Below are 242810 nucleotides of genomic sequence, written 5' to 3'. Positions count from 1 at the left end.
AACAGTGGGTCTGTTCCATGGAGAAATCTCAGGGGCCAGGTACAGTGGCTCATGCCTATAATCCCAGCACTTTGGGAGGCTGAGGCAGGAGGATTGCTTGAGCCCAGGAGGTGGAGGCTGCAGTGAGCTGTGTTCACACCACTGCCCTCCAGCCTGGATTGATCTCAGAAAAACAAAAAACAAATCTCAATGGGAAAATCCCCACTTTAAAAATATGCTTATTTGGCCGGGCGCGGTGGCTCACGCTTGTAATCCCAGCACTTTGGGAGGCCGAGGTGGGCGGATCACAAGGTCAGGAGATCGAGACCATGGTGAAACCCCGTCTCTACTAAAAATACAAAAAAAAATTAGCCGGGCGTGGTGGCGGGCGCCTGTAGTCCCAGCTACTCCGAGAGGCTGAGGCAGGAGAATGGCGTGAACCCAGGAGGCGGAGCTTGCAGTGAGCCGAGATCGTGCCACTGCACTCCAGCCTGGGCGACAGAGCGAGACTCCGTCTCAAAAAAAAAAAAAAAAAAAAAAATGTTTATTTATTTCCCCGACCTTATCCCCCAAAAGATTTATGGCAATGTATAAGGATGCATAAACTGTGAGATAGTATACATTATAAGTGGCACAAAACAAGAAAAAAAAGGTGGGTGGGATTGGGAGGCTTAGAGGGGTGGAGTAGAGATTTATTTATTTATTTTGGAGTAGAGATTTAAAATGGAGCTGGGAAGGAAGCTAAGAATTGTATCTTATGACCTTTGCACATGCTTCAGTAAGCTACAAAAAAATTATGGCTTTCTAAACATGCCTTTCTAGAACCTAAAATATCTATGCCCTTTCTGAATATTCCCTTTCCTTCAGACAAAATTGTCGAAGCCAACTGTCATGGTTTAGAAACCCTTTTAATACAGATGGTCCCCCACTTATGATGTTTTGAGTTTATGATGCTGTGAAAGCGATACGCATTCAGTAGAAACCGTACTTTGAATACCCCAGGACCATTCTGTTTTTCACATTCAGTACAGTATTCAATAAATTACATGAGATAGTCAACATTTTACTATAACATGGGCTTCATATTGGATCATTTTGCCCAACTGGAGGCTAATGTAAATGTTCTGGGTACATTTAAGATAGGCTAGGTTAAGCTGTGATGTTCGGTAGGTTAGGTATATGAAATGCATGTTTGACTTACAGTATTTTCAATTTACAGAATGTAACCTCATCATAAGTTGCAGAGCATCTGTACTCAGTTTCCACATTCTAGTTATTTTCCCACTTTCCAGTAAGAGTTACTTTCTGAACACCCCCACCACAGCACTGACTGCTCTAACTACCGTGCTTTCCTGAATCCACTTCTACGAATATTCTCTGCATTTAGTGACAGAGAGTGGGGGTGGGGAATTTTAATATTGTGAATAACTGCCCTATTTCTTAACATTTGAAATCGCTTAAGTATAGCTTCATAAGACACTTTACTAGCTTCAGAAAGTCAGCAGTATATATTTGAGCAATTAATGCACAGGAAGGCAAGGACCTTCAGTTAAGTACCAATGGAAGAATAATTAGATTAGGTTGGGTGCAGCTGGTCCCTTCAGGCCTTCTTTTTGACTATTTCAAGCTGTCACTTGCTTTGAAGATTAAAGAGGAGTCAGCCTCACCTCTCTGAAACTGGGATTTTTTTTTTTTTCCAGTTTATCAAGTGAGGCTTTCAAGTGCATTTCTTAAATATTCACTTCTACCTAAGATTTAGAATGTATTCAAATGTAGAATCTTATCTGAAATCCCCTGCTAGAACCACTAGGACAATGCAATGCTTGTGGTACTTACATCATACTAAAAAGTAGCTGAGTACGCCAGTGTTTGGAAGAACAGCTCAAGCATTGAAAGCAGCAATATCCAAATAAGGTACCAAGCACTGGACTTAGATTTAGACCAAGCGATGCCTCACAGATCTGCCGTCAAATGCAGCCCTTGGGCTTGGTAATGCTCAGGTTGACTTTAGCTTTTTCTCTGTGCCTACTTACACTGTGCTTTATATTTCTGGAAGGTCAATTCAAAATATAACCCCTGGGTTTGAAAGAAGGAGAGAGGATGAGGGTAGGAGAAAATAAGAGAGGTTTTGTATGAATGTGAATGTGTAAGGGGGGGACTTGAAAATGTGACATGAGGCCAGCAAGATGAAATGTAGTGAATTATTCTTGTCAAATACCAGGTGGGTAGAATTCTTTCTTTGTCTTGGGGATTGCCAAAAATGGCACACACCAATAACGCTACTAAAGAGGTAGAAATCCAGGGTTGTGGAATGTGATCTAAATGGGAAGGGAGGTTGCAAAAGCCACTTTTTTGATAGAAATGGGCAGTCACTGTAATTAGCAAGAAAAGGACTGGCAAACTGAGAAACAAGGAAGATTTGCCAGGAATATGGCTGCTTTCACAGACCAAAGAAGGACTCTGAGATAACAGTGAAATCTTTAAGGGGAAAGAAATGCACTGCTTACATTTACTGCTCTAGTTACAGAAAGTTTTATGTAGAAAACCATGCTCGGGGATACCTTTCCCCCACCCCCCACCCCCAACTTAAGTTTGAACACCAGGACATCTTGTGAAATATTCTTCACCTCAACAAAAATATCAAATGTTCACACATACAAACACAGTAACTATGTGTCTAGCACAGTGTAGGACATTGAGACAGGCATGTAAATGAATAACACATGTCACAAATTCTTAAGGAACATCTATCTAATACAGGAGGCTTATATTTAAAACATCAGAAAGGACAGCCACGTACAACATATACAAAAATTAGCTAAAAATAGAGCATAGGCTTAAATGTAAGGCCTAAACCTATAAAATTCCTACATGAAAACATAGGAGCGGTGGCTCACGCTTGTAATCTCAGCACTTTGGGAGGCCGAGGTGGGTGGATCAGGAGGTCAGGAGATCGAGACCACGGTGAAACCCCGTCTCTACTAAAAATACAAAAAAATTAGCCGGGTGTGGTGGCGGGCGCCTGTAGTCCCAGCTACTCGGAGAGGCTGAGCCAGGAGAATGGCGTGAACCCGGGAGGCGGAGCTTGCAGTGAGCCGAGATTGAGCCATTGCACTCCAGCCTGGGCGACAGAGCGAGACTCCGTCTCAAGAAAAAAAAAAAAAAGAAAACATAGAACTAAACCTTTATGACCTTGGATTTGGTGATGGCTTCTTAGATAAGACATCAAGGCATAAGCAACAAAGGAAAATATAGTTAAGTTGGATTTTATCAAAGAGTTATATTTTAAAGGACAGCAACCAAAATGTGAAAAAGCAACTTATAGAATGGGAAGAATATTTGCAAATCATATATATTTTCAGTGACTTGTATAAAAATAAAGAGCTATTACAATTCAATAATAACCCCAGACAAATAACCTAACTAAAAATGGGCAAAGAATATGAATAGACAGTTGTCCAAGGAGACATACAGATGGCCACACAGAATATTCTCAACATCATTTATCAGCAGGGAAATACAAATTAAGGTACAATGAGATAACACTTCACACCCTACTAGAAGGACTATAATAAAAAAGATGATAACAAGTGTTGGTTAGGATGTGGAAAAATCGCAACCCTTATACGCTGCTGATGGGAAAGCAAATGGTAAGTTGCTTTGAAAAATAGTTCAGCAGTTCCTCAAAAAGTTAAACATAGAGTTACTATATATATGGTTACCACATATATAGAGTTATAGTATATATAGTTAGCACATACATAGCTACCATGTTCTGAATGTTCATGTCCTCCTGAAATTCATATGTTGAAATCTAAACCCCCAATGTGATGATATTAAGAGATGGGGAAGGCCTGGCATAGTGGCTCATGCCTATAACCTCAGCACTTTGGGAGGCCTAGGTGGGAGGATCACTTGAGCCTAGGTGTTTGAGACCAGCCTGGGCAACATGGTGAGATCATGTCTCTGCCCAAATAAAAGTAAAAAAATTATCTGGGCATCAAGGTGGGCACCTATAGTCCCAGCTACTCAGGAGGCTGAGGCGAAAGGATTGCTGGAGCCCAGGATTTTTTTTTCTTTTTTTTTCCAAGACAAGGTCTCACTCTGTCACCTGGACTGGTGTACAGTGGCACGATTTTGGCTCACTGCAGCCTCCACCTCCTAGGCTCAAATGATTCTCCCACCTCAGCCTCCCAAGTAGCTAGGACTACTTGGCATGCCACCATGCCTGGCTAATTTTTGTATTTTTAGTAGAGACAGGGTTTCACCATGTTGCCCAGGCTGGTCTTGAACTCCTGACCTCAGACTGCCTTCCTCAGCCTCCCAAAGTGCTGGGATTGCAGGCATGAGCCATTGCGCCTGGCCAAGCCTAGGAGTTTGAGGCTGCATTGAGCAGTGATCATGCCACTGCACTCCAGCCTGGGTGACAGAGTGAGGCCCTAAAATCAAATTTAAAAAATTTTGTTGTTGTTGTTATTTGTCTCTAAAACAAACTTAAAAAAATTTTTAATTAAAAATAAAGAGGTGGGGCCTTTGATTAGATCATTAATCCCTTTAATAAGGGAGTAGCACGCTTATAAAAGAGGCCTAATGGAACTCATTTGCCCCTTCCACCATGTGAGGACACAGCGAGAAGGTGCCAACTGTATACTAGAAAGCAGCCTTCACCAGACACAAATCTGCTGGCCTCTTGATCTTGGACTTTCCAGCCTCCGTAAGTGTGGGAAGCAGATTTCTATTGTTTATAAGCTACCTAGTTTGTGGTATTTTGTTGCAGCAGCACAAATAGATTCAGACATCACATAACCCACCATTTCTACTCTTAGGTATATACCCAAGAGAAGTGAAAACATATGCCCACATAAAAACTTGAACATACGTGACTATTCATAATGTCTAGAAGATGAAAACAACCCAAACGTCTTTCAAGTAATGAATGGATAAACAAAATGTGGTATATTTATACAATGAAATATTGTTTGGCCGGGCGTGATGGCTCACACTTGTAATCCCAGCACTTTGGGAGGCCCAGGTGGGCAGATCACCTGAGGTCAGGAGTTGGAGACCAGCCTGACCAACATGGTGAAACCCCCTCTCTACTAAAAATACAAAAATTAGCTGGGCATGGCAGCACACATCTGTAATCCCAGCTACTCAGGAGGCTGAGACAGGAGATTCCCTTGAACCCAAGAGGTGGAGGTTGCAGTGAGCCGAGATCACGACATTGCACTGCAGCCTGGGCAACAAGAGTTAAACTTCGTCTGAAAAAAAGAAAAGAAAAGAAAGAAAGAAAGATTGTTCAGCCTAAGAAAAGAATTAAGTACCAATACATGCCACAAGATAGATAAACTTGAAATCATGCCAAGTGAATGATACCAGACACAAAAAGTTAGGTATTGTATGATTCCACTTATGTGAAATATCCAGAATAGGCAAAACAATAGAGATAGAAAGCAGATTAGTGGTTGTTGGGAACTGGGGGCAGCGGGGAGGGTGGTGAAGAAAGAATGGGAAGTACTACTAATAGGTGCAATGTTTATTTTGAGGGTGATAAAAATGATCTGAAATTAGATAGTGGTGATGTTTGCACAACTCTATGAATATACTATAAACCAGGGGTCCCCAACTCCTGGGCCACAGACCGGTAGCAGTATGTGGCCTGTTAGGAACTGGGCCGCACAGCAGGAGGTGAGTGGCGGGCGAATGAACATTACTGCCTGAACTCCACCTCCTGTCAGATCAGCAGCAGCATTAGATTCTTATAGGCATGCAAACCCTATTGTGAACTGCACATGTAAGGGATCTAGGTTGCATGCTTGTTATGAGAATCTAATGCCTGATGATCTGAGATGGAACAGTTTCATCCCCTAACCATCCCCCAACCCCACCCTGCTGCACCTCGGTCTGTGGAAAAATTGTCATCTATGAAATGGTCCCTGGTGCCAAAATGGTTGGGGACTGCTGCTATAAACTACTGACATGTATCCTTGAAAACGTTGAATTTTATGGTATGTGAATTATATAATAATAAAGTAATAAATCAGAAGGGAGAAAAGGGAGCAAAAATAAAAGGCTAAATTGTGAAGTACAGATCCATTTTGAGGACTGTGATAGTCTAGACTCTGTAAGAAGCTGATTAACGAAGTCATGATATGTTTTCTGAAGATGATAAAGCTAAGCAGACAAAGGAGTAGATGGAGTTAGGCCTATCAAGACAATTAGCATGGGAAAATCACAAGGCAGAAGTGAGTATGGAATGCTCACCAGCCAGGAGAAGAAAGGAATAAATGCCAAGGAGATGCTCGGGGTTGGTGAGCACAGAGTGAAGCCAAACCAGGAAGAACGGAAGTTTAGACTCTGAGGTTTAAAAAAAAAAAAAGAAAGAGGAGCCATTTAAAAATTGGTTTGTGGGCCAGGCGCGGTGGCTCATGCAATCCCAGCACTTTGGGAGGCTGAGGTGGGTGGATCACGAGGTCAGGAGTTCGAGACCAACCTGGCCAACATGGTGAAACCCCTTCTCTACTAAAAATACAAAAATTAGCCTGGTGTGGTGGTGTGTGCCTGTAATCCCAGCTACCGGGGAGGCTGAGGCAGGAGAATCCCTTGAACTTGGGAGGCGGAGGTTGCAGTGAGCCAAGATCGTGCCACTACACTCCAGCCTGGGTGACAGAGCAAGACTCTATCTAAAAAAAAAAAAAAAAAAGTTGATGTATGGTAGTAATATTATGAAAGCAATGTTCAAGTAAGATTAATCTGGTAAAAACATGCATGATGGTTTGAAAGAGCTAGGGACTAGAATCTGAAAGGTTGGTTTGGAATCTGTTCATAACTTAGATGCAAGAAAAAAACCTTTGGTTGGTAAGATAAATAATAGGGGGTGGAGGATGCAGGGGATTTCAAAAATAGTATTAACAAAAAGTTTCTGAGCATTTTTGATGTTCCAGGTGCTGTCAAGTCGCTTTAAATGTTCCTTAAAATAACCCTTAGTTTTTATTACTATCCTTATTTAATGTGAGTTCACTGATGGACAGATCGGTTACCTGGTTATACAACTTGTCCTAAGCCACACAGCTGGTATGTGGAAGATATGGGACTAAAACCTAGGTCTAAAAAAAAGATGGTCATAAATGCTTCAAAGTTTTTATGCTGAGGTGACTGGAATAACAGGGGTACTCCTGGACAGGGAAATGGAAGTTTAAAGGAGATGATTTCAGGGAGCCAGGTAAAGATGAAGAGTTTTTAAAAAGAAATATTGAACTTGGGGTGAAAGCATCACATTCAGTGGAAATGTTTAAAGGACAATTAAATAAAGAAGGCTGGCAGTCTTGTGAGAGGATCAGATCACACAGAGAAGTCATTAACACAGAGGTGAGCCCTGATGGATGGCTCAGAGTCCCCAAATGAGGCTGCCCCTTGGGTCACTGTTCCCCACAGGCAGAAGTAGGAAGAAGAGTTATCTAAGGTAACAGAGAAGAAAGGATCAGAGCTGAGAAAAGAATCAGATTAGTTAGGCAAGCCAAAAAAAAAGAAGAAGAAAGAAATAAACTATTTCAAGAAAGAAAGGTTGGTCAGCAGTATCAAATGACATAGAAAAGTTCAGGAAAATAGTGACTGGCAAAAGTTACTCTTAACCTTGCAGACAACAGTTCTAGAGCTGATGGAAAACAGATTTCCAAGAGTTAAAGAAGAAAAAGGGAGGTTTGCCAGGGAAAGGAAAGCAAGAAATAAGATGGTAATTTGGAGGTGCACCAGAAACAAGGACACTTTTCAAAGCAAAGGAGACCTAAGCATGAGTAAAGACTACGAAAAATGTAAGGGGGATTTAGATTGATTCCTGGTTATCAGGAAGAACAAAGAAAAAAAAGAAAAGAAAATGTAGGCCGGGCGCGGTGGCTCACGCCTGTAATCCCAGCACTTTGGGAGGCTGAGGCGGGCGGATCACGAGGTCAGGAGATCGAGACCATCCTGGCTAACACAGTGAAACCCCGTCTCTACTAAAAATACAAAAAATTAGTCGGGCGAGATGGCGGGCGCCCGTAGTCCCAGCTACTCGGGAGGCTGAGGCAGGAGAATGGCGTGAACCCCGGGGTGGCGGAGCCTGCAGTGAGCCGAGATCGTGCCACTGCACTCCAGCCTGGGCGACAGCAAGACTCTGTCTCAAAAAAAAAAAAAAAAAAAGAAAATGTAAGAGGAAATATTTGTTTAAAAGATTCTTCATTGGGATAATTCCAAATATCCAGGAGGAAATAGGAAAAGCCCTTGCCAAGCTAGAAGAAATACACATCAATCTTCAAGATTGGGTTGTTGGAAGGCTTTAACCATCTTATAAAAGTAGAAAGGCCCAAGAGGCTAGAGTAAGTTGATCACAAATGTGTTTAAACAAATACTGTCAATATTAGTCAACGAGAGGGTGGGGCTGCTTGAGTTATTGTGCTGATCGGATGGAAGCCCTTCCCAGGTCAGATCTGGGCCAGGATGTAAGAAAGGAAGGATGTGATTGAGAGTGGTTTCAGTATAACTAGGGCGGAGAGTCAGAGGCCGTAGAGAAACTAGCGGTGACAGCACAGAGGTGCATTTGCCAGCCTAGAAGTGCTGCTGCCACTTGTGAGAGTCACTGGAAATCCACAGGCCAAGAAGCCAGTCCTCACAGCTGCCTTCATCCTACAATGATTGATCAGTGTTTCCTTGTTAATAAACATGTAAGCTTCTCCCTGATTTTTAGTGTTATTTATTGTCTAGCTGGTTCCTCCTAGTTTTGGGTGGCAGGTAATCTGCTGACTCTCAAACCCATTCTTAGAAATGTTCCCTACCCTTTGTCCTTTGTAACACAATGTCCTCTTTAAATGCATAAACCCTCTGTTCTTTCCCAGGAGTTGCAATTCCACTAAAAGAGCCAAACCAGAAAGTCATCTAAAATTTCAACTGCCCTAGGGCCAACTCAGTCCACCTTGGAAGGACAGAAGTGCATTTTATCTACTAGCTCTTGAGAGGGTGCTCTCAGGTGACAGAGAACAGAACAGCAGCTGAACATTGCCATCTGGTGCCTGGGAGGTGTCACTGTATAAACCTTTCCTCTCTCTTGAACTAAATTCAACAAATAATTCATTAAGAATTTAGGCCTGGTGCAGTGGCTCTTAAGCCTGTAATCCCAGCACTTTGGGAGGCCAGGTGGGTGGGGCAGGGTGGGGGTGCGGACCAGTGGCATCCAGGAGTTTGAGATCGGCCTGGCCAACATGGTAAGACCCCGTCTCCGCCAAAAATCCAAAAAATTAGCTGGGCGTGGTGGTGTTCCCCTGTAGTCCCAGCTACCTGGGAGGCTGAGGTGGGAGGATTGCTTGAGCCCAGGAGGTGAAAGCTGCAGTGAGCTGTGATCGTGAGTAACAGAGTGAGACTCTGTCTCAAAAAAAAAAAAAAAAAAAAAAAAAAAGGGAGAAAAGGGAGAATTTAGGCTGGGTGTGGTGGCTCATGCCTCTATCCCAGTGCTGTGGTTTGGGAGGCCAAAGTGCAAGGATCACTTGAGGCCAGGATCAGACCAGCCTGGGCAACAGAGCAAGATGCTATCTCTAAAATAAAGCAAAACAAATTCAAGAACTTAGTAAGCAAATGAAAATGTGTCCCTACACCTATTAAAAGATACACTCTTGACCAGGAGTGGTGGCTCAGGCCTGTAATCCCAGCACTTTGAGAAGCCAAGTCAGGTGGATTGCTTGAGCCCAGGAGTTCAAAACCAGCCTAGGCAACATGAGGAGACCCCCCCCACCCCCCTATAAAAAATTTTTAAAACTTATCCAGGCATGGTAGCATGCACATGTTGTCCTAGCTACTTGGGATGCTGCAGTGGGAGGATCGCTTGAGTCTGAGTCTGGGAGGTCGAGGCTGCAGTGAGCCATAATCGCACCACTGTACTCCAGCCTGGGTGACAGGGTGAGACCCTATCTCAAAAAAAAAAAGAAAAAAGATAACTCTTCATTTTTAGGTTTCATATCATTTCCATCACCATATAAACAGACTGTACTATCTCCCATTTAAATACATAAAGAAACAAGTCTCTCTTGATCACATATTTCCCTATATTTTTACTTCTGTGGTTCCCTTAAACACAAAACCACTCAAATGAAAGGACTATATGTAATAGCTTTGCTTTCTCAATTTTCGATTACTTTAAAACTCACCCCTAAATTTGCATCTGAAGAAAACATGTCACCTTAAAATATGCTTCTTCTTTTTCACATCTGCATGAACCAAAACTGGCTCTTTGACATAAAAATTATTTTTGAGCTGAAGGCAATTAAGACGCAGCAGAAGAAAAGCTTTCTATATCCAACCTCCTTTTCTGCCTAAGACAGGCTATAAATTCTCCTTTGCTGGAGACCACTCTAGACTCTTACCAACCCAAACATGGCACCAGAGGGATCTGCAAACAAATTTTATTCTGTTAGTTTCCTCCAATATATTTACCTTTCCTTAGAAGTCTAAAATTGCTTTTCTTTGTCCGTTCTCTACAAATGTTTTGTTCTTTGTTGAAGATGCTGTATATGCTGTATAAGCCATTGATTTGAGTTAATTTTCATTGAAATTTCTCCCAGATGATGTGTGCTGTATGCATTAATTAAATTGTCTTTTTTTGTTGTTGTTGTTAATCTGTGTTTTGTTATAGGCATCCCAGCTAAGAACTATGAGGGTTTGAGGGAAAATTATTTTTCCTCCCCAATACCTCTGTTTCTATCACTCCACTGAGTCAGTTTTTTAATATCACCAATAATCTTCATGTTGCAAAAGAAATGGTGCCCTTTCCATCCTTTCCTTCGAATTCTCTCAGCTGCTTGCCCACTCTCTCTTTCTAAACACACACCCCTCTTGGAGTCTGGACATTGCCATCTCTGAGCTTTCCTCTACCTCTCTGTCCTCATTTTTCAGACTTCCTTGCTGGCTCCTCCTCTATCTGATCTCTGAAGTCAGCATGCTATAGTACTCTGTCCAGGACCTCTTTTCTTCTGTACCTACATTCTCCCTCCAGCTGATCTCCTCATACCTTGAGGCTTAAAATACTATCTCTCTGTTGATGATTTCCATACCTCTAGCCCAGACCTGTCCTTGAAGCTCCAGACCTGTAGATCCATGTGTAGTAGGCACTAAAATGTGCAGTGTGAGAGTCTGGACTTTTCCTCCAATATCTACTTCTGCCTCAGTATTTTTTTTTTTGAGACAGAGTCTCGCTCTGTCACCCAGGCTGGAGTGCAGTGGCGCGATCTCGGCTCACTGCAAGCTCCGCCTCCCGGGTTCACGCCATTCTCCTGCCTCAGCCTCCCGAGTAGCGGGGACTACAGGCACGCGCCACCACGCCCGGCTAATTTTTGTATTTTTGTAGTAGAGACGGGGTTTCACCGTGTTCTCGATCTCCTGACCTTGTGATCCGCCCGCCTCGGCCTCCCAAAGTGCTGGGATTACAAGCGTGAGCCACCGCGCCCGGCCGGCCTCAGTATTTTTTATCTCATCAGATAATATCACCATTCAACCCATTTGCTCAACTTACAAACTAGGAGTCAACCTTGATTTTCCACTTTCCTTTACTGCCCGTCTGCAGTGACTAGTTTAACACTACATCCTGTTGGTCTGTCTCTAAAACAGATCCCAAATTGATCCACTTTTCTCCACCTCCACCACCCCACCCTAATCTTAGCTACTGTCTTCTCACTTATATTATTTATTCAGTAGCCTCCTAAGTGGCCTCTCTGATCTTTCCCTCTCCAATCCATTTCTCTACACAGCAGCCAGAGTGATCCTTTAAATCTGTAAATCACAACATTTACTCTTCTCTTAATAACATCAGTAGCTTTCCATCACACTTAGAATAGAATCCCAACTCCTTATCATGGCTTGAAAGGCCTCACAGGATCTGGCCCGTCTACCTTGCTGACCTCTTGCTCACTGTATCCAGTCATTCAGGACTCCTTACTTTTCTATCTTAGCACATACCATTCCCTTTGCCCCCAGGCTTTTCCCTGCCTCTTCTGTGGCTCTATGTTTCTCAGCCCCAGTATCATCCCTCAGCAAGGCTTTTCCTGGCCAGGCAGTCTGTACTAGCCTTTACCACACTGCATCCCCGCTGCCCCATTACTTTCTGTTTCCTCATTTGCTTTTGTTCTCCTATAAAACTTATCAAGAATTCAAAATTATCACATTTGTTAGCTTATGATATCGTTTGGCTCTGTGTCCCCACCCAAATCTCATCTCAAATTGTAATCCCCATGTGTCCAGGGAGGGAAGTGATTGGATCAAGGGGGCGGTTTTCCCCATGCTGTTCTTGTGATGGGGAATGAGTTTTCATGAGATCTGATGGTATTATAAGTGTCTGGCATTTCCCATGCTTGCGCTCACTCTCTCCTGCCACCATGTGAAGAAGGATGTGTTTGCTTCCCCTTCTGCCATGATTTTAAGTTTCCTGAGGCCTCCCCAGCCATGTGGAACTATGAGTTAATTGAAGCTCTTTTCTTTATAAATTACCCAGTCTCAAGTATTTCTTTATAGCAGTGTGAAAATGGACTAATACAGCATATTTGTCTTCATCCCAGCCAGGCTTCTTTTCTGCCATTGTAAGAGCTCCTTGAAGGGAGAGACTTTCCAATCCCATGCACTGGCACCATTCCAGCTCCGTGGGCACAATTCATGTCATGATCATGTGAATACAGGTCCCTAAGGCTCCCAGCCTTTGTCTACTTTGTTCACAGCTATATCTCCCAAGCACCCAGCATAGTACCTGGCACATGGCTGGTGCTCAACAAAAATTTGATGAAAGAATGAAAGGGTGCATATCGTGGATTCTATGCCACTAAGAAACTGAAACTCTTAAAGACTATTAGAACCAAGAGCATCAGCATGACATATAAATATTGATGTGCTTCTCAGCCCCACATGCTTATTTTGTAGTGTGCTCTGATCTTTGAGCTGTAACCAAATATATCAATACGCATAGATCCTGTCCTCATCTTCCCCATAGACACTGTCCATCAATCTTGTCCACTATCTTTGATTAGTCAACCCTGGCCCTTTGCAACCTAGCCTCACTGCTCATTCTCCTATGACTTCATCTCCTATTTCCCATTGAAATTGAAGCTACCAGGGAATAACTCCCTTGATTTACTCTACCAAACCTTCCGGCCTGTCAAAATCTACACAAGATGGTCTCTCTTCCTTTCCTGCCATCAGGCAGAAGAAGTGTTCATGTTCTTACCAAAGGGTAATCCAGCTGTGCCTGCATCCCATTTCCTCCTATTCTCAAGAGATTCTCCAGTGTTTTCTCCTGCATCTTTATACTCTCTCCTTGACCCAGAGGCTTCTTGTCTGCACTTAAATGCGCTCAAGTCTTTCCCATAATTTGAGAGGCTAGAGAAGTCAGAAAGCCCTCCTTAGACTTTACTGTCTCCTTTGCTGTTGTCCTTCCCTTCATAGTCAAACTTCTTCAAAAAATTTTAAGGATTGTTTATACTTACTGTCTCCATTTCCTCTTACTGTCTTACAATATTTAATTTTTTAATTTTTAATTTTTGTGGGTACATAGTAGGTGGTATATATTTATGGGGTACATGAGATATTTTGATACAGGCATGCAGTATGTAATGATAACATGGAAAATGAGCTATCCATCTCCTCAAGCATTTATCCTTGGTGTTACAAACAATCCAATTATACTCTTTTAGCTATTTTTAAAATGTACAATTGGCCGGGCGCGGTGGCTCACGCTTGTAATCCCAGCACTTTGGGAGGCCGAGGCAGGCGGATCACGAGGTCAGGAGATCAAGACCATGGTGAAACCCCGTCTCTACTAAAAATACAAAAGATTAGCCGGGCGTGGCGGCGGGCGCCTGTAGTCCCAGCTACTCGGAGAGACTGAGGCAGGAGAATGGCGTGAACTCGGGAGGCGGAGCTTGCAGTGAGCGGAGATAGCGCCACCGCACTCCAGCCTGGGTGAAAGAGCGAGACTCCGTCTCAAAAAAAAAATAATAATAAAATAAAAATAAAAAAATAAAAAAAATAAAATGTACAATTTAGTTATTATTGACTTTAGTCATGCTGTTGTGCTGTCAAATAGTAGGTCTCATTCATTCAACCTTTTTTTTTTTTTTTTTTTTTTTTTTTTTTTTTTTTTTTTTTTTTTTGAGATGGAGTCTCACTCTGTTGCCCAGGCTGGAAAGCAGTGGAACAATTCCGGCTCGCTGCAACCTCAGCCTCCTGGGCTCAAGCCATGCTGCCACCTAAGCTTCTTGAGTAGCTGGGACCACGGTGCACATCTGGCTAATTTTTTGTAGAGATGGGGTTTCACCATGTTGCCCAGGTTTGTCTTGAATCCTTGAGCTCAAGTAATCCACCCATCTTGGCCTCCCAAAGTGCTGAGATTATAGGCGTGAGCCACCGCTCCTGGCCTTCTCCATTCTTTCTATTTTTTGTGTGTGTCCATTAACTATCTCCACCTCCCCTCTCACCACCCCGCCAACCCCAGCCACTACCCTTCCCAGTCTCTGGTAACAAACCTTCTATTCATGGACTCTGTGTCCATGAGTTCAATTGTTTTGATTTTTATATCCCACAAGTAAGTGAGAACATGCAATGTTTGTCTTTCTATGCCTGGCTTATTTCACTTAAGATAATGATCTCCAGTTCCATCCATATTATTGCAAATGACAGGATCTCATTCTTTTTTTTTTTGTGGTTGAATAGTACTCCATTGTGCGTATGTACCACATTTTCTTTATCCATGCATCTGTTGATGGACACTTAGGTTGCTTCCAAATCTTGGCTATTGTGAACAGTGCTGCAACAAACACAGGATTCTGCAGACATCTATTCAATATACTGATTGCCTTTCTTTGGGGTATATACCCAGCAGTGGGATTACTGGATCATACTGTAGCTCTATTTTTAGTTTTTTGAGGAACCTCCAAACTGTTCTCCATAGTGGTTGTACTAATTTACATTCCCACCCAGAGTGTACGAGGGTTCCCTTTTCTCCACATTTCACCAGCATTTGTTTTTGCTTGTCTTTTGGATATCAGCCATTTTAACTGGGGTGAGACGATATCTCATCATAGTTTTGATTTGTATTTCTCTGATGCTCAATTATATTGAGCACCTTTTCATATGCCTATTTGACATTTGTATATCTTCTTTTGAGAAATGTCTATTCAAATTTTTTGCCTGTTTTTTGATTGGATTATTAGTTTTTTCCTGTAGAGTTGTATGAGCTGCTTTTATATTCTAGTTATTAATCCATTGTCAGAAGGGTAGTTTGCAAATATTTTCTCCCATTCAGTGAGTTGTCTCTTCACTTTGTTGATTGTTTCCTTTGCTGTGCAGAAGCTTTTGAACTTGATGTGATACCATTTGTCCATTTTTGCTCTGGTTGCTTGTGCCTGTGGGGTATTTCTCAAAAAGTTTTTGCCCAGACCATTGTCTTGGAGAGTTTACACAATGTTTTCTTGTCATAGTTTCATAGTATGAGGCCTTATATGTAAGTTTTTTTTTTTTTTTTTTTTTGAGACAGAGTCTTGCTCTGTCACCCAAGCTGGAGTACAGTGGTATAGTCTTGGCTCACTGCAACATCTGCCTCCTGGGTTCAAGTGATTCTTGTGTCTCAGCCTCCTGAGTAGCTGGGATTACAGGTGCGCACCACCACAATTGGCTAATTTTTGTATTTTTGATAGAGATGGGGTTTTGCTCTTTTGGCCAGCCTGGTCTCAAACTTCTGGCCTCAAGCAAACCTCCTGCCTCAGCCTCCCAAAGTGCTGGGATTACTTGTGTGAGCCACCACGCCTGACCAGATACTAGTCTTTAATCCATTTTGATTTGATTTTTGTATATGGTGAGAGACAGGGGTCTAGTTTTTCTGCATATGGATATTCACTTTTCCAAAGATTATTGAAGAGACTATCTTTTCCCCAATGTATGTTCTTGGCACCTTTGTCAAAAATGAGTTCACTGTAATGTGTGAATTTGTTTCTGGGTTCTTTATTCTGTTCCATTGGTCTATGTGTCTGTTTTTATGCCAGTACCATGCTATTTTGGTTACTATAGCTCTGTATAATAATTTGAAGTCAGGTAATGTGACTCCTCCAGTTTTGTTCTTTTTGCTTAGGCTAGATTTGGCTATTCTGTGTCTGTCGTGGTTCCATATAAGTTTTAGGATTTTTTTTCTATTTCTGTGAAGAATGTCATTGGTATTTTGATAGAGATTGCATTAAATCTGTAGGTGGCTTTGGGAAGTATGGACATTTTATTTTATTTTATTTTATTTTATTTATTTGAGATGGAGTCTTGCTCTGTCACCCAGGCTGATGTGTAGTGGCATGATCTCGGCTCACTGCAACCTCCGCCTCCCGGGTTCAAGCAATTCTCCTGTCTCGGCCTCCCAAGTAGCTGGGACTACAGGGATCTGCCACCATGCCCAGCTACTTTTTGTATTTTTAGTAGAGAGGAGGTTTCATCATATTGGTCAGGCTGGTCTTGAACTCCTGACCTTAGGTGATCCACCCGCCTCAGCCTCCCAAAGTGTTGGGATTGCAGATGTGAGCCACCATGCCTGGCTGGACATTTTTTTTTTTTTTTTTTTGAGACGGAGTCTCGCTCTTTCACCCAGGCTGGAGTGCAGTGGTGCGATCTCAGCTCACTGCAGGCTCCACCCCCCGGGGTTCACGCCATTCTCCTGCCTCAGCCTCCTGCGTAGCTGGGACTACAGGCGCCTGCCACCTCGCCCGGCTAATTTTTTGTATTTTTAGTAGAGACGGGGTTTCACCGTGTTAGCCAGGATGGTCTCGATCTCCTGACCTCGTGATCCACCCGCCTCGGCCTCCCAAAGTGCTGGGATTACAGGCGTGAGCCACCGCGCCCGGCCGACATTTTAACGATATTGTTTCTTCCAGTCCATGAACATGAACACCATTTTTTGGTGTCCTCTTCAATTTCTTTCATTCAGTGTTTTACAGTTTTCATTATAGAGATCTTTCACTTCTTTGGTCAAGTTAATTTCTAGGTATTTAATTTCATTTGTGGCTATTGTAAATGGGATTTCTTTATTTCTTTTTTAGATTATTCACTGTTGGCATATAGAAATGCTCCTTGTAGTATAGTTTGAAGTCAGGTAGCGTGATGCCTCCAGCTTTGTTCTTTTGGCTTAGGATTGACTTGGCAATGCGGGCTCTCTTTTGGTTCCATATGAACTTTAAAGTAGTTTTTTCCAATTCTGTGAAGAAAGTCATTGGTAGCTTGATGGGGATGGCATTGAATCTATAAATTACTTTGGGCAGTATGGCCATTTTCACGATATTGATTCTTCCAACCCATGAGCATGGAATGTTCTTCCATTTGTTTGTATCCTCTTTGATTTCATTGAGCAGTGGTTTGTAGTTCTCCTTGAAGAGGTCCTTCACATCCCTTGTAAGTTGGATTCCTAGGTATTTTATTCTCTTTGAAGCAATTGTGAATGGGAGTTCACTCATGATTTGGCTCTCTGTTTGTCTGTGATTGGTGTACAAGAATGCTTGTGATTTTTGTACATTGATTTTGTATCCTGAGACTTTGCTGAAGTTGCTAATCAGCTTAAGGAGATTTTGGGCTGAGACAATGGGATTTTCTAGATATACAATCATGTCATCTGCAAACAGGGACAGTTTGACTTCCTCTTTTCCTAATTCAATACCCTTTATTTCCTTCTCCTGCCTGATTGCTCTGGCCAGAACTTCCAGCACTATGTTGAATAGGAGCGGTGAGAGAGGGCATCCCTGTCTTGTGCCAGTTTTCAGAGGGAATGCTTCCAGTTTTTGCCCATTCAGTATGATATTGGCTGTGGGTTTGTCGTATATAGCTCTTATTATTTTGAGATAGGTCCCATCAATACCTAATTTATTGAGAGTTTTTAGCATGAAGGGTTGTTGAATTTTGTCAAAAGCCTTTTCTGCATCTATTGAGATAATCATGTGGTTTTTGTCTTTGGTTCTGTTTATATGCTGGATTACATTTATCGATTTGCATATGTTGAACCAGCCTTGCATCCCAAAACAGCATGGTACTGGTACCACAACAGAGATCTAGATCAATGGAACAGAACAGAGCCCTCAGAAATGATGCCACATATCTACAACTATTTGATCTTTGACAAACCTGACAAAAACAAGAAATGGGGAAAGGATTCCCTATTTAATAAATGGTGCTGGGAAAACTGGCTAGCCATATGTAGAAAGCTGAAACTGGATCCCTTCCTTACACCTTATACAAAAATTAATTCAAGATGGATTAAAGACTTAAATGTTAGACCTAAAACCATTAAAATCCTACAAGAAAACCTAGGCAATACCATTCAGGCCATAGGCATGGGCAAGGACTTCATGTCTAAAACACCAAAAGCAATGGCAACAAAAGCCAAAATTGACAAATGGGATCTCATTAAACTAAAGAGCTTCTGCACAGCAAAAGAAACTACCATCAGAGTGAACAGGCAACCTACAGAATGGGAGAAAATTTTTGCAACCTACTCATCTGACAAAGGGCTAATATCCAGAATCTACAATGAACTCAAACAAATTGACAAGAAAAAAACAAACAACCCCATCAAAAAGTGGGCAAAGGACATGAACAGACACTTCTCAAAAGAAGACATTTATGCAGCCAGAAAACACATGAAGAAATGCTCATCATCACTGGCCATCAGAGAAATGCAAATCAAAACCACAGTGAGATACCATCTCACACCAGTTAGAATGGCCATCATTAAAAAATCAGGAAACAACAGGTGCTGGAGAGGATGTGGAGAAATAGGAACACTTTTACACTGTTGGTGGGACTGTAAACTAGTTCAACCATTGTGGAAGTCAGTGTGGCGATTCCTCAGGGATCTAGAACTAGAAATACCATTTGACCCAGCCATCCCATTACTGGGTATATACCCAAAGGAGTATAAATCATGCTGCTATAAAGACACATGCACACGTATGTTTATTGCGGCACTATTCACAATAGCAAAGACTTGGAACCAACCCAAATGTCCAACAACAATAGACTGGATTAAGAAAATGTGGCACATATACACCATGGAATACTATGCAGCCATAAAAAATGATGAGTTCGTGTCCTTTGTAGGGACATGGATGAAACTGGAAAACATCATTCTCAGTAAACTATCGCAAGGACAAAAAACCAAACACCGCATGTTCTCACTCATAGGTGGGAACTGAACAATGAGAACTCATGGACACAGGAAGGGGAACATCACATTCCGGGTACTGTTGTGGGGTGGGGGGTGGGGGGGGCGGGGACAGCATTAGGAGATATACCTAATGCTAAATGATGAGCTAATGGGTGCAGGAAATCAACATGGCACATGGATACATATGTAACAAACCTGCACATTGTGCACATGTACCCTAAAACCTAAAGTATAATAAAAAAAAAAAAAAAGAAATGCTCCTAATTTTTGTGTGTTGATTTTATATCCTATAACCTCACTGAATTTATCATTTCTAATAGTTTTTTGGTAGAGTCTTTTAGGTTTTTTGAAATATAAGATTATATCATCTGCAAACAAGGATAATTTGACTTCTCCGATGCCAGTTTGGATGCCTTTTATTTCTTCTTTTATTGGGTTGCTCTAGCTAGGACTTCCAGTATGATGTTGAATAACAGTGGTGACAGTGGGCATTCTTGTGTTCCACATCTTAGAGGAAAGGCTTTCAGTTGTTCCCCATTCAGTGTGATACTAGCTGTGGGTCTATTGTATATGGCTTTTATTATGTTGAGGTATATTTCCTCTATATATAGCTTTTTAAGGGTTTTTATCAGGAAAGGATGTGAAATTGTATCAAATGCTTTTTCAGCATCAATTGAAATGATCATATAGTTTTTGTCCTTCGTTCTGTTGATGTGGTGAGTCACATTTATTGATTTGTATATGCTGAATCATCTTTGCATCCCATGGATAAATTCTAGTTAGTCATGATGAATGATTTTTAAAATGTATTGTTGAATTCTCTTTGCTAGTATTTTGCTGAGGATTTTTGCATCAATGTCCGTCAGAGATACTGGCCTGTAGTTTTCTTTTTTTGTTATGTCTTTGTCTGGTTTTGGTATCATGGTAACACCGGCCTCATAGAATGAGTCTGGCAGTATTCCCTCCTCTTCTATTTTTCAGAATACTTAGATTAGGATTGATATTAGTTTTTCTTTAAATGTTTGATAGAATTCAGCTGTGAAGTCATTGGGTCCCAGGCTTTTCTTTACTGAGATACTTTTTATTATGGCTTTGATCTTGTTACTTGTTATTTGTCTGCGCAGGTTGTAGATTTCTTTATGGTTCAATCCTGGTAGGTTGTGTGTATCTAGATATGTGTCCATTTCTTCTAGCTTTTTCAATTTATTGGCATATAGTTGCTCAAAATAGCCACTCATGATCCTTTGAAATTCTGTAGTATCAGTTATAGTGTCTCCTTTTTCGCCTCTGATTTTGTTTGTTTGGGTCTTCTCTCTGCTTTTCTTAGTCTGTCAATTTACTTTAACTTTTCAAAGAATCAGCTTTTTGTTTCATTGATCCTTTGCAGTGTTTTCTTCATTTAAAAATTATTTATTTCTGCTCTGATCTTTATGTATTTTCTTCTACTAGTTTTGGGTTTGTTTTGCTCTTGCTTTCCTAATTCTTTGAGGTGCATTGCTAGATTGTTTATCTGAAGTTTTTCTTTTTTTTCATGTATGCATTAATAGGTATAAACTTCCCTCTTAGTACTGCTTTTGCTATATTCCATAGGTTTTGGTATGTTGTGTTTCCATTATCATTTCTTTCAAGAAAATGTTCAATTTTCTTAATTTCTTCATTGACCCACTGGTAATTCTGGAGCATATTGTTTAATTTTCATGTGTTTGCATAGTTTCCAAAATTCTTCTTGTTATTGATTTCTAGTTTTATTCCTTTGTGGTCAGAGAATATGCTTGATATTATTTTAATGTTTTGAATGTTTTAAGACTTGTTTTTTTTTTGAGACAGAGTCTCACTCTGTCGCCCATGCTGGAGTGCAGTGGCATGATCTTGGCTCACTGCAACCTCTGCCTCCTGGGTTCAAGCAATTCACCTGTCTCAGCCTCCCAAGTAGCTGGGATTACAGGCATGCACCACCATGCCCAGCTAATTTTTTGTATTTTTAGTAGAGATGGGGTTTCACTATGTCGGCCAGACTGGTCTTGAACTCCTGACCTCAAGTAATCAGCCTGCCTCAGACTCCCAAAGTGCTGGGATTACAGGCGTGAGCCACCGCACCCAGCCCAAGACTTGTTTTTTTGATCTAATGCATGGTCTATCCTTGAGAATGATTAATGTGCTGAGGAAAACAATGTGTATTCTGCAGCCATTGGATGAAATGCTCTGTAAATATCTATTTGATCCATTTGGTCTATAGTGCAGATTAAGTCTGATGTTTTCTTTGTTGATTTTCTGCTGGGATGATCTAGCCAATGCTGAAGGTGGGGTATTGAAGTCCAGCTATTATTGTATTGGGGTCTATTTCTCCTTTTAGCTCTGATAATATTTCCTTTATATATATGAGTACTCTAGTATTGGGTGCATAGATATTTACACTTGTTATATTCTCTTGCTAAATTGACCTCCTTATTATTACATAGTGACCTCATTTGTCTCTTCATATAGTTTTTGTCTTGAAATCTATTTTGTCTGATGTAACTGTAGGTACTCCTGCTCTTTTTGGTTTCCATTGGCATGGAATATCTTTTTCCCTTTCTTCATCAGCCTATGTGTGCCTTTATAGGTAAAGTGTGTTTCTTGTAGGCAACACATCAATGAGTCTCTTTTTTTATGTATTCAGCTACTCTGTGTCTTCTGATTGGAGAGTTTGGTCCGTTTACATTCCCTGTTATTACTGATAAGTAAGACTTACTCCTGCCATTTTGTTATTTGTTTTCTGGTTGTTTTGTGGTCTTCTGTTCCTTCTTTCTTTCCTTCTTGTCTTTCTTTAGTGAAAGTAATTTTCTCTGGAGATATGATTTAGTTTCTTGCTTCTTATTTTTTGTGTATTTATTGTATCATTTTTGGTTTGAGTTACAATGAGGCTTTCAAATACTATCTGATAACCCATTATTTTCAGCTGATAACAACCTAACACTGTTAGCATAAGCAAACAAACAAGCAAAAAGAAAACTAATAAAAACTCTATCCCTTAATTGCATCCCCCCACTTTTTAATTTTTGTTGTTTCTATTTATATCTTATTGTACTGTCTATGCCTTGAAACGTTGTAGTTCTTGTTTTTAACTAGTTCATTATTTGGTCTTTCTACTTACAATAAGAATAGTTTATGTATCACAGTTACAGTGTTATAACTTTCTGTGTTTTTCTTTTTTTTTTTTTTTTGAGCCGGAGTCTTGCTCTGTCGTCCAGGCTGGAGTGCAGTGGCATCATCTTGGCTCGCTGCAAGCTCTGCCTCCTGGGTTCATGCCATTCTCCTGCCTCAGCCTCTGGAGTAGCTGGGACCACAGGTGCCCACCCCCACGCCTGGATACTTTTTTGTAATTTTTAGTAGAGACAGGGTTTCACCGTGTTAGCCAGGATGGTCTCAATCTCCTGACCTCGTGATCCACCCACCTCGGCCTCCCAAAGTGCTGGGATTATGGGTGTGAGCCACCATGCCCAGAGTCTTTCTGTGTTTTTCTATGTGCTTATTATTACCAGTGAGTTTTGTACCTTCCAGTGATTTCATATTGCTCATTAATGTTCTTTTCTTTTTCGTTGAAGAACTCCCTTTAACATTTATTGTAGAACAGGTTTAGTGTTGATGAAATCCCTCAGCTTTGTTTGTCTGCCAAAGTCTTTATTTCTCCTTCATGCTTGAAGGATATTTTCACTGGATATACTATTCTAAGGTAAAGTTTTATTCCTTTAGCACTTTAAATATGTCATGCCACTCTATCCTGGCCTGTAATGTTTCCACTGAAAAGTTTGCTGCCAGATGTATTGGAATTCCATTGTATGTTATTTATTTCTCTTCTCTTGTTGCTTTTAGAATACTTTCTCTATCCTTGATCTTTGGAAGTTTGATTATTAAATGATTTGAAGTAATCTTCTTTAGGGTAAATCTGCTTGGTGTTCTAGAACCTCTTATACTTGGATATTGATATCTTTCCCTAGGTTTGGGAAATTCTCTGTTATTATCCCTTTGAATAAACTTTCTACCTCTATCTCTTTCTCTTCCTCCTCTTTAAGGCCAATAACTCTTAGATTTGCCCCTTTGAGGCTATTTTCTAGATCCTGTGGGTGGGCTTCATTGTTCTTTATTCTTTTTTCTTTTGTCTCCTCTGACCGTATATTTTCAAATAGCCTGTCTTCAGTCTCACTAATTCTTTCTTCTGCTTGATCAATTCTACTGTTAAAAGACTCTGATGCATTCTTCAGTATGCCAATTGCATTTTTCAGCTCCAGAATTTCTGCTTGATTCTTTTTAATTATTTCAGTCTCTGTAAATTTATTTGATAGAATTCTGAATTCCTTCTCTCTGTTATCTTGAATTTATCTGAGTTTCCTCAAAACAGCTATTTTGAATTTTCTGTCTGAAATGCCATATATTTATTTCTGTTTCTCCAGGATCAGTCCCTGGTGACTTATTTAGTTCATTTGGTAATGTCATGTTTCCCTGGAATATCTTGATCCTTGTAGATATTCATCTGTGCCTAGGCATTGAAGAATTAGGTATTTATTGTAGTCTTCACTGTCTGGGCTTGTTTGTACCCACTCTTCTTGGGAAAGCTTTCCAGATATTTGAAAAGACTTGAGTGTTGTGATCTAAGCTGTATCTGCTTTAGGGGGCACCTCAAGGTCAGTAATGCTCTGGTTCTTGCAGACTTGTACATGTACCATGTTGATGGTCTTTGATAAGATCTGGGAGAATTATCTGGATTTCCAGGCATAGACTCTTGTTCTCTTCCCTTATTTTCTCCCAAACAAATGGAGTCTCTATCTCTCTGTTCTGAGCCACCTGATGCTGGAGGTGGAGTTACACAAGCACCCCTGTGGCCACCATCACTATGACTGTTTGGGTCAGACCTAAAGCCTGCAATGCACTTGGTCTTACCCAAGGCCTGCTGTAATCACTCCCTGACTACTGACTATGTTTGCTCAAGACCTTGGGGCGCTACAATAAGCAGGTGGCAAAGCTAACTAGGCCTGTGTCCTTCCCTTCATGGTGGTGAGTTAGCCCAGTCTCAGGGCAGGTCCAGTGGTGCCATCTAGGAACCAGAGATTAGAGTCAAAAACCTTGGAAGTCTAGCTGGTGTTCTGTTATACTGTAGTTGAGCTGACACTCAAACCACAGATGCAGTCTTCCCACTCTTCCCTCTCTTCTCTCCCCTTTTCTAAAGGCAGAGGAGCCTCACCCTGTGGCCACCACCACCACAGGCCCACGAGGAGTACTGCCAGACTTTTACGGTACAAGGGCTCTTCAGTCATCGTGTGGTGAAAACTACCTGGCCTGGGGCTCATCATTCAGGGCAGTGAGCTCCCCTCTGGCCCAGGGCAGGTCCAGAAATGATTTCCAAGAGCCAAGTTTCAGAATCAGGGACCCCAAGAACCTACTTGGTACCCTACTATACTGTGGCCGAGCTGGTACCTAAGCTGCAAGACCAAGTCCCCTTTACTTTTCCCTCTGCTTTTGTCAAGAAGAAGGAGTCTCGCCCATAACTGCCACAGCCAGGAATGTCCTGAGTCTCACCTGAAGCCAGCAACTCTCAGAGGCTCACCCAAGGCTCTCGACATAGTACTTGGGTAGTGCTGCTGGTTATTCAGGGATCAAGGGCTCTTCAGTTAGCAGGTGATGAATTCTGTCAGGACTGGGTCCTTTTCTTCAAGGCAGCAGGTTTTCTTCTGGCCCAAGACATGTCTAGAAATGTCATCTGGGAACTAAGTCCTAGGAAGAGGGCTGCACAACTCTGACTGGTTCCCTCTCCTGCTGTGGCTGAGCTGGTATTCAAGATGCAAGACAAAATCCTCAACACTCTTCCCTCTCCTCTCCTCAAGTGGAAGGAAGATGTCTCTTTTGGAGCTGTGAACTGTGCAGCCTGGTGTGAGGGGAGGGGTGATGCCAGCATTCCATTACATGCCCAGGCTGCTGTCTCAGTAGGTTGCATCACCCCATCTAGTGGTTCTGGGCCCAGATTAGCACTAGCACTCACATAAAAGTTGCAGTTCTTGTGGCCTAGACTGCATTTCCAGTTTATTAAGAGCCCCAGAACACTTTAGCTTGTGGTGGTGTTTGCAGGGATTGGCAATTCCCCTCCGGCTAAGGCTGATTTAAATGCTCCCTCTGTAGGTGGGCATCAGCTGAGTTTGGTCCAGTTTTCCTTTCTGAATTTTAGTTTTTATAAAGGTGTTTTCTTGTATAAATAGTTGTTAAATTTGTGTCCTTGTGGGGTTGAAGGGGGCAGGGAGGATGATCAGTGGAGACATTTATTCCACCATCTGGCTCCACTGTCTTATGATTGAACTCATTTCTTCATTGTTTATACCTCCTTACTCCACTGAAATGACTCATGTTGTGGTTTAAATTATCTCCATTTCACTAAATCCAAAGGACATTTTAAATCTTCATCTTTCTTCATTTCTTGGCAGCTTTTGATACTGGTAACCACTTCCTCCTTGTAACATTTCTCTTGCCTTCTGTGTCACCATATTTTCCTGGTTCTACTTTGCTTCTTCTCAGACTCCTTTGCCGGGTTATCTTTATCATCATGATCGTGATTAGGTAGAGTCTTTGAGGCTCTATCTTAACATCCTTCTCTTATGCAAGGATCACCTTCTAGGAGTTTCATCCATCACAAAATCCCCTTGTTACACTGAAGAAACAGTGTCTGTCCCACCCACTCTCCTTCTCTTGTTTTTTATTTGTTTGTTTTCTTTTGTCTTGAGGCAGGGTCTCACTCTATTGCCCAGGCTAGAGTGCAATGGTGTGATCACAACTCACTGCAGCCTCAACCGCCTGAGCCCAAGCAATCCTTCTACCTCAGCCTCCAAAGTATCTGGGACCACAGGCCTGTGCCACCATACCCAGCTAATTTTTAAATTTTTTGTAGAGATGGGGTCTCCTATGTTGCCCAGGCTTGTCTCAAACTCCTGGGCTCAAGCAATCCTCCCCAGTCAGCCTCCCAGAGTGTTGGGATTACAGATGTGAGCCACTGTGCCCAGTGGTTTGTTTTATCCTTAACACTTACCAGTGTGTGGCACAAAATTAGACACCTGATAAATGTGTGTTGAATGATTGACTGAATGAATGGCTAGTACCCTTTCATTTATGACTTGCTCAAGGATTATCTGATAAATTCTCAGGTTTTCAATCATCTTAGTGCCATCTACTTTTGACATATTTTTATTTTACATTTCTTCTAGTCTTCTCCTTCCTTTCATAAAGTTTACTTTTTTCATTTCATCTTTGGGACAATGGCATTCTCCATGTAATACCACAGACTACTCTCCCTTAATTTTGTCTGAGTTTAGCTTTTAAAGTATATCCCTTCCTACCAAAACATTAATCTTAATATTCTAACTATAGGACAGTCTCCTTTTATAACAGGACTTTGTATTTTCAAGCCAGAACATTCCTTGACATCCATCCTTGAAGCCTATAAAGGCCTTTAATTGCAGGCTTCCATTGCCCTTTTCACTTTTGAAGCAGGTGAACATATGAAAACATACTCAATAACTGTGCATTTCTGAGATTTAATCTCTCCTCATAAATGTTTTTTTTAGTGTGTGAGGAAATGGAAAAGAAGGCACTTCTTCCCTTTCCCCATAACTTTAAGTCTCTCTCCGTTCATTGCCTGCAACAATGGGGGAGTTACTAATTTTATTGTTTAGGGCCCAGATTATTAGTTGGGATAGTGTCGCTAATCGGCAGGATTACTGTATCCTAAAGTTTGTGCCTATAGACAGTCTGTTGTCCTGTGGTAAGTATCCTATACCTGGGGCAGGCTCAACACCTTCCTCCCTTCCATTCCATGTGGCTTCCAGGGTCTCAGGACCCTTTTATTTGGGCAAAATAAATGAGATCTTGCCTGCATTTTCAGCAGAAACTACATTCTCCAATCCAGGTAGGGACCACTTCCCTCTTTGTGGCAGTATCAAGCGCTTGCTCAGCTATTAATGAAGTAGAACTTTGTTTTGCATTTTGGGTTTTCTTTTCATGTGGCTAGAGCCAATTGAGTAGGAAGGATGCTTGGCAGTGCAGGATCTGGGCATTTCTGGGTCTCTTGTTTAATATGCTCAAAATAAGAGTATAAACTTTACCTCCAACCTCTAATAACACACTTGTTTCTTTAGGACCTCTGAATCGTAATTTCAGAGCTTATGCCATAAGGGTTTCGCTTCTTGGCAGAATCTTTAAAATAAATAATAGAGAAGTCTCAATAAGTCTCCCAGTCTGTCTCCTCCAAACCAGAACAGGATCATTTCCTACATTAGGTCCAGTTAATGTTTTATCTGATTTAATTTTTAATATTTTGGATGATGACTTTCACAATTTCCCTGAGGAGTCCCTTTCATAATTTAATATTTATCTTCCAGACAGGGAGTGTTTCCAGTAATCAACCTACATTTTTAAATTTCATTTTGTTCTCTTGGAGATTAAATATTTCCTCTCTGTGAAAAGTTAAAATTTTCAAATATGGTATTAATATACCAAACAATTCCCCAGTATGCAATCTATTTCTTTAGTCTCTTCAAAGAAATTAATAGTTCTAACCATTTGTTGTTGTTCTTCAGAGATGGGGTCTTGTGATTTTGTCCAGGCTGGTCTTGAACCTTTGGGCTCAAGCTCAAGCAATCACCTAACCTTGGCCTCCTGAGTATCTGAGATTGCAGGTGTGAACCACCGTGCCCGATCCTAGCCATTTATTTCTATTGCTTTCCTGAATACAGATCATCTTCTTCTATCTTTTTATCATCTATAGGAACTAAATTTTCTACTTGTGGTCTCCTTTTTAAAACAAAACTATTTTTAATTTTTTTTGTGATAAAATGCACACAACATAAAATTTACTGTTTTAACTTTTTTAATTCTAGCTTTTTATAATTAAAAATTTTAAACATTTACAAAAGCTGAAAAAATACTATATTATTCAACTTGAACAATTATTAATATATGGCCAGTCTTTTTAAATTATTTTAACCTTCTTTTATTTTTTTGAGACAGGGTCTTGCTCTGTTGCCTAGGATGGAGTGCAGTAGCACAATTACAGCTCACTGCAGCCTCAACCTCCCTGAGCTCAAGCGATTGTCCTGCCTTAGCCTCCCAAGTAGCTGAAACTACAGGCCCATGCCACCATGCCTGGTTGATTCTTGTACTTTCTATAGAGGGAGGATTTTGCCATGTTGCCCAGGCTGGTCTCAAACTCCTGAGTTTAAACAAACCACCTGCCTCGGCCTCCCAAAGTGCTGGGATTACAGGCGTGAGCCACCACGCCCAGCCAATAAGCATTTTAACCATTTTTAAATGTACATTTCAGTGGCATTAAGTACATTCACATTGTGGTGCCGTCATTACCAGTCTCCATCTCCAGAGTCTTTCATCTTCCCAAACTGAAACTCTATTCTATTAAACTCTGTTCTAGTAAAGTCCTCATTCTCCCGACCCCAGTTCCAGTGGAAAGTAGAATCACTATTCTATTTTCTGCTGCTATGAATTTGACTATTTTAGGTACTTTGTCTAAGTTCATTCTTGTTTTTTTCAAAAGAAATAACGCTTCTGAACTCTAACATGTAGTAATTTTAGATGACAAAAATAACAATAACCTTATTACAGCTGTATTGATTCAAGGATGATATGAAAAATATTGAACAACTGGCATGACAGGGGCACTGGGCAATTGGAACGAAGCCCAGCCCAGTCAGAGTGGATGATTGATGGACCAGACCAGAGCGCACAGCTGCACAGCAACCCTTTATCTATTACATAACTCACCCTAATGCTGCTATTTGCTTTGTGGCATTTTTAGATATTTTCTTTTCGTTTAATAGTTGTGCAGCTGGCTTTATTGGCTCACTGGATTTTTTGCAGACCTAGTGAAATTATAAATTCCTTAAAGTACTTGGGGGAGAGAAATACAATATATATATGTATACATATATCTCAAGGAGAATGCTGTCAGTGGCAAGCCACAGAAAACTCCACTGAAGTAGTCCCACGGATGACAGAATTCAAAACTTGGCATAAGAAAGCATTTTGATCTATAAATTCTAACAGAAGTTAAAAGTCAGAATTTATGGTGATAAGCAAAAGAAACACATTTTTACAAAGGCCCCTAAGAGATAGTAGCCTGGGGGAAAGTCAGAGTATAATTTTCAAAGCGTGACTTTCATATAAATATATAGTGAACACATGTTAAAAATTTATTTAACTCATTAATGAGTAAAGCAGCAGAATGGTTCAGTTGATTTGAAGAGAATCTAGAAAGCTGATCTATAGGATTGGTGAAAAAAAAAAAGACTCCTGGAAGAAGATGGCAAAATTAGATATAAAACTGGTAAATGTCCTACAGGGCAATAAAGTCATATCCTTTGAGGTTATCTTAATAACTGGACAAAAATCATTATCAGTTTTTTACAAGGTAATATTGAACTTTACAGAGTCCAGGCTCTAATCATCAGTAAATGGTAAATCAAACAAGATTATATTTTCTAGAGAATCTAGAGTCTTAGGCAGGTGTGTTAGATAATGATCTATTATGATATTGAAAGGCCATACAGTACTTTCTATTTGCAAGTTTTGGACTTTTTTTTAAAAAGAAGGTGTATACAGGCCAGGAGCAGTGGCTCACACCTGTAATCCCAGCACTTTGGGAGGCCAAGGTGGGCGGATCACCTGAGGTCAGGAGTTTGAGACCAGCCTGGCCAACATGGTGAAACCCCGTCTCTACTAAATATACAAAAATTAGCCGGCCATGGTGGCGGGTGCCTGTAATCCCAGCTACTCGGGAGGCTGAGGCAGGAGAATCGTTTGAAACCGAGAGGCGGTGGTTGCAGTGAGCCGAGATCGTGCCATTGCACTCAAGCCTGGGGAACAAGAGCGAGACTTTGTCACAAAAAAAAAAAAAAAAAAAAGGGTGTATAGAAAACATAGTTCCTCAAATTTCCCCACTATCTTTACTGAAGACATGTTGCCTTGGTGGAGAATTCTTCCTACCAGAATGAGTTCCCTATAGGTTGGGAGAAGACCTGAATGGAGGCTGACCAAATTTGTTGTACCTCTAATCATGTTGGCCAGAAACTCCAGCATTAGATAGTTACAAAATCTAACCTTAGACAGTTATATTATCTGCCTTTAACAAGTCATGGCATCTAGATCTAACATTCAGGTACCAGATATAATTTCTTGCTGTGCTACCAGTGCCACGGAAATACCGCAAAAACAGTGCTACAAACACCCATGTATCCTTGGCTTAGATTCACTAATTGTTAACATTTTATACATTTGTTTTTATCTCTTTTTTCACACTCCCATAGATATATTTTCCTGAATCATTTGAACATTAGAGTATATATCATGAAATTCCACTTCTAAACACTATACTGTGTACTAAAAACAAGGACTTTGTTTTGTAGTGGATACTACAAAACTCTACCCAGATCCCCATTGAGGAATGAAGAGCTCATTCTCCCATATTTTTTGGAGTATCACCGGCAGACTGCCCTTAGCTTCTTTGGAAATTGTCTTGGCTGAAGAGGCTCTGAGCCCAAGCTCACACCCCGCCTCCCCATCAGGGCCATCTGCATCCCATGACTGATGTGCAGGTCTAAAGGCCTGGGTTGCTTTCTTACTCCAGAAACCTGAAGGGCCAGACCAGCTTCAGCTCCCCAAGGTGCCAGCTGAGGCCTTTCTTGAGTCTGCTTTGCAGCCCAAACTTTCTCTCTGCCCAATTCTGCCTGGCTTTCTTCCAGTCTCTTTCACAGGTGTTGATCCCAAGAGCATTTCCTCATAAAATTCATGCACAACAATCTCCATTTTACAGTCTGCTTCTCAGGAATCCCACCTGTGCATTTGGTGCCAGAAGGAGCTTGAAAGAGCTGAAACTATTATTGGTTTTAGTGAGTCATTCCAGAATCTTAGCATCATGACAATTAAAAAGATTTTCTCATGCTAGACTCAAAACTCTCCTGTTTCAACAGACTCTAAGATATATTAAATGAAAAAAGCAAGATACAGAATGTTGTATATCATGAGGTTCCATTTTCAAGAAACAAAATGGAGAAATACATTTACATATATGCTTACTTTTAATAGAATATCTTTGTAAGGAAATAAAAGAAGCATGTGACACAGGTTGCCTCTGGGAGAGAAGACTAGGGGCTTGGGAATAGAGGACTTTTTTTTTATTGTAAACGCTTCAATAATATTGTAATTTCTATCATGCACTGTATGACTGCCTTTTTTTTTTAAGGAATGTAGGAAACACAGTAAAACAAAATGGTAGTGGTTGCTAATTCTGGGTGGTAGAAATGTAGGTTTTGTTGTATTTTTTGTAGTTTATAAAATTAAAATTTCAAAAACCAAAAGACTACTTAAAATTTTTTTTTTTTAGAGGCAGGGTCTTGCTCTGCTACCCAGGCTGAAGTACAGTGGTGCAATCATAGCTCACTGTAGCCTCAAACTCCTGGGCTCAAGCAATCCTCCTGCCTCAGCCTCCCAAGTAGCTAGATCTACAGGTGTGCACCACCATACCTGGCTAATTTTAAATTTTTTTTGTAGAGACAGGGATCTCGATACATTGCCCAAGCTGGTCTCAAGTGATCCTCCCATCTTGTCCTCCCAAAGTGCTGGGATTATAGGCATAAGCCACCAGGCCCAGCCCCATCTGTTTAAACTTAATTTATTTCTTATTGTGAATGAACAGCCATCCTACTTATTAAAACACTTCATTTATTTGAAAATAATAATCAAATAATTTCTTGTTTTTTTTTTTTTTTTTTTTAATTTGAGATGGAGTCTCATTCTGTCATCCAGACTGGAGTGCAGTGGCACAATCTTGGCTCACTGCAACCTCTGCCTCCCAGGTTCAAGTGATTCTCCTGCCTCTGCCTCCCGAACAGCTGGGATTACAGGCACCTGCCACCATGCCCGGCTAATTTTTGTATTTTTAATAGAGACGGGGTTTCACCAGGTTGGCCAGGCTGGTCTCGAGCTCCTGACCTCAAGTGATCCACCTGCCTCGGCCTCCTAGAGTGCTGGGATTACAGATGTGAGCCACTGCACCTGGCCTTGAAAATAGTAATCAAATAATTTCTTAGCCTTTTCTTCTATAAGCTTATAGAATGAGGATCAGATCAATAGATAATAAAGTATTGCAACAAAAGTTTTAAGTATCTTAATTCCTTAATTTAAAGCAATAATTTATTGATTTGATCATCATTGCCATTTTTTTTAGAACCTTAAGTACATTCATTATATCATTTTTTAGAGTACTTTTAGGTTCACAGCAAAATTTAGAGGAAAGTACAAAGATATCCCATATACCCTCCACCCCCACATATGCATAGATTTCCCCATTAGCAATATCCTCCACCAGAGTGCTACTTTTTTTACAACTTATGAATCTACATTGATACACAATTATTACCCAATGTTTCTTGTTTACATTAGGGTTCATTCTTGGTGTTTTATATTCTATGGGTTTTGACAGATATATAATGACACATATCCACCATTATAGTATCATCCAGGGTATTTTCACTGCCCTAAAAATCCTCTGCGTTCTGCCTGTTCATTCCTCCCTCCCAGCTCCTCCCCACTAGCCTTTGGCAACCGCTGATCTTTTTATTGTCTCCATAGTTTTGCCTTTTCCAGTACGTCATACAGTTGAAATCATTATATGTAACCTTTTCAGATTAGCTTCTTTCCACCTTAGCCTCCAACCTTAGCCTCCTGAGTAGCTGGGACTACAGGTGTGCACCACTACCTCTTGCTAATTTTTTTTTTTATTATCTGTAGAGATGAGGTCTCACTATGTTGCCCAGGGTGGTCTCAGACTTCTAGGTTCAAGCAATCCACTTGCCTCAGCCTCCCAAAGTGCTGAGATTACAGGCATCAGTCACGACACCTGGCTTCCATGTGTTTTCATGGCATCATAGCTCATTTCTTTTTAGCACTGAATAATATGCCACTGTCTGGATATACCACAGTTTATGTATCTATTCACCTACTGAAGGACATCTTGGATGCTTCCAAGTTTTGGCAATTATGAATAAAGGTACCATCAGCAACCATGTTCAGGTTTTTGTGTGGATGTAGTTTTCAACTCCCTTGGGTAAATACCAAAGAGCTTGATTGTTGGATTGCATGGTAAGAGCATGTTTGGTTTTGTGAGACAACACCAAACTGTCTTCCAAAGTCACCATTTTGCATTCCCACCAGCAGTGAATGAGAGTCCCTGTTGTTTCACACACTATATCTTTCCAAAGTATAATTATCGAAACTAGATATAATGCTGTCGACCAAAACCAAAAATCTAAATAAGGCACAGGACAGAGCTGATTTTTATTAATTTTCCACCTTGTAGGATCATGTTCAGCTAACGCTCAGTAACATTTTTATTTAATGTGAGCATAATGTGAAATTTTGATTCATCTGTTGGGATTTTCTTGATTAAGACAGTAAACAAAGTCTTCAAAACCATAGCCCTACTCTTAGCTCATTGCACAAGGCAGAGCAAAGAAAAGTACCTCATCTGTGTGGGCAGGCAGAGGCACATGGAGAGAAAGTTCTGAGACAGGTAGGCACATTCCTTTTTCAGAACTCACCATCACATCAGCCAGGCCTCCTCTTAAAGCAAAAAGGTGAGGGTGGAGGAGAGCTGTTATAGGGAGTAAATATATTAATACAGTAAAATATTAATAAATATTAAATTGTGTTCTATTATGTTATACTATAGTATATATTATTTTATATAATAGTTATATGTTATAATTATGTTGCATATTATATTTAATATGTTAAATTATAGTATGATAAATTATATTAATAAAATCAAATTGTATTTATATATGTATAATTATTAACATATTAACAATTATACATTTATATTAATTACTAATATATTAAATGAATTTATACAGAGAAAGCACTTAAAAGAGAGCTAGAAGCTGGGTACGGTGGCTCATGCCTGTAATTCCAACACTTTGGGAAGCCGAGGCGGGAAGATTGCTCGAGCCCAGGAGTTCGAGACCAGCCTGGGCAAAATAGGGAGGCCCTTATCTCTACAAAAAATTTAAAAATTACCTGGGCATGGTGGTGCATGCCTGTAGTCCCAGCCACTCAGGAGGCTGAGGTGGGAGGATTGCTGGAGCCCAGGAGATTGAGGCTGAAGTGAGCTGTAATCACACCACTGCACTCCAGCCTGGGCAATAGAGTGAGACCCTGTTTAAAAAAAAAACAAACAAAAAAACGGAGTGCAAGAGCTAGGCATGTAGTATGTATTCAATAAATGTTGGGTATTCTTATTTATCTTTGTATCTCCAACACTTAGTGATATGGTTTGGCTCTGTGTCCCCACCCAAATCTCCTCTTGAACTGTACTCCCATAATTCCCATGAGTTGTGAGAGGGACTTGGTGGGAGATAATTGAATCATGGGAGTGGTTTCGTCCATACTGTTCTTGTGGTAGTAAATAAGTCTTACAAGATCTGATGGTTTTATAGGGGATTTCTGCTTTTGCTTCTCTCTCATTCTCTTTTGCTGCTGCCATGTAAGAAGTGCCTTTCACCTTCTGCCATGATTATGAGGCCTCCCCAGCCACATGGAACTGTGAGTCTGTTAAACCTATTTTTCTTCCCAGTTTTGGGTATGTCTTGTTTTTTTTTGTTTTTTTTTTTTTTTTTTTTTTTTTTTTTTTTTTTTGTTTTTGAGACAGAGTCTCGCTGTCGCCCAGGCTGGAGTGCAGTGGCGTAATCTCGGCTCACTGCAGGCTCCGCCCCCCAGGGTTCACGCCATTCTCCTGCCTCAGCCTCCTGAGTAGCTGGGACTACAGGTGCCCGCCACCATGTCTGGCTAATTTTTTTTTGTATTTCTAGTAGAAACGGGGTTTCACTGTGTTAGCCAGGATGGTCTCGATCTCCTGACCTCGTGATCTGCCCGCCTCGGCCTCCCAAAGTGCTGGGATTACAGGTGTGAGCCACCGAGCCCAGCTGGGTATGTCTTTATCAGCAGCGTGAAAACAGACGAATACACTTACCATTGTGTAGCCATCTATTTAACTATTTATTTGCTAGGGGTAGATTGTTTCTTTTCTCTTTTTTTCTTTTCTTTTTTTTTTTTTTTTTTTGAGATGGAGTCTCACTCTGTTGCCCAGGCTGGAGTGCAGTGGTGCGATCTCGGCTCACTGCAAGCTCTGCAGGTTCACGCCATTCTCCTGCCTCAGCCTTCCGAGTAGCTGGGACTACAGGCGCCCGCCACCATGCCCAGCTAATTTTTTGTACTTTTAGTAGAGATGGGGTTTCATCGTGTTAGCCAGGATGGTCTTGATCTCCTGACCTCGTGATCCACCTGCCTCGGCCTCCCAAAGTGCTGGGATTACAGGCATGAGCCACTGCGCCCAGCCAGAGGGTAAATTGTTTCTTATCCACTCCTTTGGTTTCTATGAGAAAGGATTTTCCCAACAAATTCAACCTCTGTTGGTGCCTCTTATTCCTCCCTATGGAGCTGGAGTGGGCCACTCAGCTAGTGAATATGGGAAAGGATCTTGAGGTTGGTGGTGGTAGAGGCATAGCCTGGCCCCATTGTTTTCTCCTCCCTTGGACATACATTCTGTTCTTCCTCTTGGGGTGACTTCCATGGGGGCCCATCCAGTGGGCATGTATGTAGAATTTCCAGCACAGTGGAGACTGGGTGAATGAGGCTGCCTGATTTGGGTTTTTATTGGGGATACGTATGTTGCTGCACATCTAAGCCTCATTTTTCAAAAACTGTGTTGACTGTAAAACTGATATTTTGATCTCCATCTGATTCCTTCTGCCATATCTTAACTCTCAATTGGTTCTAAACCCACTCAGGGAAAAAAGAAGTCTTACTTATGGGTCCCCTACCTCAAACCTGAACATCATTTAACAAATCTTTTTGTGGTAAGTGTTATGGAAAAGACAGTTGAGATCTGAAGCATGAAGCAGAGTAAATGCTAAGAAGAAGATATGGTAAGAATTTCCAGATTGAAGGAGGAAGGCCCTGTGGTAGGGGGACATGCAGATGTGAGATCTTGAAGGCAGGCTGGGGAGCTGGATGCAGAGGGAGGAGGATATGCGTCCAGTGGGGGCTGATGTAGGCAGAGGGGCCACGTTTATCCTAAGGGCAGTGGAAAAGCCATGGGAGAACTTTGCATTGTGAATGATCACTTCGGCTGTTCTGAAGGAGACCAAAATAAATGTGGATAGACAAATCAAATCTAGAGGATTTATGATCTCTGTGTGGCTTGAAGTGACAGCAGTAGATGTGAAGAGGACAGATTTGAGAGATATTTAGGAGGCCAACTGAACCAAACTTTGTGATGGATTGGATGTGGGCAATAAGAAAGATGGAAATGTTAGAGTAAGTCCTGGGTTTTCAGCTTGTATAACTGAGAGAATGGGAAGCACCATTCAATATCAGGAGCAAAGGAAGACCAGGTGTTGAGAGAGAAAGAGCATGTGTTCAGTTCGGATATGTTGAGTCTGTGGTACCTTTGAAACGTCCAAGTGGAGAGAGAGAGAGAGAGAGAGAGAGAGAGATGATATATATATGATATGATATATATAGTAATATATATGATATATTGAGGCTGGTGGTGGTAGAAGGTGGTGAAATACATACATGATATATTACTATAGATAATGTAAACTATTATATATATGCTAATTACACTATATTATTTACCCTATATATAATATATAATATACTATATATATAATATATAAACATATATATATATAGTGTAAATTAAAGACCAGGATGTAGTGAGATGATTTCGGTAGAAAATGTAGCTAGATGGAGATGAGAAGGTGACCCAAGACTGAGCCACGAAGTTCTCTAACAAGTAGAGGTCAGACAGGGAGGAGTAACCCATATAACAGACTTAATAGAATCAGCCAGAGATGTGAGAAGAAAGCAGGAGAGTGTGAAAGGCAAAACAAAGGATGTTTCCAGAGAATGTCTGTTGCACTGAATTGGATATCTAACATTTGTTAGATGGCTCTGCACCATCCATCCTAATTGTTATCCCTGTTTATGCAGTTTCTCAGAAATTGCTTTACTTTTTGCTTCCTACCTGCTTTAGTCTGTTTAGACTGCCATAGCAAAACCCCTTAGACCGGGTAATTTACAAACTACAGAAATTTATTGCTCATAGTTCTAGAGGCTGGGAAGTCCAGGATCAAGGTGCCAGCAGATTTGGTGTCTGGTGAGGACCTATTTCTCATAGATGGTGCCTTCTTGTTGTGTCCTCAAGAAGACAGAAGCGGCAGTCTCCCTTGGGCCTCTTTTATAAGGACACTAATCTCATTTGAGGAGGCAGATCCCTCATGACCTTATCACTCCCAAAAGCCCCACCTCTTAATACTATCACATTGAGGATTTCAACATGTGGATTTGGGGAGGACACAAACATTCAGAACACAGCACTACTTATGCTAGAAAATAACTTGCTTCACATTCTGTGTGCTCAGTGCTCACTAATGACAACTCCATCCAAATATCCTGGAAGTTTTTAGCATTACTTCCTCCACTTTGGGAAAGAGAATGAACTTCTGAGGCTTGTAGGCAGGGCCTCTCAGGGGCAAATAATAGGTGGAAAACAATGCAAGCTCCAAAGCTCTGGAAACCTGGTGGGCTGCACTAACTGACAGGCTAGAAATGGTAAAAGAAAATGGTTTGCAAACACTTCATTTTGCATTTAAGAGTCTGAATTTTGTGAGCTGATGCAGCCCTGATATGATTTGGCTCTGTGTCCCCACCCAAATCTCATGTTGAATTGTAATCCCCAACGTTGGAGGTGGGGCCTGGTGGGAAGTTATTGGATCATGGAGGTGGATTTCTTATTAATGGTTTAGCACCATCCCCTTGGTGCTGTTCTCATGATAGTGAGTGAGTGAGTCCTTGAAAGATCTGGTTGTTTAAAAGTGTGCAGCACCTCCCCCCAGCCTTGCTCCTACTCCTTCTGCCATGTAAGACGTTCCTGCTTCCCCTTCATCTTCTGCTACCATTGTATGTTTCCCGAAGCCTCTCCAGATGCCAAGCAGATCCCAGCATCATGCTTCCTTCACAGCCTGTGGAACTGTGAGCCAATTAAACCTCTTTTCTTTATAAATTACTCAGTCTCAGGTATTTATTTATAGCAATGCTAAATGGACTAATACATGTCCCAAATGCTATAATAATTACAACCCTGCATACTTATTGTGGATTTCCCATTACCAACAGTTTATGACTCAGAACAACAGGTTGTCATCATTTGAGGGAAGGCATGTAACATGAGGGGTTGTTATGGTGTGACAGGGGCCTGGAGTGACAGGGCAGATAGAGTGACATCTACTCACCTTTCTCAGTATGTCTGGATGACACTTGCTGGGAATATGAATGAGAATTAGCACAGCCCTGTTTTCTCCCTTTTGCTCATTTTTGGTTCAGGGCTTTTTGGGGGGTGGAAAAAGTGTCAGCCATCAATACTCTTTTGTATTTATTTGTAGTTATTAGAGCAAGAATTGTAAAAACTGGGTGGCACAATCAGTTGTAAACTTCCCGAGTTTTGGAACTTTTGTTTTGTTCACTGCTATAACCACAATGCCTTCTGAGGCATTGTGGACTCAGTAAGTATGTATTCTGTAAATGAATGAATAAAGGATACTCTTCATCAATTACATAAATAGGGAAATATGCTATCAACTGAAATAGAACCACGGAAATTATGCCCCCTGCCAAGGAGGCAAAGTGAACTAAAATGAAGAGCTTGCTATAGCCAGTTGGATCCTTGCCATTCTGCCTGCTGTGCAAATGGCAGAGCTTGATTAGATTAACTCCTCAGTTGATGACACGCATACTAATAAGGCAGAAAACCACAGAGAGGGAACAACTAGCACAGGCTTTGTACTCAGGAGACACTCAGCAAATTTTACTTTTTCTCTTTTTAGAGACAGGGTCTAACTGTCACCCTGGCTGGAGTGCAGTGGCGTGATCATAGCTCACCACAGCCTCGAACTCCTGGGCTCAAGTGATCCTTTGGCCTCAGCCTCTCTAGTAGCTGGGACTGCAGGAGTGTGCCATTGGCTAATTTTTCTTTTATTTTTTTAAGAGATAGGGTCTTGCTATATTGTCCAGGGTGGTCTCAAACTCTTGGCCTCAAGTGATTCTCCTGCCTCGGCCTGCCAAAATGCTGAGATTACAGGTGTGAACCACCATATTTGACCCTCAGTTTTGGCTCACTGATGACTATTTGAACCCTTACCAAGGTATTTAAATCTACAATGCCTGATGTTTTATCTTCTGGGATACATCGTGAATTAGCCTTGCTTGCAGCAGCTTCTGAGGACTAATATATTCTTGAAAACTGGAAAAAGGCCAACTTAATGTCTTACTGAATGAAGGATGAAAGTGATGACCTTGAAAATTATTAAGCTTGCAGCAATACCTTGAAAAGTAGTGCAGTAAATCAGCAGGTATCAATTTAGAAATGCTGAGAAGGGAACAAAGCATAAGGCATGGCTTTGTAATAAATGATCCTTGTCTGACTTATCCAATTTCCTTCTGGGCAGATGTTTAAGACTGGTGGAAGGAAAGGGAGCAATAAATAAAACAATTTTTTAAACCTATCAAGAATGTTCATTTTGTCTTGTATAGCAATTTTAAATGAGAAAAACATATTCTAGGCAGATATATTGGTAGGAGAATTAAATTCTGAGAAAAATCATTGTCAACCGCATAGAAATGGGTTGACAATAGGACTTCAAAAGGATTGAGTTCTACCGACTCTACCTTCAATTATGCAAAACATAGTCATCGAAAACTTACTTTTTTGCAGGCACTATCCTAGATGCTGGGGACATAACACTGAACAAAACAGATTACAATCCTTGCTCCCATGGAGCTTACATTCTAGAGGGAGAATGGAAAATATACATATGATATATTAGATAATGTTAAGTGTTAAGAAGGGGAAAATAGGCAGGTAAGTGAGAAAATGTAGGCACAAGGATGGGCGCAGTGGCTCACGCCTCTAATCCCAGCACTTTGGGAGGCAGAGGCGGGCGGATCACTTGAGGCCAGGAGTTCAACACCAGCCTGGCCAACATGATGAAACCCTGTCTCTACTAAAAATACAAAAATCAGCCAGGTGTGGTGGCTGGCGCCTGTAATCCTAGCTACTTGGGAGGCTGAGGCACAAGAATTGCTTGAGCTGAGATCACACCACTGCACTCCAGCCTGGGTGACAGAGTGAGACTGTGTCTCGAAAGAAAGAGAAAGAGAGAGAGAGAGGGAGAGAGACAGAGAGAGAGAGAGAGAGAGAAAGAGAAAGAAAAGAGAGAAAGAAAGAAAGGAAGAAAGAAAGAAAGAAAGAAAGAAAGAAAGAAAGAAAGAAAGAAAGAAAGAAAGAAAAGAAAAGAAAGAAAAGAAAGAAAATGTGGGCACAAAGTGGGTTGTATATATTTATGGGGTACATGAGATATTTTAATTCAGGCATACGATGCATAATAACCACATCAGGGTAAATGGGGTATCCATCACCTCAAGCATTTATACTTTCTTTGTGTTACAAACAATCCAATTACACTCTTTTAGTTATTTTAAAATGTACTGTAAATTATTGTTGACTGTAGTCACCCTATTGTGCTATCAAATACTAGATCTTATTCATTCTATCTAACCATATTTTTCATATTCATTAACCATCCCCACTCCCCTCCAACAATCCTTAACTATCCTTCTACTCTCTATCTCCATGAGTTTATTGTTTTAATTTTTAGATCCCTCAAATAAGTGAGAACATGTGAAGTTTGTCTTCTTGTGCCTGGATTATTTCATTCATTATAAGGTCCTTCAATTCCATCAATATTGTTGCAAATGACTGATCTTATTCTTTTTATGGTGGAATAGTACTCCATTGTGTATAGGTACTGCCTTTTTTTTTTATCCATTTGTCTGTTGACAGACAGTTTGGTTGCTTCCAAATCTTGGCTATATTTGTCAACAGTGCTGCAATAAACGTGGGAGTGAAGATATCTCTTTGATACACTAATTTCCTTTATTTCAGGTATATACATAGCTGTGGGATTACTGGATCATATGGTAGCTCTATTTTTAGCTTTTTGAGGAATCTCCAAACTGTTCTCCACAGTGGTTGTGTTAATTTACATTCCCACCAACAGTGCACAAGGGTTCCCTTTTCTCCACATCTTTGCCAACATTAATTGTTGCCTGTCTTTTGGATAAAAGCCATTTTAACTGGAATGAGGTGATATCGTAGTTTTGATTTACATTTTTCTGATGATCTGAGCACTGTTTCATATACCTGTTTGCCATTTGTACGTCTTCTTTGAGAAATGTCTGTTCAGATCTCTTGCACATTTATTTGTTTTTACTTTTTTTAAACGGATAAAGTAGGATGCAGTTTTGCACATTTAAAAACTGGATTATTGGCCAGGCATGGTGGCTCACCCTTGTAATCCCAAAACTTTGGGAGGCTGAAGTGGGTGGATCGCTTGAGCTCAGGAGTTCAAGACCAGCCTGGGCCACATGGTGAAACCCCATTTCTATAAGAAATACAAAAATTAGCCGGGCATTGTGTGGCGTGCCTGTAGTCTCAGCTACTTAAGAGGCTGAGATGGGAGAATGGCTTGCAAGGATGGCTTGCATATCTGGCTAAAGATTTGTCTATTTTCTTTAACTTTTCAAAAGCCCAACATTTCTTTCATTGATCTTTCATATTTTTTAAAATTTCAAATTCTTTTATTTCTGCTCTGTTCTTTATTATTTCTTCTGTTAATCTTGAGTTTGGTTTGCTCTTTCTTTTCTAGTTGTTTATTTGAAGTTTTTCTAGTTTTTTGATGTAGGCATTTATTGCTATAAACTTACCCCTTCGTACTGCTTTCACTGTATCCCATAGACTTTGGTACGTTGTGTTTCCATTATCATGTTTCAAGAAATTTTTCAATTTCCTTCTTAATGTCTTCAGTGACACACTGATCATTCAGGAGCATATTGCTTAATTTCCATGTGTTTGTATATTTTCCAAAATTCCTCTTGTGGATTTCTAATTTTATTCCATTGTGGTCAGAGAAGATGCTTGATATTATTTCAATTTTTTTTTATTTTTTTAAGACTTGCTTTGTGGCCTAACATAGGATCTATCCTTGAGAATGATCCATGTGCTTGCTCAGGAAAGCAGTATGTATTCCATAGTCATTGGTTGAAATGTTCTGTATTTAAATATTTGTTAGGTCCATTTGGTCTATAGTGCAGATTAAATCTGATGTTTCTTTGTGATTTTCGGCCTGTATGATCTGTCCAATGTTGAAAGTGGGGCATTGAAATCTCCAGCTGTTATTGTATTGGGGTCTTTCTTTTTAGTTCTAATAATATTTGCTCTATATATGTGAGTTGTCTGGTGTTGGGTGCTTAGATATTTACAATTGTGATATCCTTTTGCTGAACTGATCCCTTTATCATTATATAGTGATCTTCTTTGTCTTTTCTTAGCATTTTTGTCTTGATATCTATTTTGTCTGATGTAAGTATAGGTACTCCTGTTCTTTTTTGGTTTTCATCATGGAATGTCTTTTTCTATCCCTTCATTTTCAGTCTATATGTGTTTAATAGGTGAGGTGTGTTTTTTTAACAGACAACAGATCAATGGGTCTCGTTTCATTTTAAATCCATTCAGCCACTCTATGTCTTTTGATTGGAGAGTTTAGTCCACTTATATTCAATGTTATTATTGATAAGGACTCACTACTGTCATTTTAAAAATGTGTTTTCTGGTTGTTTTGTGGTCTTCTCTTCCTTCTTTCTTTCCTTCCTTTCTTTTAGTGATGATGATTTTCTCTGGTGGTATGTTTTAATTTCTTGCTTTTTATTTTTAGTGTATCTGTTGTATGTTTTTTTATTCGTGGTTACAGTGAGGCTTGCAAATGACATCTTATAACCCATTATTTTATTTTATTTTTTTCCTTTATTTTAAACTTATGACTTATTTATTTATTTTTTGAAGATAGAGTCTCACTCTGTTGCTCAGGCTGGAGTGCAGTGGCATGATCTCGGCTCACTGCAACCTCCACCTCCCAGGTTCAAGCAATTCTCGTGCCTTAGCCTTCCGAGTGGCTGGAATTACAGGTGTGCGCCACCACGCCCAGCTAATTTTTGTATTTCTAGTAGAGATGGGGTTTTGCCATGTTGCCCAGGCTGGTTTCAAACTCCTGGGCCCAAGTGATCCACCTGCCTTGGCCTTTCAAAGCGCTGGGATTACAGGTGTCAGCCCCTGCGCCCAGCCACTTGTGATTGCATAAACAAACTAACAAACAAAGAGAAAACTAATAAAAACTCTACACCTCTACATTTTAACTTCCTCTCCTACTTTTTAACTTTTGTTTTCATTTATATCTTATTATACTATCTCTGCCTTGAAATGTTGCTGTAGTTATTATTTTTGATAGGCTCATCTTTTAGTCTTTCTACTTAAGACATGAGTAGTTTATACACCACAATTAGAGTGTTATAATATTCTGTTGTTTTTTGGTGTACTTACTCTTACCAGTGAGTTTTGTACTTCCGGTGATTTCATATTGCTCATTGATGTCCTTTTTCTCAGATTGAAGAACTCCCTTTAGCATTTCTTGTAGCACATGTCTAGTGTTGATAAAATCCCTCAGCTTTTGTTTTTCTGGGAAAGTCTTTACTTCTCCTTCATGTTTGAGGAATATTTTCACCAGATATACTATTCTAGGGTAAAAGTTTTTTTCTTCCCACACTTTAAATATGTCCTGCCTTTCTCTCTGGGACTGTAAAGTTTCCACTGAGAAGTCTGCTGCCAGATGTACTGGAGTTCCTTAGTATGTTATTTGTTTCTTTTCTTTTGCTGCTTTTAGGATCCCTTCTTTATCCTTAAGCTTTGGGAGTTTGACTATTAAATGCTGCAGGTAGTCTTCTTTGGGTTAAATCTGCTTGGTGCTGTATAACCTTCTTGTACTTGAATATTGATATATTTTTGGGGAAGTTTTCTGTTATTATTCCTTTGATTAAACTTTCTACCCCAATCTCTTTCTTTTGAGGCTATTTTCTAGATCTTGTAGGCATGCTTCGTTCTTCTTTGTTCTTTTTTCTCCTCTGACTGTGCATTTTCTTTTTTTTGAGACAGAGTCTCGCTGTCGCCCAGACTGGAGTGCAACGGCACGATCTCGGCTCACTGCAGGCTCCGCCCCCCGGGGTTCACGCCATTCTCCTGCCTCAGCCTCCCGAGTAGCTGGGCAACAGGCGCCCGCCACCTTGCCCAGCTAATTTTTTGTATTTTTAGTAGAGACGGGGTTTCACCGTGGTCTTGATCTCCTGACCTCGTGATCCGCCCGCCTTGGCCTCCCAAAGTGCTGGGATTACAGGCGTGAGCCACCGCGCCCGGCCTGACTGTGCATTTTCAAATAGTTTGTCTTCAAGCTCACTAATTGTTTCTTCTGCTTGATCAATTCTACTATTAAAAGCCTCTGATGCATTCATCAGTATGCCAATGGCATTTTTCAGCTCCATAAGTTCTGCTTGATTCTTTTTAATTATTTCAATCTCTTTGTTAAATTTATCTGGTTGGAGTCTGCATTCATTCTCGGTGTTATTTTGAATTTTTTTGAGCTTCCTCAAAACAGTTGCTTTGAATTCTCTGTCTGAAAGGTCACATATCTTGGTCTCTCTGGGACTGGTCACTAGTGTCTTATTTAGTTTGTTGGTGAGGTCATATTTTCCTGAATGGTCTTAATGCTTGTAGATATTTGTCACTGTCTGGGCATTGAAGGGTTAGGAACTTATTGTATTCTTCCCAGTTTGGGCTTGTTTGTACTTTTCCTTCTTGGGAAGGTTTTCCAAGGGACTTTGGTGTTGTGACCTGTCTTTGGTCACTGTAGCTGTACCTGTGTTAGGGGGTACCCCCAAGCCCAGTAACGCCATGGTTCTTGTAGACTCATAGAGGTACCACCTTGGTAGTCTTGAATAAGATCTGGGAGAATTTCTGGGATTACCAGGCAGAGACTCTTGTTCTCTTCCCTTACTTTCCCCCAAACAAACAGAGTCTCTCTCTCTCTGTCTGTGCTGAGCCGTGAGACTGAGGCTGTGAGACCCAGTGCTGTTCTGCCTTCAGTGACCACTGCCTGGCGACTGCCTATGTTCACTCAAGGCCAAGGGCTCTATAATCAGCAGGTGGTGAATCCATCCAGGCTTGTGTTTTTCCCTTCAGGGAGGTAACTTCTTCTGCCTTGGACAGGTCCAGATATCCTGCCTGGGAGCCAGGGCCTGGAGTCAGGAACCCTAGGAATTTACCTGGTGCTGTATTCTATTGTGGCTGAGCTGGCATCCAAGCCACAAGATAAAGTTCTTCTCACTCTTCCTTCCCCTTTCCTCAAGCAAAAGAGTCTTTCCCCACGGCCACCACTGTTCCAGGCCCACAGTACTGTCTGCCTCCTGCCAATGTTCACTGAAGGCCCAAGGTCTCTTCAGTCAGCTTGTTGAATGTTGCCAGGCCTCAGTTTCCCCTTCAGGGTAGTGGTCTCCTCCTCAGACCTAGGGTAGGTCTAGAAATGTCTTCCAGTAGCCAAGGCCTTGAATCGAGGATCCCAGCAGCTGGCTTGGTGTTCTACTTCACTGTGGCCAAGCTGGTACCCAAGCTGCAGGACGAAGTCCCCTTTACCCTTCCTTCAGTTTTTTTCAAGCAGAAGGAGCATCTCCCCATAGCCACCACAGCTGGGAATGTGCTGGGTCACACCTGAAGCTAGCATGGCTCTGAGTTCCACCCAAGGCCCACAGCAAGTTCTGCCTGGCTACCACTGCTGATTATTTGGGGCCCAAGGGCTCTTTAGTCAGCAAGTGATGAATCCTGCCATGATTGGGTCCTTCCCTTTAAGGCAGTGGGTTCCCTTCTGGCCCAGGTGTGTCTAGAAATGTCATGTGGGAACTAGGGCTTGGAATAGGGACCTCAGGACTCTGCCTGTTCCCTGTCCTGCTGTTGCTGAGCTGGTATCCAAGTTGTAAGACAAAGTCTTCTTTACTCTTCCCTCTTCTCTGCTCATATGGAAGTAAGGAGTTTCTCCTGGAGCTGGGAGCTGCATTGCCCGGCTTTGGGGGAGGGGTGATGCAAGCACTCCTTAAGCTCCCAAGCTGTGTCTCACTAGGTTGTGTGCACCTCAAGTCCACTGGCTCTGAGCCTAGCACAGCACCAACACTTGCCCAGGAATTACAGTCCTTGTGGCCTAAACCAGCAGTCCCCAGTCTTTTTGGTACCAGGGACTGGTTCCATGGAAGACATTTTTTCCATGGACCAGAGGTGGGAGAAGGCTTTGGGATAAAACTGTTCCACCTCAGATCGTCAGGCATTAGTTAGATTCTCATAAAAAGCGCGCACCTAGATGCCTTGCATGTACAGTTTACAATAGGGTTCATGTTGCTATGAGAATCTAATGCTGATGCTGATCTGACATGAGGTGGAGCTCAGGTGGTAATGCTAACTTGGCCACCGCTCACCTCCTCCTGTGTGGTCGGGTCCCTAACAGGCCATGGACTGGTACTGGTCCGTGGCCCAGGTATGAAGGACCCCTGGCCTAGACTGCCTTTCAAGTTTATTTAGGACCCCAGAGCACATTATCCTGCAGTGGCAGGGCTTGCCAGAACTCAGGTTCCAACCACTGGGATGAATGATTCCCCTCTGGCTAGGGCTGGTCTAAATGCTCCCTTCTGGGTGCTGGCTGACTTCTGCCCTGTGTTGCTTTCTGCTGTGACCAGACAGCACTGAGTTCCAATGCAAAGTCCCGTAGTCACTGTGCTCTCCCTCCCCTGAGCACACAGATTCTCTCTCTGCACCATGTGGCCACTGCCAGGGGATGGGGAATGGGTGGTGGAGGCAATTCAAGATAGTCTTCTGTACTCTCTTCCCTGCCTCTTTCAGGGATATGAACTTAAAACCAGGTACTGTGATTGCTCACCTGATTTTTGGTTCTTATGAAAGTGCTTTTTTTTTGTGTGTGTGGATAGTTGTTCAATTTGATGTTTTTGTGGGGCGGGGGGTGATCACTGGAGGCATCTATTCAGCCATCTTGTCCTGCCTCCCTCTCAGGTTTACAATTTTAAATAGAATGGCCCCAGTTAGGTGTTATAAGAAGGTAATATTTGTGTAGAGACTTGAATAAGGTGATAAAGGGAGTCATACAGATATTTGGGGAGAAGTATTCCAGAGATGAAAATAGCATATGCAAAGGTCCCAAGGCAGGAACATGTTTGGTGTTTTGCATTGAGACTGGAACAGAGTGAGTAGAAGTTGAGGTCAGAGAGGTAGCAGGGGCCAGATCATGACAATTTACTGTTTTTGGCAATGACTATTGAATGTATAGACTAGATAGGTCTTTGTATCTGGAGACAATACTCCATAATGTAAGTCTTGGTAGGAGGTAGAATACCCTCAGCCCCAACCTTTCAAGTTGAAAGGACCCTCTCTTCACTTCCTGGTTGATAAAGGAGCAAATAGAATTGGTTATTCCTATCCAGGACTTGGAGCCATCAAGGAGAAAAAAAATCAACACCCCAGGCACGGGAATGGTGGTGCTGACAGCCGTGCAGAAACAGTATCTATTGCAGTGTGTACAGCACCAGCAGCAGTGCCCTGTCCAGTGTCCTTGTGATATCACTGTGGCTATGCCTTCCTGCCCAGCCTTCCTTAGAGTCTGCCCATATTCCGAGTTTAGTTATTTAACCTTTGTGCCTTCTGTAAGCTACTTGATAAACCACCACCACCACCACCACTACCAACAAAACCTTTCTGCTTAAGTTAGCTAGAATTGCTTCATATGCTTTAGAGCCAAAAATATTGACTGATACACACAGAACTCAGGATTATAACTCAAGACATTCTTTACCAGATAATGTACTAATTAATGAGGAGATGGACATACAGGGAGAAAACAAACTAATGCTGGATTCATTACTACTGCCTAGAACTGGGATTTATATTAAATTACCAACTAACATAAAATAAGTATATATAGTGTGGTAGCTCTTGTTTCCAAATAGGGCAACACCATCTCCCATCTTGCACAATCTATTACGCTGTGACCCTGCCACTCCCCCAACAGGACGGGAATATGTTTCCTCTCGCCTGGAATCTGGGCTGGCCCTGGGGCCTGTTTTGACAGATAAAATGTAGCAGAAGTGATGTTGTGTAATTTCCAAGGCTGGGTCTCCATCTTGGAAGCCAGCTGCCATGTGAAATGTCCCACTCTGTGGGAGACAGACAACTGGAGAGAAGACTGAAGACACTTGGAACATTCTAGTCCTGGCTAAACTCACAGCTGAATGCAGCTCAATGAGTGAGCCCAGCCAATGTTACATGAAGCAAAAGGACCAGCCAGCTCAGCCCACTCCAAATTTCTGATCCACAGAATCTTGAGCTAACAAATCATTGTTGTTTTAAGCTACTAAGTTTTGGGGTTTTTTTGTTACACAGCAACAGATAACTGAAACATACAGATATTGTCACAATAAAAATTTTTAAGCACTTAGTTGCATATAGCTTCAGTCATGAGGTTACAAAGACGTGTGTGTGTGTGTGTGTGTGTGTGTGTGTGTAACATCTGCCTACCAGGGCCTTTACTTTGTAGTAGATAGAACTCTCCCAAGCACAAAAGTAAAATACATAGACTATGGGAGAAAATCACAGAATTGAGATATAAATAGTTATTACCATATTTAGATTAAATATAGGACAAAGACAAGACAAGTGGTGTGTGTCTGTCTGTGTGTTGGGGAATGTCAAGGAGATTTCTGGGAAAATTGAAGGGGAAGAAAGGAGAAAAGCAAAAGCAGTCAACAGAAGGTTCACTTTTCTTTCAGGCCCATATGCCAAGCTCAGGGCTTTGAACTTGAGAAGCACTAGAATTAAGTTTATTAGACTACCCCATGTTCAATTATTGATCATATAAAATGTCATTCATCTACCACTACATCCTTCAGTAGAAATTATCAGGAATGTGATTTTGCCAGTTTTGCTCACTGATCCATCCCCAAGTCACTGAAACTTGGCCTACCTCATAGGTAGTCACTGAAAACGTATGGCAGAAAATAAACACAAAGGGAAACAGCAATATACTTAAAAACTGTTTACCTAATAAATATCAGAAGCGTAACAGAGTTCATCCAGCTTAGGGTTTCCAAACTGACGACTGGTTAGATCGGAAGAGGTGGAGTGAGTTGATGGAAGAGCATTCCAGAAATCTGTAAAATAGATATATACCATTACCAGAAACTCGAAAAGGGTTAGGAAGGCTAACACTCCAAATAAAGCCAATGTGTGAAAACTATACATAAAAGCATTTTTAAACCTATGTTTCTTAGCAACAGTTTCCTCTAACTTAGACCTCTAATTTTATCTGCAACTTTTTCTTTTCTCCTATTCCCTTTACTCAGAAAATAATCTTCATATTGGTAAGTATAAGATATACATGTAAAGAGCTCAGGCAAGTAGAGCATCTCACGTCTCTTGGCTTTAAATGAGTTTATGCCTCTGGACCCTGCAAGAAAGCCTTGGTCGAGGGTAGCATGACCTCATTGAGTGTCCGCAGTTGGATCTTCTTCAGTGGGTCTGGAGGTCCAGTCGCCCTGATCGGAGGTAAGTCTGTGTCTTACAGGTTTGTTCTTGAGCCCAGGTATTATTTGGGCTAAGCAGCTTCATAATGAGCCCTATTAGCCCCCTTTGAGGAAATGTGCTTTTATAAGCTGGTGGTAAGTCTCAGTAGTATTCGACTGGCCCTTTCCAACCCATCACTTTGTCCTCTGGCAGAGGTAGCACACACCATGCCTGAGGGCTCTCCTCACTAGACAGCCTTGACAACCAAGCCCTGCAAAACAGGCTGCATAGGAGGGGCGGCTGGATGGAATTTCTTCTTTGGTCAAATGGGACACCAGCCTCCACAGCAGCATGTATGCATAAGATGAACATAGAGAATCCCATACTTGTGTGTTCTGTACTGGGGAACAGTCAGAAAACCAACAAGTGACCTCTCAGCCTCTGGAATGAAGCAAGTTTTGAAACTGATGCATTATACCTTCCTAAAAAGGCCAATGGTACACTGGTTGTGGATAGACATGCTGAGCCTTTCTCCTTTTTATAAACCTCTGCTGCATTAGCATCTCCAATACAATTTAAAATATTACTGATCATCAAAAGTACCAAAATGAGTGAGCTTTTTTCCTGAGAACTCTGGAATACTGCTTTGTTTAAATGACCTTGGCAGAAGCTACAAAGTTTACACATAACGCTGCCTGCTCCATTGAAATGAACTCATACTCTGCTGTATCTTCCAACATTCTTATGGATAAATGCCCAGAAATGAACTCATTAAGTTGGATAATTTTACAGGCTATTGATCTATTCTCTAACCTTAATTTATCCTTTAGCAAATGTCACATACTGGTTGGCCCACTGATTAAAAGAAACACTTTTTGAAATGTATGAAGTAAAAAAAAGATTTATACATTGAATCATATGGCATCATATCAAAATTAAATGTGTCATTTAAGCATTATTTTCAGAAAATATTAGAAGTAATTCAAATGTATATTAACAAAGTTTTTGTTAAATAAAGTATGATACATCCAGATGATGGAATACTATGCAGCTGTTCAAAAGAATTAGGAAGCAACAGGTACGGAAAGGTTTCCAAAACATACTAAAAAAATATTCAGTTAATGCAGCACAAGAGATGTAAAACAAAAAAACAAAAAACACAGAGGAAAAACGCTCTTTAGGTTTTTTATTTTTTACTCTAGGGAAAACACTGACGAATGGTCAGAGCTCCTATCCTGATCTTTTCATCAAGGCACCTTTCCTAATAATATGGTTCAACTGTGAATGTAGAAGGTGGGGGGCGGGGCGGGGGCAGAAAAAGAAAACTCTGGCCTTACAGGATATAGAAAAATATAAGTACAATTATTACAAATAATGCAGACTTCAAAAACAAAAAAGTCACAACCCAAACAAACCAAAATTTAAATGATCAGAATTGGCAGCACAAAGAAAACGCCCTCTCTTGACTTGTATTGTGGCAGTCTGAATGACCCCAGAAAATTGTGCCAAAGAGTTTAGAAAAATAAATATACAATAAAAGTAAACACACACATACACACAAAACAGCAAAGTTCAGGTAACTTTTTGGATTGCAAACAGGATAAATTAAATGTTCAAACAATCTGATAAAATAACCATTTGGAAACTGAAAAAAAAAAAATTCAGTTAAAAAAAGCAAAGCCCAGAAAAGTATGTCATGCTTTGATAAAGAAGGGAGAAATGTAAGAATGGGCTGGGCGCAGTGACTTATGCCTATAATCCCAACACTTTGGGAGGTTTAGGTGGGTGGATCAGTTGAGCCCAGGAGATCGAGACCAGCCAGGGCAACATGGCGAAACCCTGTCTCTACAAAAAATAAAAAAATTAGTCAGGTGTGGTGGTGTGCACCTGTGGTCCCAGCTACTTGGGAGGCTGAGCTGGGAGGATCACTTGAGCCTGGGAAGTGAAGGTTGCAGTGGGCCATGATTGAACCACTGCACTCCAGCCTGGGCAATACAGCAAGACCCTTTATCAAAAAAAAAAAGACGTTTAAGAATACATATTTATAATTTGCTTCTATGTGTATTAAACAACTCTGGAACTAAGTATAGGTAAGAAATTAAGAAGAATGGTTACCTATGGAGTGAAGGAACTGGGAAAATGGGAGCCGTGGGTTAGGGTGGGTTTCACTGTATAATTTTTTATATATTTTGGTTTTGACCCATGACAACATATTACCTATTTAAGAAACTAAATTAGGCCAGGCACAGTGGCTCATGCCTGTAATCCCAGCACTTTGGGAGGCTGAGGTGGGTGGATCACCTGAGGTTAGGAGTTTGACACCAGCCTGGCCAACATAGTGAAACCCCATCTCTACTAAAAATACAAAAAACTAGCCGGGTGTGGTGGTGCGCGCCTGTAGTTCCAGCTACTCAGGAGGGTGAGGCAGGAGAATTGCTTGAACCCAGGAGGCAGAGGTTTCAGTGAGCCAAGACCGCACCAATGCACTCCAGCTTGGGCAACAGAGTGAGATCCGCCTCAAAAAAAAAAAAAAAAAATTAGCCGGGCATGGTGGCGGGCACCTGTAACCTAACCTCAGCTACTCAGGAGGTTGAGGCAGGAGAATCACCGCAACCCAGGAGGCAGAGGTTGCAATGAGCTGAGATTGCGCCACTGCACTCCAGCCTGGGCAACAGAGCAAGACTCTGTCTCACAACAACAACAACAACAACAACAAAGAACACAAAAACACAAAAAAACTAGATTAAAAAAATACATGTGCATGAGACAAACTTCAGTAATTCAGTTTCTAGTCAATGGGCATCTGTGGTGAGTGGATCACGTTAAAGGCAGGGGTGATGGTTTATTTCTTCATTCCATGGAGAAGACAGAGGCTCAGAAACTCCGGAAGAGAAGCAGGGCTCTTCTCCCGAGTCTCCAGCTCATGTAGAGAAGTGAATGGGAGAAAAGGGACATGCCCCTCTCCTTATCCCTGCTTTATCCATGTCCTCCACAGGAATTGCAGTGTTCTCGCAAGTTTTTAACAAAAGCCTAAAACCACTGGAGACGTGTGCATTCCCCAAACATATCACGTACCTAGTATGAAGATTCAAACATAAAGAGTAGTCCGTCCCAGTCCTTTAGAGAAACACAGCCCAGGAGTCGGGGAAGGCAGGCAGTGGCGTGGCACAGGTAGGCCCGTCATGGGAGAGCAGAGAAGCAGCTACTGCAGCCTTTGAAGATGAATAGGTGTGTGGGTGGGGAGGGGCGTGTCGGGGGTGTAGGCAATGGGGAAAGTGTTTTTCAGCAGGACAGGTGAGCTGAGTTTTCTGAGACTACCAGGAGTAAAGTGAAAAGGCAGGCTCGGGACGGGATTCCAGAGACAGGGTCACAGAGTCACCATCCCCCTGCCTTGTGGGGTGGGGGAGAAGTAAGGGGAGGGCAAGGAAATGGCCATGGGAGGACAGGAGAGGGAGACCAGATTATGAAGGGCATTGAATGCCAGGCTAAGGTATTTGGATTCTGATCTAGACACTAAGGGGACTTACATATTAGGTTTGGATTGTGAAGATAGGTGAACCTGGAGACGCTGAAAATTCAAGGTACCACTGAAAGAGAGAGATGTCATAATTTGCCTGTGACTTATTGCTTGTGATTGTGACTGATTGCCCTAAAATGTACAACAGCCTTGCTAGGTTCTGGAAATATAATATGTGCAATATTTGGTATTATTATTTTTGAGAATGAAGACAGAGAATGATTGTCTCGGTCAGAGTGCTAACAGAAAGCAGATGCACGCTCAGAGTAGGACAATTCTAGGAAGGTTTATTTACAGAGGGACACGACAAAGTTGGGCATAGGGCAAAGTCCCTGCAAGGGATGTTGTAGTAACCTGGGTTTGTAGCAGCCTGGCCGACAACGCAGCCCTAGGCCCAAAGGGACAAGGGCAGGGAAGCCATCCCTGAACCCAGGAGCGAGAGAGCTGTGTAAAACAGGACAGTGGAGAGGAGCAGTGAACTTCTGTTAGGAGACGTAGCCCACCCGAGGGATCTCTCAGGGAGCAAACCAGGGCAAGAAATATTCTGACCTCCCCCTCCTCCCTCCTCATCTCCCAGCAGTCAGAGGGCTCAGAGGCCCAGAGATGTGGGTCAGTCTTCAGGATACAGAAAGAGGGAGCTCGGGTCTAGAGGGGCAAATGAAAGATATCTGGCATACATATTATAAGTACATTTCCCTCAACTTATCCTTTCTTGTGTCCAACCCCTTGCGAAGAAAAACAAAAGAGAAAAATTTTGCTAGGCAAGTATGTAAGTTAGGAAAAGCCAGCCACTGTAACAAACTGACCTTAAAATGTATTATGGCTCAGATACCATAGAGTTTATTTCTTGTTCATATAACAGTAATGGGTACACCTCACAGGCCCCCAGAGTGCCTCCTTCATGTAGTCGTTTGGGCACCTGGGCTGACAGAGGCTCTGCTGTTTATAACTGGTGGCTTTCAAGGTTTCAGGGTTGCCCTGGGGGTCATCTTCATTCCAGCCAGCTGCAAAGAGCAAAGAAGATGAAGCATAGGAAGTTGTAATGGGGCAGACCTGGAAGTGGCATACATCACTCCAGCTCATTCCATTGGCTGGACTCAGCCATGTGGCCACTCCTCCCTGCCAGAGGGGCTGGGGCATGTGGTCTAGCCATGAGCTCAGGAAGAAGAGAACATGGTAAGGAAGCAGCTAGTATCTCTGCCACAGCATGTAAGCATGGACCAAATCACTAAATAGCTGAATTGGCTGAGAATGTAAAATTTTAATTTCCAAATGTATAGCTTCTTTATTTTACTTTCCTTACAGTGAAACCTGTCTCTGCTTCAAATTTATCCCTCTTATTTGATGTTGTCATCCTCCCATAATGTATGTGAATGAACCCAGTCAGGTCTTTGAAAGTTGCTAAGAGCACATCAGAAATAGACACTGGCTGGGCACAGTGGCTCACGCCCGTAATCCCAGCACTTTGGGAGGCCGAGGTGGGCAGATCACTTGAGGTTGGGAGTTTGAGACCAGCATGGCCAACATGGTGAAACCCCATCTCTACTAAAAATACAAAAATTAGCTGGGCATGGTGGCACACGCCTGTAATCTCAGTGACTCAGGAGGCTGAGGCAAGGGAATCGCTTGATCCAGGGAGGCAGAGGTTGCAGTGAGCCAAGACCATGCCACAGCACCGCAGCCTGGGCAACAGAGTGAGACTCTGTCTTCAAAAAAAAAAAAAAAAGAAAGAAATAGACACTACCAATAATTGAAGTTGACAGCGTAAGAGGAAAAAACTTGTCTGTTTAGATGACCTGGAAGTATGGTTATGGAATTGTAATAGAGTCCGTCATGGATCCATTAACAACATTAATCATCTCTATGACTTTTACCACATAAGCTGTCCTCTTGAAGCTCCTGAACACAGCAATTCACCCCTTTCACGTGGGTTGCTGTGTGCTCCTATTGCACCCATCAGAGTGAATCGTACTTATATACCCAGTTACAGGTTCATCGCTGTCTTGAGAGCAGGTTCCCACCTTATGTAGCTTTTATAAATCCTTAGCCTCTAACACATTATAAAGCACATGCAGGCAATACGTTTGAGTGAAAGAATGAATAAGCATTAATGAGTGCTATTTTATTTTGGGTCTCCAGAAATACTGACAGATGTAGTAATAATCGTTATCTTTAAACTTCACATTCACAGGTAAGCCTATCTCAGCTTTCCATTTGGCAAAAAAATAAGAAACCCAAAATGGCCTGTGTGCTGGGACCCCTGTCCTTTTTTTTTTTTTTTAAGGAGACTAGTTGTAACAATCATTACAGCCTGCCTTCACTTTTATTCAACCATATTACAGAAGGTACAAACGTACCCTAACAATTCAAACAAAGTTATAACAAAGAAATTAAACAAGTGAAGAAAGAATATATTTGATTTGCAAACAGGTTTCAGGCAATAGCAACATAACAAAGCACCAGCATTTCATGTGTTTGCCAAACTGTTAGTAGTAATACCACCGTTCTTTATAGAAATTCATAGTTTGATTTTGATTAAGCAATTGGTGGTTAAAAGATACTTTTATGTAACTCTGTGACAACTACATCACAGTTTATACAAGCAATAGGAATGCCATGCTATTTTTTTCTTTAACGTGTGTTTGTGTGTTTTTAAGTAAAGAAAGGCACAAGATACAAAAACTTAAACAGCATGAGGGTATGTATTTTAAAATGCTTCTGTCCTACCTTTGTTCCTCTAATCCAGTCCCTATCACCAGAGGCATCAAATGATACTCCTTCTTGTATACCCTGAATTTAGAGAGAATTTTAAGCATTTATAAGCAAGGTTGTGTTTATTTTTTAATTTTATTTTTTTGAGACAGGGTCTTACTGTGTAGCATAGGCTGCAGTGCAGTGTCACTATCATGGCTCACTGCAGCCTTTAACTCCCAGGTTCAAGCAATCCTTCTACCTCAGCCTTCTGAGTAGCTGGGACCACAGGTCCACACCACCATGCCAAGCTAATTTTTTTTTTTTTGAGACAGAATTTCGCTCTATCACTCAGGCTGGAGTGCAGTGGTGCGATCTTGGCTCACTGCAACCTCTGCCTCCCAGGTTCAAGCGATTCTCCTGCCTCAGCCTCCCAAGTAGCTGGGATTACAAGCCTGAGCCACCACGACTGGCTAATTTTTGTATTTTTAGTAGAAATGGGGTTTTGCCCTGTTGGCCAGGTTGGTCTTGAACTCCTGACCTCAAGCAGTCCTCCTGCCTGGGAAAGCGTTGGGATTACAGGCATAAACCACCGTGCCAGGCCTAAAGGTTATTTTTAAAAAGTTACACATGCGGTTAGCAATATGAAAAAATGGTCTGAGTCATCAACTGTTAGATAAGTAATGAAAATAATCCCTCTTCATCACTTATAATCAGAGGCCCAAAGGATGGGGGTCTCTGATACAGATGTATCCCGCGGTAGTTTGCTAAGAGTGCCTTAACAAATTACCACGAACTGGGTGATTTAAAACCACAGAAATGTCTTCTTTCATCGTTTTGGAGGCCAGAAGTGTGAAATGAAGGTGTTGGCAGGGCCTCGCTCTCTCTGAGGCCTGACAGGAGGATCCTTCCTTGCCTCTTTCAGCTTCTGGTGGCTTTGGGTGTTCACTGGTTGGTGGCAGCAAAACTCCAATTGCTGCCTCCACCTTCACACAGGCTGCTCTTTATGTGTCTCTGTGTTTCAAATCTCCTTCTCCTCTTAGAAGGGTACCAGTCATTGGATTTGGGGCTCACTCAAAATCCAGCATCATTTCATCTGTGTGCAGATGGAGTCCCATCTTTGTCACTTCCAGAAAGCCTATGAAAGCTACCCCTTCCCAGCTACCCTGCCATGGGGAAAATGCCTTGTTCCAAGCCCCAGCCACTCTGCCATCCTCCTTAAGGCTCACATAAATCAATCCTCTGTGCTGGGCCTGAAGCACAAAAGTTTCTTTACTTTTCACTGTGGGAAGAAGAGTACTAAGGACCACTCAGACTTTTAGAAACAACCAACATACAACAAATTTAGCACACACAGCACGAGTAATTAAGCTGGGAGTGGGGGGACTCTTGGAACATTTCCTTCTTCCCTCCACAGGAGCAATGGGCTTTGAATACATAGAGAAGTCTCTACTCCACCCAGCCTTCATTTATTTACTCGGGATGCCACTTTGATTTCAGTTTTTATCCCTAGGGCATCCTAAGGGCCTTTGGAATCACTGTGACATTTGGAAAGAAACATTGGGTGTTTCACACCTGGTATTCATTCATCTGTTCATTCTTAAGTGACAGGCAAGCACTATAGTAAGATGTTGGATGGGGAGAAGCCAATTTCCACCCCAAAGCACTCCATACACTCCAGTGGTGGATGACAGACATGTAAACAGACAAATAGGACAGGAGGTGGGGAGTCTAAGGATGGGTATCTGAAAGCAATATTGTGGGTTGCCCATGCTTCTGGAGTATGACAATTACTATAAGGGTGGCTTTCCCTGGGCAATGCTGTTGCTGTCTGTTTCGAAGCTAATTACACCTTTTGATAGTTTAAGGTCCTGGATGAACTAATAGAGTTCATAAAGGTAATGAGACCTAGTTTTGAACATCCTCAAAAATAAGTGATTGTAATTAATCCAGTGTAGAAGTTACAACAAAAAAGCTAAAATAAGAAAAACACAGAAACTGACTCAGTTATCTAAAGATAACTCATATAATAAGAAGTCCAAAGATTGACAGGCTCAACAATATCACCCATCACCCCCAGTTTTCCTGCCTCTCTTTGCTATCGTCCATAGGCTTCATCGAATGCTGGTTCCGTTTGTCTTCCTGTCATGACCCATAGCAATTTTGGCTGCATAATTCCTTGTCTGTATTCATTAGGTGAGAGAGCAAGTAAACAGGAGGTAGACCAATTTAGTTCACATGCCTGCCCCTGGATCCGTAACTCTCACCGAAGGGAATGCCATGTGCTGTTTTTTTTCAAATCTGGATGACTGAACACTCGCAAAAGAGGGGAGAAGGAATTACTGAAATTAGGTTAGGCCAATCAGAGCTCATGCCTTGAGTGGGAATCGGGGATACAGCCTTCTTCCCCTGAATCTCCTGGGCTGCTGAAGATGCATGCAGGACTGCTGGATGCATTAATGAAGCTGAGGTTCTATTAGGAAGGAGGGAAAGGAGAACCATAAAGAAGAGCTGCAAACCCTGATCTACAATAATGAGGAAGGGCTTGCAGTAAAGATTAGTGAGAGCTGGTGAAGACCCCAGGATAGAACCTGCAGCCTGAGTCTCAGACACATTTCTCCACATGGTGTACCATGAGGGGGCTCTCAACACTCCCTGGTTAGAACCGATGGGCATAGGATGCTTAGGCTGGCTGCAGGAATTTCCAGGGGACACTGAGGAGTGGTAGGGGGAGGTGGGATTAAATGAAGAAGCACACAATCTTGCTCTAGTTGTAGGAAACAGTCTGTCAGGGAAGCAAAGTAAGAAAAAATTACCTGTGACTTGTGAACAGTCTCACGGTTGTTGATTGCTGCTGACTAGGGAACAGAAAGGGCATCACACATATACCACACACACCCACACCCTTGTGTTACAAGGAACCAAAAAGAATTTTTGCCAGTGGAGACCACCACTTTAGTCCCTCCTTCATTGAAACCTCCTACCTGTTGCTCTTCTGGGAATACCCATCTCATGTCTGGTTCTGCCCTTACTAGTTGTATGTTCTTGGAAAGTTGTTTAACCTCTCTCTATTTCAGTCTGCTCTTATGTAAAAATGGGATAATAATAGTACCTACACTCATAGGGTTGTTGTGAGGGTTAAATAATTAATAAATGTTAACAGTTAGAAAGTTACCTAGAACATAGTAAGCATAAAGTGATGATAATTGTGATTGGCTGGGCATGGTGGCTCACACTTGTAATCTCAGCTCTTTGGGAGGCAGAGGTGGGAGGATCACTTGAGCCTAGGAGTTGGAGACCAGCCTGGGAAACATAATCAGATCCCATCTCTCCAAACAAACAAAAAAAAAAAGAAGAAGAAGGAAAAGGATGATGCTGGTTAAAAGAGTAATACAAAAGGAACTCTGTGTGTGTGTGTGTGTGTGTGTGTGTGTGTGTGTGTTTGTGTGTGTATGTGTGTACAAAGAGAGGAGCAAGAAAAAATGAATGGACGAAATAGAGTAATACTGCAATTGAGCTATGGACATTTTGAACAAACCTAAATCTGTGTGTTGCCATGGACCAGTGACTCCTGTGTACCTCCCGTTTTCTTCCTTTGTGAATAGGAATGCCTCTAGCTGCTATCTTTCTCCTGTCCCACCATTGTACATTGTATGTGTGAGACAGACAACTTGTGTCATTTTTTTTTTCCATTTCATAGTTTTGCAAGTCCACAGATGAAGGGGAATTGTGCTCCAGGAACTGGACTTAACGAGTTACACCTGAGGACCCTCATCCGTACACCTGGGCCTGATTTACATGATGAGATTTTGGCCTTCAAAGTGACTCTGTAATGGAATGAGACTTCTGGAGACTCAATGAGATGGGGTAGATGTATTTTGCACATGGGAAGGACATGGATCACTGGGGGCCAGAGCGTGGATTATGGCAGACAGGCTACGTGGCTCCCAATGAGCCCCACTGATATGGTTAGGCTCTGTGTCCCCACCCAAATCTCATCTCAAATTGTAATCCCCAGGTGTTGAGGGAAGGACTTGGTGGAAGGTGATTGGATCATGGGGGTGGTTTCCCCCATGCTGTTCTCGTGATAATAAGTTCTCATGAGATCTGATGGTTTTATAAGGGGCTCTTCCCCCTTCTCTCTCTCCTGCCACCTTGTGAAGAAGGTGCTTGCTTGCCCTTTGCCTTCCATCATGATTGTAAGGTTCCTGAGGCCTCTTCAGCCATATGGAACTGAGCCAATTAAACCTCTTTCCTTTATAAATTACCTAGTCTCAGGGAAGTTCTTTATAGCAGCGTGAGAATAGACTGATATACCCCTCTCCTAGCATTCTTACCTTGTATAATCTCCTCTCCTTGAGTGGGAATGGAACCTGTGGCTTGCTTCTACCAATAGAATTTGGTATAGGAGATGGAATGTCACTTCTGTGATTACTTTAGGTAAGACTGTAACTTCCGTCTTGCCAGTAGACTCAATTGATCTTGCCCCTGCTGGCTTTGATGAAGTAAGCTGCCAATGTGGAGAGGCCCATGTGGCAAGAAACTTAAGGTGCCCTCTGAGAGAAGGCTAGGAAGGAGCTGAGCTCCTCCACCTGACAAGCAACAATGAACTGAATCCTGCCAACAACCATGTGAACTTGAAGGCAAGTCCTTCTCCAGTTGAGCCTTCAGTGAAACCCCAGGCTTGGCTGACACAGTCATTGCAGTTTTGTGAAAGACTCTAAAACAGAGGATCCTGCTCACCTGTGCCTGAATTCCTGGCCCAATAAATGGTGTTGAATCTACCAGAGAGCCAGCTGGAAAAAGATATCAGTAGAGCCCTACTTATCTCATCACTACAATAAATTCTGGCTGGATCACAGATATAAATGCTGAGCACAAAATAACAAATCTTTGAGTAGAATATATCGTGAAAAATTTTCATAATTTCAAGGGAAATACTATCTAAATGATAAACTTTCTAGAGGCCAAGAATGAAAAGGTGAGTTCAAAAACATAAAACTAGAATTCTGTATAAAACAAACAGTGGAAGTATGGAGGGAAGAAGAAACAAACGGGAAAAAAACCCTCCTACATGTACATTGACAAAACGTGATTTTCCCTGATATGTAGAGTTCAACAAGTTAAAACAAACAGCAATGTGATAGAAAACAGGCAGAGAACATGGTTCACAGAACAGAACATGCAAGTGGCTCTCAAACATAGGCAAAGATGCTTGACATTTGATAAAGATGAAACCAAATTAAAATTATGATAAGGTATTATTTTTTAACTTGTCCATTGGGATAGGTTAAAAAGTTGGAATATTCTGTGCTAAGGGAAGGGGAAACAGGCCCTCTCTTTTTCTTTTTTTTTGAGACACAGTCTCACTCTGTCACCCAGGTTGGAGTGCAGTGGTGTGATCTCGGCTCACTGCAACCTCCACCTCCCAGGTTCAAGTGATTCTCCTGCCTCAGCCTCCAGAGTAGCTGGCACTACAGGTGTATGCCACCACACCCGGCTAATTTTTTTTTGTATTAGTAGAGACAAGGTTTCGCCACGGTCAGACTGGTTTCGAACCTGACCTCAGGCGATCTGCCTGCCTCAGCCCCCCAAAGTGCTGGGATTACAGGCGTGAGCCACCACACTGGACTGGAAACAGGTACTCTCATAACTGTGCATATAAATTGGTACAATCTCTGTGAAGGGCAATTTGACAAAATATCTATCAAAATATCCAAATTTGACATAGAAATCTCACCTCTAGAAATTTTACCCACACATAGGCCGGGCGCGGTGGCTCACGCTTGTAATCCCAGCACTTTGGGAGGCTGAGGCGGGCGGATCACGAGGTCAGGAGATCGAGACCACGGTGAAACCCCGTCTCTACTAAAAATACAAAAAATTAGCCGGGCGTGGTGGCGGGCGCCTGTAGTCCTAGCTACTTGGAGAGGCTGAGGCAGGAGATTGGCATGAACCCGGGAGGCGGAGCTTGCAGTGAGCCGAGATCGCGCCACTGCACTCCAGCCTGGGTGACAGAGCGAGACTCCGTCTCAAAAAAAAAAAAAGAAATTTTACCCACACATGATATATTTTAAAAGATTGTCACTGAAGCACAGTTTGTAATAGGGAAAGATGGAAAATAACCAACATGTATATAAACAGGGTACTGTTTATCTAGTGAAAATGAACAAATAAGGTAGTTCTGTTTATACTGACATGAAGCAGTTTTCAAGGTTGTTTAGAAAAACAAAGAGGAGAATATTGTGTAATGTATGCCACTTGTACAAAAACACATACACCAGACGTGCTTATACATGCAAAGGATATTTCTGGAAAAATACACAAGAAACTTGCTTCCAGGAAGAACTAGGTGGCTGGGGAAAACCGAAGTTAGACACTTCTTATTTTATAGTTTTTTGAATATTTTGGGTGAATATTATGAATATATTCTCTATTCACAATTGTTAATACAAAAATGAAAAGGAAGTAATGTTTTGACACCCGAAGGCTCTCTCCAGGACTTAAAAGGGAGGCGTGTTTTTCAGGCAAGAAAGAGCCAGTGAATGCCCCTCTGTGGGAGCAAAAGAAGAGAACGCCCACTGCATTTTTAAAGTACATCTTAAAATAGTGTGTTGCAAAGCTCAGTGGGCTCAGCCCTTTATGATTGTTGGTTAGAAGACTGTCAGGGATCATTTTCCAAATGCCAACTTACACTCCTCTGTCATCCAGAAAGTTCTTATTCCTGTGAGAATTTTTAGAATTTAGAGAATGGCTAGTAGGGCTGACAGCCCCATGCAAAGCAGGTGGGGAGGCTTCAGAGGAGTGGTCCCTATGCAACTATTTCTCATTGTTTTCTTTCCTTGTTCCAGCCAGTGCTACTGCTCCTCTTTCCTGGGTCCAGCCTTTGACATAAACTCTGCAGCTGAGACCCCTAACCTCTCTCCCCACTTCCCTGTCTTACTTAAGCCTGGAACAGCTCTTAAGCCTGGCACCTCTGCAGCTGTGACTCATTGCAAATGCTTTGCATTCCGGGATGTTCTTCAGGGTTTTGGGTCTCCCTTGTGACTCAAAGAACCAGGCAAGTTGAAAGGGAGGAGAAAAAGAGGCCCTGCAGCTGCCAAAACATTGCAGACATGAGGCGGGAAATTGTTAGGAAAACTGAAAAGGTTTTGTGCTGGAAGAACGCCAGCCAGCCGCTCCCTCACTTGGGCCTGCTTGTAACTGGAGCAGAGCTAGGGGACGCCTCCGTGGAAGCTGAGTCAACTGTGGGTTGTCCCAGCCCCCATGAGGTTCCATTCACAGACCCAGAGGCACCACACCCCATCTGGAGACCATCTCCATGTGTCCATGAAGGACTGGGTTAAAGCCACTCTGGAAAGCAGAAATGGGGGTGTCATCTAGAAGTATTGTTTGTCTCAAATGTTAGTTTACCTTTACGTCACTGGAATGATTTTGTCAGCTTGTTCTGCCTCCTCACCACCTTCAGCTGTACACAATTTATGTTTATATTCAGGTCAATTGACATCTACTCTTATGACAGCTGTGTTCTTCCCTGACCCTTAAAGCTATGAGACCCTATGTTGAAGGTCTTCAGGTAAAAGAAATTAGTGTCTTGCTGTCCAGGTTAATTCAATGGAGATGGGGGAGGGTAAGCTGTGCCTTCTCACCTTCACTTCTTTCCTGATCCTCTATAAAGACTCCAATTGGGCATAATTTTGAAAACCTTTTAAATAAACTTCATTGATGTAAACTTACATATAAGAAAACACACCCAGGTTGGCTCCGGTTGCAGAGTTGAGTGTCCTGAGAGGTCAGATTGCCGTCAGACATGGCTCATGAACATGGACATAGTAAAATGGAACTTCCAGATTATAAACAATGGAAGATAGAAGGGACACCGTTAGAAACTGTCAAGAAGTTGGCTGCGCAAGGGCTAAGGGATCCATGGGGCCAAGATGAAGCTTGGAGATATATGGGTGGCTTTGCAAACAGTGGTTCCTTTATTGGTGCATTATTAAAAGGATTCAAGGATTCAAGTGGGGATTTGCTGCATTTGTGGGAGCTGTAGGAACCAAATATTATCTGCAGTCCCTGAATAAAGATAAGAAGCATCACTGAAGATAATACCTGGAGGTATCGTAGTGGTTTCTTAACTCTTCAGAATAAGATTTCTTCACTGTAGCCTACTTGTCTGGCTTGTCCCTTAAAGAATATTAGTAAGATTTAATAAAGTAAAATAATATATATGTAAAAAAACCCCACTTATTTTTGGTGTATAATTTTATGAGTTTTGGCAAACCTACATACCCCTCTAAGGCATAATTTGAAGCCAATGGCTTAATAGATAGGAAAACAATGAAATAAATGCACATGGGGGGGTCAACAGTATTTCATATTCACCTACATTTCTCTAACCCCGTGGGTGCAACATCGTCACATGTTAAGGCTCCTTTGCTATCAAACAATATTCAATATAATTTTACTTCGATTTCATAGGAGAAAACAACTTGGATTGAACAGAAAACAAAATGTGAAGTGAAGTGGAAAGAGAAAAAAATTGCTAGATTTCTTTTTTTTTAATTTTTATTTGAGTTCAGGGATACATGTGCAGAACGTGCAGGTTTGTTACATAGGCTAGATTTCAAATAATTTTTTTTTTCTGTATAACAAATATTAGCTCTTAAAAGTTCTTTGTAAAATTAAGAAATTTCGGAAGTAATGATGCTTTTTTTTGTGAACCACACATTTCAATTTTATACATTGATTGACTTCCACAAAAAATGAGGATTATCATACTTCCTCTCCTCACATTCCCCTCTCCTCAACTTTCATATTTTTATTTTTTTTAATTTATTTATTTTTGAGATGGAGTTTTGCTCTTTTCGCCCAGGCAAGAAAGAGTGCAATGGCGCAATCTTGGCTCACTGCAACCTCTGCCTCCTGGGTTCAAGTGATTCTCCTGCCTCAGCCTCCCGAGTTGCTGGGATTACAGGCACCCGCCACCACGCCCAGCTAATTTTGTATTTTCAGTAGAGATGGGGTTTCTCCATGTTGGTCAGGCTGGTCTCGAACCCCTGACCTTAGGTGATCCACCTGCCTTGGCCTCCCAAAGTGCTGGGATTGCAGACATGAGCCACCACCCCCGGCCTTCATATTTTTATTTTGACAAGTTTATAACATTAACATTGTCTTCAGTGGTAGTCCAACAGTTTTGTATTGATCTATATTTAAATTAATTTGGTGTTCACCGAAACCTTTTTTCTTTTTTTTAGATAGTCTCACTCTGTCATGATCTTGGCTCACTGCAACCTCTGCCCCCTGGGTTCAAGTGATTCTCCTGCCTCAGCCTCCTGAGTAGTTGGGATTACAGGCACCTGCCACCATGCCCGGCTAATTTTTGTAGTTTTAGTAGAGACAGGGTTTCACCATCTTGGCCAGGCCGGTCTTGAACTCCTGACCTCATGATCCACCCACCTTGGCCTCCCAAAGTGCTGAGATTACAGGCATGAGCCACCGCACCTGGCCCACCAAAACCTTTTACAGGGCTTCTGCTCCTTTATTTCTTTCTCGAAGTCTTCTCTTAATTGCCAGGATATCATCAAGTAGTTTCTCTGAGAGAGGCTCATGGACGCTGTGTTTCCTGATTTTTTTTCTTGTTTGGGAAATTCCTCTTTGCGCATGTGCGGGAACTTATTTGCATAAGATCCTTGGATTACACTCCATTAGCCATTGGTCCACTGTCTTCTGCCATTAAGTTCTGAGGTCAGCCTGTCCCCTGTATATAATGTGTTATTATTTGTCTGAATGCCTGAAGAATTCTTTATTTTTGAATTTCAATAGGTAGGTCAAGATATGTCTCAATATTGAATGTTCTATGTTGAAGTTGTTAGAAACACAACGTGTTCTTTAATTCTGCAGATTCACTTTTCTTTGTTTCAGGGATGTTCTCTTGAATATTTTTCTGTTCAATTTGTTGGGCTTTCTACTTCAGAGACACAATTCGTCATTTTATTACATCATCTTCATCTAGTTCTCACTTCTTTCTATCGTAGAAGAGGAAAAATAATTTTCTCTACCTTTCATAGTTCTTAGTGAGATTCTTATAATCAAAGATAGATTAACAAGAGAAAAACAGAAGTTGATTAACATGTATACCTCAGGTATACATGGGAGATACACAGAGAAATGAGTCAATCTCAAAGAAGTGGCTTTGAATTCAGCCTTATATACTATAGTTCACTGAAACAAACAGGTGTGGGGAAGGCCAGTTATGGAGAGGTAGCCAGGGAAAGCATGGGTAAACTAGGGTAAGGTTTGTTATGTGGATTTAAGTTGGTGCCTTCTCCATTGACAGGTCTTTTGTGATTCAGACTCATCCTCTCCTCCTGGTACAGAGAGAAGTCATCCTTACAAATGGAAATTTCCTTTCTATTTTCCTTACAAGATGGTAATTTGTTTTCAGAGCTAGTCCTTTGCTATCGTTCAAAATAATCCTTGCGCCAAAATGGCGTATTTTGGGGTGGCATATTCTGGTCTCCTACAGCCATATTTCAGATGTTATATTCTGGTCTCCTACACCACTTTATTTATTTATTTGAGACAGGGTCTCACTCTGCCACCCAGGCTGGAGTGCAGTGGTGCAATCTCGGCTCACTGCAGCCTTGACCTCCCAGGCTCCAGCAATCCTCCCACCTCAGCCTCCTAAGTAGCTGGGACTACAGGTGCACGCCACCACACCTGGCTAAGTTTTGTATTTTTTGGTAGAGACGGGGTCTTGCCATATTTCCCAGGCTAGTCTCAAACTTCTGGGCTCAAGTGATCCTCCTGCTTCAGCCTCCAAGTAGCTGGGACCACGCCCACCACACCCAGCTAATTTTTAAAATTTTTTGTAGAGACAGGGTCTTGCTATGTTGCTCAGGCTTGTCTGGAACTCCTGGTCTTAAGTGATCCTCTCTTCTTGGCCTCCCAAAGTGCTGGGATTACAGGTGTGAGCCACCTCACCTGGCCTAGTTTTTTTTTTTTTTTTTTTGAGACAGGATCTCACTCTGTCACCCAGGCTGGAATGAAGTGTTGCAATCATGGCTCACTGCAGCCTCTACCTCCCACCCTCGAGTGATCCTCCCACCTCAGCCTCCCAAGTACCTGGGACCACAGGTGAGAGCCACCATGCCCAGCTAATTGTTTTTTTTTTTTTTTTTTTTGTAGAGTTGGGGTCTTCCTGTGTTGTTCAGGCTGGCCTTGAATTCCTGGACTCAAAGCAATCCTCCCACCTCAGCCTCCCAGACTGTTGGGATTACAGTCATGAGCCACCATGCCCAGCCAATATGCAGGCTTGGTTAGACTATTTGGGCTCTGCTTTCCTGATATTTTGTTAAATATCTTATACCAGTTTTGTTTTGCCCAGTTGGAGGTTGTATCCTATTCTTAGGTTGGAATGGCTGAGTGGGGAGAAGGCATACTCTCAAGTTTAGGATTATTTAGTGAAGAAGTTAAGGACATGTCACCCTAAAAACATATGCTGCTTTGGCATGTTGTTTATTTTGAGCTGAAGGCACTTGAAAAACAGCAGAGGCAGGAAGAGCTCTCTGATCTACCCTTTTCTACGTAAGAACAGGCCATAAAATTCCCCATAAGAAAGGAGCCCTCCCTGTACAAGGAAGAGAAAAACATCCTTAACACCAGAGACTGGGAATCAGCACCGAAATGGATCTGTATAAACTTACTAAAGCAGCCCTTATCATCCACTAGTTTTATCTCCCTCCCCGTATATTTCCTAGTCACTTCCCCACAATTTACTGTCCCTAACCCAAACCCCTTTGTCTGGTCATCACTTCAAAAACTTATTATTGCTTTGACTAGAAGGTATAAAAGCTTTCTACTCTGTTCAACTTCTTTGGGTCTTCATACTCTTGTGAAGGGCTCCATGTGCATCTAAAAATTTAATAGAACTTGTATACTTTTATCCTATTAATCTGTCTTGTCAGTTTAAATCTTTTTTCTTTCTTTTTTTTTTTTTTTTTGAGATGGAGTCTCGCTCTGTCGCCCATGCTGGAGTGTAGTGGCACGATCTCGGCTCACTGCAAGCTCCACCTCCCGGGTTCATGCCATTCTCCTGCCTCAGCCTCTCGAGTAGCTGGGACTACAGGCGCCTGCCACCATGCCCGGCTAACTTTTTCTATTTTGTTTTAGTAGAGACGGGGTTTCACCATGTTAGCCAGGATGGTAGTGATCTCCTGACCTCGTGATCCGCCCGCCTCAGCCTCCCAAAGTGCTGGGATTACAGGCATGAGCCACTGCGCCCGGCCCTCAGTTTAATTCTCAGGCCTATTGGAGATCCTAGAGGGTGGAGGAGAATTTTTTTTCTCCCCAACAGTTCTGGTGATGAGGAGGGAATTTCATTGCTTGCCTTGGCTACTGTAGCTGAGAGATTTTGGGACCTTTGACAAAAGCCAGCAGAGGGTAGAAATTCTTACCACTTCAGTGTCCTAGATCTCTGCCTGCAGGGTCTGGTTGAAGCAAGACTGATGAGTCTCTTGTCTTTTTTTCTTTCTACGTTTACGTTAGCAGGAGAAAATATTTGTGTGAAGTCATTCTTAGAGTATGGCAACTTTGGCATTTTCTGTTTCAAGTATTCTTGTTTTCTATTTGATCCCATTCTTCCCAGAGATGGTCATTGTTTTCCTTTATCTTTATCTTTTGTGTCATATGCTACAAGGCAGAACCCAGCTCTAGGGCCTATAGTCCTGTGTTCGAGCTGGCCTCATGGACTGGTGAGTGCACGCTTCTCACCAGACTGGTGTCTGTTTAGACAACCTTTGTTGTGAGTCCCTGAAGCAAAAACAAGATGAGATTCTTCTTTTACTTGTTTTATGTCCTGAAAGCTTGGCTTTGTGACCAGTGAGAATATTCTCTCTGGGCCCCACTAGCTCAGGGGAGTAAGTGTTGGCTTGCCTTGTGTCAGGTGGCCGGCCTACAGGCTGGAAGCCTGAGACACGTGATGACAGGTAGCATTCTCTTTGTTTGAACATGCCAACTTCCAGGGGAGGTCCCAGTCCATAAGGGGCCTTTGCTGTCTCAATCTTCTTTGTCTTATTAGTACTGGGAATATCCCATCCTAGAGTTGCCCACCTGGTGCTACAGATTAGTGGGTCTATGGCTGGAGATGTCCCACGTCTTGTGAGAGACCAGAGGCAGCATTTCCACAAACACAGTTCTCACTGCTGGTGACAGCAAAGGTCTTTGCTTTCCTAGGCCACCTCTGGTGTGAACTTTTTAGGATCATGTGGGTGCATCTTCTACACTCACTCTAGGGATGCCTCTTGCATCCATGGTGAAGATTTATTCTAAGCCTGGAAAGTTATTTTACAGTCTTTCCATGAAAAGGTTTATTGGTTTGAGCTGCTATTGGAATAAACACATTCTTGGAGATCCTGTTTGTCAATGGCCAGACGATGGGTCCTTTGAAATGGAAAAACTTCCCCATTTGAAAAAAATTTTGTCATCCAAAACAACTGTCCTATTGGCACTGCGGGAAGATCACATTGTAAAGAGGACGTAGAGGAGGGTAACAGCGAGCTTTAGGGATGAACAGATTTAGAACAAAAGTTAAAGTCCACACACACTACAAATCCTCCTTCTCCATCCACCTATACTTCCCTTTACCCCCAACGGCCTGTCCCTGACCCTCCAGAAGATCTTTTGGATCTCTGGGCCCCTGGCTTGAATCCCCCTCCTCAAAATACAGCCCCATCTCTTCAGCAAAATCCTTTAACTTGTAAAACTTTTCCAACTTTTTAGAAAATCCCTTAAACATTCAGCTGCCTGCTTTAACTTCCCTTTCCTGGGAAGATTACAGAGCACGCTCTGGCCTGGTCTCCAGGCCTGGGGTAGACAGGTTGCCTGTGTAAATGCTGATAGCCAGGAAGTAAATCTGGCCCAGGCTCCAGGAAGACTCCTCCTACTTCTCAGGTTCTGCAAACTCCGTCAACTCCAGACCTTACTGTGCCGTGAATGTTATACTGGATCCCTACCACAAAGAATTTGTCTCCAGACAGCAGTAGACCCTTTATTTTATTTTAAAAAATGTATATATTTTTTGAGACGGAGTTTCGCTCTTGTTGCCCAGGCTGGAGTGCAGTGGTGCAATCTCAGCTCATTGCAACCTCCACCTCCCGGGTTCAAGTGATTCTCCTGCCTCAGCCTCCTGAGCAGGCACGTGCCGCCACGCCTGGCTAATTTTGTATTTTTAGTAGACACGGGATTTCACCACGTTGGCCAGGCTGGTCTTGAAATCCTGACCTCAGGTGATCCGCCGGCCTTGGCCTCCCAAAGTGCTGGGATTACAGGTGTAAGCCACCATGCCTGGCCTAAATATTTTTTATTAGTACAGATATATGGGGTAGTGTGAAATTTTGTTATGTATATATAATGCATAGTGATCAAGTCAGTATTTAGGGTGTCCCTCCCATCTCCTGGGTACAAAACATTTTTGTTAACTACGCTCACTCTACTCTGCTATCAAACCTTGGATTTCTTTCTTCTGTCTAATTGTGTGTTTGTACTCTTTAACTCACTTCTCTTCATCATCCCTCTTCCTCCCACTCAACCTTACCAGTCACTGTTATTTATCTTTTCACATTCTACCTTCATGTGATCAAATTTTTTAGCCCCCACATATAAGTGAGAACAGGCAATACTTGTCTTTTTGTGCCTGGCTTATCTCGCTTAAGATGATGATCTCCAGTTCCACCCATGTGGCTGTAAATGACAGGATTCCATTCTTTTTTATGGCTGAGTAGTACTCCACTTGTGTGTGTATAACACATTTTCTTTATCCATTCATCTGTTGATGGACATTTAGGTTGATGTTGTATAGCGGGAGATCTTTTAAATTACAAAGCCGTTTGGTCCCCACTTTCAGACGTTTAGAGAGAAGTTAGAAGGATTGGTAGCCACTCATAATCCCACGCACAGGGACCTCAACTGGCCACTAAGATGTGTTCTTCCCACCTGTGATGATACTGTAGTTATTAGACAGGCCAGATGGACTCTAGGCGAACCAACTCTTCCCGACCCACCTCCACCCAGGAAATAAATGGCTGGAGCTACTTCTAGACCCTGCTGCAAGTGACCAGGAAATGGCTCAGCTAGAGGCCAGTATTCCATGCCTAATGGAGGTGATGAAAGAGGCCTTTCTCCCTAAGGTGAATTGGCCTCAGGTTGAAGCATGCACTCAAAGGAAGGAGAGTCTCCTAAGGCTTTTATGGAATACTTTATACAAACTTTTAAAAGCCACACTGCATTAAACCAGAAAGCCCCAGAACATAGAAATCTTTTAATTTCTGGCTTGGTTGGAAATCTTCTCCCTGATATAAAGAGGGAAATTCAAAATTGTGTGGCTGCCTGGGTGAGTCAGTCTCTGAGTGTTATTATAGAAGCAGCTATGCAATTCTTTGAAAATAGCTTGCAGAAAATAAGAAAAAAATTAAAACAAACAGCTCTGCCTTCTAAATCTAGTATTTACAGAAACAAAGCTATGACTCTAACAGTAACTCAAAATCCCCTCATTTTTCTTACCAACCACAGTGCCTGCCTTGTTTGCCTCCAGATGTCTGCAGATATTTAAAAAACCAGGACACTGGAAAAACAACTGTCCTGCACTTCAAAGAAAGATGAAGAAGAAAGAAAAAGTGGGGTCTGTAGATCCCACCATCCTCAGAAGTTCCATTTTGCCCTTCTGAGGGATAATACCCTATTAATTGATGGGGTCAGCTGATCCTCAGCCACACCCCCACACCCATCATTAAACTTTAAGCAGAGGCTTGGGAACTGGATTTCTTAATTAACACTGGTTTGACTTCTTCTACCGTAACACCCAGAGGATTTATTTTTACCTGTCGCCTCTGATTCTATTTAAGTTGTCAGAGTCTGTGGGCAACCTATTTCACTGCCCATGTCTTAGGCCATCCCCATATTCTTAGGCCCTCTCAACATTGTGCTTTTCTAGTTTCTGACTCCTTACCGGCAAATCTTTCCAGAACAGATTTTTAATGCAAGTTTAATGCAAGCATATAATGTAATGAGAAAGATGTTTTTATTTTCCTGCCCTCAGAACAAACCTAAAACTTTCTACTTTCCTTAATGGAAACCCATCTCAATTTAAAATCCTCTGAAGAGGATGCAATCTTAAAAGATGCCTGAACTAGTCTTTGGGCCTCACATGCAAATGACACTGGCTTGCTACTAAGCACAGGGCCTGTGCACATCGCCTGGGAAAGAAACAAGCCTTTCCCACCAGTAGCCCACAATCTTCTCTTATGAGATGCAACGCGAGGAATCAAACATATAATCGACTCCTTTTTACAGCAGGGTGGTGGTGTCTTTATTTCTTCACCCTGTAGCACCCCAAGCTTGCCAGGAAAGAAAGAAGAGAAATTTGATTCAGATGGGGGTGGGAAGGAGGATGGGGGAATCACTTCTATCCAATTGTACAAGATCCAAGAGCCAAAAGCAACTCCTTTGTAATTCCTTGCTACCCTACCCCATAGTCACTAATCCAGCTACCATTCTTACCTCAATTCCTGCTGACACAGGCTGGTTTACAGTAACTGACCTCTGCTCGATTCCATTGCACCCTGACTAGACATTTCTCTTTGCATTTACATATAACAGAGACAATTAACATGGACTCACAGACCTGAGGGATATCGTGAGTCTCCCTTAATACTTTCCCAGGTCTTCAAAGCCCACTTAGACTCTTTAGCCCTTAGCCAGGGCTCCACTCTTGTGCCATATGCTGATGATCTCCTCTGAGCCTTAATATTAGCATTGTTCATACCCACTGCCCTTGGCTTACCTAATTTTGACAAATCTTTTCACCTGTATTGCCATAAAAATAATGAGATTGCTGCAGGTATTCTAGGACAAATTTTTGGATCTCAAATATGTCCTGTAGCATATTTCTCATGTCAGTTAGACCCTGTGGTAGCAAGTATGCCCTCATGCCTGTGTGCAGTTACTGCAGCTGCCACCCCAATTGGCAAAGGCAGTACTCTTATATTAGAATCCTCCATTTACCTCTATGTTCCCGCTACTATGTCTGTCTGCTTTCTTATAAGTTTATAAAACACAGCACCTCTCTACATGATGACCGACTACTTCAGAAAAGCCCTGTTAACCATCCCTCCATCACGTTACATCACTGTAACACTTTAAATCCAGTTACTCTACCACCTCTCCCTGCTGATGAAGAGCTTCATTCCATTTCTCATCGTTGCCTTGACACTGTAGAAATGGTCTCAAAGCCATGAGCGAACCTCTTAGCTACCCCTTTGGACAACCCAGACTTACTTCTATTTTGTGATGCTCTTGTAGATGAAATGTCCAAGGAAACATAACAACTGGCTAGTTTTCCCACATGAAACACTTGAGGTGTGCTCTTTGCTCATTGTAAGATCAGCCCAAGCTGCTGAACCGATAGCTGTCACTCAAGTTTGCACACTGGCAAAAGAAAAAATGGCCACTCTTTACAATGACTGTAGATATGGCTTTGGAGTCTGCCATACTGTTGGCATAATCTGGAAATGCCTTGAATTTTTAACTTCTGCTGGTGCTTCTATTGCCAATGGGCATATAATTGTTGATCTATTACAGGCTATTTTCCTCCCTACTAAAATTGCTGTTGCTTATTGTTCAGCCCATACTAAGGAGTCTGGTATTGTATCTCTTGGGAACAATAGGGCTGACAAGGCTGCTAAATACACAGCCAAAAATGTGCCACCTTTTTTTTTTTATATCTAGTTTCTAAATCTGCCTTTATCTCTAGCTGATACTATTGATTATCAGGCAGATGCTCCATGATCTGAAAAGACAAATGGATACAAAAGCATTCAAAACAATGATCAGATGGATTATACATTGGGCCAAAAGGATTTCCTACGGCCCCCATTCTTTCACGCTTTTGGCTTGCACTTTTCTCCCATCAAATGGGATGTATGTGCAGATGGAGGATAGTTAAGGACCTAAAAGATAAATGGAGGCCGGGTGCGGTGGCTCATGCCTGTAATCCCTGCACTTTGGAAGGCCGAGGTGGGTGGATCACCTGAGGTAAGGAGTTCGAGACCAGCCTGGCCAACATGGTAAAACCTCATCTCTATTAAAAATACAAAAAATTAGCTGAGAATGGTGGCAGGCACCTATAATCTCAGCTACTTGGGATCCTGAGGCAGGAGAATTGCTTGAACCGGGAGGCGGAGGTTGCAGTGAGCCGAGATTGTGCCATTGCACTCCAGCCTGGGCAACAACAGCGAAACTCCGTCTCAAAAAAAAAAAAAAAAAGATAATTGGTTCTGCCCTGGCACCCACAAAATTTCTGACCAAATTATTTCCCAGCATACTGCTTGTAAATCTCACCAAATTTCTGTAGGAAACCAATATTCCTCGGGAAGTCCTTGAGGCCTACATTGCCTCTTGTGGCACTCCAAGTGGATTTCATAGATCTACCTCCAGCTTTAGGCTATTCTCATTGTTTGCTTATTGTTTCTATGTTTAGTGGATAGATTGAATGCCATCTGACTAGATGTGCTGATGCCACAACAGTGGTGAATAAATGAATAAGATTATTCTTTGTTTTGGCATTCCTTTATGAATTGAGTCAGACCAAGGAATTCATTTTATAGCAGAAATAAACCACTTGCTTGCAAAAACTTTGGGATACTCATTAAAATTTCATACTCTGATCATCCCTTATCCTCAGGGCAAGTGGAACAGAAAAATCTAGACATAAAAAGGACTTTGGGGAAAGAAGCACTGGAGGGACTGGGTTGTTTTCACTGCCCTAGTGAGCATGCGCTTGTGTGTGGTGTGGGGAGGGCTTTAGAAGCTGAGGCGGCTGGTGCTTCGTGGGGGTGGGGGAACCACAGTCCACCAGAAAAAGCAGATAAAGTAGAAGTTCCCCCACATCTTTAAAAAAAAGATTTTATTTAAAAATTTTTTAGAGATAGGGTCTTGCTCTGTCACCCAGGCTGGAGTGCAGTGGTGTGACCTTGACCTCCTGGGCTCAAATGATCCTCCTACCTCAGCCTCCCAAGTAATTAGGACTACAGGCACGTACCACCACACCCAGCTAATTATTTTATTTTTTGTACAGATGGGGGTCTTGTTATGTTGCCCAGGCTGGTCATGAACTCTTGCTGCCTCGGCCTTCCAAACTGTTGGGATTACATGCCCATGTGAGCCACCATGCCCAGTCTCCCACGCTTTCTTAATCAAGTCTTCAAGTAACAGAAGCCTCACCTTCGTATGGAGACAAGTGGTGAGTTACTGGCCCATCTGAATGACTTACTGTTTGTTCATTGATTAGCAGAAGAGTCCAGGACAGATGCCTGTGAGAATAAATGTGGAGTCATCAAAAAGGAGCATGTATCGGCTGCAGCACAGGGAATTCTAAAGAACAGAGACTCAAAATGGACACATTCTTGAAAATTGTATGATGCATTATCTTAGATGGTAACAGGTTGTAAAAGCACTTTTTATGAATCAGCTAATATTGTGAATTATTAAAATATTAGCTAGTTAAAAACAAAAAACTTTAGGAAAATTCTGTCAAGAGACTGCACTGAAATGGCCAGAAGTGTTCCCCTAAATACATAAAATCTGTAATACTTGAAACAGAAGGCATGAATTAACCCCTTTGGAAACAATACTTGGTTGTCCTATGCCTACTGGTATCTCTAAGCCTTCTATTCTTGAACTGAGTGAGCCATTATGGAGACTTATGTGAACAATTTGATGCTGTGACTAGTTATATACAGGAACTGACTAGTATACTTGGAGCATATCAACAGGTAAAAATGACACAGCCTCTGCCAACTGACAATGCTTGCCATCTCTTTTGACCAGGAGATCTATGTACATCAAGGTTTTTAGAAGACATTACCTAGCTAGGAAGGACCTTATGAAGTACTGCTAACAACTTATGCCGCGATCTAAATAAAATAAAAATCCTCATGGATTCCTGCAAGCCATGCCAAGCTAGGTCAGCACTCTTAGGACAATTGAGAGACCCCAGATCAGCACTCTCAGGACAATTTGGAAGACCATCCCTGCAAGCGACCTTAAGGTAAGGATTTCCAGGGTTAATCCCCAGGCTCAGAAAGCAGACAGCATCATGAAGTAGACAGTTTTTTCCCAGAGTCATTAAGAAACTTCACTTCCACCGATTTTCTCCCCCATTATGTCTCCCTACTCCAAAACAAAAACAAAAATACCTTTTCCTTTTAATGAAGACTTCTTTTCTTTGGCCATTTATTTAAAGGCTGACTGGAGACTGTGCATCTCAATCTATCCTATTTTCACTCTGATTCTCCACTATGGGCTCTCTTCCAAACTCTATTATGCTTTTCTAAACTCTTCCTGTTTTCTCAACAGGCCAAGCAGAAACCTAACATCCTCCTACACCAGTTTCCCAAACCCTGGCATATTAGTTAATCAGATTGCTGGCTATGTCCAACATCTAGATCACACAAAAGAACCTGAACTAAGCCAGGCACGATGGTTCATGCCTGTAATCCCAGCACTTTGGGAAGCCGAGGTGGGTGGATCACTTGAGGTCAGGAGTTCGAGACCAGCCTGGCCAACATGGTGAAACCTTGTCTCTACTAAAAATACAAAAATTAGCCACCGTGGTGGTGCATGCCTGTGATCCCAGCTGCTTGGGAGGCTGAGGCAGGAGAATCGCTTGAACCCAGGAGGCAGAATTTGCAGTGAGCCAAGATTGAGCCACTGTACTTCAGCCTGGATGACAGAGCAAGACTCCATCTTAAAAAAAAAAAAACCCCGAACTAATTTTAATTCCTTCCAAGGAATGACAGGTACTTGCAAGAAGCTGGTAGACCAAGACTGGAAAATAGATCTATGACAAGATATGGCATTTATCACCAAGAAAACAATGTCACTCTACTTCTCCTCTTGGTGAGTTACTTGGATATGGAAAAACTTTCCGGGAAGCTCAAGGACTGTCCTTTGCTCAGGTAAAGTCATTAGAAGGGAATTTTCCCCTTTGTCTTGAAAACAGGAGTGGTGCTGGGCCTTTCCTGTGTGACATACCAAGGCAAGACATATCCTGTGGTTTGATTTCACAGGCAGCATCCTCAAGCCTCTTATGAAGGTCATAAATGGTCCTGACACTGACTCTTACGGTACAGACACTTGTCAAATTACCAGATGTTACAGCTGAACCACAAGCCACCCTTGTGTAATCTGGGGTAGCTCATCTGCTTTCCACATTAGGCTGCCAAGCAAGCTGGTGACCCATGAAAGCTGGTTGGTGGCATAATTTGAAGACCTGAGAACCAGAGAGCCAATGGTGTGGATTCCACTGTGGATTTAAAGACCTGGGAACCAGGAGTACTGAGGGCAGGAGAAGATAAATGCCTCAGCTCAAGCAGTCAGGCAGAGGGAGTGAATCCTTCCTTTCTCTACTCGGGCCCTCAATGGATTGGATGGTGCACATTCACATTGGGGAGGATAATTTCCTTTACTCAGTCTGTCAATTCAAATGCAAATCTCTTCTGGAAATACCCTCACAGGCACACCCCAGAAGTCATATTTAACCAGATATTTGGGCATTCCATGATCAAGTGAAGGTGACACATCAAATTAACTGTCACAGGATCTGACAAAACTTTTCTTAATATCTCTTATTTAAGTGGCAGGATGGAGGTCTGTGTACTGGGTTATTCAGCAATTAAGAGGACCATAGCTGGTTGGTTAGCCATTTCCTTAAGATAAATGGATGTTCTTTAAATCAGAGGAAAGCCTGGTTACAACGATTGCTTCTGACCCTACCCTGTGCAATTCTTTGAGTCTGGAGAAGCACAAAAGACTATCTAAAAAAGTGTGTAGCAGCAGAAACCTGGAAATGTAAGCTCACTGGATGGCAAAATCATTACTTGAGAGAGATGATTCTCAATTGATGAGCCCAAATTAACAAAGTGAAAATTTAAATATTATATATATATATATATATATTTTTTTTTTGAGACAGGGTCTTGCTCTGTTGCCCAGGCTAGAGCGCAGTGGCAAGACCTCTGCTCAGGGCAGCCTCAACTTTCCAGGCTCAGGTGATCCTCCCACCTCAGCCTCCTGAGTTGCTGGGATTACAGGTGTGTGCCACCATGCCTGGCTAAGTTTTTAATTTTTTTTTTAGAGATGGGGATTTGCGATGTTGCTCAGGCTTGTCTCAAACTCCTGGGCTCAAGTGATCCACCTGCCTTGGCCTCCCAAAGTGCTGGGATTATGGCATGAGCCATTGTGCCTGGCATATAATAGATATTCATAATTTAGGTGGTCCAGCATCCAAACCCTTTTATTTATTTATGTATTTAATTTATTTATTTATTTATTTATTTTGAGACAGAGTCTTGCTATGTCACTCAGGCTGGAGTGCAGTGGTGCGATCACAGCCCACTGTAGCCTTGATCTCCCAGGCTCAAGCGATCCTCCTACCTCAGCCTCCTGAGTAGCTGGAACTACTTGTGTGCACCACCACTCTTGCCTTTTTTCTTTGTAGAGACTAGGTCTCACTGTGTTGCCCAGGTTGATCTTGAACTCTTGGACTCAAGTGATCCTCCTGCCTTGGCCTCCCAAAGTGCTGGGATTACAGGTTTGAGCCACTGTGCCCAGCCTAAACTCACTTTATACGTGCATATATTACTTGCAAAGTATTCTAGCTTCTATGTGGAATGTTGAGAACTGAAATACTTGAGGATATTTTGCATTTGTGAGAAATAAAAATATTGAAGGTAATTAAATCCTTTTGTTAGCCTGTATTAGGTTGGTGCAAAAGTAATCACAGTTTTTGCCATTGAATGTAATGGCAAAAACCGCAATAACTTTTGCACCAATCTAATATATAAACTGGTTCTACAACTCCCAGGATCCATTGGTATCAAGAATTGAGAGAAGTTGTGGGGAAATGGAGGCCTTCTCACCTTTAACTCTCCTTGGCACAGCACAAAGGACCAAGGCTTCTCCCTGGGAAATACAATCTGGGTACTCAGTACTGGCAGGATTTAGAGTCAAACAAGAGCTTCATTCAGGCTAATGAAAGTTGGTACAAGTAGTATTGCCATAAGGATTCCTCTGACTACTGAGCGTGCATATTAACCAGCTTAACTTTTGTTCCTTGTTTTTGCAGTTACAGCAAGTGATCTGGGTTAAGCCATCTTCCCTACTCCTTTTCCTGTTTTGTGATACTTATTTCTGTAGTCTAATTGAGCTGCACCAGTAGAACAGGCTGTGAACTCCTAAGGTGGGAGTAGGGAGGTGGAAGGAGAGAGGCTTGGCTTATTGAGTTTTCTCTATCACCTCGGACAATTGCAAGCACATAGGAAATTACTGTTGGATTGAATTGAACCAAACTGGAATGGAACTAACTGACCCATAAGATGAAAACCACATATAAACAAGGAATGCTTGTGTTGGGGTTCAGAAAAAGATCTCTAAAATATGACACTTTGACATGCTGAACTAAATAAAGCAGCAGCCTCAAGGTCTCTCTGACCTCCCTGCCCGCTTCTCTTTCAATACTCTCTCTCTCCCAAAGCACAGGATGTAGCTGTTCCTGGAAGTTCCCTTATCTACCTAGAAACTGGACCCATGAAGGAGAAACACAATTGTCTTTGATCCCCTCCCTGAAATTTCATAAACCAGAGATTAAAACTCATATCACCAAGGAAGAGGCTGAAAATTAAACACCACATCTAGAGCTCAGCTGAACTTTTTTCCAAACTATTTTCTGTTCTCTGGCTCCATTAAATTCCCCAAAATAATTATTTGGTAGCATTGGATCCATTGATTTCCCCTAAAAATAATTCATTACCTGCTATAGTTTGGATATTTGACCCTCCAAACTTCACGTTGAATTTTTTTTTTTTGACAGAGTTTCACTTATTGCTCAGGCTGGACTGCAGTGGCACGATCTTGGCTTACTGCAACCTCCGCCTCCCAGGTTTGAGCAATTCTCTTGCCTCAGCCTCCTGAGTAGCTGGGACTACAGGCACACACCACCATGCCCGGATAATTTTTGTATTTTTAGTATGGACAGGGTTTCACCATGTTGGCCAGGCTGGTCTCGAACTCCTGACCTCAGGTGATCTGCCCGCCTCGGCCTCCCAAAGTGCTGGGATTACAGGCATGAGCCACCGTGCCTGACCTTCATGTTAAAATTTTATCCCCAATGTTGGAGGTAGGGTTTAATGGGAGGTGTCTGGGTCATGGGATGGATCCCTCATGAATGGCTTGGTGCTGTCCTTGAGGTAATGAGTGAGTTCTCACTCTATTAGCCCTCAAGAGAGTTTCCTCAAGAGCTAGTCATTCTAAAGAGACTGGCATCTCCCTCCCATCTCCCTTGCTTTCTCTCTCATCATATGATCTCTGCACACTGGTTTTCCTTTGCCTTTCACCATGAGTGGAAGCAGCCTGAGGCCCTCACCAGAAGCTGAGCAGGTACAAGTGCCATGCTTCTTGTACAGCTGCAGAACTGTAAGCCAAATAAGCCTTTTTTCTTTATAAATTACTATTTATAAAGAAATACTTATAAAGGGTATTCCTTTATAGCAACACAAATGGACTAAGACACTACCCCTCAGAATGGCCATATTTTCCCCATCTCGTTTTCCCCTATGAAGAAGAGTATATAAGCATATGGACCTCATTGGGTTATTAATCATTCTCCTGTAATTCCCCTGTGCTTATGCATATTAAATAAACATGCATACCTTTTTCTCCAAATAATCTGCTTATTGCCATTCATTTTCAGTGAACCTTTAGAGGGTAAAGGGGAAACTTTCCCTTGGTCTCTACACTTGCTAGATATCTAAACAATTAAATTAATAGATAAAGCAACTTTGGACAGGGAGAGAAACTGGGAATGTGTTTTTCCTTGATCTTCATATTATAGCCTGAACTATTGTATAATGATTTATTAAGAATTAAGGGATGCCAGGCACAGTGGCTCATGCCTATAATCCCAGCACTTTGGGATGCTGAGGCAGGTGGATCGCCTGAGGTCAGGAGTTTCAGACTAGCTTGGCCAACATGGTGAAACCCCGTCTCTACTAAAAATACAAACAATTAGCTGGGCATAGTGGCGGGCGCCTGTAGTCCCAGCTACTTGGGAGGCTGAGGCAGGAGAATTGCTTGAACCCAGGAGGCAGAGGTTGCAATGAGCTGAAGTTGTGCCGTTGCACTCCAGCCTGGGCAACAAGAGCGAAACTCCATCTCAAAAAGAAAAAAAAGGGGGGCGTTGCAGAGGAAGGCCAGCTTAAGGAAAGTCAATTAAATGGGCATTTAAAAAAACTCCCATTTTTAAATGAATGTGGTGGCTTCTGCCTATAATCCGAGCACTTTGGGAGGCCAAGGTGGCAGATTGCTTGAGTCCAGGAGTTCAAGACCAGCCTGGGCAACATGGAGAAACCCCATCTGTACTAAAAATACAAAAATTAGCCAGCCATGGTGGCGTATGCCTGTAGTTCCAGCACTTTGAGAGGCCAAGGTGGGCAGATCACGAGGTCAAGAGATCAAGACCATCCTGGCCAATATGGTGAAACTCCATCTCTACTAAAAATACAAAAATTAGCTGGGCATGGTGGTGCGTGTCTGAAGTCCCAGCTACCTGGGGGGCTGAGGCATGAGAATCTCTTGAGCCCAGGATGTTGAGGCTGCAGTGAGCCAAGATCACACCACTGTGCTACAGCTGGGTGACAAAGAGAGGCCCTGACTCAAAACCCAGAAAACCCCCAAAATTCCTATTGTCACATTAGGTGTGTTGCTTAGAAAAAAATAGTCAATAATTCTAAAACCACAAGCCCTAGACAGTTAAACTTGTAATTATGCTTACCTAAAGAAAGAAAATTAAGGACTTCATTCCACTTTTGCTCACCAAATTTAATTCTCCTTTAATTTTTTAAAATTCTTCATATGGAGAAGAATAAAGACAGCACATTAATTTTTATTTAGTTTCTGAAATGCTACAGTGAGCATGAACTGGCATTATTGCAGCTAATACAGTGAAAGAGAGAAATGCATAAAGATAAAAGTAGGTACTTAAAAACCAGAAGACAGAAAAATAGTACTAATAAATAAAACAAAAAGCTAAAAAAAAGGTTAACTTCATTGTTTTAAATGAAGAAAACAAACATACTAAAAATAGGAAATAGAAATAGGTTAATTATCACAGATATAGGGGAAATTAACAGACTTAAGCTAATTTTACTTAGTGCTATCAAACTAGTTTCTATGATTAAAGTGGATGATTTTCTATTAGATATTAATTGCCAATGTTGTCCTCACAAGAGATAGGCAATCAAAACACAGCATTCGTTGTGAGAGAAATTTGGAAAGTTGTCAGCCTCCTTACCAAAAATAAACAATGCTCTAGTCATAGATAATTTTACTAGTAAATTCTACTAACATTTAAATAACAGATAAAATCAAATGTTCTAGAGTATACCAAAAAGAAAAGCCTCAAGGCTCTCATGACGAATCCAGCCTATAATTGATTTCAAAACTCAACAAAGGTAACAAAAAACCCCACAGACCAGTAGCACTTATGAATATGTAGAGGAGGGAAAAGTTTTCTTTTACCCTCTTAGGTTTAGTAGCTGAGGCCTGTGAATTAAACTGTGAATAGACAGATTAACAAGAGAAAGGCATATACATTTTATTGATTTTAATATTTTTCTGTGCATGAGGGCTTCACAGAAAAGGAGAGAAAACCCACAAAAGCAGTTAGACTTAGAAGTTTATATATCATTTTAACAAAGAGTGATACATTGTGAAGTGACTAGATAAAAAAGGGAGTTGGGCTTCTATAGATGATGAATTGTCAAAAGGTGACTAGAAAATATATGGGGGAACTAAATAAAGATAAGTGTTATTTTAGTAAGGTCTGTTTGTGCAGTTTTTTTTTTTTTAGACAGTTTTACTCTTGTCACCTGGGCTGGAGTGCAATGGCACAATCTTGGCTCACTGCAAACCTCTGCCTCCTGGGTTTAAGTGATTCCCCTGCTTCAGCCTCCCAAGTTGCTGGGATTACAGGTGCCCACCACCACGTCCAGGTAATTTTTGTATTTTTAGTAGAGACAGGGTTTTGTCATGTTGGCCAGGCTGGTCTCAAACTCCTAACCTCTACCTGCCTCAGCCTCCCAAAGTGCTGGGATTACAAGTGTGAGCCACTGAGCCTGGCTTGTTTGTGAAAATTTATTTTGGGGCTGATTTTCTGTCCCTGGTGATAAGATTGCTCTCCTCATCATGGTACAACAGAGATACCTTCACAAGGAAAATTTATGTTACTTTACAAAGAGAAATGTATGCCCTGCTTTTGGGAATAAAAATTATTCAATTAAAAAATGATTGCTTCCTTACGTATGGAGAAAAAATGGTTGGACAGTTAACTGCGTGAGCTTTTTTTTTGACAGTCTCACTCTGTCATCCAGGCTGGAATGCAGTGGTGTAATCATGGCTCACTGCAGCCTCAACCTCCTAGACTCAAGCGATCTTCCCACCTCAGCCTCCCGAGTAGCTGGGACTAAAGGTGTGTGCCACCACGCCGAGCTAATTTTGTAGACAAGGTTTCACCATGTTGCCTAGGCTAGTCTTGAACTCCTGGGCTCAAGCAATCCTTCCACCTCAGCCTCCCAAAATGTTGAGATTACAGGCGTGAGCCACTGTGCCTAACCCTGAGTGACTATCTTAAAAATATGAGATTGTAGGCCGGGCGTGGTGGCTCACGCTTGTAATCCCAGCACTTTGGGAGGCCGAGGCGGGCGGATCACGAGATCAGGAGATCGAGACCACGGTGAAACCCCGTCTCTACTAAAAATACAAAAATTAGCCGGGCGTGGTGGCGGGCGCCTGTAGTCCCAGCTACTCGGAGAGGCTGAGGCAGGAGAATTGCTTGAACCCAGGAGGCGGAGCTTGCAGTGAGCTGAGATTGCACCACTGCACTCCAGCCTGGGCCACAGAGCAAGACTCTGTCTCAAAAAAAAAAGAAAAAATATATGAGATTGTGTCCCCCTACTTCACTCTGTATACTGTTAAATAATTCAAACCTAAAGCTGTTAGAACTTTAAATTATTTTGAGACTCGAGAGCAGTGTGACTATGTGGCCTGAGTCACAGCATGCAGCTGCAACTTCTCTTTCTTGATTATAGATTAAATATCTTCCTAATTCTTGTCCTGTAAATGATTGGTAAAGGCCAAATAGCACCAGAGATCAAACTCCTCAAGACCATTACCCCTCCTTATGGTATGTGAAAGCAATCTTCATTAGAATATAGCAAGCTGTAACCAGTCAAATCACTATAATATATGTACTGAGTTTGTATGGAGAATGTTGCAACCCTGTTAACCCTTTTCCCGTTTTGAAAAAAAAAAAAAGTGCGGCTCACTGCTAGGACTCATTTAGTTTTATATGAACACACTCTTTGAGGCTGAAGCAAATCTGATTTTCAATGTGAAAATAAAATATTAAAAAACTTCTTGGAGTTATTTCTAAACAGAACATCAGAATTGTCTGAATCATCAGAATTGTCTATTTTGGAAAAATCATTTATTAAATGAATCTTCGGCCAACAACTGTTTGAGAATGATGTTAACATCAAATGTAGGAATGCTACGTTTTCTAGGATTTGAAATTTTCAGTGATTGAGAATTACTACATTTTATAAATGGAAACACCACTACTAAAACCAGAATGCTATAAATAGAACGATGTCTTGTTTCCAAAGTTGATATACTAGAGTAATGCAAAAATTATAATAAAAGCAAGATATTCTGTTGGCAGAGTTATCCACGGGTAAAAACTGCAGCCACAAGCACTGCTGGTGAGTATTTTTGGGGCAAATGGGAAAAGGGTTAAACATCTCTGTCTCTGCCTATATAAGTGAAACTTTAACTTTCCCACTTTGGAATGCTGACCCATTCATTCTTTAGGAGTCTGTGTTTCCTGGATGGTCACCAAGATTTGTGCTTGAATAAACCCCATACTTAATCTCATTTTTTAAATCTCATTATTTAAGGTTGACAATACCAAAATAAATTTGAGATAAAGCTTTAAATGTAAACAAACTAATTCATAAAAGTACTAGACAAAAACATGGGAAGATTTTTATGAGCAAATTCTTAGGAAGGTCTTTGGAGGAAGCAAGTATTTTAAAAATCTCAGGAGAAATTGGAAGTCTTGAGAAGCTGGATTTTCTGACTAAGCATTGGAGACTCGGTTAGCTTAAACTTCTTTAAAGTGTGTTGCCTGTTTCTAGTCTAATGACAAAGGTCTTGAATGGAGGAAGGTATAACCCAGATGTCAGTTGAAGCACCTTTTCCTTTGAAATTCAAAGAAAATTAGCTTGAACTCTTGTGTCCCTCCTCAGGAAAATCTGGGCGATTTATGCATTTTCCAGTTACCTCAGTATTTGCAGAATTAATTTAATTTATATTTATTTTAGAGATAGAGTCTCACTATGTTCCCTAGGCTGGACTTAAGTTCCTGGGCTCAAGCAATCCTCTTGCCTCAGCCTCCCAAGTAGGTGGAACTACAGGTGTGTGCCACTGTGCCTCCCTATGTGCTGTTACTCTCCTGTATTGCTTTGTCCCAACTGAGGACTCTCAGCCTTTACCCCCTTAACCCCCTGAACACAGTAATACTCACACAAGGCATTTGTGTATGAAACTAACTTTACTGAAGGCTGCTTGGTTTCCCTTTCCCTTTTCACAGCTTTTTACTTTTTCTTTTCACATGTTCTGGTCTTAAACTTACCTGCTTCTATGATTCTCTGCTCTTCACTTTACTTCTTTCTTTATATGCAGAACTATTTTTAAGTTGGGGGTACATGTGCAGGTTTGTTACATAGGTAAACCTGTGTCATGTGGGTTTGTTGGTACAGATTATTTCATTATCCAGGTATTAAACCCAGTTCCCTTTAGTTATTTTTCCTGATCCTCTCCCTCCTCCCTCACCCTCCACCCTCCGCTAGGCCTGGGTGTGTTGTTCCTCTGTGTGTGTCCATGTGTTCTCATCATTTAGCTTCCACTTATGAGAACATGTTGTATTTGGTTTTTCTGTTCCTGCACTAGTTTGCTAAGGATAATGGTCTCTAGCTCCATTCATGTCCCTGCAATGGATGTGATCTCATTCTTTTTATGGCTGCATAGTATTCCATGGTGTATATGTACTACATTTTCTTTATCCAGTCTATCATTGATGGGCATTTAGGTTGATTCCACATCTTTGCTATTGTGAACAGTGCTGCAATGAACAGACACATACATGTGTCTTCATGATAGAATGATTTATATTCCTTTGGGTATATACCCAGTAATGGAATTGCTCGTTCAAATGGTAGTTCTGTCTTTAGGTCTTTGAGGAATCACCACACTGTCTTCCAAAATGAGTGAACTAATTTACACTCCCACCAACAGTGTATAAGCATTCCTTTTTCTCCACAACCTCACCAGCATGTTATTTTTTGACTTTTTAATAATAGCCAGTGCAGAACTATTTTGATTCTTCTTTTCCAGACCTGCCCTGTCCTATCCCAAAACTCATTAGTGTGTTTTCCGAAACAATGGCTCAGCCGGGCGCGGTGGCTCACGCTTGTAATCCCAGCACTTTGGGAGGCCAAGGCGGGCGGATCACGAGGTCAGGAGATCGAGACCACGGTGAAACCCCGTCTCTACTAAAAACACACACACACAAAAATTAGTCAGGCGTGGTGGCGGGCGCCTGTAGTCCCAGCTACTTGGAGAGGCTGAGGCAGGAGAATGGCATGAACCCGGGAGGCGGAGCTTGCAGTGAGCCGAGATTGCGCCACTGCACTCCAGCCTGGGCGACAGGGCGAGACTCCATCTCAAAAAAAAAAACAAAAACAATGGCCCATCTAAGGAATACGAACCTTGAGCTATAAGGAGAATTGCAGTCAAAGGCCTTTCCTTTCAGCCTTTCTGAAGAAGAGCATGGGGACAGATAGTTAAATCATCCTACTTTTAAAGATTGATCTTTTATTCCTCTAATTCTGAGTAAGGCATTTCTTTCCTAATCTCACATCCTACAATCTCCTATCTGCCTCTGGGATAGTAATCATATTAATATTGCTCAATACTCTCAAAAGAATAAGGAATATTTAAGTTCCTTGGTATGTAGACTAGTATGTAAAGTTATCAGATTATTCCTGTTATTTCTGCTACTAATGTTTTTTGTTTCTTAAAAATAAAACACACTTTTGAATAGGTAACTCATGCATACAATTAAAAATTCAAAAGGAATAAAAAACTATATATAGCTAAAAGCAAGCATACCTTCTACTTCTGTCCCTCAGTTATCTAATTCTCTTTTGCAGAGGTAACCACTAAGACTAATTTCTGGTTTGATCTTTCAGAGGTATTATATCCTATGTCTTCCTGACTGCCTATAAATGGCATAAATTCTAAACACTCTACACTCTACATTCTATACATCCTGTTTTGCATTTGGGTTTTCACTTAACCATATAGCTTGGGGACTGTGCCATACCTGTACACATTTAGAACTGCCTTATCTTTAATTTCTTTAATCTTTAAGCTATACACAATTCCACTTTATAGAGGTACCATTATTTCTTTAGCTAATCCCAATCAATAGAATTTACATTGCTTTTAATCTTTTGCTGTCACTAACAATTCTGTAACTAATTATATGTAAGTCATTTTTCAGGAATGGTAATATTTGAAGGACAGATTTGTAGAAGCAGAATGGTTGGGTTAAAGGGTATGGGCATTTTCAGCTTTGATAGATATTGCCAAACTGCCCTCCAAAAATGTTGTACCTATTCACATTTCCACCAGCAAATGTTTGGGAGTAACTTTCCTTGTACCCTCACCGACAGAACATGTTATAAAGCCTTTAGAACTTTGTCACTCTTATAGGTGAAAAGTGGTACCTCACTGATTTTTTTCTTAGACTCTTCTTATAAATGATTTGAAATGCCTTTATCATATACTAAAATTGGCTATGTATCTGATATATTTCTGGGCTTTCTCATCTATTCTATTGGTCTCTCTTGTCTCTTCATACACTATTACTATAGTGTTTTGATCACAACAGGATTATACTATGTTTTACTATCTAGTGGGCTAATTGTCCTCATTACTCTTCTTTCCCCCTTGGAAATTTCCTGAATATTCTTATTTTTTCTATACAAATTTAAGACACAGCTTGCCCAGTTCCAAAAAAGATCCTGTTGCATTTTTCAGATTGTATCATATTAACAGATTATTTTGGATGGTATTACTCACGTGGTAAAGCTTACTGCTGAAGCTTACCATTTGTCCATGTGCTTTGAGTTACATCTTCCTTATGCTTATCACAACAGTGATGCCTTACATAAAATGTTATCTTATTAATTCTTTACAACCACCTTGGGAAACAGGTAGGGTAGTTAGAAGATTAGGGATTAGCTCAAGATTATATATGATAGACCATCCTAATCCAGTTTTATGTCTACTACTTGGTAATACTTCCACAGAGATCTCATACAAATTAAAAAGACAAAACGACTTTCCTACTAAGGGTTCTATTTTCCTATTGCAAAAAGCCAGCAATATGCAAGTACAATTGTGCAGTGTACTTCGTGTGTGACAATCTGTGGCCAAGCACTGTGGAATGCATTCCAATCAGGGATTAACAATCTCAAAAGAATGTTGAAACCAGAGTTGGCTTGAATGTGGTACAATGACACCAAGGATCTTGGCCCAATTCCCAGGTTTTCCCTTTTTGGTTTTCTAGCAAGTTCGATTATGCCTGGGAATTTGCGGAATATGGCACTTGGATCAGTGACTTCCTGAATATGACATTGAGATCAATGGCATTTGTCTGCCTGAAAGATTTTGGACTATGATTTTTAGATATATTGCAGTTATAAATAAATTCTCTGTTGAAATGGTACTCAGGAAGCCTTGACACAGGGTGCAAAGAGGAAGAGGAGTTTGTGAATTGTTTATGGAAGGCAGAGATCTTGAAAGAAAGCTCTTTTGTGAATAGTGAGTTGCATACTTGGGCACACTGACATTCCAGCTGGAGGATCTTCAAGTCTTTAAAAAAAGATCTAGTGGATTAAAATCTATCTTTAATGCCTCATTTGATAAATGGCCACTCACCAAGGGTCAGCCAAACCGTTATGAACTGGGAGGTCCCTCTTACCATCACCCTAGTTCAGTTGAGAGCTGACAAAGAGCCTACATTAGTTACTGAATTATTTTTGAGGATAAACTTATGTGTTGACTTGCGTGTATTTTTGGATTACATTTCCAAAACAAATAATGCATTCATCATTTCGTTGTAGTCAAACTTTTCTCAATGCCATGAGTAATTAAGAGCTGACTTAATTTTTTAAAGATGTATAACAGTGTGATATACATACCTAGGTAAGTCTGAGTTTCCTGCCATCATATAAATGAGAACATTCTTTAGCTTGTCCCTTTGCAAAAAGACTACTGTGTTCTAAACTAGAATGTTATGCAAGAATCTGAACAGCATACAGTTTACTTAAAGTTCAGCCTGTATAGTGACAACCAAAAAGTAGGACAAAGGTTAAAAGCAAAAACTTGGGGCAAGTTTTAAGCAATAAAGTTAAAGGCATATGGATGATAAAATATTTACCAAAGCAGAGACCAGGCTGTAAAATCTGGCTAGTAAAAGTGTAAAGATGAGCTGTGATTGACATGGCTATTCAATTCAATGATCTCACTGGTTTGTTGAGCATTAAGAATGTTGCCAAAATCGTGAAATGAGACCTCTTTGAACAGAGAAGAGGTGGCGTGACAGCGTAATATATCATTTGCCTTTTATTCCCACTATAAAGGCAACACCTCAAGCTATAAATATGAACTATTTGTACATGAGAAATTATTGAAAGGTGAAGCAAAATAGGCAGCAAAAAGAAACTGTTACATTAAATTAAGCATAAAGCATATCAAGTTAGGAGAGCATTTTCAATTCTAGGAAAATGACCTAACACAGATTTGATGATTCTCCACATACATTTATTTTTTAGAGACAGGGTCTTACTCTGTTGTCCAGGCTGGAGTGCAGTGGTGCAATCATAGCTCACTCGCAGCCTAGAACTCCTAGACTCAAGTGATCCTCCCACCTCGGCCTCCTGAATAGCTAGGACTACAGGTGTGTGCCACCACACCTGGCTAATTAAAAAAAAAAATTGTAAAGAGGAGGTCTTGCTATGTTGCCCAGGCTGGTCTTGAAGGCCTGGGCTCATGTAATCTTCTTGCCTTGGCCTTCCAAAGTGCTTAGGATTTCAGGCGTGGCCACCACGTGTGGCAGATTGTCCTTATATTAATAGAATTTGTCTCAACTGAGTTATATGAGGAATACTTTTTACAAACAGACAATGCTGAGTTTTAACATGTGCCTTAAGTATCATTAAGTCCTGTGGTTACAAGATTCAGCAAATCTCAGATAAACGGAAATCTGAGTCTGACAAGCCTCTCAGAGAAATGTAAAACATGATTCCAAAACTAAAGGGTATTCCAGTTCCTTTTGATGACAATTTTAAAATTTAAGATTTGTGGACTCATTAAGGACCTCTGTATAGCTAAGAACCTGAGTCTTAGTTTTATATACATATATACACACACACATAAATAAAACATATAACATATATGACATGTATGCCACCTATATGTCATATATGTGTGATTCTGAAGAACCTTTGAAAGATTTCAGGGTCTTTATTCTGGAAAAGACTTCACACTCTTAAAAATGTGGCTCCAGGATGATTATGACATTATAATACAGGATATTTTCAGACTTAAACCTGGGGAGTGTGAATTGAACCATTCCTAGGACAATGTTATTCCTAGATAAGAATATTTAGCTGTTGTGTGTACTGGAAGGAATACAGGTAAGATTATACTCATTGGGCAACTCACTTGGCAAGATACCAGCCGTTCTGCTCAAAGCCCAGAAGGGGCAAAGCAGGATGTGATCACCTTGGTTTCTTCTTCCACGTGAAAGGTTTCTCTCTATTCCACTTGTGCACACTGTAGTTATTTTACTAGCAACTGAGATCACTAGCAGGGAAGTAGGGTAGACTTTTGACTGAGTTACAATTTTCAGGCCTCTACATACAGAAGTTTACGTGGAGTCTGGTCTCAAGGCCCATATAGAAGGCCTTCCCACATATTAAGCTGGGAAAGGCAGCAGAGTACAGGATTAAGCATAGACATACCACGGCTCCACCACTATCTCATAGCTGTGTGGCTGTGGTTACCTAACCTTTCTGTGCCTTGGTTTCCTTGTGAAAAGTTAAGAGCTAACAACAGTATTTCCCTCATAGGGGTATTGTGGACATTAAATGAGGGGATGTATCTAAAGCACCTACAGTGCCAGGTGTAGCAAACCTTCAGTAATGTTAACAGTGGTCTTAATACAAGCTGCACAATTAAGGATTTAATAAATTTTGCGAGCTAGTAAGCTCTCACTCCTATATACATAGCCACATTCTTAAAATCTTTTTACAGATTTATATGTACCACATTTTCTTTATCCAGTCCACTGCTGATGGACAGCCAGGTTGATTGGTCTTCGCTACTGTGAATAGCACTGTGACAACCATATGTGTTTTTGGTAGAAGGATTTATTTCCTTTTGGGAAATAAACCCATATGCTGGGTTGAATTGTAGATCTGTTTTAAGTTATTTGAGAAATCTCCAAACTGCTTTCCACAGTGACTGAACTAATTTACATTCCCACCAACAGTGTATAAATGTTCTCTTTTCTCTGAAACCTTACTGGCATGTTATTAGACTTCTTTACAATAGCCATTCTAACTGGTGTCAGATGGTATCTTATTGCGGTTTTGATTTGCGTTTCTCTGATGACTAGTGATGAGCATTTTTTCATATGTTTGTTGGTTGCTTTTATGTCTTCTTTTGAGAAGTGTCTGTTCATGTCCTTCACCCATTTTTTAATGGGGTTGGTTTTTGCTTGTTAAGTTCCTTATTGATTCTGGATATCAGATCTTTGTTGGATGTCTAGTTTGCAAATATTTTCTCCAATTCTGTATGTTGTCTGTTTACTCTGTTGATAGTGTCTTTTGCTCTGCAGAGTGCTTTAGTTTAATTAGGTCCCCACTTGCCAATTTTTGTTTTGTTGCAATTGCCTTTGGGGACTTAGCCAAAAGTTCTTTGCCAAAGCTGATGCTGATAAGGGTATTTCCTAGGTTTTCTTCTAGCATTTTTATAGTTTGAGGTCTTACATTTAAATCTTTAATCCATCTTGAGTTAATTTTCATATACGGTGAAAGGTGGGGAGTCCAGTTTCATTCTTCTGCATACGGCTCAACCAAACCACAGACATCATACGGAATGAGCAAAAGCTGGAACTATTCCTTTTGAGAACTGGAATAAGAAGAGGATGCCCAGTCTCATCACTCCTATTCAACTTAGAGCAATCGGGCAAGAGAAACAAATAAAAGGCATCCAACTGGGAAAAGAAATCAAACTAGCTCTCTTTGCTGATATGATTTTATACCTAGAAGACCCCAAAGACTCTGCCAAAAGCTCCTAGACTAAACAACTTTAGTCAAGTTTCAGGATACAAAATCAATGCACAAAAAGGGCAGGAGCATTTCTATACACCAATAACGTTCAAGCTGAGAGCAAATCAAGAACCCAATGCCATTTACAATAGCCATAAAAAAATTGAAATACTTAAGAATATACCTAACCTAGGAGGTGAAAGATCTCTACAAGGAGAACTACAAAACATGGCAGAAAGAAATCAGGGATGAAACCAAAAAATGGAAAAACATTCCATGTTCACGGATTGGAAGAATCAACATAGTTTAAAAATGGCCATACTGCCCAAAGCAATTTACAGAACCAATGCTGTCCTATCAAACTACCAACCTCATTTTTCACAGAGCTTAGAAAATTTTCGCAGAATTAGGAAACAACTATTCTAAAATTCAGATGGAACCAAAGACAGAGCCTGAATAGCCAAAGCAACCCAAAGCAGAAAAAACAAAGCCAGCAGCATCACACAGATGTGGCTTCAAACTATAAGACCACAGTAACCAAAACAGCACGACGCTGGTACAAAAACAGACACATAGACCAATGGAACACAATAGAGAACACAGAAATAAAGCTGCACACCTACAGCCAATAGATCTTCAGCAAAGCTGATACAAACAAGCAATGGAGAAGGAACACATTGTTAATGGGGGCTCACAAGTAGTAATTAATTTCAACCAGGGGATCACAAGACATTACCTTCAAAGACAACTCCATTAGGAATGTGGAGGTAATTTTTTGTTAAATGAGTATTAATTTGAACTCTTTTGGATCCAAGAGACAGAGACCCACCTCAGAATAGTGTAAGCAAATAAAAGTACAACTGATCTGGAGGTGATACTTGCTTCAGTTCCCAGAACTCTTGGCTCATTTCTTGTGTAGGCTTCCTTTTCTTGGCAGATGCACATAATCCATGTCACAGGAAAGAGTGGATTTTTGCCATGGATGGCTCCATCCTCTTATCACCCCATGTGCCACTGGATTGTGTTTAACAGCCATAGAAGGCTACCTGCATTTCAGGGCCAGCAAATAAAATCCTATGGAAAGCTTCTGCCCTATCTAGTTAAGGTCCTGTGCCTATTTCTTGTCTAATCACTGTGGCTTATGGGGTGGGAAATAAGGTCTGACCTGAGTCATGTGTTCATCTCCTGGCCATGGTACAGACAGTGCTGATTGAGCTGTTGGTGCTTACAGGGACTCACACAAAGCAGAAAATAATTTTAACCAGGAGCAAGACAGGGTTCAAGACGACGTATGGAATTGGCTAGGAGAGGATCCAAAAGGAGGGGAAATAGGATGCCGGGCAGACAAAAACAGGTAGCCACTACAATAACTAAAATGCAAGCATTTAAAGGCAAATGGAATGTAGTTTGCTGTAGCAAAAATATAGTTTGATTGTTGAAGGTAGGCAGTGGAGAAGCAGGCAGGAGAGTCAGGTTGGGCAGGCTGTGGGGAGCCTTGAGTGACAGACGGCATCATCAAAGGGCTCTGGTTGTCATCAGACCTGTGTCCCTATCCCCTTTCTCAGAAACAATGCCTCTGAAATGTCTAAGCTGTCAGACTGTCATGACCATGCCCCAATCTCTTTCCTTTCACACATTTACCTTTTCTTTCCCCTAACAGTCCGTTCACTGTCCCATCTCAATTCTATATGTAGTCCCTATAACCTGGCCACTTACTTCTTATCTAAGGTCAGTACCACCTCAGGGAATTGCTTTTGTTCAGCACTGAAATCCCTGGAATTAAAAAAAACAAACACCAAAAACTCGACTTTTAAAGTCACTTTGGTAGCAAAGGTGGGGGAATGGGAAGGTGAGTGGAAATGTAGTAGTAGGTTTCTATCTGCACGGGTTCTTGGAGTTAGCCTGAAGACCTCAGAGCTGTGGTCATTGACTGAACATTGGACTGAGAAATTGTGAATGAACCATAATCAGAATATGCCTATCTTTTCTTATATGTAAGTGTACTTTATCCTCTGATGTTCTAGAGGGAGTTGTGGCCACCAGCCTTCCTAGTAGAATGGAATGTGGCAGCCATAGCTGATGAATAGGGAAATCTTTCAATTTTCATAAACTTTTTGGAAGACTTACCACAAACTGTATGATGAGGATTATTTTCCCCAGAATGCTTAGAACAGCCTAGTCTGAGGTTGCTCACTGTAGGGCACAACTACTTGTTTCGGGTGAGCAAGATAACAAACGGATCAATTCAGCTAGAGAAACACAGTATAATGCAAGAGAAAACATTTACCTCTCACTTCTTTGAAATTATTAAATGTGCGTGCGCCAGTTCCAGCTGAGAAAAATCAGAACTGGATAATGCTAGAATAAAAGTTTAAAGTTTCTGTCATCCAAACTGATCATTGCAGAGAGAAAACAGAAATAATGAACGCTTCAGTAAAACCGAAGATCCTGAGAAAACTAACCTGCTTTGGCTATTGAAAATAAGAGGTAACAAAGAAAAGGAAAAAGAAAAAGCCTGCCTTCAAAGAGTTGTGATTGCAGTCACTGACAACATTTAGTAGTGTTAGGGAGAGTGAACATAAGTCACAGGAGCTAAAGAAAGCAAACAACTTAAGGGTCTCAGGAGAGTCATGGTGCCAGCTGCTTCTGAGAAATGTCACTATGAGCAAAAATTCTCCATCTTCTTACTGGCAAAGTTGGGATTATGGCAGCCTTAGAAGCAGAAAATGGTTATAATTTTTTGTCATGAAGCTCAAAGGGAAACAAAAGTTTGAGAGATCAAGCAGGGACCAAGGTGGGTGTGGGTACAGTCAAGGGAAGGTATGAGTGACGCTCCTAGATATCCTCAATGTCTTCCAGGAGAAAGCACTAAAGGTCAAGTGTTAACATACTTGTTTTTCATCTTACTCCAACAGAAGACCAGATGTAATCTTCCTAAAGAATATTCCCCAACATATCCTGACAACTGTTGGGTGGGGAGGAAGCAAGTTGTACCACGTTACATATAAATGAAAAACCATGAGGTAGCAGACAATACTAAGCATGCACCCAGCCCTATTCAAACACAAAGGCAGAGGAAAAGTTCACCCTAACAATCTGCCAAGGGACTATTTTTGGGGAATGCACGCGCACACACACACACACACACACACACACACCAAAAAACAAAACAAAACACAATAGTAAGAACTCTTCTCGTAGTCTCCAAAAAGGACAGTACTTAAATTTTAAATTTCTCAGTTAACCTGTGTTGGAACAGTTTTGGAAGTGACCTATTTGTCATGAATTGATAAAAGGCCAACAAACAAACACTATGGAAAGGAATGTTAAACATTAGTTAACACTGTGCAACTTGTTTCCTTGAGTTTGCATTTGTCACCAGAATAGAAAACTAACAAAATATTTCCTGGACATTTTATTTTTTTCTTGATTTTCTTTTTGTTGTTTTGTATTTCTTCTTCTTTTTCCTGGGTATTTTGAATCTGAGGCATAAACGGAAGTCTGTCCAGACCTGATAGGGTACTCTTATGAGAGTCTGGAAGGAAGAAGGGACCAACTGGGAACTCAAGCCTATAGCCATGTGTTAACAGCTTGCTGAGTAAAGGATCAGATTACAGAGGTGTGTGTGTGGAGGGGAGGTTGGGGGACAAAAACGAAGAGAGGCAGTTTCTGCCCTTTACGAGTAGTTTCCTATCAATTAGGGGAAACAGTCTGGTATAAGACATAGTTGGGAATCGGGACTAGGTTGTAATTCTGACTCTGTCATTGATTGGCCATGTGATTGTATAGGGTGGAATCAGTCACTTACAAAATGAAGGAATCACATGAGGAGGTGAAACTGTAAAATGAAGGAATTAAATGTGATAGCATTTCTCTAGGTAAATGCCAAATTTAAAAACATGGTTAAATAAATTTGGAGGCCCCCACGCAGCACCAGACAGATTCACAGAGCATTTAGTGTAGCAAAGGCTCCCAAAGCCCTGCTGTAAGGGAGATTTTTCAATTTGTCAATTTCTAAACTTAGTTTCTGACATGACACCTGTTAATATTTGCAGAATATTATTGAGAAAAGAATGGTCTCTATGCCCCTTCCAGCTTTAAAACTCCGTCATTAATATTTTTTACTTTACCACTTCCCTCAGTTGTCGCTGTATTTAGTTTTTCATGGAGTCTGCTGCCCTTCACTTCACTTTTCATGACCTTTACTGCTATTTAAATGCTGACATGATACTATAACAGGGTTAGATTAAATGATCTCTAAAAATCTGTACAAACCTGGAAATTTTACGGTTCTTTGAAAACTATCACAAGCATCTACTGAAGACTGAAGGAGAAAGTATATAACCCAGGATGTCACCAACTCAGCACTAACATTTACTAAATAAGACCTTTGAGATTCTTATGTTTTAAGTTCAGCCAGAGTACCATCAAATTCCTGGCAGAGGCTTGAGGCACAGGAATGACAGCAGAATACAGATAAGGGATAGAAAACTTTAGAATAACTACAGAGGTCAACTACCCCAAACACAGTTTAGCAAAACTTAGTTTCTTTTTCCAGTATATGATTGCTACATTCTTTTTTGCTCTGCCTTGATCTTTAATATCTTACTTTTTTTAGAAGAGCAATTTTAATACACTCAAATTAGTTTTCTCGATTGTCCACGTGCCTTACTCATTAATTAGCTGAGAAGATAGAAATACCAATCTAATGGATCAAAAAGAAATTTATTTACTTGTCTTCTACTACAGACTTTACAGTAAAATCTCTTGGCTTGATCTGACTCCATTGGAAGGGGCTCATGTACTATCACTGGAATGAACAGAGGCACTAGCTGTGATACGGCACTGACAATTTCTTTTCCTTTTGTCTACTGTTCAGGTGATGCAAAGCTGGAATATGGTGTGTTAAATTTCCTGTAGACTAGGATGCTTCAGCTCCCAACGAAGAAACAGAGAAAAAAGAGACTAAGGATGAATGTTTACACGTCTGAGGCCTTTAGTGTGAGTATTCAGCATGAAGCTCGTTCAGTGTTGAGTACTTCAAAAGATAACAGATGCCGTTTAACAGAAATAAGTAAAACGTAAGATTCCTAAGGCTTGCTTCACATACAAAAGAGCAGTTATTAGAACACCCAGTGTGTATGTGTATGTAAATATATACTTTTTTTTTTTTTTTTTTTTGGATACAGCATCCAGCTCTGTCACCCAAGGTGGAGTGCAGTGGTGCAATCTTGGCTCACTGAAGCCTTGACCTCCCGGAATCACGCAATCCTACCCACCTCAGCCTCCTGAGTAGCTGGGACCACAGGCGTGTGCCAACAAACCCAGCTAATTTTTGTATTTTTTTTTAGAGACTGGGTTTCACCATGTTGTCCAGGTTGGTTTTCAACTCCTGGGCTCAAGCAATCTTCCCTGCTTGGCCTCCCAAAGTGCTGGGATTACAGGCATGAGCTGCCACACCTGGCCAAAATCCAGTCTATGTTTAAATTATGTCCTAAAATACAGAAACACTGGATTATAAACAAAATTACTGTTGAAAAGAAAGTATGAACTAACATAAGGCCTTAGCAAGACTAATTTTAAAGTAAAAATGAAGCAAGATTTAATCTAAGACATTCTTATTCTAACCGTCAGTAATTCTTGGGAACCTAACCAAAGTTCAGTGATCTAATCACTACTTGGGAGAATCATCATAGCATGTACACAAAATAGAGAATAAAATTTTAATGGTATCAAAAACAAAACTTTTTTTGGCCGATTTAGTACTTGCTGGAATAAAGTTGCAAAATGTTACTCAGTAACTGACTTAGCTTCTAATCAAGCCAGAATGACACAGTCTGTATATTAATTAAGTATATACAAATACATCCAATATTAACATGCACAGACATAGAAACAAGGATACTACAAAACCAAAATCACCATCTCTACTGATGAAAAATGAACTGAAAACAAAACATCCATCCAGTAGTCCAGAACATCTAATTTTTGAAAAGGTTTTGAATATTGATCTTTCCATGAATTCAAATAAATTCCAAATGGTTAAATTTGACTGTTTTCTCAATATGAAAAAAAGGAAGCAGACATATTCCTATGGCTATAGGAACATACCTTTTACTCAGTGATATCAAATTAAAAGGTTTGACATAATTTCACTCTTCTCAGGTAAAAAGGGCTCTTCATATTCTAGTGGTTAAGAATAAATCCCCTCAAGTTCTTATGCATTTGAGTGTCATACCACCTACAGCAACATATGCTCAAGTACCTTTAACGATACAGTCATATAGCATGAGTTTAATTTTCCTGAGAACTAAATTAGACCTACAAAATAAACAGGCTATGAAAATGACCTGAGTTCATAGGAATCTCTAAGTTAGAGATACTTTAGCTTTGCTAAGATTTCATCAAAAGCCTTTTATAGCAAGGGTTTCTTAGTGAGTCACATACTTGGTCATGGAGCCTTGGAATTTTTTTTAAACATTAAAAAGAAGTGCTTTATGTTGTTGTGCAAATTCAACAAAAGGCCGAAGCAGCCAACAGTACTGAAGTGCTAAGTAAAACCTATAAGTAAGCCACAGATTCTACTGTCTTATGAAGAAAGGAGGAGGTAAGAGATACAGCTGACCAACTGTGCTCCCAGTTTGACAATGATTATTGGGAAGCTAAGCAATTCCTTGCAAGTTAAGAAAAGACAGCACCTTAAGTGGAACCTAGTGGAAACCACTCAGAAATGACAGTTGTATGCAACAGGGATGGCTACTGATCCCCTCTAGGTAACTCCTCTTTTGTGTGAGAATCCAAGAACACAGAAATCAAGCAGGGAAACACTGGCTTCATGGTCATTTCTCTGAATTATGAATTGCAACTTCTGTTATTATTGTTTGCAAACTACTAAAAGGTCACATGTGAATCAAGTCATTGAACAGCATATAAAAGAGTATGGCCTGGCTTCAACCCAAGCTTTTCTTTTTTGTTTTTTAGAGACAGGGTCTGGCTCTGTCACCCAGGCTGGAATGCATTGGTGCGATCAGAGCTCACTGCAGCTTCGAACTTCTGGGCTCGGGTGATCCTCCCACCTCAGCCTCTTGAGTAGCTGGGACTGCAGGTGTACACCACTACAAGTGGCTAATTTTTGTCATTTTTTGCAGAGAAGGGGGTCTCACTATGTTGCCCAAGCTGGTCTTGAAATCCTGGGTTCAAGTGATCCTCCCATCTTGGCCTCCCAAAGTGTTGGGATTACAGGCACGAGCCACGGTGACTAGCCCAATCCAAGTTTTTCTGATTTGTGATGTAATCTAATTCATGGCACCTTAAATGTTTTGGTGCGTTGGTGTATTAACATGTAACATGAGAACAAGATTTATTTACTTACCTCAAGAAGCTAGTACATGGGTTATTGAATGTACTCCTCTTAAACTTTGAGCCCCTCAGATGAAAAGCACTGTGGAAACAATTACAGCTGAAGAAAACCCTTCTAATGCCTCAGAATCCTGACTGTGCCTTGTGTCTCAATGGCACACTGAGAAACAATGTGCACTACTTAGTGGCATCCCATCCCTTCGTATATGTTGTTTGGCACACAAATGTTTATACATTTAAAATAGCTGTCATACTACCTACTCAAAAGCATTTACTAGTTTTCTAATAAAGCTAATGAAATGTACCCATTATGGAGTACTCCATGTCAAGTTTAGAGAAACTTTAGCTTTCTCTGAAGTACATGTAACGTAATAAAAAGTTTATTTAAAAAATTGAACTAGTGTTGTATGAAGCCATAAGTTTTTAATGAAAAAAAAAAAAGTATGCCACAGTGTCTATATATTCATCTGAAGAGTACAAAGATGGAGTTCTGAGAAAAGAGGGTTTAACACTATAGAAAATAAATCTGGTTCTTAAATTATGTTCAAAGCAAAATTAAAACAGTAATGTCTCATACACTGAAATAAAGCAATTAGAGGTAATAAATTATAAATACAGTAGTTCAAATATTGTTTTAAGCATTAGTTTTTCTAAACAAGTTAAATTCAAAACATTTTAAATCTGTTATATTTTTTCAAAGGGATGTACAAATGAAAGCCTTCATAGAAATCTAAAACAATGACACCACCTTGCAATCTTCATATGGAATATGCTGAACCTGGACCATTTTTAATTTATAACATACTTTGGTTAATACATTATGTTCCATATGCCTTTACATTTGGGAGGACTCAGATTGTGATTTGTAGCCTTTACATGCAGTTTACCCAAACCTTCTTCACATCCAGGTCTTGCTTGATTCTCTGGAGAAGGTTTTGTCAGACTCATAATTAAAATGATGCAAACTGTAAATGACTTCTTCAGAACTGAAAACTTTTTTTTTTAAATAAAGTGCTTTTAAATTCAAATATCTGTTGCCCTAAAGAAAACTGAAATATACTTTAACCCTGAAATCTCCGTATCTTGACAAACACATTTTAACAGAAAAAAAGAAATCAGTTTTAGGCCATTCATGTCCTTCAAGAGTTCAGATTGGATCTAAATTGGGTTTTGCATCATTATCGTGCTCATGTTTGTACATGAAGGTTAAAAGAAAAAGGGCAACATCCAAGGATGACCAATAGGCAGTATGCGACGTGACAGCTGACCAATAGCGGCTCTCCACAAGGCCTTCTCTGAGTTCAAAATCAATCCTGTGATCCAACTCCACTAAAAAGAAAAGAAGTTAAACAAATGAATACAGATTACAATAAAATATGTTCTATATAGACTTACTAGAGTTGAGAGTAAAAATTTAGCTAAATAGAAGTGATTCTGTCACTTTTTTAAGAAGTGACCTTCCATTATCATCTTAAGAGAAAAACACTCAAAAGAGCCTCAGTAGTATAGGATTCTATTTATAATGTTATGTCCTTTGTATGCTAAAGTTAATATGAAATAATAAAGGAAGACAAAAAAAATCACTTGGCATATCACAGAATATTTTCAGAGTTAAAAAAATTGCTTTCAAAACTTGGCATTACCATTTAATCCTTGTGCCTAATCTATAAAATAAGGGAAACACCCCTCTTGAAGATTTACGGTCCAGGCTGGCATGCCATAATGCCCGTGGGAGTGCAAGAGATCATTCAATCTCCTCCTTAGGGAGGCCCCATATATCCACTAGTTGTGTGGGGGTATGTTAGAAGATAACCATCTGTGTACAGTCCTAGAATGTTTTCTTCTCTACTAGGCTGAATGTCTCACAGGCAACCCCCATAAACCCTAGTCTCCATCCATTCAGCAGGATCTATTATGTGCCTGGGACATACAAATGCTCATTAAGTGTTTGTTCAACAAAAGAAGAACATGCAGGGTGGCTGGGAAAGTTAAACAGGGAGGAGCAGTGGTGATTCTCGGGAGGAAGGACTTTGCTTATAACAGTGCTGTCCACAAACAATTGAGTGAATTCAATCAAGTATTTTCTAAAACTACCTGTTAGAGAAAAATCACCTTAACAAATCAAGGCTCTAAGATAATTCCAATGCACTCATTTAATAAATGATTAGAGATAAACACTTAAGAAAACGACATTTTGATCTTTAGGAACTCCTTCAAAACTGTTAATGAGCCGCAGAGTGTTCTGAAGGGTCTATGTTACAAACAAAACAAAACTGCTCAAATCGCTACCAACCAGACACCATAAAGTCTGCCCCTGAACAAGCACCAAAGGATTTTAAGAGTAAAACTGGCACACATTAAGGAGGAGTTTGGAGAAAAAGTTGGGTTTTGCTTTATACTTGGAATTTGGTAATCATACATAGGAAATCATAATACTCTAGGGAAATAGTTCATATAAATGCTTAGTTAATGCTTATTTTAAATAGGTATTTTGTGACAATACCATTTGGTAATTTAACAATGCTTATACAGTTGTTATTTTTCTATTAAACTACACTCTTCTTACAAGGTATGTTCATAAATCTAGCTACACATTTTCAGAGGTTTACATTTAAGTGGTATAAATACCAATTAGGTTACAAAATACTTGTAAAATACATTGACATGGACTTTTTACTAAGTTTTTTGGGCTGCTTTTTTTTTGAGATGGAGTCTCGCACTGTCACCCAGGCTGGAGTGCAGTGGCACGATCTTTGCTCACTGAAACCTCCACCTCCCGGGTTCAAGCAATTCTCTGGCCTCAGCCTCCCGAGTAGCTGGGATTACAGGTGCCTACCACCACACCTGGCTAATTTTTTTGTATTTTTAGTAGAGATGGGGTTTCACTATATTGGCCAGGCTGGTCTTGAACTCCTGACATTGTGATCTGCCCGCCTCAGCCTCCCAAAGTGCTGGGATTACAAGTGTGAGCCTCCGCGCCCAGCCTGGACTGCATTTTTAAAATTTACATTACAATAATCGAATCAATAACAAGTCAGAAATAGCTGAAATCCATGTGGACTGGTGAGTTAGTAAATGTCCTAATCTTTTGTATTCCATGGGACATTTGTATTAGATTTGTAGTACATTCCAACACAATAGTCGGGAAGACAAAAATAGAACAAGAAACTGGAATGCTCAAGCACAATGAAGATGAGTCAAGATGAACTACAAAAGACAAAGAAGATGAAAAACAGTTGGGAAATGTGTTAATATTGGTGAAGACCACAAAGTTATAATTTTTAAGAATTCACTTTCAAATGCCACTTCATAATGTTTTCCTAGTCCAACACTCTTTAGTTATAATTCTGTTTTTTAGTCAAAGAAAAGAAGATATTTCCTGTTTATAACATGTTATTTGGCTCCACTTTGATGTTCCTGAAATTATTCTTAACACGCTATTACTGTCTTACAACACTGCCTTTGATTGAGTAGACACTCAAATGTTAAATTTCATTCTTGTCCTATACTATGTGCCCTTATCATTTTATCACTTAAAGGGACTTTACTCGGTGTCACTAACCAGATTGACTCCCTTTATCCTTCCATATTTATCTACAGATTGTCTCCATCAAAATGGGTATTAGGAAGCTAGCTTGTACTTGATGAACCTGTTTCAGTTTCTCGTCCTCCCTGAAAAGGTTTATCCCAGGCAGTCTGGCTGTCAGTGCAGTGGACCTCACATCTATGTTGGTTATGTAGGTGGATGGATGAAACTAGGTGGGCCTATGTTCCATCTTTTCTCTCTCTTTTAGGTAGATCACAGATTTCCCAAGGGAGTGAGGGTCTACACAGTAGCACCATTCCGTATGTGCTGTGAGATCAGCTCTTGGCCAAAGTAGGCTCAAATCTACGTGGATTAGCCTAGGACCTACTTTCTCATTATTACCATCTCAAGAATGGGTGTTGTCATACAGGTTGGTAGTTTTTTCCTGGTTTCTCTAGCTGAGCTAGGTCAAAAAAAAAAAGGAGAACATAAAATCATCACTTCTTTTTATCTCAGGAACGCCCAAGTGACAGAATTTCTCTATCCATAAAAAAGAAGAATCAGGTTTCTGAACAGTTGAAGAGAAGTAAAAATGAGAAAAGAAACTGTTTTTAAACAATCTCATCAACTCTTTGCTTACACTGTTTTAAAACATGGATTATTTTCTTTCTAGGGTGTCACATACATAGGCATGTTTCTTTCCCTGTTCCCCAAAGTAGAATATCTGCTACATTCCATGTGGAAGTGCTTGACAATCAAGGAATCTCCATAGTGTGAAGGTCAAGTGTCATCAGTAGTGTGCTTTCATCAGAGAATTCTTTTGTGCACAAGGCTTGTCAACAGACATATAATAAGTAATTATAATATATGGTAGAATGTGATGAACCACAAAACAGAGGTACAGTAAAGGACTCTCTCAGTTCTAAGGAATGAAAGATGGCTTTCACCTGGAGAAATCATAAAAGGCTCTCTGGAAGGAGGAGGATTTGGACATGTAGAGATGAAAAGACACTGCAGGGAGAAGAAACAGCATGAGCAAAACTGCAGAGGTGGGAAGCATGGGGTACGAGGGGAAATATAAGTTAGTTTTCTTTAGAAAAACCAGGAATGATTAAAAGGGAGTAGTTCTGAATTTGACTAGAAAATTTTGTCAAACCAAATTGTGAAGGGTCCAACAAATCTAGCCATTCATTTCTTTGTATGAATGACTGAGACCTTTCTCCAGGTGAAAGCAATCTTTCATTCCTTAGAACTGAGAGAGTCCTTTATTGTACCCATGTTTTGTGGTTCGTCACATTCTACCATATATTATAATTAGTTATGCAGTTATCTACCTTCCCTACTAGAGTTTATGCTCTTTAGAAAATACATAATTTTCACACTAGCATCTTTATAGGCAGTATTGAAATTTGTTTCATCTTATCTTTTCTAGTGACTACCATGGTCTCTTGGCTCAAGGTAAACAGTGAAGTAAATAATTGTTCAGTGAATGAAAACAGGAAGCACAAAAAGAAGCAATATAGATATTACCATCTGAATCATTTTGTGTAGTTATGATTACAGGTTTAACTACTTAGGTAGCTAGGTAGGATGGTTTTGAGATACTGGATATATGGGCTACTTGGTTGCAGGACAAATATGAGTGAATTAATTTTCCTTTTTCCAACCAAAAATGCAAAAAACATAAATAAAATTATTTCTTTATGAAGGAGGCTGGCTTGGGCAGAGACCAGAGAGAGCACTTATGTAAGATAATTTCTTAAGGGGAATTCACTGAGTTAGATCAACACAAACTGATGTAATGTAAGAGTTTTTTTTTTTTTACTTGAAAAAATTTACGAAAATTGGTGATCAAATAAAGAATCTGTAAAATGAGATTTGGTTAAAACATTAAAAGAAAAAAAAACCCACAAAGCCCTGTAACGTGTTTTGTCAGAGATAAAATCCAGTATTTTTTTTTTTTTTTTAAAAAGAGAAGCTGTGGAAAAAGAATCAGAAGTTAGTCATAAAAATAATTTTGAACTGCTAAAGTTAATCCATAGTGATACATTTAGAATATACTGAAAATTAAGAGATTAAAAATATCTCTTACATCCAAGAATACTGTTTTTAAAAGTGAATGTATTCCCCTAAACTACATTAAATATCTGTGTTGAAAGCAATCAGCTATGACATACCTACAACTCTAAGTGGTAAATTTACTGATACCTGAAATAACCAAGAATGATTACATTCTTTGTCCTATTAGAAACCCTTTTATATCTAAATGTATTAAATGAAAAGAAATAGCAAACCTCTTTGGAGCCTTTAGGACAATAAAGAAGAAAGAAAATGACCTTATGCTTTTCTTCAGGTTCCTTCTTTGTAGAAGTATACATGAATGTACTTTAGCACATTAAGTGGCTAGTCAATTTTCAGGTTTCAGAACCACTACCATTTAAGATTAGAAGATATGGGAAGAAAATACACATAAAATAGTCTGTAATGGTAACACTGAAGCTGGGATCTCATAGAAGAACTGATCCAGTTTTTCAATAAGCAGAAGAACTCTAAGTAGATCATTTTTATAGTGTTCTGAATGCTATTCCTGACATATACCATACCGAGGGCATTATCTTTATTCTGCATTACATTTTCCGGAAAAAGAAGTTGTGGGAGATTAAAGAACGATTCTTGAAGTCTGAAATCTGTGAAAAAAAAAACACAAGATGCTGTAAAGGGTTGGCTGATGATTAACAATGGCCTTCAATGATGTAGTGGCCAAAAGTTAGAACAACACTCCCAAATAAGCTGACTAAATCTAGCATACATAAAGTAGTACACATCTTAATTTTTGTAAGGAGCTCTTTCATGGAAAATGTAAGCATAACTAACTTGAAATATAATCTCACAATCTGTTAACACCCAGATATTCCTCAAATTCACAGCTAATTTAGTTCCTAACCTAGATGCAAAACAAGGCTAAAAGAAACAGATCTTTGCATTATATGTTAGAAAAGAAGTCTAGACTTTTCAAAAGAAATGAAGAATAGCTACGTAAGATGCTTCAACTGGATGAAAATAAAATAGGTTTCAATTGACAACACTCATTCTTCACATAAAGAAACAGATAGATCATGAATTCTAAGCCTGTGCCCCATTTTACCCTCAAATAGCAAGTGAATCAAAGTCGGTAGCTTCAGAATAAAGGTTATCCAGAAGAACTGAGGCAATTAATGTAAGTAGAAGGAAGTAAGGAGGGAAGCCAGAATCACCTAATCACAATGACCAAATTTCAGAAAGAAGATTTAATGAAGAAAAGTTTTATGATTTGCACGATATAGCCAAGACAGCACTTACGACGAGAAATTATGACGATTACACAGATTACATTATTGAAGCAAGCCAAATAATTAGTAAAGCAAATCTTGGGAATAGGATTTAAAAGGCAGAATCTTATTATAATAGTCCAATTTTAATAGTTATAGCTATATCTAGAGGTGAATATGTGTAATATGTATAATATATAAGTATGTGTAATATGTGAATATGTGTAAGACTCATAATTACCTCACATTGAGTCTTGTTGACAACAAATTTACCATTTGGACTATCAAAGAATTTATGTGTAAGAATGACATAGTATGTATTTTGTTAAGCTCTCAAAATAAAAAGATGCAATACAGCTATGCACCTCTACTAACTGCTGTTCTGGACGAAACAACTGGGGGTTTCTCTATTATTCTGAAATTACTATGTTAAACAGAAAAAAAAAAAGCTAAAAAAGTTTTATTCCCTCAGAGCCTATAGATTCTATACATACATTTTCATTATCCTTTTTCTAGGGGGTTAAACCCTACCCTGCTCTTCTTGCTCCCTCACTCACTCTAATGTTTACTAGCACTACTGTTGTGCATTAATGACACTACAGAGAACCATGATGTTTTACCTGCTACCTTACAAAATTCTTTGAAATTAATTTTCCTCAGGAGTTAGAGTTTTCTTGACATCTGCATGTCACAACAGAATTTTGTATTTTCACAATCACATTTTTGATATTAAGTAGAAAAGGAAACAAGTCAGAAATAGTATGAGAACTCTTATAGGAGAAGTAAAATATATTTAATGCAAATATCAAAGTCTAAAAAAGAATTTTTCAGACTTGCAATTATAAAATTTTCAGTGTCCAGAGTCTGGCACAGATAGAATTAAATCAAAAATGCTGTTGGCCCAAGTAGGAATGTTCAATCCTATTAATAATTCATCCTGGAGTGGAGTTGACTGTGGAAGAATTACTCAGCCTCCAGGAGTGTCACACCTGAACTTTCTAAGGATGGATGGCAATGAATGCCATCATTTTACAATTTAGAGTAGCAGACACAGTAAGAACACAAGACTATAAGTAACAAATAAAATCCGCTTAAAAATTTCTAGAGAAAGAAAAGTTTCTCCCTGCTATAGTTATAGAAAAGGAGTAGCTAGTTTCAGAATTTATATTTCTTTATAGGTGTCGATGAAAAAATAGGACTTGATGTTTTAGTTTTATTTTACTAGACACCTAAAAATAATGTACAAGTTCAGACTCCTGCAAGTAAATATATACTAAGTGTATTAGTGTTTCACAACTACTCAACATTTCAAACTTTCTAAGTCCACCGGAGAAAGCTTAAATAAAGATCCATATAATGCTAAGTCCAACATAACTATCCATTTATTTACTCATTTTTTCAATATCTGCTTTACACTAGGTAGCTGGGATAGAATTGGAAGCCATTCAGCAGATCCAATAAAATTTCTAAGCTTTGAATAGAAGTAGGATGACTTTGGTATAGCAGTTTTTAAAGTCTCAAGACCAGATACAGCACAGATCTAAAGCAATAATTACATGATTTTTGAGACTGAGAAGATCACATTAGTAAAAATCTACTTTATAAACTTCAGGGGGTACTTACCCTAAAGAGATTTGTTTTATGCTTGATGTTTAAGACCCTGTGCCACGAGGCCCTAATTATTAATATTCTATTAATTCACCAATGCAGAAAGTAAAACTGCATTTTCCTGGAAATTATTCTTAAAAATATAAGCAGAAGGAAAGCATTTTTTTTCTTTCAAAGTTAAGGCACACTTTAGGTCTTAGAGTTGACTAGCTAGCATTAATATCTTATACCTCCCTGCCCTCCCCAAGTTTTAAAAAGATACAGTATAAACTTAAGGAAATAATGTATGAACTAACATGCAGAATCAAGGAAGCCAGAACTGCTATGTGGAAGGGTCTGTGTTGCTACGGTGGTAGCAGAAGGTGAGGCAACTGGCTTCTTCTCATCTTCCATTGAGTCCTTTGATGTTTCAGATGACTGTGTTGTAGATGAACGTCCAAATCTTGAGAACAACATTCCTCCAAGTCCCTTTCCAATGCTAGCAGCCCCTGTATTTCACAAAGCAGGGTAGTCATTCTGTTGAATTACACCACACTCTAAGTTAAAGAGCACCACCCATAATTACAGCCAACTGGCAGAGGGACCAAACCCTAGTCATGTTTTTCCAGGGTGGGAACATAAGAAAATTATAATTTATATTGCAGGTTTCTAAATAAAAATGGTGAATAGAATGAGAGTTGTATAAGCTCTAGGAATATAATACAGGAATATATAAACAAAGGAATAAAGATTCTATTTTATTTAAGTGATCATGGTTTGTTTATTTATTATTTTTTGGGACGGAGTCTCGCTCTGTCGCCCAGGCTGGAGTGCAGTGGTGCGATCTCGGCTCACTGCAAGCTCCGCCTCCCGGGTTCACGCCATTCTCCTGCCTCAGCCTCCCGAGTAGCTGGGACTACAGGCGCCCGCCACCACGCCCGGCTAATGTTTTGTATTTTTAGTAGAGACGGGGTTTCACTGTGTTAGCCAGGATGGTCTGGATCTCCTGACCTCGTGATCCGCCCGCCTCAGCCTCCCAAAGTGCTGGGATTACAGGCGTGAGCCACCGTGCCGAGCGATCACAGTTTATTAAAATATTTGGCAAGATTAAAATCTTTAATAAAAGAACCATCCCATTGACATGAGTATAGATTTACTATTGATATACTTACTACTGAATTTAAATGGACATGTAAGAAAAAGCCATCAATAAACAATGTATTAACATGAGAAAGTGAAACAGCCAATGAGTCCAGGAGATAAAGCCTATTTATAGTGCCACCTTGTGGTATTTTATATTAAGGCAACTTGTAATCAAAGGCAATGGACAGATTCAAACAGCACATAATCGAGTTCCAGTGATACAGCAAACATTGCGCCAGTACTGGAGATCATTCAAAGAAAAATTAAACATCCTTGTTGCCCTCAGGAATCACATAGTTCGAGAGACTTTTAGAATAGATCAGATAACTGGTTGGTAGGGAGCACCCTCTGACACAAGTGCTTTCTCATTTCACAGATGAGCAAGTAGAGCATTAAAAACTATATTATTTACTCAAGATCTCACAGCAAGCGGTAGGACCAAGATTAAAATGAGGGACTTGATTCTCAGAACAGCTTTTTCTGGTCCATCCAGCTATCTCATATTCTAAAACTATAAGATCTGATCTAATGAGAGAACTTTAGAGCTTTTTGGGCCTCGAATATGAGCATTGGGAGGGTAGTTAATTCTAGACACAGGGATTAACTATTGGGAGTTTCCTAATACATACAATACTTCTAGTCCCCCAAACTTAATGTCTATAAAAGTGCTTATATGCACAGATAAGGAATACTTAAGAGAAATTACCTAATATGCTTGCTTTGCCTATATTTGTTATAGATTCTCCATAGTGTCGGCGGGACAAGACTGGTGAGGTCACAGGGCTTGGTATGGTTGAAATGCCTTCATTCTCTGAAACTGAGGTAGGTTCTTTAGCTGGGTTGAGAAAGCTTGGCTTCATATGTTCATAAGGTAGAGGATTTGAAGTATTGTACCAGTGGATCTGGACAGGTGAAATGTTGCTGTAGTGTTTCAGTATTAATGGTTCTAATCTATAAGCCTTGATTTAAAAAAAAAATTCAAAGAAACACAGTGTTAAATCACAATGCTTGGATTTTAGTAAACTGTTCTTACTCTATTGCATGTTAAGTAAAACTCAGAGAAGGAATTTAATTAAAAAACAATAGTTATTTCAAACATGTATTTCTATTTGTTCACTGTTAATATGCAGTTGGTCTAATGATGAGATTATGAAAAACAGTCTAGGCTAGTGGTGTCTATCAATTAGTTTTTCAGAGAAATATTTTTATTATGTTCTGATATCATGTAAAAATTAGATTTATTTTAGTCTCATGAGCAAAGTTGAAGTACTAGATGGTAATCCTGGGAAACAGCAAATAAGGCCAATTTTTAATATTTTAGGAGCTCTGTTTAAGCTGTATTTTAAAATAGATTGATATAGTAACAGCATAAATCAGATGCCAGCATAAGAGCATGTGTCTGATGTGAAGTACCGACGAGACAGCAGAAAAGGCAATGGATATGGCATCAGAATCCCCAAAATTCATATTCGGGTTTCTATCACTTATTTTTCAATTTACATTTTTAGAAAATTTTATCTTTTAAGATGGAGATGGGGTCTCGCCATGGTGCCCAGGCTGGTCTCAAACTCCTGGGCTCAGGCAATCCTCCCACCTCAGCCTCCCAAAGTGTTGGGATAACAGGTATGAGGCACTGTGCCCGGCCTCTGTCACTTATTAATTGCATGATGCTTGTTAAGTCACTAGGTCTCGGAGCCCTGAGTTTCCTGAGCTGTAGAAAGGAGGTAACACTTCCTCTCTTACAGAGATGTGAGAAAGAGCAGATAACATTTGTAAAAACTGTCTTGCACCGTTCTGACGTAAACTATTTAACAAAGTATTAATTTTTTTTTAAATCACAGAAAAACTATAAAATGAATAATAAAAATTTAAGAGTTTGGAACCCTCCTTTAAAGTTACAACAAAGTTTAAGTTATACAAAGGACTGGGCTCAGAGCAGACCTATGAACTGAAATTCACTTTCAAATTACGAGACAATGAATAAAATGAGTATATGTTAATGAAACGCTTATTGTCTAGATGGGCGTATATATATATTTTACTTAATCCTAACAATCCTAGAAGGCAAAATATTATCATCTACATCATACAGATAAGATACAGTCTCAGAAATAACTTGGCCAGGATTGTGCAGTTTGTATTTGAATCTTATATTAAACTTCCAGTTCAGTGAAGTTAATATGGCAGTTGTAAGTCTTTAACATATGGGAGATTTTCTAAAATTCGAATGGTTAGTCAATGTTACATTTATTTGGTACTAGCTAAAAGGATCCTTTAAAAGACTTTCCACAATTATATAAAGCTATTTTTTCAGAGAATAAATGCTATTTAAAACAGTTTAATATTTAGTTAAACCAGCCTTGTCCCAAAGAAGTTTTAAGGGGGCATTTTTCTTGTCTGAAAATCTTACTTGGCATTACACTGTTTACCAGGATGCAAGGGTCTTGGGGTGCTTCCATTAAAAAAAATATTTACAGCATAAACAGAGAATAGAAAAATTTAACATCTTACAATTCTATTAGGCTATAATAAAGTTTTATTTTGATATTTAGTATTTGAATATTTTTATTTTTCAGAGTCTACAAAATACATTCCAATACTGTAGCATGCTTTAGATTAAAAAAGTATTTAGAGCAGGATTTTTAAGATTTATGGTTTCTAGGTTACTGGTATTACAATTGGTTAAGGTTTGAAAGTCCAGTAGACTCCTGTCTCTTGTATTAACTGTCTGGGAATAATATTTTTACATTACATTCTTCTATTACAAGTGCAACATAACCAGACCATCTCTAAGGTATTTTATCTCATGAGCCCTAAATTAACCAAAACACATGTTTAATAATCAGATAAATGAAGTGTTTTCATTAATTCGATGGCACCTTGTAAGATGTCTTATATAGATTTTTACTTTTTGGAGACAGAGTCTCGCTCTGTTGCCCAGGCTGGAGTGCAGTGGCACAATCTCAGCTAACCACAACCTCTGCCTCCCAGGTTCAAGCAATTCTATTGCCTCAGCCTCCTGAATAGCTGGGATTACAGCCATGCCCGGCTAATTTTTTGTATTTTAGTAGAGACGGAGTTTCACCATGTTGCCCAGGCTAGTCGTGAACTTGAGCTCAGGCAATCTGCCTGCCTTGGCCTCCCAAAGTGCTGGGATTACAGGCATGAGCACCACGCCTGGATTTTTTTTTTTTTTTTTTTTTTTTGAGATGGAGTCTCACTATTCTGTCACCCAAGCTGGAGTGCAGTGGCATGATCTTGGCTCACTCCAACCTCCACCTCCCAGGTTCAAGTGATTCTCCTGCCTTACAGGCACCCACTACCATGCCCAGCTAATTTTTGTACTTTTAGTAGAGATGAGGTTTCACCATGTTGGTCAGGCTGGTCTTGAACTCCTGACCTCAGATGATCCGCCTGCCTCAGCCTCTCAAAGTGCTGGTATTACAGGCATGAGCCACTGTGCCCAGCTGATAGATTCTTTTTAGGAACAATTTGACATTGAGAAAAAAAGAGTCTATATTGCAACTCACCACTGGATCTGTAGGATGAAAAATATTTAGTAACCGGTTACAAATCTCTCTAGGCAAAATATGGTCTTGACTTCCAGTATTTCCTGGGCGGATGCCACGCAACGCCAAGAAAACTGCTAATGGGGATCCCATACAGAAGAAATTCTCAACCTAAAATGATAAAGTCATCTTAAAGTTTAAAAATGGTGAAGTGTTACTTTTCAACAAAATTTGGGCATAACATAATATATAGCCAAATAGAAATAATAAAATTATCTTTGAGTATATTCGTTTTTAATAAGAGTTATCCAGATGGCCTCTGCCAACCATTAACCATTCTAGAATAATCTATTTCCACGAGATACTTCATTATCTTTAAATCTAATACTAGTTGAATAAAAGGAAGATAAGGATCATTTTCTTGTATATTTGTATACACTAATCAAATATTTATTGAGGTACTACTTTGTGTGAAGTAATACACTCAGTGCTGTGATGGACATAAAGACCAGTAAGACACAGCTTCTGCACTCAAAATTTACAGTCCTGTGGGGAACGCAGAATAAAATACGTGCATAGCAGAGGGAAATAATGCTTTAAGAGAGTGAAAAAAATAATTCGAACTTTGAAGGCTTTACAGAGGAGGTAGCCTGTGCATTGGCCAGTAAAAGACGAGAAAGGTTTCTACAGCTGGGGTTGGATATTGGTGCCGGAAAGAATAACATTCCAGACTCGTAGAACCAAATGAACTAAAGCCAAGGTGGGAAATAACTTGGTTAATTTTATTTAATTAATTAATTTATTTATTTTTTGAGACCGAGTCTCGCTCTGTCACCCAGGCTGGAGTGCAGTGGTGCGATCTCAGCTTACTGCAAGCTCCGCCTCCTGGGTTCACGCCATTCTCCTGCCTCAGCCTCCTGAGTAGCCAGGACTACAGGCGCCCGCCACCACGCCCAGCAAATTTTTTTGTATTTTTAGTAGAGACGGGGTTTCACCGTGTTAGGATAGTCTCGATCTCCTGACCTCGTGATCCGCCTGCCTTGGCCTCCCAAAGTGGTGGGATTACAGGCATGAGCCACCGTGCCCGGCCATAACCTGGTTTATTTTTGAGAATAAAAACAGTCTGATAGGCTGGGTGCGGTGGCTCACGCCTGTAATCCCAGCACCTTGGGAGGCCGTGGCGGGTGGATCACGAGGTCAGGAGTTCGAGACCAGCCTGGCCAACATGGTGAAACCCCCGTCTCTACTAAAAATACAAAAATTAGCTGGGCGTGGTGGCAGGCGCCTGTAATCCCAGCTACTCGGGAGGCTGAGGCAGGACAATCACTTGAATCAGAGGGGCGGAGGTTGCAGTGGGCCAAGATCACGCCACTGCACTCCAGCCTGGGCGACAGAGCAAGACTCCATCTCAAAAAAAAAAAAAAAAAAAAAAGTAATGATAGTAGAGATGAAATGCAAATTCTACAATGGGATTACTCCAAAGACCATACTCTTAGGGCTTTTAAAAATATGTTATAACTTACCACATTGTTTTGCAATGTATGGAATATATATATATATATTATATATATAATATATGTATTTTTAAAAAAACACTTTGTAAGTAATGGAGATAGATTCAATTTAAAAACTCTTAACGTTTTAAAGAAATTTCTGCATCATTCCACATCTTAACCTGTGTGTTAAGTTCTTGTGATAAAAGAAACACATTTCAAGAAGAGGTAATATAGTATACTAGACATAAGCAAATACTGAACAGGAAATGAGTATTAGGAAACTTATGACATTTCCCATTTAACACTGCAAACAAGTTATTTGTTATTCAGCTATAGGGTGTGTCCTTTCCAATAGTCTAGTCAATGCTGACACCTCTGCCACATTTTCCTAAATCACTGCTTTCAACAGGTCATTCTGATACTTAAAAACCCTGCAAAGCTTCCCAATGCCCATATCAATATAAGTTCCTTATTTCTAGCTATTCCTGCTCTCTCACTGCCTCCTTGTCCTGACTCCTATATATTCTAGCTAAACTAAGTTTGCTCACCCAGCTCCAAGCTAACCCTCTGTCTTGTGCTTTTGTCATATATTGTTCACCCATTGAAATGCCAGCTTTCCATCCCTGGAATCATTACTCATATACTTCCTCTGATTTTTTCTCACCACTGACCAACTAGGTGATCACTAAGATTTCTTAATTCTAAATAGTAAATATTTCTCATCTGTCTCTATTTTTCTTTACCACTATTCTAGATTAGTTGATGCTTCTTGAGGTATATCTTCATATATATATACAGCCCTCCATGTCTTTGTTTATGCCATTCCTCTTACACAGAATAGCATCTCTCCTTTCTTTCCCTTGGCAATATCTAATTTACTGAGACCAAGTACAAATATCACTCCTCTGTAAACTTTTGCAGGCAAAATTAGAACCTCCCTCTCTTGTAATATATTGTTCTGTAATACTGATAATAGTATCAATAATACTGTGTTATATAACCTGAGGACTGGGGAACTGACTTGTCTATTCTTTTCTTTGTACAACCAGAAACGGCAGTGTCCAACATATAGTATATGTTGAATAAATATTTATTTTGAAAGAACAATAAACTTTCATTTGAATCCTAAAGGCATATTTCAGATGACGTTAAAAAAAATACTGAGATCAATGTTGAAGAACACATTGCTCTTTCCTTACCTTAAATTTTAAGGCAGGTGTTTGTGTCATAGACAATGCTTTCAATCCATGCAGCCGTTCTTCTATTTCCTTCAGCCTAAGAAGGGGTATGAGATTATATACACACACGTATTTATAATTTCATAAATATTAGATGCTTGCTAGCTTACTAAAGTATAAAGACGTGGATGATGGTCCATTATCCCTCACATTAATCCTGGTTGACAGTACTTAATAAATGTCTCTGCCACAGTACAGAAAGTATATAAAAATTTATGAAATAATTAGTAAAAGTACCCCTAGTTGTCATGATACCTGCTGTTAATAGCTTTTTTGGTAGTAAAATGTGAGTCATATACAAGCACATATACATCTTTTAAAAAATTATACCAAACGGTTAATACCATATATACTGTTCTTTTTCTATACTTCAGAGTTTAGAGATCTTATCATTTCATTGCCTCCTGACCAACTTCAATCTTTTTTTTTAACAACTATGACTGTCCAAAATACAGGTGAACCATATAGTCTAACCCTTCTCTGTTGATGAATATCATTTTCAATTACAATGTTTCATAGCTACTTACATTTAGTAAACTATGGAATGAAGTTATTATTATTAGTATTTTTTAAAAGCTATAGTTGGCCAGGCGCAGTAGCTCATGTCTGGAATCCCAGCACTTTGGGAGGCTCAGGTGGGTGGATCACTTAAGGTCAGGAGTTCAAGACCAGCCTGGCCAACATGGTGAAACCTCATCTCTACTAAAAATACGAAAATGAGCCAGGCGTGGTAGCAGATGCCTGTAATCCCAGCTACTGGGGAGGCGGGGGCAGGAGAATCACTTGAACCTGGAAGACAAGAGGTTGTGGTGAGCTGAGATTGTGCCACTGCACTTCAGCCTGGGCAACAGAGCAAGACTCTGTCTCCAAAAAAAAAAAAAAAAAAATCTGTTATTTTCCATGCTTTTTTTTTTTTTTTTTTAAGTTTTACTGGATTTATACATCTAAAATGCTGCTCCGAGTCTTGGCAAACATGACATTTTATTTCAAACCTAACAATTATTTTGACACTATAGTATTTATGTGTCTAGCCTATGATACTTAATAAGATTCTAAATGAAATCCTTAGTTAACATCTATAAGACAAAAACAAAACTAGTAAAAATTTTAGTCAACTAGCACATTTGTTTTAATATGCTAGTAAATTATCAAAATGAGTGATTTTTCATTTTTGTATTAGAATTAATCATATAAAGAGAACAAAAGATAAGGCATGTAACTAGAGATGAAGATAGGAATGCAGCAAAGAATTAAAAGATAGTATCGGGAGGGCCACAAATGATTAAATAATTATAAAATCTATTTATAATTATATAACACATATAATTATGTTTATACATATAACATGTAAAAAAAATATTTGCTAAAAAAAAGCGCATAAAAATTATTTTCAGAATAATTAAAAAGGTAGAAACCCACCTCAAAACATTTTCAATAAGGATTCTATGCAGTGACTAAGCTTGGAATAAGTTTTAAATTTCACTCCTAACAAATTGTGAAAAAGATGAAAGGAAAACAAGGAGAATAACAAAAGAATTTATTTTATGCTACAGGAAAATGCATGTAATTAGCATGAAAATCAACAGTCTCTAGCTTGATTAGGCATGCTATGTAGTAATCTTTGTACCTTGAACAATGCATTATTTCTTTATCATGAAATTCTTAGTTTTCTCCTAAGAGGTCCAGTAATTCCATAAAGACATTTAAAAATTTTTCAAAAGATTAGGATATTTTACCGTCGTTTTGTTATATAGAGTTCATCAAGAAGATGTCGTTCTTCATAGCTCATCCATCGTTCATCAGGCAACTCTTCTTCCTTTTGCAGCAACTGTTCATAGAGTCGAACTGGATTCCAGCCAGTCATTATGTCATAAGTAATTACACATCCCAAGGAATGTGATACTATTGAGACTTTACCCCCTTTTTCTTCAAAGTCTGGATTCCGAGAACAGAAAAGGGAATATAATCGATTCAGCTCTTGCTGAAGGCCTTTAACTAGCTGTTTGAAATAAGAAAACATTATCATATTAGAGTTGTCACTGACTACTATACACTTATTCTAAACTCAAATACATTAAGGTAGAAAAACATACATTACCGATTAAATATACCTAGGTTATTAAAATTAACTTAGGTCTTTCAAAATCTTGCAGGAATGAAGTAAGGTATACATACTGTTATAATCCATATCATCACTAAGAATATAGGCAGATACTACCTACATAGATCCTTCTGTAGTCCTTAAACCAACTGTATAAACCAGAAGTTCCATAGATTAAAAAAAAACAAACAAACCAAAGTTCTATGCAAATACCAATAAGATTTTCAAAGACCCCTGCAAATTTCTTTTTTGTTGTAACTTATCCACATGCAATTCTAAATTTTTGTACCTTGTAGTTTTTAGTCAGTAAATTTTAGAAAATGAGTATCTGGGCTTGTGATAATATGTATACTAACATATTATAAATTATTGTGCATTTAGATAGAGTAATGTAATAAAAGGCCACTGAATGACTGAAGAAAAAACTAAAGTTGATCTACTGGGTATTTCAAAATTCCCACTAAGTTGGCAATACAGATATAAAAGTAAAAAGTTGTTTTCTATGTCTGGAAAGCAGAGCTATTTTAAGTTTAGAGGTTAATAATGTGGGGAGTATTTTCATAATTTTTCTTTGTAAAAGTGCTTTCTTTGAAATTAAGCTTTAACAAATATTACTGAAATATTCCATAAAGTCAGAAGAATAAGGTTCTTTTGTTACTCAAACCCATCCTGGGCCCTGATCTGAGTTTTAAGGCAGTCTTCTCTTCTTCCTACCATTGCTTATTTCTATTGGATTAAGAATTTCCTGCTGGATGTTCAATTTCTCATTTCAGTACTTCTTAATATACCAGCTGCTACTCTGACATATACATATTAGTTATTTGTTGCTTCAATTTTCAAGTTTGTTACTATGTCTCAAGAGAAAACTAGCCACTATCAACTTCTATTGAAAATTCTTTATCTGCTGACACAACCTGAAAATCATTCTTTATGTACTTTATGATTGGCAGGGTTAGCAGTGACATGAATAAAGGGATGACGGTCTCTGCTGACATCTCAGAGCTCCATAATGCAATACTGGTTAAAGCTAAAGGTCTAGTTAAAGCTCTGAAACTATCATGTCTGATGAAATATATTCAGCTGATGAAGAAAGAAAAAGATAAGACAAGCTTGCAGCATGTGGAAGGATGATAAGCTGCCTTTTCTCTAGGGAGAAATGCCAAAGTTTTATTTTAATTAGACTCTTTAATCAAGAAGTAAAAAAGAATTACATGCTTTAGTGCAATGGTTCTCCAATTTGCAACATGCATTAGAATAACCTGTAGGGCTTGTTAAATACAGATTTCTAGGTACCACACCAGACTTTTTGATCCAGAAGTGCTGAGATGTGGCCTGGGAATCTGCATTTCATTATGCTCCCAGAAGATGATGCTACTGGCCTGAGGACTACACTTTAGAAACTACCGATTTAATGGCAATGTACATAAACATCTTCTAAGACATGGGTTGTAAGTAAAACTCTAATTAATATAGTTTCAGGAATATGGAGTGTGAAATACTACATGGCTCTGTTTGAAGGGAGCTATCATATGCTTTGGATTTGGCTTTGATAAGAATATCAACCAATCCTTAAAATTTCGTTATTTTCCTGATTTACAATCTACATGAGGTAGGTACAGAGAAGGCTAATGTTTAGATAAAATAATTTCCTTTAAAAGCAACAGTTCTTAATCGTTTTTATTTTTGAAGACCTTGATTTTAAGACTTGTACCATGTAAATCTCAAAGCACTAAAAGATATATACTTTAGTACTCTGATAAAACGTACCTAATCTTTTTGTTTTTATAAAATACCAGCCTACTCCCATATTAAAGTTTTTTTAAAAAGGAAATCACACTACCAGTAATTAACCGATTTCATATTCAAAAATTTTAAAACATCTCTCACTATACCAAATACTTCATTAGTTTGGCAATCATATATGGGCAAAAAAACAAGATCAAATTATCTGAGGCAGAGAAAGTCTATTTGATGCTAAAATATTTCACTATGGAATGAGGCATAGCATGGACAGTTTCTGAAGACCTGATGATGTCATCTGTTTTAATAATTATACACTTGAATAGAAATGGCCTTCGTATTTCCTTATTAGAGCATATCTGGATTTGGTAGCATTTTCTTTTTCTATTGCTTTGCATATATGAGAGACATCTATGGTCAGACATTATGATTTTGAAAGCCAACTTTTTAAACAGCTTTGTACTAACTCTAAATGCTTCTGTATCTCACCCGCTCATCAGTGAAAGGAGAAATTCATCTCTATGCTGTATCCAACAAGTTTACTCTAATTGGAATTTTTTTTTTCCTTTTCCTTCTCTTTCTGATCCAATTATATTCTCCTAATTAGGATCCCTTCGTGACCAAGTGTATTCATTTGGGACATCTCAGCCAAGATTAACAATATATCCTGTAATCTTAACTTTATTATCTATTAAGTCTACAATATGATCTAATCAAGTCAACAAACCTCTTACACAGTAAGCACTGGATAGCTTTTCAAAAGTTTAAAACCATTTCTAATTTCCATAACCACTGCTCAAGAGTTAAAATTTATGAAGGAAATGAACATAAGGAGGAAAAACCTGGCAGTTTCAAGAGTTGAGTCCAAACACACAAAATATGGCTGAGGAATAGAGTTAGTCCTTTGTTCTCCCTGCTTCAAGAAATTGTAATGAGAAAATGTAATATAGAGAGTTCTAGGCGTCTGTATCAATTAAATAATTCAAATAATGTCAAGACACAGCTAGGACAATTCTCTTTATAATTCTTCAATTTTAAAAGCTATTAAAAAGAGAGTTCAGATTTACACAAGATGTACAGTTCTCTCTGGATTTCTTGTGCTACTTTAGGGTTGAAGTAAGGGCCAAAGGCTCTCTGATGATCTCTTGATAGTCTGAAATTAATTTTTGGTTGATTTTTTAAACTGGTCCTCAGAAAGTCATCTGAGAAGTACTGATTGATATACACAACTTTTCCCCAACCATGACTTTTCAGGAATTATTGGGAAAATCATTAGGGTTCTCCCATGAGCATGTAAGAATCTGAGAGTTAAAAGGGACCTCAGCAATGATCTAATTTAAACTGCTGTGAAGGTAGGAGTCTCTTCAGTAGCATCCCTGAGAAGTGGTCACTCAGTTTCTACCTTAGTGCATATCTCCATTTTAAAGTATCCACTTCTATCTTTAGAGACAGCTTTGTTACTACAAAGTTCATTACAGTAAACAAACATGTTTCTTCACCTATTTTCTATCCACTGACCTTTACTTTTTAAAGTTAACAGAATAAGTCTATTAAAAATATGGTGGCCCTTGAAATACATCAATCATAATTTGAATGTCTAAGGACCATGAATTATACTGGAAACTTTATACACATTGCATCTTTAATCCTAATGACAAACTTTATCAGTACATATTTTATCCCATTTTATAAGTGGGGAAGCTAAGAAAGTGAGAAATTCGATCTAAGATCACAGAGCTGGTTAAGTAGCAGGTTTTTTTTGTTGTTGTTGTTTTTGTTTTTTTTTTTTTAGATGGAATTTTGCTCTGTTGCCCAGGCTGGAGTGTAGTGGCGCGATCTCAGCTCACCGCAACCTCCGCCTCCCAGGTTCAAGTGCTTCTTCTGCCTCAGCCTCTTGAGTAGCTGGGATTACAGGTGTGCACCACCACACCTGGCTAATTTTTGTATTTTTAGTAGAGACGGGGTTTCACCATGTTGGTTGGGCTGGTCTTGAATTCCTGACCTCAAGTGATCTGCCTGCCTTGGCCTCCCAAAGTGCTGGGATTACAGAAGTGGCAGGCTTTGAATCTGCATCTATTTGACTACAAAGGCTCAGAGAAGAAAGGGGAAAAAGGCTCTTTCAAATGCCTCACAAATAAACCAAACAAGGTTCATTCACCAGGCATGTGACTTAGTCCTAATCATTCCTTCCCTAAGGAAACATATACTTTTAAATAATTTATCCTAGAATATTGCCTAACACCAATCTCATGTTAATGTATTTTAATTTACAGAATCAACTTTTCTTTTTTAAAAATAGGAATAGGCCGGGCACGGTGGCTGACACCTGTAATTCCAGCACTTTGGAACGCCGAGGTGGGAGGATCACTTGAAGTCAGGAGTTCAAGACCAGCCTGGGCAACATGGTGAAACCCTGTCTCTACTAAAAACACAAAAATTGGCCGGGTGTATTGGTGCGTGCCCGTAGTCCCAGCTACTCAGGAGCCTGAGGCATAAGAATCACTTGAGCCCAGAAGATGGAGGCTGCAGTGAGCTGACATAGTACCACTGTATTCCTGCCTCGGTGAGAACCTGTCTCAAAAAAAAAAAAGAAAAAAAAGTTTGCCCACCTCTCACTTAGGAAGCACCCCTTTTGTTCTTCACAATGCCTTAAGCAGTGTTTTCCCAGAATTCCCGGGATAGTATCAAGTAGGGGAACTGTTAAAAATACAAAATCACCGGCTCCATCTCAGAACCACCGAATGAGAATCTCTGGGAGATCTGGGAAGCTATTCCATTTCCTAACCTTTTTTTTTTTTTTTAAACCAGATGGGCTCTCCCTCTGTGGCCCAGGCTGGAGAGCAATGGCGTGACCTCGGCTAACTGCAACCTCTGCCTCCCGGGTTCAAGAGATTCTTCTGCCTTACCCTCACCAGTAGCTGGGACTATAGGTGCCTGTCACCATGCCTGGCTAATTTTTCTATTTTTAGTAGAGATGGAGTTTTGCCATGTTGGCCAGGCTGGTCTGAACTCCCAGCCTCAAGTGATCTGCCCGTCTCGGCCTCCCAAAGTGCTGGGATTACCAGCATGAGCCACCATGTCTAGCCTCTTTTTTTTTTTTTAAGAGATGGAGTCTCACTCTGTCGCCCAGGCTGGAGTGTAGTGGTGTGATCTCGACTCACTGCAAGCTCCGCCTCCTGAGTTCATGCCATTCTCCTGCCTCAGCCTCCCAAGTAGCTGGGATTACAGGCGCATGCCACCACGCCCAGCTAATTTTGTATTTTTAGTAGAGATGGAGTTTCTCCATGCTGGTCAGGCTGGTCTCAAACTCCCAACCTCAGGTGATCCACCCTCCTCGGCCTCCCAAAGTGTTGGGATTACAGGCGTGAGCCACCGCGCCCTGCCTGGCCTCTTCTTATTTGAAAATAATTTCAAATATATAAAATGTTGCAAAATAAAAGTAACATAAAGATCACTCATATAACCTTTATCCAGGTTCACATATTGTTAGCATTGTATCCCATTTACTTTATTCACTCGTTCTATTTCTATGATAAACACATAAACCCTCACTTTTTTGGGAATCATTTGAGGATATATTATATATGTCATGATCTTTTACGCCTAAATTCTTCATTGTATATTTTCTAAAACTAGGAATATTCTCTTCTATAATCATAGTAATCTTTATAAATTTATTTTGAAATAATATTTCATCTAATCTACCATCCACATTCCAATTCTGCCAGTGTATCTAATAGTATCTTTTATTGCAGTTTCCCCTATCCAGTACAGGATCCAGTTTAGGATGAGATAGAGTATTTAGCTACATGTCTCTTTAGCATCCTTTAATCAGGAACATTTTCCGCAGCCACTCTGCCTTTATGATACTGATTTTTTTTTTTTTTTTTTTTTTTTTTTTTTTTTTTTTTTTTTTTTTTTTTTGAGACGGAGTCTCGCTCTTTCACCCAGGTTGGAGTACAGTGGCGTGAGAACAGCTCACTGCAGCCTCAACCTCCCAGGCTGAAGCAGTCCTCCCCGGCCTCGGCATTCCGAGTAGCTGGGACTACAGGCCCAAACCACCATACACGGCTAATTTTTAAAAAATTATTTTTGGTAGAGATGGGGTCTGGCTATGTTGTCCAGGCTGGTCTAGAACTCCACGGCTCAAGTGATCCTCCTACCTTGGCCTCACAAAGGGCTGGGATTACAGGCGTGTGTCACTGCACCCAGCCTGATAATGATATTTTTAAAGAATACAGTCTCATTCCTACTTTTTATTACAACATCCTCATTTTCTGTTTGTCTGATGTTTCCTCATTGTGAGAATACTGTATAAGTGATGTGTTCTCCTGTGTGTGTCATATCCAGAGGCGCATAATGTCCATCTGTTCCTCAGGAATACCCAGTGTAGGTATTGCTTGATTTCTCCAGTGTATAATTATTGTCCCTTTTTCTTAAATGAATAATCAGTTTACGGGGATATACTTTATGACCATGTAAATATCCTGCTCCTCATCAAAATACTGCCTTCAATTTAGTATCCATTGATGATTTGTGTCCAGTCTTCTCTTACCTAATCCTACCATGATAGCTGCAAAATGGCTTTCCAACTCCAGGATTCCATCAGTTGCTCTTTGGCATTCTACTGTAAGAAAGGATTCTCCATTCTCCCCATTTATTTATTTATAGTCAATATGAACTTATAATTTTTTCAATGATTTATAAATAATAATTTTGGTGCTCAAATGTTCCAGATTTGGCCAGTATGAGCTGCTTAATTTGGCCCTGTGTTCTTGTGACCTACCCCATGATTCTCTTGAGCGTCTTCCTACCTTCTGCCGTAACAAGTTGTCCCAGCCCCAGAATCAGCCATTTTCCTGAGGAACCCTGGTTTTCCTCAGGGGGAAATAATAGCACTAAAGGAAAAGATCCGGGTGCTAGGTGTGCTCAATTAGGGTGTCTTTGCTTATTGGCCACTTTAGTGGACAAAGTTAGGAAATACATGCATAAACAGGCATACCCTGTTTTATGGCACTTTGTAGACACTGCATTTACAAATTGAAGGTTTGTGGCAACCCTGCGTTGAGTAAGTCTACTGGTGCCACTTTTCCAACAGTGCTCACTTCATGTCTGTGTGTATTTTATAGCAATAGAGTATTTTTAAATTAAGGTACGTATATTTGTTTAGACATAATGCTGTTGCACACTTAATAGACTACAGTATAGTGTAACCATAATTTATATGCACTGGGAAACCAAAAAATTTGGATGATTTGCTTTATTGTGACATTCACCTTATTGTGGTGGTCTGAAACCAAATCTACAGTATCTCTGAGGTATGCCTGTATATATACATATTCACCTACATATATAATACTTACAATACACACGCATATTTTAGAAATTGTTGAATTTACAATGATACCCTCAAATTCCAGTACCTGCCACCCCCATCCTGGGTTTATTTTTGCTGTTATTTTTAATGAGTATGAAATGATTCTAGTCAGAGATGTTTGAAAATCACTGCTAAAGACTGCTGATGAATCTTAGTCACCAGTTCTCATGCTCTCCCATGAAATTCATCTGGATTAAAAGACTAATTCAAAGGACTGGGTGTTCCCTTTGCCCCCCATTTATCATAGCCATTGGTTCCCTCTTCCTACTATTTTATTCAGTTCCTTTCTGAGGATAGTAATCTTTCCACATGTAAGAGCATTACAGAAAGTGACCATTTGCTCAGTCACCACTAGCCAATAGCCAGAGCTCTGAGCCCTCCTAGGGGTACCACCAACCATATATATGCACGTATGTGTATGTGTATGGTAACATGCGCTCTGATATCCTCCTCCCTCCACTCTCACTGGTTTCACTTCTAATATTAGAGTATATTCTGTGCTATACAACTCCAGAAGGAAATCATAAACATACCAAAAATTTGCAAGTATAATTCATTATTTTCTTTATGTTCTACTCTCTTTCCCTACAAAAATCTGGTTCCCTTTCCTCCGTTTATAGTTAATATCAGAACCATCTACCACTTGCCTAAGCTAGAAATTGTAAGCATCATCTGTCTCTTCCCTTCCTGTATCACCCATAACAAATCATTTCAAGACTACTTAATTCTATCATATTTTGAATCCATCTCTTCTCTTTATTCCTACTGACGTTATTTTGGGTTAGAACCTTGTTATCGCTCACTTGAATTTATGAAGATAGAATTGGGGTATGGAATAGAACTGTTTTTTCCTTTTTTCATTCTCAAGAACATAAAAATATTGGGGAGAAATAAGACACAACACTATCTGTTACTTCCTTTGCCAAATCTATGTCATTTTACTAGCTTATAAAAATGAAAATGTGTCAAAATGTGCTCAGAAAATATTTGGCAAATTAAATTTATGTTAATACATACAAAATAAAGCTGTTAACTCTGAAATGCTTTACATGTCTATTATAAAAACAGTTACAGGTTATGAAACCTTAAGAAATCTAAACTCTTTATACAGAAAACATATACGCTAAATCCATTCCATACTTAGTTTTTCAAAGCTTAGTTAGGAATATTTTTAGATTAAAAACACTGATAAAAGAAAGCGCCCAGAAAAAACATCAAACTCTTCTTTCTCTTATGAAAGCAGAGGTATCTACAGGCAGCAACACATCTGTTTCAGCATTGGAGAATTTTACTCAGAATTCAGAAACTAAAATGATTTGATATTACAGTACCTGTAATAACAGTAATTCTTGACTGCCATGTGCCACATGTTAATATAAGCATTACCTCAATTAATCTTTACAAGAATGCTATGAAGTAGCTACTTGTTAGAATATCCACTTTGCAGATAGAGAAGCCATACAAAAATTAAGTGTTACAGTGGGACTGGAATTCAAGCGGTCTATCTCTAGAGCCCATATACAATTTGCAAAAAAAAAAATTTCCACTGCATGGTTTTTAGAACAAAAATTGGGGCCATATATGATTATGAGGAAATGTGGAAATGTAATTTATCTTAAGTACTATAACAATAAGCCTAAATGCTTTTTTCAGAGGGAAAAAAAGAATAATTGCAAAATTTTCCATGGATTTCTCTTCCTTCCATACATTTCATAAATGTGGCCCTAGGTACTGTAATATTTTAAACTTTCTTGAAGGCAGAGACTCCCCCTTGTACAAGATCCTTGTACAGTATCTTATACATAGTAAGTTCTCAATAAACAAATTTTCAATAAACATGTAGACCATATTCTTAGTTCAAAGCACCTTTAACCAGCTGAATCAGTATACATATATATTATCAAATCTTACCTGGGATTCCTGATAAATAAATTTTACCAAAGTGACCGATCTTACTTTCAAACACTTGCACTGATTTTCTCTGTCTCCCTGCTAATGAAGGGTAACAGTCTGCAGTAAAGTGGCCCCCTGTTAGCCAATGTTTGGCATAGAGTAGGGCTCACTAAATATTTACTGATTAAAGGCCCAGGAAAGTCAAAATAATCAGCCAATAAATAACAGAGAGACTGGCTATATTGTGAACACAGAGGAGAGAAGTGGTAAACAGTGTAAGCTGTGAAGCTGTATTGCCTGGGTTCAAATACTGGCTCTGCCACTTATTAAGTGAGACACAATGAACAACCCTCAAAATCTCTCTTGGCATCAGTTTCCTCATCCTTCAAATGAGGATACTAATCATACCTACTTCACAGGATTTTTTAAAATAAGGGTTAAACAAGTTCACACATGTTAGGCAATTAACATGTTAGTTATTCCTACTAAACAGAATTCCTTTCCCTCTTAACAATAAAGTGACAGAATGCATTTGGTGGAGATTCTCTCATTTTCTTGAGTAAACCTTCACCTCTTACCCCCAGTGTTACTCTTGGGAGACATCGGCTCCACTACCATTATTACAGAAGTGAAGCAATAAAAAAGTCCATCATATACAAAAAGTTTAAAGGACACTTTACATCTAAAACTCTTTTGTGAAGACAACAATCATAGGTAGAATTAGATTTACAAAAAATGTTATTTCTCAAAGAACTATTTTCTAACCAGTCCCCCAACCTGAGATCATCTGTTTTATTAAGGGTCCCAATGTCTAGTTTGAAGACTACCAAATTTATTAAAAGTAGGCTATTTACAGATTAATGAATTATTGTAATTTCTCATTTGCTTAAAAAAACATAAAATGTAAAAATTCAGGACATTTATAAGCTATCACTAAAAAATACCCACCAGCAAGATAATCATGATACTTACTTCATCTCTATAAAGTGGACTAGTATAATACATTATGTCCATTGCACTGCTGTTCAGCATATCCCTTAAACCTCGTACTTTGTCAGGAGTAATGGAATCAACAGTGTCTACAAAAACAAACAAAAAAAAATCAAGTAAACTTATAGAAAGTCTCTGTTACAGGAAAATAATAGTGAAGAAAATTACATTGCCTGAAATAGTAACTATTTAAGTTAACATTTAAATATTCAAGACCAGCTTTGGCTCTAATGGATCTTCCCTTCCTGTAAAATACTTCAAGAACAAAACAGTAAAAGACAAAATAGGAGATGAAAAGAAACATTAAAGGATGAAAGCCATTATCAAATCTATAAAGCGTCATCCTTTTTTGTATGTATTGGCTTTTGCATGAAATTCAGGGATACCCGGAGCAAAACGAGGCCACATATTTTAGAACTAGTGTCAAAACACAATCCCAAGTATTTTTGTACCTCCTTTTCTGTTTCCTCTCCTTTTCGAGATGGAGTTTTGCTCTGTCCCCCAGGCTGGAGGGCAGTGGCGTGATCTTGGCTCACTGGCTCAAGCGATTCTCCTGCATCAGCTTCCCGAGTAGCTGGGATTATAGGCGCGTGCCACCATGCCCAGCTACTTTTTGTATTTTTAGTAGAGATGGGGTTTTACCATGTTGGCCAGGCTGGTCTCTTAACTTCTGACCTCAAGTGATCTGCCTGCCTAGGTCTTCCAAAGTGCTGGGATTACAGGTGTGAGGCATTCGCCCAGCTTCTCTGTTTTTTTTTGATCTATGCACCTTCAGCTTGGCAATACACATGTACACTGCCTAGAGCCACTGGTGGCAACCAGCAACAAATTAAAAAAAGTCATCCTACAATTTGCATCCATCTATCTTTAGTGAGCCAAAGATTCTACGGGCAAGAACTGTCAGATCACAAGTATGCACAAAGGCAAATAAATCAGCAATGTTTATCAGTAAACAAGATAAAGATGGTGTAATTTACTGTATTGAAAAAAACTGCTACATAAACTGATTTTCGAACCAGTACACCCTTCCACGAGTTATGCCTAACCTATGGAAATTTTACCTTGGAAAGATTATTCTATTGGACACCTAATAAAATTATTAGAGATATAGAAAATTTTACATTTCTTATAGAAATACAAAGCACTATACTTGGATGAATACTGTGATTTGAAAGCACAAGGTGAGCAGAAGGCTTATGATTTTAGTGAAACAAAATTTCTTTTATTCTTTTTCACTTTATTGGCTTAGGTTATTTTATTTATTCCTCCATTTTAATACAATGTAATAATAAATGGAAGGCAAAGACAAGCAAAGGTTCTTTTTTTTTTTCCAACGATGTAAAGGGAAATGTTGTTGCTGTTTGTGGTTTACAACATATTTACAGGCTGTACCTATTTTTAAATTGTACAAGTGAAAGATGTGACTACCATGCTGATCTGAAAATACTTCAAATGTCATTTTAATGCATTTCCAAAAAAAGTTTTTACTGTGAAATACAGACACATATAAATAAAGGTATTTAATTATGAATGGGCAGTTTAAATAATAATCTACAAAAACATGTTCATACCATCCAGTTTAAGAATACTGCCAGTATCTTAGAAACCCACCATATATTCCGAAATAATCACAGGCCTCTCTAGCAGACAGGGAGAAGTAACTACAGGTAAGAGGTTTGTATTAATTGTGCTTTTCCTTTTCCTTACAGATTTACTACATGTCCAATAATATTAATAACTGCACCCAATTACTTCTATAGAATTTACTATGTGCCAGAGCCTAAATATTTTATCTGATTCTGAACACTGTGTAAATTGAGGCATTATCTATGGTTTGCTTGCACCCTTTCACCCAATATTATGTTTCTGAGATTCATCCAAGTTGATACATATAGCTGCAATCCACTCTTTTTCACTGTTGTATAATATGCCACTCTATACCTATATCACAATTTATCCATTCTCTTTTTAGAGTTATTTGGGTTGTTTCCAGTTTTTTGCTACTACATATAAATCATATGTCATATAAATAACACTGTTTTACATGTCTCCTGGTGCACGTTTAAGAGTTTCTTTAGAGTACATCTCTAAGAAGTGGGACTACTGTGTCAAAGGGCACATGCACATTCAGCTTTATAAGATGATGTTAAATCTTCCAAAGTGACTACAGCAAGTTTCATTCCCAACAACAGTGAATGACAACTCTCACTGCTATACAACCCCAACAACACTTGGTATTGTCACCTTCTTAAATTTTTGCCTGATGGGTGTGAATGATACTTTACTGTGGCTTTAATTTGCATCTCCTTGATTACTAGAAAAAATATACATATATAAATTTAAAACAATCTTTTCTTTCCCACTTAAGTTTCTTGTCCTTTATTCTGGATGTCAAACCTTTGGCGGTTTTATCTGTTGCTCTGTTGTAACATCTTTTTCCCAGTTTGTGGCTTGTCTTTTGTTTTTTATGGTCTACTGGTAAAGAGAAGTCCTTAATTTTAATCTAATCAAATTATCTTTATTAGTTTATAGTTGCATTTTTTTGTATATTAAGAATTCTTTCTCTGCACCTTGAGGTTATACAGATACTGTTTTGTATATTTTTCTAAAAAGTTTTAAAGTCTTGGCTTTCATATATTATGTTTTTGATCCATGTGAAATGTGAAGTAGAGATCATTTTTTACATTTTTCCCCCATAGGACACCCAGTTATTACCATATACTGTTTATGGAACAGACCATCCTTTCACTAATGATCTGTAATGCCAGCTCTGACATATAGAAGGTTTCCTGTTTAGGGAGTCTCTAATCTGGTACACAGGTCTATTTGCCTATCCTTGTGCCAAGGATATTTACGGAAGTTTGAATACAGTACTAGGTATGGCTACCTAGTAGGTCAAGACTCCACCCCTCAAATCCATCATTCTGTGTTTTGGCTATTTTCAGACCTTTGTTCCTTTTTTATTTCATTTTTTAAAAAATTTTATGGGTACATAGGAGGTGTATACATTTATGGGGTACATGAGATATTTTGATATAGGCATGTAATGCATAGTAATCACATCATGGAAAATGGGGTATCCATCCCCTCGAGCATTTATCCTTTGTGTTACAAACAATCCAATTATACTCTTTATTTTAAAATGTACCATTAATTTATTATTGATTATAGTCACCCTGTTGTGCAATCAAATACTAGGTCTTATTCATTCGGTTTTTTTGTACCTGTTAACCATCCCCACCTCCCCAGTATCCTTCCCAGCCTCTGATAACCATCCTGCTATCTCCATAAATTGTTGTTTTGATCCTACAGATGAGAACATCTGCTGTTTGTCTTTCTGTGCCTGAGTTACTTCACATAACATAATGACCTCCAGTTCCATCCATGTTGTTTCAAATGACAGGATATCATTCTTTTTTATGGCCAAATAGTAATCCATTGTGCTTATGTACCACATTTTTTTTATCCACGCATCTGTTGATAGACACTTAGGTTGCTTCCAAATCTTGGCTATTGTGAACAGTGCTGCAACAAACACAGGACTCTGCAGACATCAATTCAATATACTGATTGCCTTTCTTTTTAATATATACGCAGCAGTGGGATTACTGGATCATATGGTAGCTCTATTTTTAGTTTTTCAAGGAACCTCCAAACTGTTCTCCGTAGTGGTTGTACTAATTTACATTCTCACCAACAGTGTATGAGGGTTCCCTTTTCTCCACATTTCACCAGCATTTGTTATTGCCTGTCTTTTGGATATCAGCCATTTTAACTGGGATGAGCTATCTCATTGTAGTTCTGATTTGCCTTTCACTGCTGATCAATGATGTTGAGCACCTTTTCATATGCCTGTTTGCCATTTGTATGTCTTCTTTTGAGAAATATCTACCAAATCTTTTGCACATTTTTTGGATTAGATTATTAGATTATTTCCTATATAGTTAGTTGTTTGAGCTCCTTAGATATTCTGGTTATTAATCTCTTGTCAGATGGGTAGTCTGCAAATATTTTATCACATTCGGTGGGCTGTCTCTTCACTTTGTTGATTGTTTAGCCCTTTGTTCTTTGATAATCATTTCAGAATCAGTTTGTCAAGTTTCATGGAAAAACTCTGGAAATCCTGGCTGGGATTACATGGAATCTATAGATTGATTTGGGAGAATCAACACCTCTAGAATAATGAATTTCCCAATCTAACAAAATTATCTTTCAGTTGTGTTTAAGGTCTTTTAAGTTTCTTTAATTTGTAACATAAATATACTTCTTTTGCTAGATTTATTTCTTGGAACTTTTTATTTTTGATGCTATTTGTCTGTTCCTGGTATACAGAAATGCAGTTATGTTTACATATGGAATTTCTATGTCACAACCCTAATAAATTATGTTATTAATTCTAGTAATTTTTTCTTTCTTCCCCTCCCCTCCAGATATGGGGTCTCTCTGTTGCCCAGGCTGGAGTACAGTGGTTATTCACAGGTGTAATCCCACTAATGATCATCACAGGAGTTTTGGCCTGCTTTGTTTCCAACCTGGGCTCTTTCACCTCTCCTCTGGCAACTTGGTGGTTCCCTGCTCCCGAGAGGTCACCATATTGATAGCGAACTTAGTGTGAACACCTGATTGGCATAGCGCACTATAGCACAGAACTCCTGAACTCAAGTGATCCTTCTGCCTATGCCTCCTGAGTAGCAGGGACTACAGTCACATACCACTGCGCCTGGCCTAAAAATTTTTCTGTATATTCTTTGTATATTCTGAGTAGACAACCATATGACCTACAAATCAAAACAGATGTTTCTGAGTCTTTGTAATTATTATTTCTTTTTCTTATCTTATTACACTGCTAAGACTTTCAAGCAGAATATTTAAGTTGTAAGAGTGGATATCTTTGGCTTATTCCTGATTTAAAGGAAATGGTTTTAGCCTTTCACTACCAAAGAACACAATGATGTTTGCTGTAGGTAGTAGACACCCTCTTAAAATTATTTTTAAATTTACACACAATAAAATTGACTGAGTTTTAATGCATGTGTAGTTGTATGTAACTACTGCCATGATCAGGATATTGAACTGTTCCATCACCCTAAAAAACTTCTACATGCTGCTCCTATAAATTCAAATCCTCCCTGCTTCCCCTAACCCCTGCTGACCAATGATCTGTTCTCTGTCCCTGAAGTTTTGCCTTTTCCAAAATGTCATGAAAATGGAAGCATAAAGTACATAAACTTTCAAGACTGGCTTTTTTTTTTTTCTTTGAGACAGGGTCTCACTCTGTCACCCTGGCTGGAGTGCATTGGCACGATCTTGGCTCACTGCAACCTGTCTCCTGGGTTCAAGTGATTCTCGTGTCTCAGCCTCCTGAGTAGCTGGGATTACAGACGTCCACCACCACGCTGGCTCATTTTTTTTGTATTTTTAGTAGAGATGGGGTTTCACCATGTTGGCCAGGCTGGTCTCGAACTCCTGACCTCAAATGATCTGCCTGCCTTGGCCTCCCAAAGTGTTGGGATTACAGGCATGAGCCACCGCGCCCAGCCTAAGACTGGCTTCTTTCACTCATGAGAATGCCTTTTATACTACCAAAGTAGATTAAACCTAACAGAAATTACAACCTCAGGAGTTTTACTAAATGTTAATTCATCCATATTATGTACTTTCCTGAGAAGCCTGAGCAATTTACCTGTATGAATGGGGAAAAGTTCAAGGGATCATGTTGTTATTACACTAGAACTTTACATATGAACCACTGCTGCTGAGATCTGTTTTGGTCAATAACATTCCTTTTTTTTAAAACTCATTACAATTTTTGATGCAATTTGGGTTTGATAAACTACAACTGACATTCCTAACTGACTGTGAGACAGAATCACAGACCTGGACAAATCCTTATAAATCATAACTGACTATAAGACAGAATCACAGACCTGGACAAATTCTTATAAATCACCCAGGGAGGCAGTTTAATACTGTGATAAACATGGAATCTGGCATCATACAGAGCTAGATTCTGCCTGCCACTCTTAAATTTGCCTTTTAGTGAGTTTCAGTTTTATCAGTAAAATGGAGAAAATAAAGTAGGTATTTCATGGATTTTTGAGACAATTAAATGAGATACTCCATGTAAAATGCACAGCAGACTGCCAGGCACATAGCAAAAGGCTCTGCAAATGGCAGCTGCTAATATTATATCCAGTATAACAACTCTCTCATTTTGCAGATTATGTAAATAATCAATCCAAACATTGTTTTTGTGGTTTTACTATTTAACGGACATAACTTTGTGTAAAGAAAGACACATATTTTGGTTGATGACAGCTCTTTAAGGAAGACAACTGATTTTACTTAAACAAATATACAAATTCTCTATGCTAGATTGTAATTCACCAGCCCAGGGAACGTATGAAAAACAACAAAGGAAAACAAAAAACCTGAGATTTTTATCTTCCGATTATGGGGGGAAAATTATTAGAAAGAAAAATGTAAGCTCATATGGAATAGTGGAAAACAAATATTTTTAAAGTACTGACAAATCAACTTAGTGTCAAAAACTTTAGAAAACATTTTGTTCCCACTATATCCCTCTACCTGCCCTCACAATCCAGAGGGCATGCATAAAAACAGCGCTATCTACGAAATCTATATAGTGGTCCAAATGATATTAGTCAGTATAATTATTCTAGAAATCAATGGATTTTATTTTCTTAAATAATCTAGAACAAAGGGTGAGTATACCTCAAGACAATTAAATTGAAGACACTACATTCTCAATGAACAAAAAGTGTTTTCTAAAACTTTCTGCATTTATTTTGGTAAAAATTTGCCATTGGCTAAATCATTCAATTTTTAAACAAAATATACCTCCATCAAGAGTAAGTTTTGACCGCCACTCAACAGGCAGAAATTCAACATGTGTTGCATGGTTGGAAAAATGCCTTTCTTCTATTTTTCTTGCAGCCTCTCTCATCCTAAAAAAACAAACAAAAATGCAAACAAAGCTTTATGAGAGTAACTTCACATATAAATTTATATGAGATAAAATGTGTTTAATCATAACACTTCCATTTGCTTATAGCTTTGTCAAATTACATTCCAATGACTACCACACTAAGCAAGTCTGCAATACTAGGATACCTTCGTTTTGCGGTTATTTTCCTAAATTTGCCATCTATGATTTCAAATATTCCAAGCTTTTACATTATATTCGAAATAATTATTCGAAATAAAATTCGAAAGAATTTTTAGTAGACAGAATGGCATAATGAATACCTCTGTGCCATCACCCAGCTCCAAATATTAGCAAGTCATGACCTATCTTGTTTAATCTATTGGTCTCTTCATCCTTTCCATAATATAAATTTGAAAATTTTATTTAAAATATTAAGATACTATAAAATTGACCCTTTTCCCCCTTTTGGTGTCAGTTATATAAATTTTGGCAAATGTGCAGATTTGTGATTAGTATTACACAATTCAGAACAGTTCATCCAGAAAAACCCCCTCATGCTATTCCTTTAGTAGTCATTCCCTTCCCCCATATTTAAAAGCAAATCCTAGATATTGCATTATTTTGTCTGTAGTTTAGTATCTACTTCTAAAATATAAGAAAAACATAACCTATTCAGTATTATCATACCAAAGAAATGAATGATTCTTTAATTTCAGCAAATATGTAGTTCAGTGGTCCTATTTTCCCAGTTGGATTATAAACATTACTTTATAATATTAAAATTTTTTACACTTGTTTAAATTGAGCTCTAAATACAATCCATGCACTGCAATTGGAAGACATGTCTCTACTACAGGCTCCTTTCTCTATTTTGCCTTGTAAAGGCATATCTTGTTTTACTGCATTCATTTTTTTAAAAATTGCACTCTGCAGATATTGCCTTTTTCTTCCCTTTTTAAGAAACTGAAGGTCTGTGGCAACCTTGCATGGAGCAAGTCTATTAGTGCATTTTTCCAACAGCATGTGCTCACTCTGTGTCTCTGTGTCACATTTTGTAATCCTCACAATATTTCAAACTTTCTCATTATTATTACATCCACTATGGTGAACTGCACCCGTATAAGATGAGCTTAATTGATAAATGTATGTGGTTTGACTGTTCCACTGACTGGCTATTCCCCAACCTTTCTCCTGCTCCGAGGGCTTCCGTATTATCCCTGAGACACAACAATATTGAGATTAGGGTACTTAATAATTCCATATTGGCCTCTAGGTGATCAAGTGAAAAGAATAGTCACATATCTCTCACTTCAAATAAAAAACCAGAAATTATCGAGCTTAGTGAGGGAGGCATGTCAAAAGCCAAGCATGCCAAAAGCTGGACCTCTTGCACCAGGTAGCCAATTTGTTAATGCAAACGAAAAGTTATTGAAGGAGATTAAAAGTACTACTCCAGTGAATACACAAATAAGAAAATGAAAAAGCCTTATTGTTGATAAGGAGAAAGTTTTAGTGGTCTGGATAGAAAATCAAAACAGCTACAACTTTCCCTTTATTTAAGCCAAAGCCTAATCCAGAGCAAGTCTTAACTCTTTTCAATTCTAAACGACAGAGAGGCAAAGAAGCTACCAAAGAAAAGTTTGAAGCTAGCAGGTTAGTGCATGAGGTTTAAGGAAAGAAGTTGTCTCCATAACATAAAAGTGCGAGGTAAGTGCTAATGTAGAAGCTGCATCAAGTTAAGAAGATCTAGCCAAGATAATCAATGAAGGTTGCTACACTAAACAACATATTCTCAATGTAGACAAAAAAGCCTTCTAATGGAAAAAGATGCCTAGGACTTTCACAGCTAGAGAGGAGAAGTTAATGCCTGGCTTCAAAGCTTCAAAGGACAGGCTGACTCTCTTGTGAAGAGCTAATGCAGCTGGTAACTTGAAGTTGAAGCCAATGCTCACTGACCATCCCAAATAGCCTAGGACCCTTGAGAATTATGCTAAATCTACTGTGCCTGTGCTCTCTAAATAGAACAACAAAGCCTGGATAGCAGCACATCTTTTTTACAGCATGGCTTACAGAATATTTTAAGCCCACTGTTGAGACCTACTGCTCAGGAAAAAAAACAATTCCTTTCAAATGATTACTGCCCACTGACAATGTACCTAGTCACTCAAGAGCTCTGATGGAGATGTACAAGGAGATGAATGTTGTTTTCATGCCTGCTAACACAATATCCACTCTGCAGCCCGTGGATCAAGGAGTAATTTTAACTTTGAAGACTTATATTTAAGAAACAAATTTTATAATGTTATGGCTGCTACAGACAGCAGACGAATCTGGGCAAAGTAAACTGAAAATATTCTGAAAAGAACTCATCATTCTAGACGCCATTAAGAACAATAGTGATTCAGTGATTCATGGGGGGTTAAATACCAACATTCCAGAAGTTTGGAAGAAATGGATTCCAATCCTCATAAATGACTTTGTGGGGCTCAAGACTTCAGTGAGGAAGTAACTGCAGATGTATTGGAAATAGCAAGAGAACTAAAATAAGCAGAGTGTGAAGATGTGACTGAATTGCTGCAATTTCATGAGAAAACTTCAGTGGATGAGGAGTTGCTTCTTATGGATGAACAAAGAAAGTGGTTTGAGATGGACTCTTGGTGAAGATGTGAATATCGTTGAAATGGCAACAAAGAATTCAGAATGTGCCATAAACTTAGTTGATAAGGCAGTGGCAGGGTTTGACAGGATTGATTCAAATTTTCAAGTAAGTTCTACAGTGGGTAAAATGCTCTCAAACTGCATTGCATGTTACAGAGAAATCTTCTGTGAAAGGAAGAATCAATCGATGTGGCTAACTTCATTGTTGTCTTATTTTAAGAAATTGCCACACCCACCCCAAACTTCGGCAAATACCATCCTGATCAGTCAGCAGCCATCAACATGGAGGCAAGACCCTTCAACAGCAAAAAGATGCTGTGAACTCACTGAAGCCTCAGATAATTGGTTAGCAACATTTAGCAGTACAGCATTTTAAAATTAAGATATGTACACGATTTTTAAAGACATTATGCTATCACATACTTAATAGTTTACAGTGTAGTGTAAACATAACTTTTATATGCACTGAGAAGCCAATTTGTGCAACTTGCTTAATTATGATATTCGCTTTATTGCAGTGTTATGGAACCAAACCCACAATATCTTTGAGGTATACCTGTAATTTTTTGTGTATGTGTCCTATAGAGTTACTCAAGAGTCCGATTTTCATTCACTGCATCTCTATGGTGTTATTTAACATGTTCTTTGTCCCGTTTCCTATAGTTTGGTAGTTAGTTATAGGGGCTTCATCAGATGCAAGCTCTGTTTTGGTGAGACTACTACTCCATACGTACATAGGTACAGACAACTCTTCTCTTTTTAGTGATGATAGCAGTTACTGATGATCATTGTTTAAATCCATCAGTTTATCACGGTGGCAAAAGTGCCTTTTAAATTCCACCACTCTTCATTTGTTTATAGGCTTATACTTCTAGAAAGAGAAATTTCCTTACATTAAATATTTAGCTGCACTGGGGTATAACCAAATAGTTTCTGCATGAACTGAGGCACAGTTAATCTAGAAAAGGCAGGATAAATGGTTAATTCTTCCCTTTTATTAACAGTTTTCAAAATAACAAGTCACTAGGTTTTATATATTTTGATGTCATTGCTAACTCACAGATTTAAGCATATTTGATGCATATCAATCCACTGTAGTTATTATCCTTACCAAGGTTCAAATTGTCTATTTTAGGTCTGTGAATCTCTCCAGGTTGCTTTTGATACAACTTCATTGGTTTTTTTTTTTTTTAAACAATTGTGGCCTTTAGTATATTCAAAGAGTTATGCAGCTATTACCATTACCTAATTTCATAACACTTTCATCACCCCAGAAAGAAACACCATACCCATTAGCAGTCACTCTCTATCCCTCTTCCTCCCACCTGCCAACACCCACTAATCTACTTTCAGCAGATTTGTCTATTTTGAACATTTCATATAAATAGAATCATACAATATGGGGCATTTTGGGTCTGGCTTTTCAGTCAGTGTAATGTTTTCAAGTCTCATCTATGTTGCATCATAAATCAGTACTTCATTGCTTTTCATTGTTGAATAGTATTTCATTATACGGACATGCCACTTTTCTTTAGCCACTCATCAGCTGATGGATGTTTGGGTTGCTTCCATTTTTTGGCTATCATGAATAATGCTTCTATGAACATTCTTTAACAAGTTTTTGTGGACATACATTTTCAGATCTCTTGGGTATACACATAGGAGCGATATTGCTGGCTCATACACTAACTTTAACTTTTGGAAGAACTGCCAAACTCTTTCCAAAGCAGCTGTACTATTTTCTGGTCTCACGAGAAACATGTAAGCGTTGCGATTTTTCTTCATCCTAGCTAATACTGGTTAATTTCCATCTTTTCGATAAGAGTTTTCCTAGTGGGTATAAAGTGGTACCTTTAAAGTAGTAGTGTTCACGGTCACATCTTTCTAATAACTAAAGATGCTGAACATCTTTTCACGGGTTTATTGGCCATTTGTATATCCTATTTGGATAAATGTCTACTCAAACCCTTTACCCATTTAAAAAAACTGGGGTCTTCCTTTTTAAAAAACTGTTGAGTTGTAAGAGTACTTTATATATCCTGGATCCTAGACCTTCATCAGATATGTGGTTTGCTAATACTTTCTCCCATTCTGAGGGTTGTCTTCATTTTCTTCAGTGTCCTTTGAAGAACAAAAGGACTTTTCTACTTATAATATCATGTCTTGCAAACACAGATAGTTTTGTCTCTTCTATTCTAATCTAGATGCCTTTTATTTCTTTTCTTGCTTAATTGTTCTGGCTGAAATGTACAGTACAATGCTGAACAGAAGTGGTGAGAGTGGATATACTTGTCTTGTTCCTGATCTCAAGGAGCAGCTTTCAGTCTTTCACTATTAAAGAATAAGTTTAGCCACAGGCTTTTTGTAGATGCCCTTTACCAGGTTGAGAAAGTTGCCTTCTGTTTCTAATTTCTCGAGTGCTTTTATTATGAAAGTATGTTGAGATTTTGTCAAATGTCTTTTCTGTATCTCAAAATCACATGATGTGTTTTTTTTCTTCATTCTACACATGTGGTAGATTCCCTTGATTAAAAAAAAAATGTTGACCCAATCTTGCATTCTTGGATAAATCCCACTTAGTCATGGTATATCACCATTTATATATGGTGCTGGATTCAGTTTGTTGGCATTTCATTGAGATTTCTGTGGTCTGTATTCAGTAAGGGATATTGGTATAGTTTTCTTTTCCTTATGATGCTTTCATTGGTTTTTGGTATCAGGGTAATACTGGCTTCACAGAATGAGCTGGGAAATCTTCCTTCCTCTTCTATTTTTTAGAGAATTTGTAGAGAAGTGGTGCTAATTTTTATCTATTTTTTTTAAGAGACAGGATCTTACTATGTGGCCCAGGCTGAAGTGCAGTGGCTAGTCACTGGAACCGTCGTGTACTATACTATAGCCTGGAACTCCTGCACTCAAGCAATCCTCCTGCTTCAGCCTTCCACAAAGCGGAGACTGCAGGCACATGCCAATGCACCCAGCTTAATTCTTCTTTTAATGTTTGGTAGAATTAACCAGTGCAATCTTCTGGTCCTGGGCTTTTGTTGTTTTGGTGGAAGTTTTTTGATTATTAATTCAAATACTTTACTTGTTATAGGTCTACTCAGACTTTCTATTTCTTACTCGTTACCAGATCAGTTTTCAGTTTTCCTAGTTTGTCTGTCTTGGAAAGTGATTACTAAAATAGTTTTGGCAGTCTGTTTCTAGAAATTTGTCCATTTAATCTAGGTTACATACTTTGTAGCACAGAATTGTGCATAGTATTCCCTTATAATCCTTTTTATTTCTGTAATTTTGGTGGTAGTAATGTCTCCTCCTTTTTCATTTTAGTAATTTAGATCTTCTTTTTCTCTTGTTTGGTCTAGTTAAAATGTTCTCAACTTTGTGGATCTTTTCAAAGAACCAGAGTAATACATAGAGATCTTCTCTATTTTACAACTGCATACTACTCCATTATATAGATAAAAGCTGTAGTTTATCAACCCATCTCTTATTCATGAACATTTGAGTAGTTTCCTATGTGATGCTGCAATCAAAAGCCTTGTGCATGCCTCTTTTATTTTTTGCTGATATTTTTTGGGATAGAGTCCTGGAAGTAGGTTTTCTGGGTCAAAGGATAAATACATATGTAATTTTGATAGATACTGCCACATACTCGTTTTCATTGCATTCCATCAGCTGTACAAGAACATCTATTACCTACAGCCTGGCCAAAAAAAGCATGTTGTCAAATTTTGAACTTTTGCTAATCTGATAGTTAAGAAATGACATCTGTTTGGGTGCATTGCTCATGCCTGTAATCCCAGCACTTTGGGAGGCCGAGGCAGGCAGATCACTTGAGGTCAGGAGTCTGAGACCAGCGTGGCCAATATGGTGAAATCCCGACCCTACTAAAAAAAACACAAAATTAGCTGGGTGTGGTGGTGCGCACCTGTAGTCCCAGCTATTTGGGATGCTGAGGCAGAAGAATTGCTTGAACCTGGGAGGTGGAGGCTGCAGTGAACTGAGATCGTGCCACTGCACGCCAGTCTGGGTAACAGAGCAAAACTCTCTCCAAAAAAACAAAAACAAAAAAAACAAAAACAAACAAAAAAACAAAACAAAAAAAACTTTTCATATGGTTAACAGCCACTTCCTTTTCTGGGAACTACTTGCTTATATCCTTAGCCCATTTTCCTATAAGGTAGTTGAAGAGATTTTTATTTTTAGAATGATTTTACATATTAAGAATCCTTCATCTGTAAGGTGAAAATGTTTTCTTTCAGTTCAATTTAGTTTTTCTTTGCCATTTTTTTCCCTAGATGATATAATATTTATCAATATTTTTCCTTATTTCTCGTGGATCAAGTCATAGAACAGTTTTCTCTATTCCTAAGTTCTAGAAGAATTCAAACTCTCTTTTAAAAGAATCCCTAATACTTGTATAATTTCATTTCCTTTCCTTCCCCCCTCCATTTTTTTTTTTTAAGAGATGAGGTCTTGCTATGTTGCCCCAGCTGAAGTGCAGTGGCTATTCATAGGTGTGGTCATAGGGCACTACAGCCTCAAACTCCTGGGCTCAAGCGATTCTCCTGCTTCAGCCTCCCATGTAGCTAGGACTATAGGCATGTGCTACCATGTCCTGGTTTCATTTCTTTCACTTAAATGTGATCCAACTGAAATTTATCCTTGTGTGAGAAATGGATCCAATTTATTTTTTTCTATATGCAAATCTAGTTATCCTAATAGTACTTGTTGAGAAGTCTATCTTCATTTTCAGTATATTTTAAAAGGCATTGCATTATAATTATGTTTATTGATTGCATATCCCCAAAGTTGGCATTTTAAGAAGCCTAGATTCTACTTTGCCAAAATAAACATGTGCTTCCCTTATCATCACTGAAAATAAAATGATAGCCAAAACTTTAGACTTGAAGGCAGGATCTCTTTGTTATCCACAGAGTCTAAAAGTTCCTTTTTTACATCAGATACTCAAGTAATCGCAGAAACATTTTTAAAGTTTCTTTGTCATCTTTTCAAATGTTCAGTTTTAACAAATATGAGTATATGCGAGAAAGAACATATTTGAAAATTTCTAGGCCGGGCACGGTGGCTCACGCTTGTAATCCCAGCACTTTGGGAGGCCGAGGCGGGCGGATCACAAGGTCAGAAGATCGAGACCACAGTGAAACCCTGTCTCTACTAAAAATACAAAAAAAAATTAGCCGGGTGTGGTGGCGGGCGCCTGTAGTCCCAGCTACTCGGAGAGGCTGAGGCAGGAGAATGGCGTGAACCCGGGAGGCGGAGCTTGCAGTGAGCCGAGATCGCGCCACTGCACTCCAGCCTGGGTGACAGAGATCACGCCACTGCACTCCAGCCTGGGTGACACAGCGAGACTCTGTCTCAAAAAAAAAAAAAAAAATTTCTAATATTTTTCTACCCACTCATTCAATTTTAATGGCTGTGTAGTTCTTAAGCAAATCATTGTGATATAGTAATTAGGAAGTGGTACATGTGTTGCTGTTTGAATTTGCACACAAAAGAGTTCATTTAGATTAGTGGTTCTCAACCATAGACAATTTTGTACTTTGAGGGACACTTGGCAATGTTTGGAGATATTTTTGGTTCTAACAACTAAGGGTTTTATTTGTATCAGTGAGGAGAGGCTAGGGATACAGTTATACATCTTACAATGTATAGGCCAGCCATCATAACAAAAAAATTATCCAGTCAAAAATGTCAACAGTGATGTAGCTGGGAAACCCAAATTTTGAGTTCTCAACTTGGAAATACTACATCTGCTTAAAATGTTGTTTTGTTATAAAGCAAACTTACACAATCCTTCACTCCACAGGATCGCTATCATAATTCTCGAATGATCAAAAACTGATCAAACAGGTATGTCTACTGAATCATTTGGAGTGCTGGAGTGACTGTTAAGAAAAAAAAGAAAAGGATGGAAGAAAAATGAAAAAATAGTGAGGGAAAGAGAAGGGAGAGGAGGGGGATGTGGAAAAGAGGAAGGGGGAGACAGGGAGAGGGAAGAGAGAAGATGGATATGTTCCGGCTATATGCCCAAATTTGCCTTACTAAAAACAGTAAAATCTATTTCTTAAATATCTCATAAGAACTACTGAGACCAATGGGTGATAGAGAAAATGAGAAAAAGGAATGATTAAAAAATATTATATTATACCTCAGACAATGACCCATTACTGTGCTATGCATGCACAAAAATCATGATTTCAGTCTTGTTATAAGCTTATTTCAATTTCCATGTTTTCAGAGCAATGAATGTTTACTTCATATTGTAAGAAGAGTAGAGATTAATAGCATTTAAGAATTACTGTACAACTGAGGATCATTAAATACCTGTAAAACTTAAGTCTTCATAATTCCTCTCAATTAGAAAAAAACTGGTAAACTAATTGGTTTTAAGAAAATATATGTGTGATATAAATATAGAAAAAAATAGAAAAAGATATAAATAGAAAATCATGCAGTGATCTCCAAGATACTTTTTTTTTTTTTTTTTTAAGAGATGAGGTTGGCCAGGTGTAGTGGCTCACGCCTGTAATCCCAGCACATTGGGAAGCTGAGGCGGGTGGATCGCCTGAGGTCAGGAGTTCGAGACCAGCCTGACCAATATGTTGAAGCCCTGTCTCTACTAAAAATACAAAAATTAGCCGGGTGTGGTGACGTGTGACTGTAGTTCCAGCTACTAGGAAGGCTGAGATAGGAGAATTTCTTCAACCCAGGAGGCGGAGGCTGCAGTGGGCCAAGTTCACGCCACCACACTCCAGCTTGGGCGACAGAGTGAGACTCTGTCTCAAAAAAAAAAAAAAAAAAAGACATGGGGTCTTGCTTCATTGTCCAATGTTGCAGTGCACTGGCAACTCACACTCTCTTGAACTCCTGGGCTCAAGTAATCCAAAATACATTTTTTAAACAAACAAACAAAAAAAACAAGGTCCAGAAGTCTATAGCATGCACCTTTTGTGTGGAAAAAAATTTGTGTATGCCTAAAGAAAATCTAGAAGACTCTAAATGGGGACACAAGGACAAAGGATAATGAGGGAAGATGGGGACAGAAATGAGAATCAGCCTTTTTACTCCACATTTTAATATTTTGTTTTGTGAACTACATGTATGTATTTCCTGTTCAAAAAAATAAGTTTTGTTGATATTCTTGTCACTATTGTTTATTCTCCCATATTTTTCTGTACTTACGGGTTTATGCCTTTTTGCTTTTTAAAATTCTTTTTTATATCATGTTCAAAGAGGTTTCAGGAGGGAGTAAAATAAGCTCATGTGTTCAACCTACTGTGTTTAACTGAACACTTCTTTATATTCTTCTAAGATTATAGCTTTAAAATGACTAACTTAGGGCATTAGATATGCAAGTTCTATGAAGAGTTCTCCTGTAATGAAACTCCACAACAAGTAAATCCAATTGTATTTAAAATGCCTTCCATTTATCCCTTTTAGTAAACTAATTCTGACATTCCTAGAAGTTTTCTAAAAATTTGCTTCTCAGTCTACGTAAGTGGTAAACATATTTTTCTGGAACAAAGGTGATTGAAGCTAGTCTGAACTAATCATTAGCAAGTTTGCTAAATAAGGTTAAGAGGGAAAACTCTCTATTCCCAGGAATCTAAGACGTGATTTAAAGAAATCCTCAGAGAACAAAAGGCTGTCAAATCAATCACAAGTACACACAAACTTCAGGATGGCACTGATAAGGATGAAGTTTTGTATAGGCCTGAACACTGAACTTAGGAATGACAGCAAGCAGAGAAATGGTAAGAAATCCTACGGATTTTCCTATCTTTCTATCTTTTATTATGCAGAATTCCTTTTATATGAATATTTTCCATTGATTACTAAGTTATGTGTAGAATTTTCCATCAAATTAACCTGTCTATGAAGAAATGATGACAATCCTCCTTGTAGTGGACACTTGGGTTTTTTTTTGAGCCACCTTGGATTCATTCATCCCGCTTCCAATAATAGCTCTTGATTTTTATCTGTGACTCCATCTCTTCCTATAGTTAAGATGAAGTCAACTTCCATCTGATTCTAGGTTGGGAATATGACAAGTTTAGCCAATCATACCCTGCATGGCTACATACATAGATTCGGGAAGTTGGATCAATATCATTAGTCACCGAAATGCATAGACTAGCTGGGACCAAAATCAGAGCAGAACTGAGGGAGACAGAGACATGAAAAACTCTTCAAAAAATCAATGAATCCAGGAGCTTGTTTTCTGAAACGATCAACAAAACTGATAGACCGCTAGCAAGACTAACAAAGAAGAAAAAAGAGAAGAATCAAATAGATGCAATAAAAATGATAAAGAGATTATCACTACCGATCCCACAGAAATAGAAACTACCATCAGAGAATACTATAGACACCTCTACGCAAATAACCTAGAAAATCTAGAAGAAATGGATAAATTCCTGGACACATACACCTTCCCCCAAGACTAAACCAGGAGGAAGTTGAATCACTGAATAGACCAATAACAGGCTCTGAAATTAAGGCAATAATTAATAACCTACCAACCAAAAAAAGTCCAGGACCAGATGGATTCACAGCCAAATTCTACCAGAGGTACAAAGAGGAGCTGGTACCATTCCTTCTTAAACTATTCCAATTAATAGAAAAAGAGGGAATCCTCCCTAACTCATTTTATGAGGCCAACATCATCCTGATACCAAGGCCTGGCAGAGACACAACAAAAAAAGGAATTTTAGACCAATATCCCTGATGAACATTGATGCAAAAATCTTCAATAAAATACTGGCAAACCGAATCCAGGAGCACATCAAAAAGCTTATCCACCAAGATCAAGCTGACTTCATCCCTGGGATGCACAGCTGGTTCAACATACGCAAATCAATAAATGTAATCCAGCATATAAACAGAACCAAAGACAAAAACCACATGATTATCTCAATAGATGCAGAAAAGCCCTTTGACAAAATTCAATGCTTCATGCTAAAAACTCTCAATAAATTAGGTATTGATGGGACGTATCTCAAAATAATAAGAGCTATCTATGACAAACCCACAGCCAATATCATACTGATTGGGCAAAAACTGGAAGCATTCCCTTTGAAAACTGGCACAAGACAGGGATGCCCTCTCTCACCACTCCTATTCAACACAGTGTTGGAAGTTCTGGCCAGGGCAATTAGGCAGGAGAAGGAAATAAAGAGTATTCAATTAGGAAAAGAGGAAGTCAAATTGTCCCTGTTTGCAGATGACATGATTGTATATCTAGAAAACCCCATTGTCTCAGCCCAAAATCTCTTTAAGCTGATAAGCAACTTCAGCAAAGTCTCAGGATACAAAATCAATGTACAAAAATCACAAGCATTCTTATACACCAATAACAGACAAACAGAGAGCCAAATCATGAGTGAACTCCCATTCACAATTGCTTCAAAGAGAATAAAATACCTAGGAATCCAACTTACAAGGGATGTGAAGGACCTCTTCAAGGAGAACTACAAACTCTGCTCAGGGAAATAAAAGAGGACACAAACAAATGGAAGAACATTCCATGCTCATGGATAGGAAGAATCAATATCATGAAAATGGTCACAATGCCCAAAGTAATTTATAGATTCAATGCCATCCCCATCAAGCTACCAATGACTTTCTTCACAGAATTGGAAAAAACTACTTTAAAGTTCATATGGAACCAAAAAAGAGCTCACATAGCCAAGACAATCCTAAGCCAAAAAAACAAAGCTGGAGGCATCATGCTAACTGACTTCAAACTATACTACAAGGCTACAGTAACCAAAACAGCATGGTACTGGTACCAAAACAGAGATATACACCAATAGAACAGAACAGAGGCCTCAGAAATAACACCACACATCTATAACCATCTGATGTTTGACAAACATGACAAAAACAAGAAATGGGGAAAGGATTCCCTATTTAATAAATGATGCTGGGAAAACTGGCTACCATATGTAGAAAGCTGAAACTGGATCCCTTCCTTACACCTTATACAAAAATTAATTCAAGATGGATTAGAGACTTACATGTTAGACCTAAAACCATAAAAACCCTAGAAGAAAACCTAGGCAATACCATTCAGGACATAGGCATGGGCAAAGACTTCATGTCTAAAACATGAAAAGCAATGGCAACAAAAGCCAAAATTGACAAATGAGATCTAATTAAAGAGCTTCTGCACAGCAAGAGAAACTACCATCAGAGTGAACAGGCAACCTACAGAATGGGAGAAAATTTTTGCTATCTATCCATTTAAAAAAGGGCTAATATCCAGAATCTACAATGAACTCAAAGAAATTTACAAGAAAAAAACAAACAGCCCCATCAACAAGTGGGCAAAGGACATGAACAGACACTTCTCAAAAGAAGACATTTATGCAGCCAACAGACACATGGAAAAAATGCTCATCATCACTGGCCATCAGAGAAATGCAAATCAAAACCACAATGAGATACCATCTCACACCAGTTAGAATGGCAATCATTAAAAAGTCAGGAAACAACAGGTGCTGGAGAGGATGTGGAAGATATACGAACGTTTTTACACTGTTGGTGGGACTGTAAACTAGTTCAACCATTGTGGAAGACAGTGGTGCGATTCCTCAGGGATCTAGAACTAGAAATACCATTTGACCCAGCCATCCCATTACGGGGTATATACCCAAAGGATTATAAATCACGCTACTATAAAGACACATGCACACGTATGTTTACTGCAGCACTATTCACAATAGGAAAGACTTGGAACCAACCCAAATGTTCATCAATGATAGACTGGATTAAGAAAATGTGGCACATATACACCATGGAATACAATGCAGCCATAAAAAAGGATGAGTTCATGTCCTTTGTAGGGACATGGATGTAGCTGGAAACCATCATTCTGAGCAAACTATCGCAAGGACAGAAAACCAAACACTGCATGTTCTCACTCATAGGTGGGAACTGAACAATGAGAACACTTGGACACAGGGTAGGGAACATCACACACCGGGCCCCACCGGGGTGGGGGGATGGAGGAGGCATAGAATTAGGAGAAATACCTAATGTAAATGATGAGTTAATGGGTGCAGCAAACCAACATGGCACATGGATACATATGTAACAATCCTGCAGGTTGTGCACATGTACCCTAGAACTTAAAGTATAATAATAAAAAAAAAAAAGTTGAATAGTATTTTTACTTTAATCCATTAGCTGGCATTAAGAGATGTTACAATAAAAAGTGAAATAAAACTCAGCGTTGCATTATTATTATAGAGGTGTTGCTGAGGACATACTTCCTAGTATCATACACTGTTTGCTGTATAAGGACTCAAATAAGCCTTTATAAACCTCAGAATCAAATAAGCTGGGCTTGTCAACAACAGACTTGTTCTCTTGGCATCATCTATAACTGATTATATTTTTCTTTATACTGGTTGCTAGCTCAGAGTCAAGTTTGTGGTGGAACCCTTAACCCTAACATGCCCTTTTAACAAAGTCGTTAATGTTTTTGAAACACGCAAATATCACATATACCCCTAAAACATCTTTAAAAGTTTTAGGATAAAGCTGAATATAAATAAACTAATGAGGTAAATAACCTGTCTGGTGTGTTGGTAAACAATCCACTGTTTTCCACATAAAATTGAGAGTTCAGTTTCCTTGGGTAGCAATTAATCGGATAGGTTAAGCTGCTAACTAGCTAATTCTTAGCCTTTTTAGAGTTGTGCAACTTTGCAGTATTCGTAGTTTCTGAAGTTCAGAGTAAGATGTAACTTAAAACTAGATCTTTTTCTTGCTTTCAACCTTAGATTATAAATTAACTTAATATATTAGATTAAAAAAGGCTTCCTTATCCCTCTTCTCCATACTGTGGGGAGAAAGATCAAACATCATCATCATCCTGTAGACATAATCCCTCTCAAAATGTGGTCCAGATACTTGATCTATGACTTAAGGGGTATTAGAATAGTTGGCACTGGAGGAACATGCAGTGGAATTAGTATACTGTTAATATCTCTTATACCCTGGATGAAAGTTTGGATTCTAGATTAGATATAGAATGTATTCATCAAAGAACTTACATGGCTGTATTTTTGATAATTCTTCCTTGGTCCATTTTCTGCCCAATGCCATGCACAACAAATACAATATGGGTAGTCTGTGATGGCTTGTCTTCTAATGTGGCTTCTTCTACATAACCTCTATGAAGTCTGGTCCCACTACTTGATGCTGTAGAAAAATTATAATTCTAAGTTTACTATTTAATCTGAGAAATAGCATTTTCCACAATACGTTAAAAGAAAAAAAAAAGAAGTAAAAGGAGTATTATGAAAAAATTTCACTGGCTGTGGGGGAGGAAATAAAAACTGTAAGAAGGTATATATTGATCAGCTGTGATATAAAGTGAACTGAACACAACACCAAAGCCAGAAACCATAAAGAGAAAGAAATGGAAGGAAAGAAGGACAAACGGACAAACTGAACATATAAAAATTTAAAGCTTCTATAATAAGAAAATATCAGGAAAAAAGAAATGGCAAACTGGAAAAAAAATATGCAAAATATAACCCCTAATTACTTAAGTATACAAGGAGAGGTTACTAATTAAAAAGTAAAGACAACTATTCAAATAGCAAAATAAGCCAAAGTTATGGAAGGTAATTCAGAAAATAAATATAACTGACTAATAAACATAAAAAGATATTCAAAGCACACTTATTGATGAAATTAAAATTTTAAAATAGGATATAAAAATTTTATCAAACTTTAAAATTCTTTTTACATTTATTGTTTGATAATGCTCTCATATCTTCCCCAGGTATCATTCTCTCTTTTCTTTCATTTAGTCAAACTTCTCTAAAGAGTTGTCAGGCCAGGCACTGTATTTCAAGCCTGTAACCCCAGAGCTTTAGGAGACCAAGGTGAGAGGATGGCTTGCGCCCAAAAATTTGAGACCGGCCTGGACAACATAAAGAGACTCTGTTTCTAAAAAAATAAAATAAAATAAACTAGCTGGGCATGGTGATGCATCCCTGTAATCCTAGCTACTGAGGAGGCTGAGTTCGGAGGATTGCTTGAGCCCAGGAATTAGTTCCAGGTTATGATGCGCTATGATCACACCACTGTACTCCAGCCTGGGGGACACAGTGAGATCCCATCTTAAAAATAAAAGAAAAAAAAAAAAGAGTTGTCTATTCTCATTGCTTCCATTGCTTCACCTTCTACTTACGCTTCAACCCATGCCAATCTGGTTTCTGCCCCATCAATCCATCTAAGTCACCAATGACCTCCAGGTCACTAAATACAATGGAAAACTTTCAGTCCTCATCTTCCTTGACACTATTATTTCAACTGCCACATTTTAGGTTTAACAGCTTTCGTGCTTTTAGAAGTATAAAAGATATTTATTAATTTTGTCAAATCATTCTAAATATATAATTATTCCTTGATGAACACATGTCAACTCAATCAACTTAATAAAAGTTTCATTTAAAAAGGAATCTGTCACTAAATTTAATATATTTAAAACATACTAAAAACAATATGAATTGTCTATTTTGAATATAAGAGAAAAAGATTCCCAAAATTTTGATAAGCTCTAGTAATATTTAACAATTTTACCTTTAGAAAATCCCAGTTTCTGGGTAACTGTTCTTGCAATTTTAGATGTTGTTGCATCACTATAAAGATATACTTCATCCACACTGTGCCAGTCCACATGGTTTCGACTCAACTTGAAACTATGAACAGCTATTGCAAAAAGGAAAAGCTAATTTGAAGGTCTCCAAGACAAACTTTGTTTGAAAAATTATAACACTCAGATTTTAAAATCAATGTTATCTAACAAACTCAGATATGGAACTTAATTCAATAAAACACTATTTCACATTTAAAAAAAGTTATGTGAAGCAAGTAATGGATAGGGACTTTATTTTACAAATAATCCTGCTACAGGGAATGGCAACTTTTTAAACTACTGAGTGACTTAACTATCATAATTTTGACCTCTAATATACAGCTTCTATGTGTTTTGATAATTAAACAACTGCTTTCCCGGGTGATGTGGCTGACTCTTCATCGGGTCTAAGGCATATGTACCTCAAGCCCTCAATAGCTTTGACAGAGCAACTTAACTTCAGTTTCTTCTACTGATTTTACTAAAAATATCAAAGGATTTGTAAAAATTTCACTAAGTGGCCAGGTGCAGTGGCTCACGCCTGTAATCCCAGCACTTTGGGAGGCCGAGGCAGGTGGATCACGAGGTCAGGAGATCGAGACCATCCTGGCTAACATGGTGAAACCCCGTCTCTAGTAAAAATACAAAAAAAAATTAGCCAGGCATGGTGGCAGGCGCCTGTAGTCCCAGCTACTCGGGAGGCTGAGGCAGGAGAATGGCATGAACCTGGGAGGTGGAGCTTGCAGTGAGCCGAGATCACGCCACTGCACTCCGGCCTGGGCTACAGAGCAAGACTCCGTCTCAAAAAAAAAAAAAAAAAAAAAAAAAATTCACTAAGTGCTAGACAAAATAAGACTCAGGGGGAAAAAAATTTACCTTTAAACTGCGAAAAAAATAATCTATTGGCAAATGAGGTATTTTTGGAATGGATAGTAAAGCCAATAATTACTGGATGTTGCTCATCATAGCAGAAATCCAAAACTGAAAGATATTTTAGTAATACAAAATTAAGGAAGTGTTTTTCTGCCATGATGTTCAAATCAGTATGGTTGGCTGGGTGTAGTGACTCACGCCTGTAATCCAGCACTCTGGGAGGCTGAGGCAGGAGGATCACTGGAGCCCAGGAGTTTGATAGCAGCCTGGGCAACAATAATGAGACCCCGTCTCTAAAAAAAAAAACTAAAAAATTAGCTGGGCATGGTGATATGTGCCTGTGGTTCCAGCTACTTGGGAGGCTGAGGCAGGAGGATCGCATAAGCCCAGGAGGTCAAGCCTGCAATGAGCTATGATCATGCCACTGCACTCTAGCCTGGGCAACACAGAGAGATCCTGTCTCAAAAAAAAAAAAAAAAAAATCAGTATGGTTGCTGCATTTCTGTAACTGGGGATATGCTTGGCGAAAATGAGGCCTTAAAAAAATTCCAAACCTATTTTCTTTAGGAATTCATAAGCCCCAGGAGCCAGGGATTGTGTCTTGATCATTTCTTATATCCCTAGCACCAAACAGAATGTCCTATCACAATGTCTGGCACATACCACAAATATAGCAATGTTTGTGGAAGCAGTGAAGAAACTGATATAATATACCTATCAACTCATAATTTGATAATTCTTATGTTTTGAGGGCCTTAAGCTTTTCCTTTATAGCTCTGTTATATAGGTAGGAAAAATTAACATACCCATCTTCAGAAAGCTAAGTACCTTCAAATCACTATGCTTGATTTATTTTCTTAAAATTCTTTCAAGGCAAAATATTATCTCCCATTTTACTTACAAAAATACAGAGGTACAAAGAGACAAACTGACCTGCCACAGAGTTAGCTACTGGCAGAGTCTAACTCTTCTGATTTAAAGTTGGGCTGAAAATAACCTCAAGCTAAATATAAAAACATATAGCTCTGGTCAAGATGTATGATCATAAGACATTTTTATGAAAACCTATTCCCTACTAGGATACAAGTACATTATGAGGACTTGTACTTCTTAGTAAGTGTGCAACTTCAAAAGTTTATGAAAAACCAATTTATATTTTACTTACCTGCCACAGCACATTACTAACACTGTACACCAGATCAAGATTCAATTAACATAATAAACAAATTATATCTTCAGTTCCAAGAAAATAATGTATAAGGTCAGCTTTTTAAATAAAAGAACTTTTCATAAAGTAAAAAAATCTTTTGCAAGGGTTTAACAATCACTTTTCTAATTACATATCTGATCCATGCCACTACTTCAAGCTCTTATATGTTTCTAAACCACATTTTTGTTAAAATAGTTGTGAGCAACAGATGCTTAAAACCTTAAACTATGAGACCAAGATATTTAGAGATGAATGTTAAGCCAGAAAAATTCTTTTCCTCCTTAAATCATTCACATATCATCTTAAAGTAAACCATTTTAATGTTGGGGAACATCTGAATATCCTGTTACTGGACTATACACACTGTTTACCAATATTTATACATATAATAAAGTAGCAGTAAACAAAATAGTACAATAGGCACATTTTTAAAAAACTAATAATTTCTATGCTTTAAATGCAACTGAATACTATAAGCCAGGAATATAACTACATGGAGAAATAAAACTACAATTACTGTACCTTGGGAACGCTTTCGTTTAAGACCTGCCGCATCTGTACTCTCCTTATATCTTCTCCATTTGAACAGAGAAGGGAGGGAGAAGGGAGGGAGGTGGTAGACAACTAAGAAAGCAAAAACACTGAGCTTCAAAGTAAATTTTAAATGAGATTTGCCATTTTGCCTTTTTGTTCTAGTATTAACTTTAAAAAATGAGTTGCATTTGAAAAACATTATTCTAAATGCTTCATTTATATGATTTCTAAGAATCAGTAAAGCAAAACATTAGTATAATGTTTATCAAATAGCTGCTGTTACTGAAAGAAAAAAGGCAAATGATATCTAAATTTATTAAAAACAACTGTGATTATCATGTTTAATGTCTTTGCATAGAAAGAATTTTTTAAAAAGAACATAACATTTTCAAATGCTAAGAGATTTATAAACTCCATCTTTACAACACTAAGGTTATTTACTCTCACCAAATTTGTGACTGACATAGCCAACAGCTGATGTACAAATTGAGAATGCAATACATGACATTTTACATATCTAATGCAACCTTTCTGAGAAGATACCACAGCATACATTCTACTAGATGCTTTCCACTACTGAAGTATAATGGAACCTTCCCTTAGGGAAAAAAAAAAATTATTTTCTCAACTCCAAGTTATTAAAAGACTTTAAAAAACAAAACTTTTACTAAAAAACAAAAATCAAACTGGAAGCTCTGCTTTTAACTTTGCTTTTGAAAAGACTGTAATAAAATAATGAAAAAAGTCATTAGTAAAAATGTATGCTGTGACAACTTGTAAGCACTAAACAGACAACATAGAGTAAAGCTAGGCATACACTTGATATTTGGCAAATCAGTAGATAACCTTAAAGTCAACATTTTCCCTGTCAAATTTTGGTAGTTATATAAATTTCTTTATATTTTAAGTAAGTAATTATTTAAAAGTTCACTTGAACTTGAACCTTACAAATTAGTTTCTCACCAATTAATAAATTACAGAATCTTTGATTAGCTCAAATTTATGTTCAAATACATTTGATTTTCATCCTCACTCCCTTCTAATATTAATGTGACATTCAAAGGTTAAATACTGCTCAAATACAAAAATATTTAATTCCTGTTTTATAATACTAGAAATGTAACAAATCTGTTGAATATGCAGATGTAGTATATACAAAGATTTGTGTAATAAAAGTAATTGAGAAATGCTTACAAGACACAATAACTATATCTATATGTAATTAGATGGCTACAAAAACTATAAACTAGAACTAAAAGCTGGGTTGCTACGTCAGGATTATAAAAACATTTCCTTGTCACAGAGAGGTAGAAAATGACAACTGATGCAATTTTCTTCACTGAAAATGTTTCTTCTTTCATGTGCCTTCTGGTCAGTTACTGAGGAGCAGATGTCCCACTTAGACCAGGAAATAGTTTTAAACAAAAAATTCATTAGGAAAAAGATGCTAATATATCAAAGTAAATCAAACTGACACAAACTTGAGACTTTACTGCTTGAAACAAAAACTAGATTTTGTAGATCTGGTAGTAAAACTAACGTGAACCAATTCCATATTATTAAAAGAGAACGAAATGGGAAATGTATGGACTATTTGACCATGTTTTAAAATTACGTAAACGCTTTCAGAAAGCTAGCCAAGATACACAAATGAAGGCTTTATTTTCTAAAAGAATAGTATAATTTAAGGGTTAAAAAAAAAGACAAACACCCCATACACAGAGAAACAGAAAAAAATTTTTTTCATCCTCCAGAGAAACATATTTAAAACATTTTCACAAAATTAAACAGACATGGTTCTTTTCAAATGTAATTCTTATTTTCACTTGAAAGTCATTTGCTTTATTTATTACACATCCTGTAGCATACAGAGCTTAACTTTTTCAACCCAAAGCACAGAATTAGAGGTACTATGATAAGTACAGTAGAGGAAAAAAAAGAGTTTACTATCGATCCAAAGAAAGATCATTGTTAAAGAAAATTCAAGTGCCAGAAAGCACTATTTAATTTTCTTTTTTTAAAATAAAGTTTTAGTTAGAAATTCTTACATAGTATTAGCAAAAGATGCATAAGCTCAAAACACAACTGCAAATGCTAATTTATTAATGCTAACATTCAATAAAAATTTTAATATGTTAAAGTCTTACATAGCAATGAAGAAGATTTAAAATACTTGTTTTTTTTTTTTTTTTTTTTGGAGACGGAGTCTGGCTCTGTCGCCCAGGCTGGAGTGCAGTGGCGCAATCTCGGCTCACTGCAAGCTCCGCCTCCCGGGTTCACGCCATTCTCCTGCCTCAGCCTCCCAAGTAGCTGGGACTACAGGCGCCCGCCATTACGCCCGGCTAATTTTTTGTATTTTTAGTAGAGACGGGGTTTCACCGTGGTCTCGATCTCCTGACCTCGTGATCCGCCCGCCTCAGCCTCCCAAAGTGCTGGGATTACAAGCGTGAGCCACCGCGCCCGGCCGAAAAAGATTTAAAATACTAAAAATATTTCCAATAAATTTCCTTACTATATCTTAAAGAAACTTTCTACATTATATAATTCTGAAGGCACGAGAGTATCACAAAAGAGGGTTACTGCTGCTGATGACATACTAATTCCTACAACAGAAAAACTAACTTTTCCCTTTAGAAAAGCTGGCAACCCGAAAAATTCCAACCCCAGGGAAGCAGTCTTACACATCTCTAACCTGCCAACTATAATGAGAAAATTCCTGGCAATCTTTCTTGGACCTCAGAGCAATAAAGTTGGATAAGTTTATAAAAATTAAATAATAACTAAAAGCTAGAAGGTGGGAATCCTTAGTCACCAAAGAGAGAAGAAAAGGAAAGCTAGTTAGAAGGTGAGCACCCCTCCATCTTTTTAATTGAGCTTTGAAATGCTATGTTCACAGTATGGGGTATATTTATTCAGCTACAGTGATAGGAATACATACTTCATCCACTAACTTGTTAAATGTCATAAATCTTTACAGAGACACCAACACCTGTGCTGCTACGGCACCTGAAATTACCTGGAACAGTAAAAATTCCAATCTTTTACTTTCAATTTATCTGTGATTTTTATAGTCAGGTCTTGCGTTCTTAAACAATCTGTCACTTTGCCTTTTAATTGGAGTATTAATTATCTTATATATACAAATATATTTATATTTGTTATTGATATGGGTGAATAGGTCTGCCATTTTTCCATTTATTTTTCTCTTTGTCCCATCTGTTTTTTGTATCTCTGTTCCTTTTTCTTGGTTTATTTTGGGTTAATTGAATATTTTTTAGTATTTCATTTTAATTCCTCTACTAGACTTAAACTTTATATTTTGGAATAATTTTATACTTAACAAAAAATAGCAAAAATAGTACAGGGAGCTATGACATATTCTTCATCCAGCTTCTCCTAATGTTAGCATCTTGCATAACTACAGTATAATTATCAAAACTAAGAAATTAACACTGGTACAATACTATCAACTAATATATAGACTTTATTCAGGTTTCTCTAGTTTTTCCACTAGTATCTTTTTCTGCTCTACGATCCAATCCGGGGTACCACATTGTGTTTTGCTGTCATGTCTCCTTAGTCTACTCTATTCTGTGACAAATTCCTCAATATTTACTTGTCTTTCATGACCTTGACACTTTTGAAGACTACTGGTCAGTCATTTTGTAGAATCACCCTCAGTACCAGTTTTCTCACGATTGAATTGAGTTTACTCATTTTTTGGGCAGAGTGATGTGCTGCACTTACCCATTCAGTTCAACCTATTTTATACTGATTACTATGCACGTTTGGATAAATAAGATGTAAAATGAGTGAAACACTAATCCAGCAGTAGATTTAAGTATTAATGTTTACCAAATTACTTGTTGACATCTTAATTTCTATTTTTATGTTTCATCCCAAGTGAAACAATAGGCTTTCATTTGTTAAACTGCTAAACATTTTCTAGCCCAGGAGGTAGAGTAAGGAGAAAATCAATTTTCATTTTAACTCTCACAGAGAACTAAATTTAGATTAAAGTATCTAAATCACGAAGTCATTATCTTTTTGTGGGTTATCTTTATTTGTATGCTACAAAGAGTTACACAGTGTACCAAATTTTCATGTTTTTTTAACTCAATGCTCATTTTGAGATTAGTAAGGAAAGTTAATAAGGAGGAAAATATTAAATACAGTTGGCACTCCTGATCTGCAGATTCAACCAACCACAGACCAAAAATATTTGGGGAAAAAAAAATAAAAAACAAAAATAAAAAATATTATCAATCAAAAACCAACACAGTATACAACTATTTACATGGCATCACATAGTATTAGGTATCATAATCTAGAGATTATTTGAAATATACAAGAGAGGGCTGGGCACGGTGACTCACACTTGTAATCCTGGCACTTTGGGGGGCTGGGGCAGGAGGAACACTTGCGCCCAGGAGTTCAAGACCATTCTGGGCAACATAGTGAGACCCTGTCTCTACAAAAAATTAAAAAAAAAATTAGCCTGGTGTGGTAGTGTACACCTTCTTGGGAGGCTGAGGCGGGAGGGTCCTGGAGCCCGGGAGTTAGGAGCTGCAGTGAGCTGTGATTATGCCACTACGCTGCAGCCTGAGTGACAGAGCAAGACTCTGTCTCCAAAAAGTAAAATAAAATATACAAGAGGATGCTCATAGGTCATATGCAAATACCACTCCATTTTATTAAAGGGACTTGGATGTCCTCAGATTTTGGTATCTGGTGGTGGTAGGGGGCGCCTAAAACCAATCCCCCACAAATACCAAAGGACGACTGTACCACTATCTGTTTGTGGCAAGAACAACCCTAACCAAACAGCCAAGGTCAGAAGAAAAAGGAATTATTATTTATTTTAATGTCCTTGAAGGCAAGAACTATTAGTTTCTTTGATATTCCCCAGAGCATTTAATAAACATCCCTGAATATAGTATTTTAAAATGTTTTAAATTATTAAATGAGGTTTTTCCAGAAAGCCTTATGTGAATAATTCCACCGCATTGTGATTATCTACTCACTTTATTCCAAATATCTTTTCAGAATATGTAATATTGACTGTCTACTACTATGTCTTCTTGTACTTACTCTTTTGTAACTGTTTTCATCTGTTGGCTTTGTCTACTCTGATAGGCTTAAAACTCCTTGAGGGTAGAAACCTTGTCAATTTCTCTCACAAAAGTGCCTACCACATTACTATACATGGGATCATTCAAAATCTGACAATATGAATAGTCAAGGCTTTATACACGAGAAAATTTAGGTGGAAAGGGTACTTTCCTCCCTCAAACTAATGAAGTATAAAATTTCAGAAGCTTAGAGGTAACAGTAAATTCATTAAAAAGATTATAATATTTTTTGGTCTTTGTAGTTGTAAGTTTGAATTATTTTCCCAACAATGGTAGTTTTTTGGATAGCAAATATTCTTTCCTTAAGACTTGTTATTATTTTCAAATGTACTACACAATTTCCCATAATTTTCAAAGTCAAATGTCACAAGATATAAATATGTTTAATACTGAATAAAGTGACCAAAAATTATGACAAAGATATGTTCAGTTGAACATATCTTTGCTAATAACAGAACATGCTTAATCTTATATGCCATAGTACATTATAAAAAAAAATTTTTCTTCTAATGAACCTCAAAGAATCATCATTTTTGAAAGATTACAATGCAAAAGTGTTCTAATAATTTAATAATTTTCCATTACTAATTAAAATTTTACTACTCCATGTACATCCATAAAGATAACAAAAAATATTACAATATCCTAGAGATTGCTACCCTAGAGCTGAAATATACACTCATACATACAGATACACAAAGATGTTCTAAAAAATGTACTCATACAAATAAACCATCTTCTTACATCAGTCTTATTTAAATTCAAACACTTTGAGAAAAACTGAAGTATCTTGCTACATTTAGCATTTAGACAGGAAGCAGAAGTAAAAAGGACATATTAAATTCTAATTTTTATTGTAGTAAAAACAAGATTAGAAACATGCAGAATCTAGAGATGAAACAGAGCTGATGATTAATCTCCACAGGATGACTTAGCAAATGGAAAAAAAACAAGTTCTGAACACAGAATGAGAAGGGGGAATCATCTACTTGTATTTTTCATACTCATCCTCTTTCTCCTCCAAGCTCCTGGATTTTTTTCATGTGTTAATAATAAGAAATTCAGGTGGCTAAACTGGGTTTGTGATGGTGAAATTGACATTTTTGAGGCAGAAGACTTAGGAGAATTAATAGAATGAAAAAAAAATCTGGAACTCAGACTTCCCCAGTGGCAGTAAGATTATTTTATGATAAAAGGTCTGTCCTTCAAATACTATGAAGTAGACTTTGGAAATTATTCTGACCAATAGTGATGAGAAGTTATAAAATATTTCAGTCACTACCATAAGATCACAGATATATAGAACTTGCTATTTTTACTATAAGAAGAACAAAGTATTATATGGCAATCTGTGGAAACATACTTAGAGCTCTTATACTGGGCTGCTCCTTATTTATTGATATGTAAGAACCTTTAGTTTAAATTTTCCAGTGAAATAAGGACATATTTGATTCTACAGATTAGGAAAATATATTTAGAATTTCCAGAGTATGGTATCTGGCACATAACAGACAACTATTATTATATAAATTTGTTAGCTTTAATTGCTAATTTTTTCAGAAGTCACAAGTTTCCTCAGTTATGTAGACTTTTAATCAACTAGATGCAAATGATATTTTAATTTGATATAAGCTAAAATACAGTTTCCTTGCTTGTGACAAATGTATACATATGTTCAGAGAGGTAAGAGAGAGCAAAGAGTGGAAGAGAGAAAAAACATGGAGTGTTACTAACAATAAGAAGAAAAAAATCCCCTGCCAACTTAAAGCTTACTGCTGACATTAATTATGTTATGTAAACAATTACTTCCAACCACATAATTCATTTTTTTCAAGCTTCATTCTGTAAATTACCGATCAATATTGAGTTTTTCTGCTTTAGAGATGTTTTAGGATGGGAAGGGGAAAAAATCAATTAATATTTTAATTCACTAGATTCAGTAGAGCTTGCCAAGAAACCTCCTAAATAAAGGCTAGCATGAAGAAACGCTTTTAGAAGAAAAACTTCAGACAAATCTACAAATTCTAATCTACCTGTACAGTTATACTCACCAGAATAGTTGATCCCACTGCCTGCAGTAAATGGAACAATAGAAGTATTTTTAACTTTACCACATATTTTGAAGTTTACTTAAGATTTAGACACACAATGAAAACGTGGCAATCTTAGCAACTATATAATATTTTAACTGTTACAAAAATATGCAAGTGCTGAATAAAGAAATGTAAGGAGTAGACTGTTTCAAATTAAAACTTGATATGGTTTTCAATAGGGGATAGCTGAGAGATACACAAAGATAATTAAAGATTTTTTTTTTTGAACTTCAGGAAAAGAACATTGAAATATTAATGAAACTTGTCTTTTGATATAATGACAAGGAATTTTTTGGTTAAGTTCAATTTCCTTTGATAACTAAAAAATTACTAAAAAAGATTAAATAGGGAGTGCATTGTAACAACCTGTACATTTATAGTAAACTGTGTTAATATTATGACACTTACCATACACATTAAAATAAAAATTGAGATAGTTCAGATATTTATAGCAGTTAATTTTAAAATTCTAGAATAATCAAATGTTTAAAAAAATCAAATTTTCTAATTCTAAACCTCCTGAATTATTATGTCAAATTTACAAACTAAACTTCATCAACAACTTACTTGGTTTGTAGAATATATTAAATGTATCAATTGATCTTACCATCTTTTCCATCTATGGATTTTGACACTTCAATATCAAAATTTTCCTGCATCTGCTGGCCCCTAAAACAATTGAGATGTTCTCGCTCAATTAAATTACTTTCTTCCTCTTCTAGAGGCTGCCAAGTGCCATCAATAAACCACTGTCCACGCATTACTGGTATTTTATCAGCCTCTGAAAAAGAGAAATCACAGAATTATACACATTTTAAGATTCAACTTCCCCAAAAGAAACATAGTATCTACAATCTTATATTTTGCTACTGCTGTCACAAAAACAGATTTTCATGACCCAATACAATCATCTAAACTTTTATTTGTATTTATTTATTTTGAGATATTTATCTCGCTCTGTTGCCCAGGATAGAGTGCAGTGGTGTGACCACAGCTCACTGCAGCCTTGACCTTCCAGGCTAATTTTTATATTATTCCGGTAGAGATGTGGTTTTGCCATGTTGCCCAGACTGGTCTCAAACTCCTGGGCTCAAGAGATGCGCCCACCTTGGCCTCCCAAAGTGCTAGGATTATAGGTATGAGCTGCTGCGCCTGGCCCATTTAAAGTTGTAAAATCCAGATTTTGAGCCAGAGTGTATCATATTCTATAGCATATACTTTTACTTATATTAAATTATTATGCCTAAAAATCACTTTAGCACTGGAAAAATAGATGAGCAGCTATGTATATAATTGAGACTCTCAGCAACCAAAATTAGTAGGCTAAGCGTTTGTTAAAACGAGTTTCATGCAAGGATCTGATGATAGTTCCAATGTCTTAGAAAATATTAATATAAAATCCAGAATAGTATTTAGAAATAGTGTGTGTGGTAGTAGTGTGTGGCACTTTTTAGAGCTGCCTTGGAGACTAGAGGCTTCTAGTACATATACAGGATAAATGAAACTATTATATTAGTAAATATTTCATCTACTTTCGGGAAAAAAAATCAAGAAAAATTTTCTTGGCTAACTTTTGATGAAACACTTATCCCTAGAAACCTAAGAATTTTAGTTGTTATTTAAAATAAACCACAACTGTCAGTTAAGCTATCTTGAATTCTTTAAAACAATTTTTTAATAAAGCAAAAATAAAGTAAAAATAACAAAACCCTAAAAGTAAAAAGCAAAATGAAACAAATGGATCTAATTATGTAGAATGCTGGTGGTTTAATCACATAAAGAGAAATTATTTCAAGTGAATTTAAAACTCCGTCATTTGTACATACATATTTGGAAATAAAATATGGAGAAAAAGAACTGCAAATATCTTAAACCTTTTGCAATAACCATATTGTTAGTAATACTATTTGTATTACTAATTTGGAACTGTAGGTTAAGATGAATGTATTAATTTTATTAATATCATTAGGAACCTAGATTTTAAGCATAAGACAAAAGAGATACAAATATAAAAATCAAATAAATAAAAAAGCTTGTAATCATAAATTTTAATTAAAAACTTCAGTATGGACTAATGATGTATTTTCTCTTTGAAAAAATGTCCTAGTAAAGGCCTAGAACTGAAGACAAACCCAGTATAAGTGAACACTCCTAATATAAAGATTGTGAACTATAAATATCATTTCCCATTAAAAGAAACCAAGAGTCCTTGAAAAAAATGGCTAACTTCAGGTTTGAGACAATAAATATACTAGATGATCTTGAGACATCTTGTCATACCAGATTTGTACTTTGATGTCTTTAAAATTTTCTATTATGTGTTTCTATTGCTACTTGCATTCTACTATATTCTGCTATAGTGATTCTGGTATATTTAGGTGTTTGCTGTGTCATTTGGTACTTAGATACTAAAAAATATTATAACTTCATTGTGAATTATGGCTTCAACCATTATAAATATACTCTAGCATATTGAATAGTTTTTGCCTGGATTATACTTTGTTTATCAAAATGGAAACTCCCGATTTCTTTTTCCATTTGCCTGTAATATCTTCATATATTCCTTTATTTTTGATGGTTGGAATCACTGTTTTATATGTCTCTTGTGTAAGGCATAGAATTGGGTTTTGCTTTATAAAGCCATTTGAACATCTTTTTATTTTAATAGATGAGTTAAGCCCATTTATGTTTACTAATATGATTGACATATTTGAACTCAACTCTATATTACAGTTACCATGTTTGTTATTCATACTTTCTTTTTTTTTCCTTTATGTGGTATTTCTGCTATTTTTTGATTTTTTGTACTTTCTTTTGGTAGTTAGGAAAATTTTAATTTTTTGTTCCAGTGGTTCTCTCTCTCTCTCTCTCCCGTGGTGGTGGTGGTGGTGGTGTGTGTGTATATGTGTGTGTTTTAGAGTAACCCAAATCGACTTTTTGCTTACTTTACCTTTTATTATCTGGTCAATCCACTTAAAAGGTATTGTATGACTCTCACTTATTACCTATATTGTGGAGAATGATCTTAATTCTTTGTTCACCCACTTATTTTTAGTTTTATTCTTTTTACTTTGTCAGAACATATAAAAATTACATCTATGTCCCCAACACTGTTTTAAGTCTTGGATCTACATTTAAATATAGTAAATTATCACCACATATTTCCTAAATTCTTGTGTGTTCAAACTGTTTACCTGATACTCTAAAGACAGGTTGGCTAGCTTGTGCTTTATGTCTTCGAGTTTTTAAAAATGGTGCTCTACTGTAGCCTTCCTTTGAATATTGTTCTAGGCCAGGCGCAGTGACTCATGCCTGTAATCCCAGCACTCTGAGAGGCTGAGGCAGGTGGATCACTTGAGGCCAGGAGTTCAAGACCAGCCTATCCAACACAGCAAAACCTCATCTCCACTAAAAATATAAAAATTAGCTGGGCATGGTGGTGCATGCCTATAATCCCAGGTATAGGAGGCTGAGGCACGAGAATCACTTGAACCTGGGAGGTGGAGGTTGCAGTGAGCCAAGATCATGCCACCGCACTCCAGCCTGGGTGACAGAGTGAGACCAAAAAAAAAAAAAATACTGTTCTTAAGGAATCTGATGTCAGCCTGATTTTATTAATAATATAATCTTCTTTCCCCTCTCAAGAGGCCCAGGAAAAAAGTCTTTAAAATCTAATAGTTTTACTAGGCTATGACTCAGAGCTGTTCTGTATTAATCTGTCCATGATGGGGCCTTTTAATATATAAAATTTGAAATTTCCTATTATTTCTGAAAAGTGTTGAGTTATGGTTTATTTAGTTCTGTTCTAGTGATTTGCTTTTCTTGTTCAGGGACTCCAATTTTAAGTATGTTAGGTCTTCTTTTGCCTGTATTGAATTTAAACTACTTTTTACATTCTCTTGGTTGTTTTCCTTCCTTTTATCAATGGCTCTTATTAGATTTTTATTTAATCTATTCTCCCATGGGCACCTTGTAATTAATATACAGTAGTCCCCCCTTGTCTGTGGGGGATACATTCCAAGACCCCCACTGGATGCCTGAAGCCTTAAATAGTATTGAACCTTATAATGTTTTTGCAATATATACATATTTATGATAAAGCTTACTTTATAAATTAGGCACAATAAGAGATTAACAACAACTAATAATAAAATCCAATAATTATAACTGCTAGCATCACCACTCTTGCACTTTGGAGCCATTATTAAATAAAATAAGGTAACTTGAATATAAGCACTTCAAAACCACCACAGTTGATCTGATAACCAAGACAGCTACTAAATGACTAATGGACCAGTGGCATAAACAGCTGCATATCCTAGACAAAGGAGTAACTCCCATCCTGGGCAGGATGGAGCAGGATGGCTGGAGACTTCATCACACCAATCAGAAAAGCATCCAATTTAAAACTTGTAATTGTGGCTGGATACGGTGGCTCATGCCTGTAATCCCAGTACTTTGGGAGGCCGAGGCAGGAGGATCACCTGAGGTCAGGAGATTGAGACCAGACTGGCCAACATGGTGAAACCTCATCTTTACTAAAAATACAAAAATTAGCCAGGCATGATGGTACACACCTATAGTCCCAGCTACTTGGGAGGCTGAGGCAAGAGAATCACTTGAACCCAGGAGGCGGAGGTTGCAGTGAGCTGAGATCGTGCTGAGAGACAGGACTAGCTGGATTTTCTAGGCCGACTAAGAATCCCTGAGCCTAGCTGGGAAGGTGACCGCATCCACCTTTAAACACGGGGCTTGCAACTTAGCTCACACCTGACCAATCAGGCAGTAAAGAGAGCTCACTAAAAAGCTAATTAGGCAAAAACAGGAGGTAAAGAAATAGCCAATCATCTATTGCCTGAGAGCACAGCGGGAGGGACAATGATCGGGATATAAACTCAGGCATTCAAGCCGGCAACAGCTACCCTCTTTGGGTCCCCTCCCTTTGTATGGGAGCTCTGTTTTCATTCTATTAAATCTTGCAACTGCACTCTCTTCTGGTCCGTGTTTGTTACGGCTTGAGCTGAGCTTTCGTTCCCCGTCCACCACTGCTGTTTCCCACCGTTGCAGACCCGCCGCTGACTTCCATCCCTCTGGATGCGGCAGGGTGTCCACTGTGCTCCTGATCCAGTGAGGCGCCCATTGCTGCTCCCAACTGGGCTAAAGGCTTGCCATTGTTCCTGCACAGCTAAGTACCTAGGTTCATCCTAATTGAGCTGAACACTAGTCACTGGGTTCCAAGGTTCTTTTCCGTGACCCACGGCTTCTAATAGAGCTATAACACTCACTTCATGGCCCAAGATTCCATTCCTTGGAATCTGTGAGGCCAAGAACCCCAGGTCAGAGAACGCAAGGCTTGCCACCATCTTGGAAGGGGTCCACCCCCTCTTGGGAGCTCTGGGAGCAAGGACCCCCGGTAACATTTGGCGACCACAAAGGGACCTCCAAAACAGTAATATTGGACCACTTTCACTTGCTATTCTGTCCTATCCTTCCTCAGAATTGGAGGAAAATGCGGGGCACCTGTCAGCCAGTTAAAAATGATGGCTGCCAGACTTAAGACTCAGGTGTGAGGCTGTCTAGGGAAAGGCTTTCTAACAATCCCCAACCATTCTGGGTTGGGAGCATTTGTCTGCCTAGAACCAGCTTCCGCTTTCAATTTTCCTGGGGAAGCCGAGGGCCAACTAGAGGCAGAAAGCTGTCATCCCAAACTCCCAGCATTAGCCGGTTGAGATAATGGCACAGCCAGAAGTCTCTATTCAACAGTTGCCCATGTGTGCGCCCCTACCTTTCCTTCTGACCCATACCTTCCGTGTCCCGACCACGACTTTCTTGAAAGTGTAGCCCCCAAATTCTCCTTACCTCTGAATCTACTTCCTCTGATCCCTGCCTCCTAAATACTAACGGTTCAGACTTTCATTTCCTCTAGCAAGTTGTATCTCCAAAGGGATCTAAGGAAGCTCTACGCTGCGTCCGTAGGCATCTAGGCTACAAACCCAGGGAGTCTTTATCCCTGGTGTCCCTCCTGATTTAGGTACACAGCTCTCAAAATGAGCAGTTATGTGGGACCCGTTCCCCACCACCCTTGCTGGGGCCCGAAGTTTGTAATGGCTAAGAGGAGGAGAGAGAGAGGAGAGAGAGAGAGAGATGGAGAAGAGAGACAGACGGAGGAGAGAGAGAGAGAGAGACAGAGGATAGATGGAGAGAGGAGAGAGAGAGAGACAGAGGAGAGAGAGAAACAGAGGAGAGGCAGAGGAGAGACAGGAGAGACAAAGAGGGAGTCAGAGAAAGAAATAGTAAAAAAAAATTAACTCGTCATTTAGCATTAGGTATGTACCCTAAAACTTAAAGTATAATAACAAAATAAAATAAAAAATAAAAAACAAACAGTGGGCTCTATTCCTTTAAAAGCCAGGGTAACTTTAAAACCTATAATTGTTAATTGAAGGTGTTCTCTGTGACCCTACAACACTCCAGTACTACTTTGTTGTTAGTGTAAACACGGGCATAGCCTCGAAACACTGAGACCACTGACAATCCGTAGCTTTCCTATCAAAAATCCTTAACCCAGTAACCCGCGGATGCATTCAATCTGTAGCGGCAACTGCTTTGCTAACAGAAGAAAGTAGGAAAGTAGCTTTTAAAGGAAACCTCATTGTGAGCACACCTCATCAGTTCAGAATTATTCTAAGTCAAAAAAGCAAAAAGGTAGCTTACTAACTAAAAAATCTTAAAGTATGGGGCTATTCTGTTAAAAAAAAAATAAGAGAATTTAACACTAACCACTGATAATTCCCTTAACCCAGCAAATTTCCTAACAGGATTTAAATCTGAAGTACCATACAAAGGTCCGACCAGACCTAGGAGGAATTCCCTTCAGGACAGGACGAGAGATGGTTCCTCCCAGGTGATTGAGGAAAAAACCAAAATGGGTATTCAGTAATTGATAGGGAGACTCTTGTGGATGCAGAGTTAGAAAAATTACCTAATAACTGGTCTGCTCAAACATGACAGATGTTTGCACTCAGCCAAGCCTTAAAGTACTTACAGAATCCAAAAAGACTACCTCAATCCTGACTCAAAAGGTTACCTACACCCTCTCTGAAATGAATTTGCATAAGAACTGTTGTTTATGGGAGTGCATCTTGATGGGGCAGCTGGGTTCTATGAAATACTCAGGAACCCAGCCCAGCTCTAGGACTCACCCCTGAGCACAAAGGCAATGTTTGGCACTCTGATAAAGGACCACTAGAATCCAGCAGCCCGGACCCCTTTCTTTGTGATCAAGAAAGGTGGGAAAAGGAGTGCAGGACTGCTACATCGGTGGGCGTAACTAATCCGATAAGCAGAGGTCCATGGGTGGTTACGCACCCTGGAAAGGAATAAGCATTAGGACCATAGAGGACGCTCTAGGACTAATGCTCATCGGAAAATGACTAGGGGTGCTGGCATCCCTATGTTCTTTTTTCAGATGGGAAACATTCCGCATAAGGCAAAAACGCCCCTAAGATGTATTCTGGAGAATTGGGACCAATTTGACCTTCAGACGCTAAGAAAGAAATGACTTACAGGCTTCTACAGTACCGCCTGGCCAGATATCCACTTTAAGCGGGAGAAACCTGGCCTCCTGAGGGAAGTATAAATTATAACACCATCTTACGGCTAGACCTCTTTTGTAGAAAAGAAGGCAAATGGAGTGAAGTGCCATATGTACAAACCTTCTTTTCATTAAGAGACAACTCACAATTATGTAAAAAGTGTGATTTATGCCCTACAGGAAGTCCTCGGAGTCTACCTCCCTACTCCAGTGTTCCCGACTCCTTCCCCAACTAATAAAGACCCCCCTTCAATCCAAACAGTCCAAAAGGAGATAGACAAAGGGGTAAACAATGAACCAAAGAGTGCCAATATTCCCCAATTATGCCCCCTCCAAGCAGTGGGAGGAGGAGAATTCGGTCCAGCCAGAGTGCATATACCTTTTTCTCTCTCAGACTTAGGGCAAATTAAAACAGACCTAAGTAAATTCTCAGATAATCCTGATGGCTATATTGATGTTTTACAAAGGTTGGGACAATCCTTTGATCTGACATGGAGAGATATAATGTTACTACTAAATCAGACTGACCCCAATGAGAGAAGTGCCGCCATAATTGCAGCCTGAGAGTTTGGCAATCTCTGGTATCTCAGGTCAATGATAGGATGACAATAGAGGAAAGGGAACAATTCCCCACAGGCCAGCAGCCAGTTCCCAGTGTAGACCCTTATTGGGACACAGAATCAGAACATGGAGATTGGTGCTGCAGACATTTGCTAACTTGTGTGCTAGAAGGACTAAGAAAAACTAGGAAGAAGCCTATGAATTATTCCATGATGTCCACTATAACACAGGGAAAAGAAGAAAATCCTACCACCTTTCTGGAGTGACTAAGGGAGGCATTGAGGAAGCATACCTGTCACCTGACTCTACTGAAGGCCAACTAATCTTAAAGGATAAGTTTATCACTCAGTCAGCTGCAGACATTAGATAAAAAACTTCAAAAGTTCGCCTTAGGCCTGGAGCAAAACTTAGAAACCCTATTGAACTTGGCAATCAGGAGGAGCAGGTGGAACGGGACAAATGGGATAAAAAAAGGCCACCGCTTTAGTCATGGCCCTCAGGCAAGCAGACTTTGGAGGCTCTGGAAAAGGGAAAAGCTGGGCAAATCAAATGCCTAATAGGGCTTGCTTCCAGTGTGGTCTACAAGGACACTTTAAAAAAGATTGTCCAAATAGAAATAAGCCGCCCCCTCGTCCATGCCCCTTATGTCAAGGGAATCACTGGAAGCCCCACTGCCCCAGGGGATGAAGGTCCTCTGAGTCAGAAGCCACTAACCAGATGATCCAGCAGCAGGACTGAGGGTGCCTGGGGCAAGCGCCAGCCCATGCCATCACCCTCACAGAGCCCCAGGTATGCTTGACCATTGAGGGCTAGAAAGTTAACTGTCTCCTGGACACTGGTGCGGCCTTCTCAGTCTTACTCTCCTGTCTGGGACAACTGTTCTCCAGATCTGTCACTATCCGAGGGGTCCTAGGACAGCCACTCACTAGATACTTCTCCCAGCTACTAAGTTGTGACTGGTGAAACTTTACTCTTTTCACATGCTTTTCTAATTATGCCTGAAAGCCCCACTTCCTTGTTAGGGAGAGACATTCTAGCAAAAGCAGGGGCCATTATACACCTGAACATAGGAGAAGGAACACCCGTTTGTTGTCCCCTGCTTGAGGAAGGAATTAATCCTGAAGTCTGGGCAACAGAAGGGACAATATAGACGAGCAAAAAATGCCCATCCTGTTCAAATTAAACTAAAAGATTCCGCCTCCTTTCCCTACCAAATGCAGCATCCCCTTAGACCCGAGGCCCAACAAGGACTGCAAAAGATTGTTAAGGACCTAAAAGCCCAAGGCCTAGTAAAACCATGCAATAGCCCCTGCAATCCTCCAACTTTAGGAGTCCAGAAACCCAGCAGACAGTGGAGGTTAGTGCAAGATCTCAGGATTGTCAACGAGGCTATTGTTCCTCTGGACCCAGCTGTACCTAACCCTTATACTCACTCTGCTTTCCCAAATACCACAGGAAGCAGAGTGGTTTACGTCCTAGACCTTAAGGATGCCTTTTTCTGCATCCCTGTACATCCTGACTCTCAATTCTTATTTGCCTTTGAAGATACTTCGCACCCAACGTCTCACCTCACCTGGACTGTTTTTCCCCAAGGGTTCAGGGATAGCCCCCATCTATTTGGCCAGGCATTAGCCCAAGACTTGAGCCAGTTCTCATACCTGGACACTCTTGTCCTTCGGTAGGTGGATGATTTACTTTTAGCCACCAGTTCAGAAACCTTGTGCCATTAAGCCACCCAAGCGCTCTTAAATTTCCTCGCCACCTATGGCTACAAGGTTTCCAAACCAAAGCCTCAGCTCTGCTCACAGCAGTTTAAATACTTAGGGCTAGAATTATTTAACGGCACCAGGGCCCTCAGAGAGGAACGTATCCAGCCTATACTGGCTTATCCTCATCCCAAAACCCTAAAGCAACTAACAGGGTTCCTTGGCATAACAGGTTTCTGCCGAATATGGATTCCCAGGTACGGTGAAATAGCCAGACCATTATATACATTAATTAAGGAAACTCAGAAAGCCAATACCCATTTAGTAAGATGGACACCTGAAGCAGAAGCGGCTTTCCAGGCCCTAAAGAAGGCCCTAACCCAAGCCCCAGTGTTAAGCTTGCCAACGGGGCAAGACTTTTCTTTATACGTCACAGAAAAAACAGGAATAGCTCTAGGAGTCCTTACACAGATCCAAGGGACGAGCTTGCAACGCGTGGCATACCTGAGTAAGGAAATTGATGTAGTGGCAAAGGGTTGGCCTCATTGTTTACGGGTAGTGGTGGCAGTAGCAGTCTTAGTATCCGAAGCAGTTAAAATAATACAGGGAAGAGATCTTACTGTGTGGACATCTCATGATGTGAACGGCATACTCACTGCTAAAGGAGACTTGTGGTTGTCAGACAACCATTTACTTAAATATCAGGCTCTATTACTTGAAGAGCCAGTGCTGCGACTGTGCACTTGTGCAACTCTTAACCCAGCCACATTTCTTCCAGACAATGAAGAAAAGATAGAACATAACTGTCAACAATTGCTCAAACCTACCCGGCTCGAGGGGACCTTTTAGAGGTTCCCTTGACTAATCCCGAGCTCCACTTGTATACTGATGGAAGTTCCTTTACAGAAAAAGGACTTTGAAAAGCGGGGTATGCAGTGGTCAGTGATAATGGAATACTTGAAAGTAATCCCCTCACTCCAGGAACTAGTGCTCAGCTGGCAGAACTAATAGCCCTCACTCAAGCACTAGAATTAGGAGAAGGAAAAAGGGTAAATATATACACAGACTCTAAGTATGCTTACCTAGTCATCCATGCCCATGCAGCAATATGGAGAGAAAGGGAATTCCTAACTTCCGAGGAAACACCTATCAAACATCAGGAAGCCATTAGAAGATTATTATTGGTGGTGGTACAGAAACCTAAAGAGGTGACAGTGTTACACTGCTGAGGTCATCAAAAAAAAAAAAAAAAAAAAAGGAAAGGGAAATAGAAGGGAATCACCAAGCAGATATTGAAACAAAAAGAGCCACAAGACAGGACCCTCCATTAAAAATACTTACAGAAGGACCCTTAGTATGGGGTAATCCCCTCTGGGAAACCAAGCCCCAGTACTCAAAAGAAACAGAATGAGAACCTCATGAGGACAATTTCCTCCCCTCAGGATGGCTAGCCACCGAAGAAGGAAAAATACTTTTGCCTGCAGCTAACCAATAGAAATTACTTAAAACCCTTCACCAAACCTTTCACTTAGGCATTGATAACACCCATCAGATGGCCAAATCATTATTTACTGGACCACGCCTTTTCAAAACTATCAAGCAGATAGGGCCTGTAAAGTGTGCCAAAGAAATAATCCCCTACACTACAGGCCATACATTTCAATCCCTGTATCTTTAACCTCCTTGTTAAGTTTGTCTCTTCCAGAATCAAAGCTGTAAAACTACAAATCGTTCTTCAAATGGAGCCCCAGATGCAGTCCATGACTAAGATCTACCACGGACCCCTGGACTGGCCTGCTAGCCCACGTTCCGATGTTAATGACATCGAAGGTACTCCTATGAGGAAATCTCAACTGCACAACCCCTACTAAGCCCCAGTTCAGCAGAAAGCAGTTGGAGCGGTGGTTGGCCAACCTCCCCAACAGCACTTGGGTTTTCCTGTTGAGAGGGGGAACTGAGAGACAGGACTAGCTGGATTTTCTAGGCTAAGAATCCCTAAGCCTAGCTGGGAAGGTGACCACATCCACCTTTAAAACACGGGGCTTGCAACTTAGCTCACACCCGACCAATCAGGTAGTAAAGAGAGCTCACTAAAAAGCCAATTAGGCAAAAACATGAGATAAACAAATAGCCAATCATCTATTGCCTGAGAGCACAGTGGAAGGGACAATTATCCGGATATAAACCCAGGCATTCGAGCCAGCAACAGCTACCCTCTTTGGGTCCCCTCCCTTTGTATGGGAGCTCTGTTTTCACTCTATTAAATCTTGCAACTGCACTCTCTTCTGGTCCGTGTTTTTATGGCTCAAGCTGAGCTTTCGTTTGCCATCCACCACTGCTGTTTGCCGCCGTCGCAGACCCACCGCTGACTTCTATCCCTCCGGATCCGGCAGGGTGTCCGCTGTGCTCCTCATCCAGCGAGGCGCCCATTGCTCCTCCCGATTGGGCTAAAGGCTTGCCATTGTTCCTCCACAGCTAAGTGCCTGGGTTCGTCCTAATTGAGCTGAACACTAGTCACTGGGTTCCAAGGTTCTCTTCCGTGACCCACGGCTTCTAATAGAGCTATAAAACTCACTGCATGGCCCAAAATTCCATTCCTTGGAATCTGTGAGGCCAAGAACCCCAGGTCAGAGAACGTGAGACTTGCCACCATCTTGGAAGCGGGCCGCCACCATCTTGGGAGTTCTGGGAGCAAGGACCCCTGGTAACAGTGCCATTGCACTCCAGCCTGGGTGACAGAGCAAGACTCTCTCAAAAAAACCAAAATCAGATTAAAATTGCTTATTTCTGGAATTTTCCATTTAATATTTTTGGACTCTGGTTGACTGTGGCTAACTGAAACTGCAGAAAGCGCAACCACAGCTATAAAGCTGGATTACTGTAGTCTTATGAGATGGCTTTGCCTTTCTCTTCAATTTCTTTCCTGTGTTCAATCAAATTTTGTTACATTTCTTCCTTTTTCACTTCTTTTCTTTTCATGTCAGAGTTTAGATTTCTGCTTCTAAGTTTGTGGTTTTTGTAGTATGTTCACAGATTTGTCTGAGAATATTTTATTTGGTTGGAGCACTGAGATGCCCTTTCCCTTTGCATTTGCTTTTTCGGGGAGAAGTTTTATCAACTGAAACACTTTCTTTCAAATTTCTATATTCCTCTTAAAGTAGCTTTGTGTAGCATTTGATTCATTTCTATTCTTGAGCATTTTGTGAATAGGGTTCTTGGATTCTTAGTTTAAGAGCATTCACTTCTGCAGATTAGTAAAGAGGAGCACCTATAATGGACAGTGTTACGGTGGAGTTGTTGGGTGGGGGATGGGTTGCCGTGCCTTGTTTCTCTTTCATTTTTCTAGAAGCCTCAATTTTATCCCCACTTCCTTCTTTCCTCTTGCTGCCATGCCTCCAAGAGGTATCGTCTTTTGTCTGTCTCTTCTAGGAGCAATGCTACTCTGAAGCTGCTGCTTGTGGCCCCTCTCCCTTTCATACAGCTTCCTGTAGCTAGTTCTATAAATTACCAAGTCCTGGGCCTGTCTTTGTATTTGGCAACATTGGGGACTTTTTCTGAGGGTGATGTTGCCGGTGCTTTATTTTAACCTCTGTTCCCTTCTATTTTCTCAGTCTCTTAAGCCTTTCCTTACCCAACTCTTCCCACTCACAGGTTTGTAGCAGCAACAGGAACCACTGTAATGTGCTATTTCCTTGTATAAAGGTAATTAAAAATTCATGGTATCATCTCTCTTGCAGTAGTACTGAAAGTGTGAGTTATGTATGGTTTGTGTGTATATATGTGTGTGTGCATATATACAGATTTAGATTTGGACAGTTGCCATTATCTTCCAGACCCAGAAGCTCATCTCATTTAACAATAATCTTAAAAGGCTATCATTCTCCCAACTTTACAAATGAATAAGCTAAGTCTTAGTGAAACTAAATAATATGCTTAAAGGCACATAGCTACTAGTAATGTAAGAACCAAGATTCCAACCAAAGTTTGAGTTCAAAGTTCATTCAAGCTCTTTCTACTACATAATACAACCTATACTCTCAAATACAAAATGCATTTTCAGCTCTCATTTAGTTCTCGCCTCCCAAGCAACAGAGGTTCTTTAGTGGTGTTCAACCACAAATAGTCGTGAAACCCTTAGCTTCCTGGAAAAAAATTGAACAAAACAGAACACACGCTTGTTTCTCCACCTGTATTCTCTATCACAGTGAATGGAAAGCTGACAGTATTTAGGTGGCTATCCAAGGCAGAAACCTTGGAGTCATCCAAGATACTGCCTCCTCAAGTACTTCTTACAACTGGACACTAAGTGCTGTTTATTCCATCTCCTAAATCACTCTCAAATTCATCCCTTGTTTATCAGGCCTACAGTCATTATCTGAGTTCACACTAATCATTTCCTGCTTCTTTTATTTCAGAAGCCTCCTACGTAAACTCAGTATCCCTAGTTTCAACTCTACAACACTCTCACCACCATTACCCAATGTCTACTCACAAGCAAGTGTATATGTAAGTACATGCACATACATCCAGATTCCCTTCATGTACTCTCTCCTCCTTAAAACCCAGAATGTGTTGTGCTGGTTCTTACTCCTGTATCTTGCATATGCTGTTCCTTCTATCTGGGATGCTCGTGCCTATTTTCTACATTTAGCTAGCTTTTATATTTACTTCTTCAGGAAAGCCTTTCATCACCTGTGATTTCACTGAAATAATCCTGTACATATCTGTCAGTATTTTTCTTAATTGCATTCTATCTAATCTTCCTCCCTTCTATGGGATTCTTAGATACAGGTGTTATGTCTTCATACATCTTGAGAACTCAAAGGATAAGAGTAACTACCATAGCTAGGCGTGGTGGCTCAAACCTGTAATCCCAGCACTTAAGGAGGCTGAGGTGGGCGGATCATCTGAGGTCAGGAGTTCGAGACTAGCCTGGCCAACATGGTGAAACCCTGTCTCTAGTAAAAATACAAAAATTAGCTGGGCTTGGTGGTACACACCTGTAATCCCAGCTACTCAGGAGGCTGAGGCAAAAGAATCTCTTGAACCCGGGAGGCAGAGGCTGCAGTGAGCCGAGATCACACCACTGCACCTGCACTCCAGCCTAGGTGACACAGCGAGAGTCCGTCTCAAAAAAAGAGAAAATAACTAAGTCATTATCCTAATTACAATCATTAGGAAGAATGGTCTTTATTGGAATCAAAAGAAGAACATGGGTTCTTGACTGAAAAATAATTTTAAGGTTCATTTTCTACTATGCAAATGCTTGAATGGATCTTGTGTGTGAGTAGGAATACATTTGCAATAAAGATATTTATGTGGCCGGGTGCGGTGGCTCATGCCTGTAATCCTAGCACTTTGGGAGGCTGAGGCAGGTGGATCACCTGAGGTCGGGAGCTTGAGACCAGCCTGACCAACATGGAGAAGCCCCATCTCTACTAAAAATACAAAATTAGCTGGGCGTGGTGGTGCATGCCTGTAATCCCAGCTACTCGGGAGGCTGAGGCAGAAGAACTGCTTGAACCCAGGAGGCAAATGTTGAGGTGAGCGGAGATTGCGCCATTGCACTACAGCCTGGGCAACAAGAGAGAGAAACTCCATCCCAAAGAAAAAGAAAAGATATTTATGTATAAAAAGCTACACTTACACCAAGAGTCAGAGGGAGTTTCTATGTATAAGATTCCTAAAGGTCTGTTTCTGAGAACTGTTTATATCCATATTATACTTTGCAAAATACATGCATATAGAGAAAGTCCTAAGGACCACTTCCCTCATGTGGCCATGCTGCTACAGCTTTACTCAGTTAGGGTCCAAGACATGCCTATGGTTCAAATCTGACCACACTTGACTTAAAGAGGAAAGAAGTCACAGAGCATGGGAAATTAGGAATGGTGGAGAACTGGTATTCTAGAGAAGAAGAAAGCAAGGATTAGAAATAAGTAGAAAACATAAGAAAAGGGGAAGGAGATATGACAGACAAGGAAGATAGAAAAGAAAGAAGTAGAAAACCAAGAAAATGCAGTCACTCATTCTTAAGGTTTATTGTATCTGGGAACTATGAATGTTTTTCTCACAGAATTAACGCTATAAATGGTGTCTAATCCAGATCAGCCCCTGAACTATTAAATATCTAATGTATTAATGCACTGTTGCCATCAAACCATCCTTTATGTTTTCTTATACAAAAACATATTCTAGGTGGAGCCAAGATGGCCGAATAGGAACAGCTCCACTCTACAGCTCCCAGCATGAGCGACACAGAAGACGGGTGATTTCTGCATTTCCATTTGAGGTACCGGGTTCATCTCACTAGGGAGTGCCAAACAGTGGGTGCAGGATAATCGGTGCACCGCACTGTGCCCGAGCCGAAGCAGGGCAAGGCATTGCCTCACTTGGGAAGCGCAAGGGGTCAGGGAGCTCCCTTTCCTAGTCAAAGAAAGGGGTAACAGACGGCACCTGGAATATCGGGTCAGTCCCACCCTAATACTGCGCTTTTCCACTGGGCTTGGAAAATGGCACACCAGGGGATTGTGTCCCGCACCTGGCTCAGAGGGTCCTATGCCCATGGAGTCTTGCTGACTGCTAGCACAGCAGTCTGAGATCAAACTGCAAGGCGGCAGCAAGGCTGGGGGAGGGGCGCCCGCCATTCCCCAGGCTTGCTTAGGTAAACAAAGCAGCCAGCAAGCTCGAACTGGGTGGAGCCCACCACAGCTCAAGGAGGCCTGCCTGCCTCTGTAGGCTCCATCTCTGGGGGCAGGGCACAGACAAAAAGTCAGCAGGAACCTCTGCAGACTTAAATGTCCCTGTCTGACAGCTTTGAAGAGAGTAGTGGTTCTCCCAGCACTCAGCTGGAGATCTGAGAATGGGCAGACTGCCTCCTAAAGTGGGTCCCTGACCCCCGAGCAGCCTAACTGGGAGGCACCCCCAGTAGGGACAGACTGAAACCTCACTCGGCCAGGTACTCCTCTGAGACAAAACTTCCAGGGGAACTATCAGACAGCTGAATTTGTGGTCTCACGAAAATCTGCTGTTCTGCAGCCACTGCTGCTGACACCCAGCCAAACAGGGTCTGGAGTGGACCTCTAGCAAACTCCAACAGACCTGCAGCTGAGTGTCCTGTCTGGTAGAAGGAAAACTAACAAAGAGAAAGGACATCCACACCAAAAACCCATCTGTACATCACCATCATCAAAGACCAAAAGTAGATAAAACCACAAAGATGGGGAAAAAACAGAGCAGAAAAACTGGAAACTCTAAAGAGCAGAGCACCTCTCCTCCTCCAAAGGAATGCAGTTCCTCACCAGCAACGGAACAAAGCTGGACGGAGGAGGACTTTGACGAGCTGAGAGAAGAAGGCTTCAGATGATCAAACTACTCCGAGCTACGGGAGGAAATTCAAAACAATAGCAAAGAAGTTAAAAACTTTGAAAAAAAATTAGACGAATGGATAACTAGAATAACCAATAGACAGAAGGGCTTAAAGGAGCTGATGGAGCTGAAAGCCAAGTTTCGAGAACTACACGAAGACTGCAGAAGCCTCGGAAGCCGATGCGATCAACTGGAAGAAAGGGTATCACTGATGGAAGATGAAATGAATGAAATGAAGAGAGAAGGGAAGTTTAGAGAAAAAAGAATAAAACGAAACAAACAAAGCCTCCAAGAAATATGGGACTATGTGAAAAGACCAAACCTACGTCTGATTGGTGTACCTGAAAGTGACAGGGAGAATGGAACCAAGTTGGAAAACACTCTGCAAGATATTATCCAGGAGAACTTCCCCAATCTAGCAAGGCAGGCCAACATTCAGATTCAGGAAATACAGAGAACACCACAAAGATACTCCTCGAGAAGAGCGACCCCAAGACACATAATTGTCAGATTCACCAAAGTTGAAATGAAGGAAAAAATGTTAAGGGCAGCCAGAGAGAAAGGTCAGGTTACCCACAAAGGGATGCTCATCAGACTAACAGCTGATCTCTCAGCAGAAACTCTACAAGCCAGAAGAGAGTGGGGGCCGATATTCAACATTCTTAAAGAAAGGAATTTTCAACCCAGAATTTCATATCCAGCCAAACTAAGCTTCATAAGTGAAGGAGAAATCAAATACTTTACAGACAAGCAAATGCTGAGTGATTCTGTCACCACCAGGCCTGCCCTAAAAGAGCTCCTGAAGGAAGCACTAAACATGGAAAGGAACAACCGGTACCAGCCACTGCAAAAACATACAAAATTGTAAAGACTATTGAGGCTAGGAAAAAACTGCATCAGCTAACGAGCAAAATAACCAACTAACATCATAATGACAGGATCAAATTCACACATAACAATATTAACTTTAAATGTAAATAGGCTAAATGCTCCAATTAAAAGACACAGACTGGCAAATTGGATAAGGAGCCAAGACCCATCAGTGTGCTGTATTCAGGAAACCCATCCCACGTGCAGAGATACACATAGACTCAAAATAAAGGGATGTAGGAAGATCTATCAAGCAAATGGAAAACAAAAAAAGGCAGGGGTTGCAATCCTAGTCTCTGAAAAAATAGACTTTAAACCAACAAAGATCAAAAGAGACAAAGAAGGCCATTACATAATGGTAAAGGGATCAATTCAACAAGAAGAGCTAACTATCCTAAATATATATGCACCCAACGCAGGAGCACCCAGATTCACAAAGCAAGTCCTGAGTGACCTACAAAGGGACTTAAACTCCCACACAATAATAATGGGAGATTTTAACACCCCACTGTCAACATTAGACAGATCAACGAGTCAGAAAGTTAACAAGGATATCCAGGAATTGAACTCAGCTCTGCACAAAGTGGATCTAACAGACATCTACAGAAGTCTCCACCCCAAATCAACAGAATATACATTTTTTTCAGCACCACACCATACCTATTCCAAAATTGACCACACAGTTGGCAGTAAAGCTCCCCTCAGCAAATGTAAAAGAACAGAAATTATAACAAACTGTCTCTCAGACCACAGCACAATCAAACTAGAACTTAGGATTAAGAAACTCACTCAAAACTGCTTAACTACATGGAAACTGAACAACCTGCTCCTGAATGACTACTGGGTACATGATGAAATGAAGGCAGAAATAAAGATGTTCTTTGAAACCAACGAGAACAAAGACACAACATACTAGAATCTCTGGGACACATTCAAAGCAGTGTGTAGAGGGAAATTTATAGCACTAAATGCCACAAGAGAAAGCAGGAAAGATCCAAAATTGACACCCTAACATCACAATTAAAAGAACTAGAAAAGCAAGAGCAAACACATTCAAAAGCTAGCAGAAGGCTAGAAATAACTAAGATCAGAGCAGAACTGAAGGAAATAGAGACACAAAAAGCCCTTCAAAAAATTAATGAATCCAGGAGCTGGTTTTTTGAAAAGATTAACAAAATTGATAGACCGCTAGCAAGACTAATAAGAAAAGAGAGAAGAATCAAATAGATGCAATAAAAAATGAAAAAAGGGATATCACCACCAATCCCACAGAAATACAATCTACCATCAGGGAATACTACAAACACCTCTACGCAAATAAACTAGAAAATCTAGAAGAAATGGATAAATTCCTCGACAAATACACCCTCCTAAGACTAAACCAGGAACAAGTTGAATCTCTGAATAGACCAATAACAGGCTCTGAAATTGTGGCAATAATCAATAGCTTACCAACCAAAAAGAGTCCAGGACCTGACGGATTCACAGCCGAATTCTACCAGAGGTACAAGGAGGAACTGGTACCATTCTTTCTGAAACTATTCCAACCAATAGAAAAAGAGGGAATCCTCCCTAACACACTTTATGAGGTCAGCATCGTCCTGATACCAAAGCCTGGCAGAGACACAACCAAAAAAGAGAATTTCAGACCAATATCCTTGATGAACATTGATGCAAAAATCCTCAATAAAATACTGGCAAACCAAATCCAGCAGCACATCAAAAAGCTTATACACCATGATCAAGTGAGCTTCATCCCTGGGATGCAAGGCTAGTTCAACATACACAAATCAATAAATGTAATCCAGCATATAAACAGAACCAAAGACAAAAACCACATGATTATCTCAATAGATGCAGAAAAGGCCTTTGACAAAATTCAACAACCCTTCACGCTAAAAACTCTCAATAAATTAGGTATTGATGGGACGTATCTCAAAATAATCAGAGCTATCTACAACAAACCCACAGCCAATATCATACTGAATGGGCAAAAACTGGAAGCATTCCCTTTGAAATCTGGCACGAGACAGGGATGCTCTCTCTCACCACTCCTATTCAACATAGTGCAGGAAGTTCTGACCAGGGCAATCAGGCAGGAGAAGGAAATAAAGGGTATTCAATTAGGAAAAGAGGAAGTCAAATTGTCCCTGTTTGCAGATGACATGATTGTATATCTAGAAAACCCCACTGTCTCAGCCCAAAATCTCCTTAAGCTGATTGGCAACTTCAGCAAAGTCTCAGGATACAAAATCAATGCACAAAAATCACAAGCATTCTTCTACACCAATCACAGACAGCCAAATCATGAGTGAACTCCCATTCACAATTGCTTCAAAGAGAATAAAATACCTAGGAATCCAACTTACAAGGGATGTGAAGGACCTCTTCAAGGAGAACTACAAACCACTGCTCAATGAAATAAAAGAGGATACAAACAAATGGAAGAACATTCCATGCTCATGGGTTGGAAGAATCAATATCATGAAAATGGCCATACTGCCCAAGGTAATTTATAGATTCAATGCCATCCCCATCAAGCTACCACCAATGACTTTCTTCACAGAATTGGAAAAAACTACTTTAAAGTTCATATGGAACCAAAAAAGAGCCCGCATCGCCAAGTCAATCCTAAGCCAAAAGAACAAAGCTGGAGGCATCATGCTACCTGACTTCAAACTATACTACAAGGCTACAGTAACCAAAACAGCATGGTACTGGTACCACAACAGAGACATAGATCAATGGAACAGAACAGAGCCCTCAGAAATAATGCCACATATCTACAACTATCTGATCTTTGACAAACCTGACAAAAACAAGAAATGGGGAAGGATTCCCTATTTAATAAATGGTGCTGGGAAAACTGGCTAGCCATATATAGAAAGCTGAAACTGGATCCCTTCCTTACACCTTATACAAAAATTAATTCAAGATGGATTAGAGACTTACATGTTAGACCTAAAACCATAAAAACCCTAGAAGAAAACCTAGGCAATACTATTCAGGACATAGGCATGGGCAAGGACTTCATGTCTAAAACACCAAAAGCAATGGCAACAAAAGGCAAAATTGACAAATGGGATCTAATTAAACTAAAGAGCTTCTGCACAGCAAAAGAAACTACCATCAGAGTGAACAGGCAACGTACAAAATGGGAGAAAATTTTTGCAACCTACTCATCTGACAAAGGGCTAATATCCAGAATCTACAATGAACTCAAAGAAATTTACAAGAAAAAAACAAACAGCCCCATCAACAAGTGGGCAAAGGACATGAACAGACACTTCTCAAAAGAAGACATTTATGCAGCCAAAAAACACATGAAAAAATGCTCATCATCACTGGCCATCAGAGAACTGCAAATCAAAACCACAATGAGACACCACCTCAGACCAGTTAGAATGGCCATTATTAAAAAGTCAGGAAACAACAGGTGCTGGAGAGGATGTGGAGAAATAGGAACACTTTTACACTGTTGGTGGGACTGTAAACTAGTTCAACCACTGTGGAAGTCAGTGTGGCGATTCCTCAGGGATCTAGAACTAGAAATACCATTTGACCCAGCCATCCCATTACTGGGTATATACCCAAAGGACTATAAATCATGCTGCTATAAAGACACATGCACACGTATGTTTGTTGCAGCACTATTCACAATAGCAAAGACTTGGAACCAACCCAAATGTCCAACAACGATAGACTGGATTAAGAAAATGTGGCACATATACACCATGGAATACTATGCAGCCATAAAAAAGGATGAGTTCGTGTCCTTTGTAGGGACATGGATGAAACTGGAAAACATCATTTTCAGTAAACTATCGCAAGGACAAAAAACCAAACACTGCATGTTCTCACTCATAGGTGGGAATTGAACAATGAGAACTCATGGACATAGGAAGGGGAACATCACACTCTGGGGACTGTTGTGGGGTGGAGGGGGGGAGGGACAGCATTAGGAGATATACCTAATGCTAAATGACGAGTTAATGGGTGCAGCAAACCAACATGGCACATGGATACATATGTAACAAACCTGCACATTGTGCACATGTACAAAAAAAAAATTTTAATTTTAATTAGACCATCAAATTATTGTCCATAGGTAAAAACTATATCCCATAAACTGTAGCTAGGACTGGGTAGCTATTGGTGATAATGACTCTTCCTTCTTCCCTGTAGTTAACGTGCTTACAGCACAGGCATCAGGCTTTTTCTGAATTAGAAAGACAAAAGGCAGCTTGGGACCTGTGTACTGTAGACTTTGAGTTTTCCTGCACAGGTGATGCAAAAGCTGTTATGCATTACTAAGAGAAGGCTAGGTATCTTGGTGTTTTGGTAATTATATTTAAAGTTTATTCCCCCCCCCAAAAAAAATAATTAGACTCAGCAAATTAAGAATTTTTCACTTTAATGCTTGATATGTAATATACATTGAATTAAAATCCATTTTACAGAACTAGAGTTGAATAGAAATACAAGGTTTCAGCTATTCAGGTACAATTTCTTTGCTTGACAACCTCATTGAAATTAGTCTGGTTATTGAAATGTAATATTGTGGATAATTAAGATATCCCAAAGCTAACTGTCCAGTTGAAAGCACAGAACACTTCCTAAAGTATTTAACACTTCCCTTAGTAAACAGAATAGGGTAAATATAGTTTTACATTTTCAAGGCATTACCTTAATTTATTATGAAAGGGAGCTTTGTTGTGGAAGCCATATATACTGCTTATATTGAAAGGATTTTGACCACAGAATAGATGTTAAACATTGTCTGTGTCTCTACTGTCAACTTTGTCTACTGCTAATCTGTATCAGTCTTAGATGAATATAACAAGTTACACAGGGCCTGGCATGGTGGCTCACGCCTGTAATCCCAGCACTCTGAGTGGCCGAGGTGGGCAGATCATGAGGTCAAGAGATCAAGAACTTCCTGGCCAACATGGTGAAACCCCGTGTCTCTACTAAAAACACAAAAATTAGCTGGGCATGGTGGCGCACTTCTGTAGTCCCAGCTACTTGGGAGTCTGAGGCAGGAGAATTGCTTGAACGCGGAAGGCGGAGGTTGCAGTGAGCTGAGATCATGCCACTGCACTCTAGCCTGGCAACAGAGCGAGACTCCATCACACACACAAAAAAAAGTTACACAGTTTAATGTGACATGAATTGAGCTATATAAAATTAATTGCTATATCAAAGCCTTTTCAAACAAGTCTTTTCTCAAATTACCATAAATAAAACCATTTTTTATGGTGATTAAGTTTTTTGCCTGCTCTCCATGTCTATGATATTCAACACCTATATCTCTTATTCTACATTACTAATATAACTTACTTATCAATCTGCTTATCAAAACATCTATGTCCTTATCTACTATTTTCTATTCCTATTTGTGTAAGTAACATGTGGAATAGGCTTTACAGCATCTATCATCTATACCAGTATAATTTGTGGAGCCTACACATTCTTTATTATTGCAAGACAATGGTAGACGTTCTTCATACCTATCACTAAGCCCTGCTTGACTTTAACAAAACTGGTTCCATGATATTCATGATATTGAAAATCATGAAGAGTGCCTGAACATAAAAAAAGATATATTAGAATCACTTGGTAAAGAAATATGCAATAATTTAAATGTGACTTTCACTTTTTTTTTTTTTTTTGAGACACAGTCTCACTCTTGTTGCCCAGGCTGGAGTGCAGTGGCATGATCTCAGCTCACTGCAACCTCCGCCTCCCAGGTTCAAGCAATTCTCCTGCCTCAGCCTCCAGAGTAGCCAAGAATATAGGGGTGCGCCACCATGCCTGGCTAACTTTTCTTTTTTTTTTTTTTTTAAGTAGTGTCAGGGTTTCGCTGTGATAGCCAGGCTGGTCTCAAAACTCCTGACCTCAAGTGATCTGCCTGCTTCAGCCTCCCAAAGTGCTGGGATTACAGGCATGTGCCATGATGCCTGGCCATCTTTCACTATTTTTTAAAAAAGGGTTAGAACTAGAAGAAATGATTTATAATGCATATAGCCATTCTATATTTTCTTTTTCTTTTTTTTTTGTTTTTTAATAAAAAACCCTGTAAAAGCCAAAAAAAAAAAAAAGTATGAGAAACTCTATTTTAAAATATGGGCAAAGGAGGAGAGGCCAAGATGGCTGAATAGGAACAGCTCTGGTCTGCAGGTCCCAGTGAGAACAATGCAGAAGGCGGGTGATTTCTGCATTTCCAACTGAGGTACCCAGTTAATTTCATTGGAGAAACGAACTCACGGAGAGTGAGCAGAAGCATGGTGGGGCGTCACTTCACCTGGGAAGTGCAAGGAGCCAGGGGACCTCTCCGCCAGCCAAGGGAAGCCATGAGGGACTGTGCTACCCAGCTGGGTTACTATGCGTTTCCCATGGTTTTTGCAATCTGCAGATCAGAAGATTCTCTTGTGTGCCTACCGCACCAGGGCCCTGGGCTTCAAGAACATAACTGGGCAGCTGTTAGGGCAGACACTGAGCTAGCTGCAGGAGTTTTTTTCAAAACCCAGTGGTTCCAGGAACCCCAGTGAGACTTCACTTCCCTAGAAAGGGGGCTGAAGCCAGGGAGCCAAGTGGTCTCGCTCACTGGGTCCCACTCCCATGGAGCCCAGCAAGCTAAGAACCACTGGCTTGAAATTCTCACTGTCAGCACAGCAGTCTGAAGTCGACCAGGGACACTAGAGCTTGGTGAGGGGAGGGGCATCCACCATTACCAAGGCTTTAGTAGGTGGTTTTCCCCTGACAGTGCTAAGGAGACTGGCAGATCTGGACTGGGCGGAATTCACCACAGCACGGCAAAGCAGCCGTGACCAGACTGCTTCTCTAGATTCCTCCTCACTGGGCGGAGCACCTCTGAAGGAAAGACAGCAGCGCCAGTCAGGGGCTTACAGAAAAAACTCTCATCTCCCTGGGACACAGCACCCGTGGGAAGGGGTGGCTGTCGGCACGAGGCTTCAGCAGATTTAATCTTTCCTGCCTGCCAGCTCTGAAGAGAGCAGTTGATACTGACAAGGGTGATTCTCCCAGTACAGTGCACCAGCTCTGCTAAGGGACAGGCTGCCTCCTCAAGTGGGTCCCTAACCCCTATACCTCCTGACTGGGAGAGACCTCCCAACAGGGGCCGACAGACACCTCATACAGGGGAGCTCTGGCTGGCATCAGGCCAGTGCCCCTCTGGGACAAAGCTTCCAGAGGAAGGAGCAGGCAGCAATCTTTGCTGTTCTGCAGCTCCCACTGCAGGTCAACAGGGTCTGGAGTGGACCTCCAGCAAACTGCAGCAGACCTGCAGGAGAGGGGCCTAATAGAAGAAAAACTAACAAACAGAAAGCAACAACATCAACAAAAAAGACCACCACACAAAAACCCCATCCAAAGGTCATCAGCCTCAAAGATCAAAGGTCGATAAATCCACGAAGATGAGGAAAAACCAGTGCAAAAACGCTGAAAATTCCAAAAACCAGAAAGCCTCTTCTCCTCCAAATTATCACAACTCCTCTCCAGCAAAGGCACAAAATTGGACGGAGAATGAGACTGACAAATTGACAGAAGTAGGCTTCAGAAGGTGGGTAATAACAAACTCCTCTGAGCTAAAGGAGCATGTCCTAACCCAATGCATGGAGGCTAAGAACCTTGATAAAGGTTACAAGAACTGCTAACTAGAATAACCAGTGTAAAGAGGAACACAAATGACCTGATGGAGTTGAAAAACACAGTCTGAGAACTTCATGAAGCATACACAAGAATCAATAGCCAAATTGATCAAGCGGAAGAAAGGTTATCAGGGATTGAAGATCACCTGACTGAAATAAGGCATGAAGAAAAGATTAGAGAAAAAAGAATGAAAAGGAATGAACAAAGCCTGCAAGAAATATGGGACTATGTGAAAAGACGAAACCTAAGTTTAACTGGTGTACCTGAAAGTGGTGGGGAGAATAAAGTCAAGTTGGAAAACACACTTCAGCATATTATCCAGGAGAACTTCCCCAGCCTAGCAAGACAGGCCAACATTCAAATTCAGGAAACATAGAGACCACCACTAAGATACTGCTCAAGAAGAGCAACCCCAAGACACATAATCATCAGATTCTCCAAGGTTGAAACAAAGGAAAAAAGGTTAAGGGCAGCCAGAGAGAAAGGACAGGTTATCTACAAAGGGAAGCCTATCAGATTAACATCAGATCTCTCTGCAGAAACTTTACAAGCCAGAAGACAGTGGGGGCCAATATTCAATGTTCTTAAGGAAAAGAATTTGCAACCCAGAATTTCATATCCAGCCAAACTAAGCTTCATAAGCAAAGGAGAAATAAAATCCTTTACAGATAAGCAGATGCCTAGGGATTTTGTCATCACCAGGCCTGCCTTACAAGAGCTCCTGAAGGAAGCACTAAATATGGAAAGGAAAAACCGATACCAGCCACTGCAAAAACAAAACAAAATGCAAAGACCAATGACATTATGAAGAAACCACATCAAATGATGTGCAAAATAACCAGCTAGCATCACGATAACAGGATCAAATTCACACATAACAATATTAACCTTAAATGTACATGGGCTAACTGCCCCAATTAAAAGATACAGACTGGAAAATTGGATAGAGTCAAGACCCATTGGTGTGCTGTACTCAGGAGACCCATCTCATGTGCAAAGACACAAAGAGGCTCAAAATAAAGGGATGGAGGAACATTTACCAAGCAAATGCAATGGAAAAAAAAAGCAGGGGTTGCAATCCTAATCTCTGATAAAACAGACTTTACCAACAAAGATCAAAAAAGACAAAGAAGGACATTACATAATGGTAAAGGGATCAATGCAACAAGAAGAGCTAACTATCCTAAATATATACACACCCAATATGGGAGAGCACCCAGATTCATAAAACAAGTTCTTAGAGACCTACAAAGAGACTTGACTCCCACACAATAATAATAGGAGACTTTAATTACCACTGTCAATATTAGATAGATCAATGAGACAGAAAATTAACAAGGATATTCAGGACTTGAACTCAACTCTGGACCAAGATGACCTAATAGACATCTACAGAACTCTCCACCCCAATCAATAGAATATACATTCTTCTCAGTGCCACATGGCACTTATTCTAAAATGATCACATAATTGGAAGTAAAACAATCCTCAACAAATGCAAAAGAATGGAAATCATAACAAACAGTCTCTCAGACCACAGTGCAATCAAATTAGAACTCAGGATTAAGAATCTCACTCAAAACCACACAACTACATGGAAATCAAACAACCTGCTCCTGAATGACTACTGGGTAAATCATGAAATTAAGGCAGAAATAAAGAAGTTCTTTGAAATCAATGAGAACAAAGAGACAATGAATGAGAATTTCTGGGACACAGCTAAAGCAGCGTTAAGATGGAAATTTATAGCACTAAATACCCACATCAGACAGCGAGAAAGATAGAAAACCAACATCCTAACATCACAATGAAAAGAAGTAGAGAAGCAAGAGCAAACAAATTCAAAAGCTGGCAGAAGGCAAGAAATAGAGCAGAACTAAAGGAGATAGAGACACAAAAAACCCTTCAAAAAAATCAATGAATCCAAGAGCTGGGTTTTTGAAAAGATTAACAAAATTGATAGACTGCTAGCTAGACTAATAAAGAAGAGAGAAAAATTAACAAAATAGACTACTAGCTAGACTAATAAAGAAGAAAGGGAGAAGAATCAAATAGACACATGAAAACAATAAAGGGGATATCACCACTAATCCCACAGAAATACAAACTACCATCAGAGAATACCATAAATACCTCTATGCAAATAAAACAGAAAATCTAGAAGAAATAGGGGTCCCTTCCAAGATGGCCAAATAGGAACAGTTCTGGTCTGCAGCTCCCAGTGAGATCAACACAGAAGTGAATATTTCTGCATTTCCAACTGAGGTACCTGGTTCATTTCATTGGGACTGGTTGGACAGTGGGTGCAGCCCACGGAGGGCAAGCTGAAGCATGATGGGGAGTCGCCTCACCCAGGAAGCAGAAAGGGTCAGGGGATTTCCCTTTCCTAGCCAAGGGAAGCTGTGACAGACTGTACCTGGAGAAATGGTACACTCCTCACCAAATACTGAGCTATTCCCACAGTCTTAGCAACTGGCAGACCAAGAGATACCCTCCTGTGACTGGTTTGGCGGGTCCCACACCCATGGAGCCTTGCTCACTGCTAGCACAACAGTCTGAGATCAACCTTCGAGGCTGTAGCCTGGCGGGGGAAAGGGGCATCCGCCATTGCTGGGGCTTGAGTAGCTCACAGTGTAAACAAAGAGGCCAGGAGGCACACACTGGGCAGAACCCACTGCAGCTCAGCAAAGCCTACTGCCTCTATAGATTCCACCTCTGGGGGCAGGGCACAGCTGAACAAAAGGCAGCAGACAGCTTCTGCAGACTTAAACTTCCCTGGCTGACAGCTCTGAAGAGAGTAGTGGTTCTCTCAGCAGGGCGTTTGAGCTCTGAGAATGGACAGATTGCCTCCTCAAGTGGGTCCCTGACCCCTGTGTTGCCTGACTGGGAAACACCTCCCAGTATTGGCCGACAGACACCTCAAACAGGTGGGTGCCCCTCTGGGACGAAGCATCCAGAGGAAGGATCAAGCAGCAATATTTGCTGTTCTGCAGCCTCCGCTGGTGATACCCAGGCAAACAGAGTCTGCAGTGGACCTCCAGCAAACTCCAACAGACCTGCAGCTGAGGGACCTGACTGTTAGAAAGAAAATTAACAAACAGAAAGGAATAGCATCAACATCAACAAAAAGGACAGCCACACCAAAACCCCACCTGTAGGTCATCATCATCAAAGACCAAAGGTAGATAAAACCACAAAGATGGGGAGAAACCACAGCAGAGAAGCTGAAAAATCCAAAAAACAGAGTGCCTCTTCTTCTCCAAAGGATTGCAGCTCCTCGCCAGCAAGGGAACAAACTGGACGAAGAATGAGTTTGATGAGTTGACAGAAGTAGGCTTCAGGTCGGTAATAACAAACTTCTCTGAGCTAAAGGGGCATGTTCTAACCCATCACAAGAAAGCTAAAAACCTTGAAAAAAGATCAGACGAATGGCTAACAAGAATAAACAGTGTAAAGAAGACCTTAAGTGACCTGATGGAGCTGAAAACCATGGCACAAGAACTTTGGGATCCATGCATAAGCTTCAACAGCTGATTCAAACAAGTGGAAGAAAAAATACCAGTGATTGAAGATCAAATTAATGAAATAAAACGAGAAGAGAAGATTAGAGGAAAAAGAGTAAAAAGAAACAAACAAAGCCTCCAAGAAATATGGGACTATGTGAAAAGACCAAATCTATGTTTGATTGGTGCACCAGAAAGTGACCGGGAGAATGGAACCAAGTTAGAAAACACTCTTCAGGATATTATCCAGGAGAACTTCCCCATTCTAGCAAGGCAGGCCAACATTCAAATTCAGGAAATACAGAGAACACCACAAAGATACTCCTCGAAAAGAGCAACCCCAAGACACATAATTGTCAGATTCACCAAGGTTGAAATGAAGGAAAAAACGTTAAGGACAGCCAGAGAGAAAGGTCAGGTTACCCACAAAGGAAAGCCCATCAGACTAATGGTGGATCTCTCGGCAGAAACTCTACAAGCCAGAAGAGAGTGGGGGCCAATATTCAACATTCTTAAAGAAAAGGATTTTCAACCCAGAATCTCATATGCAGCCAAACTAAGCTTCGAAAATGAGGGAGAAATAAAATCCTTTACAGACAAGCAAATGCTGAGAGATTTTGTTACCACCATGCCTGCCTTACAAGAGCTCCTGAAGGAAGCACTAAACATGGAAAGAAACAACCAGTACCAGCCCCTGCAAAAACATGCCAAATGGTAAAGACCATCGATGCTATGAAGAAACTGCAGCAATTAACGGGCAAAATAACCAGCTAGCATCATAATGACAGGATCAAATTCAAACCTAACAATATTAACCTTAAATGTAAATGGGCTAACTGCCCCAGTCAAAAGACACAGACTGGCAAATTGGATAAAGAGTCAAGGTACCATTCCTTATGAAACTATTTCAATCAACAGAGAAAGAAAGAATCCTCCCTAACTCATTTTATGAGGCCAGCCTCATCCTGATACCAAAACCTGGCAGAGAGACAACAAAAAAGAAAATTTTAGGCCAATATACCTGATGAACATCGATGTGAAAATCCTCAATAGAAAACTGGCAAACCGAATCCAGCAGCACATCAAAAAGCTTATCCACCATGATCAAGTGGGCTTCATCCCTGGGATGCAAGTCTGGTTCAACATATGCAAATCAATAAACATAATCCATCATATAAAGAGAACCAATGACAAAAATCACATAATTATCTCAATCAATGCAGAAAAGGTCTTTGATAAAATTCAACATAATTTCACGCTAAAAACTCTCAAAAAACTAGGTATCAATAGAATATAACTCAAAATAATAAGAGCTATTTATGACAAACCCATAGCCAATATCATACTGAATGGGCAAAAGCTGGAAGCATTCCCTTTGAAAACCAGCACAAGACAAGGATGTCCTCTCTCACTACTCCTATTCAACGTAGTACTGGAAGTTCTGCCAGGGCAAACAGGCAAGATAAAGAAATAAAGCGTATTCAAACAGGAAGAGAGGAAGTCAAATTGTCTCCGCAAATGACATGAGTGTATATTTAGAAAATCCCATGGTCTCAGACTAAAAACTCCTTAAGCTGATAAGCAGCTTCAGCAAAGTCTCAGGACACAAAATCAATGTGCAAAAATCACAAGCATTCTTATACACCAATAATAGACAAGCAGAGAGCCAAATCATGAGTGAACTCCCATTCACAATTGCTAGAAGCAAAACAAAGTATCTAGGAATACAACTTACAAGGGACGTGAAGGACATCTTCAAGAGGAACTACAAACCACTGTTCAACAAAATAAAAACGACACAAATAAACGGAAAAAAATTCTATGCTCATGGTTAGGAAGAATCAATATCATGAAAATAACCATACTGCCTAAAGTAGTTTATAAATCAATGATATTCCCATCAAGCTACCACTGACTTTCTTTGCAGAATTAGAAAAAAATACTTTAAATTTTATATGGAACCAAAAAAGAGCCCATATAGCCAAGACAATCCTAAGCAAAAAGAACAAAGCTGGAGACGCCACACTACCTGACTTCAAACTATACTACAAGGCTACAGTAACCAAAACAGCATGGTACTAGTACCAAAACAAATATGCAGACTAATAGAACAGAACAGAGACCTCAGAAATAGCAGCACACATCTACAACCATCTGATCTTCGGCAAATCTGACAATAACAAACGATGGGGAAAGGATTCCTTATTTAATAAATGGTGCTGGGAAAACTGGTTAGTTATATGCAGAAAACAGAAACTAGACCCTTTCCTTACATCTTATACAAAAATCAACTCAAAAATGGATTAAAGACTTCAATGTAAAACCCCAAACCATAAAAACCCTAGAAGAAAACCTAGGCAATACCATTCAGGACATAGGCATGGACAAAGACTTCATGAATAAAACACCAAAAGCAACTGCGAAAAGTCAAAATTGACAAGTGGGATCTAATTAAAGAGCTTCTGCACAGCAAAAGAAACTATCATCAGAGTGAACAGGCAACCTACAGAATGGAAGAAAATTTTTGAAATTCTACCCATCTGACAAAGGTCTAATATCCAGAATCTACAAGGAACTTAAATCTACAAGGAAAAAAAAAACCATCAAAAAGTGGGCAAAGGATATGAACAGACACTTCTCAAGAGAAAACATCTATGCGGCCAAAAAAACATGAAAAAAAAGTTCATCATCACTAGTCATTAGAGGGATGCAAATCAAAACTACAATGAGATACGTCTCACACCAGTTAGAATAGCGATTATTAAAAAGTCAGGAAACAACAGATGCTGGTGAGGCTGTGGAGAAATAGGAACACTTTTACACTGTTGGTGGGAGTGTAAATTAGTTCAACCATTGTGGAAGACAGTGTGGCGATTCCTCAAGAAGCTAGAACCAGAAATACCATTTGTTCCAGCAATCCCATTACTGGGTATATACCCAAAGGATTATAAATCATTCTACTATAAAGACACATGCACACATATGTTCACTGCAGCACTATTCACAATAGCAAAGACTTGGAACCAACCCAAATGCTCATCAGTGATACACTGGATAAAGAAAATGTGGCACATATACACCATGGAATACTATGCAGCCATAAAAAAGGATGCGTTCATGTCCTTTGCATGGATGAAGCTGGAAGCCATCATTCTCAGCAAACTAACACAGGAATAGAAAACCAAACACCCCATGTTCTCAGTCAAAAGTGGGAGCTGAACAATGAGAACACATGGATACAGGGAGAACATCACACACCAGGGCCTGTTGGGGGGTCAGGGAGCAAGGGAGGGAGACCATTAGGATAAATACCTAATGCATGCGGGGCTTAAAATCTAGATGATGGGTTGATAGGTGCAACAAACCACCAAGGCACATATATACCTATGTAACAAACCTGCACGTTCTGCGCATGTATCCCAGAACATTAAAAAAAAAAGGGCAAATGATACTGTGTAAATTATCCACTTACTGCCTCTCAGCTCTAAATCTACCCTTCCTTGTGTGCTCTACAATAATGGAGCTGAACTCTGTAAATAGTTCTCCCTTGCCAGCTGGTCCAATTAGGCTTTACCAGTAGACAACACTTGAAGGATCCTGGAAGAAGAAGGTGTTTCTCCTTCTGGTTCCAGTATGCTTACCTTATTGGGTTCCTGCAGGATGCAGATTTTAATTTTTGGCAGCGTCTAGGTGCTAACAGCAGTGGCACCTTCTCATGAGCTGCTTCCCTGGCACCAACCACCCCAGACCTCCCGGCAGTTTCATAGTGAAATGTCACCTGCTATGTAACTCCCCTTGGACTACTTTTTTAGCACCTACTCAGGCAGCTTACAATGAGTTCCACAGCTAGGCATCTCCCTGGGGAAGACTATCCCTGCTAGCACTCCAGAGGGCAGATTTCTAACAGTCCCCATGGGGCAGCCCTTTGTGACCACTGCCGCACTCTCCAACTAGGTCTGAATCCCAACCTTGAGAGGGAATGGTCTCTTCCTTGGGTGCTCTATCTCAGTCCCACGGATAGTGGCTGCTACCTGTATCTATTATTTCTGTATTCTTTACACACTTCTCTTTGCTCTGTTACTTTGTTCCTCTGCTAATAGCTTTTTTTTTTTGACAGAGTCTCACACTATTGCCCAGGCTGGAGTGCGGTGGTGCGATCTTGGCCCAGGTTCAAGCAGTTCTCCTGCCTTAGCCTCCCGAGTAGCTGAGATTACAGGCACCCGCCACCATACCTGGCTAATTTTTTTTTTAATTTTTATTTGTAGTAGAGATGGAGTTTCACCATGCTTGTCAGGCTTGTCTCAAACTCCTGACCTTGTGATCTGCCCGCCTCAGCCTCCCAAAGTGCAGGGATTACAGGCGTGAGCCACTGCGCCCGGCCAGTAATTCTTTATGTTATACTCTCTCTGTTGAAATTAAGAGTGGTTTCTGTCTCCTGATTAAAATATAACAACATTTTTACAGAAGGAGAAACCCAAATAGTTAAAAAAAACTATAATGTAAAATATGCTCAAATTCACTGGTAATGAGAGAGACAGAGAAGTTGAAACAGTCTATTCCTAAGTATATAATCTAGAGAAATTCTGGCACATTTGTACAGAGACACAAATGTGCCAGATAATTGCTGTAATTATTATTATTATTGCTGTTACTATTTTGAGATGGAGTATTGCTGTGTCGCCCAGGCTGGAGTGCAGTGGTGCGATCTCAGCTCATTGCAACCTCCGCCTCCAGAGTTCTAGTGATTCTCCTGCCTCAGCCTCCCGAGTAAGCGGGATTACAGGTGCGCGCAACCACTCCCAGCTAAGTTTTGTATTTTTAGTAGAGACGGGGTTTCACCATGTTGGCCAGGCTGGTCTCAAACTGCTGAACTTAGGTGATCCACTGACCTCGGCCTCCCAAAGTGCTGGGATTATAGGCATCAGCCACCGCACCTGGCCAATTGCTGTAATTATTACAGCAATGTTTGTAATAGCAAAACAAACCTGCAAACAACCCAGATGCCCAAAGAGGAAAAAAAACTGTGGTATATTCATGGAATGAAATACTACTATACACAGTAAAAACAAATCACTGGAACTATATGCATCAGTATGGATAAATCTTGAAAACCTATATTAAACCAAAATGCAAGTTTTAGGAGGTTACAAACAGAATGAGACTGTTTACATAAAGCTAAAACAAGCAAAAAATGCCAATGGGAATAATAATGCATGGAAATAAACAGAAATTTGGAATGGTGGTTACTTCTGGATTCTCCATTACGGAAAATGGAGGAGTCAGGAGATTTTGATTGTATCTGTAAAGTTTAATTTCTTAAGGTAGGTGAAAGAGGTACTGATTATATTTTTTTACATGTTTGAGATATTTCATAATAAAGTCAACAATTAAAAATAATAAGCTGACAATACTCAGATGGGTGATAAAAATACATTAAGTTGACTGGGCATGGTGGCTCATGCCTGCAATCCCAGCACTTTGGGAGGCCAAGGCGGGTGGATCACCTGAAGTCAGGAGTTCGAGACCAGCCTGGCCAACATGGTGAAACCCTGTCTACTAAAAATACAAAAAAAATTAGCTGGGCATGGTGGTGGGCGGCTTTAATTCCAGCTACTCGGGAGGCTGAGGTAGGCAAATCACTTGAACCTGGGAGGCAGAGGTTGCAGTGAGCCGAGATCACGCCAGTACACTCCAGCCTGGGTGACAAGAGTGAAACTCTGTCTCAAAAAAAATATATATAGATAGATAGATAGAGAGAGAGAGAGAGAGAGAGTTAAAAATCAAACATTTAATTGGTAAATGGAATGAAAGGTAGTAACTTAGGATCTAGCATCAAAATGCTACCTTGCATTAGAATACCTGAATACTTGTTCATTCACTAGCTAGAAACTATAATCTGAAAGAATAATGCAGGACAAAAGTAATTAATCATTATCCTAATAATCATTTAGCTTGGCTGCTAAGTTGGATAGTAGTTAGCAATTATATAGAATTTTATCTTACATAAAAAATACCTATACCTCAAAATATAACTGGGATCGCATTTGAAGGTAACATTCGTGCTAAGAATACTAAATAATGCTTCAACAAGGGATAATGTCAATAGTATTTACAAACCACTTTGATAGAGGTAAAGAATTCTGGACAATGTAAGTATACCCTAAACACCATTTGCTAATTTTGTTTCAAGAAACAAGGCTGTAAGGGTTTTAAAACCTGCATATATGTCTTAGTGCTTCAGCAGTGTAGCTGTAAAATTAATGAAAAGATTTATTGTCCTTGTATTAGTTAGCTAGGGCTGCTGTACAAAATACTACAGATTGAGTGGCTTAAACAACAGAAATTGGCCAGGCGCGGTGGCTCACGCCTGTAATCCCAGCACTTTGGGAGGCCGAGGCACGTGGATCACGAGGTCAGGAGATCGAGACCATCCTGGCTAACACGGTGAAACCCTGTCTCTACTAAAAATACAAAAAATTAGCAGGGCGTGGTGGCGGGCGCCTGTAGTCCCAGCTACTCAGGAGGCTGAGGCAGGAGAATGGCGTGAACCCGGGAGGCGGCGTTTGCAGTGAGCTGAGATCGCGCCACTACACTCCAGCCTGGGCGATAGAGTGAGACTCCGTCTCAAAAAAAAAAAAAGAATACATTAACTGAAATTTATAGTAGAGAACACAATGATATCATAAAGAAAAATAAAATAAAAAAACAAATTTATTATCTCATAGTTCTAGAGGCTAGAAGTCCAAGATTAAGGTGTCAGCAGGTCTGGTTTGATCTAAGGCCTCTCTCCTTGGCTTGCAGATGGTCACCTTCTTGCTGTGTCTTCATATGGCCTTTCCTCTGTGTGTGTGTGTCTCTCCTGTCTCTGTGTGTCCTAATTCCCTCCTCTTGTGAAGACACCAGTCAGACTGGATTAGGGAAGTTTAGGACCTACCCTAAATGTCTCAATTTAACTTTATCACCTCTTTTATAGGTCTTATCTTCAAATACTGTCACAATCTGAGGTATCAGGGCTAGGACTCCAACATAAGACTCTTAGCCTTTTTGAAAATTTTAATTCATGGAGGTAGCTTTTATGTATTCTCAATTCTTTGCATCTCAATTTGGAGAAGAGACTTTAAATCATAGGCCATTTTATATCAAGTCTTCCCAGTTTAATATTTTCGTGGATCTAAGCAATGTAGAATTTTATATGCTTAGGGAAAAATTTCTCTCTAGGTACTTAGCTAAGAAAAAAAATATTTGATATAACCTGCATGGATATGGAAGAAAAACCTTGCTAAATAAAATGGAGTATACAACCATAAAACAGTTGTCTGAATTTTCAGTGTTGATTTTAGCTTAGTAGATACAATCAATTCCACACTGATTATAGCCATTCTATCAGATTATTAAAATAAAAAGAATATGTATTAACATAGTTGAAACTTTTAATATCAGCACAGTGTGATTCAAACTTTTCTATTTTCTCTTTCTACTCTACATATTTTCCATGATTTAAACCTGTGGTTTCTAAACCTGGCCTATAATCAGAATCACCTGAGGAATTAAATTAAAAGATGGATTTTTTTTTTTTTTTTTTGAGATGGAATCTCGCCGTGTCACCCAGGCTGGAGGGCCACGGTGTGATCTTGGCTCACTGCAACCTCTGCCTCCTGGGTTCATGTGATTCTCCTGCCTCGGTCTCCCGAGTAGCTGGGATTACAGGCACCCACTACCATGCCCGGCTAATTTTTTGTATCTTCAGTAGAGACAGGGTTTCACCATGTTGACCAGGTTGGTCTTGAACTCCTGACCTCGTGATCTGCCCACCTCAGCCTCCCAAAGTGCTGGGATTATAGGCGTGAGCCACTGCGCCCAGAAAAGATGGACTTTTTAAGATTCCTTCCTAAACTTAATAAACCAGTCTCTGGAAATACGGTCCAGAAATATGTACTTTAAGTTCTTCAAGTTATATATCGCAAAACACAGTCCTTGCATAAGTGATCACTGGTTCCCAACTAGTTAAAAACAGTTAATTCTCTAAATCTGATCATTTACCCAAGGTAAAAATATTTTCAGTATTCTTATGTATACATATTTACAAGTTATGTATATATATTATTGTTCTAAAATGTTTGATTCATTATGATACATAAAAATAGAAAAATTGAAAGGGTGAAATAGAAGTGAATACGAATTCAAACATTTTCATTATAATACATCTAAATGTAGTGTCTGCATACCCTATTTTACTCTTTTTGAGACAGGGTCTCACTCCCATCTCACAGGCTAGAGTGCAGTGCAGTGGAGCAATCATGGCTCACTGCAGCCTCGACTTCCCGGGCTCAGGTAATCCTCCCACCTCAGCTCCCAAATAGCTGGGACTACAGGCATGCGCCACCATCCCCAGCTAATTTTTTGTATTTTTAGTAGAGATGGGGTTTCATCATGTTATCCAGGATGCTCTTGAATTCCTGGGCTCAAGCAATCCATCCACCTTGGCCTCCCAAAGTGCTGGGATTATAGGCATGAGCCACTCACCCGGCTGATGTAACATCCTTCTTTAAGACTCAAATCAAGCATCAATTTCTCTGGAAAGCTTTTTACTTGATGTAGAAGTGATCATTCCCATCTTTTTTTTTTTTTTTACCTAGTAAATATTAACTGAGTATTTGTTGAATTAAAGAAATTAAAGTTTTGAAAAAATGTATTGAAAGAAAACAATTCACATTACAAAAGAGAAGCACAGCGTTTAGGAAGACAGCAAACAAATGTCAGACTGTCAAAATAGTTACTAGTCAGGAGGATTAACTAGCTATAAATAAAACAATCACGTCAGAATTTAAGCTCCAACTGGGGTTGAAATCAAAAATTTTTTTAAAAAAGAACAGAGAAAAAGGAGAAAAAGATTTGTGTAGTCAAAATTCATAATGCTAACAAGCACAGATGTAAACGCTTGAACATATTTTTTTTAAAAAAGCAGAAGAAACATTTAGGAAACTAAAGTTACCAGACACTTGAGAAATTTATTAAGAAAATCATCAAACAGGAGGAATACATAGCAGTAAAGTTTACACAGGTTACAAAATAATCCAGGATATTAAGTATTATTGGCAACCTAAGCTTCATTATCTGCTCAAATCGTGTAAACAGTGAAGTTGCAGACTGTACAACAGTAGAAAAAGAACTGGGTTAAGGACTCAGGAGGCCTAGCCTAAATTCAGTTCACCCCTTAACCTCTCTGAGCCTCAGCTTATCATCTATAACATGAGGATATTGTCTCACTGCAGGGTTACAATGGGGATTAATAAAATAATGTATGTGAAAGTACTTTGTAAACTACAAAATCTCATCCCAAATTATGGCATTATTTTAACTTGTGGAATATTGTTTGAAGTTTCTAAAACCACAGCAGTAGTTACACACAGCTACATCAAAACTAACCGTCAAGAATCCTTAGCCATTTGGTACAACTAAACACCATTTTCCCCACCAACTCTTCTAAAATAAAAACCTTATGCCATGACAGCTGGAGAAGCAAGCCCAGAGAACCAAAAAACAAATACATACTAAGACCTGAATGTGAGATCACTACAGACACACAATGACTGGCAAGTTAACTCAGTGCTCTGATTTACTTCCTGGTGTTATCAGTAAAAGGTAGGTCTTTTTATGTGAAAATAGATCCTTAAGAGTCTGTTTTTACATTGAGTTGTATAGTTGTATGAACCAAGACAGAATAAGAAAGGTGGAATAACATGGTTTGGCTGTGTCGCCACCCAAAATCTCATGTTGAATTATAATTCAAATTGTAATCTCCAAGTGTTGGGGGAGGAACCTCATGGGAGGTGAACACGCGGGTGGTTCCCCCATGCTGTTCTGATAGTGAGTTTTCACGAGATCTAACGGTTTTATAAGGGGCTTTCCCCTCTTCGTTCTATATTTCTCCCTCCTCCTACCATGTGAAGAAGGAAGTGTTTGCTTCCCCTTCTACCATGATTGTAAGTTTCCTGACGCCTCCCCAGCCACGTAGAACTGTGAGTCAATTAAACCGCTTTCCTTTATAAATTACCAAGTCTTGGGTATTTCTTCATAGCACCATAAGAATGGACTAATATATGGAGACTAAGGTTCTGTCTTAGTCCATCTAGGCTGCTGTAACAAAATACCATAAAGTTGGTGGCTTTTAACAATGGAAACTTATTTCTCACATCTCTGGAGACTGCCAAGTCTAAGATCAAGGCACCAGCAGATTTGGTGTCTGGTGAGGGTCCACTTTCTGGTTCATTGTGCCTTCTCACTGTGCCCTCACATGGTGGAAGTGGGGAAGGAGGAGGGTGTTAATGGGATTCATAGGACTCTGCCGTATGACCTTATCACTTCCCAAAGGCCCCACTTCCCCAATACCATCACCTAGAGGTTTAGTGTTTCAACATACAAATTTTGGGGAGATATTAACCTTCAGTCCACTGTAGGAGCATAAGAAATTAAGTGCAACAGTTGGTTCAGTTAGGCCATATGTATTATGTTAGCAAAAAAGGGCCAGAACCCAACAGTTTTGATACAAAAGTCTAACTATCACTTCTACCTACAGCCCATAACTGCATAATGTCAGGCCTCTGAGCCCAAGCTGAGCCATTATATCCCCTGTGACCTGCAGGTATACATCCAGATGGCTTGAAGCAACTGAAGAACCACAAAAGATAACATTCCACCATTGTGATATGTTCCTGCCCCACCTTAACTGATCAACTGACCTTATGACAATACACCCTCCCTGCCCTTGTGATAATGCACTTTGTGATATTCCCTCACTCTTAACGAGGTACTTTATAATATTCTCCCTGCCCTTGAGAATGTACTTTATGAGATCCACCCCCAGCCCACCTATCCCAAACCTATAAGAACTAATGATAATCCCACCACGATTTGCTGCCTCCTTTTTGGGACTCAGCCCACTTGTACCCAGGTGAAATAAACAGCTTTGTTGCTCACACAAAGCCTGTTGGTGGACTCTCTTCAAATGGATGCGCGTGACATTTGGTGCCAAAGACCCGGGACAGGGGAACTCCTTTGGGAGACCAGCCCCGTCCTTGCCCTCACTCCGTTAGGAGATCCAACTACGACCTCAGGTCCTCAGACCAACCAGCCCAAGGAACATCTCACCAATTTTAAATCGGGTAAGCAGTCTTTTCACTCTCTTCTCCAACCTCTCTCGCTATCCCCCCACCCTTCAATCTCTCCCTTCCTTAATTTTGGTTCCTTTCCCTTTCTGGTAGAGACAGAGGAGATGCATTTTATCTGTGACCTCAAAACTCCAGCACTGGTCATGGACTCAGGAAGTCTTCCCTTGCTGTTTAATCACTGCAGGGACGCCTGCTTGATTATTCACCCACATTTCAGAGGTGTCTGATCACCGTGGGGATGCCTGCCTTGAACCTTCACGTTGGTGGCAAGTGCCACCTTCCCTGGGAGGCAAGCACCACCTCTCCTGGGTGGTGAGTACCAACCCCCCACCCCCCATGTCTCTACCCTCTCTTTTCTCTGGGCTTGCCTCTTCCACTATGGGCAATCTTTCAACCTCCATTCCTCCTTCTTCTCCCTTAGCCTGTGTTCTCAAGAACTTAAAACCTCTTCAATTCTTACCTGACCTAAAAACCTAAGCATCTTATTTTCTTCTGCAACACTGCTTGGCCCCAATACAAACTTGATAATGGCTCTAAATGGCCAGAAAACGGCACTTTTGATTTCTCCATCCTACAAGATCTAGATAATTATTGTCGTAAAAATGGGCAAATGGTCTGAGGTGCCTGACGTCCAGGCATTCTTTTACACATCGGTCCCTCCCTAGTCTCTGCTCCCAATGCGACTTGTCGCAAATCCTTCTTTCTCTCCTGTCTGTTCCTTCAGTTTCCACCCCAAGCTCTGAGTCCTTTGAATCCTCCTTTTCTACAGACCCACCTGACCTCTCTCTTCCTCCCCAGGCTGCTCCTCGCCAGGCTGAGCCAGGTCCCAATTCTTCCTCAGCCTCTGCTCCCCCACCCTATAATCTTTCTATCACCTCCCCTCCTCACACCCAGTCTGGATTACAGTTTTATTCCACGACTAGCCCTCCCCTACCTGCCCAACAATTTCCTCTCAAAGAAGTGGCTGGAGCTAAAGGCATAGTCAAGATTAATACTCCTTTTTCTCTATCAGACCTTCACACCTTCCCCAAATCAGTTAGCATTTAGACTCTTTTTCATCAAATATAAAAACCCAGCCCAGTTCATGGCCCATTTGGCAATAACCCTTAGACGTTTTACCACCCTAGACCCAGAGGGACCAGAAGTCCGTCGTATTCTCAATATACATTTTATTACCCAGTCTGCTCCCAACACACATCAGGACTTAATTAACCTCACCTTCAAGGTGTACGATAATAGAGAAGAGTTGCAATTACTTGCCTCCGCTGTGAGACAAACCCCAGCCACATCTCCAGCACACAAGAACTTCAAAACGCCTGAACTGCAGCAGCCAGGCATTCCTCCAGGACCTCCTCCCCCAGGATCTTGCTTCAAGTGCCAAAAATCTGGCCACTGGGCCAAGGAATGCCTGCAGCCCAGGATTCCTCGTAAGCCATGTCCCATCTATGTGGGGCCCCACTGGAAATTGGACTGTCCAACTTGCCCGGCAGCCACTCCCAGAGCTCTGGAACTCTGGCCCAAGGCTCTCTGACTGACTCCTTTCCAGATCTTCTCAGCTTAGTGGCTGAAAACTGATGCTGCCCAATCTCCTCAAAAGCCTCTTGAACCATCACAGACACTTTGGGTAACTCTTACAGTGGAGAGTAAGTTCATCCCCTTCTTAATCAATACAGAGGCTACCCACTCCACATTACCTTCAAAGGCCTGCTTCCCTTGTCTCCATAACTGTTGTAGGTATTGACGGCCAGGCTTCTAAACCTCTTAAAACTCCCCAACTCTGGTGCCAGCTTGGACAACATTCCTTTATGCACTCCTTTTTTAGTTACCCCCACCTGCCCAGTTCCCGTATTAGGTTGAGGCATTTTAATTAAATTATCTGCTTCCCTGACTATTCCTGGGCTACAGCCACACCTCAATGCTGCCCTTTTCCCCAGTTCAAAGCCTCCTTTGCATCTTCCTCTTGTATCCCCCCACCTTAACCCACAAGTGATAGGACACCTCTACTCCCTCCATGGCAACCGATCACACACCCATTACTATCCCATTAACATCTAATCAGCCTTACCTGGCTCAATGCCAGTATGCCATCCCACAACAGGATTTGAAGGGAATAAAGCCTGTCCAGGATCTTCGCCTTATTAATCAAATCATCCTTCCCATCCATCCTATGGTGCCAAACCATATACTTTCCTATCCTCAATACCTTTCTCCACAACCCATTATTCTGTTCTGGATCTCAAACATGCTTTCTTTATTATTCCTTTACACCCTTCATCCCAGCCTTTTCTCGCTTTCACTTGGACTGACCCAGACACCCATCAGTCTCAGCAACTTACCTGGGCTGTACTGCCAGAAGTCTTCAGGGACAGTCCCCATTACTTTAGTCAAGCCCTTTTTCATGATTTACTTTCTTTCCATCCATCTGCTTCTCAACTTAAGCATTTTGATAACCTTCTACTTTACAGCCCCTCCTACAAATCTTCCCAACAGGACACCCTCCTGCTCCTCCAACATCTATTCTCAAAAGGACATCGCACATCCCCCCCCAAAGCTCAAATTTCTTCCCCATCCGTTACCCACCTCAGCATAATTCTTCATGAAAACATGCGTGCTCTCCCTGCTGATCATGTCCAGCTAATCTCCCAAACCTCAACCCCTTCTACAAAGCAACAACTCCTTTCCTTCCTAGGCATGGTTAGGTACTTCCACCTTTAGATACCTAGTTTTGCCATCCTGACTAAACCATTACATAAATTCACAAAAGGAAACCTAGCTGACCCCATGCATCCTCAATCCTTTCCCCACTCCCCTTTCCATTCTTTAAAAAACAGCCCTAAAAGCTGCTCCCCACTAGCTCTCCCTAACTCATCCCAACCCTTTTTCATTACACACAGCCAAAGTGCAAGGCTGTGCGGTCAGAATTCTTACACAAGAGCCAGGACCGTGCCCTGTAGCCTTTCTGTCCAAATAACTTGACCTTACTGTTTTAGGCTGGCCCCCACATTATTCCTGATACCACACCTGACCCCCATGACTGTATCTCTCTGATCTACCTGGCATTCACTTCATTTCCCCATATTTCCTTCTTTCCTGTTCCTCACCCTGATCACACTTGGTTTATTGATGGTAGTTCTTCCAGGCCCAATCACCAATCACTGGCAAAGGCAGGCTATGCTATAGTGTCTTCCACATCACTGAGTCTACCGCTCTGCCCCCCTCCACTACATCTTAGCAAGCCAAACTCATTGCCTTAACTCAGGCCCTCACTCTTGCAAAGGGACACACGTCAATATTTATACTTACTCTAAATATGCCTTCCATATCCTGCACCACCATGCTGTTACATAGGCAGAAAGAGGTTTCCTCACTATGCAAGGGTCCTCCATCATTAATGCCTCTTTAATAAAAACTCTTCTCAAGGCCGCTTTACTTCCAAAGGACACTTTACTTCCAAAAGAAGCTGGAGTCATTCACTGCAAGGGCCATCAAAAGGTATCAGATCCCAGTGCTCAGGGCAACGCTTATACTGATAAGGTAGCTAAAGCAGCAGCTAGTGTTCCAACTTCTGTCCCTCACGGCCAGTTTTTCTCCTTCTCACTGGTCACTCCCACCTACTCTCCCACTGAAACTTCCACCTATCAATCTCTTTCCACACAAGGCAAATGGTTCTTGGACCAAGAAAAATATCTCCTTCCAGACTCACAGGTCCATTCTATTCTGTCATCATTTCATAACCTCGTCCATGTAGGTTACAGGCTGCCAGCCCATCTCTTAGAACCTCTCATGTCCTTTCCATCATGGAAATCTATCCTCAAGGAAATCACTTCTCAGTGTTCCATCCGCTATTCTACCACTCCTCAGGGATTGTTCAGGCCCCCTCCCTTCCCTATACATCAAGCTCAGGGATTTGCCCCCGCCCAGGACTGGCAAATTGACTTTACTCACATGCCTCAAGTCAGGAAACTAAAATACCTCTTGGGCTGGGTAAACACTTCACTGGATGGGTAGAGGCCTTTCCCACAGGGTCTGAGAAGGCCACCAGAGTTATTTCTTCCCTTCTCTCAGACATACTTCCTCGGTTTGGCCTTCCCACCTCTATGCAATCTGATAACAGACCAGCCTTTATTAGTAAAGTCACTCAGGCAGTCTCCCAGTCCCTGGCATTCAATGGAAACTTCATGCTCCTTATCGCCCTCAATCCTCAGGAAAGGTAGAAAGAACTAATGGTCTTTTAAAGACACAACTCACCAAACTCAGCGTCCAACTTAAAAAGGACTGGACAGTACTTTTACCACTTGCCCTTCTCAGAATTCGGGCCTATCCTCGGGATGCTACAGAGTACAGCCCATTTAAGCTCCTGTATGGATGCTCCTTTTTATTAGGCCCCAGTCTCATTCCAGACACCAGCCCTCTGGATGATTATCTTCCAGTGCTCCAGCAAGCTAGACAGGAAATTCGCTGAGCTGCTAATCTTCTCCTGCCTACTCCAGATTGCCAGCCATATGAAGATACCCTAGCTGGATGATCAGTTCTTGTTAAGAATCTGACCCCTCAAACTCTACAACCTCGATGGACCAGACCCTACTTAGTCATCTATAATACTCCAACTGCCGTCTGCCTACAGGACCCTCTCCATTGGGTTCACCATTCCAGAATAAAGCTGTGTCCGTGGGACAGCCAGCCTGAAGTCGCAAGTACTCTCCCCTACTTCCCTTAAACTCACATTTCTGAAGAACAGTAATAACCCTTATGAGCCTAATACATCCCTTCATTCTATTAGGTCTATTCGTCCTTACCCTACTTTTTGCAACAGGGCTTTACGCAGTCACTCCCACTACTTGGACTATGCCCCAAAAACTTGTCATCCCTACTATATTCTGTCTAGTCATACTCCTATTCACCATTCTCGACTACTCGTAAATACCCTGCCCTTGTTTACATTGCCAGTTTACACTTTTCCTCCAAACCATCGTAGCAGATATCTCCTGGTACCATCCCCAATCAGCCACTCTTGACTCCCTCTTGGAGTGAATAGATGATCTTTGCTGACAGGGCACACTCCAATACTTTCACCCTGATGAAGTCCTATTCTTTACTTTTATACTCACTCTTATTCTCATTCCCATCTTATGGCACCCTCTACCTCTCCCCTGCTATCTCTACCACACTATCAATCTCACTCACTCTCTCCTAGCCATTTCTAATCCTCCCTTAACAAAGAATTGCTGGTTTTGCATTTCTCTTTCCTCCAGAACCGCTGAGGCCTCGACTTACTCACTGCTAAAAAAGCGGACTCTATATTTTTAAATGAAGAGTGTTGTTTTTACCTAAATCAATCTGGCCTGGTGTATGACAACATAAAAAACTCAAGGATAGAGCCCCAAAACTCCCCAACCAAATAATTATGCTGAACCCCCTTGGGCACTCTCTAATTGGATGTCCTGGGTACTCTCAATTCTTAGTCCTTTAATACCTGTTTTTCTCTTCATTTTATTCGACCTTGTGTCTTCCATTTAGTTTCTCAATTCATATAAAACTGCATCCAGGCCATCACCAATCATTCTGTATAACAAATGCTCCTTCTAACAACCCCACAATATCACCCCTTACCCCAAAATCTTTCTTCAGTTTAATCTCTCCCACTATAAGTTCCCACACTGTCCCTAATTCTGCCCGAAGCAGCCCTGAGAAATGTCGCCCATGATCTCTCCATACCACCCCCCAAAATTTTCACCACCCCAACACTTTACCACCATTTTGTTTTTCTTATTAATATAAGAAGACAGGAATGTCAGGCCTCTGAGCCCAAGCTAAGCCATCATATCCCCTGTGACCTGCACGTATACATCCAGATCACCTGAAGCAACTGAAGATCCACAAAAGTGAAAATAGCCTTAACTGATTACATTCCACCATTGTAATTTGTTTCTGCCCCACCCTAACTGATCAATGTGCTTTGTAATCTCCCCCACCCTTAAGAAGGTTCTTTGTAATTCTCCCCACCCTTGAGAATGTACTTTATGAGATCCACTCCCTGCCCGCAACATTGCTCCTACCTCCACCGCCTATCCCAAAACCTTTAAGAACTAATGATAATCCACCACACTTTGCTGACTCTTTTTTTGGACTCAGCCCATCTGCACCCAGGTGAAATAAACAGCCTAGTTGCTCACACAAAGCCTGTTTTGGTGGTCTCTTCACAGGATGCGTGAGACAGTACAAGCTCAGTGCCAGAGTTTCTAGGCAATAGCACAGGGAAAGTTAATCCAAACAAAGCCTAGCACTCTAATTGAGTTTTGAAACAGCTAAGAGTTCAGGAACGCCAAGACCTAGAATTTGTGAGGCAAAATGCAGTACAGGGCATTTTGGCACTGTAGAAAGCAGTGCCAAAGATCTCTAGAAGAGTTCCCTTTATTCTTTAGCTGAGTACTGGCTTATGCACGTAAAGGAGAAAACTACCTGAAGCCAGGGAAAAGAACCACTGGAAAGGAGCAGGTGGAACAATCTCCAGAGCTCATATAGGGCAACCAGTAGTTCATGCTCCAATCAGCAGTCAGAATATAAAGACCTAATCCAAGAGGCATTGAGCAATGTCCTCAGAAAGGTAGTGCCTCAGTAGTGGAGATAAATTATCCCCACATTAAATGCTGTTGTCACTGCTCTAACAAAGCTCAAAAGAAAGCCTTGATAGAACAAATTAATTTGAAGTATCTTAACTGTCCATTAGAATAAGATCCAAAAGTACTAAAGGAATCCTACATAATCCACAAACATCTAAAGCATATACCTAACAGGTATCCAAAGCAGCATGAAAATTCAACACATACCCAGGAGAAAAGTCAGTCAATAAAAACATCCAGAAACAACATGGGTAGGAAAACTGGCAGAAAAGGATGTTAAAACAACCATTCCTCACTCCCTAGATTCAAGAAGGTGGAGGAAAATACAAACATGATGAGGGAGAAAACGGAAGATACAAAAAATACCTAAAATGAACTTCTAGAGATGAAAAATACAGTATCAAAAATAAAACATATAACAAATGAGATCAATAGTAAATTAGAAATTACAGAAGAAAAGATCAGTGAAATTCTTCAAAGTCATAATATAGCAATAGGACATATTCATTCAAGAAAACAGCAATAGAAACATAATAGAGCCGGGCGCGGTGGCTCACGCTTGTAATCCCAGCACTTTGGGAGGCCGAGGCGGGCGGATCACGAGGTCAGGAGATCGAGACCACGGTGAAACCCCGTCTCTATTAAAAATACAAAAAATTAGCCGGGCGTGGTGGCGGGCGCCTGTAGTCCCAGCTACTCGGAGAGGCTGAGGCAGGAGAATGGCGTGAACCCGGGAGGCGGAGCTTGCAGTGAGCCGAGATCGCGCCACTGCACTCCAGCCTGGGTGACAGAGCAAGACTCCGTCTCAAAAAAAAAAAAAAAAAAAAAAAAAAAAAAAAAAAAAAAAAAAAAAAAAAAAAGAAACATAATAGAAACTAAGATGAAATACAAAGAAAAAAGAAAATAACAGGGCAGGCCAGGTGCAGTGGCTCATGCCTGAAATCCCAACACTCTGGGAGGCTGAGGCAGGTGGATCACTTGAGGTCAGGAGTTTGAGACCAGCCTGGCCAACATGACGAAACCCTGTCTCTACTAAAAATACAAAAATTAGCTGGGCCTGGTGGCACATGTCTGCAATTCCATCTATTTGAGAGGCTGAGGCAGGAGAATCGCTTGCACTTGGGAGGCAGAGGTTGCAGTGAGCTGAGATTGCGCCACTGCACTCCAGCCTGGGTGACACAGTGAGACTCTTTCTCAAAAAATAAAAAGAAAATCACAGGGCTACAGGGCACTATACTATAGGGCAATATAAAAATGTACAGAGTGGTTAAGTAATATCAAAACATACTGACTTACACGTAGTAGGAATCCGAGATAAGGGGTAGGATGAACAGAAAAATAAATTTGGAGAATAGCCAAATTTGATGAAAGTGATAAACCCACAGTTGCCAGAATCTCAACAAATCCCATGAAGATGAATTATGAAGAAAACCACAGCAAGACACATCATAATCAAATTGCTGCAAGTCATCAATAAAGTCAGGGGGTTGGGGGGAGGAAGCTGTCAGGGAAAAAAAGGCTGACAGAAGAACAAAAACAATAGCAAACTTCTCATCAGAAACTATAGAAGTGAAAGACAATGAAGTGATGTTTAAGTTGTGAAGGAAAAAAAAATGTCCACCTAGGATTCTATATCCAGCAAAATTATCTTTCAAAACAGAAACAGAGTTTAAAGAAACTGTTTTTTAAAAATTGACTACTTAAAGGCTGGGTGCAGTGGCTCATGCCTATAATCCCAGGACTTTGGGAGGCTGAGGTGGGTGGATCACTTGAGGTCAGGAGTTCAAGATCAGCCTTGCCAACATGGTGAAACCTTATCTCTACGAAAAATACAAAAATTAGCCAGGTGTGGTGGTGCACATCTATAATCCCAGCTACTTGAGAGGCTGAGGCAGGAGAATTGCTTGAGCCCTGGAGGTGGAGGCTGCAGTGAGCCAAAATTGTGCCACTGCACTCCAGCCTGGGCAACAGAGCGAGACTCTGTCTCAAAAAAAAAAAAAAAAGGGAAAAAGATTGTATTTTGGTGTTTATAAAGATTGTATTTTGGTGTTTATAACAAATAGTAATGAAATGTATGACAATGGCAAAACGGCTATGAGGAGGGTAAATGAAAGTATGCTAATAAGTTTCTTCCAGTCTACAAGAGTGACACAAAAATTTTTTGAACCCTTCAGAGAGCTGAGGTCACAGTGCAACTATCTATCTAAGGAAAAATAAGATGTAAGTACTTGCTTACTTAGGGGGAAGACATCAGATGCCATACAAGCCAGTAAAAAGATTTCAGCAAAAATGTTTCAACAATTTGCTAAAGGTCCAATGTGGGCTATAGTAAGAGTATAAAACTTCTGGGGCTTCAGACACAAGAGGAAATTACACCTTGTTGCAGGTTCTTCTCCACAGATATTACCAGGAACTCATAAGAAAGACTGAGGGAAGGGCAAGAAATCTGAAAAAGTATGCCCTTCATAGAGCAGGCTTGGGAGAAGGCAACAGTGAAAGGATCCAGGTCTGCCTGGATCCTTACAAGGTCTTGTCTAGATCCTTACTCCCTATCTCACCTAAGGAATGAAAGCCTTAAGCTGCTGCTAGAACAGCAACAACTAAAGAACCATGGCAGCTGGGAAAAGGTAATAGGAGAAAAAAAAAAAAAAAAACCACACCCACACCCACATAGGCAAACTGTCAGAGGCAGGAAATTGTCCTGGGCCTAGAACATGAGGTCATTCATGGCTGGGGTACAGCAGAATTGCTGAGAAGGCTCCACTCTTGAGACCCAGAGACACTGTGCCTAAGAATAAGGCAGAACAAGAACAGCAGAGAATGTCCCTTCCCCACTCTTGCCCACACCATCATCACCAAGTTAGGGAGTGAGTTTCGTCTATTTCTGGGGGAGAGTAAAAGCATGAAGAACCTTCTTTGAGATAAAGATGGAAAGGGAAAACCTGAAGCTAAGAATAAAGCAGACCTGAAGGAAAATCCTTGGCAAACCAGCCCTCTACTCAAAATGCAAGGCAATGCTAGAGGAATTTGAAGCCTGTGGTGCACTGATAGTAACCACAGCAATAATGAAACCCAAATGCAGATCAACTCCCAACTAGGTTGCTCAATCCCCCACACTAAACGTCTAGCAAAATACAAGGTGTGCCTTGAGAATTTACTTGAACCCGGGAGGCAGAGGATGCAGTGAGCTGAGATCACGCCACTGCACTCCAGCCTGGGCAACACAGTGAGACCCTGTCTCAAAAAAAAAAAAAACCCAAAAAACAAGGCGTGCCTATTTCTAGCCATAAATACTCTACTGCCCACCACAAGATGTCCAACTTTAAATTAAATTACGAGACATACAAAGAAGATGGGAAAAACCAACACACTGTCAAGAGACCACAAAAAAAAAAAAAAAAAAAACAATAGACCCAAACCAGAAATGCCCACAGATGCTGGAACTATTAGAAAAATTAAAATAACTATGATTAATATACTAAAGGCTCTAGTGGAAAAGGTAAGCAACATGTATAATTAGATGAGAAATTTCAGCATGGAAATAGAAACTACAAGAGAGTCAAACAGAAATGCCAGAAACTAGAAAAATGGTAAGATAGATAAAGAATATCTTTGATCAACACAGCTGAAGAAAGAATCAGTAAACTCGAAAATAAGTTAAAAAAAATTATGCAAATGGAAATACAAAGAAAAAAAAGAGTGGGGGAAAAATTAAACAGAATAGAGCATCCATGAGCTGGGGAACTATATCAAATGATCTAACATACATATGTAATTGAATTCAAAAAGCTTAGAAAGGCCTGGCGCAGTGGCTCATGCCTGTAATCCCAGCACTTTGGGAGGTCGAGGTGGGCAGAGCACCTGAGGTCAGGAGTTTAAGACCAGCCTGACCAACATGGTGAAACCCCATCTCTACTAAAAATACAAAAATTAGCCAAGTGTGGTGTTGTGCGCCTGTAATCCCAGCTACTTGGGAGGCTTAGGCAGGAGAATTGCTTGAACCCGGGAGGTGGAGGTTGCAGTGAGCTGAGATTGTGCCACTGCACTCCAGCCTGGGCAACAGAGTGAGACTCTGTCTCAAAAAACAACAAAAAAACTCAGAGAACACAAACCAAGATAAATATGAAAAAGTAGCAGGGCGCGGTGGCTCACGCTTGTAATCCCAGCACTTTGGGAGGCTGAGGCGGGCGGATCACAAGGTCAGGAGATCGAGACCACGGTGAAACCCCATCTCTACTAAAAATACAAAAAATTAGCTGGGCGTGGTGGCGGGCGCCTGTAGTCCCAGCTACTCCGAGAGGCTGAGGCAGGAGAATGGTGTGAACCCGGGAGGCGGAGCTTGCAGTGAGCTGAGATCGCGCCACTGCACTCCAGCCTGGGGGACAGAGCGAGACTCCGTCTCAAAAAAAAAAAAAGAAAAAAGAAAAAAAAAAAATGAAAAAGTATCCCTAAAAACTAATATTAAAGATAGAAAAGAATCATTAAACAAAATCCAATCCCAAAGAAGGCAGGAAAAGAGAAGAAAGGGAATGAAGAAGGGGACAAATAGAAAATGAGTAGCAGGATGTTCATTTTTAAATTAAACTTAGCATTAATCACACTAAATGTAAATGGTCTAAAATGCCAATTAAAAGGCAGAGGTTGTCAGAATAAATTTTAAAAAGCAAGACCCAACAGACAGGTAAAGAAACATACAGGTTTAAACGTAAAAGGACAGGAAAAGATATAAATTGCAAATACTAATCAAAAGAAATCTAGAGTGGCTATATTAGTATCAAATAAAGTAGACTTCAACAAAAGAAACATTACTAGAGATAAAGGGGGATATTTCAAAGTGATAAAGGCAGTATTTCATCAAAAGGATGTAATAATATTAAATGTATACACATCTATAAACAGAGCTTCAAAATACATGAAGCAAAAACGAATATAACTTTATTCAGGCTAACTACATCCATAATTATAGTTGGAGACTTCATCCTTCTCCTCACTGACAAAATAATACAGATCAATAAGATACAGAAGTTTTAAATTAGAAGGACAGAGTGGCAATACATAGGTAGAAAGAACAATAGAGATTAAATAAAACTACCAATTTGCCAGAAGAAGGTTAACTCCCCTAGAATCTCTTGAAATGCAACCTTGGACTGACTGAACTGGTAATTCTCGGAGTATAAGTGAAAACGAGTGAAGGTGAGGCAGCTTCTGGCCATTTAGACCAGGGGGTTTATGAACTAACAGAATTACCAAAGTAAGGTCTTCAAACCCCTTGCAAACAGAATTTCTTCTATTAAAGAGGAAGATTCTCTGGCCCTAGCTCAGATCTCCTGTACCAAATCTCCAGGGATAAGATCTGAGACTGTATTTTAACAATCTTCCCAGTAACTGTTACACTCAATTAAATCTGCAAACTACTGGTCACACACAAGTGTTAGAAATTAACAACACAGGTTGCCATTCTGCAGACTACAGAATCCAACAGAGGCAATCAGAGGCTGAAGAGTATTCCATTGTCTTCATCTTACCTAGAAAGTTCTACATTTTCTTCAAACTCAGAGTTCAAAGGAGGAATTAAGGTGAAGTGTGAAACTTCACTGTGACTCCCAGAACTCTTGGAGTGATTACGTAGTTTTAAGATGAGTACATGAAAATATCTATAGCACATGTGTGTATGTACATGTATATATGGTTATCAAATATAGGCTGAAGTAATTTTGATAGAGTCATAGCTTTCCACCCTTCCTCCCAACCCCAAATAGAACAGGTTTACCACGTATTTTTTTTAATTTCCAGAAGATAGGCCTGTAGTTCAAGAGCAAATATACCAGTCTGGCTTAGCTAATGCTTATTGACCTAGGTACTGTGCTAAGCATTCTGCATATATGTACTTCAATTAAATCTTAATAATAATAATCACCTGATAATAACTTTTGGAAACAGGAATGATTCCCATTTACAAAGGAGAAATAAATTAGGCCACAGAGATTATAACTTGTCCGAAGGCATGTAACTGGTAAATCAAGGATTCAAACTAAGGGAATTTGACAACAAAGATCTGTGTATCTGTTTCCACATGGTTTTTATTGCCAGTGATGGATAAGGAATGGCTGTCACGTCCACTGACTAAGGAGAGAGTCAAGATTATTTTATACTGTTAGATTTTATACTAAGTGCCAGAACCTAGCTGCCATCCCCACTACTGCTGGTTTAACTGCAGATCAATTAAGAAGATTCTCTCATAGTTTTCATGCTAAGGTCTCCATCATAAGAAGAACTGTGGGCCATTTTTTTCTTGCTGGCATGGCAAAAAAAAAAAAAAAAAAACCCAAAAAAAACAAGAACATTACTGGCTTTGCCTTAACTGAAAACTGAGCAGTCTTTTAGAAAACTGTAAAGTTCTCTATTTTATCAAAAATCCTGGTAGCTGGGAGAGTCGTCTAAATGAGCTCTGGGGATAAAGTTGGTATCTCTCACATTTGGTGACAGGATATGCATACCAACAAAAGCAGATGCTCAAGAATTTAGAATGCTTTTATAGGAAAAAATTCGTCCTTTCCCACAGGCAATAGATCTGTAAGAGAATGACTGGTGAACTTCTCCCAGGTCCAAGCCAGGAGAACTCAAGACAGCACCGATCTTTCTGGGGCCTGAGAGACCAGACAAAAATCACAGCTTCTCATAAAGGCAGGCAACAGTTTACAGAGGATCTAGGACTGTGCCCATTTGAGAGTTGATTATCAAGATGGCAGGCCAAGAATATGCCATGTGAGGAAAGAGACTACAAATTGAAACAGGAGAGCCAAGAATGTCAAGCGGTTGGAAATTTGGAAGAACAGGCAGGAAGATGGAGAAACAATCATAGCTAACAGTTTTACAGAACTTACTATTCATCATGGGATATTTTTAAGATCTTTAAATATTTTGACTATTAAAAACAATCACAAGAGGTAGATAATATTATCGACATTTTATAGAAGAAGAAACTAAGACACAGGGAATTTCAGTTGCTCAAGGTCAGTGTACAGCAGAGCTGGGATTTGAGCCAAGTCTGGATCCAGTGGTCCTTAACATTCTTGAAACACTAAACAATGTTGCCTCCCTAGAAAAACCAGTAAGAATTGAAAATGAGGCGGCAGAGATGAAACTGATGAGCTGTGGTAAGGTGAGTGGTGATTTGAAAACAAATGCTGTAAACCATGTTTTTTAGAAATGCTTGTTCCTCGGTGCTGTAAAGAACTAGCTCTTGAACATAAATTTAATTCCTCAGCAAGGCCATTTTTACTTTCTGCAGAAAGGGTACACTCGCCAGCAGTTCTGCCATGAGAGTATGCCGAACAAAGGAGACAGGGTCATTTATAACCTGACGCATCCACCTTACTGCTGTGTCTGGTTTCTATTGGCTGGAACAGGACCTCATATTCTGTATTTGTCCTGATTGGCTAGCAACTTAGAACTTTTTAAAACAAGCAAAGGCAGAGGAGAACAAAGGAAGGAGGAAGTAACTTGTGGAATGCTGAGAAAAGTAAAAACACCTTCAAATAAGGAAGAGGAACAGGCCATAACCTAATGCTTGCTTGGACCAGTATAAGCATGAGAGGGCAAATATTTAGGCTAAATTGTAGGAGCTAAGAACATAAAGTATGTTGATTTCTTTATTATGGCTAGCAGATATTTAAGAAAGTTAGCACAGGTCTTTGAATAAATTTTGCTTCTAAGAGAAGTTACTTGTTTTTCTTAATTAGATGGGGATGAAAGTCTTTGAAGAGGAACTTTACTTTTTACAAGGCTCAACCTTTGTATGTGGCCTATCATACTCCTTGATGGATTGTAAGTCTTTCCATTAAAGGCAGAATCCTGCCAGGCAATTAGAATTCCAAATGATTCAACCCAGTATTCCAAGATTAGGGGCATTCACTATACATGAGACACAGTTGCACCTTTCTCCCCTACCAAAACAAATGTAATAGATAATGTACTTTATACAAAATAGCATAACAAGTGAAACAGTAAATAGGTGAAAGAATAAACTGCAACTATATCCAACCAGATATTCTAAAATATAAAGTCCTAATGTTTTCCAATGAAAGGCGAAGAGCGGAATCATGGGTAACTTGTGCTAATCTTAAATAAGAAGCATAATAGTGATTGGCTATACAATGAGAATGTTAAGGAAAGGCAAGTATCTTTTCCTAAACCTTACAGACAGGTACACTTGTCTCATATGGTGTTAGCCATATAGGAAAGGTTCATTTCAGCAGTAGATAGCCACATTGGAAGAATATGAGTCACTGAAAGTGCTTCAGCAACCAAACTGTGCTTTCCTCAGTTTGGGTGCTCAACAACGTCTTTGGTTTGAAGTAGATTCTCTCTTTCCTACAATTGTCTTTTGATTTACAGCAAAGACTTTGTTTAAAAAATAAACAAACTTGGGTGCACTTAATGTTGAAACATATACCAGATGTTAAAATGCAAGTTTTACTGAAGGTCAAGTAGGTGTGTCAGGTACACATGAGATACCCTGGGCCTAGTTAGAAGCAATTCTACAGAATGAGAATAACAGACTCAGCCAATAAAATATGAACTAAAAGTTGCTATTAAGTAGTTGTAGTAAGTTGTAAAATATAAGAGTGGAATTGCATTTAACTAAATGCCTACACTAAGGCTTAGAAGTAATTCTGACTCTGCTCCCTGTGCATCAGCCAAAATTACAGAGCAGAGGCCGGGAGCGGTGGCTCACATTTGTAATCCCAGCACTTTGGGAGGCTGAGGCAGGTGGATCATCCGAGGTCAGGGTTCAAAACCAGGCTTACCAACATGGTGAAACCCCGTCTCCACTAAAAATACAAAACTTAGCTGGGCGTGATGGCGCTGGCCTGTGATCCCAGCTACTCGGGAGGCTAAGGAATGAGAATTTTTTGAACCTGGGAGGTAGAGGTTTCAGTGAGCCAAGATGGTGCCACTGCACTCTAGCCTGGACGACAGAGGGAGACTCCATCTCAAAAATAACAAAAAAATAACATTACTGAGCAGAGCATTCCATGGCACGTGCTTTAAAATCTTCAGTTTTAACAAGGCCGGGTGTGATGGATCATCCCTGTAGTCCCAGCACTGTCGGAGGCTGAGGCAGGAGGGCTGCTTGAGCCCAGGAGTTTGAGACCACCCTGGGCAACATAGGAAGATCATGTCTCTACAAGTAATAATTTTAAAAATTAGCTGGGCATGGTGACGTGCACCTATGGACCTAGCTTCTTTGAAGGCTGAGGTGGGAGGATTGCCTGAGCCTGGGAGGTCAAGGCTGCAGTGACCTATGATCACTCCACTTTACTCTGGCCTAAGCAACAGAACAAAACCTTGTCTCAAAAAAAAAAAAAAAAAAAGTTTTAACATAGTACAACTAGTTATTTGTCTCATATCATGTTTCTCAAAGGATATCCTGCATCAATGTTCAGAAAGATAGTCCACTGAGAAGCAGCCAGAGACAATTAGTAATATCAGAGAGATTTCCATTCATATAGTTAATATTACATTCTAGCACATAAAAGCTTAACTCTCCATTATTTGGAAAAGCCATCCATTCAGATGGAATTTGTATTTCTCAAGGATTTTTCCAGTATCTGAGGTCTTGGAATACAGAAGTACCAATGACAAGGTCATTTCCAAAGGGTGACCTGACCCCCGGAAGTCATTCAATAGTTTATTTAAACATACAGAGCAATGATTATAAATATTATCTAGAGATAGCTTAATGTAATAAGACATTAAAATAAACATTAATGGGCAGGGTATGGTGGCTCATGCCTGTAATCCCAGCACTTTGGGAGGCCGAGGCAGGTGGATCACTTGAGGTCAGGAGTTCAAGACAAGCCTGACCAACATAGTGAAACCCTGTCTCTATTGAAAATACACAATTAGCCAGGCATTGTGGCACATGCCTGTAATCTCAGCTACTTGGGAGGCTGAGGCAGGAGAAACACTTGAACCTGGGAGGCAGAGGTTGCAGTGAGCTGAGATCGCTCCATTGCACTCCAGCCTGGGCAAATAAGAGTGAAAGTCCGTCTCAAAACAAACAAACAAAAAGGCCGGGCGCGGTGGCTTATACCTGTAATCCCAGCACTTTGGGAGGCCAAGGTGGATTACTTGAGGTCAGGAGTTCAAGATCAGCCTGGCCAAAATGGTGAAACTCCATATCTACTAAGAATATAAAAATTAGCCGGGCATGGTGGCACATGCCTGTACTCCCAGCTACTAGGGAGGCTGAGGCAGGAGAATCGCTTGAACCTGGGAGGCAGAGGTTGCAGTGAGCTGAGATCACACCACTGTACTTCATCCAGGGCAACAGAGCATCTCAAAAAAAAAAATAATAATAATAATTAATGTATAATTCAATCTTGTTGACAATCTGTTGATGCTAAAAAGCAGTACATAAAATATAATTACTTTTATATGATCATACCAATTTTGCTACTGTTTTTCTTCAGTTCTCTGGTATAGGCAAGTTCCAATTTTTTACCACCTTGAATTTCACTTGTCTCCTAATCTAGGAGTATCAGAAAGTATCTGCATTGTGGTTTTCATCCTATTAATCTACTCAATTGTCAGTGATTCAACACTTGTTATGGGTACGATTTCCCTTTACCAATGTAGATGCAAAAGAGTAGAACTGTAGATTATATACAGTAACTATAAAAAAGTTTTTCCTTGTTCTTTTTTAACTGAACTTTTAGAGTGTATTGTGGAAAAAAAGAAGGGACTCTGTATATCTGTACCCTTCATCAATGCTGACAGTTTTTTTTTTTTATAACATGCACGGTTTAAATTCCACTACACTCATGAAAAAACAAAGGTCTTAGGTTGGATTCCCTAGTTATTAGGAATTCCATAACTACCTATTTCCCAATCTCTTTTGCCAATATTTTTCATCTTAGGCTTCCTGTGAATAATACATTCTCCTTCTAGTTCTTCTCCCTGACATCCACTTTCCTCCCCCAGTGTCCATAATTCTCAGAGGATTCCTTGACCAGCACATCCAGATTTTTCTTGCTTGCTACAAAAAAGGATCAACTGTAGGTTCCAGACATCAAAGTTCTCAGCAAAATACAAACTATAAAGAGTTATATGGAGATAAAAGACCCAAAATAAAATTTGGAAGAGAGAAGCATACTCAAGGTCTCTTTTATAAGAAAACGGTAAAAGAGGAAAGAAAAGCAGAGGTGGTTGACAGGGGTAAGAAAACCACACTGATTGCTCTAAGTATTTGCATAAAGCACTTGCAAAACATGCATTATAACATTTTGGCCATATATAAGGTGAATCAATAACTGATATTAGATCCGTTTTTAAAGTAATGGCGCATTTCAAAGGGCAAGAGAAGCCCCAGATGCCATGGTCAGGTGCCAAGTCCTGCCCTCCATACATGTCACTATCCATTCACATCCTTTTTCTGTTTTAGCAGGCCACTGTGCATTCTAAAATGCACTCTAAAGCCGACTTGATCTAGGATGAAGTGGGTTCTCAGAAAACTGGGGCCTTGGTACTGTAAACCTGAGCAGTCAGGGTTCCAATGCAGTCCAAGGCTGCTTTCCAGTCCAGGCTGGTGGGAAATAACACAGTTATAAGGAGTAAAAGATAAAAGTCTCCAACACTTTTTCGGGGTAAGGCATGATCTCTATAGTCCTGCTTTACTGGAGACAGAAACTGATCAAAAAAGAGTGCCTTCTACCCCCTGGGACTCTATTATTTTCCCATGATGCCCTGTGCCACACAAAGGATTGCTATTATGAATAACATGGTCACATCTACACCAAGTTTGTAAACATTATGTAATCAAGGGAGAAGCTCTAATTTTTTTTATCTCATTTTATTGGTAATATAATCTTCCCTTTGTTGCAATATACCACAAAAACAACTGGTCTATTTCTAAAGCCTTTGAAACTGAAAATGGTTTAAAATTACAATAATGCAAGTAGGCTGTATAAGTATACCAGAAGGTGGGGGGTGACAGAGGGGAAAGAAGAAATCTGTGGTTTATAGTTAGACTCCTGGAAACTACATATAAAAATTTGGTCAATGAAATAACTTTATTAATTGAGTCAATGAATAGAAATCACACAACTCCCTAGTGCAAACTGCACACACCACTGCCATTGGAATTGTTGAATTATTCTTTTTTTTTTTTTTTTTTTTTGAGAGGGAGTCTTGCTCTTGTCACCCAGGCTGGAGTGCAGTGTCACAATTTCGGCTCACTGCAAACACTGCCTCCCGGGTTCAAGTGATTCTCCTGCCTCAGCCTCCTGAATAGCTGGGATTACAGGTGCCCGCCACCACGCCCGGCTAATTTTTGCACTTTTAGTAGAGACGGGGTTTCGCCATGTTGGCCAGGCTGGTCTCGAACTCCTGACCTCAGGTGATCCACCCACCTCAGCCTCCCAAAGTGCTGGGATTACAGATGTGAGCCACCGCGCCTGGCCTAGAATTGTTGAATTATTCTAAGCTCATGAAATATCTCTAGAATATTCCATATGCCTTCCCATCTGCTATTACTGAATGCTTTGGCCACTTTCTTGCCAATGTTCCTTACAGACATTCTTTCACCTCTGATGAGGTACTGACTAATAACAAGAAATTGTGGGCACTCAACAACTGTGCACTGATTAACCTTACTAACCTGTATGTGAACTTCTAAAAATAAGGTGTATAGTTTTTGTGAGATCCACATATAGTTAACACCTAGTACAATGTGCCAACCACTGTGATAAGTATGTTACCTATAATAATCCTCAAAACAAGTCTATGAAGTGAGTACAAACAGGAAGAACACTGCGAACAAGAGAGTTCACTTAACCATTACTCAGCAATGATTAGTTTTTATCTAAAATGTCCACATGCAGCCAGGAGAATATCTAAACATACAATAAAACAAAAATAAGTTTACTACAATATTTTTTCATATGTAATAATACTGGCTCCTCATTAATAGAAGAAAAATTCTGTCCTCCTTTCTGATTCATGTACCCCAAATTAGTTCAAATTTTATCTGCTAGTCAAGTTCAAAAGGAAGAATAAAATAAAATCTTTCTTTTAGAATAGGTATAGCTAACTTGTTGGCCTTGACACCCAGATGCTGGGGGATAAATTAGACCACAAAAATCTAAATGGCCGATGGATTCATACCACCATTCTGCATAGGAACTTACTGGACTTTTTTTTTTTTTTTTAAACTCTTTTATTACCACTAAACAGACAGTTTCCAAAACAGCTAAAAGGGAAAAGTAAAATGGGGGCAAGGTCAAAAGCTGCAACGTATAGTAGGAGTTTTTCTATTTGAAGAAAGGCTAAAGAACCCATACGAGGACTGGACCCTCCTAGAAAGTGTGAAAACTTACAGAGACTTAAGAAACCAATTAAAGTTATATGAGATTCTGTGAGAAATGGCAAATTACAGGATAGACAAAAAGCACTACTGTTTTTATTATAGCTCATACAAGGGCTTGGACATCCACAGGATTGTATCTTGTACAGAACTATTTAGAAAATGCTAAAATACAGATAAAAATAGGTGTTGCTCTTATGCTAGTTAACAAAAACTTACAAGCTATAATTGGCCTAATGGCTATTTGCTTTAGGAAAGAAGATTGGAGAAAGATAAGTCCACATTACCTTTAGGTTAACTTTTGTAGGCTCCCACCAGTTTTCACCTGATTTATGACACTAGCATTCTACTGATATTCTGCTTCCAACTCTTCAGTTCAACCTTTGCATTGTCATTAATCACATGTAAGTATAAAGAACCTTCTACTGTTTGGTTCCTCATTACTCACAGGATAAAGGCCAAACTCCTTAGCACTGCATATCTACCCTGTCTCTTTTCCAGCTACTCTCCCAAATGTGCCATTCATGTGCAGGTGCTCCCTTCACAATCTCCATCCTGTCCCTGACCAAACACTATCCCTCACATACTTCGGTCTTTGTGGTTGGTCAAAGCCCAAACCCACCCCATGTGTCACAGTGCCTGCAGGTGTAGACCTCACTTCCTTAAAATGCCACGCAGTTTCAGACCTGTGTCCTTGTGTCAGACCTGTGTCCTTGTGTATGTGCCCCATCTAGCTGGAATGCCCTTCCCTCTATTTCTCTGCTTCATTAAATTCATCCTGTAAGACTCTGTCTTAAATCTTCTGGGACGCTTTCCTGATACCCTCATCCTTGGATGGGTCAGAAGCTCTTTGCATACTGCACTGTATTCCCCCACTAGACTAATGAATGAACTGCTTCATCACTTTCTAGCTAAATGACCTTGGACAAGTTCATTAATTTCGCTGAGCCCATTTCTTCATGTATATAATGTTGGTATTAATTTGCTATCACTGTAAAATAATGAATGTCAAAAATCACTTTGTAAACAGTGAAGTACCATGCAGGCATTAACAATTTTATCAAAAACAAAGAGAGCACACAGTATTCTTGGTGAATATACTTCAGTTTAAGAGTAAGATTCATCTCTTGGTTTCCGTCCCCTCTCCAAGGATACCCTGTATTTTTATCCAACTTTCTGACTCCACTAAATCTTGGTACTTCCATCTTCAGGAAAAAAAAATCTATGATGATGTTTAAGTCATTTGAAGGAAACACCGAGTGGGAAGCTCTGAAAGGGTCAGGATTTTCCTTTTCCTCATCTTTCTTAATGCCTTCACAAGAGTACTGTTATGCACATATAAATATTCTGAATATGAAAGAACTGAATGAATATAAACATACCCTGCCTTTAGTGAGTTTATAATCTAAAAAAGTGAATGATGTAACAGATCTCACTAAATCTGACCTTATAAAAATGGTAATGAATGCCTTTAGTATCATCTTAATGTGCAGTAAGAAATTAAATTTCCTGCTATTATTTTATTTGGTGATTTGACACACGTTGGAATTGCTATCTTAGTAAGTCATGCTTAACATATGAATGTTTTAACATTATCAGAATCACTGATGCAATTCAATACCTAGTTATTGAATATGTATTGCACTAGGCCCTATCAGAGTACAAAGATAAAGGTGATGGGCTCTGCCGATGGTAAGGTGCTAAACATACAGAAAGGAAGCTGTCATCAATCCATCTAATTAATAGAGGGCAGAGTGTTGTATGGAGGATCTAAGGGTTGTGACAATCAATGAAGACATCTGAGTTAGGGCATTGGGCCCATGAAAATTAGAACTGTATATTACATATTATAATACTGGTGGTCAATAACTTCTGTGACTATTGAATATCTCCTATATATTATATACGTAATATTTGCTGCATGCACTGGCAGATATTTATGGTCACTTTCCTCCTATTCTAACTACAAACCCATCTGTGTTGTTGTCTAATAAATACTGTTAACACTCATATCACACATAATTACCAACCATAGTTCCAAGCCCTTGGGGTATATTTTCTAATTTACTTTCACAACAATCCCGTGAGGTAGGTACAATTTCTCCCCTTTTACAGATGAGGAAGACGAGGCATAGAAATGGTAATTTTTCAAGGTTAAGATGCAAAGACAAAAAATATGTAAATGAGGACCTAAGAGACAGAATCCAGTATTCCATCGAGGGAGCGGAGCCACTTGCCAGAGCTGCTTCACGCAGTGCTTTCCACCTCTCCGAACACACCCAGTGGGAACAACCTATCTCCTTTCCCGCCAGGGATTCTTTTACTTTTCCTGAATCCATAACTAAGCTGTTGATTCTCGAGCAGATCCTCTCAAACCTTCCTACTCCAGAAGATGTGCCGCTATTTAAATCATAGGCTGTTTAGGGTAAATGAGACCGAACCAGATCCCCAGGTGGATAAAGCTGGTAGGATCACGAAATTAAACCTCGGGCTGCGGATCCGGTCCTGGATCACTTCCAGGGGATGGCAGCAGCACCCGGCTCACCCAGGAGGCGCTACCCCCGAAGGTATCCAGTCCTCCTGACCCCAGGCAGCTTGGGTTTTGCCATCTGCTCGTTTACCCTTCACCTGCCGACGCTCCCTGCGCAATCTCCATCCTGCCCCAGCCAAACGCCAGGCCTCACGCGCCTCCCTCTTCGCGGCGACCAGTCCCAAACCCACACCGGTGCGCATCGGCCCATGCAGGGGCAGCCCGTCCTGCCCTAACCCCGGCCCGCTACTCACGGTTCCAGTACACCGGGTAGCACTCTCCTTGGGTCACATCCACCTCGTAGAGGCCGCCCCGCACGCACACAGGCTCGATGTTCACCAGCTCCACCATCTCCGGCTCGTGCCCCGTCGTACTCTGGCAGAAGCCGCAGGCGCGGTCCTCATCGTCATCTTCTCCGGAACTGGAAGCTGGGCCCGTGGGGGAGCACACATGGTCGCCGTCCCGGTCCCCGCCCTGGGGCCGGGCACCCGTGGTCTGCAGCAGGGTCCGGAAGGCGAGCTCGATGCGGAGCGAGTCGTAGCCGATGAAGGGCTTCCAGGTCTTCTTGTCCTCCTTGTAGAACCAGCGTACCTCCTCCGGGCCCAGCTCCGTCACTACCTCATAGCGGTGCCGGGCCGCCGGGCCACCAAGCCGGGTACGTTTCCTTTCCCCAGGGGCCCCTCCTGTCGCCCCGCCGCCCCCCGAGTTCGTCGGGACCAGCGGAGGCTGCTGCGGCGGGTGCAGCGACAAGGAGCTGCCGCCGCCGCCGCTCTCGCCCTCGCTGTAGTAGCGCAGCGAGGAGCCCGACTCAGCGGAGCTGAAGTCATAGTTCTCGTCACTGAGGCAGGGGTCCAGCGCGAGGTGGTGGTTGTGGTCCTCGGTACCCGGCGCCAAACGCAGCCCGGGTTCCCCGCGCAGCAGGGCCAGGGGCACGTCGCCGTCGCCCGGGTCCCCGCCGGGCAGGTGCTCGAAGCAGCAGACGCCGCCGCCGAATGCTGGCCCCGCGTCTGAGTCCAGCTCCCAAGCGCCGCCGCCGCCGCGTCGGCCGTTATGCTCGGGGCTCCGTGGGGACCCGCGGCCCGGGTAATTCATGCTGTGGAGACGCCGCCGGCTGCCCGGCGGCGCGCGGAGCCGTGACCCCCAGCGCTTCCGCTACACATTCAACGCCGCCGCCCTCTCCACCCAAGAGTTTCTAATCTTTCAAATCCCGACCCGAGCTGCGGCGGCAGCTGCCGCCGCTCCGCCCCCACGAGACCCGCAGCCGCGGCAGCTGCGTTCTGCGGCCGGCCCCATTGTCACGCAGCCCGACGTAGGCGGTGCTTCAGCCCCCGCCCCGCCCCCCGGCCGCGCGCGCCGCCCCGGAAGCCCGGGCTGCACCGGCGCCGCGGGCGGCCGCGCCCCCTGCCCCTCTGGCTGAGAGGGCAGGGTGGCCTCAGGTCGCTCGCCGCTCTTGGGCCTCCTCGGCTCCCTTCCTCCTTCCCTGCGGTCTTCATGCACAGCTGCCTCGGTCCCCTCCTTCTGGAGTTCACAGCCCAGATGTGGATAGGCTTTACCCCACTCATCTTTACAATGTGGGTCATGAGCCCAGAGCCTTAAGCTACGTGTCAAGAGGGCCCCGGGGTGTTGGATTCAGCACTGCTTTTTTTGACCTTAGGCCCTACTGCGGCCTCGCCTGGACGTTTTGTCACCTGGCCCTGGTCCCTCCAGACAGAACCAGGACGCATAGGTGGGTGGATACGAGGGCACTCCACCCCACACCCATCACTCACCTTGGTGTCACCACTCCCACTGGGAAACTGGAATCTAAACCTTGCTTCGTATGCCATCTCATATTATTACTTATCTTTTGATGCTTGGATTTCCTGTTTTCTCAACCTCATTGCTAGGCTCTTGACGGAAACCAAGTCTGTGTCAGCCTCTCCCACACAGTGGGTGCGCAATCAGTCTTAGTTGATTATGATGTCAAGTCCAACCAGCTGTGGTAAAGAGTATTAGATTGATAGGTAGAAAACAACCAGGTTCTAGATTTAGCTTTGCTAACCAGCCACAGGCAAATCACATAATCTCCCTGATCTTTTTGGTTTCCTCATCTGTAAAATTAAGATTCTTGGACCAGATGATATCTAAAGTTCCTTCTAGCAATGGAATTCTATGAACTTTAAGGTTTCTTCCAGATTTTTATGCATCTCTGATTCTGTAACTCATATTCTGGGATCAAGGGATCAAGTTGAATACAGAGGCTCCCTTATGTGGGTCTTTTTTATTTAAAAAAATTATTTTATAAGCACATCACCCTATGTTGAGAATCCAGAGAAAAACCATCTCCAACCTCAGTGTTTTCATTTTAAGAATAGACAGTCTTCACTGTTTCTTTTACTCTCCGGTGGAATCAGATTGGTAGGGCAATTTTTCTTGCTCCTGAGATGTAACCTGTCAGACATTATTACTCTGTCGTTATTTAAATCAGGACCATCTGAAGTTTGTACAGTGCATTTGTAGGAATTTGAAAAAAGGCATTGCTTCCTGTGGGCAGATACAGAGCAGTGTTGGAGTTCATGGCTTGTCAAGTAGAATACAGGCTGGATTTTCCACCCCGATTAGTGTCCTTAGCTGGTTAACCTTGTGCAGTGAACAACCTATCCAATTGTATACTGCAGCTCTGACTGAAAGCATCTAAGATCAGGACCCTCTTTACTATTCAAAAAAATTTCTGAGTACCTGATTCCCAGTTGCTCCCCCAATATTTCTATTGACAATATGCAGAATATGATATTGAATATGAGCTTTGGTCTATTTACTAGCTGTAAAAGCATTCATTCTACAGGGTTTGAATAGGTGTCTGGCCACCTATATGCCAGGCACCTCTATGCTAACTTCTACTATAAGAGAGAATGGGAGAGAGTGAGTTCTTTCTTCAAGGAACTTACAGCCTAGAGGGGGATACAGACAAGTAAACAGATACATTATATTATAGTACAGTATGAAAAGTACTATGAAGGGGATTATAAATAAGGAATATCACAACATTTAAAATATCTCTATTCCTTTATGTTTCTTGATAGAATGTAGCCTAACTATATAGCTATCTGGTCAGATTATTTTGGCCAGATTTTAACTCTTGACTACCCAATTTCCATTAACATTATCCTCTGTTAAAAAAAAAAAAAAGTACTAAGGCCGGGCGCGGTAATCCTAGCGCCTGTAATCCTAGCATTTTGGGAGGCCGAGGTGGGCGGATCACAAGGTCAGGAGATTGAGACCATCCTGGCTAACATGGTGAAACCCTGTCTCTACTAAAAAAAATACAAAAAATTAGCCGGGAGTGGTGGCAGGTGCCTGTAGTCCCAGCTACTCAGGAGGCTGAGGCAGGAGAATGGCGTGAACAGGAAGGTGGAACTTGTAGTGAGCCAAGATCGTGCCACTGCACTCCAGCCTGTGCCACAGAGCGAGACTCCGTCTTGGAAAAAAAAAGTACTTTCTGCTTTGCATTGAATGAATGTTTCTATTATTTTTAAGTGTGCTTATTTGGTTATTTTGAGAAGATTATCCTCTTGTGGTTTCACTGGGGAAATGCCACACTCTTTAGGTAGAGTGATCATTTTTGAAGGAAATGTTGATTCTCAAAACAACCCAGGTGGCAGAAGAAGGGAATCCTAGCTTCTCTGCTGACCTCATTATCTTGGTCTAGAGCCAGGTGTGTGTAATCTTTTGGCTTTCCTGGGCCACATTGGAAGAAGAAGAATTGTCTTGGGTCACACATAAAATACACTAACACTGATGATAGCTGATGAGCTTAAAAAAATCACGAAGAAATCTCATACTGTTTTAAGAAAGTTTATGAATTTGTGTTGGGCCACATTCAAAGCCATCCTGGGCTGCATATGGCCCATGGGCTGCAGGTTGGACAAGCTTGGTCTAGACCTTGTTGAGGGGAGATGTCAGTCAACATTTTGTGGGCTGAGATTGCTTCTGCCCCTTGGAAGTGAGCTTGGGCTATGGCAGACCCATATACTGGGTCCCAGGCTGACAGTGCCCAGAAGATATTTGAGAGCACAATATCTAACTTCATGTGACTGCATGTGTTTATTTCCTTTTTACTCCCTAGCCATATCAAGGCAAAGGTCATGATGTTGTTTTTCTCAACTTTTCTGCTTTAAAAGTCATGTTTTATCTAATGCCTCCTGTTCCTACTCTCCTTTTGCTTTCTAGGTCATCTTCTCAGGTAATATGATCCTGACCAGAGGGAGATGGGTTGGGGCATCTATTCTAGTCCCCACCTGCCAGAATAGGTGTCAGGTGGCTCCTCACCACTCTACATCATTAGTGTGTACAATGGACACAGCATTATCTGAACTTCCATGGCTCTATGTAAAGCATTCCATTGTATTTTAATAATTACGCAAGACCAGGCCTCTTTCACGTAAGTCAAATAGTTGTGATTGATTCAGACTTCTGGCATTACTGGGCCATGCTGCCGCAAGAAACAGGTGCATGTGGAATCAAGCCTGACGGAGTTATTGGTGTGGAGAAAAAAAAAAAAAAAAGAGGTAAAGCCAGTTGGTTTGTACTGCAAAAGACTAAAACGGCTTGTCTGTGTATCCTACCACCTTCCTGTCCCCATTAGGCATATGGCAAGAGCTATCTGGTAACAATGGCCATCTCCTCCACGCGTCTCAAAGATGTTTTAGTGCAATTGTGTGCTTTCCCTTTTCTTCTTTTCTTAAAGTTTGTCCCTGTTATTCATTTTATTATTTTAGAGATAGGGTCTTGCTGTTGCCCAGGTGAAGTATAGTAGGCCAATCCTAGCTCACTGCAGCCTCAGACTCCTCAAGTAATCCTCTTGCTGCAGCCTCCCCAGTAGCTAGTATTACAGGCACAAGCCACCATGTTGTTCATTTTAACCTGTCTTCACCCTTGTAACATTAGGGATCGCTTGATGCCAAGTAATTTATCCTGAGCCAACATCCCACACCTGCACTTGAAATAGCTTCATCCAGAGTGTATGATAGAGGACATCTATTTCGAATGAAAGAAAGAGGGCAGACATAACCACGCCCCCATCTGCTCTATCTCATGTTTGATAAGCCATCCACCACACCTTAAATTTTATTTCACTTTTTATTTTTAGGATTACCACTTATCCAGTTTCTAAAGATGAGAGTGTTTTGTTTGATGCCCTGACTAAATGAAACAACAACCTAGACTGAAGCAGGGAACATTCACTGGACATTTCAGGCGCTGTGCTAGGCTCTACAGTGAAGCATTCACAGTCTAGTGGTGTCTATAAATAAAACCACAATGCCGACTTTTAAGTTCCTATAAGGAATATAATTGTAATGCCACTATAGCTGCATCACTACCCCAGGGTCATTCTCTCCCTACAGACAGATCAATAAACAAAATCAAATTACAATCCAAAGGAAGCAAGGTGGGCAGAAATAACATAGGGATTCATAATGAATAAAGTCATTAATCCTTTTATTCATTCAACAAATATTTATTGTCTAGTGCTGTTGTGTTTTTATTTTTAACTGAAATCACACTTAAAATGTAGAATTACGAAATGCATTTACTTAAAGATTTATAAGAGGCCTATCCACAAAACCATACTTACCAAAACCCTATAAAAATGTTTTCTATTCCTTTTGGAAATAAAGGTCAATGGTGGTGAAGGTATATATTCAAATGAAAGAAAGTATAAATCAATATAACATTGATGCATACTCTGTGGAGGCAGCCACAAAATCCTCATCAGCTTGTTTATATCAGACTGATTTGGCCATCTTCCTGCTCTTTCATTATAGAAAAGTGAGTTGGGCCATAGCTATCGGCTGCTGTGAGGCCCACATTATGCATCCATTGTAGATGTATTTAATGACTTCTGTGTTCTAGGATTTTTTCCTACCTCCACAGGTAAGTTGAAAGTACATATTTGTTCACAGACTCATATGAGCCTTCAATAAGAAGTAATTGATAATCATAATATGGTGCTGAGCAAGACTTAGAGGCAGCACCTTGCATATGTGTATTTTCATATGTAAGTAAAACGGAAAGAAAAGAGACGCTTTGTTCCAATAAAGATTTATTTCCACTAATGTAACTGTCAGTAATTTGCTGAGCATTTAAAGGACTGAACGGCAGAATTGATTTACTGTTTTTGCAACTGCTGCTTAAAAAAGTATATTTATCCTTACATCATAAGTCAGCAATTCATTTAAAGTTTCAGCTTGAATAAAATATGATTCTAGGCCGGGTACGGTGGCTCACACCTGTAATCCCAGCACTTTGGGAGGCCAAGGCGGGTGGATCACAAGGTCACGAGTTCAAGACCAGCCCGCCCAACATGGTGAAACCCCATCTCTAATAAAAATACAAAATTAGCTGGGCGTGGTGGTGCATGCCTGTAATCCAGCTGCTCAGGAGGCTAAGGCAGGAGAATCGCTTGAACCCGGGAGGTGGAGGTTGCAGTGAGCCGAGATCATGCTACTACACTCCAGCCTGAGCAACAAGAGCGAAACTCCATCTCAAAAAAGATATATATATATAATTCTAGACTCATAAGCTCACAAATTTTTTTGTGGGTCTCCCACTGGGTTATTTGAACCATACTAGATAGCCATTAGGATAATACCATTAATAAGTGTAAATGGCATGGTAGAAAAGCAAAATTCTTCAGAAATTTTATCTTCAAGGTTCAGCAACATGTATTTTAAATATGAGAAATTAGTAACAATGGCCCTGCATTTGTGACTTCTTCACTTCTTAAGTTTAGAACATCAGATTCATACTAATTCTTAATCATCTGTAAGAACTCACAAATAGTCCATTTGATTATTCATATTACTCTGCTTCTCGGGTTAACAGTTATAAACTTTGATCACTCATGTGACTGTATTTCTCAGGTTAGAAATTATAAACCTCTGGGCCAGGTGGATCATGCTAATAATCCCAGCACGTTGAGAGGCTGAGGCAGGAGGATTGCTGGAGCCCAGAAGTTCGTGACCAGCCTGGGTAACATGACGAAACCTTGTCTCTACCAAAAACAAAACAAAAAACAAAAACAAAAATTAGCCAGGCGTGGTGGTGTGCCTATAGTCCCAGGTACTCAGGAGGCTGAGGTGGGAGGATTGCTTGAACCCGGGAGGCGAAGGTTGCAGTGAGCTGAGATCATGCCACTGCACTCCAGCCTGGGTGAGAGTGATATCTCATCTCAAAAAAAAAAAAAGAAAAAGAAAAGGAGAGAGAGAGAGAGAGATTAATTATAAACCTTAAGAAGATATAGAGGGACAGTGTATTCGTTTCCTAGGGCTGCACTGCATGGTTTAAAACAACAGAAATGGCCAGGTGTGGTGGCTCACGCCTGTAATCCCAACACTTTGGGAGGCCGAGACAAGTGGATCACCTGAGGTCTGGAGTTCCAGCCAACATGGCAAAACCCTATCTCTACTAAAAATACAAAAATTAGCTGAGCGTGGTGGCAGGCGCCTGTAATCCCAGCTACTTGGGAGGCTGAGGCAGGAGAATGGCGTGAACTTGGGAGGCGGAGCTTGCAGTGAGCCGAGATCGCGCCACTGACTCCAGCCTGGGTGACAGAGTGAGAGTCTGCCTAAAAAAAAAAAAAAAAAAAAAAACCATGCAAAACAACAAATATATGTGAGAAAATTGGAGAAAAGGGAAAATTGAGGTTAGAAAAATAAGAAATCAGAAATAAAACATACTGGGCAAAGCCCTATATATTTGTAAAATAGAGATGGGCCACAGTTAGATTCTGAGCTTTCCAGCAGATTAGCTATGTGATTCATAGTCTCAATCAGATGAAAGTTAGTTACTGATATTTGTTCTTCATATGTAAGCAAGGGAATAAAGCATTATTCAGTAGAGGGAATTACTTATTTTCATCTTTAGAATTTTAGATGAAATATAAATTAATAAATATATGTATTTTTTGAGAGAGAGTCTCACTGTCACCCAGGCTGGAGTGCAGTGGTGCAGTCTTGCCTCACTGCAACCTCTGCCTCCTGGGTTCAAGTGATTCTCGTGCCTCAGCCTCCCGAGTAGCTGGGAGTACAGGTGCCTGCCACCACACTAGTTTTTGTTTGTTTGTTTGTTTGTTTGTTTGTTTGTTTGTTTTAGTAGATTTGAGGTTTCACCATGTTGGCCAGGCTGTTCTCAAACTCCTGACCTCAAGTGATCCACCTGCTTCAGCCTCCTTAAGTGCTGGGATTATAGGTGTGAGCTACCACGCCTGGCCTGATAAATATATTATTGTAATACTTTGCTACAGATATTCTTCTCTTTAATTTCTCAGATAAGTCATAGATGTTTCAAAAAATATTTTTGGGAAGCCAATGGGAGAGAGATTATCTTTCCTAAACCCTTACTGACATAGATGTAGGTATTAAACAATATAATCCAAAGTGTATTATCTCTGTTTTGAAAACCAAGCAAGAACAAAAAACCAAAACCAGAAAAACTAAAAACAGAAAACTATTCTATAGTAGAAAATATCTTGATCTAAGAATGAAAATAGCAGAATGGTTAAATAGCCTATTGTACATCATGACTATGGAACACTATGGAAAGAAGAGCTAAGCTGGACATGGTGGCTCATGCCTGCAATCCTAGCGCTTTGGGAGGCTGAGGCGGGTGGATCACCTGAGTTCAGGAGTTCCAGACCAGCCTGGCCAACATGGTGAAACCCTGTCTCTACTAAAAATACAAAAAAATTAGCCGGCTGTGGTGGCGGGTGCCTATAATCCTTGTTACTCAGGAGGCTGAGGCAGGAGAATCGCTTGAACCTGGGAGGCAGGGGTTGCAGTGAGTCAAGATCATGCCATTGCACTCCAGCCTGGGCAACGAGAGCAAAACTCCATATCAAAAAAACAAAAACAAAAACAAACAAACAAAAAAAACAGCTAAAAAGAATGTACTGGCACAGAAAGAACTCAAAGACATATTATTTATTAGGGGAAAATGTCAAGTTACAGAATAACCCATGGTTTGATCTTATTTTTACATTAAAAACACAAATATTCCCACACTATCTGTGTGTATATATACATATATGCATATATTTTTATATGTTTACCTACATATATGCAAGTTGTTGATAAAAGGATATGTTTGAATGGATATGTTCCAAAGTATCCACATAGTTAATTCTGGATGGTGAGGGGGAAATAAAGGTAGACCTTAAGTTCTATATCTGAACATTATATGATGAGCACATATTTATATGTTACTTGTAGAATTAAAAATAGCTTTTAAAAATAAGTAAAATAGGCCAGGCATTGTGGCTCACGCCTGTAATCTCAGCACTTTGGATGGCCAAGGAGGGGGGATCACTTGAGGTCAGGTGTTCAAGACTAGCCTGGTCAACATGTTGAAACCCTGTCTCTACTAAAAATACAAAAATTAGCTAGTTGTGGTGGTGGGCACCTGTAATTCCAGCTACTCAGGAGGCTGAGGCAGGAGAATTACTTGAACCTGGGAGACAGAGGTCGCAGTGAGCTGAGATTGCACCACTGCATCCCAGCCTGGGCAACAGAGCAAGATTCTGCCTCAAAAAGAAATAATAAAATAAGTAAAAGGGAAAATATAATTTAATGTTGACCACACCTACATGCTTTTAGAGATTTCTCTTCAAGCAGCCCTCTCCTTTCTGGACTGTATCAATTTAGACAATTAACATATTTGAATAAAATCACTGTCTACAGGTGTCATGCAAATCACATGCACATTGCAGACAGAGCTAGGTTCAGTTTTCAGTCCTGTGAAAGACTGACTGTGAGCTTTGAGCCTCAGATTCACCATCAGTTACATGAGAATAATAACAATGCTTGCCTCACTTTGTTGTGGTAAAGATTATTTAAGACAAAATGAGCTAATGTGTATGAAAGCTCTTGTGGTACCTCCCATGACTGTCACTTGCCATAGCTGACAGCAAACATTATGCAACAAAAGACTTCCTATTTTTCAAAAGTTTTTTTCCCCTTGCTTGCTTTTTATCTATAAGTCTTACAAAGTAGAATTGGTGAGATTCAGCATCTAAAACACCTTATTATTTGCATTTCTTTCTATTCCTCTGTTACGTTAGTTACTCAACCTTGTTCATCTCAGAACTGTTGGCCAATCCACACAGAGATGAGGAAAAGGGACTCAACCTCTCAGTCCTCAAAGGGCCTGTAATTACCCATGTTCTCTTCTCTGAAGCTGTTCATAAACCCTTTTTGGCTTCTCCACGTTAGCGCAACTTCTTGGAAAGGCCACAGACCTGAATTCTAGATCATGTGCAGTCCTTGTTGCAACTTTGTGCTCTCCCCCACTTAATAGTACTGGCCTTAATACCAGTGGAGCAATCCATGGAGTTTTAAAAACGAAAATTTAACAACTCCTTTTTTTTTTTTTTTTTTTTTTTGAGACAAAGTCTCGCTCTTGTCCCCCAGACTGGAGTGCAATGGCGCAATCTCGGCCCACTGCAACCTCCACCTCCTGGGTTCAAGAGATTCTCCTGCCTCAGCCTCCCAAGTAGCTGGGATTACAGGCGCCTGCCACCACACCTGGCTAATTTTTGTATTTTTAGTAGAGACAGGGTTTCACCAGGTTGGCCAGCCTGGTCTTGAACTCCTGACCTCAGGTGATCCTCCCTCCTCGGCCTCCTAAAGTGCTGGGATTATAGGTGTGAGCCACTGCACCCGGCCAATTTAACACACTCTTTAATGTGCTTTGTTTGAAATCTTCTTTAGAAGAATCCAGGAACTCATGAGATTCTTTGGTGCCTACAAATTCTGATCTCCTTTAAAGGTCATGAAAACTGTGAGAACCCCATTAGAGCTAAAAGAGTTTTAAGGTAAGTGAAACTTTCTTGGAGTTTTCTGATTGATGACCTAGTAGTCTAAGTCACAGGTGAAAACATAGAATTCCTAGGGAGAAAAAAGATGCAAATAGAATTTTATGCTCAGTAGCATGTTTCAGCTCTTATAAATAATTGTCAGGCAATATTTTCCTACTTGTAAAATGAGGGACAATGAAAATGATCGTTCTCTCAAGAGTGATGAGTTATCAGAGTAATTGACAAAAGGTCAACTCCGATGAAGACATATGTATTGAATGTCTACTATGTATCAGCCAAGTACAGTCCTCCCTCAGTAGCTGTGGGTGATTGGTTCTAGGACCCCCTACAGATGCCAAAATTTGTGAATGCTGAAGTCCCTTATATAGAATAGCACAGTATTTGCATGTAACCCATGCATATCCTCCTGTATACTTTCAATAATCTCTAGATTACTTATTAATATAATACCTGTATTATAAAACAGAATGTAAATGCTATATAAATACTTGCTATACTGTATTATTTAGGGAATAATGACAAAAAAAGGCCTGTACATGTTCAGTACAGATGCAAGCATTGTAGGCCTACTGCATTTTTTAATCTGTAGCTGGTTAACTCTGTAGACGCAAAATCCATGGATACTGAGTGTTGACTGTACTCTTTCAGGGGCAATAATAGACTGACCCTAATAGGACTTACAATATAGTGGAAAACATAGAAAATATGTGGTTGTAAAGTGTGAAAGAAGCCCTAAGAAGGGCCTAGAAGGGTGCTATTATGGTATTTAGAGGGATGACCAACCCATCAGTTGGGGGTGAGGATGGGAACATTTAGTTGTAGAAGCCATCCCAGAAAAAGAGATACTGTCTTCATCTGTTTTATTTTGCTATGACTGAATACCACAGATTGAGTAATTTATAAAGAAAAAAATTAGAATAAAAAAAGAAAATGAAATTTTAAAAATATGAAGAAAAAAGAAAAAGAAAAAGAAAAGAAATTTATTTAGCTCATGGCTCTGGAGGCTGGGAAGTCCAAGAGCATAATACCAGCATTTGGTGAAGGCCTTCTTGCTGGATCATAACATGGCAGAAAACATCACATGGTGAAAGGAAAGAGCATGTATTTCAGCTCAGATATTTCTCTTCCTCATTTTATAAAGCCTGAACAGTCCCATCACTGGCCCCCACCCTGATAACTTTATCTAATCTTAATGACTTCCCAAAGCCCTACCTCTAACCAACATGAATTTGGGGGATAAGTTTCCAATATATGAAATTTGGGGAGCACATTCAAACCATAGCAGAGGCCCAAGCCAGGACTTGAAAGACGAATAGAAGGTAACCGAAAAGGGGAGTGGAGGTGGAATGCAGAATAATATTCCAGGCAGAAAGAATCATGTACCTACTGACCCCAAGTCATGAAAGAGCTAGACAAACTGGAAAATAGAGAGTAAGCCAGGAATGATGAACAAGTGTAGATTACTAGAAAAGTCAAACAATATAAAACAATAATTATCTAGAGCCAGGCATGTTGGTGCATGCCTCTAGTCCCAGCTACTTGAGAGGCTGAGGTGGGAGGATTGCCTGAGCCCAGGAGTTCGAGACCAGCCTGGGCAACTTAGCAAGACCCCATCTAAAAATCATCTAAATATAGCAGATGCCATAACATATTTAAAGGGTGGGCTTAAGTCCCTAGCAATGATCAGAGATATGGCCTTCCTTAAATCAATTTGATTGGAAGCACTTTGATAGCTCCGTCAGCATCTAGCACAGGGCCTTGCACATAATTGCCACTCAGTCCACATAATTGAATGAGGGCACTTCTAGGTATTTGTTTCATTCCATGACCTGTACTGATATCATTATTCTTATATAGTCCTATCAAGGGCTCATCCTTGGTCATTGTGCTGATTTTGATGGAAAGGACATCGCAAGGCTCAACCTGCTTTAAAAACTTTCTCAGTAGGGCATTTCCTTCCTACATGGTTTGACATACATTCATAACAAAGGTAGGAACACTGTCCTTGTTTGTTTGTTTGTTTATTTATTTATTTATTGAGATGGAGTTTCACTCTTGTTGCCCAGGCTGGAGTGCAATGGCATGATCTCGACTCATTGCAACCTCTGCCTCCTGGGTTCAAGCGATTCTTCTGCCTCAGCCTCCCAAGTAGCTGAGATTACAGGCATGCACCACCATGCCCAGCTAATTTTGTATTTTTAGTAGAGACAGGGTTTCACCATGTTGGTCAGGCTGGTCTTGAACTCCTGACATCAGGTGATCCACCAGTCTCAGCCTCCCAAAGTGCTGGGATTATAGGCATGAGCCATCGCACCCAGCCTGTATGTGTATTTTTAAATGTGTGCAGCTGGTATGACCAGGCTTTTCACTAGATATAAATGAGGTCCTACTAACTTTCTATTGCTCCAAATATAACTTGAGGCCCCACTTAATTGATTACTAGTCAAATATTTCCCAAATATTCCCTGTTGTCCCCCAAAGGATAGCGTATATCTGCTTACGGTCTGTCCACTACAGTAATCATCCAAGCCAACCATGTTCCTTTCCTGCTAGTCTAGCAACACTGTGTTCACCCATATGCCCTGCTTGTCCTCCAAGTAGCTTGAAGGAATCTCATTGTTGCCTTGGTAATGATGCTGTACCCTCCTGATATTGGTGGTGGCCTTGCCAAGAGCATGGTCTTCTGATTCCCTCTGGCTCCACCATCCAGGTGCCAAGCTGAGCAGGGAGGAGGGGACACTCCCAGCTCCGAGCCATGCCTTTCACCTGAAACTTCAAGTGTTCTTCCTGCCTCAGTCTCCTGAGTAGCTGGGATTACAGGCATGCACGGCTACACCTGGCTAATTTTTTGTATTTTTAGTAGAGATGAGGTTTCACCACGTGGGCCAGGCTGGTCTTGAACTCCTGACCTCAAATGATCCACCTGCCTTGTTGGCCTCCCAAAGTGCTGGGATTACAGGCATTGAGCTGCTGTACCCGGCCAGAATCTGCAACTCTTAAATGACAACTTCCTCACCTCTATCACCCAGGTTTCAAAAATCTTAGGGCCCAGGCCCAGCTAAAGCACTTTAGGCACAAAGGAAACTCTGCCATCCAGAGGGGAAAAGGTAGCTCCTTTGCTATTAACCTAATAAACTCTTAATTATTTAGCAGATTGGTAAAGGCATGAAGAGTCTAAAGTCTGAAGACCAGCCAATGTCAGAGTATTAAATACCTGAGACTGGAAAACTCTAGGTAGTTTCATATGAATCTGGTAGAAAATGGGAAGAACAGAGGATGAGAGGGAAAGCTTCCAAAAACAGATTCTAGACATAAATTATATGCAAGACAAACTCTGGCCTATCAATTAAGCTATAAACTTTTTGACTTTCTAACATCACCCATAAGTTAATATCACAACAAACTCTGAAAGTGTTGTCATAAATATGACTGACACAAGATTACAAACCTCAATAAATAAAGAGGTCCTATTCACAGACTGGAAATCATAATAAACTTCCATTAGAAAACTGGGCAGAAATTATGAATGTAAATTAACAAAAGAGGAAATGAAAACTTGAAAATTGTTAAGAGAATAGGATAAAGACTTCATCTGGCACAGTAGCAAAAAACGTAAAGTAAAACAATAATTGCATGCCACTTGTGCCAAAGTTTGTACCTGATCAGGGAGGACCCCTAATGGCATGCTCATGAGAGTAGAATTTATTCTGTACATAATATGAAAACATTAAAGGATATTTTATTGGGAGAGTAACATCATATCAGCCACCCCCCACCTTTTTTTTAAGGAAAAGGAAGATCAATTAGTCCATGCGATATAGGATGAATTAAAGAAGATGAGACTGGCCTGGCACAGTGGCTCACGCCTGTAATCCTAGCACTTTGGGAGGCTGAGGTGGGCAGATCACAGGGTCAGGAGATTGAGACCCTCTTCTGGGTAACACGGTGAAACCCCATCTCTACTAAAAACACAAAAAATTAGTTGGGCGTGGTGGTGGATGCCTGTAGTCCCAGCTACTCGGGAGGCTGAGGCAAGAGAATCGCTTGAACCCGGGAGGCAGAGGTTGCAGTGAGCTGAGATTGTGCCATTGCACTCCAGCCTGGGTAACAGAGCAAGGCTCCATCTAAAAAAAAAAAAAAAAAAAAAAAAAAAGATGAGACTGCCTGCCGTAATTGTAAAGATGAGTGAACATTTCCAGAAATGGTCTGTATAGACATACTGTTGAAGATCTAGCTTTGGATAAACCCATAGGGAAGGATTGAATTACATGCTAACTTCTTCCATTCACTATACTGTCTCTCACTAGACCTTGCTTCCTGATAAGCGATGCCATTATATCACAAGACTTTCTATAAAATGATATAACACAACAACATCCAATAACTCATTTTCAAATTAAATAGACGTGTCCTTTTAAAGAAATTTCTTTCACAAATATTAGGAGGCACCAGCATCAAGAATTAGAGGACTTCTATTTTCAAAAGGTGCTTTTATTTTGTCCATGAAACTTGAGGAACAATTTTTTTTCTCACCCTGCCTTATGGTGCTGAGAGGAACAATTTTATCAGCCTCCTTAAAATGGATATGCCATCCATTTTTAACAGGCCTGCTTTATTGCAAAGGTAGTCTAATGAAATGAGACTTCCTTAAGTTTGGCTTTTCCCCAAAGACAAAGAATTTTCTGATACTTATTTTTTAGAATATTTCAACTTTATCTTAGAAGATCCCTTTTCCTAAGTGGACATAAGTATTGTTTCCTCCTATCAAAGAAATAACCGAACAGCAATTCTGTTTAATTGGCAATAACATTGAGCAAAAACTTAATTTTGCCTGCTCAGATTTCTTCTGTTTACTTTCTGTTTTAACTGTGTTCCCCAGAGCTCACTAAGACATGGTGATGCAATGATGGTTTACCCTTTCCCCAACTAAGGCTTGCTGCCACCCCAGCCATCAGTGTACTCAAGTGACAAAAGAATTAATTTTTAAAAATTACTTATTGTTATTGCATGGAGGCCTTTTTCAGAACTCCACCAGGCAGAGCTCTAGGTATGGAGAAACAGAATATTTGGATTATAGTAACTTTCTCTTTCTTATTGTAGGTAGGTGCTTTGGTCCTTGCCGGTCCTAGCTCTCCTTAGCAGTGTCCTTCATAGACAGAAGGAAAAAACGTTAGTCTTCTTGATAGAGATCAGGGAAAGCGGGTGTGTTTCAAGATGTGTAGTTAATAGCAGCATGTGGGAATGAAGGAATGGAATAAGTATGGGACAGGAAATTAGGAAACCTAGATTCCAGACTCAGCTCTGCCACTAATTAGACATGTGACCTCTGGCAACTCTTTCACTCTCACAGGGTCTAATTTTTTCTCATCTGTAATATGAGGAAATTTGTTACCAGTGGCAAATCTGTGCAAATCTGCAGCAACCTCAATTCTTGTCTCCTTAGAAGAAAGAAGTGAACTGAGGGGCATAAGGCAGAAGGAGAGACTGAGGCAAGTATTATTTATTTGTTTGTTTATTTATTTATTTTTGAGACGGAATCTCACTCTGTTGCCCAGGCTGGAGTGCAATGGCCCGATCTTGGCTCACTGCAACCTCCGCCTCCTGGGTTCAAGCGATTTCCTGCCTCGGCCTTCCAAGTAGCTGGGATTACAGGCGCCTGCCACCACACCAGGGTAATTTTTGTATTTTTAGTACAGACAGGGTTTCACCATGTTGGCCAGGCTGGTCTCGAACTCCTGACCTCAAGTAATCTGCCCGCCTCGGCCTCCCAAAGTGCTGGGATTACATGTGTGAACCACCGCGCCCAGCCGAGGCAAGTTTTAGAGCAGGACTGAAAGTTTATTAAAAAGCTTTAGAGCAGGGAAAAAAGGAAAGTACACTTGGAAGAGGGCCAAGCTGGCGAGTTGAAGGACAAGTGCCCGCTTTGACCTTTTGACTTAGGGTTTTCTGTGTAAGCATACTTTCCGGGTCTTGCCTCCCTTCCGCCCTGATTCTTCCCTTGGGGGTGTGCTGTCCGCATGCGCAGTGGCCTGCTAGCGCTTGGAAACGGAGCATGCGCAGTGTGTTTACTGGAGTTGGACACATGCTCACTCCAGGCGTTCTTCCCTTACCTGCCGAATGTCCCTAGGAGGTCATATACCAGTTAAACTGCCCCATTTTGCCTCTTAGTGCACATTGTGAGCCCACTCAACCAGTTCCTGAGATATTATTGGGAAGCTGCTGATCACCAGTTTCAGGTTTTTTCCATGTGTTGGGAAACTGCCTATCCCTGGTGCTCGCTGCAACCAATTATTATTTTAGGGAGACAGTTAACAACCGCCTGACCATCACCCGATGATCACCTGATATTCTTGGTAGGGGGGTGGGGATGGTGCTGCCTCCTGCCCTGCTCATGTCTGCCTGACTACCTACTGTAAAAAACTGAGCTAAAAGTCATTTTTAGCTACAGCCTTTTTTTGAGACAGAGTTGTGCTCTTGTTGCCCAGGCTGGAGTGCAATGGCACCATCTTGGCTCACTGCAGCCTCCGCCTCCTGGGTTCAAGCAATTCTCCTGCCTCAGCCTCCCAAGTAGCTGGATTACAGGCGCCTGCCACCGCGCCCAGCTAATTTTTGTATTTTTAGTACAGACAGGGTTTCACCATGTTGGCCAGGCTGGTCTCGGAACTCCTGACCTCAGGCGATCTGCCTGCCTCCGCCTCCCAAAGGGCTGGGATTACAGGCGTGAGCCACCGCGCCCAGCCTACAGCCTTTTATAATTGTTTTTCCAACCCCCAAATCAGCATCCATGACTACATAAACTTTTTGGCCGTTTGACCAAATGGGGACATCTGGCATACTGCTATCAACCAATATGTAAGTAATTGAACTTTGATATATCACGTCAACCGAGAGGAAACTACAGCTATTGAAGTAGCAGGACTGTCCCGGGGGACTGGGAGAGGGTGAATGTGGCCTACAGACCTCTTCCATGATCTCATGTATTATCTCTTTTTTATACTTCTGTATTTTCACAATTATCTGATTTTTGTGTTTTATATTATTTTATATTCTGCTTCCAAACCTGACCCCTTTCTTTCCTTTACAGTGTTTGAGCTTTAGTGTTCTTGCAAAAGAATTTTCAGAAGTTGGGGTCTGAAATAAATTATTCTAATTCTTGCAAACTGAAATATGTTCCCAGCCAACTTCATTCATCAGCTCACCCTGGGCAAAGCCTCTGGAGCGTGAGGTGGGAGGTGCTGCTTCTGCAGGAGTTCCTGGCACTGGAGTCCTAGGGATAGGACCCTTACACATGTCATCTCAGTACATGGACCCTGTGGTTCACCTGGTGTAAGGCAGAGGCTCTCAGTGTACTTCTATGTCCAGCTTGTGCCCTATCTTCTTGTTTCTTAAACATGTGTTTCTATTTAGTCACATTGCACCTTGTTCTATTAACCAACATAGTGGATGTACATTTCAGGCTACACATTCAATTGTATAAGAAACATCCTTTTTTTCTCTATTCTGCCAGGTAGTTGAATTTTAAGCTCAGGGTCTGAGTTCTGGGATGTTCACCTGTGCCAAGAAGTGAGAATGGAGGTGAGGAGCTGGGAGCATCTGTTTTATGTTGTCATCATTTATACATTCTGGCATCTGCCAAAATTGTCAGTGTTCCTGTCCGATCTTCGATGGTGGATCAATGGATCACTGTTTTGTCTTCCTTATCCCAAGCTCAAGGCTTCTTCAGGCCTGCTAGCCTTCTCTCAGCTACATTTGTAGTATTTTTTGAGTGACATAGTGACCTATAGATAATGTGAGGCCATCTGAGCAGGGGGAAACATCATGCAGCCATTTATACTCTGTCATATCCAGCTGAGTGGGGAGAACTGAAAGACCTAGCAGGCTCCTTAGGTTCTACCTTGAGACAGTGAAAATGGAATGTCCTAGCTGCTAGGGCTCAGGGAAGGGCGAGTGGAACTAAGAAATACTGGGTAGGGTAGGGGAAGAAGGGATGGGAGGAAGGAGAGGAAC

General features: G+C 40.1%; 1 protein-coding gene, 1 long non-coding RNA gene and 1 pseudogene across 5 annotated transcripts; 2 read left to right on the top strand and 1 right to left on the bottom strand.

Moving 5' to 3' along the window:
- The first annotated feature begins 63782 nt into the window (after positions 1-63782).
- LOC116456281 (NADH dehydrogenase [ubiquinone] 1 beta subcomplex subunit 3-like) lies at positions 63783-64119 on the top strand (annotated as a pseudogene).
- A 36490-nt stretch (positions 64120-100609) lies between these two features.
- DDHD1 (DDHD domain containing 1) lies at positions 100610-225202 on the bottom strand. Of its 4 annotated transcripts, XM_032179353.2 has the most exons (14): positions 224206-225202; positions 161599-161772; positions 160950-160970; positions 151095-151223; positions 149555-149702; positions 134720-134826; positions 127841-127947; positions 117494-117756; positions 115719-115794; positions 113045-113194; positions 110221-110473; positions 108689-108880; positions 106080-106163; positions 100610-101279 (listed from the first exon to the last, which is right to left on the bottom strand). In XM_032179353.2, the coding sequence occupies exons 1-14, from the start codon at positions 225041-225043 to the stop codon at positions 101098-101100; spliced, it is 2724 nt and encodes a 907-aa protein (XP_032035244.1). In that variant the 5' UTR covers positions 225044-225202; the 3' UTR covers positions 100610-101097. The 4 variants fall into 4 exon arrangements, with proteins under 4 accessions (XP_032035244.1, XP_032035247.1, XP_032035246.1 ...); XM_032179356.2 differs by lacking the exon at positions 106080-106163; XM_032179355.2 differs by lacking the exon at positions 160950-160970.
- Positions 224549-240286, top strand: LOC116484538 (uncharacterized). The gene is made up of 3 exons (XR_009210172.1): positions 224549-224606; positions 234697-234800; positions 240154-240286. It is a non-coding gene; the product is annotated as an uncharacterized LOC116484538 (long non-coding RNA).
- Positions 240287-242810: the final 2524 nt, after the last annotated feature.

This window comes from Hylobates moloch, unplaced genomic scaffold (genome assembly GCF_009828535.3).
Source record: "Hylobates moloch isolate HMO894 unplaced genomic scaffold, HMol_V3 SCAFFOLD_16, whole genome shotgun sequence".
NCBI classification, from domain to species: Eukaryota; Metazoa; Chordata; class Mammalia; order Primates; family Hylobatidae; genus Hylobates; species Hylobates moloch.
Note: the sequence above shows the minus strand (reverse complement) of the source record. Positions and strands in the feature narration are given on the sequence as shown.

What these genes read in the sequence shown, in the direction of transcription:
- DDHD1 (XM_032179353.2), bottom strand. Translation starts at nt 225,043, where the DNA reads ATGAATTACCCGGGCCGCGGGTCCCCACGGAGCCCCGAGCATAACGGC. An exon ending in ATTATCAAAAATACAGCCAT is followed by an intron (nt 134,827 to 149,554) that starts GTAAGTTCTTTG and finishes TTGTTTTTTTAG; the next exon opens with GATGAGAGAGGCTGCAAGAA. An exon ending in GTCCACTTTATAGAGATGAA is followed by an intron (nt 117,757 to 127,840) that starts GTAAGTATCATG and finishes TATTTCAAACAG; the next exon opens with CTAGTTAAAGGCCTTCAGCA.